The following is a 228501-nucleotide window of genomic DNA, read 5'->3' as shown; positions in this document are numbered from 1 at the left end:
TTGGTGTGAAGTCATCAAGTAATAACAAAATCTTGAAAAATCCGATTCCATGTATCAGATTAGAATCTTGAAAAACAGGGAAAATATATCACAAACATAAATACTTGATTGCTAGATCAGGATACATTCCATTTCGCATTATACAGGGTTTGCTTTGGTGGTTTTAAGCATGTCGTTAAATATGTCGTCACGTCATTAATAGGCAACGCTTTCATGCACCAGAATTTTTGAAATCTTAATGCGTTTTTTTAAATTCCGAATTTTTAACGAAAGAACTCAACTACTGTTGGAAAGCTTAATTCCAGCATCTAACAGTACCCTTGTAGCTATGGAGGAACACGGTAGGGAGACCCCCCTCCCTTCCCCCTTACAACCCTCATATATGACAACGATGAGAGGCTGGGATTATTAAAAATTAAGAACAAAATCGTACTCAACCTGAATTTCTTTTATAGATTCATTTTAAATATTCTTTTTTCCTAATAAACGTGTTTTTACAATAAGATAACTTTATTTATTTATTTATTTATTTTCAATGGTAAAATCGCCAACCGTAAATTTGATCATATTTTTCCCATTTCTTGCTAAAATTCGAATTCAAAACTTTTTCAGAAAAACACAAATAACATTTAAGACGGAAAAAGTGTAAAAAATGATCACATCCAGCTGAAATTCAGAAGTTCTTATAAAAAACGTCGGAAGATATTCAAATTCTAATTCCACGAGGATACTTTTATGGTTAGGACTCAAATTGAATGAAAGTGAACGTGATCATTAAAAACAATATGACTTGACACAAAATAATTATTCTTATGCAAAAAAAAGTGCAGATGCGTTTGTGCATCCGTAATTTTCGCACAAACTGTAATTTACCAAATAGACCTTTCCCGAAGTTCCTAATTATGCCAAACTTAATAAAGAGGTCGATACTAAAAATGATTCTTATCTCTAAGTTCTTTAGCAAAAGGTAAAACAAATTACCTAATTTTGTAAATATTTTTGTGTGTTAAGTGCCTCAATTCCGTACTGAAAGTTACGGTTAAACTTTCATATAGCCATAAAGATATTATTTTCTCTATGATATAGCCAAGCTTTCTAAGAATAGCCTCGTTTTCAAAGTACTTTCTTTAAATCTGAAAAATTCCAACCAGAATATTATATTGCTCTGAAAATTTCTTTTTGTCATGATAATTTAATATTCTATCCCGATATCCTTATTTGAAGAGCACAGAACCATTATCAAAAATTTTAGATGACTTCATAATTATTATAATTTACAAAATTCGGAAAAGGTGTATTTTGTGCGATAACCAACCTTCTTAGTAATTAGTACGCGCAAAAATGAGTACGATTAAGGCAAGTTTGTGTGACGAAACATAAAATTGTGCATCTTTGTACAGAAATTTTTGGAGTTACAACTTTTTAGTGAAATTTATAACATAACATAAGATTTCTCAAAGCTATAAATTGTTCATCGACTTTTACTTGAATGTTGATAACACCTTGGAGAAACAAATATTGATTTATGTATTTCTTTCCATGTATTTATTCCTCCAACTTAACACAATAGACGTGGATGAAGAGAAAAAACCTGCTACCATCTTCTTGCCAGAATTTCGGGCTTTATTCTTTACGTGCACGTGTTTTTATGTTTAGAGTAGCCATAATTATTTTCCATTCTTCTCGAGTTCACTGGCTTCATACGCTTTGTTATGAAAAACCACTGGCTCTTCATCGTTGTTGTTCTTTTCCACTTTTCTTTCCCCATTACTTCCACTTTTTCGTTTCAAAAGTATGACAGCAGCAACAATAATAATAACAGCAAGGAATGCTCCTGCGATGGAGCCTCCAATAACTGCTTTGTCCTGCTTTGATTCTTCTAATAAGAAAAATTTTAAGGGGAGATTTTAAGTGTGATGTAGACTTTTGTGATTATATATCAAAGGGTTTAGGCGAGCATTAACCCTTTTTTGTAAGAGTGTGATGTAGACTTTTGAAATTATATATCAAAGGGTTTAGGCGAGCATTAACCCTTTTTTGTAAGAGTGTGATGTAGACTTTTGTGATTATATATCAAAGGGTTTAGGCGAGCATTAACCCTTTTTTGTAAGAGTGTGATGTAGACTTTTGTGATTATATATCAAAGGGTTTAGGCGAGCATTAACCCTTTTTTGTAAGAGTGTGATGTAGACTTTTGAAATTATATATCAAAGGGTTTAGGCGAGCATTAACCCTTTTTTGTAAGAGTGTGATGTAGACTTTTGTGATTATATATCAAAGGGTTTAGGCGAGCATTAACCCTTTTTTGTAAGAGTGTGATGTAGACTTTTGTGATTATATATCAAAGGGTTTAGGCGAGCATTAACCCTTTTTTGTGAGAGTGTGATGTAGACTTTTGTGATTATATATCAAAGGGTTTAGGCGAGCATTAACCCTTTTTTGTAAGAGTGTGATGTAGACTTTTGTGATTATATATCAAAGGGTTTAGGCGAGCATTAACCCTTTTTTGTAAGAGTGTGATGTAGACTTTTGTGATTATATATCAAAGGGTTTAGGCGAGCATTAACCCTTTTTTGTGAGAGTGTGATGTAGACTTTTGTGATTATATATCAAAGGGTTTAGGCGAGCATTAACCCTTTTTTGTAAGAGTGTGATGTAGACTTTTGTGATTATATATCAAAGGGTTTAGGCGAGCATTAACCCTTTTTTGTAAGAGTGTGATGTAGACTTTTGAAATTATATATCAAAAGGTTTAGGCGAGCATTAACCCTGGTAACTCCCATAGCGGGTCATCTTGGTTACCTTTTTGAAATAGGCTCACAGTCTAGTGACTTGGACACTCCGTCAGGTAAGTTTCTCTAAAATTAGCCTGATTTTTCTACAAGATTAGGTGGTTTTACTCAAACACGAAGCAAGGCGACGCAGTGAAATTTATAAATTACTTGTGTTCAAAAACGCACGATTTCACGTGAATTTTTGTGCTTGTTCAATATTTCAGATTAAACTTCAGTGGCAAACCAACTAACGAACCAATGATGGTTGGTTGCCTCATTTACTCAAGCCTTGCCGACTCTATTTTTCTCCTCCTGAAAATGTCACTCGTGAGACCGACAAAGTTTGGTAAGGTATATTTTATTTTTTTAATGTTGTTGGCTGTTCGTGGAAAGTAGTTTTACGAATATAATTTTACGAAATTCAACTTTTTTTCAGAAATTAGTATTTGCGAAAATTAATCTCAAAAAACAAAATTGTTGGACAAGAACTCGCACTGCGAATGAGACTGTTACAAAAATTGCACAAACCCCATAAAAAAAAGACATCTCATGTTGATGAAGAACTTTATGCTTACCCGAGTCGGCTGCCGGTGTGGTTGCTTCCTCTGTGACAGGTTTTACTGTTATTACTGGGTTTAATGTAGCCGCTTTCGATGTCGTTTTTGTTGTCGTGGCTGACGTCGTCGTTGTCTTTGTTGTGGTGGTCGTATCTTCGGTAGGACTGGTTGGTAAATCGGTTGCCGGCTGAATTGTTGTATCAATTACGGCAGGCGTAGTTGTTGTGGGAGGAGACGGCGTTGTCGCTAAAAAGATTTGAACGTTAACTAAATGCAGGACGGTAAATAGCCGTTTACTAAAAACAACACTATTTGATAATTTATCGTCGTTTGTAGCCGTTGTAGTGTTGTTGTAGAAAACTATTAGCAATGCTTTGAGACATCAATACATTTGGTTCTGGCTTCAAACTCAAACATGATAAATAAAAACTTAAATTCCATACCTCCGCACAACAAGTCAGTTAATCTAGTCACGTGTTGTCCTGGAACCCCTGTGTTTGACGTTGTCATCAGAGTAAACCCAGATGCAGAAGCAAACGTGTCTTGCTTACAATCAGGTTCCACGTGCCCGACATATCCCGAGAATCCGACATTGACGTAATTCTTGATTGCGTATGTTTCGTTTCCGTCCGTCGCAAGTATGAGTTGATACGTAGCTTTGTAGCGACTGCAAGAAATGTCCACAGTGGTTGCAATGTACGCATAATTTGCTTCGAATGAAACGTCTAGTTTTGATTTTTTAATATCTTCAGTTGCTCTCGCTAAAACATAAGGATCACTCGTTTCTCTCATGAATAAGGATCCAGTCTTTCCAAGATAGCAGGATTTGAGAAAGATTATGACGATATTTTTGCGCCTTAAAGTATTTAAACTTGTGCTTGTTGTATACTCTCTTGTTATGTAACCATTGATTACCACCTTTAATGAAAAGATAAATTAGTCGTTAGCCTGTGGAAAAAGCTACGGAAATTCGCCTATCGTTGCTCGCAGCTACCATTTTTGGCTCATCGATTACCCCGTTTGCATTCTCTTGTGTCCGTAGCGAGACTACCAACACGCAATAAAACAGACAACGGAGATTAACATATAGAACCTAATTCCTGAAAACAGATAGCGCATTTAAATAACCGCCCAAAGAGGGGGGCACTCATTTAATTTCGCGATGTTAAGGAGATCCGCCCATAAAAATATTTTCTAGTAAAAGAAAGACACTATCGAGCAGAAAAATATGAAATCTGCCAATGTCAATAGCTAAAATTTTTTTTTTATAAAAAATCTTCACTGTCTTCTCTAAATTTAATATATGGTTGTTATATCTTGATGCCAATGGTGAATTCCACAAACGCTAACAAGATAAACTAAATTCAGCTAACACGAAGTTGTTGAAACTATTTATAAAGCTGTTTGTAATTATCCGCTTCCTCAGAAAGGCAAGAATTCCTGGAGACAAAGTTGAAGCTGTGCATTGATCGAAAAAAATGTGCTCTTCTGAAAATAGAAAGAACATCTTACATAAAACTTGTTGGTTTTTTCTTTAAAGAATGGTATTTCTTTGTCAAGGTTCACCGTCTGGTATTTTGAGCTGCTGGAACTCCTCACAATATCTCCGTAATATTTTCCATAAGGATAAAATGCTAAATAACGAAAATGGTATTAAAAAGCACAATATATAACGTCCGAGTTGCTAAAGGGAGTTACCAGAGATTCGAGTTATCAGGGATTCGAGTTAGCGGGGATTCGAGTTATCAGGGATTCGAGTTATCGGGGATTCGTGTCATCGGGGATTCGAGTTATCAGGGATTCGAGTTATCAGGGATTATACTAAGTGCGAAATGTTTTTTAACTTTTACAATCTTATATTTTTATTTTACCTGTTGGCATACATGAAGTCGTAATCACCTTCCGTACCATTCTTCCGTTGATTCCAACTGTATTGAGTGATGTAATCAAGTGGATTCTAGCTTCTTCTCCCAGCTTTGACCAACTGCAACCTGCATATGTATACCCAGCAATTCCACCGTAACTTTCCAATTTGACATAGTTGAACAGTAAATATGTCTCATTGTTTGAAGATGCAATGATCACCTGGAATGTATTCGTATCGTTCCCGTGTGTATTTGAAATATCCTCAAAAGTCACGACCAATGCTTTCACTGCGGTGAAACTTGATGCAGCAGAGTAGGCTTGTACATCTGCGCTCGCTTTTGATAATACATCAGGATCTTCCGTTTGACGAAAATATATTGTTCCACCCATTGCGATGTTTAGTTTATGGCTTGCATACACAGCAATTACAGACTGTGGATATGGTAGCCACAACTCTGTATCATTGATGTTTGAAGTAAACGAGACGAATCCTTTGCTGTATATCTAAACATTTTTTTAATTCTAATTGTTTTCCTTATATTTGTTGGTTTGTCTTATTAGTTGTTGGTTCCTTCATTCGTTCGTCTATACAACAAAAACTGAGCGTGAAAGAAAGCAAGTAAAAACTCCTACTTACAAAAAGTTCTTTTCTCATTTTTCCAAACAAAAACATGTTTTCAGTCAAAGTGAACGGTATTGTTTCACTGGATTTCGTCATGTGATCGCCATGATGGCTACCATAGGGATATAGTACTTGAAATAAAAAAAGAAACGCAAGAATTGGTAAATGAGTAAAAACACAATGCTGGCTAAAAATTTGCTTGTGAAAATAGATGAATTTGCTCTGGCAAAACATGTGATTTTCCACGTCTATTGTTTCACCTATGAAACAACACTTTTCCCTGCCGAATATGGCGCTAGTAGACAGTTTCTTTCCTTTTTCTGATCAAAAGTGTTAAGGTAAAAAACGCATTCTGGAGAAATACATGTTTTTGCGTAATAGTAATAACAAACGTCATAAGAATAGAGGACTTCAGAAATAAAAAGTATAGAACATGAACCTAAAATACCTTCAAAGACTTTAGAAAAAGTGTTCCAATCCGCAAGGTAATGAGATTCTTCCACTACTTATTAGAACGTTTCACATTGTCTTATTGGCAAAAGAGAAAATAAGGCCTTGCAACGAGGTTAAGAACTTCTATACCCTATGTGCGCTACTTAATCTGCAAATAATAGACTGTGTTCCAACTGAAAGAGGCTAAAATATGGCACAACACTGTGATAATGAGGAGGAGAGCGAATACAACTCACCATCGACAGTACATTTATCTTCTAGCTGTATTACATGCTTTCCTATCTCACCGATATTCGAAGTGCTGACTGCTTTTCTGCTCTCTCCTCCACTGTACTCATATAACGTCCAATTGCAGTTAGGAGTGTTATATCCGATTTTAGAGTTGACACCGTCGAGTTGTTTGTAAATCAAGATGGCGTATATAGCTGTGTTGTTCGCAACTAGGACGGTTTGAAACGTGTTAAATGCATACTCCAATCCTTCGAGAAGCATTCTATCGTATGTAATGACTGCTGCTTGAGTGGCAGTAAAACTGTCTCCACTTAATTTCCGCACATCTTCATTAGCTCGTGATAAAACGGAAGAGGCTGTTGTAACCCGATATTTCATGGTTGATGATGCGGGTATATTCATTCGGCCTTGGTACATAGCTAAAGTTGGTACGACGCTGTTCTCCAGGGAATACTTTTCCCCAAACAATTCTCCATTTAAGTCAGCCTTAGGAACAAAATAGGTTATAAAAAAAGTAGATGAAGAAACAGTTGCAAAGTTGTTTCTTATTGGAAAAAACCTGTCCACTATGTTTACATTTATTTTTCAACCTCGTTCCCAGGGATTACCTATGCCTATGATAGTCTAACAAAACAATTCCGTAATAGACCAGGGCTAATAAGACGCCGTCCTATCAGATTTCATAGACGTTAAAGACCCTGGGGATAAAGTTGATTGATATATCGTAATTAATCAATCTTATCTGTTAATTCGTTGGCTGGAATTTTAAAATGACGTTTTTTCAGCTCCGGTATTGCAACACAAATATTAAATATTAAATTTGTTTAAACTAAGTTGTTCAAACGTACAGCTTGGTTTAAACAAATCCACTACTTTACGTTTGCTTTAACCCCGAGTAACGCACTTCATTCACTCGTGCTGTTAAAAATGGCAAAGTTTTTTGACATAGACAACTGTTTCAAGGCTGACATGGTACTGTTAAAAAAACGTCTGATAAACAAAAACAAAAAACCATTCATGTTTTAGCACCAGTCACAAGTAAAATCCAGTAATTTGACGAAAACAACAAATTTCAAAAAGAAAAAAGACTACAGAACGAGTGTAATAGAAGTTTACTTGCAATGTTGATTTCGGCGAAACGCAAAAATTGAAGTAGGATAAGACATTGTCATGCGTGTGCAAAACTTCAGAGAAGTTTATTTCGTCTAGTATAAATCCACCCTTAATTCAGTACAGTAAATATGCGATGTGTAACCAGCCAGTATGCGCCATTTAAACGCGATAAACAACTTACTTTTAATTGTTTTGAGTTAAAAAATGGCAGAGTTTCTTTGAATTCAATGACAGCACCATGTATGTCTTTGTCTCCGTGTTCATCACCGTGTGGATAAAACACTAAATGGTAAGAAATATAGGAACAAAATTCCTTATCGTACAATTATATTTTCGACAAGAGGATTCGCTGAAATAAGAATGTTTGTCGGTGTATGTTTTCAGTGAACGAGACTGTGCGAATAAACCTGTCGGCTGAAGTTTTCGTCGGTCTAAGGTTTACCAAACTAGATTTTTGACGGAAGTAATCCGTTTTGACCGACGACTGACATTTGAAGTTAACCTTGAACGATGAAAATATACGTTTAGTCTTTTTGTCGGACGAGAAAAAACCAACAATTCGTCAAATTAAGTTGCATGTGAAAAAATATTTTTTCTGATAACGTAAGTACTTACAAGAATCTCTTTTTGTGCAATTTATGGGAGACACTGGAAATATATATTGTCCGGTAAGACCAGTTACAGTGGAATCTGCTAGCCGCTTGGTATCTGGTCCCATTGCCAGATAATTCGTGTTACACTTGTGAAAGTAGCCAACAAAATTAGCCTGCGTCTCCAGTTTATGGTACGACACCATTAGGTACGTATCATTTTCGTTTGTGACTAGAATAGCCTGGAAATAACTTTTCTGGAGTAAATGGCGTCGTGATGGAACGTTGTAATATGTTATCATCACTACCCGCTCAGCAATGAAATTATTATCTTCAAATGTTTGGATGTCTTTCGTTACTCTCTCGAGTATTCCTTCATCAAATGTTTCTTCGTAGTATACCGTTCCATCGCTTGTTGTGTCAAAGTCCATAGAATAAACTGCCAGGACTGGATTTTGGTTGCCGAAGATACCATAGACTGAAATTGCTTCATCAAAACCAATAGCCCCATCAACACTGATCTAAAAAAGTGATGTTATGTTCCCAGAACTAAAGGTGTTACTTTATCGGTAAACAAAAGTCGGCAAAAAATGACTAAATTTTGGCTAGATGACTAATACTTTTTGCCGCCTAAATTTTTCCCGACTTTTTTATTACCGACCAAGCTTTTGTGGCGACATTTTTTTTTTCCGACCTAACTTTTTCTCCGACTTTTTTCCGACCATCTGTTTGCAGATTTTTCTTCCTTGTTGCTAATTTTTATCAGTTTTATGCAATTATTCTTTACTAGTGACTAAATTCAAAAAGTTATTCGGCAAAAAGTGAATAATTTTTTTCGACTTTTTTTTTCTGAAAAGCTACTTCTGGGAACGAGTTTAAACTAATTTGTCAAAAAGGTTATACCTTCTTGACATAATAAGTTTAAATTTATTCATGACGAACTCTTCCCTGGGGTTCATTTTAATGGAAGAGATATTAAGCAAACATTAAAGACTAACTTACAAAGAGAGTTGCGTAGGATTTTGTTAGAAACGGGATAGGTTTGCTCAACGTAAAATTCGCTTGAATCTTGTCGCCTTTTGGCAGTATTTTGCGATTTTTGCCATGACTGTAAAACACTAAAAGAAAAATTCGTTCAATAAACAAATTGACGAGTAAACAATTCAACGAGTAAACAAATCAACGAGTAAACAAAGCAACGTGTTAACAAATGAACGAGTAAACGAGTAAACGATTAAACGAGTAAACGATTAAACGAGTAAACGAGTACACGAGTACACGAGTAAACGAGTACACGAGTAAACGAGTAAACGAGTAAACGAATAAACGATTAAACGAGTACACGAGTAAACGAGTAAACGAGTAAACGAATAAACGAGTTAACGAGTAAACAAGTAAACGGGTAAACGAGTAAACAAGTGAAAAGTAAGCGAGTCAACGAATATGAGTTAACGAGTTAACAAGTAAACAGATAACCTAGTAAACAAGTAAACAAATAAACGAATAATGAGTTAACGAGTAAACAAGTAAACGAGTAAACGAATTAGCAGGTCTATGTATTTTATACATACCATCCAAAGAGCATTTATTTCTGTTAGTCAACAATTTAACATGTTTTCCTGGCTCACCAACATTCGAAGTGAATTGCAAACTTTTACTGTAAATCAGGGACGAAAATAATTCCAAGTGGCAAACCTTGTCATTGTATCCTACAACAGCACCGGGCTCGTCCAAACGCTTGTACATCAAAATGGCGTAGGTAATAAGAGTGTCTGTTACTAGAACCACTTGGTAAGTGTTCATTGATTGGTAGAAGCCTAGGCCGTAGAAGGTGATTACAACAGCTTGTGTTGCTGTAAAATTTTCGTTGCTGTATTTAGCAACATCTTCGGAAGCTCTTATCAGAATTTTTTCGTCGAAAGTTTCACGATAATAAATCACGCCCTCAGTGGCGGCAAAAACGGTTTGATACGGCAGCAAACGAATGTATTGGGAACGAAGTGGCTTGCCTGGGTTGGAGTAATTCACAGATATCGAGCCTTGGAATTCTAGCTGCACAGAAACAGAAAATAACTCTGTTAAATGTCAATAAAAATAATAATGTAGCAGAGCTATGTAGGCACTTTAAATGTATTTAATTTCGCGCCAAAAACACTATTTTGCCTGGTCTGTGCATCTACGACGCTCGTTTCCAGTGGTTTTCCCAGTGGCAAAAAACTCTGGGGATAAGGGAGTAGAGCCTATTATCTTACGAGTATTGGTTTTGTGATACCATTTAGCTAATTTAAGAAAGAGACATTCCTCAAATATTAAAACGTCCTTTTCATTGGACTGAAATTTGGCTGTCATTTGTAATCTTCTATGCGTGTTATGATCACGTGTTTTGTACAATACTTGTGCTTGCCATAAAACATGAATTAAATGCGATCTACTGAGCACAAATTTACTGATTCTACGAAAATTCTTTACTATACACTTGTATCTCGTTCCTGAGGTAATTTTCTTATTCAAATTAATTCTTGTTCTTCTGAAACTACATTAAGTCAGTCGAAATATTTTTGGTTAAATCGTACCGCAAATAACTTCAGTTAAGTCTTAAAAATCTCAAATCTACATCGCAAAAATACTTTCGACAAACTGAATCAACTAACGTCATAGACACGTCCTAATTGACTGAAAAATGATAAGAAAATTATACTTCTGAAGTTGGAAACTTACAAAAAGTATTTTCGCTGGATCTTTAAAAAGTGGCATAGCTTGTTGTAAGTGAAATTCAATTTGTCTGTGGAAACTAGCCCCAACTGTGTCGTTGTAAGCGACTCCATATGGATAAAACTCTAAAAAACAAAACATATAAATATACGACAACGACGACAACAGAGCCTTCGCCGCCAACAGCGACGAAACAATGACGACAACAACAATGACGACAACGACGTCGATGACGACAAAGACTATGACAACAATAAAAAACTCACCGACACAGCCAACGAAAGTAAAGAAAGCCAAGAAGATTATAATGTTCATCTTCCCAAAACTAATAAATCAGCTTACGCTCAAATAACTTTGCGAATATTTCTCAGGCATAGTTGTTACAAACGATTTTGATTCTAGCAGGTGTAAAGTTAAAATTCAATGTTTTAAAGTAAGTAGAAAATTCGCAAATTAAATTTATAAAAATCTGTTTAAAAATCGCTGCATGGTTTTAATAACTATTTTTCCCTTCCAATTAGACCTTCGTTAATTCAATGTAAAAAGTTTCACACGGTTTTTATTTCTTTTATTTATATCATAACTCGAAATGGGTAGGTTTTGCTAATCGCGTTTTAAATGTTGTCTTTGAAGGGGAAATCAATACGATTTTTCCAGGTGCAATAAAACAAATAGTGGCCTGGGGAGAGTCACTGTTGACAAACACTATTAAGGTGTTACCATAGTAACTGATGAAACATATAGTCAAGGTTATTGTCCCAAACTTTGAAACCTTTGGGAGGGGCAATAACCGACAGGTAGCTTCTATTTGGCCTTAAAAAATCGCACGATTAAAAGTAATAAACCGCAAACATAGAGTGAGGGTCGTCATGTAAGCGCAAGCGGCTTTGTTATCCTGCAACAGGTTGCAGAGATGTCGTCAATACCAAGGCAAAAATATCATTTTAAAATATCTAATGTAACTTTCTAACATGTAAGTCTATATGTACAGGCCATAATATCGGAAATCGGAATGTAAGTCTATATGTAAAGGCCATTATATCGGAAATCGGAATAGTTAAGACTGGAAAAAATTACGCTGGGTCTCAAACGTTTTTTCTGCAGTCAGAATACTGACCGCGCTTTTTCATTGTTTAATTCTATTGTATTTTTTTGCTTACGACGTCAATATCGGGAAATCCTTTGTTATGAGCGCAAATGGCCTCACTCATCTGAACAAATATAATTAATTCTTGAATTATTTGAGAGAAGAAGTGACCACGCCAATTTTGTGCTTATTGGTTGATTGTAATTCAGAGTTTTCTATGAGGTGGATTTGAATTTTAGGGATTTGCTCTGACATTTGTTTGCGTCTAAGCTTTCGTTTGAGAGAAACAGAATTTGATATCCTCGAAGAAAGCTTAGTTAACTATGCTAGGGAACAGAGACAACACGAGGAGATGTATTTGTTAAAAAAATCCTGTTACTAGCTTAAGAAGGTAACTCTATGGTCGCTCTAAAAAGCTATTTCTCTCTCTCGTTATGCAACTTAAGATTCGAGAACGAGATCATCTCGATAACGCTAAGAAATTTAACACACCCTGTGTAGTTTTCTTTTGAGAACTGAAACTTTCTACCATCTATTTGGTGATGTTATTCGGCAATCTCATACCCAGGGCTTCTTTTTCGCTTTCTTACACGCATGCTGACCTGACATAGGAAACTGAAGAAGTCACGCGCCTTTTTTTTTTGCTAATGTGACACTTCTTAACCAATGACTGACAAAAACAGACAAAGAAGGTTGGGAAAGCTTTTCAGTAATCTATAAACTTTAAAATGCTGACCCCCTCCCCCGTCCAGGCGGCAACCATAGAGATAATAACATAAGCAATTTAAAATATTTTAAGAACCCTACTTCAAAAAAACCTGTAATGACTGTGTCTGAGGAGAAGGAGAAGAGTAAAAAGTGGGGGAGAGCACTAAGTTTAATTACTTTTATTTGGTATTTCGTTTTCACTTTCTACACATCTTCTTCGTTGAAGCCTCTCAAAATGGAAGGATTGACGTTTTCAATTCTTACGCTTTTATTCGTAAGAGCATTTGGTAAGCATTGTTTAGATATTTTCTTAAATTTTTCTTTAAAATATCTGTAACTTTGAGTTGTGTTTTTTTTTTCACCTCTTCACGTTAAAACTCACGTGGGCAAACTTCTTCAAAATCAGTTTAAACCCCTAAGTGATGAAAGCAATAAAATATGGGACAATTTAGTGAATTATTATCTTACTAGTCGATAAGGCCCGTGGAAAAATCCACTTAGGCAGGATAACAGAGAAAAACAAAATTTAAATTTTGATGACGTGATGTTTTTTTTCAGAAATGTGTATGCCTATTGCTTTCATCTTATAGATCTATAGATATTATAGAAACGCTGATCAAGAAAATGTATAGGATCGTATACTTGTGACAAACGGATGCAGAGATATTAGGGTTTAAATGTTTTTATGACGTCATTAACCCGTCCATTTCGAAATGGATTCGGTGGCCCAAGTTTGGAAAACTTACCCAAATTGGTCCCAGGTAGTCTCTAGTTACCCACGCAGGAGATGACGTCAGTTTATTTCCACCCGTTTCCAAGTTATTTAGCCTTAAATTAAAAAGTGCAATGCAATGGCTTTACTAATCTTAATATACTTTCCTTTGACGTCAATATTGCTCTAACGTCAAAGTTTGGTAATTTACAAAACAAATTTATAAGGCGATGTCTTATAGACTTTATCAAAGAAATTTTATCCACTTTGCAAAAGTCACAGACAGACAGTAAAATTAAAAAATCTCTCTTAACTCTTGCAACCAAAAACTTGTAAAAAAACACACTAATTCTTTGATACGAACATGCTTTTAAAGAATAATAGGCTGGAGTTTCAGTTTAAATAGAGAAACAAGAATAATGACCAGGCTGGTTATATATAAAAATATCGGTACTCAAAACATTGGGTTGTATTGCTTTTACAATACAGAACAAAGTTTCTTCACGGGAAATTTAACACAAAACATTGAAGGAAAAGTGTTCATTCACGCAAAACTTTGTACTGTATACCTGAATGTCAAGTTAAAATTTGTTATATCTAAAGTCTTAATTTGCGTAAAATACCTCTTAATCAATATTTGGTTAATTTTTATAGCATCTTCAGAAGAAAGTGACGTAGATGTGGAACGTTTAATACACAACTTAAACGAGAACATTGAATATGGAATATATCGCGACGTTGTTGATGATAACGACAACTACGACGACGACGATGGCAACAACGACGATGGCAACAACGACGATGGCAACAAAGACGATGGCAACGTAGCTGATGACGATAACGGTAATGAAGCCGTTGATAATAACGACGGTAATGACGATAGTAACGTAAGTGATGATGGCAACGGTGATGAGGACGGCGAGGTCGATGGTGGTGACGATGATGATGATGACGACTTTGTTAGAAACTCGTTCCAACGTTCGCCGAATTCACAACTAAGATATATTCGTCGTAAGTAACGTAGTTCCAATCAAAGAAACAAATGTTTTGAACGAGTCACTGTTAAACCTATGCAAGTGAATTTTTTTTCATTTATTTCTTCACACAGAAAAATGTTTGTATAGTTTACAGAGTTATTAACCTCGTCCCTAGCGCTTTTTAAGAATTTTACATCCTTACGAATGTAAAAAATTATTAAGCTTTGGGATTGATAGGTATGCATGGCTTATTAATTTTTTGTTGTCGTGTACAGGTCCTTTGTCGTGGTCACGAAGAAGAGGATGTAGATGGAAGCGAAACCCGAGTTATTGCACGCCACTACCGTTAGGAAGATGAAACTCATGATCAAGCCCCGCCTTTTTTTTATTATTTAATATTCTCCAAAAAAATTCAATTTCAATGAGCATAAATACAGTGGTCCCTACTTAACTTGAACTTCAAAGTTCAACTAATCTGTAATATTCAATAACTCGAAAATTAGAGATTTTAAGAAGTAATTTCGAGTTCTTTTTAAACAGAGTCTAAAGACCCATAAAGTTATACTAAAAAGGACCTTGGATATTCTGATTAATACTGGTAGCGATTATAAGTTTGTATTGGAGGTAAAACACGAGATTTATCGATTCCAGAGATGTCCACCAATAGCATAAAAAAATCGAATAATCCAAAATAAACTGTTCAAAACAACCAACCTCGATCCCAGGGTTTTTTTCTCTTTTTAATATAAGGAACGTTAAAAAATATAAGACAAAGAGCCAGAGGGTCGGGGTTAGGAAATAACGGAACCCATTTATATACGGTTCACCATATATAAATTAGTTCCGTTATTTATAAAAGAGTACTGGAAGAATCCATGAGAAACACAAAAACAGTTTAAAAACAAAATACTTTGAGTTATCAAATTAAGCAAAGGCTACTATAGGCTATTAATTCTAGTAAAATTATAAAAAAACGTATAATATAAAATGTTCGGCTTATTTTTGGTCCACTGGAGGAATTTTTGATTTTATTAAACTTTAGTTCGCTGTGAAATTAACGTTCAAACCAGACCAGACAAAAAAAATTTTTTGTCACAATCTTTGTTGTGTCTGATATTTACTGTATCAATTTTTGTCCTAAATTGAGAAAAAAAAATATAAAAAAATTTAATAGCATTGTCGTGATTGTTCTGTATGCTGTCAACCTCTTTTTACGTTGAGTTTCAGTTTCTTTTCGGATTTTGAACTGCAGGCAGTGCGCAAATTACGCGCGTGCGCTGTTAGTAGCGCCTTTAATATAAATTCAACAGTCCAATCATGTTCCTTTACTCTCGGATTGTATGCAGCGCCAAATACCAAAAAATGTAGATACAGCATTGCCATCCAAATTTGCAAACTAAATTTCTTCAACATAACTAATTTAAAAGAGTGAAAAAAACATTATCTTCATTTTCCCTAATTTTATGTAGCCAGCCAGAGTATGTTCTCTAAGAGAAACCAAAACAAAACAGCAAGCGTCTAAAAATGTAACAAATAAGTCTTTTAAGCGTTAGTTTAAACAAAATATTATTAAACCATGGCAACTGTCAATAGAATACAGTTTACTATCATTTCTTCTGCTTTGCTCTTAAGATCGTTTCTGGAAGAATCCATGAGAAACACAAAAACAGTTTAAGAACAAAATACTTTGAGTTATCAAATTAAGCAAAGGCTACTATAGGCTATTATTTCTAGCAAAATTATTTTTACCAAATCATTCAATTCACTTGTTTTTTTCTTCAAACTCTTTGTTACAAATCTCTCATGTTTCATGCAGCACTTTTTTTTAAGTTTTAAATCTTCTATTTCATCATCAACAATGGAAAGTTGTACATTTCCTTTTTCCTTTTTTTTGCTTCTCGTCTTCCAGATAAAACCTATATTGAGAATAACCCGATTTTACTGATTGGAGCATGTAGCACGCTCATTTAAGCCGTGAACTTCAGAGATTTTGCTCGCGCAAGAAATTTGTGATTACGTCAGCGAAATTTCAAGATGGTAGTCGCGGCTGCGGCATCAAAGAATTGTTTGTTTTTATTTGTATGCTTGATTGATTTTGAATAAAAGATCTATTGAATTGTGATTAAAGTATTATTTTTGGCTTCGGAAAGTTTGACCACGTGCTTGGGAATTTTAATCAAGCAGAAACAAGGAAGAAGGAACTTCGCAAGTATGTCGGTGGCTCTTCAGGGAAATATAAAAGTTTCGTTTTGCTCATCCCAGGATAATGCTCAAATAATCGCGTTCAGAAGTTTTTCTGAACAAACTAATTGCATACTCGTATGGAGGAATACTTGGTTAACCTTCTAAAAAAACCCGAATCTTACTTACATATTTTTTTTACGAGATATGTGAGTCTAAAGTTTGGGAATTTTCGTGGTCGTTGAAGTCAATCGAAAAGTCGAAAAATCAACATAGTGTCATTGGCAACGGATTAATAACCTGATATTTTTCTAGCAACAACTAAAGCTAAGTTGTAAGTATTATACTCATGTTAAATTGTACTAAAAAATGTACTATATACATTCTCGCTGGCTATCTCAGCTAATGGTCTGAATGTTAAAATTACTATACATTATATACTTTCCCCACTGGCTATCTCAGCTAATAGTCTAAATCATTCTTCGATTTGAAGTTCTGTTTTCCGTTTCTTAATCTTAGGAATATAGCTTTTGCATACTGGTGTTACTTTTAAATGGTGTTGTTTCATAATGACACGCACTCTTGATGTTGGTGGTCTCACACTACTATATGTGCTTCTCAACATATTAAACTCAGGGTGAATGCTCTCCCCGCCTTGTTCACCATACAATCCCAAACCGATTTTCCATTTTGAAATGAAATCTACAACATGATTTTCCAGCATGTGTAGTTTTGGTGTAACAGATTCACCTGGAAAAGTTTTCCTCAAGAAACTCATCAAAGTTTTGATAGCTGTATCTAAAACAAAATCTTGAAAAACTGACACGAATATTTTAAAAAAGATTTAAATCCCAAAGCATTAACAAAGATTGTTCGCTGTTCAAAAATTGTTCATAGCGATAAATTCAACATTGTGTTTAGCAGCCATGTTTTTATGGAACGTTTGGCTAGTGGCTGTAACTGCGTTTAGACAAAATATGAGCTCTACGTTTCTCCTAATATTTAGCTGAAAAAATATGTAAGTAGAATGAAATTTTCACAATTAAAAACTTAAATGATGTGCCTTTATAGGAATATATAACATGTTGCTAGAAAAAATTTTTATTTTTTGTAATTTTAACGTGGAAAATGGGGAAATTCACTGATTTCTCGTCGGTTATAGTTTCGTTATTTCCGTAACCACAACAATGGCTATGGCTGCAATTTTTGTTGTTTCTACGAGACGGTGGCCTCACATACCATAATAAAACACATTTTGGGTCTAATATGTAGGTGATAGACTTTATTTGGGCTGTTAGTGCATTACTTTGAATGTGATGACGTCATCGCCGCCTAGGATTTTTACGATTTATGTTTTCCAATTTTCGCGCATGTGCGTTTCTGAAGTTCGCTGCCGCGGGCTATGTTGAATGAGCGTGGTAGAGAACCGTGTTCACTTTGTACGGTCTTAGATTTTGGGATACTAAATAATCCTTGGCCTTCTACGGGACGTCAAAGACAATTCTTTCAAGTTTTCGAAAACATTGCAATGTTAATGCTTAATCCTCTCTCAACAGCTGCCTATCCCTGATTGAGAGTTAAAATCAATTTAAAAACTTCGAAAAGATTTTTATATTTACTATTGATCTCAAACAGTTCAAAGTAAAAACCGTCCAACCGTGTTAACATTTGATTAAAGTTTTTGAAATTCTCACAATGGACAGTAGATGCTTCTCTTACCAGCTTAGCAACTTTTCCAAATCTTTGTCACATTTACTTGAAGTGAGACTGAAAGTAGCTTACTGAGTAGCTGCTTCATGTTTTGTGACGAAGAGAATTCAAACATTTTCAAAAGATGACAATGATGGCAAATATTACCTGTTACATTCAAACAAAATTCCACATGAAAAATCAGCAATATACTTGGAGTTTTATAGAAGTTTACAAAAACACGCGCGGATTAACTTACAAATTAAGAAGTGGCTTTGATAAAATTCCATGATTTTCCTATATTTCACCATATTTTACTGATGCACTCTCCTATGTCCTGGTATTCCCTGATCCATAGGCAATCCTGAGTTTTTTTTTCTATTTCTTAGGAAAATCTGAATAGAAAATTGAATTCTAATGAATATTGCGACACATGGTTACCATTTTTGTTCAAGTATTCCTTTTCTACCATATCAAAAGTTGATTCCTTTCACTCTTCATCGTAACTTTGAAAAAACTCCAACAAATCAGTCAGTATGCAACGAGCGACGAATACATTTTTCTTGCAGTAAACACTCGAATAACACAACAAAGATTAGAACCAAACCAATTCTGATGTAAACAAAACTTATTTAAAATAATTCAAAATCTTATATCTATCGATTCTGAGTGCTCAGAAATCTTTCGATATAAATTCCCCGACTTTTAGAAAAATTGCACGTCCATTAAATTTAAAAAAATATTTTTTTGTGTGATTGGAATGGTACGCGCATAAAATGCAAACATTCTTTTTTTTCAAAAATATTTTTCCATCATTTGGATCATAGTCGAGAGATACTGGCGCCCAAGCGTCTGATTCTGCACAGAAGTTCAACATGGCGCAGTTTTAACTGTTGCTTGTGCTGTTGTTTAGACTTCTTGCTTGGTATTTTTTTTATGCCTTGCGAAAATTGTGCAATATTTAAGTGTCCTACATCACGGAGAAACAAAGAGCTCAGTATTTTTAAAGTTCCACTACCCACTACTGATGTAAACAAGAAATAGGGGAAGGAACTTACTAGCATTATTACGAAAGATAAGGTCCTTGATGATCAGCTAAAAAAACGCATCGCAACATTTAAATTATATATATGCGAACGTCATTTTTGTACAGAACAAATCTGGGTTTATTCAACTCGCAAAAGCTTGAAAGAAAGAGAGCTACCTCATCTCAATCCTCCACAAAAAAGTATTGGTCAAACCACTTCAATTTCAACACTTCAATTCAAAAACGGGAAGATTTCAATATTATTCAAGATCTTTCACCGCTTCCTACTCCAACCACTATATTATAGAAACTTCTTTGACTTCAGTCAACGAATTTCAAAACTGTCATTGAGCAACTATTGGCATATTGACATTCAAGACACACTAGTTATTGTTACTTGTACTTCATCTAGCCTTATCATCCCAAAGTATGAAATATTCATTGATCATCTCTCTCGTTTTCACTGAGAATACTTGGATGGATGATCATGAATTGTACACCTTCTATAAAAAGTATTTTTATAACATCACCCTTTCAAATTTTATAACAGAATTTAATGGTTACAAATTGTGTGTTGGTATCAGATTGTGCTAATAGCAGGGAATTATCCTTTCAAAAGCATGTTATTCCCAAAAAAATTGATTATTTGACATTTCAACAAAATCATTCAAGTCGAATCTTCACCAAGATCAATATTATCGCTCAAATTTTTTGCAGTATTTTAACTTTGCCTCTGAAACTTAGTCCTTCTGTTAATTGTACAGCACATAACGTTAGATGTAAATCATCCACGGCCCAGAAAGAAACTATATGACTATGTTTTGACCAGAGAAAATTCCGGAACTCCTACATTTTCTGTAATTTCCAGGACTTGTGGCCACCCGATACATTAAATACACTAGCACCAAGCAGCAATTCACGTGCGAAACATTCAAAACTAGCTAGGTTTAGACATAGGCGTAAAAAATCGCTACTTTCTGATTGGATTAAAAAAACCGCATCTTTATTATTATAACCCAGACTCCTTTTAACAGTTATTTAATTTACATGTACAATGCGAGCTAAGCGAGTTTAAAACTCAAAAATATCATAAAATAAATAGACAGCCATTTTAAAACAATAGCATGAGATTAAAAACACGGCTTTTCTTGAATCTTCAAAAATTTTAATGGCCTTTCTATAGATCTATACAAAAAGGGGATTGAGTACTACATGTATGACGCAAACGACCTCCAAAATATAAATATCAATGAATAACACTTTAACTTTGTACAAATTTACAATGTCAGGATATAAGCTATATCCATACCATACCAATGGAAGAGGGCAAGTGAGGAGGAGAGCAAAAATATCAAGAAATAATATTAGATAAATTAAAAGTCTTCAGAAAGAAGTCACAATATTTAGAAAATTTTAAGAACTCCACTAGCACCTCCCTCACAATATCCATTTTAAAATTTTTAAGACGCCTCATAAATAATCGAGACAAAATATAAAATATAAAAATAAAGAAGTCTAAAGATTAGAGAGTGTTCTCAGAGAATGATGAATTCCTTCCAAAGATAAATGCATATGTCGCCTTCTCTCAGCAATCCTCATCCTACGTTCGTTATACACAGCCATATCTTTATCGAGATGGTTTTGCTTTTGACGAAGATTGTGATTTTCGCGTTGCAGTTCTTCGTAAGACTGAAGAAGCTGTTGTCGTTTCGCGTCGTATTCTGCAAAAAAATTATTTTGTTTATTTCTCCCTTTTATCTCGTGCGAACTAATTTTAAAATTACAAAGTTTTGATTTTTGTCAACACGGCTTTTAGAATTAGGCGTATCAGATTCATGTTAGAAGAGATTGCTACAAGCGAAGTTTTTGTGACTTCAAATTACAAAAAAAACAACAGAAAACAACCAAGATGGAAAACTACAAACCTGCTTGATAACCAGCGTATGATTGGCTGACTTGTTGAACACCGCACCATCGTAGATACGATTCATGAGGTTCCTACAAAAGCATTAACTTAGTACAAAACAATAGTATTTTCATGAAACAAATAAAAATTAGCAAACAAAATTAAAGCACATACGTTTAACCGTCCGAACAGGCTATTATCCAACATTTTAACCTCTTCCACAGGGTCACGATGTTGACTTGATTGTGGTCTTTGGTACATTCTTTCGTGTTTATTAGGCTTCTGCGGGTAAGAGTTGCCGTCTCGAAGCATGGTTACTAGACGCGATTGTTCTAAACTATGTTTGGATTCTTGCGCATGCGTACGGTTGTTAAATGATAAATTATCGTGATTAGAGGTGAGCGTGAATTGATTTGATCTTGATGAATTGTTAACTTCTTCTAACTGGGTAGTATTCTTGTCAGTGGAAACCACAAACGGGGAGCGTGATTCCTTGTTGGGAGAATTTCGAGGTGATTTTCGATTTTTATGTTTACTATCATTGTTAGTTTCACTATGAATTTCATTATTACTATTATTGTTATTATTATTATTATCTTCATTGGTGTCTATGCTGTGTCGTTTTTGTATTTGTTCCAGTAGAGTTTCCTGTTCTTGGAGCAGCTGTTGCTTGTGGCGAGTCATTGGACCACTGTAAAAATCTAAGTCTGATCCAGGTCGGGCATCTCCGTTTAAACTGCTCTCCTCCGTGTTCTAGAATGTATGAAAAAGTAACTAAAACTCTGCTTAAATATGTTTAAAAGAGGAGAAAAGAAAAGTAATTATTTTTACCTCTCGTTTCGATCTTTTTTTAGGCCTTCCACGAAATTTGCGAAATTTGCGATCCCATCTTTTACGATCGTAATCATCCTCTAAAACTGTAAAGTAAAAATTTAAAAATAAATATCACTTTTAAATAAATATAACATTTAAATATATATCACATTCAAATAAATAGAAAAAAATCTGAAAATGTCACCACATACCTCTCTTTCGTGAGTGTGAAACAAGACCGAGTGATAACATGTATTGTAGTTTCTAAAAACAGCGAGTTAAAAAATCATCAAAGATGGAGAGCTTTATCTATATCACATCCTTATGACCACTTCTTAGCAAAGATGATCTATCAAAGAAAATTTTACGAAAAAAAGCACAAAGTGTTATGAATGGAACGGCTAATGAAGTATGCATTGCCCTCGGACGGTATATATCTGTTGATTCGAATGCTCCTTAATTCGAAAATACTCTACTGCGAACAAACTTCACGGCCTTAAAAGTTTTTTTCCAGGAAATAGCAAACGTGTATATATAATTATATTTTACACTCTGCGGTGGAGTTCACATGTGATCATACCTCCTCAGATTGTTCCGTATCATTTTCTGTTTCTTCTAATTTCGGAGGTAGCGGCTTCAGTGAATGGTTTTCAGTTCCGCTACTACTGTTGAGACTTTCAACATCGTCAGAAGACGGCGATTGGTTAATACGGTTCATGTTGGCAAGTATACTAGCAGCTGCTAACTCGGTCTTTGAATCAGGAAGTTTCAATAAGGAGTCAATTGAGTTTGCTTCAAGTGGTTTATCTATTAAAGAAAGCATGTGAACAGTAAGATTTGCAAGTAACAAAAAATATATTTTATTGTGTCAAGTAAAAATTTAGGGTACACTAAAGAACTATACCATTAAGTTTTTGTGTGTTTCGCTGGTAATCTAATCCTTTGATAAATGGCAATTTCTAAAAAAAATATCCTAGTTAATAAACAATTCAAACCAAAGAGAAAATGCGCACAGAATTCAAACTTATACGTACAGGTCGGTTGTTGACCAGCTCCCGATTCATTTTCTCTTCATCATTTCTTTTCCGTTCAGCTAAATTTGAAAAAAAAGAGATGATTTCACTTGGAGAGTATTATAATATAGATAAAATTCAGTTGTTTAAGGAAAAAAACGGGTTAGTATTCATCAATTGGTTATGTTTTTTATGTTATTCATACCTAACATGATTTCTTCATTCTTTCTCTTTAAGGACTCCAGCGATGGAGTGTGTGGAATACTACTCCTCTCTTTCTCACGTCTTTCTTCGTGTCTCCGCTCAGCTTCTACATCGTTGCGCGTCGTGCGCTCCGCAAAACCGTGGTCGCCTCTCCGATAATATTCTAATAGTCTTGGACTTACAGGTGCATGTCGATGAAGCATTTCAGCTTGACTGGGTAACCCGTGCGAAATGTATTGATCTCCAGGTAGAGGGTAATCTCTTCCACCATAGTAAAAATGAGGAGGAAGATATAATCCGTGTGGCGGCTCCTACGTAAACAAAAGCTTTGTCAGAATGTGTTCGCAAACTTTAAAATTTACAGCACGAAGAAAATCAACTAACGAAGACACGAAAATTTTGTGCAACCAAAAGGATCAATTATTTGCTAATTAAAACAATGCCCATTTTAAGTCATACCTTAAACCCACTGTGTTCATGACCGCCATTCAGAAGATGACGTCGATATGTCTCATCTAACAAGTGAGGGGGGAGTCCCCATCTATAGTCCAAACCCCTCCTTCGCAAGTCTTCTTCGAGTGCATGATGAGATTGCAAAATGTCTTTTCGCTGAAACGTAACCATAATCAATAAAATAAATCTAACACTCACTGCTGAAGAGTAAAACTAATAATAGTATCTTCAATGAAGAACACACCTCTAACGGATGTCTTCCATGCTGTTGCAGTAACTGTATTTCCTCCCTCAACCTTGGATGTTGTGCATGTAGAGCAAAGTCACGTGGTAGACGAGCTGGATCGAAGTTCAAACCAGGTGGTCTACAGGCTTGCTCATCGTGCTGATGTCCTGGTTCATGACCATGGACAGGACAAGATGGTTGAGAGCTTTGTGAGTGATGTCTCCCAACAAATGGAGCGTAGCGTTGGATGTCTGCTGGTGACAAAGAACGCATAGCAGTTTCACGGTGATTATAATGTATAGAGTTCATAACACTTGAATTGTTCTCCTAAAAGTAAAAAAAAGTTTGTTTATCAACAAAAACTATGCAAACATTCAGTAACTTATAAAGCTTTGTAGTGTGGACTAGCTCTTAACTCTCAAGTCAACAACACATTTTCAACTTTTTCTCCCAGATGGGTTTCATTTTATTTGCTCTTTCTCATTTTACCTTATACCAAGTCTCACAAAGTCAGTATTAATCTTTCCAACAAGAGTCAAAACAAAATCAACTGATTATCATATGTGAAAGTGAAATTAGGTTCGAATTACACTAGGAGACGTTCTTTAAATAAACAAAAGTGTAATAAAAACACAAGCAATGTATCAAAAAGAATAGTTTAGGTTGTCTTTCAAAACTAACTTCATGTAAACATAACTCAAGTGTACTTGAATTAACTCGTATTTGTTGACATTACAAATTTTCACAAGCAAACATATTGATTTAACACATCCGTTAAAAATTACAAACGTGACCCTACATGAAAGCATGCTTGATATTAACAAAAAGAAGAACAGTAAATAAATCAATACACAGCTCAAATGTAGCTGTTGTCTTGCTTAATATTTCATAAGCCCTTATCTTTATTTTCTAAAAAATCGTGATACGTCTTGATGACCCAGACAAATTAAATAAATTAAACGATCCTGAAATAAAACATTTCGAGACCTTTAAATTTAAAAAACAACTCCCTCCAAATCTGTGTATGGGCGCTGACGCCCTTACATCTGTAACTGGGTGTTAACTTAATAAGGCGTAATAGAGCAAAAATTCCAGACTCTAAATACGTATATTAAGAGGGATTATTTTTAGAAAGTAAAAGCTAATTAGAATAATAGAAATAATTAAAAGATATAAAGAATAGTAACGAAGTGAAAAAAAGAAACAAATATATACAGGATAAGTAATTTTCCAAAGACAGCTGTTCACAAAACAACACAAAAACTCATCGTTACATCAAGTGCACGCTTTCTGACACAAAGAAAAGATGTTTTACATCATAAAGTTTGTACAAACCTATTAAGCAGACGTTTAGATTAAGTTGAAAAACAAAACTAATTGTAATTGTTATCGTATCCTAGCAACATACCATAGGGAAGCTTATCTTATTTAAAAAAAAAGATTGGCGAATAACATGCAATCGCACGCTTCTCTTTTATAAAAACATGCTTTATAAGAACATGCTTTATAAGAACATCCTTTATAAGAACATGATTCATAAGAACATGCTTTATAAAAACATGATTTATAAAAACATGATTTATAAAAACATGATTTTTAAGATAATTCTTTATAAGAATATCAGGCTGGGATTTTAGGTTAAAATCAATGGCCCTGTTGTTTAGAACAATAGAAAAATCAGAATAATGACCAGCCTGGTTAGATTGTGGTATTCTTATAAAAACGGTAATTACAGTGTAAACCAGCCCTTATACCAGCTCGTGTATAGGGGATTTGCTGGTTAATTAGATAAATATATGAAGTGGTTGCAAAACCAAAATACACCAAATTTAAAATGAAAATAATGTTTCTTAGTATAGTTGATGAAATGAGATGTATGGAATATAGATAAGTAAATAAGCGGGTATAAAATAATCACTTGGAAGCGATGGTAATATTGAAATGATAAAAATTCATCCTAGTGGACCCAGGGTCTTAAAGAACAAAAAAAAAGAATTGTAGAAAATGATAAGATTCACTTCATTGATTTTTCCTTATATTTCATAATTCTCAAATACAGGTTGACATACTCAAGAAATTTTATTGGTTTTAAAAAAATGACATATTAAAAGCAAACATTGACATTAGCATGTAAATTTTTTCCAGTTCAAACACTCAGTCGAGCTATTTTTATTAGTAATGAATTTCTGCGAACCACCGCAATGTAAATGTTTCACTGCAGTTGAATGTGGTGGTCGAACTCTTTTAAAATTTAAAAATATACAATTCTGTTCTAGTAATCAAATTGTTTTGTTTTTATTATCACATTTGCACTGATAAATTCATTGTACTTAAAAAAACCTTGTTTCTCTTTTAAAAACTAATATCAACCCGGATCAGAGAAAAAGTTATAATTCAACAACAAAAAAAAAAGAAAAGAAATTGTATCCAGCCATCTTTCTTATTTATACAAACTTGTTCAAATGTGCTTGTGTTACTCCCTTGGTATCAGATGATTTTCAAGAAATGACAATACACTAATTAATACGACATTAAGCCTTTCAAATCACTTCACTAATATCCTAATTAAATTTAATTTAAGAAAAAGATATATAGAGACATTCGTAAGAAGTCGTTAAAATCTCTTTCCTTCACTTTGAGAATAGCACATCAAACCTCCATAACTGTACAAGCTTGACATTTTTTACTCCATGTAAACACGTTTTCTTGAAACTTTTTCATTTTTTTTAAAAAAAATATATATTAACAATAAAACAAAAAAAGAAATCGAAACAGGTTTGCTAATGTTGTCTTTTTTGACCTATGACAAAAAGTTAAAGATCGTAGGGACAAATTTTGTTAAAATAAAAAGCCAACACTTATCATCTCAAAATCATAAAAATAAACAAATAAAGTATGGCAAATAAAACAAAAAAATACACAAACAAACAAACAAAAATATGAAGTACCTAACACAAGAAAAGCAATCACTGTCAGAGTTTTAATAAAGAATTACCTTCGAAGCTATGTGTAGGATAAAGTTCTTTCGAAATCAACTACCATTAGAGATATGTCAAAAGTAAAAAGAACTCAATTAAAACTTCTCTATGGTAATTAAACTAATCATTTGCGTATTCAAAAGAAGAATAACCCTCTAACGAGCACGAATAATTACCCTAGACACAAAAACATCAAATTAAAAAACACGCGTTGACCACCGTTGGACGCTTTCTTCAAATCTGACTCACCGAACACAAAAGGGGTCATATTCTCACTTTCAAATTTTTAAAAAGTATTATGCGAATCAGTTTTATGTGAACACACCCCTAGGATCATTTTGGAGGGTAAATAATTTTCCTCTACTCCTACGAAATCTTCTATTTTATCGTCGTAAAACGATGTGTTGAGTCATGTTAATAAGAGGTGAAATAACTGGTTTTGAGTTGTTTTAGGGTTGTTTTAAATGAGTTTTGTCACGTGATGACAAGTAAAGTGGATTTGAAATCATTTTGAGTTTAATTAGAATTTAATGTAAACAGCCTTGTTATGAAAAATAACAAACAAACAAACAAACAAACAAAACAAGGAGAATATCACACATAAACATTTAGCAGCCAGTCAATTTTTAACCGCACCTGTTTCGATAAAACATCATAACTTCGCTGAAACTATGAATAACACTGTACTGAAGTGTCTAACATAACGTTTTTTATAAAATAAATATTTAACATGTTTATGTTAAAATTGCAATTGCTATATGCTCGAAGTTGAAGCATGGTTTCCACTATAGATTAATATCTTCATCTTAATATACCATAAAGGCTCGTTTCCACTCAAAAGAGAACTACTTCTGAATCTTGATTGGTTATTAAAATTCCGCTTAACAAAAGAATAATTATTGATATAACCAATCAAATTGCAGAGATATATTATTATTGACTTGCTTTATTCGTTTTCTTCATGAGTGGAAAAAATATTCATAATTTAAACAGAGATAAAGCTCTCTACAAAGGTAAGACATTTTGTACCGCAAAAATCACTATGAAATATTTGAAGGTAAAACTCGAATAAATATAACATAGTTATAATTATATTACTAAGAGTATAGTAAAATCAGATAAAAAAAGATAAGAACATAACAAAAATCTAATAAAAGCAGGTCTTTTTGAACAACGTTATCGTTCAAAATTAACTACATGTAACGGAAATAATTAACATGCATGTAAAAAAACTTATTATAATTATGGAGATGAATTGTCGTCATAGCAACCACTTCTACTATTCACAGATGAGATAAACAAAGCTTAATCTCCACAAGAGGCTCTATCAAAATGACAGACAGAAACGTGACCAATAAAATGAAAAAAACGGGGTTCTTGTTCTAGATTGCGCAATACTTTGCAATCGTGAAATTGTGGTGTGTGCTATCAGATCACGTGTTCACTTTATAATCAGGAGAGCTTAGAAGATGATAAAGAACTGATGTAAAGATTACAAGAAAGACTAACTCATATTCCTCACTTTTTTGACGAATGATGTTAACATGAGAGAACCAGTATTTTCCATATATTTACATCTCCCGTTAAAATGATAAAGACATATATAGAGTCGAGGCTAGCAAACTAAGTTTTTATGCTGATATCAGCAGCGGTGATCCCTCACGTAAATGTCATGTGGTCCATTAGGGGAAAAAGTAAATTTCAAAAATAGCGGTATGTTGTAAATAATAGAGTGGATTTGGCAAAAAAGAGGTTGAATAAATCGAACAAGTTCACAGCAGCATGTTATAAAAGAATATTTAGAGATTTCGAAGATCATAGTTTTAATAAAAGTGACGCAATAACCGAGAGAAAAGAGTTGTATTAGATTATTTGACTGGCTTCAATTATCGCATTACACTATTATAATTAAAATTTAAATGCCTTGTACTCTTGTTGGGCAGAAGAATTGAGCTTTTCTTATATTTAAAAACAAACAAAACAAAACAAATAAATAAATAAAAAAATAAACAACAAAACACGTAATGTAACATACAACAAGCCAGTAAAGTCTAGAAGTTTAAAATACAATAACTGAGAAAAATGAAAAATAAAAACACTTGTGAACTGTTCCAATGACTTGTTGCACCTTCCTCAGATAATTAATAAAAAACTAAATACAATTTCTTCTCCGCAAATGTTTTTTATTAAAACCTACCAAACATAACTATAAGTTTGATAACATCTCAGTTGAAGTGTTGTATTTACATATTTGCTGAAAGTTTAAAATAGAAGTTCTGATTTAAGAACCAGATGTAAAATGATGTGTTATTTTTTCATGCTTTTGAATGTGTTCAGATATAAAAATATTTCTTTTGTGTGTTCGTATACTGTATGTTATATGAAGTGATAAACGCGTAGTATTTACATACTTATATATTTCATCTTTTATATTGTGTATTATATTTTTTAACAAATGTATTTTTTTTAATAATCAAAATAATTTAAGTGTTTTTTGCTTTTTTTGTCGTGATTGTTAAAATTTAAATCAGGCGATATGGATGTTAATAATAAAATTTTGAAAAGAACATTTTTAAAAATTAACAGTGGATTCAGTTGTTCACAATCAACATATCTATTTTTCACACACACAAAAAAAAACGTTTTTTCTTACTTTTTATCGGCCCAAAAAACCACACAAGTAGCCAAAACGTGTTCTTAAATTATTTTCAAGCCGGTAAAGCATAATTTTTAGCAGTTTTTAGTTTTAATTCTTTAAAAAAAACATTATTGTTAAACTGCATCACTGCAGCCTCGTTTTCAAAAAAGTGATCTGCCTCGTTTTTTTTTTAAAAAATATCAGTTTTTTCATAACCAAATTAACAATTCTAAATACAAGATATTTTTGTATGTCTTGATATTCCGAAAGTTTTTTTATTTACATGAACACTTTTTAAAAATTTACATCTGTTGCCGCTATAGAAGAAGCTTGCTTTAACTCCTTATAAAAACGTCTAATGTTCTAATGCTACTTCAACGTACTATCTAATGCTGCTTGAAAGTTTAAGAAACACGTCATAACCTGTTGTTTACAAATCATCAGTCAGAGAACATGTCAAAAGTAGAACAATTTAAAACAGTAACACGATTTAAATACTGGTTTTTTATCTACAAAACACAACACTGTTTTTTTATAGATTGCAAGAAGAGTAAAAATTGATGTTACCTCGTCGTGGTGTTTTCGAGCAGGTTGTGGATGTACTAATCCTATGCTACTTGAAGGTCTCTCCTAAATTGAAATTAAAAGGAGATAAAATACACCTGGAAAACACACAAAATATTTGAAGCAGCGAAATTATTCGTCAAAAACATTCCCTTTCTAGCATTCTATACATAACTTTTCTTTTTAAATTTTAAAAGCAGTACAAAACCTAACAGCTTCAGAACTTGTGCAGAATTTTGTTAAAACACTCCATTATTCAACTATTCTACCTTTTTTTCCTCATCAGTGCGAAACTACACCTTTGCTTTTGAAAGTGGAGAATGATTTTGTATTGAAAATACATCTCCACAAAATCTATTCTTTTCTCAGTCAATAAATTTTTTTTCTTTTCAATAATACAATACTGTTAGCTTATTAAGGTTTTAAATGGTATAAATAATTAAAGATTATATTTCTAATATACAGTAATTACAACATGTTCAATACATTGGTTTGTCTTACTGAAGTGACAAAAAAACTTTGTACATCCGCATAAGTTTCCGCATGCACAATTTATCCTTATCATAGGAAAAAGTTTAAAAAAGGATTTTAAGTATTTAAGTACATTAAATCAAGCCATCTTTAAGTCCGAGCACTTCACCTCGGACATGAATGAGAAAATCTTTTAAAACAAATACAACAACAGAGTTATTTTTGTTCTTATGCAATTTTTGGTTCGATCGTTGCAACAGATTGACTATAAAGCAATGTTTTGATCAGAATCTATCAAGAATATCGAGGCTGAGATTTAGTAAAGAAAAGAACATTTAACCTCATCAAAAATCGAAATATTTTTCTGTAAATAGCAGCAAAAATACAAATCCTTTGATTTAATTGAACGATAGAAATTAAAAAATTGTGCTATACATAATTCAAGAACCAGCAAAAAAGCACCGTTGTGTTTAATTCTTGAGCATGTTTCAGATTGATATGTTCTTATTTCGTTCTTGATAGTAAGAACACAACTTCAGACTTCAACCTAAGAATTCAGCTTCGTTTTGTTTTTATTCATGAAATTTCAGACTTGGATTGTTCTTAGATTTTAAAACAATGATTTGAATCAATATCTAAGGTTCGTGTTCTTATAAAATTGTTCTTAACTAAATACTCTAACGTTTTATGCAACGATTTTTATTTAAACATTTTCCAAAAACAATCCCTTTTAACCAAAGTAATAAACAAGGCAAATTACTTTGTCTTACTAACCAGAAGAAGAACAAATAAGATCAAACTTCAAACGTAGTGTGGTTTAGAATAATAACAACACACATCACACTGAAGAGCATTGTTAAAAAAACATGTGGCAATGTATTCTTTTCTCTACCTAACGATACACTGGAGACCAATTCTTATTACTGAGATTTCATGAATCATTGAAGCAAAAAAAACAACATCTTTTTCATTAAAAAACTCAAAACAGCATTTTCATTTTATATATTTATTTTTCTTCTTGATATTATCTATTATCTTTTGTTTCACATTTTATTTTAGTCATGAAAAAGTGTAAAAAATAAAATAAAAAATAAAATTAAAAAATAACAATGGGAAAATGGTTTGAAATATTTTACCACTTAACAACACAGTATCAAACTCTCTAGTCACAACAAAATGTGTGTAGCTATACCATTACGTACCTTCAAAGAACTATTCAACACAACACCAGCTGAAGATGCTGCAGATGAAAACTGAGCTTGTTCAAAAGGTTTCCTGGCATGAAGTTCATATCTCTCTTTTGATCGATGATGATGATGCTCTTCTAGCAAAGAAAATATACACAAAATATTGATGCAACTTTTCAAGCAACTTTTTAGCTTGGATAAATGTACAATATGAAATTTTATGCATAAAACAAGCTTAAAATGAAGGAAAATGAATTAATGAATGAATGGATGAATGAATGAATGAATGGATGATAATGGGTGAACATGCAATAGAAATATTCACTTATCAATATATGGTATCATCTGTTGAGAATACTTGTTACTCTTAAGTTCACATCATGTTATAATTAATTAATATTATTATATTATACTTTAATTTCTAAAATACTTTTTATTAATATGCTTCACCTTTTTAATGTACAACAATAAATTTTGGGCGTAACAACAGAAAAAAATAACAAACAAAAAATTACAAGATATTGGTACCTCTTTCATGAAATTGAAAAATTCCAGGGACAGGTGGGCGACTTGATAATTCCTTATGTGATTCATGAGAATGACCTATGAAAAAAAAACAATAATATGCTTCATAGACCTCTCTGTATTGAAAATAAAGGTAACGATGAAACAGAAAAGATCAGAACCAGTATAAATATAATTATATAATATTAATTATATATAATTATATATATAAATAAAATAAAATAAAAAATACCATAAGGCGATTTCATCAATAACTCTGTTTTCTCAGAGTTTGGAAAGCTATGAGGAATGGGTGCCATAATAGGTGCTCCACTAATGTATGATCCAGGGTGCATTGAATGATGTGGAAGAAGCACTGGAGATATCATTTCAGCTGCAAAAATAAATTAATATCAAACTCATGCTTAACAATAATTATCATTACTTTTTTATTTTTCAAAAAAAAGACAACACTCACCATTTTTTGTTGGCGGTGATTTTTGTCTCATCTCGCGATGCGATACTGGTGCAGGGAAGCCTGGGGCTTGTTGTGCAAGCTTTCTCAACGCTGCAGCAAAACCACCTTCAGCGGATGTGGTTACTGTGTTTGCTTGTTCTTGATGGTGATTTCGCACACTGAAATTTAAAAATGGCGGAACAGTGGCTGTAGCCTTCATATCAAGCTCTCGCTGTTCCTCTCTAGTTTCCTTCGAACTTTCACTTTTGTTCGTAGTATCTATGTCAATTTGTTCTCTCTAAAAAGAAATTTCATATCATAGTACTGCAACGTGACAAGTATCACGAAACGTGGACAATCTATCTGTGATATAATTTTAAAAATCAAGCTAGGTAGAGAACTACTTTTAAAATCTTACAAGATACATATATATTTGTTAGTTGACTATGAAACTAAACTTGAAATATCAACCTAAATATTTAAAATACAAACCCAACATCACTTCAACATCACATCATTAAGAATTACAAACAGTCAGTTTTTACATGGTAGACCTCAATAATGTTGATGGTGAGCCTAAATTAAGCACTGGTATTTAACTTGTCATTAAAATAATAAATAAAACAATACCAGCTAATTATCTTTTTCAATAAGTTATTATTCTGTACTTTCAATTAAACGTGTCCACTTTTACAACATGTGCTAACAAGCTTTTTTGGGAAAATAGAGTTAAATTAGTTAAGTAGAAAACATAAAAGCTGTTATATACAATTAATTTGAATTTAATGATCTTGATATTAATCGAATAGTGATGAACAAAATTATTTAGGTCCCTGAATGACTAGAGTCAAATTTTAGACTAGGCTGATGTTTTAACTATAGTTTTTTAAGTTAGTAAAAACGACAATGTTTAGATAGAAATATATATTAAAGATATATAAAGATTTAAAAGATATACTATCAACTGCTAAACAAAGAAATGAACAGAAAAAAGCTAAAATTATTTTGGTCCCTGAATAAGAATGGTAATTTTAACCCTCACAGTTTTTCATGTAAATACTTTAACTGACTGGTACTCCTCGTGTGAATTTTCCTTGAGTCAATTAGTAACTAAACCACAAATGAATAAAAATGTCTGCAAAGCTGAATGTGATAAATTCTCTACTTCATCTATGTTTTCTGCATCACATTAAACAACTGAATGTAGTTTCATTAAAAGATGTATTTTATGGTAAACTTTACATACAACTGGACATCTTTCGCCATCACAAAAATAACATTTAGTTTATTTACGACTATTAACATAAAAACACAGAAGTTTTGTGTATCAAAAAACACCTGACTCATTACATAGTAAACACTGTTGTAAAATTGCATGTCAACACATCAATGAGGAGGCGGCAGTATCATACTCTTGATAATACATCAATTAAATATTTGTGATGATGAAGGATTAACACCCTTGAAAACTATTCAAAAAGGAAAGAAAAGTTTTAATTGTTTTAATAATAGAAGTCAATTTATTTTATAGAAATAATTAAGTCAATTTATTAAAATATATTGGCTAGAGGTTTTAGATTAAGAATAACTTATATCCTTTTGAGTATGATTTTTTAAATGGTGGTTTTTACAGTGAAAAAGCACTCTATCAAACGGTATAGAAATAACTTTAAAACTTTTAACTTGTAAAAAATTGAATCATTTTTGAGTTATCCATTAATTTTTGCTTTATTTTATTACCTTTCTAAAATGTTAATTTTTAACTCTTTCATCTTTCGACTGTAATATCTAAAAAATGGTGCATTTTTTAGTGATAAAGAAATGCTTTGAGATAAACAAGTTGCCTTACCTTAAAATACTCACGACATATAAATATATTTATCATATAAATATGAAATTTAAGAAGAAAAAGGAGAAACATAGAACATAAGGAAAAAATAAATAAATAAACAACTCGCAGACTTTCCTTTATGCAATTGCAACACAGCGTTTAATAAGAAACACAACGTTTTGTATAAACACAAAGTTCTCTTGCTAAAAACCATTTTAGAGGTATACACTTTAAGCATATCTTCTTTATACCGAAGACTTACTAGGCTGAACTTAAAATGTGTGTTTCATACAAAACAAAAAATATGTAACTAATCTATTCTACTTTTGTACTACAAATCAATTCCACTTTACTTTATCAAAAAAACAAAAACAATCACACCAATCACATTATAACAACAAAAATTAAATGCTTTCAAAATTACTAACATTCAGTCAACAGTTAAAAAAATTACCAGTATGAGCACACAGACAACTTAAAAGAGCTAATTAACCTTTCAACTAATATAAAACCAGTTTGTGTCAGACAATGTTGTCGTTGTGTTAGCTGCTTGAAAGGGTATATTGACACTCTCGTACAAAACCTAACAGAGGTAAATAGATTGAAAACCATGATGTCAAAAGATCAACACAACCATCTTAACAAAAATGAAATCAAAACAAACTAAACACACAACTTAATGAAACTAACAAAAACAAAAGCTCCTAAGCTCTTTAAAGGTCTGCATATAACAACAGGATCTATGCAAACAATGTTTTGAATAAAAATATTAATATCACATATGATAAAAGAATTATATTAATAATAAAGCTACTTAAAAATGACCAATGCCTGAAAGTTTTAATCTGACAAATATATCAAATGTCTATATACAGTAAGCTTGTTTGCATACAAGTTGTATTGCAGTAAAGATGTTTCATGTTATTTGTAAAAAAAAAAGAGAAATATTTTTTGATTTACTTCATGTATACAGAAAAACAAAAACATACAACTTCAACACAAAATGTTTTTATTATAATTTACTTAACATAAGAGAATGTTAGTATGTGTAACTAAATTTACTGTGTCGCCGAAAATAACTTTACATCTAAGAGTATTGAGAAATCAATGCATATCACAAAAAATACAAACCAAAAACTTATATTATTTAACCCTCACAAAGATAAAATTTAATGTTGTCCTCAAACATTGACGTCACCTTCTAAAACTTCAGTAGCAGAGAGAGGGAATTCATCTTGGTTATTATCTCTTTTATAGGGAGCATTATGTTCTAATTATACCTGACAATGTCATTAATTAGATTAATGGTCAGAACAAAATGGCAATGGAATAAGTTTAATAGAAACATCACTCGTGATGCAATTAAATAAAATGATATGTAATTTAAAACAAACTATAGAAGATGTTTTATATTCTCCTATAAAGATAGGATAATATGAATGGGATTAAATTAGGATTTACTTCACTTAAAATAGTTTAGCATCTGGATATTTTAAAAAAAGAACAAACACAGATTAATGCTGAAACATAATCAAAGTTGTAGGCAGTAATGCAGAACAGTAGGTCCAGCTAAGCAATTGCCAGGTTAACAAAGAGACATAAATTGGAACTCTCCTTACAGTTCATAGTATTTAACAGGAACTATAAGGTCAAAAATGATACACAAACAAGAAATTACACAAAAACTAAACTAAGCTACAATAACCTACACATTTTATTGCTAAAATTAACATTTAAACTTTTAAAACGGCTGATGAGTAACACTACACCATAACAGCATGACACATGAAAAGCACAAATGCAAGAAAATGATTATGATACTGCAAATAAAACTCAAACATTTATAACTAAAACACGATAGTAGAATATAAAAAAACACGGTAAAATATAAGATAACTTTATACAACTAAAGGACATGCAGTGATAGAAAAGCACCATGCTTGATCAAAATCTCTCTTGTGAATCAAATAAAAACCTTGGAAACAATGAAAATAAGATAGAAACAACAAGAAAATAGTACTATTTTATCAATGCTTAATTACGTCAACATCTGTTAAAAAAGCACCAGCCTGGTTTTCACATTGTTATTGTTTTGGTAGCAAAATGTACATTTTTACAGGCTAGTGACTAAAAAGTAAATTGCATGATTTACAAAAAAAAAATTCTGAATAGAAACCAGATGATATAAATAATTAACTAAAAGATTTTGTATTTGCAAATTTTAACAAATAGAATCTCTGTGTTTTTTTTATTAGCTTTCAAATTATTCTTAAACCAGCAGCTGCATTCAAGTAATTTATCAACAATACTATTGTTAAAAATACTTTTTAAGCAAATGAATATCAAATGTTAACATATTTAAAGAAAGAGAAAAAACAAAATGAGTTCCATTTTTTTTCCTTTTTGTAGGTGTTGGTTTGTTCCTTGTTCTTTGTTACTTGTTACTGTTTTGATGGATCATAACACAAAAATTATTTCAATGTTTCACTTTTATTTTTGGGTTGGGAAATATCTGTAAAACATATCACACAAAAATTAAGAATTGATGGGGAATGTTTTGTTACCAAAGGTAATATAAAAAGAAAACTTTGGTTATTAATAATTCGCAAAAAGCCAATAGTACAAAGTACAATTCATGTACCATACCTTTCAAGAAATAAACATCATACGTTCGAAAAAACAAAATGTTTACAAAAAATTTAAAAACAGGATCCATCCTGAGGTTGTTGACTTTACAAACAAAACATTTTTCTAGTATCTCATTTTAAAAGTTATGAAATATAAAGAAACAAATAAACATAAAAATTATCAAGTAGCAAATATTCAGAAGCCATTCAAAAACAGAATACGGAGAGAATTTTATTTTTTGTATTGTTACTGCTCTATTATGCATGCAGAAAGTTCTAAAAGGTTCTCATTCCTAACAACATCAACAACAACAACATTATAACTAAGATAAAGAATGAATCATACATTATAGAGAAAATAAAAATATTTGTGCAACGTAAAAGAGTAAAATAAATAAATATTCTTAATTTTAATCTACTATACCTTAGTGTTGGACGTTTCAGTATCAACTTTATTATATGACAAGGATTAAAGAAAAACACGAATGCTGCCTCAACACACACAGCAGGTTACAGAACGATAGTCATATTAATTTAAAACTTTCCATACAAAACCACATTATATCCGTAAGCATGTAATTCCTTGACCTAATTTGTGAAACATCATACGCTAATTATAATTAATAACATGGCTAACCAATCATGCAATAACCTTTACTGTCATCATGTCATCATAAAAGCTGTTACAAAAGAAGTATGACTAGATCAGCGAAAGTTTGTCTTAACATCCTGTGGTATAAATCACAAGTAGGACAGCAAACACTTTATTAGTTCAGTTACGTAAATTACACGGAAATCACACAGTGAAAAAAAAATAAAAGGTTTTTTTTATTAAAATCATATTCTTTAAATATTTGATTTATCTTAGATATTTTTGACTTTTTTTTACAAGATTTTATATGATTTTACAGTTTTTTCCTTTGTTGTTCTTATGCAAAAACCTCTCATTCACGTGGCAAGTATAGACACTGGTCATTCACAGGTACTGTAGACCATTACGACCTTCCAAAATATTTTGATTTCACTGTAAATAAAACCTCCAAAACCTGCACAAACTCACATTTAATCTATTCAGCATTGAGCTATCGTTGAGCCCTAAAATACCTATACAAAAGAACTTGTTTAGCTTCACCTCTCAGTAACTCCATAAATCACATTCTCATTACATCTAACAAATCCATTTGTCAGTATGCAAAACCAATGCTGTAACTTTTTACAAAGAATAAACAATACAAACCACATTTTTGTTACAATGTAAACAGGTCCAAGCAGATGACAGGTAAGTGTACTTGTGGTGAATATTAGTTTGCACTTTGTTTTATGATAACATTTATAGCCCCTATGAAAACTTCTTACAAACAAGATTCTTTTTCAAACCAAAATACATGTCTCATTCAATTGATTGAGAAGAGATCTACATAATTTATACCCATACAAATCCTTAACAAACTTATTAAATAAACATAATTTTCTGAAAGCCTTTTTGCTTGTTTTATACAGGAATATTAAATTATAAAAGATAAAGATAAAAAAACTTGCTTATAAAATATTCACTTGCCATCAATAGAGTGTTGCTATGTAGCCACTAATATTTTTACATGCTCCCTACCAGCATACCTGAAAGTATCTAACACTTCTGCTTTGTATAACTTCTCTTGCAATATGGTTTCACTATTTTGTGATTATTAGTTTTTTCAAAAAAGAAGATATATTTAAAAGCTGTGAAAGTACAGAACAGCTAATATATAATTTTCTTCTTTTTCTGTATATTCATGCAGATGTTTCAAATTATTGAAATTAGTTGCTACTTTTACACTAGTATTGAGATTTCTATTCTGTTTTTTTTTACACCTTAAGGTCTACCAACACATGCTTCAACCATATAACAGGAAGAATAGTTTCTGTGATGTCAACTAATTATTGACATTGCTTAACCTGCATCAATCACTCTTTAAATTCTCTTTATTAAATTGTCTGTTTGAAGCACCCAAAATACAAAGCTTAAAAACATTCACGTTTTTTTAAAGATCCTGTTATACTCAAAAGTCTCAATTTTCTTCCATAAACATTTAAACAAGGCAAATATATCTTCTGTAATGAATCTCGTTTAAACGAAAGTTTCTTAATTTTCTAGACCAGATGTATAAGCACCTATAAAGAAAGCTTTGATTCATGTAAGTAGTATGTATTATTCATTCTATTCTGTACAACTTGAAATACTTTACTTAAATACTTCTTTAAAAGTAATAACATGATGTATAAGTAAGAAAAAAAACAATAACAAAAAAAAACATAACTCACCAGATGAAATTATATAAGACTCAATATAAATTTCAATAACATTAATATTCCTAATGGTGCTATTACTAAGCTAAAAGATTTTATCAATAGTAAATGTGTAAACACGCATGATTTTCAAGCAGTTTACAAAGAAACTCAATTTTATCACGTCAACACAACCATCTGAGCAAACAAACAGAAACAAATAATAACATTATCACAGACATGTAAAAATAGATGACAGGTATGAAAATATGAAGTATATACTTTATACAACAGAAATAGAAATTTAAGTTTGGACAGGAACTATAGGAAATATATACAAACTATGAACAACTGCATCACGCTGATTGAATAATGAAAACATTGCTTTATAATTAAAAGGAAAGTCATATTTAGAACAAAAATTATACAGGGTTTAAAAACATCTCCTGGGTAATTTGGAACAATTTTTATGAGATTTTAAGATTGTTTTGGGAACTACATTATAAACCCACTTGTTATAAATGACCACTACAATGGAGATGTCAATTTCTCAATTTAAACTTTAAATGATAATTGGCAAAAAACTTGACAGGTTCTTAGGAGTATTAAAAAAACACGTAAGTATTATAGCCATAAAACATAATAATAATAAAGATATGAAATGTCAATTCTTCCTTCCTCAAAAACATTTATTATTGCAGCAAAAATTAAGAAACTTGAAATAAAATACATCACACACACTGTTCTGTAACTTCTTTTTTTATATATGATAGAAGAAAAGTTTAAACTACAACAAATAATAAAATATTTACAACATATGGTTGTTGTTTTAACTGTGACTAATTAACTGTGGTATAAGGTGGAATAGTATTTTAAAGAAAAAAAAAGGTTTTAACACACCAACAAAACTCTTTTTATTAACCAAAAAACAGATTAAAGAAATATTTTGTGCATAATTGACAATTATTTTTTTTTTTAACATAAAGTTGATTTTATTTCAAAATGATTATCATCGTATAAAACACTAATGCTTCGCTATCTCTTACGAAATTCTTATCTATTATAACAATTTGCTAAGCCTACTAGTATGTACTGTACAATGTGAATGTTACTGTCTCATTTGCTTAGTAATTCATTTTACTACGTAAATTTTGCATGTGATTAATTTTGATATTTATTTGTTACATATTTGATTCCCGCCTGTCAAAAAAGTTAACAAATTGATTGCTATATAAAAAAGAGAAGTTTAAAAATTTTTTTGTGCATGTCAATGGACTTTCCACCAACTCTCACTAGATAATACTTATAATATACCAGTAATATATATTCATCACTAATCACATTAGTTTGGGAAACATTGCTTCAGTATACTTTCACACACTTTAAAAATATTAAAAGGCACCCTTTAAGAAAGAACCTATATCCCATTAAGGGATCGTCTCAAAATGTTCGTATGTTTTTTTCGTATAATTATACGAACGCTACGAAGTACTTCGTTTCGTGAAACGAATGTCATACGAAGTGCTTCGTTTAAAATAAAAAATGTAAACGAAGTTTATACGAACTTTGTTAATATATGATACGAACTTAAACGAAGTTTTTTTTACCGTACAAAATGAAATGATACGAACTTTGAACAAAGTAAATTGCTATACGATCTTGAAACGAACTTCAAAAGTACCGGCGTGATTGCGCATAATAACGAAACCAGAAACAAAAGAATTAAACAATTTTTTTTAAAGACGAAAAGAAATAATACGCACTTTAAACGAAACCAGAAATAAAAAAAGTAAAATATACGAGGTTGACTTCTTTGAAAAGACTAGTAAAATTGCATATTCATAGGTTCAATCTACACGATCTACGGCGATCTTTTCGCTTTATACGATCCCGTTTTCATGATTTTTAAACGATCTACGGCGATCTTTTCGCTTTATAGGATCCAGTTTTCATGATTTTTAAACGATCTACGGCGATCTTTTCGCTTTATACGATCCTGTTTTCATGATTTTTAAACGATCTACGGCGGTCTTTTCGCTTTATACGATCCTGTTTTCATGATTTTTAAACGATCTACGGCGATCTTTTCGCTTTATACGATCCTGTTTTCATGATTTTTAAACGATCTACGGCGGTCTTTTCGCTTTATACGATCCTGTTTTCATGATTTTTAAACGATCTACGGCGATCTTTTCGCTTTCTACGATCCCGTTTTCATGATTTTTAAACGATCTACGGCGATCTTTTCGTTTTCTACGATCCCGTTTTCATGATTTTTAACGATTTACGGCGATCTTTTCGTTTTCTACGATCCCGTTTTCATGATTTTTAACGATTTACGGCGATTTTTTCGTTTTCTACGATCCCATTTTCATGATTTTTAAACGATCTACGGCGATTTTTTCGTTTTCTACGATCCCGTTTTCATGATTTTTAAACGATCTACGGCGTTCTTTTCGCTTTCTACGATCCCGTTTTCATGATTTTTTAAACGATCTACGGCGATCTTTTCGCTTTCTACGATCCCGTTTTCATGATTTTTAACGATTTACGGCGATTCTTTCGCTTTCTATGATTCCGTTTTCATGAATTTTAAACGTTCCACAGTGATCTTTTCGCTTTCTACGATCCTGTTTTCATGAGTTTTAAACGATCTACAGAGATGTTTTTGCTTTCTACGATGCCGTGGAGACGATCCTTAAAGACCTTAGATAATAAATCCAATTAGAATAAACGAAGTTCGTATAACGAAACGAACTTTATAATTGTTGAAAAAATTTCAATATAAAACTATAGATAATAGTCCAATTATAATAAACGAACTTCGTAGAAGCAAATTTTTATACGAACTTCTTTAAAAATGATACGAACTACATACGAACTTTATTTTAAATGATACGAACTTTATACGAACTTGTAATTTTGATGATACGAAAAAGTTCGTATTAAAAATAAAATGATACGAAAGATTTAATAAATCGATACGAAGTTTTTTATACGAATTATACGAACTACGTACGAACATTATGAGACGATCCCTAATGCACAATGTAAAAAAGCTCTCCTTTTCCACTCATCAAAGTTGGATTATACAAATTGTTTTAATTTCTGGCTGCTAAAACATAAACAGGTAAATTGTTCTACATAGCATTTTAAAAATATGTGAAAAGAAACTGACATTTGTTATTCTTCTGGTTATCAGGACGTCAACATGATAACATCATTTCATTCAAAACTTCCACTTTTTACTGATGTGAATGCCACCAGCAGGTATTTTGTCAGTCAATATATCTGAAACAATTTATACGTGTCCATAAATAACACATATGCACACGATTGCATTAAATATATATTGACATACATGTCAGTTGCTTAGAAAATTGTATGACTATTCTTAATTCAAAAATGTTCGTGTTAGATGATAAGTGAATGTCGCCAGCTCATATTCAACGAAACACGAATAGTAAATTAAAATGGAAATGAGTGTAACAACTTGAAATAATAAGTTATGCATAATTTATTCACAATTCTCTACATAAATGATTCACCAAGGTTGGAAGAGTTGAACATACTCACACACATAATATTTCCATGTTGATTCAAATTTACAATATATATAAATTTATTTTTTGATTAAAAACACACAGTCTATTTATATAATGTAAAATGTATAATCACTTTTTCTACCTTTTAAATTTGAAAAACTGCAGCTTATCTACCAGATTTTCATAGAACTTACAAAACAATTATTAAAAGCATTAAAATACAGAACAAACAATCTGGGTACCCCTGGAAGATTTTAAATTTAATAAATAAAGTTCAATTTAGTGAGAAAGGGGACATTCGAGTACCCTTAAAGAGTTTGTTAATGTTAAGTTTCCTGTAAACCAAAAATTAAACCATTAAAAACAACAGGAACAGAATGACTTTTTTTAGACATCTTTTATGGTGTTTAAACTTCTAATAACAAGCAATCGTAAAATGGATATGCGGAAACAACACCATATTTATTATATACATGCAAAGAACATCTGCACATATAGTAATTTTGGAAATAAATTAAAATCTCGTAGTTAGAATACAACAGAAAAAAGTTAATCAACACTTGTTCTTTCTTCTTCTCTTTTGATAACTTTTTGTTTATTTTATCTTTTTTTTCATTTTATTTAAAAAAACTAACCCAAAACACTTTCTTTTCGCTTTATTCGTTTTTCTTTTTTCTTTTCTCTTTTCTTTATTTATTTATTTTTTTTATTTCAAAGTGAAAAAGTAAAAATATTTTGAATACTTTTCTAAGTTCTTTAAATTTAAGGGTTAGGAAACACATACTTTTGAGGTCTTTGCAAAGTATATAGTAGAGCATTGTAAAAACTATACAACAATTATTCAATTCTTCATCAGCACAATAAAGATTACAATTAAAATACTGGAAATAAAAACAAATCTAAAAAAATAAATAAATCAAATAAAACTAGCACGTACTTTTCTTTTTCTTCTCTTCAACTCTCTCGACTGCAAGTAATAAAAATTTCAACTGTTTTTACATCTTTGTTATGCTAGGCGCAATATTATATGTTTAATAATTAAGGTGAGTATTGAAAAGTTTTTTAAAACACTGATGGAAATCATATATAAATGATAGGAATTCAAAACAGCACAACCTATTCAGAGGAACAGCTTCACTATTGATAACAAGAATTGGGTTAAGTTTAAAAATGAAAACTTTGCAAAACAAAATCAAAAGCACAACAAACTATAAAAAAAGAGAGAAAAAATAAAGAAAAGATTGTTTAACACAGCTTTTTATTTTTAGGACTCTTTTCTCCACGTTAAGTTAATTTAACATAATATAAATTTAATACTGTCAAAATTATTTTTATTAACCAAACAATATATATTGTGTTTAAAGTGAAGTTAACAATAAAAAATTACTGCAATAGTTAAACTTATGCAACACTTTTCTGCAATCAGACTGTACCTTAAAGGGAACCTGATGTGTAAAATTATGTTGGACTTATATTATAGAGCTTAAAAAGTTTGTTAACAAGTCCTTTTAAATTTTTTCCGTTCAAGATATTCTCATTTAAAGAATTTTAGATTTAATTATGCTGCGTAAATTATGATGTCATATTTAAGTAATGGCAAAATTGGAAATTTTCTGTCATCAGTAATTTTAGACCTGTTAAGGGATGTGCATTCAAACTTTACCAATGCATAGATATTATAAAGGTGAATTGATTAAGATAAAATATTTTGCCAAAATGACAATAATAACCCTTTCCGTTAGCGTATTTCACTTGTATATACATATTTAATGAAGTTCCGACTGAAAATGTGAGCAAGTTTTATAACATTTGCTTCTGAAAAGTTGTTTTTATTAAAAGAAATTGTTATTAAAACCTTATTTATTAAGTGCAGCTCATTATAAATGATTGCGTAAAATATTTATATGTTAATTTATCATAAGGCCATAGTTTAGACAAAATTATAAGTCAAAACGTTTCTTTTTAAAGTTTTTAATTTCAATATTGGCAAATAATTCAACTAATATTAATAACTTCTTATGAGTAAAGTTGCGTGTGCAAAGAAAAAAAGAAAAATAGAATAGAACAGGTAGATTGAAAGCGTTTTTAACAGAAAATCAGTGTTCTTATTTTCAGCGCAGTTAGCATTAGAAAATAAGAAACAAAATTTTTTGTGAAAACAACTTTAATCAGTATACTGTATAACTTGCGTTGTAATGTCCACAAAAACTGGTTAAGAACCTCTGAAACAATAATTACATTTTGAACATTTTCTCACAGCATGTTATAAAAATAAACTTATTTCATTTTTGCAACATTATTTCGGCAATCGGAGACAAGGAAGTTAAGACTGAGAGAGTCGCTAGTTCAGACACTCGGTTCTCGTGTTTTGGGTTCACGAGCTTAAAAAGTCCCCCACTTGTCTCCATCTTGAAAAAAACAGAACACACGCACATGTTTATAAAATGAGTAGGGTAAGTAAAAATACGCTGAAATTTTTTTTTTAACACGATGCGGGTTATGCAAAGGTGCGGGTATGTAAAACACATTGATTGAAATTTTATGCGGGTTATACGAAGATGCGGGCTATCTGATAGCATCTAGTCTATAACTGCCTAAAAAATCTGAGCTGCGGGTTATACGATGTGCAGGTTATATACCGGAAAATACGGTACTTTTTTTCTAATTGGTCTTTCACACTTTAAATTGAATAAGAGTTGAGAATGTTTTTAACAATTATCATCCTCTTGAGTATAACTTTGAAAAATAAATTTCAGTTCTAAAAAGGTATGCCATTCTGTTCTGTTTCTGCAAGTCACAAAAAATGTTAAACAACTTATAAAGTTCTATTTCTATGGTATTTTCAGTCACTTCTTTGCGAATAATAAAATTTAAAACGACAACTTTCTGAATATTCATCGCCTCAGACGTGTGAAAGTATCACCATCATCATAGTATGCTTGAAAGGTGTAATATTTTAAAAAATCTTTAAAACACTTTTTCATAGTGTTTTTTTTTTGTTTACCATCTATTACATTTCAAATCTATTTAACAAAACCACAGAAGATCTACAAGGGAGAGTGCTACTGTGCTGAAGCCAACATGTTAATCAAAAAGCAATTTTTTTTATTTTCCAAAAATCAACGATTCTCTAGATATTACATCTTAAAGACGAAAGTTTAACTTAAAAATGGCTTAAATAAAGTAAAATAAATCAACAACGGGGACTTTGTGGAAAATAATTAAATCGAATGAGATTTTGTAAATGAAGTCACTTTTTTGAAGGCAGGGTGTGTTTCAAAAATGTCTCTGTACATTTCATGAGTTAAAAAGTTTTAAATTATTTTATACTATTTGATAGGTGTTTAAAAACAAGTTTTATAAATAAAATCTATTTGTTTTTGTCATTCGTCAAAATAAACATTTTTTGTATTCACCAAATTAAATCCTCCTGGGCTATCTGATAGCATCTAGTATATAACTCACTGAAAAAGCTGAGCTGCGGGTTATACGATGTGCGGGTTATATACCGGAAAATACAGTAATGGCTTATCTTATTTATTAGATTGGGAACCTCTTTGCATATGCGAGAACGATTGGTCACTTCTTATTGATAGGCCGCAGACACCAAAACACAATTACTGGTCAAAGCAATAAATTCTAGTACATTGTAGGAGATAATTTCATGAGACCCTGGATAAAAAGTAGAAATATCTTGCTTGAAATAACTTAAAGTGGCACTCCAGTGAAAAAAAATATTCGAAAAAAATGTTATTTTAATAAGACAATACATAAATATGTCAGAATAAACCTTTTACAATCGTTAAAAATCTTTATTTATACCTTTATCGGGTCTGTGAACATCTTCAATTTTGAATAAATTTGCAAGGCGCGTAAAGTCGAGAGGACTAGGTCCGAATAAATAAGCATATGTCACATCGTGCAGAAAGTCCATAAGCTCAGTAGCACACCTTCTATAAGTTTGTTTACTTACTGCTTACATTGTTCTTTGATAAGACGTCTTGTAATAAGGACCAAGATTATAACTTAGAAAACATAGAATCTGATAATTCTCTTCATGAAAAATACTTTACAAAGCTACAGCCACAAGGGAGAAATTAATAATGATGCAAAGTGACGAGGTGTCTTTTACTGACTCAAAAAATATTTTCTTTTTAAAGATTTAAAAATTATATTTAATCGCTTTTTTTAACATTCTTTTCGTCAAAAAACTTTATCATTTGATTCAAAAAAATTTCTTACTTTACAAGCCAATTTATTTTTACTTCACAATTCAGCAATATTTTTCCTCCGCTTTTTTGCGCACAAATGCAAACAAATTTTATGTAACGTTGAAATTTTCGCCGTGATGGAGGACCATTCAAATGCGTGATCGAAAGATCGAATAACATTCGGGTCGTGATAAAACTGGGGTATTAATATTGTATAAATAAAAATCATTCTTATGATTATAGTAGGTCATAAATGCGTTGCAGATGCTACTGACTTATAAGTAGTCGTTTTGACAAAGCTGTTTTAGAAACTGCATTATCAGCATTACATGCAGCCTTTATTTTAATATAGAAGTTTATTTCCTGGAGATCTCTTTTAAAAGAACTATCTGTGAAGTGCGCTAACCAAATATAAAAACTTTGATCGCTTGGTAGATCACCTGCACTACGTATTTTGTTTAGCCTTTTTTGAGTTCTTTCTTTTTCACAGACGGGATTCTGTGAAAACTTACTTCTTTACACTTTTCTAATCGATTGGTACATCGAAACGCAGATCAACTAACCATTTTGTAAAGATTTAAATGTAAATTACATACAAAAAGCGATTTAATGTAAGCTATAGGTCTTAACATGAACGTTCTCTGTGCTCGCCTAAACTTTTTGCACGATGTGATGTCACTATTTATAATCGAGTCCAGTCCTAAATGAAATCGCGCCTGTCTGTTTTTTTATGAGAAAATAATTGAATATGCGAAGGCTTATACAACAATTTTAAATAAGAAAAACAAGTAAAGTAAGTTTTCTTTTGATTTCTTATGCTTTTCGTATATAGGTATATAACAAAAAAGAAAAAAGTGATTTTTACTGGAGTTTCCCTTTAAATTGACACCCAGCAGTCATTTTTGCGAAGCAATTGAGCTTCGCAAAAAGCGAAATTGTGGAGCACATTTGCTACACGCGAGGTATACCAAGAGAATTATTGAGATTCTCAAAATTTCGATAGAAAAAAAATCATATAAAATCAGGGTAAAGAAATAAGAATGATATTTTTTCACAAAAAGGTAGGTTATTTTTTTGTCTACTAGAACAAATAAGGTTGGACCGAGCAGCTCTAATAAAAGTTAGCTAAAAATGCCAATAAATAGGCTTTGTACCCCCCCCTGTGATTTCCCAATTTTCCATTTGCTGGGAGTAAAAGACTGGGAAGTACACTCAAGCAATCAGAAAACGGCTATCGGCTAATTTGAATTATCGTGTATTTTACAGACCTAACACAAATACATAGTTTATACCAAATCCTTATAATAATTGGCTTAGCTGGCATGCTATTTCTCTTAATATTTCGAGTTGGAAAGCTTGTTCCTTTTCTTTGAAGGCACACTACATTAATTTGAACGTTTATAATGCGCAAAAACGTGTTATATTTATGGCTTCATTAAAAAGAAGATTTTAAAGTACCAAATTATCAGCTTGAATTGGCATGTTTGTGGTATCCATTTCATACAGCAGAAGAAAAGTGAGTTGCGAAGGTATGGATGATTTGAAAGTTATTTTTACGTTTTTTCGTTGGTTTGATGTAGCTAGCTAGCTAACTAAATTACTTTGTGGTGCCTGTGGCCACCATGGAAAATGCTGTCATCCTTCAATGGAATCAATACCTAGCTAGCTACAGTGAGAAGAAGAAAATTCAATCCATAAAAGTATTAACAAAACTCTTTCTTTTTAAATTTTATTATACAATTTTTAAGTATTTCCTAAAACTCAAGTTGCTTCTTTTTTTTGTTGTATCGTGGAAATAAATTTAAGTCACCAATCCAAAACTAACAGGGGAAAATATACATGAGGGTGCCGATAAGCCACCAATGGTTCAAAAAACTATAAAAATTAAAATAAACTTTATGTGGTAGCGAAGTTCTTAAAAGAACTGTTTTTGATGGTTTTTATAAGATTTACTTTATAAATAACTTACATATAAACTTTATTAACTCCTTTCTCTTCAAGCGCCTTCTTGCAACTGTCGTCCGCATGATGGTATGTTACAAGAAATTGCATTTTGGGAATGCTCCGGGCGATTTCGGAGGACAACCGCCAATTTTATTCGCAAAGTTTCCCGAGCTCGCCCTTGTATATGCGTTCGTTTGGGGCTTATCAACACCCTCTTAAATATACCTCTTCATTCTTTTAGGTATTTGCTCATTTGTGGTTAAAAACTTTTGTACTGTTGCTACTAGCGTCTTTTTACTTTACCTACTTTTGCATGTTGTTAAATTCTTCAACACTTAAACCTTGCAATAAATTTTTCAAGAAGTGAGCTAATGACGTGTGAAGTCACGAATGACCAAGTGGACTTTTGTTCGATAATAGTGGCGACCGTTAATGTAATTATTGTTTTTGGGAGATTAAGTTTGGACATATACAAAAATATTTAAAAAAAATAAAAAATATTCAGGGCTTCATCATTTTCTTTACAACCCTATGTTTTTGCATTGTGTTTTATGAGCTTACAATAATGTGGTATAGCTAAGTTATGATACGTAAAAACTACTCTTGAATGACCCTTTAAGAATGTGAAACCACATAATAGACCTTAATCAAATTTCGTGTTTTTCGTAACTTTTGTGTTCAGTATGGTGGATTAGTGCGCGTGTCAACTGGCCAAAAAAGCCATAAGTATGAGGGCAAGCTTGGGTAAATTTTTAAATACAATTTGTACTTTCCAAACGAAAAACAGTGCTTTCAATTCTGTTGTCTTGGCCACAAAAAGTAGTGATCTATATTTTATGTGTTTAGCCTCATTAATTCCAATAAATTTACCCTGTCAATTTTTTTCCAGGAGGTACAACATAGACGGTTCTAGAGTGTAAAAAAGCTTCCATTTGAGCCACAGAAACTGTTCAATAAGCAACAACTGTTATGTGGGATTGAACCCATATGAATAGGAAGTGAACGCTCTACCGACTGAACTACCAATCCCCAAAAAAAGACAACCCTCAAAATGACTTTACTAATTATATCAAGCATATTGTATCTAGTAAACACTTTTTGAGCACTCTGTCCCAAAAAATGATATATATTTGTAGTTTAGAAATTTGGCTCCAAATATCGTCCGTCAAAGGCCTGGATTTTAATGTATTTAGAGACTTTGCTATATATATAATATAATATACTATATAAAAATGTTTTCTGTTTTTTTTTAGGTTGCGTACATTTAGAGCGAGGAGAAATGTTATTTTTCAATACGTGAGATAAAAAGAAGAAAGCGAAACCTCACACCTCGTTGTTATTGTTTTTCTGTCAAAAATTTAGCTGTTTTATAAATCTTGATAAAGTTAATAAATTGTTTTCGTTTCTGTAGATTGTTTGTTTTTGTTTATTGTTTCCCGTGAGTGTTCAAAACTTATTGCAGCAGATACCATGGCTTCAAGAAATCAGTTTTTATAACTAGTGCCGTTATTTTACGTAAAAAAACAACCCACAAGCTGTTTCGTTCGCCTCCGAAATCATTAACGCGAAAGTCTCTATTATTATCTGCGTTCCGAGCATTATTTTCCGGTTGAAAGAGTGTACCTTACAACGCGCATCCCCTTAATTCGTGACATTTCGGCACACTACGGATTGCACAACTCGACGTATTGCATTTCTTTCAGAATAAAGGTTTTAACTTTATAAAAGTATAACTTTGCATGTATTTTTGCAGCTAAAAGCTTCATCAATATTGGATTTACGTCGGCCAACACTGACAATATTGTGATTATTATCAATATTTAATTTTATAATTCTGTGGAAAGAGGTTTTACGAAAATTCTCAGTAATTGTTTTTGTTTAGTTTCGCGCGATCTAAATTTCTTGTACCTTCTAAAAAGAAATATTCCACATATATATATTGTATTTTTTGCCAAAAATCACTACTTTTGGGCAACGAGTTGTTGTTGATTTGCGGTGAGTTTATTTTACAACCTCGTCTCCAGGATTTTCTACGTCTATGATATTCAGTTTTGGTATATTCCCAGATATCAGCTGCAGTAAGATGTTAGCACCTCGTCGTATTATATCAAAAAGAAACAAAAAACACTAGGGACAACTATTGGCTAGTTTCAATTTTGCTTGCAACTTGCGTAATGCTTTGCAACCTTTTTTTTAATTTCTAGTTGCTGTAAATAATGTCCCTCTAAGCTGTGTTTATTATTTTCTCTTTTTTACAACTATAGCCACTAGCTCAATTTCTGCTTTCATATATAGCTTTAGTTTTAAAACAATTACACATTGTAAAATACATCACAATATTATGTTGAACAGATGTCGCAACAATAGCTGTTTTTATAATAAACAGCTGGTTTGCTTAAAATAACAGGTGTTTTATAAAATGATTATGAGACACTGATTACATTTTCTTTGAGAATATTTTTTTTCCATCAAAAATGTTTCATTATCACCATATTAGGGTTGTCTATATACTGCCGTCATACCTCCACAGATGTCCAATTGCTTAAAGGGAACCTGAGGCATAAAATGATGTTTGACTTATATTATACAGCTTAAAAAGTCTTTTTAATTTTTTTAAAAAGCTCTTTTCGCTCTCAAGATATTCACATCTGTAGTGGCGATTTAGTTAAGGATGCACTTCACAAATCTATTTTGTGAAAATCGAAAATGAAAGATATGATTTAGATATCTTGTTTTGATTTTTCAAAGTAGTATAACAATATATAACTTGAAGAAATTAGTAATAGTTTTACCTGTTTATCAAAGTAACAACAACAACACAACATCAACACAACCATATACATTAATGTGAAAAATGTAGTGATAATTTTACCTGTTCTTCATCAAAACATTCTTGTTTGCATTTCAAACAAACCACAACTTCATCTTCAATCATAACAGCACAAGAACTCTGCTCAACTTTAACATCTTTTTTAATATTGTTTCTTTTGCCTAAATAGAGATCTTTACAAAAAACCATGCTATCACAGACATAGCATATAAATCTGTCAAAGCGATATACTCGATTCTGGAGATCAATGTTTGTTTTTTCATACTGTAACCATTGTTTCATCAAATTTATTGCACAAAGTTGACAAGATGATATTGGCTTAAAATTGCCAACAGATCTTAGCTTTTTTAACTGTGGAAAGTAGGGGATAATCTTCCCCTCCTTTTCACTTGGAAAAAAATGAAGTTTACGATCTGTGACTCTTCTTTGGAAACATATTTCACACGTGTCTGTTGCATGAAGTGGTAAATTGTCACCTTCATCATCAAACTTGCTGGCTCTGTATTTATACCAATGCTGTTTTAATTCCTCAAAACAGGAACAACAAACAAATGTTTCACCTGTTTCCTCACAGAAAAATCCATCTTCATTTTTGGGAAATCTTTTCAGAAATCCCATATTCATATTAGCACCAGAATTACAATAGATTCTTTTCAAATTTCCAATACTGCTTTTACTGGAACAAATAAAGCATGCAACTATTGTATGAATGTTGAAACTTGAAGTTAATAATGGTCGTTGTTCAATTTTAGTTCGGTAAACACGCTCTTCCTGGCAAACATTTGAACCTTCAAATGCATCCCATTGTTCTTTTAGAAAAGACTTACACGTTCCACAACAAAAGGTGAATCCTTGATTATTTAAAGGAATTGCATCCTTTGGAACAGTAAGATTCAAAAGAAATGGATAGTATGGACCTTGATTTACATTTTTACAGAATAAAGGTTGACTGTTATCTGTAGATAACATATCCTCACACAAATAACATGTTTTGATATCTGACATACTATTTTGCAGCTCCAAACTAATGGTATAATTTCTGTCAATTAAAGGAACTTTTTTTCGTTCAAACTCCAACCATTGCTTTAAAAGTTTTGATTCACAAGTAACACATACAGAAATACTGCCACCTATTCCATCTTTTACTAGTCCAGGATAAAACGGAATGTCAGATGATTTTTGTGGCACTGTAAACACTGACTTCAAAAATACATGCTTCCCTTTAGAATAACAAATTTGGCAAAAATCATCACCAGTGTTTCTAGCATTTGGAAAGGTTTCAATTTTTGTTGAATTTACTGAAGAAGTATCCAGGGGTTTAATATTCTTGCTAAAATCTTTATCAGCATCGTCAACATCTATGTATTCATCCGCAGGCCTCTTCAACCAGTATAACCTTTTAAGAATTGGAGTGTGGTTGATTTCATATGCGTTCCATTGTTGCATCAGAAAGAGATAACACACATTGCATGAAAGACATCTTCCATTAATGTCTAATGCACATGCATCTGGAGGTGTCTTTTGATATAATAAGAAAGGAAAAAACGGTTTATTTTCACTGCTCACCTTTGAATTTAACACCCATAACGCCTTCCTTTCGCCGCAAACAAAACAACATGTCATATACTCCCTGGACGACGGGTTGTTTAGGCTTTCCCTTTCGCGTACTTGTACCATACTAGTGCAACAGAAATTGTATTTTTTTATTGATTAAATATAACTTTGATCCTGTACAAAAAAAAGTTACGTAACAGCCAAAGCTATGAAAGCCTTAGTGACTCCAGTACTAAAAGATGCCTGTTCAAAACGGATTCAAAACAAAGATTTAAGACTTTACGATGGAGAGCGAGGAACACCTGCTTTGCAAAACCAAATACGACATTAATCAAGGTCTCCGTTTCTTTCCAAAGGGTCAAAATAACTATCTTTTTCATTGTGGTCACTTTACATTACAAAGTCATTTTGGATAACATAAAAATAACTTTATTATTGTAGTAATAAAAAACAAGTTCCCTATTTTTATTGAAGACGTTTCCAATGCCAATTTTGCTTTCAAAATCGAATAGTAAACTTAAGGCCATCGCGTATATGCACAAAACAAAATACAAAAAAATGGACAACTGGAAATATGTGGCGATCTATTTCGTCGTTAGAGTACTGCCTTTAATTACCGCCGTGACGACGAGAGGAATTGTTTCTCTAGATGATTTGACATTTTACAAGGTAATTCAACTTACATGGTCAATGTCCATGCTCAACTTGTCATCATAGAAAAAACGTTAAACAGACGTTTGTTGGGCAGAGGGACACAAGACAACACTTAATACAGAGGGTCAATATCGCGCGCGATAGTGGACCTTATTACTAAGTCAACTATTTTAATACTAACCTTGACAATTAAAATACTAAGTTGGTTTTCACAACTAACTTTCTTCGAAAAACTAAGTTTAAATGCAATTTTATAACTAAGTCCTTTTTTATCTAAGTCTCTTGTTTTTGTAACTAGCTAGTTTTTAAGTTTTTTATGTTTTAAATGTAATAAAAAAAAAAGCAAGCAAGCTTCACATTCATGCTGCCTACAAAGCAAGACTTGATTATCCACATAATTAGAAACTTGTCACATAATTATAACAGCCATGGCTCAACAAAATGTTACGAAAAAATAATTTGAATTAGCCTCTCAGTTAAAACACGATATCTCAAGAATGAAATGAAATTTTTATATTCTGTAAAAAGAATAATAATCTCAGATCTGAAGATGCTCTGACAAAGATCAGGGAGAAAATTTATCAAAATTTAATTTGTTATTTATTGCCTTAAACCCAAGAAATATTTGCTAATTAATCTCAGATTATTTGTCCATATTATTAAAAGAAAATTTTTTTGGACACCTTTCCGAAATTGGTAAATTTAGGCCAAAAAACGTCCAAAAGTCACTGTCAGTGAAGAACAAGTTCGAAGTCTAAGAGTAATTGGGATATCATGGAAGAAAATTTCTTATTTACTTGGTATACCGTAATGCGTCGAATAAATGGCCGGGCGTTTATTAAATTTTTTAACATTTTTAAGGGGCGTCTATTTGAGGGGGCGTTTAAAAAAGGGGGTTCTATTAAATTTTTTACACTTCGTCTCTTTTTCAGTTTTTAAGGATACCTATAACATAAACTTTACAATATATCTAGTTCATCGTCATCTTCGTCAATAATATTGAAATCAGCCACATCTTCTTCTGTTGTCGAATGGATTTTTATCTAAATCCTTATAGTCGAAATTCAACATTTGATTTTTCCGTAATTCTCTACCAGCTTCACATTTTCCCTTGTTTGAAACAAGAGATCGGTTCATCCTGTGATCTGTCAGTCACCAACGCTAAGCCACACGATTTCCTTGATTTCGCCAATGTTTCATTCGTTATATCCTCCCATGATTTAATCACCATTTCAGAATCAATCTTATGGGGAAAGAAAATAAAAGATATTCACATATTTTAGAGAATGAACTTCGAAAGTGAAAAACTAATTTCCCAACCTTAAACCTAAGATTTCAGAAAAAAGGTGTTTATTTCAGTATTTTAGTTAAATTTCCTTATTTACGGTATCAAATATGAGAGATTGTGTTTAGTTGTATTTATGAAATTTCTATATTATAATTAAAAGAGCAAAACAATAACAGTTATTGATTGAACAGCTATTGATTTTTTCATATACTTTAACTATCGCCTCGATTAAACGCCCCCTTATGAGGGAGGGATGTCTATTTGAGAGCTCGTTTATTAAAATTTATTCAAAGCATTACAATCAGTCAGAAAACTCTATAAAGAAACAGAGCAGGCAAAAAAGTGATAATGGGGGGTGTTCTTCATAAAGATTTTGTCAGATTTATTCGTACTATTATGTACCTTGTATAATCGAGACAACCTCGCTCTGATGTCTAACAACTAGCTTCCTGGTCCAGAAACAGTTGTAAAAAATGAGGCATAGACTTAGTTGTTTAAAATTGAAATATGAGAGTGAAGTGAAAAATCGGTAACCTAGTTTGTTTATTTGCAATGTTTGGTGTAAAATTTCACGATTTGGTAGCAAAAAATAAGGTTAGTAATGAAATGCAAGGTTGCTAACTTGTCATGAAAAAACTTTTAACAGACGTTTGTTGGGCAAGAACACAGGACAACAAATATGGATGTTTTTGGCATGGTAACAGAAAAAAAACAATCCACCCCAAAACTTTTATTGCAGGTCAATTCATATTAAAGGGAATTTGATTTAATTTATCTTTGGCACCAAAAATCTAAATGAAGCATGTGCCAATTTTTTAGGTTGAAAATTCATATGATATGCTCCATAATAAGCCAACAAGGATTGATTCTATCAGTTGGCAAATGTCACATGATACTTTTTAAACAATTACAGGTTCACATTTTTTAGGGTGGCCATTATGATTTAAGGAAAAAAACGCCTTTTACACGGCTTTCTTTTATCAATAGGGGGTGATATTTTCATAGAATCTTTGTTTTCTAACTTTAAACATATTGTGTAAATTTAGGTGCATTTTTGCTAATTTAGCCTTACTTTGATTCAGATACTTGTAGTTCTTGTTTAATCAAAGCTTTTTCTGTGACAGTTTGACCATGAAAAGTCTGTGTTTTCGCTCAACCAAAAGTGATCTGACTGGGACAATAGCTCAGTTGGTAAGAGTGTTTGGCTCGTGATTCATGATTTGATCTCCAAATAAGACCTTTGTCTAGTTGGGTAGATCCCTCCTGAAAAACTCCTACTTTATGATCAATTTTGAAGGAATTTCTTTACTTTTATCTCAAGAAATAATAATTTGGGAAATTGTCCGTTTTTTACTTTTTTCTTAAAATAGGTAAACAGCTTTCCTTGACCAGTTTCTACTTTGGCAGGGGTGTAGGATAAGAAAGTAATGTCAAAAATATGCACCTGCTGCATTTTCCACAATGTTCAAATTATGGATCAAACCACTCCACCACCATATATAATATATTAAAATTAGAGCATGCTTTGATAAAATTTGCTCAGCAAAAATTAGCATGCTTTGATAAAATTTTGAACGTAACCGAATAACCTAAGACCAAAAATTAGCATGCTTTGATAAAATTTTGAACGTAACTGAATAACCTAAGACCCTAAATCCGCTGTGAACATCATGTGTTACTTAGATAAAACAGAGTTCTTAATTGCTTGTGGTTGCAATATTTGAAATTTTTCCCCGATATTTTGTCTCTGGTTGTATGGCTATGGACATTTGATATTTAAATAAAGTTTTAAATTCCTTTTTTGTTTGAACTTAAAGAACCTTCCCCCTATTATTACGTCAGACCAATATTAAAAAGTCAGTAGTGTGCCAAGGTGGGCAAGACAAATTAGGTGTGTTGTACCGGGACAACTGAAAAAACCCTGAAACCTTACTTAAAATCCTTGTTTTCTTTAAAATAGCATTGCCATTTGGTTAAAGCTTGTGCAGCATTGATCACATGTTTTTTATTTGGTTAAAGCTTGTGCAGCATTAATCACATGTTTTTCGTGTTTTAAATAGCTTTTATGAAAATCATTATCAGTAAAATTTAACATTTTTTATGTTTTTAATAAGTGCCCCTTTTAAAAATAAAAGTATTATATTGGGGGCGTGTATCGGAAGTAAGATTTTCTAAAAATATTATTAAAAAGTGGAGCATTTAATGAAGAGGGCATCTAATTGAAGGGAGCATTTTTTTAATGCATAATGGTATATAAAGTAACATTTGGCCAAAGAATAAAACGTCATTACTCTAAAAATATATATTATGGACATATATTTTTCTGGAGCAAAAACGAATCATTGACAACAAGTATGGAGTGCCCTGAAAATTCAGAACTCAAGTCCTAGCTATTATCGTAAACAGTCTATGTTGTTCAATTATTAAATCATTGATACTATAAAGTAGTCTATGATGTAACCAGAGTGAAGCTATAGTGAAAAGAAAGAACTTTCAGTAAAGGACTTAGTTTCATGTTCTTATGAAAAAATCTTTACCAAAGTACTCTTAAACAGTTCTCAACTGAAAGTTTTTTCTTTTTACTACACCTAAATCATCATTATTTTTCATTATTATAAATTTTACTAAATTTTGATAATTTAGGTCTTATGCCATCACACAGTGTGTGTTGTCAAATTTGACAAAAAGTATGCATATGGTGCTCAGGAGAATGAATTCCAAAAATTTGCTTTGCGAGTGGCTTCAAACAAGGATGTTTTAATAGCAGAGCTTGGCACAACTGGTGAGTATATCCTAAATTTAGTTTGTTTTTATATTTTATCATAGCTGCATGATTGGTTGTCTAATTTGAAAGTGTTTTGCTCTTAAGCATCTGCCTTATCCTGACAAGTTCACAAGCAAGCATAAGAAAGAAAGTTTTTATAGATTGAACATTAAGAACACCTTTTTTCTTTTTTATGCAGAAGAATAAAATTATAAATAATCAATGTTACCTGTTCTTTTGTTTTTGTTTGTAAAGGAAATGGTAAACATACATAGTCGTAAAAGGAATCATTTTGATAGGAGTTTTCTCTATACAACCCATAACAAACTATTATTATTATTGTTTGTGTTCTTCTAAATTTTTATTCGAAACGCTGGAAAAAAATTTAATCTACAACAAAAATCCACAACTAATCTTGGAAAATATTTTGAATTTAGATTGGGGTGAAAAAGAGAACCATGCAACACGTCAAAAATTTAATATTTCCACCACAAAGTATCCAGTGTTAAGGATGTTTTTCAAAGATAATCTAGATACCGATATAATTTATAATGGTGAATTTAAAGAAGAACGTCTTGTTAAATGGCTAAAGAAACATTCAAATTTATTCATAGGTGTGTATTCTTACAAGCAGTCACTAAAATATTGAGGTAGTCAAGTTGACAAAAACCATCAACCGTACAATAGTCCACAGCGCTTTTTTTACAGATGCTACGACCTGGTAAGCAGTGTTAAAAGACTGCTTGTCTAACCTTTTAACACAAACGCCCGAAATTCAAAAAAAAAGCGGCAACAAATATAAAATTTGAAGAGTACTTAGTATACTGTCAACATTGACAAATACAAAATGTGCAATCTAAAATACGAAAAACGTTATTATTGTTATTAGTACCTGGCAGTGTAATGTCTTCTTTATATCTGACGTTTTTATTGGCTTATATCGATCACATAAGCGGGCGCTATTTTCCCGCAGCGCCCGGCTAAAATCTAAACAAATAAAAGTAAACAAACTTTCGTGAAATTGCAATGCTGTGTTCGGTCCATGACGTCACAATCTCGGTCGCTATTTTCCCGTAGGGTCGGGCTAAGCGGTTTATAAGTCATTATTATCACCTTGTTCCGAATATTTATACAGGATATATACTGTTATCAACCTGATTCATGTGTTCTGAAATAGCTGTGGTAAAGCCACTTGCTTAACATCTCCGCACTGTGAACCAAACCACTTGTAGGGACAGCATTCTAAATTTGCTGCCCTGTCTCAATATATTTTCTTAATGTCTGTAGCCAGTTCGCTGAGCTACTTTGAGGAGACACACAAATGAGGTCGTGACAATTTCCTGAACGTGGAAGCTAACCCTCTGAAACCTGCTTGTTTAACAAAAAAAGTTTAATCCTAGAAAGCCAATAAATAGTAAATAAATGTTAAGTTGCACCGCTTTGTTGTTCATCTTGTTTTCGTTCGATTTTAGGTAGCGGGACTCCTTTGGAGGTATTTGAAGAATTGGCTAAAGAATTAATCAAGTTGATACTAATTAAACAAGACATTCAAGATGGCTGCAATGTTATCATAAAGAAAGCAGAAGACGAACTGACAAATGTTCAAGACGAAAATAACAAAAATTTAGCTGGTCTATTTTTGAAAATTATGACAAAGATTTGCAACAAAGGTGTTGAGTATATATCTGCTGAAATGATTCGAGTTAAAAAACTGTTGAAAGAAAAAATGCTGGAAGAAAAACGTGGAAAACTAGAAACGAAAGTCAAAGTGTTAAAAATGTTTAAAAATATTTTAGCTCACGTGACTACTATTCACTGATTGGTTTAAATGCAGTTGATCTGTTAACAAACAACAATGAAAATTGTGATTTGAAATTTTACAAAAGTCGGTACTAAAATTAGTGTTACATCTTTAAATCTATTTTTCCGGCAATAAATTTCTACCTTGTACCGAATTCGTAAATTTTTACAAGGAAGATATTTGAAGCCATCTGACGATCAACAAATTGCAAGATTTTCAATGTCTTTCATTTTTTAACTCGAATTTCTCTGTCCAATGATTGCGAGTTAATTTTCTCTATTTTCCACTCGAATTATTTCTTCTTTTCTCTAAAAAAATATTTTCGACTTAACACGTGTTTCAACTGTTAACTCGCAAAATTGAAAAAGTGAATTAATATATAGACAGGGTTCTTGTTGAAGGTAATTTTAAGGGATAACACAGAGGTCTGACCCCGTAAGTATTTCGAAAATTTCCCGTAAATTTAATCCAGACCTAACCAAAAACAAAATTTATTGCCTCTTTATTGCCTTAAACCCAAGAAAAATTTGCTAATTAACTATGAAAAGGCAGACATATAAAGAATTTATTGAAAAAAAGTATGTTACTTATATAAAAAAGAAGTGTATGTCGATTCTTCTCTTTTTTACCTTTAAATGAAGCAGTGTTTTAATTCAAATGTTTTAAAATAGTATTTCTATGTTACTACTAATCTTACGCGTTAAACGTGAGAAGCCAGTCAGAACGATAACATATTTATATTTGATGCTATAGAATGCATGCTGCTTGGTAAAGGCATAAATTCATGATCAGGGCTTTGTGACTTGTCAATAATTACTAAATTTGGTGCAAAATGTTTTGTACATGCGTGCGCACAATAATTTTTTTTCCCGTATTATCTTCTACAATATGTCAAATATTAAGTTAGGTTGGTTTCTTTTAATGTATATAATTTTTATAGTTTGCAATTTTTATTATCCATATTTTAACCTTTAGATTTTTCAGCAGAAATTTTATGACAGCGCTTTTTCTATGGCCACATATATATGCAGTAGTTTTTCTTTCATGTTAATCATTTTTTTATTACATAACATGTTATGTTTGCACGAAGCTAGCCTTCAGTTGCAAAACTTTATTATATAATATATTTTTATATCTTACTTGCTTTTGTTAATGCTTTTTTAAAACACTTCTTGGTATGTGCGCGTATCCAGGAAATACTTGAAAGTCATGTCACTGTATCTACATATTAACACCAAAGATGGTAGCTGCTAGTAGTGGCGGGCAAATTTTGTGGATTTTCCAACCGAGTGAATTTTCACGTGATGACATATGACTGGTCAGGAAGTAGTAAATTTTGCAGGAATTAAATATAGAAGAAAATTAAAAAAGGATTTAAACACACATTCTGTCAGTGCAGCTTTGGCGCTTGTCAGAAAGATTAGAAGAACCCTGGGAATGAGGTTTGTATCTACGATTGGCTAACACAGGAATTCCAGATCGCGAAAATTATTTTTTTTAATAAAATTTGGCGATTTTAGGATTTATTTGCAATAATTTATTGATATTCTTCGTGGAAAGTAAGATTCCGTGCATACTTCTACCACAATAGCATTTTCATTGGATTATAATTTCGGTCCATTATCCCAAACATTGTCAGTCTTAACTTTTATCACCACAAAATTAACTTAGGTTCAACAAAAAATTTAGGCTACGAATATTTTTAGGGTCAATGTAAAATTTAAGTTTTAAATAACGCCCCGAAGAAGAGGGATTTATTGATGGCAACAGCCTTCTGCGGTCATAGTAACATCATTCTTTCTTACCTCACAATCAATCTCGAGTTTTGTTTGGAAAAGCTCCGTTTTCTTGTAAACTTGTGCATGGTATGTGGGTCTGGTAAACTGGGGATCGTTTTCGATGAAATTTGCGACGGCGAGCGAAAAAACACTAGGAATGACAGCGATAGCAAAATCTCAATTTGTTTTTTACTTAAAAATATTAATCAAAATATTATCAATCTTTATTTATATTTTCATACACACCACTACTACTTTTTAACTCCTAACAGAGTCAGGAATAAATTTAGACTTTTCAAACTAAAAATGTTTTCTAGCCTTAAGCTTTCAACCGCTAGAATTATTTCGTTCTACAAGTCTCTTTGATTTCGTTTGTATTGGATTTGTAATCAAAGGCGATTTTCCCAGTCGTGTTGGCTTGTTGTCGAGTTAGAGTTAACTTGTAGTTTGATACCCGATGACAGCAAAACAATTGGAGCTGGGCGATATAATTCTTTCGCTTGGAGATTTAAATTTGGTTTCGCCGATTTCCCCAACTGTATTTTCATCATACGAGAATCTTACATCAAAGTAATGTTAGATGCAACAAGAAAAAAAAGCCACAATTAGCTACAATAATGTCCACTGGTTACCAATAGGAGGTTTGCTTCTAGTGCGGAAGCGTCAGTTCCGGCTGAGTCATGCCACACAGATTGTCTTGATTCTTCGCTATTTCAGTTTTGATGTATTTATTATCCTGTTATTATAATACTTTTTTACCAATACTTTTTAGTTCTTATACTCTTTTTGGCGCCAAATAGTTTAATATTAATTTTGAAGTTCAATCACTGTTTTGGCTCCAACACTGAGCTTGGGGGAAGGGGGAGTTAAAATTTAATACTTGTCCACTAATTTATGTCCAAGAATGTAGTTTCGTAAAACACACCGCCACAAATTACAATGATCTCTCCTATTTCGGCACTATACTTAAAAATATAGACTAAGCCTTGCTATTCGCTAATTCCAGTAATTTTTCGGATACTATTACTACAAACTGAATATTAATTGAATCAGGTAAATAATAAGAGTAATTCTTAGGTGTTCCGTTATTTGTCGGACTTAATAAATTGTGACAAAAGTATTAGCCTTTCGTTTGCATCTATTTCGGTTATTTGTCCATGTTAAAGGCTAGGAGGTAATTATATTGGCATTTGGTCCGTACTTAATAATTAAAATCACATTGGTCAAATGAGCGAGAGCCAATTACCTTAAAGGGAGTAATTCTTGCAAATATTTTTAGGGGAGATATTTTCGCGAAATTGGAGCGGAATACCATTCCACAATTCTGGTAATTTGATGGCAGGCTTGTGCGGTAGATTCTTTTGTAAAATACTCCAAGTTACAGGTCCACTATCCTTTTTCTTTATACAATTTGTTTAACCATTTCTTCGTAGTTACTTTAAAATAATTTTTTATAATTTTTAAAGCAAGACATTTCTGCTAGAAGAAAATGTCTTCTAGTTCTAATAATATACATTAATCAGCGAAGTTGGGGTAATGGTAGCGCTGTCAACTTGTATTAATGAGTTTGCAGATTCGAGTCTTCAGTCCATTTAAACCCATCTGTTGACCTCTAATCAGCATATGTGGCAGGCAATCAAGTTAGAGCAATGCGGGTAATGTAACTTTGTTCCCATCGGAGGGGATGAAGAGCTAACTGTTATGATGGAGTTCCCAAGGATGTTGAAGCTTCCCGTTACTTACTAACATTTGTTAATTTCACACTTTTTTCTCATTTCCTCTGCTCTAAAAGTATCCCAAAGTTTCAAACCTTAAAAATCCTAAATCGCTAAAATATATTTTTCTATTCTTAAATCACAAAAGTTCCTTCATTCAGGTAATGCTCTTAAATTCGTTATACAAATCTTAGACGGAGTATCTATTGGCAACCCCTTAACAAACACATGGCATCATAATGCTATCAATATGCCATTTACTAACCAACAAAACAGTCCAAAGAACAGCCATAGGCTTTTCATATGTCAATTGTCATTCCTGCTTTTACAAAAACATTGTTAAATCCATACAGCTTTTTTTACTTTTGACTATTACGTTGAATAATTTTTTCGAAGACTTATTTTCGCAAAGTTAAAAATATGTATTTCGCCAACATTAATTTTTGCGAATCAGTCACATCGAGATATTTCGCGAAAAAACCATTTTAATGTTTTTTTTACGGATCTAGTGCTTCCCTAGATATCTTCTACCTTATACAGAATTTTGTCAGTTGGTGTAAGCCGTGACTTGCTTATTGTCATGACGTCATCTTGTATAAAAAAAACAATGTGAAGAGAAAACAAAATTGACAATTTGAAAGGTGTTAAGACTAAAACATTTTTTAAAGATCTTCTTTCTACACACATTTAAAAAAATTTTCAGCCTAAAAAATGCTATGTATCCTCGTCCACAAGGTTTGTTGCTTCGATGTCACAAAGGCAAGATCCCCTGGGGGCGAGGTTGGCTACTAATGCAGCTTGAGGTAATTGTTGGAAATAAAAGACAACTGGACACCAGATACGAAGCTATCGTAAGGTGAAATCAATCAAATATGGACCACTTTCCACCCGACGTTATGTTTTACAATCATTTCTGTAAGTCGAAAATATAAACAACAGACAACAAAAGTCTAAATATTTGCTTAAAAATGGTGAATTTTTTTTAAAATAGATATAGTTAAAAAAACTAACTTCAATGCCTTATGAAATATGCGCTTCTAAAAAATCGCAGTACGAATTTAAGTGATAACCATTCTATGGTCCTTTTTTTTACTGCGACACTGCCATTTGTAAAATATTTTAAAAATTTGTAAACATTGGCAAATGATCTATTGAAGCCATCCAGGTTAGTGCAAAAGCAAGCAAGGTAAGAAATAAGTAAATATTTTAACAGCGAAACAATGAAAATTTTCGCGGATAACCAGGCTGGCTTTGTGTGCTGGTGTTTTAATTTCCGTAATTAGAGAAGAAAAAATATACAGTAGACGTCAGTTAATTCGAATGCCGCCTAATTCGAACTTTCTGTTATTTCGAACAAATTGCCAAGTCCCTTGAGTTTGGTTTAATAAAGTCTTATATTTTGAGCTGCTTAATTCGAACTCCGCTAATTCGAACATTTCGCTAATTCGAACAATTTTTTAGTCCCAAAGCTGCATTATGCTCGTCAATTCGAAATTTTGTGTATTGATAAATAAAATTTTAAAGGAAAATTAAAAAAACGTTTTCATTTTTATTCATTTTTATTGCATCAATGGTGGCAAAATTTCTGTCAATTTATTAATTAAATTAGTATTTCCAATAAAATGAAGTTTACAAGGAATTTGGAGGCCATGCCCATCGCCAAGCAAACAACGGTAAAAAATTTTTATAAAAAGTTGTAGTGAAGTTGTAATAAAGTTATATTAGCATAATAAAATTCTTGTTTTTTCTGAACTTCCGATAATCCGAACAATCGTTAATTCGAACAAATAATTTAGCCTCTTGCGTGTTCGAATTAACGGACGTCTACTGTATATGATATACAAAAGTTAAAATTCTTTTTCTTTCCTAATTTTCACTGATCCAATTTAAAATTGTCTAATTTCTCTGATTTGATGATAGAGCTCGTTTTGTAATCACAAGGTCTGTGATTTCTGCCACAGCGCAGGCATGTTTAGCAAGTGCCTTTACCACAGCTAAGGGTGAACCCATACCATGTAAGGGAAATAGGAATTGGCGGTGTATACCTAATATATACATTAAAAACACAAGACCTACATTGATAACAGTGTTTCTGACATTAAAGTGGCTATCCTGTATAAATATTCGGAATAATAATAATACATTGGAGAATCAGCAAAGTTTTGGTAAACAGTCATATCACAGTACATGCAATTTATATAGTGATAGGTGTTCAAAAAGCAAAAAGGTCGAAATAATGGTACATTTTGCCTCACTGATATGGACAATGGTGTTATTATTATTATTGAAATTATTTACCCAGGATAGCCTCTTCAGTTCCTATTGATACTACTATCAACGAGGGTCCTACGAAGGAGTTTCTAGCGCGTTTAAAGCTCATATTTGAGCAACGAAAGTCGTGCAAGCACAGCAATCGCTCAACTAGACAACCGCCTAAGATATCAATCCTATTCTTATCCTGAACGATAAGCAGAAAGGATAGATTTACACTTTTATAGTCTCTTGCATGACTCGGCCGTGGTTTGAACCCAAGACCTTCCGCACTACAAGCGAACGCTCTACCACAAGGCTATCAGTCGGTAAAGCAAGATAATCTGTTGTTTTCTATACTGCTGAAATAATGTTATAAGTAAATATACATATAGATTCCAGGATAATTCCTCTCTGAATAATTATCCCACAGTAATTTTCCCCTAGATAGTTGCACTGCGAATAATTTCCACCCAGATTTTAGCATAAAAACAGCATCCTTCCAACGTCAATGAGAAAAAATGTTTTATATTTTTTTCTACGATACCTACTGACTGCCGCCATTGAGCATTTTCTGTTGTTTAAAGGTGCAAAGAGAGTATGCATGCTCATTTTTAAATTTGCGGATTAACTTTAAGCAAAAGAGACCATGTCTGATAGGGGTGGAAAAAGTTTGATTATCCTGAGAATATCGTCCTACAACCGTGCATACGAGGTTTGATAATTGGTACCCTTGAGATTTTTAAAAATGTAAAATAATGTCTTTGTGTTTTAATATGATCACTGTGGAAACTTATTCAGATATTTAGCGCAGAATTAGACTTTCCATATGCACATATCAACGCTAAAAATGGTAAAAATAGTTGAAAATACCATACATTTATTGTATCCAATGATTGTGGGTGTAGTCAACAAGACATTACACATGCGTGTTCAAAAATAACTGAGTATGAAAATTAAAACAAAAGAAAACATTGAAAAATCGAAAGCGAACATAATTTCCTCACTAAAATTATTAGTATTCACAATTTTGTTAGTAGGGTTTATAAAACAACACGAAACTTATTTCTTCGTTTTAATATGATTTCAGCACAATATCTACAAGAACGAATTTTCTGACAAAACATGAAGAGTTCATTTCTATTTATACAAACCAGATTTCAGTCAGTAATAGGAATTAGCTTTGGCGGACGCGCGACAACAGCGTCCTCTATAGGCGAACGCGCGACCACGGAGTCTTCTTCGTCACTGCCATCACTTAGTTGCTCACGCATATACGAATAACTTGTGGATAAAATAATCGGCTCGTAGTTATCTTCTCTTGTCTCGCTTGCCTCTTCCTTCACAGTAACTTCGGTAGGGTTGTGAACTTTATCAGCGAGTATTTGCTCGATGCTCTTAAATGATTTCTTTTTCGTTTTTGGTTCAGGAGAAATTGTCGATGTGATGTCTGGAATGGTTGCTGCATTTTCTTTTATTGTTTCACCTTCACTAGTAACGTCACCATGCTCATCTTCGTTTTGTTCTCGTTTCCGCCATTTTGCTCGCCTGTTTTGAAACCATACCTAGTAAAAAGAAAAAAGAAAGTTAAAGCGGTGACGTAGCTAAAATAAGACGTCCTAAAGTTCGCCTTTTATCCTGAGAATCAAACACAAAACATAATGGGGTTAAAATAAACGGGAAGAGAATAATTTGCAGTTTCATTTACCTGCACTCTCGACTCTGGTAGTTGGAGTTTCATAGCTAACCCTTCCCGAACGAATACATCTGGATAATGTGTTCGAAGAAAAGTATTTTCAAGTTCATCTAACTGCCACGACGTAAAGTTAGTACGCATGCGCATACGACGAAAGCGTTTGTGTCGATTTCGAAACGGATCAATGTGTAAATTCATAGGATCATCTAAAAAAATAAAATTTATAAATTTTCTGTTTTTCGAAGAAAGAAAATTCTGATCTTAATCAATGTTTATAAAAAAAATTTTACCTTGATGTAACATGGAGTAGTGTGGTGGCGGCATACATAGAGTATTGCTCGCTCGACTGCAGCATTCCAATGGTTGTGATGACAACGGTTGCGATGACAATCGGTATCCTGGCGGTGTAATCGGCCATCTTGGTGGTAAAGGTGCGGCTGGCGGTACTGGCAGGTAGTGGTGATAAGTTGGATGATAATTTCTTTTTGGTACACAACACGGACAATTCCCTTCGCTAAGAAATGTTGGTCTTAAGGAAGACATATTGTTTTTTCGTCACTACTAAATAAATCTTCTCTTTGCTTCACTTCTTCTTGCGATCTCTCTCTCCAGTTAAATGGTCAAACCAGTAATGCACTTGCATTTATATACAATCAGAAAGAGTAAACGAAAGACGGGGTGAAAATAATTTATTATAATGCATAGTAAATATTGTTACATTTGTAAACATACACCCCGTCTTTCTGAAGTGTTTGAGAAAATGAATTCAGATGAAATGATTTGTTCAAAGTCATTAAACATAAAATTACCGGGCAATATAGAACGTGGAAATTTTTAAATTTTAAACTCCTGTGCCTCCCATCTAGCTATATATTGGTGCGTAGATATTTCATTGTTCTTCTTCTTTTTTTAAGAAGAATTTATTTTATTTTTGTCTATGTGTAATTACAGAGAGAAAGCATTTAGTCGAGGCAGTTGAACTAACATAGAAATAACTGTTGACCATAGATTTGAAGATGTTCGGAGAGGCTTATATAATAAGCAATACATTTTAACACTCAACAAGAAGGTTATACAAAAATTGAAGCTAAAAATGGGCCGGCTAGGAAGATATACAAAAATGACAGAAATCACGAAAAAAAATGTATGCATTACTTGCAATAATTTCCGCGAATAAATCGCAAACATTGACAATGTAAGGTCCACATTTGCGATTTATTTCAATTTAACCTTCTTTCCAGGTTACATCGTCATCGATGACATTAAACGCCCGACACTTAGCAAATTGTTTGCATTTTTACGCATTCTGCAGGATGCAAACTTAAGTACAGGGTCCAGGTTAAAAACGGTTACATCAAGTTTGTTTGGAAGAAAAAGTGTAACACTGGAAGGCTCTTGCTGTTCTTTTTATGCAGCTCTCTGCAAAATGTAAGCAGAAAAATGTCAGGGGTTTTATTTACAAAACACAGTACAATTTTCAATAGTTTTAGTTAGATGGCCACGAAAAGAAATCAATGAAAAAGCTAAGACCAGCTCTTTGCTTCAATTTTTACACTAACCTAAAATCATTATTCCACCACCATAAACGGAGAGTTACCGCTCCGCAACTTATGCACCATTTTGGATGCGGAAATCAAATTGAATGTATCAAATGCGATTTAAATGACTCCAAATTAAACATGGCTTGTATGCACAGTAGGCGTTCAGTGGAAGATGGAATTATATTTGTCTGTGAAAATAAATTAAAGCGCGAACGCTTTAGTCTGTTATGAGCTTATGACAATGACGGCTGTGTTTGAGGGAAGACTTCTCAATATTTTATTAAATGAATACATGCTTAAACAACGTATGTATATACACTCAGGTGTGACTATGCTCTTTGTTTTAAATCTTTTTTTTTCGTGCTTCGCTTTTACTGGATGCGAATTAAAATTTTCTCATAGGGAAATTAAGATTTGATTGTTCCTACTTTAATGACTTCACACTTGGACCGTTTTAAGTTTATTCTTTTCTAATTTTTATCTGTTGGTATTTCATTATATATTTCTTTCAATAGTTTAAAGAGAATGAAAACAGATTGGAGTTTTCAGAAATTCCGCTGTGTGTAATCATAGGAATTTTTAATTAATTACAATAATACAAGATGAGACATGAATTATAAATTAAACTTCGTCTCCAGGCCCTTATATTGTTTATGTGAAACACAGTAAAAACCCATAAAAAAAAGAATTGAGGTTTAGTTTCTTTTTCGTGTATTTGATATTCAATAGTAATGAGTAATGATACTTCCATATTACTTGTTTGAACAAAAATCATAAATATTTATCCCAAATTTGCGCTTTAAAAAAATCGCAACACGAAATTATACATAAATTTGTTTTTATAAACTTGTTTTTCTAAATATGATTTAAAATTCTGATTGCTTTTTGTAATATGCTAATTAATGTTGCAGTCATTAGTGTTTCGCTAATTAGTTATTTTAAAAAAAGAGAGAAAAATAAAGCGTAGATAGATTTATCATTGAAATTCCAAACAAACGCCCATGTGGAAACTACCACAATCCCTCTTTCTTCAAATAAAAAAAACTTTTCAATAAACAGATATCTTTGATAAATATACCCCGAACAAAAGGTATCGGAAATTGTCATATTTAAAGTTGCTTCTACATGCATTGGTTCCTTTTGGGTGGGTGGACTGGGTGGTGGTGGTAGTGGTGGTTGGAACCTTAGCCATTCCAATGAAACAAAAGTAATTTGTTCTATTTCAAAATTTCTCATTTATTCAGGGTCCAATTTTTACATAATTTATTTATCACGAAGGAAAATAATTCCAATTAAGATTTAAAACGCGGAAATGTAAATTTATTTTTTAATTAAAAAATCTAGATATAAATTGATGCAATGAATGTTGAAACAAATTGATTTTTTTTTCTTGAGAAATAAAACAAATAAATAAATACAGCTGAATAAAGAAGTAATTGATCGATTATCGTTCCATTATGCATATTACCAATACAATTTGTAAACAAGAAGAAGAAGAAAAAATCTCATCAAGTTAATCTAAGTTCTCAGAAGAGAGCTCTTGTTTTGTCCTCATTACTGTTCCACGCACATTTGTTTATTATTTTTTATAAGATGGGTTAGCTTGCCTGTTCTTTTATGCTAAAATATTTGAATATCGAAAAAGCATCAAATTAATAAGTTTAACAAAAAGAGAACTAACGAAACACTTGAATGTCTTACCGAAATTTTAAATTAATTCTGGAGTTTCAAACTAATTTTGTGACTCTCTTTCGTTCGTGCAATCTCCTAACTCGCTTCGATTGATTTTTATGAACTGCTTTCATTCTCGAGTAATCTCCTGACTCTCATTCTCGCTTTGTTCGAGTGATTTTATGAATCTCTTTCGTTCGAGTAATTTCCTAACTCGCTTTTATTCGTTTGATGTTATGAACTGTGTTTGTTTGAGTACCGTTATGGTCTACTTTCTTTTAAATAATCTTTCCCCGAAAACCAACTTGCTTGTAAGTAGAGTCAGACTTTGGATGTGCGGTGTGTTAGTAGTCTGGGTATGAGACTTATCGCGTAGAGTTTGCGTTTTTTAAAGCGTTTTATAAAAACTTAAAAGCAAAACAATTTTACAAAAATTATAAAAACACTACACCTCATAACTCAAGGCTCACACCTCCAATTTCACATTGGACTGACAAAAAAAACGAAGGAATGAAGGAATGACCTACAGTCAGTCATTCTTTATCAATGATTGTTAGACTGTCCAAAAACAAGCTCTTCACTTGGAATATAAATAGTACGTTCTGCACATTACAATTTTTCACTTTTTTACACAATGTAATTACAACGATTTATATTTCAGCAACAATTTGCGCGGCTTCAATTTCATTGTCGTTCTTGGATAGTATCGCAAAGTTATCAGAAAATAAAAAAAAAGAGAAAAACGTGACTAAATTTTCCCCGACTGTTCCCTGATTTTACTTTACCTGTTTTTCAGCTGGGGGGGGGGGTGTTCCTAGAGTCTTTTTCCAATTTTTTTTTGTCTGGCAAAAAATCCTTACATTTTTAGACTACAATTTTTTCCTAAATCAGTAATAGTTAATTGAAGTCCTAAAAGCTGATATAAAAACTTCCTTGAAAAAACGCAAGTCCAAAAAAGAATTTCTTGATATTGCATAAAACATGGCAAATCTCGATACAGCTAGTTATAGATTTTAACTTGTTTTGGTACTGTTTGAAATCCTCGTTTTCTAAACAAGATGACAATAATGAAAATTAAATACGGTAAAGAAGTATACTAAATAATTTAAATGATTTATTTTTCTAAAAAACGTATATTAAATAATCCCACCACTTATCAGCTACAGCACTTATATACTTGTACAATTTTACCGACATTGAAGAGAGATCTCTAATTTTGGTATGTGTGGGAAAAAGTATATAACCTGGAAATCAAGCACGCTTTTTCTTATATATTAGATGAGACATCGTGAAAAACATTTTTTCATGATTACTTAAATAGGTTTATTACATGCTTCTCGCTATGCACCAAAACATTTTTATTCCCGGCTGGGAGTTTTTTTGGAATACCCATAGGATATATGTTTTTTACTTCTTAAAGAATTTGGTGTAACTGTATGTGTTTTTGACAAATTTAGACAAGTCAAAAATATGTTAAATTTATAATAATATTATACAAACTCTTCTATGAATGTCAGAGTTTCATATATTGTTGTATTTTGAAATAAACAAAAGTTGGTGTTGTTGTGGTGAAAATAAAATAAATAAATAACAAAAAACAAGTGTGATAAAAATATCGTGTTTAATGTTGGTACCCAAACCAACAGCGAGTTAATTTTTAATCTCCCATCATGTTACATTACACGTTTTTTTATAAGCAACCCTATTTTGGGGTCACGCCAAGGGCATTTCGCCCCTTAAATTTAGTTTTTTACTGATACTGTACTGGAATTGTGACCCTGCCTTTTGATGTTGTGGTCAGCACTAAATTAAGCATAGAAAGGATTGTACAAAAAATAGTACAGTGCTGTTTCACCACTGATATGAGTAAGAGAAAGGTTTCGAAGTGTAAGGCTTGAAACTTACTGAGCAAGTTGCTTACTTTTTCGATCAAATTGGCACACAAGCCGTTTTGTCACATAAACCGTTTTTCAGCCACCCATTGTCTGAAATACACCGGAACGTGTAACCACACACTAACATATACCCCGCATTAACTCTGACAACAAAATAGACAAAGCAGGTGATTTTCGCGAAAATAAATTAAAAACAGTTTACCAAATTTAGAATATGGTAAAGTTTCCGACGCCATTTTTCATTTGCACGCGTGACCTACTACTTGATGTTTACATTCTTGCTGAGGTCTCCACAAGATACTGGCTAAGTATTTTAAAACATATTCAAATAATAATCATCATATTTGGTACACTTCTTGCGTTTTGCTTTGTGTTTTCAAAACAACTTAAATCTCGACATTAAGTTGACATCTTGAACCTTGAAGGCACGCTTTGCATCAATTGTACCATTGTCCAATATTTAGCAATATTATGTCCAATAGTTAGGAATATTATAGTAGAGAAGTTCCCCTGTCCACAAATTAAGTAAGAAAAATTAAATTGAACTCTTTGACGGATGCTCGCATTACTCTTCCGTGCTCCGAATAATTTTTCAAGGTCCACTTAACAAAACCCTCGCTAACAGGAACTGCAGGTCGTATTGAGCATAATAATATACAAGTAGGAATTTAAAGCTATTATCACTTACTCGGTGTCATAAGCACTGTGTTTTTTGGATATAAAGCTGCCATTACGAAAGAGAAAGGAAACCAAAAAATTGCAATACATTTGACCGAATTAATTGGAAAATTGTTTTGATTATTTGGTGGTAGGGGCAAATCTTTTTATGATGGCTAAAGTAACTGAATATGTTGCATTGTTTCCATTTTAGTTATAAAAGGTTTTTCCAATAAACTGGTACTATAAATGAACACAGACAGACGTGCAAATGAAAACTACAAATAATTTCGAATCCAGCTTTCATCTGTTCATCAGAAATTTGTTTGCTTGCAGCGAAGAGAATTCAATAAGTGAAACATGTAAAATAATGTTTTTTATTGCTTTTATGTTCAAAAGTGAGAGAATAAGAATTTTATTCACTAACTTCAAAAAGATTTGAAATGAAAACCATGATATTATATAAAAGGAAAAAAAAAATTGTTAGAGATGAGGAAGCGTGGAATGTGTAAACAGATGTGGAAAAATACAGCAGGGTGATTAGCATGTAATTACTCCGTTTTCAGAACGTACCGCATCAACCAAATATCAAAGACAAAATTCATTCAAGCAGAACGCGAATGCATATTTTAATAATGCATACACAAACGAAATTTTTATTTTCTCTACGTTTCGTTGAGTGAATGACGCTGTTCAATGACAGACATAATTTTTTGAATTATTTTTATAATTGGGCTAATTATCAGACCGTCAACATGTTTACTTCACCGAATATTTGAACACAACTTTATTCTCTCTTGCCTCATTCAAAATGCCGGTCATATAAATATCAGAAAATAAAACAGAGTGTGATATTTGTGAACATCTAAAAATGTGTTTTTCTTATCAATTTTTTATCGGCCAAATACAACATCGAGAATTAAGGCGAAAAATTAATAAAATATTTGAAAGGAATGTGTTATTTTTTCCACAATTGTGTTTCGTGATACTCCGCACCTTTATATATCAATCTCACCCCAGGGCATTTTGCCTTTTTGATTCCGCTCCGTAATGACGGCTCAGGGGCCAAGAGACCCTGGGGACGAGGATGTCTTATGTACATGAAATTCAATCTGCTCGTAGATATGCATAGTTACTAGACCACATATTATTTTTATAACTAACCGACTTACTTAGGGCTGGGGTGGAGATATGGGTCATAATCCCGGCCAAATCAGACCAGGCTAAAAATTTTAAAATTTCCTTGACTTTCCCGATTTGCATTTTTTTTGCCAGAGCTGGCCCAAATCGCTTACTCTCTGAAAAATTTCTTTCCACCACCTTAATAAAAGAAAAGTTTTACTTGATCAGTTTTCCCTTTTTTCTTAGTTTTTTTACAATACATACAATTAACTAATTTTACCGATTACAATAAAACGAAGGACTAAATGATTGTCTTCAAATAAAAATCTCAAAAGCATTCCTTCCATCTTCCATGTCTCAGTAAGACTCATCGTCTTAGCTTTTAGCGTCATCTTCATCTTAGCTCTATGATGAAGATGGTAATCTGCTAAAGAAATGATTCACTCTGACACTCACGAATGCATTCGGTTGCTTCGAAAAAAGCCGTAACGAGATTACAGTGAGAAAAACGACGTGAAATCGAAGCCACAATTTTATTTCAAAATACTTTTATAAAAAATGTTGAAGCGAGAGCTTAAATTTCGCGAATGGCAAAAATTAAGAAATTTTGCGAATTGCATCTTTGAAAGATAAACCATTTTGCGAATTTGTAAGTTTCTTGATTTTTACCCATTTTTTTGAAAGGGTAAATACAAGTTGCTTCATGTTAGCAATCAAAGCTCTTTCCACATCTTTACAGAATAAACACGATGTTGCATCCTATTCAAATTCGACAATTTAATATATATCTACTAAAGACCGTATTGCATTTATAAATTTAGAAAAATTTCCAAGGAAGAAGAACGTTAGGTTGTTTTGTTATGAAAAGAAGATTTGCAAAATAATGGTAGTTAGGAATAACAGAGAAAAAATCGAAGTAGATCTTGCAGGAATGTTTAGAAAAACTATATAGAATAAACGAATTGGTCTACATATAATAATAGAAATCACAAAAAAAAATCAAAGAAAGGATTTTTTCTGTCACCAGTTTTTAACCTTTTTAACACGTTCAGTTGTAAAAAATTTTGCTTCTGTTTTATAAACAATAAAACTACAGAGTTTTAAATTTTAGTGAAATGTTGGAACAAAACACGCTATTAAATTGAAGTTACTGTTTTTAGTGAAATGTTGGAACAAAACACGCTATTAAATTGAAGTTACTGTTATTGATAAAACAAAACAAAAAAATTTACATATTGTTACGAAATTTAAAATAAGTAAATTTTGGCGAAGTAAAAAATAAATCACTGCACCAATCCTGCATATATATTATTATAAGAAACACGCTTTATGGTTTTTAGCCTGATTGTTTGAACTTTGAAGAGATTTCTGAAATTTATAGGGCTCGACTTCTGTTTTATGCTCCTAAAACACTTTTTAGCAAGGATCCTGTCAATTTATGAATATATATTTTTAATTTTTTTAAAAATTCACGAGTTTAAAAGTACCTGTACTCTCAGGCTCATGTTCCTTATAAAAAAGTTGTATTCTAAGGGGAATGTTAACGAAGTTGCACTACATTAAATACACTCATACAAAAAGAATAGAATAACATTTTGGTAGGAAATTACCTTAACTTGGTCCATTAGCTGGCAAGTTTTTGACCTCACGACATCGAGATAGGAGGGCAGGAAGCGAAAGATTTATGCCTTAAGGGAATTAATTTTCTCGAAAAATTTTTTGAAAATAAAATTTAATTTCCGCGAGAAATTAATTTTCGCAAAGTTGGCAAGTCCCAATAATTCGTGAGAATTATATCGTGAAAAAATAATTTGATTTCATTTTTTTCTTATTTTCTATCGTTTTTCATGTATGGTAAATTTACATATATCTTGTTCCTTGTTCTACGTAAATCAGTAGAAAAACAAACAAATAATAACAAATAAACTAACTTTCGCAGAAACTAGCGAAATTCGCGAAAATTAATCCCTTAGGTATGTAGGTAGGTATTTTTTAAATTTTACCGCGCTTGCAGTACACCATATATAGCAAAAAACGGACGAAAAGTTACATAAAATCTATTCTTAAAAGTTAAGCCTTCGTAGCCATAAAGTACGTTTCTGTTACAAACAAAAAGAAGTATTGTTGATTCTTGCAATTTTAAATTACTATAAATACTTGTTGTACACAACAAACTGATTTTACTTAAACAGGGCTTCCATCTCGTTGTGTAGAATAGACACTGTTAGTTGAAGGTGTTTCCGGTGAAGGCGAGGTATCATACTGGTTGTAAATACCTGGATATCTGAATGGGGTAGCAGGATCCTTATTGTCAGCTGGTGAACTGTAACCTCTATAAGATGGTGGGTACGTAATGTTTTGGTGATATGGAATATTATTCTCATATCCGTGTGGTGAATGTCGTGGGGGGGAAGCACCATAAAGTAACTCATCAGGAACATCTTCTGTCGCCAAGGAAGGCATATCATTACGACGAATGTATTCCATACTACGTGGATAATCTTCGCCGAGTCCTTTTTCTTTATCTTTAGTGAGCATTCGACAATAATCAAAAATTTGTTCCATATCAAATTCAGGTTTATCTAAATGATCAAACACTTTTAACGCAATATCATCAGAGTAGCCATTCTCGTTAACAGCTAAGGTTACCATTTTTAATCGACGGCAATACAACTGCGATAAATATAGCTGAAATGCGAGATCACAAACATATCGGTTTACGTGGTTAAGATAAAATTCGTCGTCATTTTCTGTCTCTGAGGATATCGCATAACCCATCGACTGTAGGATGGCGACATCGGAACCTTTCATTACTGAGGCAACGTTGCATGTGTAAAAACCAGTGTATGTCTTTAAAATAAATAAATAAAAAAATAAAATAAACCATTATTTAACATTTCAGATCTTGTTTTTGATTGCAATGATAAAAGCCAAGGGAAAATTAAATGTCAAAAAGCATTTTGGAGTAACTAAAATATATTCAATTTGTAAGGTCCTTTATTTTTGAATTACGTTCCACATCTAACCGTTCTCAGTTATGATATTGTACAGTACATTTACTCCAGAGGGACTGATAGAAAACTTTAAAAATTATCCTTATAGCTCCCCACTTAACATAAACGATGTGTTAATTTACTTACAAACAAAAACCGAAAATTATCTCTGTTTAGATCAGCTTCAACTTGTCATATCCAGTTATACTACGTTCCTTTTTTTTCATAGAGTCAAATTAAAGAAAATTTGGAGACTTCTGATAAACATTTTCAAGCTTTTTTGAGATGACTGTTTTTTCATAACAAAAATGGAGGAGACTTAAGGAGATTTTAATATACTTTTTAAATGAAATTGATGTATTTTTAAAAATAAAAAAAAGAATACTGAAATACAATTAGGGAAATTAAAGGTTTTTCTCCAATTTCCCTAATGAAGTTGTTAAAAAACTACTTTTATAAAAACTTTTTTAAAATTGAGAAGTTTTGAGGATGCGTGAAAACCCCCTTGACTACACATTTTATTCATTTTAACCACCCTAAAATACTGCTTCAAGGAAGCTTAGCGACTTTTAATACTCCTCTTTTTGGAAACTTTAAATTTTTCATTTCGGGATTGGTCATTGCAAAGTGTCTATAAATGTTTTTTTTAAGAAAAAATCCACATTTTTTTATTATTACTCTCTTTCTGTATTGTACAAAATAGAAATAGAAATATTATAAGAAACTAGTCGTTAGCCCGTGGAAAATACACGGGTTCGCCCGTCCTTTTTATACCGCATTTCGTGCTTCTCGCTATTGCGCAGCTAAGCTACCATTTTGCGTGACAGACAGACAGACAGACCAACAGACAGACAGACAGACAGACAGACAGACAGACAGACAGACAGACAGACAGACAGACAGACAGACAGACAGACATTATACGGGCATTATAATATAGATGGTGAAAAGGTAGCAACCAACTAATAGAACTAGATTCTCAAGTGAATTAATGTCATAGACTAATAATGATCTGTAGTATAAATAAAAAATTTATCACTGGCAATCAATTTCTGTCATGCTACATTCCGGCCAACATATCTTAATAAGCTATATAAAGGGTGCTTTAAACCAAATTTCAACTTTCATATTATTTACGGTAAAAAGGATCAAGCAGCAACAGAACGTAAATCAATTAATTTCAATTTTCAATTTTCCTCGGAACAGATCGGATAAAAACAGAACGACTTACATCTGATCCAAAGCAAAAATATGTAAGTGGAAATACGCCATTACCCCTCCTATCCCCTCAAAAAAAATTAAAATCCTGCTCAATCATTTTTAGAAAAACTTTATGCTGAAAAGGAGGTTAAAGGAATCTATAATTAAAAGCAGCATAATACTTACTTTGATGAAATGATAATCTTTTTTAGTGGGCTTTCGACACAAGTTCAATGCGTACAATGACAAACAATAAAATGCATTCTCTAACTTATCCAGGTGTTTCTCCAGCACTCCTCTTTTATCATCCAAATACAGTCCTTGTAAAGACTCCAAAAGGCAGTGTGAAACTGAAAGGAATTTAATTTCAAATCCATACTTTCCAACAGAATCTTCTAAATTTTGGGAAATTTTTTCCCATTTAGAACTTTTTGTATCTTCATTAGATCTTACTATATCCTCCAAAAACTTTTCCTGCACTTTTTTTGCATCTTCCATGTTATTTATAATAAAACTAAAAAATATAAAAAATGACTTAAACACAGAGTTTAACGCCTCTTTTTAAATTGCACAAAACTATTCATGCTAATTAAGTTTTCACAAAGGGATTTCTTCAAAGTCCATTTTTTGATCAATCATATATCTATTTTTTCTACTTTATCAATTTCGTTCAAGTTTTTAGTTAATCTCCTTTTTAGTGTCTCCCTTTTGTAAACTCACAACGTTTCTTTAGTCATATATTTCCCTTAATTTATCCACAACAGAAAGAAGTCACAATAAGGCATGCACCTTCTAATGTTTGATAAAAATGATGAAACAGAAAATGATAAAAAGTTACCGCTATGTATTAATATCCAAAATAAATGCTGTTACAGTTCTATTATATATTTATTAAGCGTCATCCCTCGGTTTAGTCCTTCGTTTATTAAGAGCTTGCTTCTAGTAACAAGTTGTGGTAAGTCAAAAACATTTATTACCCATCTTTCGCAATGCTATCCACAAACAATCAAAAAAGGTTACAAACACTGATAATGTAGTTTACACTATTCGTTAAAAATGTTAGCAAAGAAAATACACCAATACTAACTTTAATTTGCTCTAAGGTAATAATGATCAGCAAATATGTTTACATTGCATTGCAAATTAACCAATTATCCCATTTAGGGATAAGTTTGACTAGTTAAGCATTATTAGTTAAGCAAAATTAGTTTACTGATGCTCCACTTTTCAAATAAAACACTTATCAATTTCTGTGAGTAAACTGTCAAGATGTTGGGGCCTCTATAGTGACACAGATGGGAGTTAATGTCAATCATTTTTATCTATTTTTATCCATTTTTAAATTGTTCCTAGAAATATACTATGGTAATTTCACTAATCTTTATATTGTACTGATGTTGGTCTAATGCATTAACTCAATGCTGTAACGTCAAAATGGTTGATAAAAAAGACATATCTTCTTTGGATACTTGCAAAAAATGAACACATCCCCTTTGCTAATAGACCTATAGTTAGCCTAATAGACTAGCTCATTGGCCTGTGGAAAAAATTTACTTTATTAGGAAAGTAAATATTTAAAGAAATAAATTTAAAATGACATTAGCAATAACCTGCCCATATACAAATTTTTTTTATAGAAATATAAGGTTGCAATTGTTTGCAATTACTGCATACTCTACACATTTTACTTTGTATATAATTGCCCACTAACAATATATTGGCTGGTTATTCAGGTTTTTCATAATCGTTTCGTATTTTCCTCAATAGCAATAACCGTTTTTTAGCTGTTCAGCAGCTGCATTATTTACTCAGTGTTTCATAAGGGAATTAATTTTTGTGAGGAGTTTTTTGAAAATAAAATTTAATTGTCAAAAGAATTAATTTTTATGAATGTGACAAGATATTTCATGAAGTAAGAATTTGAGGTCATGTTGTTTCCCAAATATTCCCAATTATACCATACAATTTCAATCCTATTTTCCAAGGGCTTAACATCCCAAATTCAAGAAAATCCAAATTTTGCAGGAATTATTTTTAGCAAATTTGCAAATAGCAAATTTTCCAGTACTTTGCAGGAACTAATTTTGGCAAAATTGACAAAGCTCACAAAATTCGGGCAAATTAATTCATGCCAAATTTATTTCTCCGAAAACATATAAATTCTTATTAGTATTTCTTGGAAATTTAAAGCTTAACGCAATATGAAAATTTAGGGAATGGATCAGGTAAAAAAAGGCAGGACAGAAATTGTGTGATGCCAGTAATCATAAAATGATAATCACACCAGAAAGCTTACCTAAGAAAAAGAAGGTAATTACTGTACATAGTTTTCATTTGGTTGCCATTGTAAATGGCACCCAAAACGTGGAATTTACAATTGTACATTCTTGTGGATCATACAGTTGTTTTGAAGGCATTACACAAATCTCTTTAGCATAACTTTCATTTATCATTTCTTTTATATTTACGAGGTTTACTTTCACTTCTAATTTATGATGGCATGCACAGGCTGGTCCATGTATTGGTTTGTGTTACGACATAATATACATAACAATATACATCAAAATTAATCCACATAAAATTTTTTCGAATCTCGTCATTAGTGAATTTTAATTCACATGAAATTTTTTAAACCTTGTTGAAAAGACTATTAATATTAAAAACGAAAGATTTACAGTAAAATTTTAGTTTTCTTTGTTTATCTTGCTGATAGTTCCCTCCTTTATACTTACTTATACTTACTTACTGCACGTTTATTGTGCGTTAATCCCTTTCAACGAGGGTTGCACATTGCTTTCCAGGATCCAAACTTCCTGGATTTATGCACCTTTCCCACTTTTTGCGATCAAAGACATCGTCTATTTTCAAATTTTTTGAAGCAAGGTCTTTATTTATGTTTTCTTTCCATTGCTTCCTTGGTCTTCCACGTGGCACACTTCCAGCAACTTCAAAAGACAGAACCATCTTTGGCCAGAGCTCATTTGGCATGCGATGTAAGTGCCCAAACCATCTCAACCTATTATATGACAGTACATCTTCGACACTATGAAGCTTTAGTCGCGATCTTAACTCTTTTATTGAGAGTTTATCGGAGAGCTTTACTGAACAAATCCATCTTAGCATTGCGTGATCTGTGCGTTTAATTTGGTTGGTATCTTCAACATTTAGTGAAACTTCTTCTAAAAGACCTTATTCTGGCCGTAGTAGCATCGAAGCAATCACCACGCTTACTGATCGTGTCACCTAAGTAGCAAAAACTCTGCACAACCTCAATATCGTTATCTCCAACTTTAATCGATGTGGCTTGGTTATCAATTGAAGTAACAAGTGCACCACTGAGGAAATCCGGATCCGCTCTTAATCTGCCTTTTAGGTTAGTGCATCTTTTATGGATCCATTGATTGCATTGTGAGCATAAGATTGAATTACTCCCAACTCCTTTAGAGCAAGAGCAAACACCACATGGCCATTTACTTGAGTCAGTTGACTTTGATGCCTCACACTGACTGTGCATAATTTTTGTCTTTTTCATATTGACACGTAGTCCTTTCTCTTCTAGATTATCTTTCCGGAGTTTTAATCGTTCTGTAATCTCTACGATAGAATTTGCAGAGATGACAAGGTCATCAGCATACAGAAGTTCCCATGGACAGCCAAGGTGGTACTCTTGAGACGACGCCTCTAAGACAATAATGAAAAGAAGAAAGAAGTGAACTTCGTAACGAACCTTTGGTGCACCCCAACTTGCACACAAAACTCAGAACTGTACTTGTTATTGACTAACTCTTGATTTGGCATTTAGATACATAGCTTGAACTACTCTAACAACCCATTCTTGTACGCCTAGTTTTCTTAAGTCTCACCAGACAACCTTTCTGGGAACAGGACCAAATGCTTTTTCGAGGTCAACAAAAGCAAAAAACAGATCTTTATGCTTTGTAATATGCTTTTCGTGCAACTGTCGTAGAACAAAGATTGCATCCGTGGTACTTCTACCTGGCATAAAGGCAAACTTCATGCTGTCAATACTGATTTGTGATCGGATGATTACTTCAATTACTCTTTCCATGATCTTTAAAACCTAATCTGTAAGCTTAAGACCTCTAAAATTCCCTCTATCAAGGGCATCCCCTTCACCTTTGTACAAATTGATGATGTAAGATTCGTTCCACTCTTTCAGCACAACATGTTTATAAGATTTGTAACCGAATCAACAATAGGGTCATCAGCACGTACCATTATAATCAGCACGTACCATTATAACGACAACTCCCGAAGGACCAGCTGCTTTTCCTGCTTTTTTCCTTCTTTTCATATGTGCTATCTATACACAAGATAAGCTTATTTGCAAAAAAAATTCACAAAAGGTTCAAGTATTCATAAATTGGTGTGCCTCACTGTAATAATAATAATAATTACTCATAATATCAAGTAATGATAAAATACACAAGCCACATACACCATCTGTTTAAATTTTTAACTGACCTAGGAAACCCAACATCCTCATTTGTAAAAAAGCACATCAGGGAATTGTACAGAACCATTGCTCCCACCAATGGACTAAAACCTTGACAAACCTCTTGTAGCCAAATGGTTGTGCAAGAAAACCATGTAGCTAGGGCAGCAGTGCAGCCATATTTATCAAGCTTCCAGTGATTAACAATAATTAACTGGGTGATTTGAGCCCATCCAAGAGCTTAATTGAGTGGTTGCACGATGCATGACATGCATTGTGTTAAAAAATTTGGCGTATTTTTACTTAACCGAATCATTTTATAAACATGCGCTGCTATACTGCTCTATTACCAGAAGCAAATCATTTCGATGTGCTCAATGTGATTGCAAAGATATAAATAGATTAAAATTACATTCAACACAAAAGAAAAAATCTCCAGAATTGTGTTTTAGAGAGAGCTCCTAATAGTAGCACTTGCAAGCAATAGAAATGTAAAGCAATTTCACTGTGTGAGAAGAATTAAATCATATAGGTGAAGTAAGGTTACTACGTATCGGATCGCGCATGTAGTTATATTATTCTTTTGTGTTCCCTACTTTCCTCCCAGACCATCACATATACTATTACTTCATTTGTTTTAGTACTACAAATAAACGAAAGATTCTATTAAAAGAAAGAAAACCTTGGCTTGCTTGCACCTGTAAATGTATAAACTATAAATTTAACAATAAATGATTGAAAAAATAAAACTTATCATATAACCCGCACCACATTATAACCCGCACCAACAGTGGAAGTCGTAAAAATCAACATATAACCCGCGAGTTATATGCCGAAAAATACAGTAATTCTCTCTTTATTTTTTACTTGCGGTCATTTTTTTATCTGTAAGCTTTGGAAATAAGAACAACCTTCTACAAACAGATTTTATTGGCTCTCATATAAAAAACAGGGGTTTTGGCAACAAATCGTTTTTTTTTTTGATTCGGTTTTTGATTTAATTGATAAACTAATACGGTTTTTGTTGTTTTACAATAGAAGTTATCTGTCGTGGATGATACATCGCGATGAACATGATCATCATGATAGTTTCGCGATCGGCTACCTAATATTTTTATAATAATGACAAACACGATAGGATCGTGGATCATGGGTGTCGCACATGCTACACAATCACAATGTTAGGCTTCCTGATAGCGGTACTGTACTTTGTTTTGTTAAATGAATGTCATATGAAGTGCTTCATTTAAAATAAAAAATATAAACGAAGTGCATAAAAACTTTTTTAAAACATGATATGAAACCAAACAAAGGTTTTTTATCATATGATTATAAATACAGCGTTTTCAGAACAAGGTGAAGATGTGATGAGAAAAGGTAGATATTAACAAAATGTTTTTGCTTTTTTTGGAGATACTAGATCAGAAAAAAACTAATAATTATTGAACTTTTTATCCACCATATATAAGAATTCGATATAAGAAACGTTTCTAACATAGGTAGTGAGTTTGTCAACATGGTCTGTTAATCTATAGTGTGGAAATTGCAATATTTTTTGGTAGATAGATAGATAGATGAGAGAGAGAGAGAGAGATTTATTTTTTATTAGGAGTTTACAATGAAAATATATAATATGATAAATATATTGAACATTTACCTAATAAAAGGATAACTAGCACAAAGCACTTTATGTGCTTAAATAACGTGCTAGCTACCTGGGAGAACAACAGGTAGGACGAGGCCACAGGACAACACAGGGACAAGACGAACATTCAGACGAGGATATCACAGAGTCAAAGTCAAAAATAGCATGAAATGTCTGGAAGCTGCTTAAAACAAACCTTCAAGCAGGAAAAAGGAATTTGGACTGGGTGAAATAAAATAAAATTGTAATTAGATTTTATATGTGTTAATAAAGTGACTATGTAAAAAAATTTTTAGCTCAGAGGTATTTTTGCTCAAGATTTTAAAGGGTAAGGAAATTTGAAGACGGTTCCATGAGTTTATTGCAAAGAACTTAACAGACTTTTTACCAAACGCAGTTGAATGAACAAGAGGTAGATTCAAAAAGCCTTTGTCAGCAGCACGGGTGTGGTGGGAATGGGCGAAGTCGATTGCGAAAGTATTGATGAGGCTAATAGGAAGAGTTTTATAATAAAGGTTCAGTAGGAAAATTATATTATGTATACAGATCATGTCAGAGAATTTAATTAAGTTAAGGTTCCCGTATAGTGGGGTAGGAGAAGCATTGAAAGTACTAAAAGAGATGATACGGATAGCATGGTTTTGTAAAATTTCTATTCGACGGGTAAGAGAAGATTTTTGGCCCCATACCAAGGAGCAATATTGTATTTGGGAGTAGAAAATAGCAAAATAAATTTGACGAAGAACACATTTTGGAACAAAATGACGAGCTTTGGCAAGTGCTCCATTAGATTTTTTGAGGTTGGAGATGGTGATGTTAATTTGAGACTTCCAGGAGAGGTTTGAGTCAAGAGTTATACCAAGGTATTTGACAGTATCACTAGGAACAATTTTAGTTCCATTGATTAGAAATTTAAAATTAAATAAAATTGGTTTTAAAGGAGTTTTAAAAATAACAAGTTCAGTTTTAGATTTATTTAATGAGATTTTATTTGCATTGAGCCATTGACAAAGGAATTTGAGATCCAAGTTAAGATGTTTATTTAGTTGTTTAGCGGACTTACTAATATTTAGCAGGTTGGTATCATCTGCAAAGAGGTGGACCATGGAATGTTTAATTGCAGTATGAAGATCATTAATATAGAGTAGAAATAAAAGTGGACCAAGAACAGAGCCCTGAGGAACACCATGACGAATAGGTTTATGTGAAGATGACGAATTATTGATAAACACAAATTGTTCTCTGTTGGTTAGGAAAGAGCGCAGCAAAGATAAAGGAACCCCACGAATACCATAGTGATAAAGTTTTTTAATTAAAATTTCATGGTCAACAGTGTCGAAAGCTTTTTGTAGGTCAATGAAGACACCACAAACAAGAAGACCATTGTCAATAGCTTCCATAATCTTTTGAGTAATGTTTAGTAAGGCGTGTGAGGTAGAAAATTTTTTCCTGAAGCCAAACTGATCTGGAAAGATAGTATTGTTCATAGAAAAAAAATTATATAAACGATTGAAAATAAGCTTTTCGAAAATTTTGTCAATGTTTGAAAGTAAAGATATGGGCCGATAGTTGCAAAGTTCGACATTTGAGCCTTTTTTGTAAACAGGGATAACTTTTGCAATTTTAAGAGAAGATGGATAAATACCAGTTGAAAAGGAAAGATTGATTAATTTAGCAATTGGAACTGCGAGGAGTTTTTTATTAGGAAGAAGGACTTGGTACGGAATGCTGAAAGGACCTGTTGATTTTTTTTATCAAAGAGAGAAATACAATCAAGGACTTCTAAATCATTAGTTGGGCGAAAAAATATTGAATTAGCTGTTGGGTTTTTTAGATACGAAGAAAAGTGTTTAAAGCTTGGTGGAATCGATTTCCTTAAATTATCTGCAATTGAGCTGAAGCAACTGTTGAATGAATTAGATATGGTTAATGGGTCTGTAGTGAGATTATTGTTAATGTTTAAACAAGAAGGAGTAGGAGATTTGGCAGACCGGAGTGAAATGATGGAACGAACACCATCCCAGATAGCTTTTGAATTATTTTTATTTTTGATGAAAAATTGTTTGTAGAAGTTACTTTTACTTATTCTACATAGAGTGACAAGTTTGTTTCTGTATTTTTTAAAGGATGTGTGCAGTAGAGATTTTATGAATGGATCTTTTTCTTTAATGAATTGTTTATGTAAAGCGTCACGTTTGCGTATAGAGGTGAGTATGCCAGTAGTGATCCATTCTTTATGAGAGTTTGTGTTATTTCTAGTAAAAGATTTTTTGAGAGGAACACATTCATTTATATAGTTATTGACAAAGGTATGAAAAATATCAAAAGATTTAGATGGGTCAAGTTCATTTAAGCAAAGAAGTTCATTCCAGTCAATGGCAGATATTTTTTGAGAAAATAATTCTTGGTTAAATTTATTCCAGTCTGGAATAGGAGATCTTTTTGTGGGAGGAGGCGGCAAGACGTGTTGTTTGTTTATTATAAGAAACTGTGGGAAATGGTCAGATATTGACGATATGATGTTACCAGACTTGCAGTTTAGTTCAAAAGGGTCATGAAAAATATTGTCAATTAAAGTACTAGTATTTTCTGTAATTCTTGTTGGAAGAAGTATAGAAGGAGCTAAAGAAAACGAAAATATAGAGTCTAAAAAATCAGAAATATCAGGGTTGGAATCAGAGAGTAATAGATTTGCATTAAAGTCTCCCATTAAAAAAATGTTTTTGTTCTCAGAGGTGGTTTTGCTTAATATAGGAGTAAGATGGTTCATATTAAAGTCATGTAGGTCCATATGAGGATGTTTGTAGATGCAACCTATGATATAATTTTTACCTTTAGGATGAATAACTTCAACAAATACTGATTCAAGTTGGTGACTTATATAACATAGTTGATCAAGGTCAGGGCGACTAGAACAGGAGAGCTTATCAGAAATGTATAACAAAGCGCCACCTTTAATGCTTTCTGAAGGAGTATGTATAAAGGTATATCCATTTAGATTACAGTTCAGAGAAGGAGATTTACTTTGAAGACCCGTTTCTGTTATACCAATAGCACTGAAATTAAAATTAAGGTCAGAGAGGAGATAGGTTAAATCATTAAAATGTTTAGATAAGGAAGATATGTTTAGATGAAACAAGGAAAAGTAGGAAGAATTAAAGTTTTGAGAGACAAATTCAACAGAGTCGTAAAACATTGTTCAGTGTAGCTAAATGTGTACCTTCTGATACATATATATATATATATACACTTAAAGTCAGAAGCCGTTCTTTCTTAAAAATACCCACTAACTAAATTTAGCTAGCTAAGCTAGCCTCCGTACTGCTTTCGTTTCGTTTCCAATTTTTCGTTTTGCTTCCTTTTAAAAGAGCGAGACAATGTTTATTTCCTCGATTAACACAGACGGCCTCGCTCTCAAAAATACTGTTTACAAAACTACCATAACAATCACAAACCACGCAAATCACACACGCACACTTTAAAAAGGATTTTAAAATCATCGTTGAGTTCAGGGGATTTATAGTACGTATTACTCTTTTACTATTACTTTCTATTCTCACCAATAAAAACGCAAACTTTAGAGGTGAGGTTCTTATTTAACAGTAAAATAAATAAAGTTATTTTATACACGCAAATGAAAAATTAAAGTCATAAAAGTTAAGTTCCATTATAAAACAGAGGTTCTTTAGCATTTGACATTTCAAAAACAAATGTTTTGCCCGTGATTGTAGTAAAGTACCATGTACTACTGTGTTTTTACTTGCCAATGTTTACAAAAGTTAAAAAAGTTTGTATGATTTTGTGTGTACCCATTTCTGTGGGTAGAAAATATAAACAACAGACCACAGTAATCAAAGAAATCCATCCAAAAAAGAAGTATCAGTAAAATTTTGAAAGAAAAATTTGAAGAATTAATTAAAATTTAATTCCAGTTTTTATTACCCAAAAAATCTTAATCTTCATTACCCAGCACATGCCCTTTGTTCTCAAAATTATTTCCAGGAGTAGCCATGGCTTAGATGGGAGTCCTAGAGTGTTTAATGCTCATTTTGGGCTATGCAGACACAATTAGGGTAATAATAATAATAATAATAGATATTTAAAATGGCTAGCCCAGAAAATCACAAAAACCTATAGTTAGGGGATTGTTTCCACTGGGGACCACTAGAACAAAAAGGAAACAAACAATGATAAACCTTAGACTGCCTCAGCTCAATGAAACATAGTAACATTTATAATATGTGAAAATTGAAAAGAAAAAGAATAAAAAAAAACAAAAATTAAAAAGTTAAAAAGTGATCTCCATCAGAATTTGCCAAAAACGTTACAGATAGAAGTCTTAAATGAAAGCAGCCCTCTATTACAGATGCTGTGATGCACGCTATACCAAACAACTTTCTGCAACATCCACCGCCCACATATTTTGCTTTCTCCTCAATTGCCATCTCCTTAAACCCCTGGCTATGGTAACCACTCACCCATATTGAATCGCTGCCAAGGAAATTCGAATCCCGGTCTCTCGCACAAAGTACGAGAGTTAGTGTGAATCAAACAATTGTTTTGCTAATCTACTTCTGAATGCTAAGCTGATCTTCTGAAATAGAATAAATCCTATAAATTCAAATAATTCCTAAAAAATGCAATAAGAATTTTTTGTATTCTCCATAAAATCACAGTCATCCATACTATAGTACTGTAAAAAGGTATCTTAAAATCGAGGATCGCGTATCTTGCGCGACTTGATCGATACGTCCGATATAGCTTTTTTTGCTCCTAAATTCCTATCGCGTGAAGCCTTATAGCGCTTCCTCGATAGACAGTCTCGATACATCGCAATGTGTTAAAAGTATCTGTTCTTATTAAATTGTAGCGCAAAGAAAAAAAAAATGAAACGATAATCTCGAAAGAAATAATTTTATTATACTGTTCTTAAATCACAGCATAAAGAAAAAAAATAAGGGATTGTCTCGAAATGTTCATACTTAGTTCGTATAATTCGTATAAAAAATTTGTATCATTTTATTAAATTTTAAAATACAGACTTTTTCGTACCATCAAAATTAAAGTTCGTATAAAGTTCGTATAATTTAAAATAAAGTTTGTTTGTAGTTTGTATCGTTTCAAAGAAGTTTGTATAAGAAGTTGCTTTACTTCTAATTTTGAAAGTTGCTTTTTATCATAAGATCCACGAATCAAGAGAATTGCTTGTATAGTTTCGTCATAATTTTCATAGAAATTAATGACGTTAAATGAAGCCTCTCACCGAAGGCTTGGAGTTCTTTCAAGTTAAAAGATTGCATAAAACCGAAGTTTTTGGAATAAAATTAGATTGCATTTTAAAAGTTTAAAAACGAAAAACGGCGATAGAAAGGTTTTTAAGATCGCAGTTTAAAAACTTGGAACAAAAAATGGCAATAGAAAAATATTTAATATACTTTTTATTACTTTCGTCGAAAGTCAGGCAAATTTGTTTAACTTTATTCACACAAGAATTATTATTCCTAAATTATCATAGAAAAAAAGAAACCCTTATAAGCATTGTTTTGTTTTGTTTGAAGTTCAGTATTTAATTTAAAATAAGTATTATAATGCAATTTACTCCATCGAGTAATACTACGCGATAGATCGAGCCTATCGCAACATCCTGATAGACGCGATATAATTCACTTCTATCAAAAAGCTATCGCCTATTGCTCGTGTCGCGCACGATAGAGGATTGCGATGTTAAGATACCTTTTTACAGTACTGTACGTGAACTTCTAAATAACGAGATTTCACTTTTTTCTGTTTACTGGCAACACTGGATGGCTATGACATAATATCCTGAGCCCTAAGGCTGGGTCTACCATATTACCAATTTCACTGATAATAAAATTTGTGTTCTTACAGACTAGACACCTTAAACATCGTTGGGGTAGCTCACCGATAAGAAAAGTTTTGTGCGTTGAAGGTATGACATTTAATCTATTGTTATCTCTGTAACCACCATTCATTAAGTACATAACAAACCTATATTATTATGAAACTAGACAGTTTCAAAGAAGAATATTTTTTAAAAAAGGTTTTCATCGCCATACGTGCTCTCCTTCGCATATCCTCTTTGTTCATATGCTTTACCAAGTTTTCCTGATGTTGTGTCTGTTTTTTGAGCAATAGAAAAAGGTACACTGTGATAGTTGGAGCAGCCATTTGCGACATCTGAGACAAGTCACCAAGTATTGGAACCATTTTAATCATAAAATAGGCTTTAGATTAATTCCAGTGGATCTCACATTGAAAGGAATTGAGATGTAAATCATGGAACTAGGACGTTTCCGCGAATGCTTTTTTTGATCGACCCTGTGCAATTGCCCACCTTTTTTACCAACCTTGCAAAGTTGTTTTAAGGGGTTGATGCATAGTCAAAACCATGAAGTTGTGTGGTGAGCGGAGTTGCCATATTGCGTTAGAGCCCTTTTTTTAAATAAATACGTAAAAAGGAGTTGCCAGATAAATGTAAAATAACCATAACAATGAGATTTTAAAAACCTTTTGTTTTTACTTGTTAAATACAAGCTATTATAACAATCACGAAAGCTATATTTACATTTTTTAATTCACAACTGCTTTCTATACCTTTTTTATTATAAGTTTGGTGAAGCATGGTTTTTTCTTTAAATTTCCATATTTCATAGAATGTATACTATAGTTATAGGTGTAGAAGGTGTATGGGTGACTGGTTGGGGGTTGGTAAATGTGAAGAAGCTGATTTAACTACATGGATATTTGGTGACTCACCTCTTATATAACAATTTTTTTTTTAGTTGAATTATAAATAAATAGAAAATTTCAATAGTCATTATCTTATCAAAATGGTAAGCAGATTATATTTATTATATTTATAACTTTCGCTAATAAATAAGATTGTTTACATATCTTGTTATATTTTGATCTTTACCAATCTGTTGTTATATTTTATAGCCGCCGAAAAAAGGAAAAAAGAAAAAATCAGCAAAAGCAAAAGCTCCAACTATTGTAGATGGAATCAGTACTGAGGAAATGAGTAAAGAGCAGGTGTGTTATAAAATGTGTTATACATAAGGTCTATTATATCAGGGTTCCCACGCCTCCTCATAACTCCTCAAATGTCCTCAAATATAAAAGGTCTCCTCAATTTTCCTTGAATGTCCTCAACTTTTTTTGTTTTATTGGTTTTCTTCTCAAATCTCCTCAAAATTTTTTTTGATATTTGGTTATTTTTTATATATGCTAGTTTTTATATTATTTATTTTGAAGCACCACAATTTGTGGTTGCTGTGCCTGCAAAAATTACTTTGCAAAAATTACTTTTTTTGTTGTGTTTATATTTGAAGCAAAGTTTCTTAGTTATCTTTTGTAAGAAGATGCCAGTCTGTGTGTTCCTTCTTTTTTACAAGTGCAAGTTTTTCTCCTCAAATCTCCTCAATTGTGTTAACAAAGGCTCCTCAAAAATCACAAAAATCTCCTTAAAAGTTCTCAATTTTTCTCAAATTTTGTTTTAAAAAAAAAAGAGTGGGAACCCTGTATATGCTTTGCTGATGTTTTTAACGTAACACATACCCTGTTTGTACTGAAATGTAAATTACTATGAGGTGAAATTAGTCATTTAAGACAGAGTTATCTTAAGTGTTGGACATTACAATGAACCAAATTATGTTCTTAACTGTTTAGCTTGAAGAGTATATTGTACGCCTCAGAGAAGAACTCGATCGAGAGCGGGAAGAGAGAAATTATTTTCAGCTTGAAAGAGATAAAGTCAACACATTTTGGGAAATTACCAAGCGACAATTAGATGAAAAAAAAGCTGATTTACGTAATAAAGAACGAGAAGAAGAAGAGGCTGAAGAGCGACATCAAGTGGAAATTAAAGTATATAAACAAAAAGTCAAACATCTCCTCTATGAGCATCAAAACAATATTACTGAACTAAAAGCAGAGAGTATGCTAGCTTCTTGTCACTTTAAATATAAATTTGTGATATCTCTATGTTCATGGATGCTTTAGCTGTTATTGATAGTGGCATATGCCAATAACTGTAACAAATTTCCAAATCAATTCAGGCCCAAAGGGGTTGAGTTAAAAAATTCGAAAAATTGTGTAACAATTTTTCTTTATTAAGGTCTTTGTCAATCAATTCTTTCATTATCAAGGTTTTTAGATTTTATTTACAATGTCATATTTATTTAAAGCAAATTTTGACATTTCTGGAATTAAAGGTGAATTGTTTAACCCAATTAATTATGCCAAGTAAACATTCATTCGCTCATTTCAGGTCAATTTCAAAATTTTTTACATTCCTATAACTTGGGGTCAGCATATTGATATGCAATGAGATTATTTATTACTTTACTAATACAAAAAATAGATAGTTTGAGCTAATTGAATGAATTGGTTAAGTTACAGCTCATTAAAGCATTGTATGGAGCTTTTATGGTTCCATACAAAGCATTCTATCGAGCAATAATAGCTGCTTTCAGAAGCCATTATTAAAATGGTACCATCAAAATGTACACAAATGAAAACAAACAAAAACTTTTTATAGCATAAAAGAAAATATGAAATTCACTCACCTAAAAATAAATTTTCGTTACAATCCACAAAGACCACATAGACCACATAATTCAAATTTGTTTTGTGTACTTACAAAGGTTTAAAATCAGACATGAACTTGTCGATGATGAGAAAATGTCGCCTAGTACCCTTGTTCAAGGGTACAGACCTCGCAAGCTTAGTCTGTGCTTTTGACCTGGGGCTTTGTATTTCACACAATTATTAAAAAGACTTGTTGAGCAACAGCTCAACAATATCACTTGGATATCAGTTGGGATATTTTTAAACTTTTATGATACAAAAGTTGTTTTGATCACACTAGTCGATAACCATGAAAAGATCCACTGGATCATCTGTCCTTTGTGTACTGCATTGTGTGCGTCTATAATATAGATTACAGAACTATTTAAATTTTGTGGGTTTAACTGAGCTTCATCGGTTTTTGAGTTTAATATTTTTCTCCCAACATTTCAAAATTTCTCTTTGTAAAGATATAGAAAATTATTTTTATGATACTTATAATAATACTTTTGTTATCACATTTTGTTTTAAACTTACCTAGTTCATTCCATCAATTTAAGTCTACATTTTACAAATCAAAAGCCAGCTTGGTAACTTAAATGTACCTAAATTTTGTTTCTGTCGTCCTTTTAAACTACAAGTTTATTTGTGCTGTTGCGTTGTCATAGATATTTGTACTATTTTTGTGTTATCTTATCATCATATCTTAGGTGCTGTTGCAATAAAACTTGCACAGGATGAACATAAAGGTAAAGAATCTGATCTTCGAAAAGATAAGCGAAGCCTTAAAGTAGAACTTAAAGAACAAGAACTTTCAAATGAAGATGTTATCAAGTCTTTACTGCGAGTAAGTGTGTTATGTATTAGCTTCCTCTTTAAATTACTTAGGGATTTTTAATTCTGTATCGCTTGTGTGATTTTTGAAATATTTTTTTCTATTTATCATATTGTAACTTTTCTCAGGGTAAAGATGAAGAAATAACCACACTCAGAAACGACTTTGAAAGACAAGCAAACGGTTTGATTTATTTGTTGAAATGTACACATTTATTTTATGTACCTTGTGATTTTTTTACTTTATATTTTGTACTAACAATTGTACTAGAAAATTTGCTTTAAAAATCATTTACTAGTTGCTTTACAGTTCCACAAAAAATCTGATAAGCACCTAGTGGACTGCTCTTTATCACAGAACTTTGAAGCAACTAAGCCTCATAATTTAAACCACATTGCATAACAGATAACCCAAAAACTAACAAAAAAAATCCAGACAAAAGCACTGTTTTTTGTGTGATAAAAATCTTTTTACATATCACGAAAACAACATAGCATTTTTTTTAAAAATTTTCTACATTTTTATGTCCAAATTTCGTTCCCCAAAAAGACCTTATTTGGTGGTCATTCCTACTTATTAGGTACTATCCTATCTGAATGATGTCAAGTCTATTAGAACAAATGAATAAATACATACTTACTTATTTACTTACTTAACGGTCCCCTCTTGTATTTTCCAAATATAAATATTAAAAATAATTTGAAAACTTCTTGGTTCATACACTCAATCATAGTGCCATATTTTTCCTGCACACGCAGAAATGGAGGTAACTTTTCTGCTTAGTTTGTTTACATTTTTACCTCCATTTTGCGCGTGCATCGGGCATTACGTAATCACTTAGATGTGTGCGCAAGTAAATATCGGGACTGTGATTCCATTTATTGTTAGGCAAAACCTTGATTGTAAAACACAACACAGTAGTTGTTGAAAGATAATAATTTTCAAGAATTTAGCTAATAACATGCGAAAATAGGTAAAAAAATAATATTTCTTTCAAAATACAAAAAACTTTGAGTTTTTTTGTTTTGACTGCACAAAATCACTTTCAACAATTTATTCATTTGTTTTTTAAATCAACATATGCATATAATTATTTGACGTTTTTTTTTGAGAAACATTTTAAAATGTACAGATGCTAGCAAATTAAATGAATATGGTGAGTTTAACAAGTTTTCATGACACAGTGCTAAATTTAAATTATTTTTTCATGCAACAAATTAAATTCATAAAAAATCATATTAATTTCTCCTCCCGAGGTAGTTATTATTGCACCTTAAAACAATGTTAGCACTTAATTTTTTGGGGGCCAATTTTTCTCATACTGTAATCCTGGTAAAAAATATGGAAGCGTGCGCAGTTTATTCATCATTTTTTAAATATGGACAAAAGTGTCAATCGTTTACACACATTTAGGCCAGACATAAATTGTTTTAAGCTTGCTTGTTGCATCTTCTAAATTCAGGGAAAAAGCCATGCTGATTAGCATTTAACATTTAACATTATAACAATTAAAATTTCCAGAGTTTAAATTTAACCAAATAACCTAAGACCCAAAGTCCTAGGTCTGCTCTAAACACTGACAAATGAACTTTAACAACTTTAAAACCCTTGACTCTGATATAAAATTATCCAATTCTGTTGGTCTTTTGTTAATACATTTTGACCAGAATTGTTTTTTTGTTTTTTTTGGTGTGTTGGTACTGATCTGTTGCATATAGACTGTGTGTTTTGCACTGACTTTTGTTACATGCCACCTTTATACAGATTTTTTTACCTTCAAGAGTGTATTTTTTAATAGAAGATACTTAAAGGTACTTTTCCATAGATTCCTGTACTTAAATGTATGGAAAAGACACCATCCTCAAATTTTTAGCTTTTTACTTTTGTTTTCTATGTTTTTTGATTTCATACTTATTTAGAGATTGAGGCGAAGTATGAGAAAAAGATGAGAACTTTACGTGATGAACTTGAGTTGCGAAGGAAAACAGAAATTCATGAAATAGAGGAGAGGAAAAATGGCCAGATAAATACATTAATGAAGAATCATGAAAAGGCATTCAGTGATATAAAAAATTATTACAATGACATAACGTTGAATAATTTGGCACTTATCAATTCACTGAAGGTAATATTCTTTAAAACTTCTTTAAAACTTATGCAATACTTTCGACATTAGTCAATATTCTTCAGTACTGCCAAAAAAATCAGTTAGTATATGAATTATTACCTTTTTTAAAAAAAATAATCTAACTTCAAGAAGTTTAGAAAGTTTAGGTAAATTTGTGAATGCGAAAAAAAAACTGGAAAAACGTGCTATATAATGTAGAGAGGGTAGAACAGAGAAGCTATGAGAAATAAGTGAAGATGCACTTTTAACATTTAGCATGTCAAGCTTTCTTCGATGAAATGTTACTAGTGTGTTGTTTAATATTTGTTAGTATAGTATATATAATCAAGTTAGCATATTTCACTTTATTTTAAATGTCTCAAACGTTTCAGTAGGCATTACTGGCAAATATTAACTGGATTGCACTATAATTGAATGCCTTTTAACCAATCAGACTACTTTTATTATTTTTGCTTATTGCCTATATACCCCAGGCTTTTTCTGACTGGTCACATCTTTATATTATTTCGTACAATATCACTTAAGCGTTTATGGGCACTTGCTTCTGAAGTATTGGCCCATAGAGGCTCCTTCTATTTGGGGGTTGTATAAATGTTATAAAAAAAATTTTCATATGTATTGTTACCCCAAATACTTAATGAATTGTTATCTTCTTGTTTTTTTTTTTCATGTTGTGTGTAATGTCACACAAAAATTTGATTTTTATTAGGAACAAGTTGAAGAGATGCGTAAAAAAGAAGAAAGGCTTGAGAAACAAATGAATGAAGTTATGGCAGAGAATCGTAAATTAATCGAACCTCTTCAAAAAGCTAAAGAAGAAGTACAGGAGTTACACAAACAAGTAAGAAGCTAATGTTTTATTTTTGGTTACTACTAGATAATAAGGCTTGAGACTAATTGAATTGAATATTTGCTGTAATCACAGGCTGCTTTTTTTAAAAGTACCCTAAGACCAATGAAATCTCGTACCTGGGAATCTTATCAAAGTCTGGAACGAAAAGAGTTTACATAAGAGTCTCCTCCCAAGGTGACATTAGCATATCTTGTCCGATTGTGAGTGATCTTATCCTGGAATGAAACATGTATTTTGCTAAAATGTTTTTTGCCAACATTTTGTATGATAACACAAAGTAAATGTCACAGATTATGAACTATCCCATAAAAAATGAATAATTGTCACCGTATATAGACCACATTTTGACATCCATAAATAGGCGGGTATCTTCAAATCCATTTCCAGTTTAAAACCCATAAATAAATATTGAAGTGGTATAAATTTATGACAAAATATACTTTTAATAATAATAAACCTCTAAAGGAAAAACTTAAAATTTAACCGCTTTTTTTTCCAGTCCTTTTACCAAGTTATCACGAAAAAAGAAGAACAAAATGTTTTTCAAAGTGTGAAAAGTATGCCTTCAGTATACTCCTTATAGAATGAAAAAATAATTATGTTTAGACTTCATCCCATTAATAGTGTTTATGTCCATTTTTTTCTTAATCTTAAACTAGGATGAGATTTCATCCCTTTCTTTAATACCAGGAGAAGATTCACCCCACCTGAATGTATATATGTTGCGAGTACTTCACTGGTTGAAGGCAGAGAAGAACACTTCTAGGATGAAATGCATTTGGGCTGTAGCGGTTTTCATACAGAACTATTACAGTGAAAGCAAACTTTTACACTGAATTCGACCCTTCGCAGTAACGTTTACAGTGAATTCGACTCTTTGCAGTGACTTTAACACTGAACTCGACTCTTTGCAGTGACTTTAACACTGAACTCGACTCTTTGCAGTGACTTTTACAGTGAATTTGAAACTTTGCACTGACTTTAACACTGAATTCGACTCTTTGCAGTGACTTTAACACTGAATTTGAAACTTTGCACTGACTTTAACACTGAATTTGAATCTTTGCAGTGACTTTTATACTGAATTCGACTCTTTGCACTGACTTTAACACTGAATTCGACTCTTTGCAGTGACTTCAACACTGAACTCGACTCTTTGCAGTGACTTTAACACTGAATTCGACTCTTTGCGCTGACTTTAACACTGAATTTGAAACTTTGCACTGGCTTTGACACTGAATTTGAATCTTTGCAGTGACTTTTATACTGAATTCGACTCTTTGCAGTGACTTTTACACTGAATTTTACACTGAATTTGACTCTTTGCAGTGACTTTAACACTGAATTTGAAACTTTGCACTGACTTTGACACTGAATTTGAATCTTTGCAGTGACTTTTATACTGAATTCGACTCTTTGCAGTGACTTCAACACTGAACTCGACTCTTTGCAGTGACTTTAACACTGAATTCGACTCTTTGCAGTGACTTTAACACTGAATTTGAAACTTTGCACTGACTTTGACACTGAATTTGAATCTTTGCAGTGACTTTTATACTGAATTCGACTCTTTGCAGTGACTTTTACACTGAAATCTACTCTTTGCAGTGACTTTAACACTGAACTCGACTCTTTGCAGTGACTTTAGCACTGAACTCGACTCTTTGCAGTGACTTTCACACTAAATTTGAAACTTTGCACTGACTTTAACACTGAATTTGATTCTTTACCAGTGACTTTAACACTGAATTTTATTAAAATGCAACTAAAATGTATTAAAATCATATTTGGAACTATATTTAAATATTTTCATATTATAGCTATCAAACTATGAAAAAGACAAAGCTTCTTTGCAGGTACGTTATTTATTTAAATAAAAAGTCTTATGTGCTGGATATGGAATATGAAATTTGTTTTATTGTTTACATAAATAGAGTGCGAAAGCTCGACTGCGAGTACAAGAGGACGAACTAAAGAAATTACAGTGGGAACACGAAGTGTTGCGACAAAGATTTGAACAGACACAAAAAGAACGAGATGAACTGTACAATAAATTTGTCCGAGCTATTCACGAAGTTCAGCAGAAAGGAAATTTCAAAAATCTACTTCTTGAAAAGAAGTTGACAGTTATTACAGACACTCTTGAGAAAAAGGTACGTCGAGCGAAATACAAACACTTTTTTATGAGTAGACCATTTTTTTTATTTTAGTGACAGCGTTCCTCAAAATGTCAGATTACGATGCTGCTGAGGTGTTTAAATTTACATACTTAGTGTAAACAGTACTTTAAAGTAGGATAAGAGAAGCCGCAGATGTGGTGAACTAAAAAGCATATGGATTCTTGTGTGGCGACAAGGAAGAAGACCATGAATTAGATGTGGTTTTTGAGGGTTTTTTTATTTATGCAAATATTTTTTACGACAATTCCACTTATATGGATGTCTGCAAATGTTTCCAAAAGTTTACAAAACTGTTGTGGATTTTTGTACATACGCACATATTCTTGTAGATAAAAAAGTCGGACCATATGTGAATAAAACGGCTAATATTAAAATTCATACAGATTTCTTAGAAGTGCAATATCGAAAAAGCGTTATAAAGATTTATTTGACTTCTAAGGCCTGTTTATTTTCAACCTAAAGGAATGAGTGCGCATGCCCATTGTTCTGACGTAAAATCAAAACAATTGGTCACACAGAAACTTCTCCCTATAAATTGAAAATAATAATAAAAATTTATCTATATTATAATACCCGTCTGTCTGTCCGTCACGGAAAATGGTGCCTTAGCTGCTCGAACACGTGGATTTTTCCACGGGCGAACGACTAGTTAATATATAATACAATAATACAATTCTAAAATTACCATAAAACTTAACATCACGAGGTAAAATTGTGTCGCATTATTGCACAGAAAAAAGGGAATTAGAAAGATGGGCAAAAAAAGTGTGGATATAAGCGATCATATAAGATGGAAATTTCAGTGTCATGTTTTGGAATGTGTTTCTTGGCAAAGCACATTGAACGAAGTCTTTGAAAAGTGTAGATCGAATGAATTGAACTTAAAGCTTTTGTTTAACATCATTGCTTTTTTTACAGGAGGCTCAATTAAATGAAGTTTTGTCTGCGTCCAATCTCGATCCTACAGCTTTGGTTGTTGTCACTAGAAAACTCGAGGTTAGTTCGTGAATTTTTAATTCTTCAAGTTACAGATAATGTATTTAAGATTAGTCACCCATCATTATTTCACTTTTAACCCTGACTAATTTGAAATTAGCTATTATTTCCAGAAAAACCCCCAATTATTTTTACCAAACCCTAAAATCTTTGAGGAATGTTGAGAGCGGCACTGCTTTCGTTTATTCATGTTAACAACTAGTTACTCCGTTTCATGTCACGTACTGTTCTATGTGTTACTCCGTTCTATGTATGGTGTAAGTCTTTGTTATGGCATATGGTGATGGTATTTTATTTGGCTGAAAAAAGTGGATACTACGTCATGTCATTGCCTAAAGGTCCGATTCTAAGTTTCTTTCGAATTTGTACAATTATGGCATTTGCCTGTTACTAAAATTTTAATTTGTGCCACGCAAATACTGCGTATATTAAAAATGTGACTTGTAAATGTTGCGTTACATGTGAATCATTGGTTGTTTATTTTGATTTGACATCTTGCAAATCATGTGACTTCGTCACTGTTATTTTAACTCGTTTGTTCAGACTTTAAACAGAAATAAAAACATAACAAGTTATTTATAACTTCGTATTAATAACGTCATTTTGTTTTTTATGCTCTGTTTTTTCATTAAGTAAGCTAAGATTGAATTTAACATGAAGATGATAATTATAGGGCTGACCAGAAAAAGTTGGTATTTTTGAAGTATTTCAATTAACCAATTAACGTTTATGTGAGGCTTTTTGGCATGAAAAATAATATAAAATTATAATTTTCTAAAATTTATCTGACATGATATCCTAGAATAGTCTGCAGACATTGTAGTTATCAGAATTCAAATGTCTTTCGTAAATTCCCTTTTTATTTCCTGAGCAAACAAATTTTTTTGTTAAGTTGTTTTTGTAAAGCAAAAGTCACGTGATCAAGTTAAATTAGTTTTAATATTTACCTTGGGTATACATATTATTTTTCATAAACTTAAGCATGTCCAGGGCCTGTCGGCTCCTAATTAAGCCTATAATTACCAGTAAATGAACAAAATAATAAATTACTTGTGCACAATGAGTTAATTAAGAGCCTTAAGTGAGTATTAATTGATGTGGGTACATAATATTGTCGCAGAGAGACAAAACGCAAACCTGAGACAAAAGGGGTTTTTTAATTTAATTTTAACAAGTTGATAACAATAACGACAATGTTCGTTTTAAATTTCCCCAATAACATCAAACGTTTATTTATAGGTTGTTTTTTTTTTCAATTTCGTGCCAAACTTTCCGTGATGTTTATTTTTGAACAGGTGTTTTTAATGTCAACATTTATTCAACCTTGTTAAAAATTATTTACATTTTGAATTGATTTGACGTGATCTTTGTCCATTTTGTGGCAGCGATATTTTTAGCTTATAAAGTGTAAGAAGCTTTCCGTTTCATAACTGACAAATTATTAAATACGTTTTCTGATTTTAGGACGTGTTGGATTCAAAGAACAGCGCTATAAAAGATTTACAATATGAACTTGCACGCGTGTGTAAGGTGGGTAAATGGAATGTATTAAGGGCGTTTGCAAACTGCACCCTCCAACCTTATTCCCAGGATTCTGTCTCTTTAACCAGGACGTTTCTTATACACCCAACTCGAGCGTCAATTTTAGTGTGTTCCATAAAATCGCTTTGAATTTACAGTAATGTGAAACAGTTATTCGCAGAGCCTTTCACTGTCAAAAAAAGAGGCGTTGCCCACTTTTTATACCCTGCCCGTACAAATTTTGGCGCTGAGAAAATTTTAGTCACATTCGCGATTCCGTTCTAAAATCGCCAAATAAAAATTCAGGTCAAATGTTAGTTTTTTCTTTCATCGCCTTCATTATACTTTTCTTTCTAAGTTTATTATACATTTTATTAAAAAAGCCAAAATTTGTATGCAGGACAACCTCATCCCCAGGACTTCTTAGACTTTTTATATTTGGACAGCCTGAACGAATGTACGAATAAGTAAATTTCTAATTTGTAGGCGCATAACGACTTGATACGAACATACGAAGCCAAACTTCGATCGTTTGGAGTCCCTACAGAAGAACTTGGTTTCCAGCCCCTCCAGAGTAACGTTACTGGACAACAGCTTGGAAAAGGAACAGCAGGTTTGGTCGCTCAACCGACGTGAAGACAGATTTTTTAAATTAAATATCGTGTATATTATATATTTTTATGTTAATTTATTTTTATTAATCTCATTATAATGTGTTATTCTTTTTTTCGGCTCTGCGTGCAAAAACCGAATTCTTTCAACAAAAGCCATAATATCAACGATTCAAAAGGGCGGTAGCATTTTGTGAAGTCACGCAAAAATGGCGGCTGATAAATTGTGCATTTTTTATGTAAAAGAAAACTTGGTAGAAAACCAACGGGGAATAGCCGCGATAAAAGGTTCATATCATGAAATTCTCTCAAGTGTTTAATCTTTTTTGTTTCATACTGTCATTGAAAAAATACCTTCTGAAACAAAATCATGATTTATCTTAACATTTGTTTTTTGCGACCTCAATTATTCTATTCCTCAATCATTCTGCATTGTTACATACTTGGACTTCTGCGGCGCAAATAAATTACGTAAAGCATTGCTGACTCAAAACTGTTAACATTTTCACAGTTTTTAAGTTGCGCCTAACCTGTCGTAACAGCAGGAAAAATAAATTATTCTGCGAAGGTTTAAAGACGCAAAGAAAGCGCGTTTAAAATTGATTAAAAAAGCCAACCAGGGTGCGTATTCACTTGTTGCACAATTCAGTACAGTATTAAGTCATGTGAGGAAGTTATTCCCGATTAAGATATATTAAGCATGAGAAAAATAACAAATGCATTGTTTGCTAATTGATTATTTTGATTAATAGTTTGATCCAGGTGTCTATGGCAGCAATTATGCACTCTTTTATGCTTCAAGGTGACCTCATACCGTCATCGTATATTATGATTGTTTTCTACAGTCATGTGAGGGTAATTAGAATCACAAGACTAGATTAACTAATTTCTTCTCCCAGCAACGGCAATAAGCTTAATGAGTCAATAGCTTTACCCTCTACTTAACTAGCAAACGTCGTTCCCACGGCCTCTTCTTTTCGTGAAATAATTAAAACAGAGCTTTGAGGACGAGGTTGTCAAACTATAGCTCAACACACTGGACCAACATAAAATGTTTCCGCACCCTTATAAAAAATCTTCAGAAATTTAGGTACCATCGTTTTAGAAAATGCCTTCGCGAAGGCTAGATTCATATCCGGTGGCAAAATGGTTCTCAGGACCTTCACCATTTATATTTTCCAGCAGCAAAGTAACGTTAACAAATTTTTGTAAAAATAAATTCAATTCATTCGTTATCATCTGCTATTTAAAAAAGCAGTTTACCGCGTGTCGTAATGTATTCATTTTTTTCAAAAAAAACAACATGAAAGAAATGTGAAATACTCAACATCTGCACAAAGCGATTGTAAGCTCTGGGAAAAGCCAGTTTTGGATTTCCACTAAGGTTCAAAGTCTATGCTCTATTGTTTAACTTTAGTTTATTTACATGGCACATAAGTTTTCATTCGTCGAAATAAGCTCAGCGTTTCTTGATTGGCTAAATGAATCTTATTCGTCCTCGTGATTGGTTAAAAGATTTTTTACTTTGCGCAATATATGGAAAACTTTTTGTAAAACTACACATTTTTCAGTTCGATAAAACATGCTTGAGGAAGGTTTACGATACGATGTAAAATAACTATGGCACGGACTATAAAAGTTACACCTGGTCAACAAAAGATATGGTGCATTGTTACTCAAAGAAATGACATTTCTTTTTCTTTTAAATTTAAAGAAGATGCGAAAGGCCAGGACGTCATGGACGAGGTTTGTTTAAATTTTCAACTTGGGTACAAAGTCCAATTCAATGTACCGTCGTATCTCTTAGGTAATGCCTTATATGTTTTATATTTAGGTGTGCGATCGATTAGGTATAGTAGAAAAAGATTATTTTGGTCTTCAATACACCAATTCTAGAGGAGAAATACATTGGCTAAATATGCGTAATCGCATAAGTCGACAAATGAGTAAGCCTGAGCCCTACTCAATGTTGTTTTGTGTCAAATTCTATGTACCACTTCATCATTTGTTACAAGAATCATCAAGGTAGGTCTATTGTATATTGTAAAATTTTAACTTTTTTATATTGTGTTTCTACACCAACTGACGACATTAAATTTGTTTAGACATCAATTTTTCTTAAATGTGAAATATGATTTACTTTGTGGAAGGTATCACCCTCCTGAAGAGACATTAATTAGATTGCATGCTTTATTGGCTCAGGCTGAAGCTGGAAAATTTCGTGAAAATCATATTAGTTATAATCCCTCAAGGATGTCATGTTGGAGTCCTGAAACTCGATCAAAGATTATTCTTGAACACTGCAAATTAAATGACATGTCAACAGAGAATGCAGAGTATTACTGTCTAAAGGAAGTTGCTGACCTTGAAGATTATGGTATGGAGTATTATCATGTTAAATCAGAAGATAATACTAAATCTATGTTATTTGGCATTGGAATTGATTGCCTGAAAATTGAACGCAGCAATGATGTAATTCAAAGGTATGCTTGAACACTTTTTATTTTTTAAAAGCAAATTTTTGAAGTCACATGATGTAACTGCCTGTATGTTTACATTCAATATTTAACTTGTTTTCAATAACTGTGAAAACATTAAAAAAGTTTTATTAATAGTCAGTCATTGTTAAAAATAAATGTTTGCCCTGGTCTGCTTACAAACACCAGTATATAGTTTGCAAAAATAATTTTACAGATTTGCTAATGAAGAAAATTGTGTAAAATTTATTAGATTTATTTTGCAGGGTTATAAAAAATATCAAAATTTTATTTCCGAAGAACTTAGAAAATCTCTATATGTTCAGTATATATATCAATGTTATTTTTTACAAGAAAGCAATTTATAAAGAACTACTCCTCAGAACTTTAGCAGCTGTCAACAGTCCCTATATTGTTATTGTAGCCCAATAGTCCAAATAGCCCACAATGTGTATTGAAATATGCTGGAGTGCCATTGTATATATGTTTCTTATTGAACACTTTTGGCCAAAGAGAGTAAAAGTTTAGCCTAAAATGCCTTAACAGTACTTTCTTCAGTAAAATGTCCATAGTATGAACAAGTTACACATCTCTTACATTAGAAAACTGTCTGTGTATGACTTTAACACTTTATTTGCAGTCTTTTTGATGTAATTAACAACAACCCGTTTTGTGATAAGCACAATTTTTAATTGGCTACTTAGGTTTAAATAACTATCCTTTTTTAAAGAAAAAACATGTTTCTTGAGACTGAGATTATACTTTCAGCTGCTAACTTGCAGAATACATTGATGGATTACCAGGAACTTGCTACAAAATTTTTTTAAGGGTACATAGATCTGGCTCCACTAACGTTTAGAGAATCTTCTTTAGGTTAGAAACTTCCAGGCTAAACACGAAAAGTGTGTGGAACCCCAAAAGTATGTTATAAGAAAGAGAATATTTGTTTTAGTGTGGAAAAAGTGCAATCTTAGTAATTTTGTGCAACTTCATTGCAGGAATTGCATTTTTATTTATCACAAAGTTTTGTTTATAGCATATAAACACTTTATGTTAAATACACCACTTGCAAGTTCTGTTATTACAATATAGTCGCATTAACACAAATGTTTTTAAGACTTTTGTAAGTAGCCTTAAAATATGCACTTATGTTTTTATAAAAGTAATTCTGCAAAGCGTTCTGCAAGTTTATTTAATTTTACCATTAACACTAAAACAAATTACTAGTCAATTTCTTAAATTACTAAAATTATGAATTATATTTTTTTAGTTGGAATTTTCATGTTGTGATTTTATTAAAAAAACTTTTAAAGCATATAATTTATGATTGCTTATTTTATTTTTGCTAGGGTTCCTTACACGTGTCTTCACATGGCTACACACTCTGGTAAAACTGTTAAAGTTGATATTTACATTACGGACATAGGTGATATTGACAGTGTAATATATAGATTGAATAGCAAAGAAGCTGCTTGTGCATTATATCGATCGATCACAGAACATCATGCATTTTATCGATGTGATAGTGTTCGACCTGCTGTAAAGGAACAAGTTGCAAGAGATTTCTTCGACACTGTTTTGTCTTGGTTTCATGATGATAACAATTTAGATCAGAACTATATTTTTGATACGGAAAGGACTTGTAGAGAAGCTTATGACAATGCAAGAAGGATTTTATATAACTTTGGTGCCACTACTGCTGCTGCTATGACTTGTCAAAGTGATAGCCATAATTCTAAAATCTTTTCTAAAGAGGAATCTGTTCTTGAAGACGAAATAACAAACTTAACAGATACACTACATTTGTATAAGGAATCGTTTAATTGCCCAGTGTGTCGTGACACAATTGTTGACACTGTACTGCAATGTGGGCATCTTGTTTGCTCTATGTGCAGCGGATATTGTGAAAAATGTCCACTATGCAGGGCACAGATAACTGCAAAAACGAAATGTTATTTACCAGTAAACCTTAATGGCGACACAGTTGAGAAGCTTGATGACGACACATGCGGAAAGAGTGAACAAAAAGTAGAAGTTTTGGAAAGTGCAATGTGAATGGATTTTCATAAACCAGCTTTTAGAAATCGTTTTTGTTTCCTATGTAGGAGTGGATTGAGAATTTTTTGGTTTCATTTCGAAGTTCTTGAACATCTGCCGGGTCATTTGTTTAAGACAGAACTGATTTCCATAAAATATTCTCCTTTTAATAGAACCTCTATTATATAAATATATATACTTTTATAAAACTTTCATCATGGAAGATTGTATTATTTAATAAAAGAAAAAAACATGGTTTAATAAGCACATGTACTATGTACAGTATATAAAGTTTCCATTTTTGTTTGCCATTAGCTAGTATATCCTGCTGCATATAACCTTTTTGACAGCTTTTGAAAGACTAATGTTTTGCATTTAGTTAGGATATACTATGCTAGTTATACCTGTTTTGATTTTTTAATTTGTTATTTCTTATTTGTGTGATTTAACACATGTATTTTTAGAAAGTAATGTTATAAATTTTTGTTATTATTTAAATTACCGTGGATGTGGAAAATTCCAAACCTAAAAATTAAATGAAGACAGAGAAATTGAGGCTTTGAAATGTTTTAGATTTAACCTTTTTTGCATTTTTATGAATTAAGTTGGGAACTCAATTTTTTAAAAATAGTATTTGACTTATTTCTGTGTGAGAGTATTATTTTGTTTTTGTGGCTTTTTTTTGTTAGTAATAGCAATAAAGTGTTATATAAAGCTAACCACATTGATCTTATCTTGTCCTAATGACAAAAACAAGTCCAGAAAAACTTAGAGAATTATTTATGTGGTGGTAAAAATAGCATGATTAATAATTCAGCAACCTGCTGTTTTGCTGTGTCCATGAACTGTCAATGACTAAAATTAAATTGTGTTTGTGTTCACTTCACAGTTGTCCTTCCTATAAAATTTTAAATATTTTGTTAGTAAGACTTGTCATGTAATTGTTCGTTGTCCGTATTTTTAGATGTGTTATATATAGTTATTTTTTAAAAAATGAAAATTTTATTTTATTTTTTTCTTGAACTCTAATTGGATTTGAAAAGTATAACTTAATAACCCGTGCTTTACTCATGCTGATTTGAAATGACATTTTCTGTTGTTACTCCTTGGTTTTTATTGTTAAGCTTGCCATCTCTGTTTTCGTGAGACATTGCGTTTTTTTATTCGATTGGTTATAATGTAATAGTAAATTTTAACAGTATCTGTATTCCGTAGAACTAAACACTAAAAAAAAGTTCCAATCACTTTATTCTTTTCCTACTCCGCTGAGACTTGATACATACTTCATTCTATGAAGAGCAACGTTTTCTGTTACTTCCTGATACAGTTGACTCTTTTCAATTCGAATCTCTTGGAAAAAGTTAAAGTTCGAATTAAGCTAGATTCATACTGAAAACGCAACTCTCTGATAATGTTTGCGTTTTTTGTTCACATTAAATTTCGAAATATCTGCGTTTGATTACAGAGATGATATTTCTGAAGACCATGAAATTCTGTTTAAATTGCTATGAACTTAAAATTAACAAGGAAGCGTAAATTAGAAAAAATGACATTTTCGCGAGTTAGTATATCTTGACCACGGTAGCGAGTTGTTCTTCAATATTTTGCAATGCCTGTTTACAGAAGGGGGCTGGAATTGCATTGGCGGTCTCCCGCGTAGAAGGCCGACAAAAATGTCGCGTCCGTTTATCAAAAATCTTCGCTTCGATTTTGTCACTTCTATGTGTTTCTCCTTTTCAAAGGAAAATAAATTGGAGGATCAATCCTAAAGAGAGCAACGGCAATTACGGTGCCGATCTTAAGGATTACATGTATTTGCGACTAAAAGTTTAACCAAAACTTTTGCCGTATTCGAAGTGACGCAAATTGTTTCTGAGCCTCTTGCCGCCTCGTATGCAATCTCCCGGGATAAAAAGGCTAAGCTCAATCATATTCTATTTTCTAACCCATGCTACGTACATCGACTTGGATGATCAAGGCATACCTACTACCCGCGAAATTCGAATTCCGAAAAGTTCTTTGGAATTATTTTTCGAACGTTTGAAGAAATTCTACTCGGACAAAGTCTTTTGCGCATTTTGTATCGAGGTGACTGCAATCGTTTTTCTTTATAGCTATTTTTACAAAGATCCTGTTACATGAGACATGACAGTAGGTAGATATATTTTATTTATGCCTTTTAGTTTTACAGCAGAGAGAAGCTATAGTTTTGACAACTATATATCACTATGAATTGTAAAGTTACCTACCTTTTCAATCTCTTTGTGGTTTTTCACCACATAACCTTGAATTATTTGGTGTGGTCAATTTTAAGGGATATATTTAAGCTGTCAGTTGTTTCTGAGAGATGTTTTTCCTCCATGTAGGGAAAAACCCTGAGATGTTTCAGCAGACATCAAGGCAACTAAATGTTCTATGGAGTGAGCTGCCAATACCTCATCTACACCAAGGGTCCATTGACTGGTTATATGGTTATTACACAGATGCTCTTGGTTAACGTAGTCACAGTTTAACACTCTGCTGACCTAAGAATGAAAATTTACTCACTTCAATTTATATCACCTCCATCATCATTATTCTCGGCTTGTCTGTTTCCTTGCTAGCATGGGTTGGACAGGGTATCTCATTGGCCCTATTCTAATCTGATCTAGACTGTGTTCCTTCTAAACTCAAGTTCATCTGCATCAAGTCTGTCCTCTTATTACTTACTTGAGTTACTTGAGTATGTTTTGATGCATTTTTCATCCACTCAAATCGTTGATTCCGGTGCTTTTAATCAGGTCCACCAAGGAGTTCCATTCTGTCCTTCTTAAATGGGTATATCCAGGAATGAGTAGCTCATCCGGGATTGATTGAAGAAAAATATTCAACTTCTTTTTAAATGTGTCCTTAAAGTGACTGATAAATCTTGTTTATCAGTGTTTAAATTCCACAGTAAGTACATACCCCCATTAAGTATCCTAGTACTCCACTCCATGTGGGTCAGCCCTACTTCTTCTAGAAGGTTCCTCCCAGAATCCCTTGCCTCAGAGTATATATAGTTGGCACATAGTTTTCATTTTCCTCTTCAGTTCTTCAGCCGAATTTGCTAATCATTGCACTCATTGCTGAATTTTACATAGCTAGTAAGCTACTAATTTTATATTAAAAAATGAATGTTTTCACTTACATTTTGCTGGCCTTGGTATCCTCTGTACATACATCAGCTGCCTCCTCAGACAATGATGATGCTGCATCACAAGCAGGCATCCTCCATCTGGCAGCACAGAAAAAATCTAAGCGTCAAAGACCGCGTTGCCCTGGTTGTCGAGAGCCAGTTGACAATCATGACTTTAACCCTCCAAGTAGACTATGCATTTTTCATCCACTCAAATTGTTGGTTCCAGTGCTTTTAATCAGGTCCACCAAGGAGTTCCATTCTGTCCTTCTTAAATGGGTATATCCAGGAATGAGTAGCTCATCCGGGATTGATTGAAGAAAAATATTCAACTTCTTTTTAAATTTGTCCTTAAAGTGACTGATAAATCTTGTTTATCAGTGTTTAAATTCCACAGTAAGTACATACCCCCATTAAGTATCCTAGTACTCCACTCCATGTGGGTCAGCCCTACTCCTTCTAGAAGGTTCCTCCCAGAATCCCTTGCCTCAGAGTATATATAGTTGACACATAGTTTTCATTTTCCTCTTCAGTTCTTCAGCCAAATTTGCTAATCATTGCACTCATTGCTGAATTTTACATAGCTAGCAAGCTACTAATTTTATATTAAAAAATGAATGTTTTCACTTACATTTTGCTGGCCTTGGTATCCTCTGTACATACATCAGCTGCCTCCTCAGACAATGATGATGCTGCATCACAAGCAGGCATCCTCCATCTGGCAGCACAGAAAAAATCTAAGCGTCAAAGACCGCGTTGCCCTGGTTGTCGAGAGCCAGTTGACAATCATGACTTTAACCCTCCAAGTAGACTATGCATTTTTCATCCACTCAAATCGTTGGTTCCAGTGCTTTTAATCAGGTCAACCAAGGAGTTCCATTCTGTCCTTCTTAAATGGGTATATCCAGGAATGAGTAGTTCATCCGGGATTGATTGAAGGAAGGTATTCAACTTCTTTTTAAATGTGTCCTTTAAAACATCCTGTCAAAAAAAAGATGTTTAGGAAGGCTATTATAGCATTGGGCCTTGAAATAGGACACTGGTGTTTATGGCAGAACAGAAAGCTCGAACAGTAACAATCCTTGGCTTACAATCTCTTCCATGTCTTGGATGGAAATAACGAGTTATGCCAACGGCATTGTGATTCCCTATATCAGTGTTTATGTTAGGTAGTATATATGTTTTTAAGTATTCACCAAACATAAATTATTTGGTATCTTTCTCTCCTCCTTAGTAGTAAAAATAGATCTAATGCTTTCAGTTGTTCCCAGTAGTTAAAAGTTCTTATACCAGTTATTTTCTTTGTATAAATTTGTTGTATAGTTTCTAGATCCTGGATTAGACCCACTCTTACAGGGGACTAGAGCTGAGAGCAATAGCCAAAGTGAGGTAAAACGAAAGCATTGTACAACGTCAGCACAATGTGTTTATCACGAGCAGAAAACGTTCGTAGTATCCACCAACACATATCTCTTGTCTTTTCAACAATATCTTTAATATGTGATTTAAAAGAACAGCTATTAGAAATTTTCAAACCTAAGTCTTTCACCTCTGCTTGTTCTTTTATTTTTTCGTCATCGTTTTACATGTATATATATGGAGACATTTTTAAATCAGCGTTTTTTCAATGCTTTAGGTGTACAAATTTGCTACTATTGAAATCCATTTTATTTTTCTTTGCCCATATATAAATTCTATTTAGATCACTTTGAAGCATAAATATATCACACAATGTTCTGACACCTTTCAACAGTCTTGTGTCGTCTGCAAAGCTAGCTATATGCTAGCTATATACTTACCATCAGTGATATTGATGATGATATGTAATACTCCCTAAGCACTAAGTAGCAAATGTCCAACTACTGGCCTTGTGGTATGCCAGAAAGAACATGTGCTGGCTCAGATTTGATGGCATTTACCGTAACAAATTGTTTATGGTCAGTTGGAAAAGGCTCAATCCAATTTAGAAGTTTGCCTTCTATTTTTTATTTCTGAAGCTTTCTCAAGAGGATTTTGTGATCAACTTTATCAAATTCTTTGCTAAAATCAAAGTAAATAGTGTGAACATTTTTGTCATCTTCCAGATGCATTAAGGTAAGGGAAATGTTGTAGCAGTTAGCTTAGACATGACCTCCTGCTTAGTTTTTCTCAGGCTACCTTTGGGCTTTGCCCAGAAACTATAAACTCTCTACACTTTCTTACCTAATTATCCTCCTCCGTCTTTTCCAAATGTCCCAACCAACTCAATCTTCTTATCTGGATAACATTTTTAATGCTACGGATACCTAGCCTGCTTCTTAGCTCAATTTCTGCCTCTTAGACTGGCGTTACACATCCACATAATTATTTTCATATCATTCCTTTTTAAATGGCCAAGATCTCTATGCTTCACTGCCTATGTCTCACTACCCTACAACGTAACACTTCAAAATACACAGGCCACATACAACCTACTTTTTATCTCAATTGACAAGACTCTGCCAGTGAACAAAGGAATTAACTCTCTGAACTTTTTCCAAGCAGAACCTATCCTGCAATTAGCAGTTCTTTCAACACCCCTTTTTTTCTCAAACTTTTCAACTAATCCTTCCATCGACTCTGCTATGAGAACCAAATCATCTGAAAAATAGTTTTATCCAATTAAATGTGATTGACTTTAAAGCCTAAAACGCCATCATGGCAGACCATAAATTGTAAATAGAACGAACTTAACAGTGGATTATGTTTGTGCTTAGCTTTATCTTATTCTGGAGAAATAGTCCACCCCTGATCTGTCAAAAATAAAGAAGTGTGGGACTGCTGAAAGGAAAAAGAAGGGAGGCTGAGGCTCTTCATTTTGTTTGTGTTTAGCAATAGTAAATGTTCCCTTATCAGTTTAATAACATTTACAAAAAAAATCCTCACAAAGAATATTTTAAGGAGAGATTTTTGCTATATTTGCATCATAAAATATAAATTCTTAAAGTTTTGTTATGCTTTTGGATTTACGTTATGCCTAGTTTGGCAAGTCAAAACGCTTTTTTTATTATGGACTCACATCTTTATTCTAATATACGTAAACAGCCCTTAAAATTAGAATTTTTTACGTTGGCAATAAAACTACCGACGTGAGATACATTTCAACTGATTTGCGTTGGCATTGCGTCGGCATTTTTTTTTGAAGTAAAATTTTTCAGCTGGCAAAAACTTTCGTCATTCACCTTGTATTGGGGCTAGACCTCACATAAATGCGATGTATTGATCTCCTAAGACAATGACAAATGGAAACAGACTACAAGTCCCATTGACCTACTTTCCCGATGGTGTACTTCGTTAAGTTAATAGTTCACTGCCAACTGGCTTTCTATATGTTTCGAGACAAACTCATTAGAAAGTATGTTGTGCACGTGCTATTTACGAACTGAAGGTCAGGGCATTCAATAAGTTGTATATCGCAGAAGTCGCCGGTGACATGTTTCGAAATTGCTTGTCACCGGCACAGTTCACCATGAAGCAAAACTGTACGGGAGACTCAATTTATAGAGTCTTCACAGAACATCTCTCCTCACAAAACCGAGGGTAGGGCTGACTTATTGCCTGCTGTGTCGTGCGGGAGAGAGAACTTCAGAACTTCTTTTTAATACGATATACAATTTTTCGATTATTATTATTACGAATCGAATGGCACCACCATATTTCTGTAACATGAATAATTTTAGTGATAATGACCTAACTTACTGAAAATCAGGTGTAATTATTCTTCAGTTGCAATGAGTGGGAGAAGCTCAAACAATATCACAATTAACATTATTTGATTCTGCTTGCCACAGTTCCTTTGAAATTTTCATTATTTTTGTTGTTTTGATAATGACATCTACAAACTTTGCAAAACACTTTAGCAATTTCATTAGAGTCATTTTCCGATTTAAACCCTAACTCAGGAAAATGCCACGAAAGAACTGTTTTTCTTTTTCACCATGTTTACTTTTTTATTTTATTTTCGTGAATTCAGGAAATTATTCCATCCATCAGTTTCGAATGAAATAAACCACCTGCCAAATACTGTGTGCATTCCTGTGTGCATTCCCATGTGGAGACCTGGTTTCTTTTAGGATAAGGGACTCGAGAAAAATGTATGCCAGTTTTCATATCACACCAGAGAAAATGTGATATAAAAATTCACCACAAAGGCTTTAATATTACAAAGAATAACATGCGATCAGTTGAAAAGTTTGTTTTTAAAAAAAAAATGGTAGTAGAAACCAGATTATAATATGTGAACAATTACAACAGAAATATACATGAGCACATGTTCTTAAAAGTCCGCCAAAATAAAAATTAATTCTTTGTTAATTTTTTTCTTTGTTGATGTTGAAAATGAGTTGTTGTTTTTAAAAATTTCACAACAAAATTACGTTGGCAATTTTTTTGCCGACGCAACTACGGTATTTTACGTCGGCAATCACGTCGGCAGTGCCGAATGCCGACACTAATTTTAAGGGCTGCGTAAACAACATTTGAAGCTATACATATTCCTAATTTTTTAAGGAAACAGAGCAATAACAATTGAGATATCACTTGTTCTCTCTGTCATTCAGTAGTTCAGTGCAGTAGTATTAGTGGAGGGTTAGGAGCTGACATACAGTTTGTATGCAAGCGTTGCAAAGGTGAGATTATAGAGAATGAAGTATTTCCAGCTTTAATGATGTACAACAGTGGCTCGTTAGAGATAGTTGAGAACTTCTGTTACTTAGGTGATATGTTGGGCAGTGAAGGGGGTATTGGTAGAAGTGTTACTTGCAGGATAGGTTCTGCTTGGAAAAAGTTCAGAGAGTTACTTCCTTTGTTGACTAGCAGAGTCCTGTCAATTGAGGTAAAAGGTAGGTTGTATGAGGCCTGTGTAAGAAGTGTTATGTTGTACGGTAGTGAGACATGGGCAGTGAAGCAGGAAGATCTTGACCGTTTAGAAAGGAATGATATGAGAATGGTTAGGTGGATGTGTACTGCCAGTCTGAGAGACAGAAAGAGTTCAGATGAGCTAAGAAGCAGGCTAAGTATCCGTAGAATTAAAGATGTTATCCAGATAAGAAGATTGAATTGGCTGGGGCACTTGGAAAGAATGGAGGAGGATAATTGGGTAAGAAAGTGTAGAGACTGCATAGTTCCTGGGGCAAAGCCCAGAGGCAGACCGAGAAAGACTTGGCAGGAGGTTATAAGGACAGCCTTGATACAGAGGAAGTTGAGTTTAGATCTAACACAGTCTAGATCAGATTGGAAGAGGGTCATTAATATACCCCGTCCAACCCATGCTAGCATGGAAAACGGACGTTAAGCCGAGAATGATGATGATGATGATGATGTCAAGCCAGTCAGAATGTAGATAAATTATGTAGGATCACTTTAAAATTTCTTTGAGGTATATAAAGAAACATATTCCACTGTGTCTAAATATCCAAGGGGAATTTTTGGCTACCAAGTATCTGTTAATACATGTATGTAAAAGTAGGAATTTATCATTTTATATTTTCTTGTGCTATAGGTCTTTATTTGGAGAACTTTAATGGGCCTGCACAATAAAATTGTATATTCTTTCATGGTTGTAGGTCACAGTAAGTCAGTACAGTCACATTGATCACATTCTTGTGCTGATATATGACTGGATGGCTATGTTGTCTAAATACTTTAACAAAGTTCTAAACATAACTGAATCTCATCACTTCTGTATTAAGAGCAGTTATATTCTAAACCAACAATACTGTATTTGTTTAAAAGAAACACAACATTTAATAAGGAGCAGTGACGTATCCAGAGTTTTTTTAAGACTACCGTTTTCTTATACTCAACTTTTGATTAGCTTAGTATCTCCGTGAGGCACCACCATGGTGCTGCTGAAGAGAAAATTTTGAGTTTTGAGTTCCCTAGATCGCCCGAAAATGGCTTTGCGGCACTCCAAACAGCAAATATTTGTACAATTATTACTTGCATTTTATTACATAATTTTATATATTTTTTGTTTTTAGTCTTTGTTGATGATAAATACCTGTTAAACCTGTTAAAAATTAAACATAACACTGTGGTGTCCACGATAGATAATTCTATTGTAAAGCAACAAAGACCGTATTAGTTTTTTTCTTTTATTTTTATTTTTTCGGGATAAGAATTTGTATCCTCTCTGGATATGTCGGTCAGGAGATGCTTAAATGAAAAACGAAAGCAACCAGCCTTCTAAAAAAGTGTAAGCCATTTTTTAGCCAAGATACAGCCTTTTTACTAGATTTCGTACCTTCTGTTTAAAAATCTATAAACTCAGCCATTTTATAAAAAAACATTAGTAAAGTAATTTTAATTTAAAAATTTACAATAAAACGAAGGAAAAGCCATTATTCCCTATTTTATTTTGTTACAGGTTATTTTTCAATTATTTAATTTACCATGGTAAATTTCTTGAGACAATTAGCACCCAACATCTTAGATAAAACCAAATTTATTATTCCTTTGTTTACATTACCTAACATGGAAGGAATTTTAAACATATCAAAAGACACATAAAGGCCCAACAAGCAGAGACGTTTCAGGGCTTGGACCGTCAATGATAGTACAGACAGAGAAGATTCCTTTTATAAAGAAAGGTATAGAAGAAGAAACTTGTACCTCACCATGAACAACCACACCATCTATACCAACCCTACCACTACAGCAAACCCACCTACTTAGCAAGAAATGGTGTAATTCTTGATAAAGTAACCCATAATTTCAACTTGCATACAAACAAAATGTTGGCTGGTGTTTCCGATTCCCTGATTTAAAAAAAAAATAGAAATAGATATTGTGCTATTTGTACCCTTTCCAGTGTTAACTCCTTTGTTAATCAGGTAATTAGTTTATATACCGTCATTACAAATACCAATTATTTTAGTTTTTAAAACATTTTCTTGTATCGTTTTTTCCAATATTAAGCAAAACAAAGACAAACAAAACAAAAAAGTTTAATAATTTATTATAACTGCTATGTACTGCTATCTACTTATTAGAATTTGATAGATGATGATGTTGATGATGATCCACATTTTACATTAGAAAGCTCTGCTGCTGCAGTCCAGGTATGTGTTCCAATGTTTATGCTAAACATGCTTAGTTTCAACTTTACTACTATATTTTTTCTTCTCGAACTAGAACTCAACATTGCTACCTGATTTGGTAAAAAGTGTAAGTATAATATATTTATAGGTTAAAATATTAATAATGATAATGAAACTCAAGTCTTAAACCTGGATAATATAACAAGCAAAGTACGAAACCATAACACGAAAATGCAAAATCAGCAATGCAAAACCAAAAGTTTGTAAAATTTAATTATCATGGTTACCAACTTTATGACTAAAAATAATATAATTTAATGTTATTACCTTTTTAGAATTAACCATTCACCATTGCATGATCAGTACCAGGAGTTAAAAATAAAAATTGGACTTAATCGTCACTGCAACCACCAACATCATAATTGCTGCCACCAACCTCACCACTGCAGTCACCAACCTCACCGCTACAGTCACCAACCTCACCGACCCAGCCACCAACACCTGATATCACCAAATATCACTGCTGCTGCCACCAACATAACAAATATTATCACCACCGTCACCATTTCTACCAACATTACTGCCACCAAAACCTACATCATAAATTTCATAAAATCAATGTTATTCCCAGATTTCTTCAAGACACACCACAACACCAACGTGACCCCCTACCAATTTGTATTGGTAGGGGGTCACGTTGGTGTTGTGGTGTTGTGATATTACTATCTGTTGAAACAATTTCTGCCTCAGCATCACAAATCAAAAATATCCTCCCACCACTTTCACCCTTGAAAATCAATCAACCAAGCAGCCAGCCAGCCAAACCAAGTATTTGGTCCTAATTTTCAAACACTGCAAGGATTTCCTAAGGACAATGCAGCATAAATTGATGACTGTGCTTATAAAATGATACTCGCTTTATTTTCACTGGATGCCTTGATGGTATCCAATTTGACTAGCAAGAGAGGGTGCAGAAAATTCAACCCAGAAAGAACTCAAAGAAAGAGGTCAGACAAAAGTTAAGCCCAAAGATGTTAAGTGGGAAAGGTGCATGGAAAGGGTGCAAGTTAAATTACAAAATTTCAGGCCGAAATTAAAAACAATGTATAATGTACATTTTTAACATTTTTTTGTTTTTATTAATTATGAAATTATAATAATTAATGAATAAATTTTCATTTTCTGTAAATTTTTTAAGGATCTTAATGCACTTTCTCTAGGAATAGGCTTACAAATCCAAAAATGTACGCTAAAAATTAGTTAAGTGTTACTGGGAGAGAAGTCTCTTTCAGGTTTAATACAAATTTTTTGATTGCTGAGCTGATTTGTTATCCGCATACTTTAAATAACTGTATTAGAGTGCTCGTGGCACGATTGATACACAATTTTTTTTATAAATGCCTTGTTCATAAGTAACTGAACTGTAATATGGCAGATTTCAAACAGGAAAAACAAACAAACAAATTAGATTGGCATATTAAATCTGTAAAAAATTTTGTCCATTACTGATAAAACGTTTAAAAAAATACTAAAAAAAATTATCCTTAAAGTTATTGTTTTAAACTTAGAGCTTATCTTTAAAGCTATAAGTGTTAATTTAGGCAATATATTCAGTTACTGTGGAAAGTTTATCATTTCTTGAACATGATAGTTTAGTAGGCGACGTTTCGGGAGATCCTTCTTCCATCATCGGGCAAAGTAAAATGATGTTGCGCATGTATTTATATAATTGCAGAGGATCGAAATTCATAAAAATTAACCAATCAGAAATGAGCTGATAATTACAGTTAATTACGGTAATTAAATTTTTTTGGACCTGGATGTAGGTAACTACTTTTTCTGTATGGCTGGTAACCAAATCTCAGGAAGTTGATACGAGATGCTGTTTATGTGTTTGTTACGTTCTACACTGTTGATGGTTTCTTTAATCCTCCTGGCCGTTGTTCTGGATTCTCTGTCAATGATTTTCTTCTTATCCCAATTAAACTGATGGCTTCTGCTCCAGCTGTGGTCTGCAATTTTATTTTCTACTTGCGTGATGACTTTATCACTGTATCCATTTGCGATTAATGCATTTCTTACACATCGAATTTCTATTTTCCTATCCTGTTTGTCACTGACAACGCTGTTGGCACGATTCAGTAATGAAGATATGACACTTTCTTTGCAAGATTTCTGATGGTTTGATTGGAAGTTAAGGTACTGGTCAGTGTGTGTTGGTTTACGATACACTGAAACTGAAATGGAACCATTCTTGCGTATGACCAAAGTGTCCAGGAAAGCGATACTTCCATCGTATTCAAGCTCAACAGTGAATTTGATTTGTCGATGTAGGCCATTGATGTGTTCATGGAACTCTTCTAGATGAGATCTTTTGATTATGGCGAATACGTCGTCAACAAATCTTTTCCAAACCTTTGGACGTCTGTCTGATGTGACTAATGCTGTTGTCTCGTGTGCTTGCATGTATATTTCTGCGACTACTGATGATGCAGGGCTTCCCATGGCAACTCCCTCTGTTTGAGTGTAGAAGTTCTTATTAAACAGATACCATGTTTTGGTTAGAACAAGTTCGAGCAAAAGCAGAAAATCCGGTACTGGAATCTTTTCACCGAATGCAGCATCTTTTTTGATAAGGTCTTTAATGATGTTTAAGGTGTCTTTTATGGGAACATTTGTGTAGAGTGATGTGACATCAAATGATACCATGCATTCGTCGTCTGCTATCTTTATTTCTCTGATGTATTCCGAAAAAATTCTTTTGAGTTTTTGCTGTGGTCACTTGCTGTGAATTTGCTGAGGATAGAAGCAACAAATTTTGATAGGTTGTATAACAGTGTTCCAGTGCAGGAGACTATTGGTCAAATTGGATTTCCCTGTTTATGAATTTTTGGTAGTGCGTAAAATTGCGGTGGTGGTCCGTCACAAGGTTTCAGTTGGTAATACTGCTTATCGTCGATGTATTATTTTCTCTTCAACTCCATTAAGATGTTCCTCGCTTCTCGTTTGATGACTTCTGTGGGATCTTTCTTGAGAAGTTTGTAAGGCCCGTTGTTGATGTGTTCGTTGCACTTGTTGATGCAGTCAAGTGTATTCATGATAACCGTTTTTCTCCCCTTGTCTGCCGGTAGGATTATGATATCTTTGTCCTTCTTTAGATTCTTCAATGACAGTCTTTCAGATTTTTGCAAATTGTCCTTTGGTGTTTTGCTTTTCTGTAGCGTGAGGCTTACTTTAGCTCTTACTGTGTCTGCCTCTTCTTTTGGTAGATCTTTAATTGCCTCTTCCACTTTTGCAACTATTTCTTTCTTTGGAATTGAAGCTGGTGTCATGCAGAAATTCATTCCTTTTGATAGAAGGTTTGTTTCTTCTGTCCTGAGTTGTCTGTTGGAGAGATTGACAATCCATTTGCTCTTTTCTATACCCGTTCTTGTATCATCATTGAATCTATCATTGATTTTGTTGAACTTTTTAAGGTGTCTGTCTTTAACTGATCTCATTTCTTTTTTATACACGCTATCATGAATATTCTTAACCTGTTTATATTGGTCGGTGGAAAGTCTCGATTTGATGGTGTTGTCAAGATCAAGTACTTGGTGATGTAGGGTGTTACGTGTTACGTGATTTAGGTGGATTCTTTCTTGCAACAACTGGTGGCTTGCACGTTGTAAGATTTTCTTACTTCTTTCAGTCTTTACTCTGCAGGTAAGTCGAAGATCTTTAGGTGTTATTTCGTTGTGAAGACAACATAGAGAAAACCGAAGATGGTTAGTGTATCTTGCGTATTTTATTCTTGATTTCTCTAGCGATCTGAATTCTGCCAAGATGGATTCTCCATATTGCTGTTTGATATTACTGAAGATATTATTTCGGGTTGTCTGTTCAGTATTCATATTACTGTGGAAAGTTTATCATACCTACATCCAGGTTCGAAAATGTTAATTATCGTAATTAACTGTAATTATCAGCTCGTTTCGGATTGGTTAATTTTTATGAATTTCGATCCTCTGCAATTATATAAATACATGCGCAGCATCATTTTACTTTGCCCGATGATGGGAGAAGGATCTCCCGAAACGTCGCCTACAAAACTATCATGTTCAAGAAATGATAAACTTTCCACAGTAATATGAATACTGAACAGACAAACTGAAATAATATCTTCAATAATATATTCAGTGACTTTTAGGGTAACTGTAATCAAGCTACGCCTTTTTTCTTTATTCTAGCTGTTGAGACTACTTTACAGTTGCTAGCTTTTCACTTTGTATCCTATTTGAAAACAAAGCAATTGAAAACAAATCCTTTGACAGAGTCCAAAGTTTGAATATTTTATAGATAGTGTTTAATTTAGTTCCAACAAGTTTATCTAACAATATTCTTTGTTCCAAACTTATCTCTAACAATTTTTGTTGAGTGTAAACACTAAAATTGAGTCAGTCAGTTGAAATGTTCAAAATATTTCTGCTACAGTGGAGATGAGCCTTAATTTAGTTTAGTTACTATACAAAGTTTTGTGGTATTGTAATCTTTATCAGAATCATTATTTCAAAGTTTACTTGTTGACCTTTCTTTTGCCTCTGCTTACAATGTATATTTCAGCCCAGACAATAATTTTTTTTTGCCTACACTAGTTGCAAGACAGTTTAGCTAAAAATATTTTCAGGCTAAGGCTTACATTGTTAGACTTGTTAGAAGCATACTAGCTAGCTCCTTCTAAAGCAAAATTGTTTCTTTACAACATTTTTCTAACATTGCAAGGAATATAAGCATACCTCAGTCATGTATGCAATAGACTGAATATCTGATTTTGGTATGACGTGTTACAAACTGTATAGTGTGGAAATTTTGTAATAACTTTATTTGTATAACTTGGCAAAATATGTTGGATTTTTTAAATGTCTAATATACTTTTTTTCCCAGTGTACTTCCGGCATGGCAAAGCAAGTATAAATTTTAGCAGATTTCGCTTTTTAAATAATGGTTGTTTTGATTTGGTTGGACATACTGCATTTTGCATTTTTGTTGTTGTTGTTCAAAGTTTCGGTTTCAACAGGTATAAGTATAGAGCAATGCAGACTGTGAGCAACCTCAATCCCAGGGCTTTTTCTCTGTCTATTCCGTCCCGTTATAAAAAGAGACAAAGAGCTGAGGTTGGGTCATATGTTTTAAAAATTCAAAATACCATGCTGTATGTTTTTGTTTGGTATCCCTTACATGCATTCAATGAGAGATTTAGTCTATTCTTTCATGGGAATTCGGTTAGTATTACTATGTTTTCTTACCTTTCACTTTCATTGGACACACAAAACATTTATTTAACAGTACATAACCTTCAGGCGTTAAATTGATTTATTTTTACTGGTATTTGTAGAATAAGATATTGATTATATACAGTAATTAGTGTGGTCATTTGGAAACCAAAATCTTGTAAACATGGATGGTTCTAAAGCAAGAGTAAAACCTCCAGAAAAATTGAAAGGGGTTGATAAAAGAAGAAGAAGTATCACCCTGACAACAGAAATGTTAAAAGAAAGACAGGTTAGTTGGTTAATAATTTTATGATTTATTTATAGTTCAAGAAAATATTTTGACATGTCCACAATGACAAATATGGTTTGTGTTTTGCATTTTAAAATCGAATAGATAGAAGGGCATTTTCTATTATAGTAGCAGAGTTTAATGGAGAGTCAATTTAACTTGTATTTAATTTGATCATGTCTTGTAGCATGCCATTTTAATCTTTCGAATGTAGCAAATAAAAGTAAAATGGTTGAATTTATTTCAATCTAATTATTAAAGCAGGAATGCACAGGCATAAAACATAGTTTTTAGCCTAAAAGGTACTGTATGCCTATCCATTTCATAAATAACAAGCTTTCCTTAGTGGGATATCTTTTTCCATCCTTGCATGTTTTACAATAACTGAAAATCTTCTTACACTTTGACCTGCTAATGTTGAATAAACAACAATAAATGAGGGTAAAAACATACAGCTAAATATTAGATTTTATTTAAAAAATGCAATAGTAGAAGCTTAATCATTAAAATCTTTTACTTTGTAAAAAATTAATTTATGCATGATTTTTCTTCTATGATTCTAATCTCTCAGACTTTGTATAGCTGTGTTAGCCAGGTGATGTTGAGCGTGATTTTTATAAATTTAAATGTATGTTTATAGAATCAAATTCGTGCTAGCAAAGAAGCCATGAAAGCAAGATTAACTGACGAGCACCAATACATTCTATCAATTTTAGCGTTTAAAACTGATCTAACTATGGATACAGTTCTTGACTTTATTGTGGAAAATGAAGAGGTAAGTATTTTATGCAAAATAGATTTAGAGCAATAAAATTATTTAAGTAAAAATAAGAAACTAAATATTTGTGGGAAAAACCTTTTGCATTGCATCTATACCTTATAAAAACATCTAGCATACAAATTTTCAAATACTCAATTTTTAAAGACCAAACTGTGTCTCTTAATATTGTGTATTTTGCCTATGTTACTGTCATTAACATACAAAGGCTTGTATATATATTTTCTTTTTGAATGAAAGTGTGTATCTGAAGTCTCTCTTCTAATATTTTTTACTATCAGAAGTACTGTTGTGTTTTAAGTGATGTTGACCAAAGTTTAGATTTTAATAGGATATTATTAATAATTCATAAAACAATACAAATTTTGTAAACTAGCCTTTTTGCTTTTAAAACCAGACAGAAGAGATTTGCATCATCAAGCTTGCCACATCTGCCTAAAATGTCTGGAATCAGAATAACCTCTTGAAAAGACTAAAAAGTCCAGAAATGACTCAGCTATTGAGCAAGTGGAAAATAATTAAACGCTATTAACAACAACAATCTCTCCAGACAGGAAAACATGTATATTTTGTTATCTAAAAAAAGGCTATATAAGGATGGGCTTATATATATAATCATTCAATCTTTGTGAATAATTTCGTTTTGATGTTTTCTTTTCTTAATTCAAAACACTGTCAAAATGCATATATATATTTTTTTGAAATGAAATCTTTTCTTGTAATACATTTCCATGAAGGCTTATAATTTGTGGAACAAGAATTCCTGATTTAATTGTCATTGCAACAAACATGGAGTCATGTTGCCATACTTTAATAAGGACAACTGCTATACATTCTCTACATAGATTATATTTGTGCAATTATGGACCAAATAGTTTAAAATCGTTATCTCAAATCTCCTAAATAACAGTCATAGTATACACATTATCAAATAACCATTTCCCTAAAAGCTACTTTTTTTCTTTATAGAGTATAGATTTGATGAACAATTTTTTCTTACCTGGTGGACGAAGATCTTTGCTTTTTTATTATCAGCAGTGTCAGGAGGGAAGTAGTAAGTGTGGATTTCTTGTTTTCAGTTTTTAATAAGTGAGATACTACAGAGTTCAAATTAAATATGAAAAATGATCTGCAAATTTTAAACCAATGATTTTTACGATATTTTCTTTGAAGATAGGTGGATGTCTGAAGAAGAAGAGCTTATTCATTTTTTATAATACAATAGTTATAGCCTAAACATTTATACATTTTGTTATAATAAACATAAAACGCTTTCTTGCAAAACTTTTCCAATCTAAGTACTGTATGATATTTTAGACACAGAGTTACGTACAAGAGCTATTCAACATACACAAGCGGAACATCCTCTGCGATTATTTATTACGGACGGAACAACAAAACCTCTAACTGGCCTGCTTCTATATTTTATTCGTCCAAGCAATTTAAAAGAGTTGAAAGTGAGAAATTTAGCTGAGGTATGTATTTCTGTCATGAGCGTTTTTTAGAATCATTTAGTGAAATGCTATTAAACATGTAATTGCGTAAGAATATAAACTTTGGACTGCACTCTTTTTTAACTCGTAACGTGCCATTTTAGGAAGTTTGTTTTGGTACCATGGATTGTTCTGATGGTTGTGGTATTTTACATGCCTTGGCTAAGATCATGTCCAGTATTTATTCACCAGCTGTTCAAGCACTCAAAACATGGGGTGATCTTGACGAAACTCCCCAGGGACTATTTGCAAAAAAAGAATTTTTAAAATCCTTGGGTTCATTTACTCATTTTATTGATGGTATGTCACATTTAAAATAATTTTTTGTTCAAACTAGTGGTTAGCTTGTAGCTTGTAAAAAAATGAATTGTCCTCAGAATTATGCCTGATGTACAATTATCCAGCATTGGTATTTTCTTCCTTGTTGGCAGGAAGTTATGAAATTTACTTGGATGGAGTTATTATTATAATTTTAGGTATGTTTATTGCACTTTTCAATCCTAAAAAAGTGCAAAAAGATTACAGGAATTTAAGCTAACATTTTGAACAAACAGACAACACAGCTATTATTTTGATTCTATAGTTGTTAGCCCCTGGAAAAATCCACGGGTTTGCCTGTCCTTTAAATTTACCCGTCGCAACAAATAAAGCAAGTTTAATAAAGCACTTAATAAAGCCCAAATTGTGCCACACATCGTGGAAAACTATATTCTACTGTTTCAGGTGTTTTTTAAAAAAGAACTTTTCGTGCAACTTCAACTGAAAAAAGCTCACAGTTTACCTATTGTTACCCCATCATAGCAAAAACAGTCAACATATATCAGTCTTTTTCAGGAGAGGGCATGCAATCGCACTCGCACGCCTTGACACACGCTTAAATCGTTCCAGGCGTGTGAGTAATCGCATGCCTGAAAAATAAATATTGAGTTTTCAAAATCAACCTATAAAATCTATTTTGTAGCGTGCAATAGCAGCCCTCGGAATGATTTTTAGAGACTTGTCAGACAAAACATCTGATAGATTTCCGTCTTAGTCGTACACTTTTAGATCTCAGAAATTATTGAATAGTCCTAGTCCTTTTAATCCACGAGCAAGCCTATTCATAGCCAGCCTGGCCATCCTAGCTAATTCATTGACTCCTGACTTAGTTAAAAGAACTACGTAGACATAATTTTTTTTGCCTGGTCCCTACATTGTTGGTAACCAGGTCTTACACAAGAAATCCAGCCATGTGGTTCTTAACTAATACGGAGGTGAACACAACAATGGAGCACGGATAAAGCAAGTCTGCAAAACTTCACTTACAGGCGGAATAGACATTTTATCGTGGATTTAATTGTTGATAATTTCTTTATTTGACAAAATAATTGGAAACCAAAGCAGGTTTAATGGATTTTTTCTTTATACCTGTAAAAACGGAACCCACAGTGGTATAAATTTTTGTGTAGCTGAACTTTCCGAATGAATTTTGAAGTTTTATTTAAGCCATGTGGATAAAGATTTGCTTGTGATGACTTGTGATGTGAAAATTAAACAATAAATATGAAAGACAGTATAGTCATGCATACTATTTCAGACATGTAGAAAAGGAAGTTAAGATTGAGAGAGTTTCTATAGCAGTAGACGCTCAATCATTGTGTTTGGGGTTCACAATTTAAAGCATCCCCACTTTTCTAACGCAAAATGAATGCGCAACAAAAATAACCTCAACGTCCGTATCGCAGGCGTAACATTATTTGCACGTGTGTTTTACATCGCACTCGTTACTTGATTTACACGTGCAAGTTGATTTACACGTGCGAATCATCGCATACCTCAAATATTCCTGAAAAAGACTGATATATTTATGTTGCGAAATAAGTTTCCATGAAAGTTCAAAACTTAATTTTAACACCAGACACATCAGTTAGTATATGGGTAAATCGTGTTGCACATCAGTATAGGCGTAATACCATTCTGCAACTTTATCCAAACTTTTGTTTAAAAAACCCCACAGAAAACAGCCTGTTGTTACCCTGTCCATCTAAAACAATCACTCAACAGTTTCATTGTGTTGAGTAAGTTTTTATGAATAAAAACGTGTCTGTCTGTGACAGGCAAAGTAAATGTGTTCATATTCCCTTGATTTAGCCAAAAAAGTGATGTCTAATTGGTTAATTTTTCTGACGTTGAATAGAATGATGTCAATGTGTTTAATAAGATTGGTGAAGCTATTGCATTGCAGTTTTAACTTTGAGACCAAATAACTTGGAAACAAGGTGGTTACGTCAGGGTTTTTTCACGGCTTGGGTGAGTCCCTCCACCTCGGATCAATTTGGGTAAGTTTCCCCAGCCTGGGTCCCCGAATCAGTTTCGGAATAGATAAGTTGATGATGTTATCAAAAAAAGCCCCAGTATCTTTGTAATTGTTTGTCAGAGATACATGATCCTATACATTTTCTTGATCAGCGTTTCAAGATTAATACGATAAAAGCAACAGGTATAGAAATTTGTAAAAAATAGTTTTGTGTTTTAGTAGGCAAGTAGGCGATCGTCGAAAACATATGATCCTATATCTTATTTTAATCAGCGTTTTAATCTTTATTGTAGGCAAGCAAAGAATAAACTACATGTTGCCAATTTTTCTTTGTATCTGCACTGTTGACTTTAGCAAAACATCTAGAACAACCTATTTTTTCATTGTCTTTCTGTCTAAATGGATTTTTCCATGGGCTATTTCAACTAGTGGAAAATATTCCCAGGTGAATGATATTTGCCTAAAAGACATGTGATAGGTAATTTGATGTTCCCATAAGTTATGTATCCCTAACTTATCTTTCAGGGTCCGAAATTAGAAGGTTGCATTTCGCAATTTGCGAATAAAAATGCAATATTTGTGAATCATTTTACTATGAAAATGACTGGCCACAAAATACCATTAACAAGACATCAATGACAAGTTGCTTATAGTGCTTCCAGTTGTAAAGAAGTTTTCCTTAAAACAGTCAACAAAGTCTCCCTCTTTGAATGTGACATTACTAAAATCATTAAGAAGTTTAACTACAAAAATAAGAGTGTTTGTAGACAGCAGAAAACCTTTTTTTCAAATATGAAGCGAACATAAGTTATAAAAATGTGTAAAAACCTCTGGTTGTTGACCACAGTTTTCATGATAATACAAGTTAGTATAATGTCCTAAAACAAGTCCAGCAACAAGCAGATAAGCAATTCAATTTCATAATCTTTTGTATGGCTATATGTTCAAAAATTGTGATAATCCAACCTTCTGTCAAGAATATTTTGTGCATTCTTAAAGAATACAAAATAGGCCTGTGGGTCAATTAAAATTACTATAAAGATAAAGCTAATCTTTCAAATTACCTTTTGACATATTAACTCTTGAAATAATATAAAATCTGTAACCTTGTTTTAGCCACCCATATGGCTCTTAGTGATTCGATTGAATTGAAAGCCTGTGAAGCTATCAATGTTTATGAATACAACACTACTGCTCAATTTCTGTCTGTGGTGAACAATCCAGAACTTCTGCAGCAATTAGAGGAGCTTATTCAAGTTTGGTGCAAACAAATTGAACAGGTATGTTTACCACTATGTACTTGAAATATATATTTGTAACAGGTTTGAAAAAATTTATGCCAATATTTCCAGGCCTCACAACCTGGCACATAAGAAACTGTTTGGATTAGATCTATATTTATTTGTTTATTTATACATCTCTGAACAATAACCATTATAAAGCTGATTTGTTTTTGAAAATCTTTTTAACACCTTTGACAAAGAATTTGTGTTATCATATTTTAAGGAGCTAATGAAACATAAAATTTGGTAATAGAGCTTATGGTCTTTGTAGATTTAGTGGATAGGAAGAACTTTATATGCAATATGCCTTTCTGTCACTCGACCAACCTTAACAAAATATTGCAGACCCTAAATGTAATTTACTTTGAAAAGATCGTAAAATTGAGGGAAAGATTTTTGGTCAGTAAATTTACCAATACCTGTCATTTTGTAAGATATTTTATAGATGTGAGTGCATTGCACATATCGATAATTATGTGCTATTTTGAAGAATTAGTTTTTCAAAAGGTTAAAATCTTATAATAAAATTCATCCTTGCACAAAACACAGGGAGCTGCAATTCAATTATGGGAGAATGAGCTTGATGAGTAAAAAAAGTTAACCGTTCGATGGTAGTTGAATAGTAATAATTTCGTTAATAACAAGCTGTTGTTTACAATGCTAACAGAAAAAACATTAATTTGTGACTGGGATTAATCTTCCATATAATGGTTAATAATTACTCAGTCTTGTTTTGATTATAATTATTGTATTTTTTAAAAAATAATGAAAATTACAAATGGTCTAAGATTAGTTTTGAAATTCTAATGTTTAGTCTCAAAAATTATATCTGAAATTTTAAAATTAATCAATCCAATATTTTAAGAAAAATTATATCATATGGTCAATAATTATCAGGTACTTGCAGAGAGTGAGCAGATGAGAAAAGAAGCAGATGACACTGGACCCATTGCAGAACTTGAACACTGGAGACAAAGAAGAGCAAAATTTAATTCTTTGTTAGATCAAATAAAGAGTAAACAATGTAAAACTGTCATTGGTATCCTTCTGCATGCAAAGTCTAAAGTTTTGAAGGTTAGTTATAAGCTATAGATCTTATGAGGAAGTGTGATATATGTAAGAAAGTATGATAGCATTTATGGTGGTTAAAGCAGGTACAATAAATCTTGTTTATAAAAGTTAAAGTGGTATTTATAATGTAAGTATTGCAGCCTAAATAAGTGGAGCCATTTTTTGTCAATCTTCTTACCTGTGAAAAAAATCTGTGACTTACCTGTGAAAAGAATTCTAATTTAATTATTTCACTAGAAGATGACTAGAACCTTCTTTTTTTTCAAAAATTAGTTTTTTTACAACTGGATTTAGATAAATAAAGTATAGTAACATTCTTTCTAATTCAAACTTTTTTATGTCAGCCAATGGCCAACGTGGGATGTTATTTCCCTGTCTACTTTGTTAACATGTCGGCATTCTACAATTGCCATGTGTCAAAGTGAATTAGCAAGGCTGAGCATCCTACTTTAATTTTGTTTAATAGATGTTACATCAATATGCCCTTATATTCATTTTAGACATGGAAAGAATTGGATAATAGAATTACTGATGCTGCAAATGAAGCGAAGGATAATGTGAAATATCTTGATACATTGGAAAAATCATGCCACCCTCTATATCAGAGTGATCCGGTATGTTCTTGTGACTATCTATTTTTGATGATCTCGAATTTTCAGCTAGATTACCTAAAGTACAAAAAATTCTTTTTTATTGGCATTTAACATATAATCTGTGTACAATTCTCAGTTCATGTCAGAAAATCAGCATTGTAAAACTATTATATTAAGTAGTTTAAATGGTTGGTACCGATACAATATGTGTAAAACTTTTGGCACATAGAGTTCAAGAGATGCGCATTTAAAAATCCAACATGTCCTTAAATAACGCATAGTCAACATAGACAGTTCTTTGTGACAAGTTTAATACGTGCAATACAAGCGTGGATCCAAAAAATCCAGAAATTTATTATTTCTTGAATTTAACTTTTACTCTTTAAAAGATGGAATTTCAAAAATTAGAATAAACAGGTTAGATTAACAACTGTATTATCCCTTTTCAAATGTCTCGGTGTGCATGGAAAACTTGTTAAACCCTGTTTCTGTAAACAGATTTTTATTCCCATAACGATTTTTTGACTAATTTTGACCTAGCTAAGACACATTTTTAGACTTATTTTAGAGAAAAAAAGATTTTGACCTGTTTTTAAGAACTGCACTGCTATTAATTTTAAGGTCAAAATGATCACAGCTATTCCGAAATTGATTGGTGCTATCCAAATGATTCATTCAACGTCGCAGTATTACAACACTTCGCAAAGGATGACTTCACTTTTTATTAAGGTACAAAAGTTTTTTGGTAACTTAAGTTATGGGTGAGATGTTTTTGTTGTTGCTGAATCATATCTTTAATTCTTGCTTTAACTTATGCTAATGTGAACGAAGTAAAACATTTGTTTTCGTCTTCAAGATAAAGTTATTTGTTTTATTTGAGGTAACAAATCAAATGGTCACAGCATGTAAACAGTATGTTACAGATGGCCAACTGAATAGAATTTGGGACCAGCCACGTAAACCATTGATTGAAAAACTAAATGCTTGCATTACTTTGAATCGAGAATACCAAAACTGTTTCCAAAAAACCAAACAAAAGATTGAAGAGGACCCTTTGGAGAAACCTTTTGAGTTCTCAGAGATGTATATTTTTGGAAAATTTGATACATTTTGCAGGAGACTACAAAAAGTATGGTTCTTTCTGTTTTTTATTGTTAGTAATGATGTGAGAAATAAAAGGAATTTTATTTTAAATTAAGTTTTGTTTGCCATAATTATTAAACCCTCTTCTAATAAATGCTGAACCCCAGGATTAAACACCAAAGTTTCAATGATTATCTCTATTTAACAAACACCTTTTCATTTAAAAGGGCATTTATGTCAAACTTGCAAATATTGAATATAAACAACTTTTAACACGCAGAAAGAAAATTAGAAAATTATATTAACCCTTTTTTAAACGCTTGAAAAAATTTAATAAATATCCCAGGCTTATTAAAACATGATGTTATATGGATTTCATGCATGAATATGATGCATATAGGTTATATTATAATATTTTTTTATATAGATCAAGGAGTTAATGACTAATCTTGAGATTTACAGCATTTTACATGTGTCAAAAATTGAGGGTATAGATGTTTTAGCTGCAAGATTTGATAACATATATAAAAACATGCAGAAGAAAAATTATGACGCGCTGGATCATAGAAAAACTGACTTTGATTACGACTTTAAAGAATTTAAAGAAAGAATTGAAGAGCTGGAGGTATGAATTGTGCTTCCAGAGTTTATATATACGATTAAATTTGACATGTGTAAAATTGATTTTTTTTTTAACTAGTGTCAACTCCAAAATTTTATGGATGATTGTTTTGAAAAACTAACGTCAACAATCCAATCATTGCAGTTGCTCGAGAGGTATGATGTGAATGAATAAATTATTTTTATTACTTTTTTCCGATGCTTTGAATCTCCGTAGGTCAATTGAAGTTTCGCTTGTTGTTTTTAATGTAACATGATTAAAAAATTAGACTAATTAACTCAATTTCAAAGCTTTAATTTTCATTTTGGCAAAATTGCAAGCAGGTTAGATTTTGTTTTAGGATTTGTTTGTGCTTTTAGATTTGAAAATTTGAGTATTCCCAGTATGAAAGATGCTATTGATTTTAAGTATGATCAGTTATTTCAGCAGTTTGGTGTGGAAGTTATCAAAGTCGGCAAGGTAGTAAAATGTTTTATTAGATTATAAGACAGCTCTAGACAGTATTTCGTGTTTTATATCAAATATATAGCAAGTTACTAAAACAATCCCTGAAGAATATTTTCTCAAAAACAATTTACCTTTGCAAAATACAATATTTTTATAGTTTTTGCACTATATTTATATTAAAAACAAGTAGCTACAGCCGTTGTTCTTCTAAATTTGCCTGGATGTTGTAGAACCATTCGCAATAAATAGAATATAGCAAATGCACACATAATGAAAACACCAGCTTTGTTTAAAAGTTATTTACTTAAATCATGCCAGTATAAAACCTCATACTTGTCTGTCAGACATGTAAAGATTAGATCCATGCCTGTATGTTCTCATATTTTGCTGGTAACCATTTAAACACAAAGTTAACATTGACTTGTACAGTTTTTATCCTGTGACAAGATATTCATTGCAGTTAACTAGTAAAAAAATAATTTTAATCTGTTCAATCAATCAATTATTTAATTAATCATTCAGTCAGTCACTCTGTTTAATTATATTGAAGCCAAAGCAACATGTCTAATTCCTTAAGATTATATCTGCAAGCTCTCACAATAATATAGAGACAATGGCACTTATATAAAGTTAGCAAAAACCATCAAGTTGGGAATTCTCTGCAGCTGACAGGAAATGCTACTTTTACAGATGCATAAGTTAAGTAAGTAGCATTTTTCTAATACGTCTGCTGTGTATGGAAAAACTCACATCAAAGAACAGAGTCCCCAAAATGTAACAAAAATGGTCATGTCAACAAATAGCACATTTCAATAGTTTGCATCTAACCAAATAACAAAAGATCTGAAGTCTGCTGTGAACAGTTTACAAGTGAACATTGACTAAACTTAAACAAGAGCAAATTGCAGCAACAAAAGTATCCTATATAATTACATGTGGCTTCGAACCTTGAAAATTTGAAACTGTGTCTCCCTATATTATGAGAATGGTTGTAGTGTATGGAAAATACATGTTGCAGCATAGATAAAACAGAAGTGCTGAAATTTTGATTTAAGGGTACAGTTGACCCCCAATGTAGCGAACATGCTTTTTAGTGAATTCCTCATTATATTGAACAAAATGTCTTGGTCCCTTGATTTCGCTAGCAAAGCTCTCATAAAATACCTTCTGCATTTACCGTATTTTCCGGTATATAACTCGCGGGTTATAAGTGAATTTTTACGACTTCTACCGTTGGTGCAGGTTATATTGTAGTGCGGGTTATGTGATAAGTTTTATATTTTCTGTCATTTATTGTAAAATTTAAAGTTTATACATTCAATGAAGAAAATACTACCAATGGGGTAAAATGCGTACATTAATATAACTGCATGTGCGATCCTATATCTAGGTAATCTTACTTCAACTATGTGAGTTAATTTTTTTTACACAGTGAAATCGCTTTCTTTAACTTTCTATTGCTTGTCATTGCTAATATTATGAGCTCTCTCTGAAACACAATTCTGGAGATCTTGGCTGGAGAGCATTGGCTGAAACTAATGTAAAAAGAAAACAGCATTGTCTGATTTAGTACTGTTGGCATTAGCAGAAGATTCACTTGTCAACTTAATTTTAATTCATTATTTTTTCGGCAATCAGAGACAAGGAAGTTAAGACTAAGAGAGTCACTAGTTGAGACACTTGGTTCTCATGTTTGAAGTTCACCAGTTTAAACGTCCCCCACTTGTCTCCAGCATGAAAAAGCAGAACACACGCACATGTTTATAAAATGATTAGGGTAAGTAAAAATACGCTGAATTTTTTTCTTAACATGATGCGGGTTATGCAAAGGCGCGGATTAGTAAAACACATTGATTGAAATTTTATGGGGGTTATACGAAGGTGCAGGCTATCTGATAGCATCTAGTTTATAACTCCCTAAAAAAGCTGGGCTATACCAGAAAATACGGTAACGAATTCCTCATTATATCAAGCAAAAATATCTTAACACAACGCCTGATTTACCCTCGAAATAGGGAATAGTACCACATTTTAGAATCTGAATGCTTTGAATCACCAAAATCGAATCAGCGGCATTCTAAAGTCAATCGTTGAATTTTATTCAATTGTTTGTTTACATATTTATTAGTTTACCGTCCCGATCTAAAATATATGTAGCTATTGAATTTCTTCAGAGCTTATTGAGGAGGAAGAGGTAGCATTCAATATAAGAAGGCATGTGGACCAGTTTAATCTACTATACAATGAATGTCAAGAATCAAAAAGGCAACAAACAGCCATTGAAGATTTCTTTCATAGACTTTGATTCTTTATGAAACTGTTCATGTAACTCTTTATAATTATTAAACTAAGTAGTACTAAAAAATTGTGAATTTATCAGATTTAAACCCATTTTTGAAAAGTTCGCTTTTCACAAATCCCTCATTATAGCTAACTAAACTGCTCGGTCCCCTCAGGGTTTGCTAAAACGAGGGTCAACTGTAAAGGATTTTTTGGAAATTTTGGCCATTTTCAGTAATGTCCATGGAAGTGTAAAACAAAGTCTTTTACTTGCTGTTGTTAGCCTCAGCAACCAGTGTTTAGTGTTCAGGCATGTGCATTAGATTAGCCTTCAGGAAACACTGCCATCATTAATGTAATAGAAATTGAGCATATTGCACACCAGCATTTAAAACTTGGCATTGGCAAACGTTACTGGAAAGCAGTTTTTCTTGACATTTATGTCTTCCGATTTTAAATACTGTATTGTTTATTAAAACAGTTGTATGAAAGATTACGAGAAGATCCCCCTGTGCAGCGTGATTTACCACCAATTTCTGGAAAGATTGCTTGGGCGCGTCAACTAACAAGAAGGATTCGTGATCCAATGAATTATTTTGAAAAGCACATATCCTCCATGACTAAAAAGGAGTCTCTGCGAATTATTCACAATTTTAATAAGGTTGCACAAATCCTTTTACAATTTGAGATGGTTTACATGGAAGCATGGTCTTGCGATGTTACAGCCATTAAAACAGGTAAAAAATTTTTTTTTGCTGTGTGAAAATTTGGTTGTGTAAACTAGAGAAATGGAATAATGAAATTTGAAGTTCTATGAATCCAAAATAATCAGTCATAAGATTGTCTATAATCACAACATTATCAGGTTTGATTAATCTTTGAAGTGCCAATCATTTGTACAAAAAGATTTGTTGACCTAATAACAAAATAAAAACATTGACATAGATCTGTTTGAATTTATTGACTGTGAGGAGTGTGCAAAAATTAAATGTGTGCTAACTTTGAGTGCACAAATTTTGGAAGTTGGAAAAATAGATTGTGCAGAGTTTTCATAAAGAAACTTAAAATTTCCAACTCTTTACTAACATTACTTGGTAGGATTGCAAGTATCACTAATCATCCGAAACAAGGAGACCAATACTTTGTTAGTTAATTTTGACCCATCAATCACACAATTGATACGTGAAACAGACTGTATGATAAAAATGGACATCGATGTACCTGAAGCTGCCAAGCAAGTTTACCAAAGACAAGATCTATTAAAGGAATATCAAGATAATTTAAAGGTATGAGAATTTTATTGTTGTTCTTATACGCAGATTCAGAATAGTGTGTTACAATCCCGATCATCTTAGGGGAATAAGGGAATAATAAGTTATTTATTTATTATTTATTGTAAATTATACAATACGTATATATACAAAATTTCTGTACTTCCATGGGTCCTGTTATTCATACTAGATGTACGCCCATAGAAGAATCCACTTATACTCATTAATTTAATAGATGTAAAGTATACCAAAATATATATAGTAATATGCAGAAAAAACAAGCAACTCAGCAGTTTTAATTTTGAATAGTCACAATCTGCATTATTCCATATTTTATCCTCTGAAATAAAAGGCTTAAAAATAGAAGCATCGAAAGGAACAACTTCAGTGTGGGATGTGAAAATTAAATCTGATAGAATTTCTTGCTTTAATATCTGAAGAGTAAATCAGATAAAAAGTTCACCAAAAACAATTGCTTCCAACCCACAAAATTTAAATCACTGAAAATATTATTCCAACATATTTTGTTACGTTTAATCGAAAAAAAATATCACAAAATTTTCAAAACCTAAATACATACTCCAAAAGTTTCCAAGAAATAATTGCCAATTCAACAGAAACGTTCTTATAGCAATTGCACATTGTCTTTATAAAATCTTTAAAAAAATGTCAAATCCTCATTTATAGTCCTCCCAAAATGTTTACACAAAATATAAAGAAAACAGCAACTTGCAAGGTGTAAAACCTTTTTTTTTTTTCATTCTGCATACTGTCTTTTCCCTAAAGTCTTACCTAAAATCTCCAAAGATAACAGTCTGGAAAGTATCAAAAATAAATCTATAAAGATTTGTCATTTCAGTATATACTGCATACAATCCTTTCACAAAAATTTTATAAAGAATGTAAAAAATCAATTGGCATTTAAATGAAATAAAAATATATAGAAAATTCAATGATTTCAGATTATTTCATACTGCCCTTTAACAAAAATTGGAAATGTAAAAAAAAAAGCAGTTAGCAAAAATTAAATTCTAAATCAACAAAAATTTATTTTGGTAATATTCCATATTGTCCTTTCTCACAAAGGTTTACAGAAAAGTGTAAAAAAGAAGTTTGTGAGGAGTAAACTAAAATCAAGTCCTTTGTCATAAAAGTTTATAAAAAACAACACCGTAAAAGTTGCCAAATATACAAAAGTTTGTTCTGTCAGTATTGCATGTTTCTTCCTCAGAAATGTTGAAAAAATTTCAAAAAAAAAAACAGTTTTAACCATTACATCTAAAATCAAAAATGATTTGTTTTAGCATATTTCATGCCATTGTTTTCCACATTTTTTTTTGCCTGAAAAAACCTACAAATTGTAAATTAAAAATCAACTAAAATCAGTTATTTAATTTGCTGTCCGCTCCAAAAAAATGTACAAAACAGACCATCAATGGCACAATATGTGAAACAGTGGAATTCTCTATCAAAATTATCTGACAATAAAGTATGTATATCGTGTATAGTACTCCCCCACCAAAGCTAACAGCTCCAGTGGTGTTTGATTCTACAAAAACTTGTTCTTTCTGTATGTTGCATATAAAGGTTTCCCCGAATTTGAAGAAAAGCAGTTTACAAACAAACAATATAAATGGACAACCACACCATCTTCTCCTGTAAAATTTAAAACTCACGATGTCGCAAATCCTTATAAAATAAGAATTTACTTTAGCAATCCTTTTAGTATTTTACATGCAGGCTCACAAAAGTTTAACAGAAAATGTCAAAAATAAAACGTTTAAAGTATAATAAGATTTACAAAAATCATTTCTACTGTTATATCTTAGGTAGCCCTCTTTCATGTAACTTTACACAAAATGTGAAAAATTATAGTGTTTTAGCATAAAAGTGTCCTAAAACTATCCTAAATATATGTGACCTGTTCTTCTGAATTCATGCTTAAAAGCTCAAATCAAATCATCTAGAGCCACGCCCCTTAATAAGACTACTAAGGTAGTTATAGATATTTAAATAAGAGGAATTTAACAACATGACTAAAGTTGGCTAGGTACTGGAGCTTTTTTAATAAATATAATATTGGCACAGCTAGCTAAAAGACCAGTTATATATAAACTGAAGACTTAGCTATTTATACTTTGTAAAACACATAAAGAGAAAATAGCTATGGAAATATAAATTAGACAAATTTTTGCGTGCTACCTAGCTGGTCGTTGGCTATTTATCTTGCTACAACAAGTTTAACACAAACATTGCGGTGGTAATTTTTGATAACCACACTTTCTATAACTTAGGCTCTCTATAACAGACTTATTTTAAAACAATCAGTGTGAAAGGAGCCTGTGATTATATACCTATATTACATACGGCTATATAGGTATTTTGCTGTAGGGACATATTTATTAATATGGTAAATACATATGTTGTTTATATAATAATGTAATATATGTCACACATCTAAAGTAGTGCTTAATTTTTTATTTTGGGGAAATAACATTACGTTTTAAACATGGGGGTAAATTTAAATATTTTTTACTATTAGCCCCTTCAATAACGATGCAATATAAGTTACAACAGAACCTAAATTTTTTTACTGTTTGTGCATGTTATGACGAAGTAACTGTTTGACATAAGAAAGGAGACCTTTGATGTTCCTTGGCATAACTGCACACACACAAACCAGGTAAATAAGAAATTAGATTAATAGTTTGCTAATGGGTAACTTGGGAAATTTATCTGTTAGTGTAGATAGATTTTTAATTATTTTACAAATCTGAATGCTTGGAAAAGTTTGTTCAAATATTATATCTATAATAAACAAAAATATAAAATAATGTTTAATAAATACATCAATACGTTCAATGCATCAATGCCTAAAAAATTGTAGTTAAATACATATTCTACAATAATTTAATTTAGCCACAAGTGCATATATGTTGTTTTTGCTTCGAGGTTTGGTATTTAAAAGGTTGATATGTTCCTATGAAAGGCACAAAGGCATTTGGTTGCTATGGGAGGTAAATTAACTACACTCCCGAAGAAAGAAATGTCATTTTCTTATGCAGGTGAAATTCACATGTGAGCCACATGCCTGGATTATATTTAGATGATGATTGACGAATATATGCGTATCAAGGCGTCTATCCCAGCAATATTTTTACCAATGCTCAAACCTCATTTAAACAAGGTAAACGTCACCTCTGTTGCGTCTTGCGTTATGTTATCCCTGCTGAGTTTGGTATCTTACATGCATGTTTTGACATTGTTATTATTAGGTTGAAGCACAAATTTCGCCAGGTCTTACTATGCTGAGTTGGAATTCTTTAAAGATAAATGATTACATCAGAAATGTTTATCATCATTTGAATGAACTGGAGATTCTAAATAAACAAGCAAGTTTGACATTATGTTATATGCAATGTTTTTTTGTTAAATAAGCAGAGCACTAATATAGTTCCATTATGTCCAAGCATTTTGTGTATGACACGAAATGTCGTATTATGGACAAAGAATAGATATTTTTCCTATTTATTTTCAAAAAATTGAACTACTAACTTCTGCCTATTTTCATCAAAAGCATTAAAATGTCCTACTGTTCCTCTAAAACCAAGGCTGTAAACAATTTGTAGTTAAAGTATGCCCCTGAAAATTAAATTACATCAAAATCTGAGGAAATAACATAGTAATTATTCTAAAATGTTTCATTTCCACATAAGATACAGCTTTCCAAATTTAAATGTGTTACTGACTTAACTTTTATACAAAATGATCAATACATACAACTTTTTTAGGTTATGGACATAAGAGATTCCAGAATTGATTCTCTACTACAAAGTATCATCAATACACAACTGTGTGAAGTACCTGGAGATGTTCCATGGACAGTTGAACAGTTTGAGAAAAGAACTAATGTAAGTTATTTGGAAGCTATATTTATAAAACTTTGCCTTCATTTAACTATAATATATTTGGTAACTTTGCATTTAAAATAGTGTGGTTTTTAGCTACCTTTTTACTATAAACGGAATAGAATAGAAGAAAATAGATCACAAAAAATACTAAAACTTGATTGGCTGTCTGCTAATTATTTTGTCGTTTTTATATTTTAATTTGTTCCTGTCTGCAAGAAAAATGAAATGATTTCAATTTTCACTTTGGATCGTAACGAATTGAAATTAATCAGAACGGAGAATTAGTTCAACAATTAGAAATCACAATTGTTTTGTTCTGATCTGTTCCATCCGTTTAAAAGTGGGAATTCACCTTTTAAAGTTGTTTTCTTTGGAAAATGTGGATGGTTTTTTTGCTGTTTCTACAAAATAAAAATGGAGATTTTTGTAGTGTTATCAAACCATTAGACAAGCAAAAAATATGAAACGTTCTTTTTTGGATTTATCGAAATAATTATAGAAAATAAAAAAAATAATAAATATTTTGTTACATGCTTCCTTTTGTTAACATTCAGGAAATGTGTAATATTGCAGCTACAAAAATCGAAGCAACAAGTAGAAAGATTGAGCAAGCGGTTGGTAATATCATAGAAGTTTTTGCCAATAATTATGAGAGAATTAAAGAACGTTCAAAACCAAGATGTCGACGTGAAGAGCCTGATGTTGAAACTCCTGAGGAGGTAGTTAATTATTTAACTGAACCAACCAATTTTGTTTAACAGATCTAAAGAGGACAAGTATGTTTTCGCATGTCACACAGTTAACTCCTACAATTTGGGTATTCAAAAAATATGCTTTTGAATCTGTGGTGACTTGTTTCGCAGACAAATACTTCTACACATAATAACTTTGATATTTCTTCTTTAAAACAACCTATTTTTTTTACATATATTTTTATGGCACTCTCTTACTAACACAGAAGAAAATAGTGTTCTTACAAAAGTTAAGCTCTAACAATCCAGAATAAAGTTAAGATTTCAGAAGAAATAGATTATTTTAATTACATCATAAATTATGAAAAAATCACTAAGGAAGCTGACCATATCTTAGTAAAAACTTTATTTTGACATGTTTTTTATTGTAAGAAGTCTTGCTGGTATTTTGATATAAGTATTTACTTATTCTGCTGCATAGATTGCTTGGAAAGAACGAATGAGGATTCAAGATGCAGAATTAAAAGAAGAAAATCAGGAATTACTGAACACTTTTAGTAACCGAATGGTTGACGCTTTATTAAAATGTGTGCGGAATTCCCTTGATCTTTTGAAGAGAAGGGTATTTCAGGGGTAAAGTCTTATTTGTTATTTCTAGTTGACTTAGTCACATTGTTTTTTCTCTGGAATTAATAGAAAGATGGTGATTACATAGGTTTTTTGCAGCAAGCTCCTATATTATGTAATTCTTTTCACAACGGTTAAAAATTATTTCTTAAAGAATTAATTCTAGACTAGTTGCAAAAACCTGTGGGTGAGTCCATGCTAATCTTTTTATTTTATTACATGATTTGTGTTAGCCAATTAAAAATGTAAACAAAAGTTTTATAAAATACAGAATTTGCCTGTGGACAAACACACACACCAGCTTTTTAGTATATAAATCTAGTTGATAAGCCCTTGGAAAAATCGACTTAGACAGAAGATAAATCGAAAAGATCCATTTTTTGAATTTTAATGACGTCAGCAATATTTGTTTGCCCTAAATTTTAAAACTTGTAGCATTTATTGCAGACAGCTTGAGACACTGATCAAGAAAATGTATAAAATAACTTCCTTTTGAACGGTTGAAGAGATATTGACCGCAGTCTTGCGAGTTATCACACTCACATGGCTCCACACACACCTGAAACAGAATTGGGTGTCTTGTTATGAGATCTTAATTGCATGCACAAAACCAAGATCACATGCAGAACTTTATTTTTTGTAGGGTAACTGATTAGAAAATTAAAAATTACGTGCCTAGACATTAAAAAAACAATTTCGTGTGTGCAAATTGCCACACACCTTCCTCATTGACATGACTGTTACCCATGCAGGAGATGACGGAGATTATTTCCATTTGGTTGTAAAGTTCTAAGTGCATTATTAGGCTTTGGTAATTTAAATAAAACTATTGACATGTTTATTGATGTTAAGATGTTAGTTTGTCAATTAGCATTGGAGACATGTGTTTCCTGGTAAACCTTAAGAGAATTTAACATGTCCACTATGCCTGTTGCAGACTTAGCATATTATTAGACAAGTGGCATTGCACATGGAAAAATCTACCATCTGTCATTTAAATTGTGATTACATCAGCAATAACTAATGTGTACACACAGATTTTTGTGTGAATTATAAAAGTTCATAGTTGGAGAAAAGTGCAAAACATGTTATTTTTTTAGTTCAAGTGGACATCTTTATGGTAAATCCTATTTAGCCAAAGATTTGCCAGATGCTATGAAAAACTCTGTGGCATCATTTTTTAAGGCTGATATCATTCTTTCAATTCCCAATGTCGTAAGTATATATTTTTGATGACTTTTAATACACGTTCAAAGAATAGGAATTGGCCTGTCGATGACAGTTGTAGCTGTCAAAAGGTGACCTAGAATAAACTCGCTTGTTCATGACATGATAATATTTATTTAAATAGGAATTCGCTTTTACGTATTTTTACCTGACTGATACAAAAAATGTAAATGATCTAAGTGGTTAATGTGTTATTTTAATAGAGTTTTGTATGGAACTGTACTAACTGGTTCACAAAGTTAAACACAATTTAAATACAAGCAAAAATAGTCACGTGCCTAAAACATATTTTTGATACAATTCACATGCAATATTTCAAACTTCTCCTATATATCACAAAATGTTTAAAGTCGGATGGTCTTGAATACCAAAAATATTAAAATCAAATGTACCTTTACCGTTCTCAGTTCCCAGAAGTAATTTTTTTTACCAAAAAATTTTTACATGGTGATATTTTTTATATTAGGTGCAGCCAGGTTATAAAATACATGCTAGCCACTTTGATATAAAAAAAGCCATCAATCAATTTGCACAAAGCTAGCAAGACCTGTCCCACTTGACTGAACTGAGTATTTATTAGTTGTAAATTTAATTATCCTGTGGTTGTTCGTATTTTATTGCAAACTTTTTAGACAGTCCAGCCATCTTTAGACGATATCCAACAAGCATTGAACAAAGGTTACCAAAGCGTGTTAGAAGTATGCAGAAGTGTTAAACAATGGGAAAAACTATACACAGAACAAACAGGTATTTAGTTTGTCAAATAGAAAAGTAAGAGTTCGAACATATTATTTACCAAACAGCCTAATATTCGTAAAAAAAAACTATTCCAGTAACAAAACTCAATAAAACAAACGAAAAAACAACTTTAATTACAATAAAATTCTTCATTATACTGTCAATTTATACAAAAAAATGTATATATATATTTTTAAAGAATGCTTTTCTTGAAGTAGTTGTTAAAAATGCTAATATTTAAAGCTTATTATTTTGCAGGGACCAAAAGTTAACATAGTTAGGTTATAGTAGGTGCATAAACATAAAAGCCAACAATTGCATTGTTAACTGCAGGGCTTAGTCTCAAACCCTATTAGATTTCTCGATGGACCTGAAATATGCACAGTAATCAAATGTTTTAATCCTTAGATGCTTCTCCTAAACCAAGAAATTATCACAAGTATGTTGCAGACCACAAAGATGTAACAAAGTTGATTGTAATGCTTACATCAGCAATCAGTTCAGCAAAAGCTGAAGCAGCAAGGTGTGTCAATCATTTTAACACTTATGCATTTTTATGGAAGGGCGACAGAGAAGAAGCTATACAAGAATTTCTAGCATCTGAACCAATTTTGTCAGAATTCAAAGCAGAAATTTTGAAGTATCAAAATTTAGAACAGGAAATATCAAAGATTCCAGATGCATTTGCTATTGGGCACAAGGCACTTCAACTTAATTCTGAACCAATTAAGTTGGCCTTAAAGGTTGAAGCTAAAAATTGGAAAATGGCGGTGGGTAGAAATTTGAACTACAAGTATCGAGGCATACTTGAGGATATTGTGACATTTGTTGGCGACTACTCCAGACGTCTTATTCATCCAATTGAAGATTTAGATGATGTACGATTTGTAATGGCCGCTCTAAATGATATCCGTCAAAATGAAATAAGGATTGACATGTCACTTTCTCCTATTGAAGTAAGTGTACAAAAGATGTTTATTCTTTTTTGTTTAAGCTATTTTATTAACCTGCATCTCTTATAATAATACGGAGAGTGTGTCTTTCCGTCTGTCTGTGACAGGCAGAGTGGATGTGTTCATGTTCCTTTGATGTCGTCGAAAAAGTTATGTCTCAAATGTTAAATTTTCTGACGTTACGCCGCGACGTCAATAACACTACTTTAACGTCAATATCTTACATTAAATTAATGAAGTCATTACAGTGTACCTAAAACTTTGAGGCCAAATAACTTAGAAATGAGGTGGTGGCTTCAATGATTTTTCACCGAGTGGGTAACTAGGGACCACCTGGGACCAATTTGGGTAAATTTCCCAAACCTGAATCCTGGAATCCGTTTCGGAATGGACGGTTTGATGACGTCATCAAAAAACCTTTAAACCACAGTATTTCCATAACCGTTTGTCAAAAGTACACGATCCAATACATTTTCTTGATCAGCGTTTCAAGATCTATAACATGAAGGTAACGGGTACACAAACAAAAATTTTTTGTCCTTTTATTAGGGACTTTGATGACGTCAGCAAAATTTTCAAACCCTTATATCTCATTAACCATTCATCAAAAGCATGTGGTTATATACATTTTCTTGAACCGCGTTTAAGCTCTACACAATAGAGGCAACGTAAAAACAAGGTTTTAGTTTTATTTTGCAGATGGGTTGCTTACGTCATCAATATTCATATGATGATTATTTTTCAATTTTATCCTGCCTCGTGGATTTTTCCACGGGCTTAATCGACTAGTTTACAAAATATTATCACATTGCATTTATGTAACATGGTGGTAACAAAAAATCTGATTATTACTCTTTTTTATATATTCACCACGGTGGAATGTTTTAAACAAAACATCTAAATGTTTATATAAAAAACAACCATATCAAAAATTCTGAACTAATTTTATAGTCCATTTTTTTCCCTAAAACCTTTTTTGTGATTTTAAAGTCAAAATTGTTCTTTGAATGTTTTTACCAAAGCGTTTGATATATTTATCATATCATGAAACATTTGTTTAATAATACTTTTGTATTATTTTTTTGCATGCCTCAACACAAATTGTTTTGTTTAAATTCATCAACATTAAAAATAGTGTTACAGAAACTGTTTTGCTGTAGTTGTTTGTATAACCTTCTAATTGCTTTGCAATGTTGTTTAGGAAGCGTACAGCATGTTAAACAAATTTGGAGTACAATATAATAGAGAAGAGTCCGAAAAAGTTGACTCTCTGAGATACTCTGTTCTAAAGCTTTTTAGACAAGCTGTAAGTATACTCTTCCATACTCTGTACTTTTTAATATTTCTAAAAATTTATTGTAAATAAAGAATGACTGACAGTTTGTTAAGTGTATGTAAATAAATGTCTATCCAACGTTTATATTTTTAACGTTTATACTCCCACCCTTCCCTAAAGCTATGAAATTTCGAACACTTGATAAACACTTCTGTAACTATAAAAAAATTAATGATGTTTAGCGTATATGTTTTATGTCGTGTTTAAATTTAACATATATACAATTTTCAATTTGTGGGTCATCCCTAAGTATAATAAAAATAATTAATAAGCATGATCATATTCCTTTACACAGCTTTTTCTAAACCCAATGTTTTTTACACCTGTCACCTTTTGTATTTTTTTTACAGTCCACGGTTCAAACTGAGCTGGTAAAGATTCAACCGAAATTCAAAGGCGGGTTACTAGAAGCAGTTGAAGGCTTCAAAGTAGATTCTGATGCATATTATCAGGACTATGACAATGTGAGTATAAGGAAAATATATTAGAAAAGCTTAAATTGTTAATTATTAAAATTTATGAGTCTTGCGACTGTTTTAGCTTGGACCAATGGTACCTGGAATAAGTCCTCAAGAAGCAAGTGATCGATTATCTTTATTCCAGGTAATGAAACATGCACAATTCTCACAAAATATAGTAGCCGACGACTTTGTATGTAGTGTGACTATCATCTAAGATTCTATTCCAAAGCTTTGTAATATTAAGCGTTATCATGTTTGATAACGTAATATTATGACATGTGTACAACTGCTACATTTTAATATGAATTTACAACAACAACAAGAGACGTGTGTCTTGTTTTCTCTTGTGACTTTTGGCAATGCCTGGCATCGGTCAATGCTTTACTGTACTGTTTTTAGAAGGTTTTAAGAGGATAATTATGAGAGGTATATTTATAGAGAATTTTAGGGGAACACCACACACATTCAGCACATCCTTATCCTAAACGATCAAGGACTGTAATGAATCTAGTATTAATTCTTATAAAGTTTTATATTCAGTTTTTTTCTTAATTTGTTTTAGCATGTAAAAACATGTTTACCTAATATGCCTAATTGCTTATCTAACAATGCTTGTGATCACCTTATAAACTTCCCTGCTTTAAAAATTTACTTTTTACTTTCAATACAAATAATGCACAGTGTTTAACTTTTGCTGGAAGAGAGGTGACTATAAAAAAGAATTTGGTAGGCATGCTGTTGTTTGTTCTAGTCTTAGAAGCGTCTTAGAAGCGCTGTCGATGGAGTTCAGAGCAGGTTGTCCATGGGAGTTATTGTATGCAGATGATTTGGTTCTCATAGCAGAGTTAATGGAAGAATTAGTTGAAAAGTTTGAGAAGTGGAAGAAATGACTTGAAGAGAAAGGGCTAAGGGTGAACACAGCAAAGTCTAAAGTCTTGATTAGTAGAATTGCAGCCAAGTTTAACCTTGTAGTTGGAAAGTGGCCTTGTGGAGTTTGCAGGAAAGGGGTTGGTAGTAACTCAATTTTTTGTCAGACTTGCAAGCATTGGGTACATAAGAAGTGCAGTAGTATTTGTGGAAGGTTAAGAGCTGACATTCAGTTTGTATGCAAGCGTTGCAAAGGTGAGATTATAGAGAATGAAGTATTTTCAGCTTCAATGATGTACAACAGTGGCTCGTTAGGGATAGTTGAGAACTTCTGTTACTTAGGTGATATGTTGGGCAGTGAATGGGGTATTGGAAGAAATGTTACTTGCAGGATAGGTTCTGATAGAGTTACTTCCTTTGTTGACTAGCAGAGTCTTGTCAATTGAGTTAAAAGGTAGGTTGTATGAGGCATGTGTAAGAAGTGTTATGTTGTACAGTAGTGAGACATGGGCAGTGAAGCAGGAAGAGATCTTGACCGTTTAGAAAGGAATGATATGAGAATGGTTAGGTGGATGTGTAACGCCAGTCTGAGAGACAGAAATAATTCAGATGAGCTAAGAGGCAGGCTAAGTATCCGTAGAATTAAAGATGTTATCCAGATAAGAAGATTAAATTGGCTGGGGCACTTGGAAAGAATGGAGGAGGATAATTGGGTAAGAAAGTGTAGAGACTTGATAGTTCCTGAGGCAAAGCCCAGAGGCAGACAGAGAAAGACTTGGCAGGAGGTTATAAGGACAGACTTGATACAGAGAAAGGTGAGTTTATATCTAACACAGTCTAGATCAGATTGGAAGAGGGTCATTAATATGCGCCGTCCAACCCATGCTAGCATGGAAAACGGTCGTTAAGATGATGATGATGATGATGATGATGATGATGACGATGACGATGACGATGACAATGATCCCAAGCCATTTTTAGCACATTAAAGTTTTTTTTACATTGTTGCACCGTAATTTTAAATGTCTTATTTTTAGACACGGTTTGATGATTTATGGCGTCGTTACCAAACCTATTCTGGTGGAGAAGAATTATTTGGCTTGCCTAAAACAGAATATGAAGATCTGGCTCGTATTAAAAAAGAATTGAGTCTGCTTCAAAAACTATATGGTTTATATAATGCTGTGATTGATGGCGTTAATGGCTATTATGATATTTTATGGCACGATGTTGACATAGAAAAGATCAATAATGAGCTAGTTGACTTTCAAAACAGGCATGTACCATTATATTAGTGTGTACTTTAAATATTAGGAATGTTTTTCGTAATCCAAATTAAGGAAATTATAAGCTATTAAAGTGATTGTAAAAAGTTAATCTCACAGTGATCTTTTTTTTCAAGTGTGGCCTCATGTTTCTTTTACAACAACAACAATACTATCATCAAGATTACACAATATGGATAATACCAACTTGGCTTGGTTACTTCACGCAACACAAGGCCTTACCTTATAAATGTCAGTACAAAGTAACCAAATGTTTTGCACTATGACTGTGACACTGATGAATAATAACAAATTAAAGCTGAATTCCAATGTTTTTTTTGTGCTAAGAGCAAAATAAGAATATTTTTCAGAAAAGAAAATTTTCATTTCCTAGTCCCAAGAATAAGTGACAGGATTTGACAATAAGCAGGTACTTTTGTTTCCTAAAGTGTGTCCACTAACAAGAATTAATTTTTTTAACAATGATTATTTGCGGCATCGAAGATTTAGTTCAGTGGACACTTATTAGATTTCTTTCAAAAAAAAAATGTCTTTTATTTTCAGGTTGACCTTTTTGCGTGGACCAATTTTTGCTTAGTACGTAAATGGTACCCAAAAATTAGCAATGTGCGAAATTAAAACGCTTAGGGTAGTACCTTTTTTTTTCGAGGCAAAGTTTAAAAATTTGAACCTAAAGGTGTTCTAATTTTGTTCTTATTTTTCAGCCTTTATAACGAGAAGAATTTACGCTCCACGCCTGGTATATATAAGTCTGGCATGTGGATTGCTACAACCAAATAAAACCATACAGTTTTTAAATACATGGGTTGACAGAATCTCCTGTAAAGTTATTTGGCTAGCATGTTTGCGGTTTGGAATGACCTCTTTGACCCCGCACATTTTTTATCGAAAGCAGTAAAGGAATTTAGAAAGAATTAAAACATCAATCAAAATGTTTAAAATCTGTGGTCTCATTTCAAAATAATGTTTAACACCATGGATAATTTATTTTTTTAAGAAAAAGTCACCAACAACTCTTTGGGACTAAAGAATGATATTATTTATATGAAGTGCTTTTGCTTCTAGCGAATAAAAGATAATAATCACAATGACAATCAAGAAATAAATTGCCAGGGAAAAAAGAACAACTCTTTTAAATGAAATATATTTACGACATTTTGGCCGTACGATGGCCATTATAAGTACGAAGTTCAACATAAAAATTCGATATATATACAACGTTGTTGTCCTTTTTTTCCCTTTAATATCATACACACTCAACCATTATATAAAGTTTTACAAATAATTACAAATAAACTACTGTTTTCTTTGTGTATTTTGAAAATAAATTTAATTCAAAATAATTTAATGCAATTCTAAATAATTTAATGCAATTCAAAATAAGTTCTTGTGTTCTGAAAATATGTTTATGTATGTCTCTTAAAAAACACGAAATGCAATAAACTCTTTATCTGAGAACTTATTTAAATATTGGAGTAATGTCTGCATTTCCGATAATTTGCGGTTCTTACGATTACTGCCTAGAAAGAAAAAAATTAGCAACTGTAAAATGTTGTCCACAAAATGCTTTTCCTATCAAAACAAAGTGTTTTTTGTTAAAAAACACATCCGTGAAAGGTAAAAAACAAAATTTTTTAGTTTATATTTTTACAAATCGACACTATGGGAGAATTCTGTAAAGATTATTTTCTGTAAATAAACAATTTCAAAAATTCTGCAAAATTAATTTTGCAGAATTTATACAAGATTTTATATTAAGCAAGGAAACAAAATACACAAAATTAATTTCTATTTAAAAAAGATATGGAGATGTATGATAATAAGCTATAGCTCCATCAATTCATTTTACGTACAAACTGCAAGTATTAACTGAACCGTAACAATGCTTGATACAAATATATGACTATTGACTGTAAAAAAAATAGGGATAGAGACAGAGGCAACTATATCTACAACCCTGGAAAAAATATTTGGGAAAATGTTATGAGAAAATCTCCAATTCATTGTTACTTATCTTTAGCTAAGGCTCCTAAAGTACTTTTGTAGCATCAGCCAAGCATATTTAGTATTTAACATTGATTTTTGGGAAGGAAGAGCTCAAAATGAAATTCTTAATATATTTTTCAAGGGTTGTAGCTTAGCTGTGGCTACTTGCTTTTTTGCTTGGCAGTTAGTTATGTTGGCTGGCTAGTTTTATTTTTTTGAACTGACCCTCTTTATATTTGTGTTAACTACGATTTTAAAAAACTGGAATTAAAAGCTGTAAAAGTCAACGTTTTTGATACATTCTTCCAACTTACATGTAAACAACTACCATTCTGAAATTTGCTCATAACTATTCTTGTTTTTTACATTTTCACATCCGTACTTCTTAGAAAACGGATGTGAAAAGTTAAATCCTGGTAACTCGAACGCAGGTTTACTAGAACTTCCACTGTCTTAAACTATTTTCTCGGCTCCCTTAAACTTTCGTTAATGCTTTCTTAGAAAAAAACCAATAGTTAATTCGAACCTCCGATAACTCTAACATTTGTTAACTCGACCTATTTTTCATCTCCCTCCTCTCCCTGAGGCTAATTTCTTCAGATAACTCGAACTTGTCTAATTTTAATTTTTTTTAGGTTTTAATAACTTCTTATGTAATATAAAAAAATGATGTCTGTCAAGGAAAAGTCTATTTACAAGGACTTGCATGCCTTTTCCCTTGCTAAGATTACATCTTTCCGGGTAACTATCGCCCCACCTCTTGAAAAACTCGAATTATAATCTCATAATAGACTGAACTTGACTTAACAGGAGCTTTGTTTTACTTGAACATTTGTTGAGTTAATTGCAACATAGAATTTTAGTGTTAATAGTTTTTCAAAAATAGTGTCGTTTTAAGATTTTTGTCAAATTAAATTCTATTGTTACAATTACCCAATTTTCTTACTGGTGCTACATTTCTTTAGGGTCTTAACAGACCAGTGCTTTTCCACTAAGTAACTCAACTTAGATGGATTTTGTTAGTTCCCTTAGGATTCCTTTACGGTAGTAAGAAAGGTATTCACTAGAAGACATTTAAATCAAAATGTGAAATAGCACTGCATATATAATTTGAACTTTTTTAAAAGGTGCCGTCGTTTGCCCAAAGCGTTAAAAGAATGGGATGCGTATAATGAACTAAAACAAAAGATTGATGATTTCAATGAATGCTGTCCTCTGCTTGAGTTGATGGCAAATAAAGCAATGAAGCAAAGGCATTGGGATAGGATGGAACAACTTACTGGTCATCACTTTGACATATTAAACGAAAATTTTTGCTTGAGAAATATCATGGAAGCTCCTTTGTTGAAACATAAGGAAGATATTGAGGTGATGTTTCAATTCTTTAATAATGAAGGTCGTGAATAAGATTTATTATATTTATTAACTCACAGTTCTCATTTTATTACATTTATTTCTGTAATATTTTTTAAAGTCAACATTTCAGTTAACAGTTCATTTTAATTAACTTTTTTAACTGTCTGCTTGTTATGGTAGACTGTAGATTTAAGGTTAAATGCATTTGCTTTGCCTGGAATTTTGGCCTTAAAGAGCTGAAGAATAGTCCCATACCATGAAAGAGCTGGCATTCAAAATAGTAGCAGAATTGTAGAAATTCTGTTTATTATGTATACTAATGCAAGGTTAAATTGCTACTTAATTGGTTGAGGTAGGGTTGTCACTGACTGAAAAGGCTTTTTCGTTTTCGTCTGGTACTAATTTTTGGTGACATCAGCATGCCTCAATACATTAATTTTGTACTTTTCCAGGATTTGGAACAGATCGTTCCATTATACAGACATTGACCAAAACTTCTCTTTACTTTGCTTACACCCCTGCAGTGAATCTTTTGCAGCCTATCAGCTGCAGAGTACTAGCCAATTAATCCTGTTTGTCCAATTCGAGGAATAGCCCCCAAAAAATAACATTTCCACAAACATGTCCAGGGTTGTAGTTGACCATTTTCTGTCACTATGGTTGCATTAATCTCCTTGTTTATAGTTGCTGCAAATGGATTTAACATTGCACAGGTAATATTTCTAACTGATATTTTATTTCACAGGATATTTGCATATCAGCTGTGAAGGAAAAGGATATCGAGGCTAAGTTATCACAAGTAGTAACTGAATGGAAGGCTCAAGTTTTATCATTTGGTTCATTCAAGACAAGAGGGGAATTATTATTAAAAGGAGGAGAAACAATGGATATAGTGTCATTGCTGGAAGACAGCTTAATGGTCCTGGGTTCTCTCATGAGTAACAGGTAATTGCCTAACATTATATCGCTGAAGTCAAAGCTGTGTAAAAATTCTGTTTTAAAAATCGTAACAAAATTCTCTGCATTAGAAACTAATGTTCAGGTAACAATGTTGGCAAAGTAGAAGGAATGTTTAAATTGTTGATGTTATTGAAATGGAGAAAAAGAATGTTTTTATTAGTTTAAATATTTGATTGTTCAGACATTTTTGTACCTACTTTACTGCCAATGACTGATGGCAAAACTTGTTTAAAACATTCAACATGCTATAAAGATGTTTATGTATATTTAGGTATAATGCACCTTTTAAGAAAGACATTCAGTTGTGGGTGCAGAAACTCTCCAACACTTCAGATATTATTGAAAGCTGGATGGTTGTTCAAAACTTGTGGGTTTATTTGGAAGCAGTTTTTGTAGGTGGTGATATCGCTAAACAACTTCCAAAGGTGTTTTTTTTGTTTTTATTGCATAATTTTGTGCGAGTTAATTCAGATATTTAGATTGAAAGGATAATTCTGAAGTAAAAAGAAGTTTTAAAAAAGTCTATCTGTTAGGCGTTGATTGAATGTGTTTCTGTACATACCAATTGTTCTTTAAAATCAATTCAAAAGCCTTTTTTTCTCTCGTACGTTTTGTAGGTTTTTATCCTGTGATCTCAGCCAGACAAGAAAATTTGTATTTTAAATTCTAAAGTGTTTTACAATTTTTTTTTTCAATAGAGGGTTTTTGAATTAGGGATATCTAACTAATTCTGAATAAGATTTCTTACTTCCTGTTGGTATTGTAGATTTTTAGTAAATAAAGTGTTTTTTTTAATGTAGGAAGCAAAACGATTTCAAAACATTGATAAATCATGGGTGAAGATTATGACTCGTGCACACGAAACTCCAAATGTAGTCACGTGTTGTGTGGGTGATGAGACGATGGGTCAATTACTGCCGCACTTACTCGAGCAGTTGGAAGTTTGTCAGAAATCTCTAACTGGTTATTTAGAGAAGAAAAGATTATTATTTCCGAGATTCTTCTTTGTTTCTGATCCTGCTTTACTTGAAATTTTGGGACAAGCAAGTGATTCGCATACTATTCAAGCTCACCTACTGGGTGTTTTTGACAATACAAAGAGTGTGGAATTTCATGAAAAAGATTACGATAGTATTATTGCTATCATATCAAGTGAAGGAGAAACCATTCCTGTATGTTTGATTAGTTATTTTTTATTTTTGTTGTCATTACTAGCGAATTCTATTTCTATACACCAGTTGTGTCCACATCAGTACCAAACCAGACGACTGTTGGCCTGAAAAACCCTTGAAAAGCCCAAAAAGATCAAAATATTGGATCTTAAAATATTAATATTTTAAAGAACATTTTGGCGTGACTGTTTGCACTTTTTTTGGTCTTTTTTCATTCACCTTATGGTAAAAGGTATTAATAAAAACAACTTAAAAACAGCTAAAAGAAAAATTTTTGTTAAAAATATTAGGTGGGGACCCCGGTGCAGGTATGTTACGGAAAAGTAATATAATATAACATTTCAATATTTAAATTATATTTTTGATCTCATAGCTTGAAAAGAAAGTAGATGCAAAAGGAAATGTGGAATTATGGCTAACTGACCTATTAAAAAATGCTCAATCATCATTGCACACTATCATACGAGATGCAGCCGTTACAATTAAAGATCCCTCTTTTGATATGATGAATTTTTTCAACGTATTTGCATCACAGGTAATGTAGTCACCGTATAGAGTTTGGTGTTTGAAACACGAATTCTTTCTAAACTAGAAATGTTATTTCCAGCAATGACCTTTACTTATTTTTATTTATTTATTTTTCTTTTATAAACCTTGTTGGAGTGAAGCAGTTTCCCCTTCCGTTACGGACAACTGACGTTAGCAGCCTGGAACGTGCAGTGACTTCCCACACCAAATTGCAATTGTTTCAACACAGCGTTTTCTTGTTAATTTTCATCTAACTTTTTGTGGAAGTCTTACAAAATCTAGTTATCATGAATAATATGATGATTTGCTCAAATGTCTTGAATAGATTTATGAATTACGTATGATTTAATTTGTATCGATACCATGTCAAAAGAAACTTTAAGAAGTTGGCGTGAATCCGTACCAAATTCAAATTTAATACCCTGGACTAATGTAATTACAACTGAAAATTGGATGATGTGACCACCATCTAATTGTCCATAAAATTTATTACAAAATTTATATGGGTGTTATATTTAATTATTTTAGATTTCTATTATTATTTCTTTTTTTTATTCTATGTTTATTTAGGTCGGTTTACTTGGAATACAAATGATCTGGACAAGAGATGCGGAGGAAGCATTAAAAAACGCAAGGTCAGACAGAGGTGTTATGAAGAAGACAAACCAATACTTTCTCGAGATGTTGAATGCACTTATTGATGTCACGATCCGTGACTTAACAAAGATGGAAAGAACTAAATTCGAAACACTTGTCACAATTCACGTTCACCAACGTGATATTTTTGATGACTTGGTATGTTTTATACATCAGAATCAAAAGGTTTTTTATATTTTATGAGTTTTGGCTTTATTGGCGAAAGCTTAACAAATTCTAAATGTGTTGTTTTGCATAATGACATGCTAATAAATTTCGCTGTCCTGTTTTAAGACGAAGTCGGTAAGTTAATATCTACTAAAATAGTAAAATCCTGTTTATAAAAAGGAGCATGTCTTTTCTACCGGAAACAACAAAGAACTTTTTTTCAAAAAGCATTTTAATAGTAAAGCTTTGATAGATAACATAGTAACAATCTTTTTTTTTTGAAGAACAAACAAATAGTTTGTACATCAAGTTTAAAAAATATAGACATTGTAAGGTTTAAAGAAAATTTCACAAAAGCTATTCGTTTCATATTTATACAAAATGACATTATGTTATGGAAATTGACTTTCATAATATCTGAGGCTATAAGGTACTATCCTCTAAAATACACCAAATAGCCAGATGGGTATCGTCCTTACAAACCAACAAGAGAAGAACAAAATGTTGACCTAATCGAATGTAACTTTAGGTACAAAGCTACAACGTCATATCCAGTGCTTCGTCATAAAAATCATTTTCTTGAGCTTGTTTTGAAGTTAATTCAATTAAGCACAAGTTGTATTTTTGATAAAAAAGTTTTTAATCTAGTGTTATTTTCCATTATAACACAGCATATTAAAATTGACCAAAATATTTATATAATTTATTACTTATAAATTAAAATGTCTTTAGTATGTTCTAGTTATGACATGGTACAGAGTACAATATTTTTGAGTTCTGGTATTTTTGTTTGGTTATTTTTTTAACCTTGAGTCGAGGAAAATAAAAACACAAAAGTATGAGATAAACATATATCTATTATACGAAGTGCGATAAATAGTTTACCATTACTGCAAAAAAATCCTCAAAGCATAATTCCAAAGTCAAACAAAATAGAATTTTTTTTTTAATGAAATAGACAACAATTGAATTACCTCTGGTGTAAATCTGTTATGATAAATTTAAACAGTTAATAATATATGACCCAGAAATGTATGAAAAAACAAAAGAAACTAACAACAGTTGATTCAGCGTGACTATTACATAATAAATTTAGTTAGTGTAGGTTTTTAGAGAGATGTAGCCGTCGTCGTATAAAATTGTGGACGATCAAATCTCATTTTTATGTCTCAGACAAACAGATGGAATTAAGTAAAAATTTGTATTTTCTCTCACTACCCAGACTCCTGAAAATTTTGTGTGTTCACATTTTAGATGAAAAATATGAGACATAAGATGTATCTCCCTTTACTGAATCACGTTGCAGATATTTTCATGCTTGTGTTAATCCAATTTATTGTTTGTTAAACCTTTTAACGTATTTCACAGCTACCCACCAATATGTTGTTTATTATAATTATAGGTCAAAATGCACATTCGAGATGTTACGGACTTTGAATGGTTAAAACAATCTCGCTTCTACTTTCAAGAAGAAAATGATGCTTGCTTAGTTTCTATAACAGATGTTGATTTCCACTATCAGAATGAATTTTTAGGATGTACCGACCGACTTGTCATTACACCACTCACAGACAGGTGTTATATTACTATTGCACAAGCATTGGGAATGTCGATGGGTGCGGCTCCTGCTGGACCTGCTGGAACTGGAAAAACAGGTATAGTAAATTGATCTTTTAAGGGACAAAGCCCTAACTAAACGTTAGAGAAATAAGTTAATCTTGTGGGAATTTTGATTTTTGTAAGGATTACTCTTGATCATTTGTTAAATGTCCTAGTGGGTTGTCCAAAACAATAAAAAATACAGTTAACAATGTTAAACTGTCTGGACATTAACTGAACAGTTACAATATTTCTTTTTTTTTTCATAGAAACTACGAAGGACATGGGTAAAGCTTTAGGAAAATATGTGGTTGTATTTAATTGTTCTGATCAGATGGATTTCAGAGGTTTGGGGAGAATTTATAAAGGCTTAGCTCAGAGTGGAGCATGGGGATGTTTCGATGAATTCAATCGCATTGAATTGCCGGTGTTATCAGTCGCAGCACAGCAAATTTATATTGTTTTGACGGCCAAGAAAGAACGCAAACCCGAATTTATTTTCTCTGATGGAGATGTTGTGTCGCTTAATCCAGAGTTTGGCATTTTTTTAACCATGGTGAGAAATTGCTCAAATATAATTACTTCCCATTTATGTAATTTCATAAGTTTTCTTTCACAATTGATCCCACTAATTTCCCAACTGTTATGTTCTTTAGAATCCAGGCTATGCAGGACGTCAGGAACTTCCTGAGAATCTGAAAGTTCAGTTTCGTACTGTTGCTATGATGGTACCTGATCGTCAAATTATCATGCGTGTAAAACTTGCTAGTTGTGGTTTCTTAGAAAATGTGATCCTTGCGCAAAAATTCTACACGTTGTATAAATTGTGTGAAGAGCAGCTGACGAAACAAGTAAGTGGTGGAAAATTCTGATTATGTAGCGAGGTAGATAACAGAAACAACTAAAACGTTATCTATCAAATGGATATTTCTTATATTCACTTTATATCTACTCAGGTACATTATGATTTTGGTTTAAGAAATATCTTATCAGTATTGAGAACATTAGGAGCATCTAAAAGACAGAATCCTGATGACAGTGAAAGTACAACTGTTATGAGAGTGTTGCGAGATATGAACCTGTCTAAATTGGTAAGATTTTCGAATATTATGTTGTCAGTTCTTCCACGATTTGTTCTGCCAGTGTGGAACTGATTTGTTAAAGAATTGTATGCAAAGATTGAATTTGTTCTATGTGGCTTATTATCTACCTCCCTGGGCGTGTTCAAAATTCTATGAACAGACGGGTCTTAAAAAGGCGTTAAAAAGGAAAGGTCTGGAAACTACAGTACTTTTTATTCAAATCTTATTTTATAGGTTGATGAGGACGAACCTTTATTTTTAAGTTTGATTAATGATTTGTTTCCTGGAATTGTTCTTGAAAAAGCTGGGTATCCAAGGATGGAAGCATCTATTCAAAAGAACGTGGAAGAAAATGGACTAGTGTATCACCCACCTTGGGTGCTGAAGTTGATTCAAGTAAGGATACCTATTTGTGAATGATATTTAGATCTATATTCCTTTTTTGAATTTGTAATGGGTAGGCGGTAACTTACATAAGTTACAGACCATATTCTAAATTATGACTGACTAGATTTCCCCTTTAATATTGTAGCTGTTTGAAACTCAGCGAGTTCGTCATGGACTTATGTGTTTGGGACCAAGTGGTGCTGGCAAAACTGTTTGTATAAACATGCTTATGAAAGCACTTGGAGATGCTGGTGAACCTCACCGTGAGTTGCGTATGAATCCGAAAGCTATCACAGCACCACAAATGTTTGGTAGACTTGATGCTGCTACCAATGATTGGACAGATGGTATTTTCTCTACATTATGGAGGAAAACATTAAAGACTAAAGCAGGTGAACATTTTGTTGAATATTTTGTACATGGATGTTGCAACTTGTCTCTATGAGGTTCGGAGGATGACGCATTTTTATCATTTTTACTAATACCATACTGTTCTTAACTTTAGGAGAAAAAGTTTGGCTTATTCTTGATGGGCCAGTGGATGCCATTTGGATTGAAAATTTAAACTCAGTGCTTGATGACAATAAAACATTGACACTTGCAAATGGTGATCGAATTCCCATGTCACCGTGTTGTAAGATCTTATTTGAAGTGCATAATGTTGATAATGCATCACCAGCTACTGTGTCAAGAGTGGGGATGGTGTTTATGAGTTCGTCAATTCTCGATTGGAGACCATTTTTGGAGGTAAGATATACATTAGTAGTAGTTCCCCTCTTCAGATATATTTATCCTACGTTATCTTTTTTTAAGGAGAAAGGCTGTAGTCTTGACTAACTGTAAAAGTGTTAAAGTTATACTTTTAACTTTTTTTACGCGTGGAGAATACCTTTAAACATAGTTTTGGAGTGACTGCACCTGCAAATAATTAAAATATGTTGCAATTTTTTGAAAAGCGCAGTAAAAAAATTTATGTTTAGAAAATTATTGTGTTAAGGTGCTGTAAATATTTACTCTTTTTATTTGTGTGTTACTACCATTTTGTCAACATGCCAGTTTCTTTAATTTATATAAATGATTTTTAAAGGGTTGGTTGAAATCTAAATGCTCACCACAAGAAGCTGATTTGATTCAACAGACATTTAATAATGTTTTTGATGGTTTGTTAGCCATTCTTTATCAGACACTCAATCCTAAAATGGATCTGCTACAGATCAATGTTGTAAAGCAGGTCAGTATATTTTTCACACTAAAAGTGTGATAATGTCATTTTGTACGCAATGTTGGTAGCTTACTGTATGTCATGTATCGTTTTTTAGGCGATTGATTTATTGGATGGTTTAATACCAAACCGAGTAGAACATGGTGCTTTACCGACTGCTCATTTAAACAAACTAATTGTGTTTGCTTTAATGTGGAGTGCTGGTGCGCTGTTGGAGTTGGACGATCGTGTAAAGATGGAAGCACATATGCGTTCATTGAAGTGTTTAGATCTTCCTGTCATATCTGCAGATTCTGGTGAAACCATATTTGAATATGTTGTGGATGATAATGGTAAATATAATCAGAGAGAGAGAGAAGAGATGTCATATTTTACATGGCTAGCCTTACAAATATCGAGGGATATACCCTGTCTATTATTTAGGAGCGATGGCTTCGATGGGGAGTCCTAGAGTATCATTTCGAACTACACAGATCTTATTAGGGTCCGCGCTCTGCCAGACAACTCCCCCCTTAGCGTTATGTCTCTTATTTTCAGAACGTTTTGAACTTCTTAATAATAGGATAATCAATGGGACTGTAATGCTTAGAAGACCTGTGGTCGAAATTATGTTCACGTCTTATACACCATACTTTAAAACATCCTTTATAAGAAATTGTAACAGTTTTGCTTAGAAAACCTGCAAAAGCTTTAAAAAGCTTAGAACTTTTGTGCACCTAAAAAAAGAAATTGCACGTATTTCATATAGAATACGCGGAAGAAAAACTTGTTGCAAGTATTTTTGTACAGTTTTGATATTTTGGTCTGATTAGAAATTAACAAAAAAAAGATATTTGAGTTCAGTTAGTGTAATGCATTAAAATTCTACTTTGTTTTTTTTTGTCAGTTATAAGTGAAATTCTCTAAGAAAATATATGTGAATTTCGAACCTGAAAGGGTTGCAAAATGTCTGTCGACGTTACTTCTACATTTAAAGTAGATTGTTTTTCCTCATAACCCCCTTTTGACAGTTTTCACTTATTAATATGTTTTGCATTTAAGTGTAGACAAACACTTTGCTGTACCGTATATCAGTTTATTCTTTGTTTTTCACAAGCAGAACATGCTGTCGTGTTGTTGCTACTGTATAGTTCATACATGGATTGATTTGATATAATGTTTAAACAACGACGAATTTAACTTTAGGTGAGTGGGAACATTGGCGTAATCGCGTTCAAGAATACATCTATCCCTCAGATAGCAAGCCTGAATACTCTTCTATTTTGGTACCGAATGTTGACAATGTGTGTACAGACTTCCTTACACATACCATTGCAAAGCAAGGAAAGGTACTTGTAGTTGCTATTACAGCCTGTACGTATTGACAAATCAGTGCATACACATATATTTGTATTGTCCAATCAAACACATGTATGTATTTGTATTGACCAATCAAACACATGTATGTATCTGTAATGACCAGTCAAACACATGTATCTGTAATGACCAGTCAAACACATGTATGTATCTGTATTGACCAATCAAACACATGTATGTATTTGTATTGACCAATCAGCATGGCTAACATTAATTCTAAAAGTTTAATTTTTCACTTTCCGTAGATTTGCTTGCACAACATATCTCAATTTTTTTTTTTTTTTCGTGTATATATATATATATATATATATATATATATATATATATATATATATATATATATATATATATATATATATATATATATATATATATATATATATATATATATATATATATATATATATATATATATATATATATATATATATATATATATATATATATATATATATATATATATATATATATATATATATATATATATATATATATATATATATATATATATATATATATATATATATATATATATATGTAACTTTGCCATATTTGCTTTTCGTAGGCCCTTCTTGTCTATGTTTACAGGGTAAAATTATATTAACACATCACAATATAATAAGCGCTTCTTCTAAAACTTAGTGTTTCAGCCCCTACACTTAGGAAGTAATCCTGCAAACATTTGTTTATGTCTCTCCATTGCTAAAACAAGAAACAAAAAAACTGATAAAGGTGTAAGTAAGTGAATGTTTTGATTTGTTTGAGAATTAGCAACACATTTTATTTAGTCTGTGCTACTAATTGGAGAACAAGGTACTGCCAAGACTGTCATGGTGAAAGGTTATATGTCCAAGTATGATCCAGAACAACATATGAGCAAAGCATTTGCATTCTCTTCTGCTAGTACACCAGATTTATTTCAGGTACCACATCCTGTCCTACTCACTTTTCTTTCTCATATTCAATTTTTTGAGAAATTTTCGTTGAATGGAACGTATTTTTTGAGTAAAAAAAACCTTTATATTTGGTGTTTGTTTTCCGAGGAATCTGTGAACGCTTTGAATTTACAATTTTCATTTTACTTTAGAATTTGTGTTATATTGTAATGATATTTCCATGTATCCATATATTTCTGCAAATTCTGCAAGTTATAACCGCTATCTTTTACTTACGTTTTATAGAGAACCGTGGAAAGCTATGTTGACAAACGTGTTGGTACGACCTATGGTCCGCCTGCTGGAAGAAAAATGACTGTCTTTGTTGATGACATCAACATGCCCATCATTAATGAATGGGGAGATCAGGTATATATTGGATAGATGTACTAGCTATAAAAGGAGACAATAGCTTTTAAAATTGTATATAAGAATTACAATGTACTTATTGAGCAAGTTTCTTATATTTTGTCTATCACACAAGGTGATTTCGTGTCACGATTGCACGAAATATTTTTGGTCAAAATAGCTGCGAGATTGTTTTTACGATTCCTGCATATTCTCCATTGGATAGCGAGTAGTCTAAAATTAAATATATGCAACTTTTACTTCTATATAGCTGTATTTTAGTTGCTGTGAATGTAATTCAACATTAAAAAACTACTCTTCTTCGTAACTATAGATCACTAATGAAATCACACGGCAAACAATGGAAATGGGTGGTTTCTATAACCTTGATAAACCTGGTGAATTTACAACAATTGTGGATATTCAATTCATTGGTGCTATGATACACCCAGGAGGAGGACGAAATGACATACCTCAGCGATTAAAGAGACAGTTCTCAGTATTTAACTGTACACTTCCATCAAATGCATCCATTGATAAAATCTTTGGTAATATATCATGATGTTATTTTTTTAACTAAATGATTTGGGTAGTTATTTAACTTCACTTTAATTGTACAGGCATTATTGGATGTGGTTGGTTTTGCCCGGCTCGTTTTGAACCTGGAATTTGTGAGATGGCAGAAAAACTTGTGTCGTGCACACGCACATTGTGGCAGAAAACGAAGGTACGCTTTTAAGTATTGGGAAGATGTTGTACCAAGTAGATTCCTCACAAAGAAAACTTTAAAGTCTATTGAAGCTCCTGGTATTACATTTAATTAAAAACCTGTGAGCTTGTGTTGTCTCCATTCGTCAGGTAGATGATACAACAACATTTTTCTTACTTCGTCTTTAGATTAAAATGTTGCCAACTCCTGCAAAGTTTCATTACGTGTTCAATTTACGTGATTTGTCTCGTATTTGGGAAGGCATGTTGAACATTTCAAGTGATGGTGCTAGTGAAGCTAAAACATTGTTAAATTTATGGAAGCACGAATGCACCAGAGTAATTGCAGATAGGTTTACTAATGAGGAGGATAAGGTTTGGTATGAAAAATGCATGACAATATCTGTATGTGAAGAAATTGGTGAGGATGTTGCAGAAATGTTAGACAAGGAACCATTTTTTGTTGATTTCTTGAGGTAACATTTTCTAACCTGATTCTGTTTATTATCATGATATCGTTTATATTTATTACGCTCTTGATTCATTAGAGACGCGCCGGAACCTACAGGTGACGAGGGAGAAGATGTTGATTTAGATGCGCCGAAAGTGTACGAACAGGTCTGTTTTTGATATTATGACAGGTTTTCTAGCGTATTAAAGAATCTTAAGTAAACCCTGGAGACAAAAGTTTAGAGAGGAAATTAAAGAATTTGCAAAATTTCTAAGAGTTTACCATGTTGACTTGTTAATTCTATCATATTAATTTCTTCCACGCCTAATTTTAAATTTAACAGATCAAAAAACAACATCTTGTGATTTTTCCAACTTTTTAATATCGAAATTTTAAAACTATGATTGTGTTTAGGTTCCAGATTTAAACTTCTTATCTGATAAACTGGGATTTTACATGGCACAGTACAATGAAATGGTGCGCGGTGGATCGTTAGATCTCGTGTTCTTTAAAGATGCGATGGTACATTTAGTTAAGGTTTGTACTTTTGCGATTACTTACTGCGAAATTCCTGGTATTACACGTGCATGATATTTTCATGTTAGTTCCAGCTTTAAAAAAACATTTATTTAAACATGCGTATTTAACGTCTGTAACAGGAGCCAATTTCTCTGTAATTTTTAAAGTTGTTGTTCATTGGACATGATCAAGCCAAAAAATTTCTAATATTAGCGGTTTTACCAATGATGTCATCAAATTGGCGAAAATGATAAAAATAGCTTAAATTGGTGATCCTAAAGTATTTGTATAGTTACTTGGAATTTAGTCACACCAATGTTGCGAAGAAAAAAAACAGTGTAACAATATATATTAGCAAGTCCCCTAAAGCTTTTTAAAAATTGCACAATTTCACTATATAAAATATAAAAGTTAGGAAAAGTAAGAAAAACAAATCTTGTAACTGGTAATATAAAAAGGCTGAACAGGGTGAAGAGAGTCTGTTTTAAGCACAAAAGAATGTCTTTTCCTGTCTGGAAAGAAAATATGAGAAGATATAAGAACATAAAGCAATCACAAAGTTGTTTTATTGAAATCTTTTATGTTTTGTCACATTTGCAACCTTGTTTTACTAGATATCAAGAATCATTCGAACAGCACGTGGCAACGCTCTACTAGTCGGCGTCGGAGGGTCAGGAAAGCAATCTTTAACAAGACTAGCATCGTTTATTGCTGGTTACAAAAACTTTCAAATCACTTTGACTCGGTATATTTGTTGTAATATATGTTTCATGCTGTCGCGTTCTCGCTCATCAACTGACACTCCCATTTGTGCTTAGGCTTTTGTGCCAATCTGGTCTTTAAATGGAAACGGTTCCTAATCGCTTTTTTGTTGTTTATAGATCATACAACCAAACTAACTTGATGGACGATCTAAAATACTTGTATCGGGTTGCTGGTGGTGAAGGGAATGGGATCACTTTTATTTTTACTGACAACGAAATCAAAAGTGAAGGTTTCTTAGAATTCATTAACAACGTGTTGTCGTCTGGAGAGGTTTGTTATTTTAAACTCTTTTTTTACTTTCGTCTATTTATCGCAGTTTTCACCCTCTATTTCTATGTTTTTTAATAAGCACATAAATTACAATTGTAGGTTTCAAATCTGTTTGCGAGAGATGAATTGGACGAGATAACTAATGATTTAGTGGCTGTCATGAAGAAAGAACATCCAAGGATTCCGCCTACACAAGATAATCTTTACAATTACTTTATATCACGTGCTAGAAATAACCTTCATGTTGTGCTTTGCTTCTCACCTGTAAGTTAATGTTGATACTTTTTATTAACTGATTTCTGTTAGCCCTAGTCAGGATGTGCTCTTTTTATTTTGCAAATTTTGTTCAACAAAGTTTTTTAAGGCAAGATTTTTCCTTGTAAGATAACGTCGCTATGTATATCCAAACCTAAAAAAAGTCTAAACCAGTGAAACACAAACTTGGGAATGTTAAATGTCCTATTATTTAGGTTGGCGATAAATTCCGCACGAGAGCATTAAAGTTTCCAGGTCTGATCAGTGGATGCACTATGGATTGGTTCAGTCGATGGCCAAAAGACGCTCTTATTGCTGTAGCTGATTACTTCTTGTCTAAATTTGACATAGTGTGTACTGCAGAAACTAAACATTCAGTTGTGGAGACTATGGGTGTGATTCATGATGGTGTAGCTGAGTCTTGTGTAGATTACTTTGAGAGGTGCGTGTGTCCAATGATTGTTCAAGCAATATCTGTGGAATATTCGAACTAAAGAAAAGACTGTTTTAATGCTCATATAATTTTTCACAAAAAAATAACCTGTAAATAATATTGCTTGAAATTATATAATGGTGGATGAAATCAAAAATTTACCTCAAAACTTTACATAAGGAGGAAAAGCTATCATGCGATTTTATAAATTTCTATGACTTTCTAATAAAGCAATATGCAGTAAAATTAAAAGTTGCAGTAGAATTAAGATAATATATTTTTTTACAACGTCAAATGTGGGGTGAGCAGTATGGTGTTCGTTTCATGGACACGTCCCTTTTTTCTTTTTTAGTCTTGAATGTTTTAATCCATTCGTTTAGATTCCGTCGACAAACGCATGTTACGCCAAAGTCTTACCTCTCTTTTATTGACGGCTACAAAAACATTTATGCGGAGAAAAAATCAGAAATAGGCGAACTTGCAGGACGCATGAAAACAGGTCTTGATAAACTAATCGAGGCAACAGAATCCGTGGCCGAACTATCTAAAGAATTAGTGGTCAAGGAAAAAGATTTGCAGGTTGCGTCTGTGAAGGCGGATAAGGTAAGAATTCGCCTTGATGTTTGTGTTTTAATTCAATCTGCAATTTTTTCTGTCTATGACGAAGCAATTGAGTAAAACTGACATAACGAATCATAAATTTCAATATGCAGGTTTTGAAGGAGGTGACTGAGAAGGCTCAAGCAGCTGAAAAAGTGAAAGCTGACGTACAGAAAGTAAAAGACAAGGCGCAATCGATTGTGGAAGAAATTGAAGTATGATTTTTCTAGTCACACATCTAATCTTGTATTTGTTGGTTGACTTTCTTGACAGCGCCACTAGTGTTATTCATCTCGATTATCCATAGGTTGATAAAGCGTTTGCTATGGACAAATTAGAAGCAGCAAGACCTGCTCTTGAAGAAGCAGAAAGAGCCCTGCAAGTATGTGCCTTATACATTTTACGTCCTCCACTTGATTTGAAAAATATCAGTGTATGTAGAGCTGAACGTCTTTTTATTACTTATCCATGTCAATGAGCCCGAAAGGATATGATCTTAATAGTATGTAACAATTATAGGATTTTAATTTTAAAATAAAAATATAAAACTTGTGTGAATTTAAGTTTTCCGCATTTATCAAGCGATGCTAATCCTGTTGTAAATAAACCTTTTTTAGACGATTAAACCTGCACATATATCAACCGTACGAAAGTTGGCCAAACCGCCCCATCTTATCATGAGAATTATGGATGCTGCTCTCATATTATTTCGCCGTCCTCTTAATCCTGTTGTTGCTGATCCAGCTTATCCATGTCCTACACCGTCCTGGGCAGAATCATTAAAAGTACGTGGAGAATGATCTTGCTATAATCCTTTTGTTTTGGTTCTATTAAGTCATGCATAAGCATTTAAAATATATTTATTTTGCAGTTGATGAGCTCGTCAACCTTCTTGCAAGGCTTAATGACATTCGATAAAGACACGATTACAGAAGAAATGGTGGAACTTTTAGATCCGTACTTATTGATGCCGGATTATACTTTAGAGGGAGCTAAAAAGGTGCACATGTTACTCTATGCGTGAATGTTGTTGAAGTCTTTTCGTTTTCTTTTTGTCAAATTCATTCTTCACAATTCTCTTTTTCTGTATTTTTAGTAAATACTGTCTATTTTGTAGAGTTGCGGTGATGTAGCTGGTCTCCTGCAGTGGACAAAAGCTATGTCCTTCTTCTATGGTGTCAACAAGGAGGTGCTACCACTAAAGGTGAAAACATGTTTACTTTCTTTTTACTTACCACTTGTGTTTTAATGAAAGCAGGGAACCACGAGTTCTTGCAAATGTGTCTCACTGTCTCTGTACGTTTTAGCAGCTCTATTTTTTTTATTAGGCTAACTTGATTGTGCAAGAAGCTAAACTGAATATTGCGCAAGCAGATTTAAATGCAGCGCAAGCCACACTTGATGAGAAGCAGGCTGAACTCGACGAAGTGCAAGCTATGTATGATGCTGCGATGAAAGAAAAACAGGTAAATAAACTCATTATTTGTAATGGGTTGAATTCACACTCAAGCTACGGAGAACCATAATGAATGAACTTCAGCGATAAAAAATGGCAGGGTTAATTTAATTAAAAAAAAATAATAATAAATTTACCACTATTTAATAAATGATTTTTTTTAATGTATACGGTGCGTTATATAGTGCTCTCCTTCTTCATCGTGTGATTTGTATATGTGTTTTTGCCTCAATTTTTATAGACTGTAAAACAATCTCATAGCATAAAATAATCTAATCTGTTTTAGCTTAATCCCGAGGAGATTTATTCTAACACCACATATATATATATATTAAAATACAATTTAATTGATCCTTTACAGGACTTGCTAGATGATGCTGAGAGTTGTAAGAAAAAGATGGAAGCAGCTTCCCAATTAATTGATGGACTCAGCGGTGAGAGAGTTCGATGGACACAACAAAGTAAGGAATTTCAAGCACAAATCGGAAGGTAAGAATATTTCTTTCAACAGAGTTTTTACTTGAATAATTTTGCATGTACTTTAATCGCTACTTACATACCTGATTTGTTTTGCTTCTCTCTCGTAGACTTGTCGGCGATGTATTGCTCGCTACTGGTTTTTTGTCATACTCTGGTCCTTTCAATCAAGCGTTTCGAACGAAGCTGCGAAACAATTGGCAATCGAAACTGAAAAAAAAGAAAATTCCATATTCTGAAGACCTGAACATTACAGCAATGCTTGTCGATAACGCCACAGTAAGTTGTTTACTATATATCAGAGAAATTTATTTCTTGAAACAGAAGCTGACCGATCGGCCCGAGGGTTGTACAGTTACATAGATTTCAAGATATGTTGGACGAACCAAAAGAAGTTTTTCTCGATGGTGTTGTTTTTTTATATATATTGTTTTCACACTTTTTCTTGAAGAAAACAATTGGCAACGGAGCCAGTTATGATACAACATTAACAAAAAAGAATTATATTCACATACATTTCAAATGGTGTCGTAGACAGAATATTGATTTTCAAGTTAAGTGCAGTTTGAGTGTGAAGTTTTTTCCATCTATAGAAGTAATTCTTTTCTTACAGATTGGAGAGTGGAATTTGCAAGGTTTGCCAAACGATGATTTGTCTATTCAAAATGGTATCATTGTAACGAAGGCAACTCGCTATCCTTTGTTGATTGACCCTCAAACGCAGGGTAAATCATGGATCAAAAACAAAGAAAAAAATAATGAATTACAGGTATCAAAAATTACTCCGGTATTTGGGAAATTACTTCGGTATCTGTAAAATTACTCATGTATCTGCATAATTACTCCGGTATCTGCAAAATTACTCCGATATTTTCAAAATTACTTCGGTATTTGCAAAATTACTCAGGTATCGGATTCCAGCACTTATTTCTTTTGACTGGTCTGGTCTGTTTTTTTTATTCATCAGGTTATGAAAGCTGTTCACGTTTTTTTTTTTCTTATTGAAGATAATGTTTTTGTCACGTCAGCTTATTTTTGAAAAAGAATGACCTCTTTATCTATTTTAATTTGGAACCGTCGCGAGATAAAATTTAGAATCTTATTTCTACCATTAAAACTTAGCTATAAATAATAAAATGTTGATAATATTTTTCACAGGTGTCCACGTTGAATCACAAATATTTTCGAACTCACTTAGAAGATTGCCTATCACTTGGTCGACCCCTTTTATTGGAAGACATCGGCGAAGAACTTGACCCAGCACTTGATAACGTATTGGAAAAGAATTTTATTAAATCTGGTAGTACCTTTAAGGTGTGAAGCTTTTCTTGAAGTTTATAGGACTGTCTGTTCCTACTAATATACTGGACTACATTAAAAAAAGCTAAGTCAATGCTAGGAAGTATTTTGATATAGGTGAAATAATGCTTTGATATAGGTGAAAGTTGGCGACAAGGAGTGTGACGTCATGAATGGATTTCGTTTGTATCTTACGACCAAACTTGGTAATCCCGCCTACACACCCGAGGTAATAACTGTGTGGTATTCTGCAGGATATTTATTTGCGTAGTAGTTCTCTAGTTATCAACTCATCATAAACTCGGACATTATGCAGGTGTAATACGTCTGTAGAAAAGCCTCTGAATATAATAAACAAATAAATCAACGAATGAATGAATATAAGAAATGTGATGTGAGAAACGTAATAGCTGTATATCTCTTCGAATACTAGGTCAGTGCTCGCACGGCTATTATCGACTTTACTGTCACCATGAAAGGTCTGGAAGATCAGCTACTTGGTCGTGTCATCAATACAGAGAAACAGGTTTGTTTCAATAACCTCATTAAGGCTTTACTAAGAAGTCTGTTTCTTTTTAAGTAAACATGTCTTACTGCTTCCTTAAGTCTATTTGCGTTTATTGCTTGTGAAAGGAATCGTTACATTCGTTGTCTTTTTTGTTTTGAAGGAGTTAGAATCCGAGAGAGTGAAACTCATGGAAGATGTGACAGCAAATAAAAGAAAGATGAAAGAGTTAGAAGATAATCTGCTCTACCGTTTAACAAGTACTCAAGTAAGTGATTGTCCGCCATTTTGTTGTCAAAAGAGAGGTGTTTGTTGTTGCAAGCAGTTGGTATATAGCCTGACCAACTTGTCTCTTAATTTACTTTCATTAGGGTTCACTTGTCGAAGATGAATCATTAGTTGCTGTGTTAAAAACCACCAAAGAAACTGCTCAAGAAGTCAGCGAGAAGTTAATTATTGCAAGTGAGACGGAGATCAAAATCAATGTGGCACGAGAAGAGTTTCGACCGGTCGCAACTCGCGGTAGCATTTTGTATTTCTTAGTTGTTGAGATGAGTATGGTGAATATTATGTATCAAACATCACTTCAACAGTTCTTGCAACTTTTTGATTCCTCTATGGCAAAGTGAGTACAGTGTGTTTATGGTTTTGTTTTTTTATTTGGCGTTCTAATGTCGTTATCTGTAAATAAGTGTGCTATTTTATCGGATGAAATATTTTTTTTCTTCGCCGCGGTAATAAGGGATTGTTTTATCGACTGTCTAGTTTACAGCTAGTTGAAATGTTAACCTTCGATAAAAAAATAAAATCTTTTACGTGTAATCGTTGGAAATAGTTTCTTGAACTGTCAGCTCTCGTACGACATGGCATTAAAAACAAAATATGCGCATGGGCAAAATATATACAGAAGTGAAATAAAAACGTCAAACTAGTTTTGAATCTTACAAAAATACAATAATATCATGTTTTTATTTCTTGAAGTTTTAATAGTTAACCCTGACGAAAATATTGGTCAAAAATCCAGCAAATATCAAAATTTGTTTTCACAAAATTGCACCGCATATTTTTAATGAATGAATTAGACCACCTAACAGTACCAAATATGGACCATCTAGGTCTTGTCCTCAGCCCTCAATCACGGCTCAAGCTCCGGAAACTTTTTTGATTTCAATTAGTTGACTTTTTGAAGACAGTTGTGTTCTATAGTATATTCTTTCATGTGATTTTTTTTGTGCAGGTCAGATAAGTCACCGATTACAACGAAGAGGATAACAAACATTATTGATTATCTGACGTTCGAAGTTTTCAAATATGCTGCACGTGGGTTGTATGAGAAAGACAAGTTCATGTACACTATACTGCTCTCACTGAAAATTGATTTAGAGAAGGGCACAGTGAAACACGAAGAATTTCAGTCGTTTATTAAGGGTAAGAAAATTCTATTCTTTAAGAGGTGCTTATGTCATCAACACTTTATCAAGATTGACTTGCAATACACGCTTTTTTATAAGAACGTGGTTGATAAGAATGTTAAGGCTGAGATTTTGTCAAAAAGATTAGGAACATGTTAAGAACGTGCTCAGCCTGAATGTTTTCATAGGTTATAAAAAGCGAATAATATGAATTTAAATTTGCTAAAAACAATTTTTTTAAAACAATTTTTTTACATTAACGTATCTTTAACATCTATTCCATCCAATCTTAAAAAAAAATTCCGTACGTCTGACCATATACTGTTCTATTTTCACAAAAAAAACGCATAAGGAGAGGCTGGAGAAGTAATTAAAAATTAGCACATTTAGTCTCAGCTCTTATAAGAAAACGTTTTAATCCTTCGTTTTGTGTATCTACAAAGTCTTGTGTATTTTACTCCAACATGGAACATTTCGTTTCATAGGTGGAGCAGCGTTGGATTTGAAAACAGTTCAGCCGAAACCATATAAGTGGATATCAGATATGACATGGCTTAACTTAGTGCAGCTTAGCAAGTTACCGACTTTCGGAGGAATCTTAGATCAGGTTTGCATTGCAAAGATAATTTGTGTAGTTGTTGTAGAAGTTAGTTAGTATGACCATGGATGTAGAAATGGTAGGACTTGACTACGATTTTAGTTAGACATTATGTAGGATTTTTTTATTATCCTCTTTTATGTTTAGTTGAAATTCGATATACATAAGTTTAGTAATGAGTCTTTGTCTTAATCGTTCGAGTGAGTACATGGACCATAGACGTTCATTAGCTTAGAAATGGTTCTACTGCCTTAATTATAAAAACATAAATACTCTGTAAAATTTCTTAAATAATTAAGTTAAAACTAAAAATATAATTCGCTGAAGACACAAACAGGGTTAGATGGATAAAAAGAATGTCGACAAAGCAACAATGTTAAAGGACACAAATACATTTTATTTGAATCATACTCTGCTGTGTCTATTTGCAGGTTACACGAAACGAATCTGCATGGAAACATTGGTTTGACAAAGATGCACCAGAAGACCACCCTATTCCAGATGGCTACCAAACATCCCTGGACACATTTCGAAAGTTACTTTTAATCAGGTAAACTTTTGTCTCATAGTTGTTTGCCATAAAAGATCTCCAGTTTGTCTATTCAAGTCACAAATTTATCTCTACATCAATTTACGTTTCTGATGAGGTTGAAAATAAAGTGCTAACCACTCTGTTGATCACGTTTGCAATGATCAACGCCTCCGTCTTCAAACTATTCTTGGGTGTTGCTGAGAACGCTACCACTTTTCCCGAAGATTGCAGGCGTGTCTCCTTAACCGCTCGAACACACAAACTAAGTACAATATTACAATCGTTTAGCTTGCTTATATCTCGTTCTCTTTAACAAGGTCGTGGTGTCCAGACCGAACACTTTTTCAAGCCAGAAGATACATTGCAGAGGCGATGGGTGAGAAATTCGCCGAAGGAGTCATATTAAATTTGGAGGCCACTTGGGAGGAGAGTGACATACACACTCCCCTGATTGGTTTACTGTCAATGGGTTCCGATCCAACCAGTGCTATAGAAGGACTTGCAAAGAGACATGGCATTGAATGTCGTGCGATCTCGATGGGACAAGGCCAAGAGGTTCACGCGCGAAGATTGTTGCAACAGAGCTGCACTGGTGTAAGTTGAAAACATTTTATATGTACCCTTCACTCTCTTTTGCCTACTACTTTTTAGAAGATGTTAAGAATTTCACTTTATTTTTTTACTGAATAGCATCAGCCTTTCTAATAGCACTAGTATCGGTTATATTCTTTGTAATTTCTTGTACGCATTATTTAATAAATGATTCTAGGGTGGTTGGGTCCTTTTACAAAACTGTCATCTTGGACTTGATTTCATGGATGAACTGTTAGAATACGTTTTAACTCTTGCATCTGCTCACGATTCGTTTCGTATTTGGATCACCACCGAGGTTCATCCGAAATTTCCGATCGGATTGCTGCAGGTTGGTACAACTGATTATGTTGTGTCATTCATTTATATCTTGTTCTTATATCTGACTGTGCAAGGTTTGCATTTTAGACGTCGATCAAGTTTACAAACGAACCTCCGCAAGGTGTCAAAGCCGGTCTGAAGAGAACTTACGCAGGTGTTACACAGGATCAACTCGATATTTGTGCAATGAAACAGTGGAAACCTATGTTATACGCTGTAGCATTTTTGCATACTTGTGTTCAGGTATGATTTGTCTTTTTGTCCCGCTTTTTAAAAATATTTGGTGTTTGCCTCCTTTCAGATTTTCAGTAGTAACAAGGAGTTGAATGACGACGTATCGTGCTGGAGTAAATGTTAAGATTCTGTTCTTTGTATTCTATGAGGAAAGTTCGCGCAGAAATATTAAAAAAGGAACTTACATCTATAAGCAGATATAGAGATTATTTGTGGGGGAGATTAGGTTAAAATGTCTGGGGGTTCCTACAGCTCTTTAAATATCATGCAGATTTTTAATACTCCTTAATTTTCTTCAAATTCTTTACAATTTTGATTTTAAGTAGTAAGATCTCTATGTAATCATATCAGTTGATATCGGTGGTGTTTAAGTTCGCTGAGTTAAAAATATTATTACTGCGACTCAAGTTTTAGTGTACGTGACAATATTTCTTACTTTCATGTTTACAGGAAAGACGAAAGTTTGGTCCACTTGGTTGGAACATTCCCTATGAATTCAACCAATCAGATCTTACAGCGACTGTGCAATTCGTTCAGAATCATTTAGATGATTTGGATCATAACTCTGTAAGTGATTGCTGCTTTGCCGTTTCCAGTGATTAAACTGATTTCGCAAAGATGTGATAAAAATACAGGGTATTCGTCAAGAATTACCAAGTACTTCGGAAATATTGTGAAAATCCCATTAAAAAGTCGGAAATATTAGCAGTTTCTTTAATATGTATGGCTTATATGGCTTAAATAGTGAATATAACTATTTTCTCCTTTTTCAAAATATCACCAATGATTTAGTTCTTATGATCATCTATAGGTTTATGTATTTCTTAAAGTTTTTTTAGTGATAACAGAACAGTTGTATTTTAGAGCGTGTCTTGGAACACAGTACGTTATATGATTGGTGAAGTACAATATGGTGGTAGAGTGACAGATGACTATGATAAGAGGTTGTTAAATACTTATGCAAAGGTAATACTAGTTTGTGGAGTATAAAATTGATTCTAATATATTGCGGACTGTGCCTATATAGTTTATCATACTTTTTCCGCACTCTGATTGGCTAACCTGCATGAAAAATATGCTACTTTTTAAATTTTATGCTTGTATTTTTTCTCTGACTGGTAAATCTGATTGGACTTGTCAGGAATAAAACAAACGCGGTCATATATAAAAGTAGATATATGCGTATATATTATAACTTTTTCTCGCTGTTGAACAAAACAAACGAATTTATGAACCATGACTGAAATTGAACAATAATCTACCGAATATACCGAATACAATGATTCTAACTAGTTATCGCACTTGCTCTCCAAAAATATCGTCATAAACATAAGGAACTCACAAAATATTTCCAATACTTAACTCGGTACTGTGCGATTACTACTTGTGGTTTTACAAAAGAAAAGAAGATGTATCTGTTGAAATACACATTTTTTTTTCGCTCTTGTAGTTATCTATTAAAGATTTTGTTGTTGCTATAAAAGACACATTTGTGGTGAATTCATTTAAATCTTTATATGTGGTTTTTTTAGGTTTGGTTTTGTAACGAGATGTTCGCAGATTCGTTCTGCTTCTTCAAAGGATATAACATTCCCAAGTGTAACAATATAAACGAATTTAAGGACGCGATTAATAAACTACCTGCTATGGACACCCCAGAGGTGTTTGGTCTCCATCCTAATGCTGACATAACGTAAGGACGTACAGAATTAGTAAATTTCATTGAAAAAACATAGGGAATAAACTCATGAACATTTCAGAAGTCATGGACGAGTCGTGAAGTTTGATTTCTGTCTTTAGAAAGTCATTTTTTTACATTTAAATGTCTTTTGCTATTTGTTTTCTTAAGTTGACTTTTTAACCTTGAAAAATATTTTTACCGCATTTAGGGATCACCGCTTGTTTATAAAAATAATTAAAAAAGTCGGAATTTCAAGTTTCTGTAGCCACCCTAAAAAAAGGGGAAATTTTGTGGCAGTTAGGGTGTCTTTCTCTTGTAGTTGTGTGCACCTCGTAAAGCATGTGGTCTTTTCATTTAATTTTAGGTACCAAACCAACACAACCAAAGAAACGTTGGAAACAATTCTAAACATTCAACCTAAGGATAGTGGAGGTGGTTCTGGTGAAACAAGAGAGGGAATTGTGATGAGACAAGCTCAAGATATGTTGTCAAGATTACCTGTTGATTACGTACCACACGAAGTAAAAGATTATGTCTCTCTTGTTCTAACTAATTGTTGCAAAAATTAACTAATTCATGTTATATTATCCTCGTGGGGATTCTTCCATTTTGTTTTTCCAATAATGAACCAAAGGTAAACCAGGAGGGTCAACGGTGTTGGATTCTTTGAATTTTTGGGTACTGCAAAATCCACTTTTTAAAGCTTTGGAAGTGCACTTGGGTTTAAAACTTTTGACAAGCAACTAAATTTGCCTTTTTAAGATTTAAAAAAGGCCAGGAATCTGAAATTCATTTTTTTTTTGGTGTTTCTGTTCGTTTGCTTGATACCATGATCCATGAAAATGTTTTTGGATTGTTATGGGTTTTCGTAATAATCTTTCAGACACCCTGCAAACATATTTTGGTGCTTTGCTTTTACTTAAAAAATATATTTGTGTTTGTAGGTTCGTGCTTGTTTACAAAAAATGGGTGCTTTAACACCACTGAACATTTTTTTGCGTCAAGAGATTGATCGTATGCAACGTGTTATCACAGTTGTTCGTAACACGCTTACTGATTTGCAACTTGCTATCGAAGGAACTATTATAATGAGTGAAGTAAGTACAAATACTGTACATAAATCTTCAACTTGCATGCACTTGTGAAACGTGATTTCGTGTTTTTATACTTATGTTTGTATTTTATTTATTGATTGATTGCATCTTTTTAGAATTTGCGTGATGCGCTTGATAATATATTCGACGCAAGAGTTCCAAGACTCTGGGAAAAGGTAACTTCTTTCTTAGAGATTTTTAACCAAAAATTTGTTACTTAACAAGATGCACGCGAAGCGATTCTGAGAAAGAAATTTTAATTTTAAGAAGGGTTATCATCGTGGAAGTTTGTTACCGCGATATCCCTTGCAGAAGGGAAAATGCAAAATTAAGTTTTGCGAATTTGCCTCGTATTCGCAAACTGAAGTTCTGTACTTTTTTAACAAGGGTGGACACTCGTAATCAGTTAATAGGCATTTTACTTTACTCCTGCTTGTTGACAATTTTTCATTTAAGTTTAACACAAAATTAAATTTAGACATATTCGAGGTTGTTATTTCCCGATATTCCAATAAAAATGCGAGCAATAACATTTTTAATTCCACATTTTACTCGTGAAGTCCTATTCACAAACATTAACTCCACAGTCTACTCCCTTAACGTAAAAACGTTAACGTTGTTATTTTCATCGTTATGCTGAAAGTTTTGTATAATAATAATCGTTAACAAACTCTTTGAATCAATCCAAGTTCATATGATTTTTACACTATTAGGAGATGCTCTCGCGGAAATAATAAATGCCTATCGCAAAACATTTTTCCCTAAATTTTTTTGGTATCACCAAAGTTTCTGTAGATACTGTAGCGTATTTTGACCTTAGATCTCTTGGGCTTCATCAACTATTGGTTTTTGGTATACGGAATTGATTGAACGAAATCAACAGTTTTCTAAATGGGTGTTCAAAGGACGTCCAAGAGTGTTTTGGATGACTGGTTTCTTCAATCCGCAAGGTTTTCTTACTGCAATGAGACAGGAAGTGACTCGCGCCCACAAAGGTTGGGCGTTAGATTCTGTTGTGTTGCACAACGATGTTGTGAAGCAGATGAAAGAGGACATCACAAGTGCTCCTGCGGTACGTTATATTTCATTTTGAGCACCATAGATGATGACACTATAACTACAGGGCTAAATTAAACATTTGTAGTCATTTACTCTCGCTTCAAAGTTATCTTTTGTTTTTGTTCTAGGAATTCTGGAAATTGGTCGTTTTTAGCAAAAGGCCAAAAATAGTTAAATTTTTACTAACAGTGCTAATCGTACTATGGGTCATTTACTATGGTTTGTGCATTATATAGGTCAAATCGAATGCTACATAGAATTTTGAAATGCTCATACATTTTTCATAGCTTGTGTAGGAAGGCCTACGATATAGTGCATTTAGCTCCAACCTTTTCTCTTTTTCCAACATTAGGAGGGAGTCTATGTCCACGGTTTATATTTGGATGGTGCATCTTGGGATCGTAAGAATTGCAAATTGACGGAATCTGCACCGAAGACATTATTTTCGCTGTTACCAGTGGTTCATGTTTATGCAATCAATAACACGGGACCAAAAGATCCACGATTATACATGTGTCCTGTTTACAAGAAGCCACGACGTACAGATCTAACGTACATCACTCCGTTGTGGTTACGTACAACACAAAGTCCAGATCATTGGATTTTAAGAGGCGTTGCCTTGCTATGTGATATCAAATAAAAACTGATACATTGACAATTTAAATATAATAGTTCTAAAACTTTGTTAAGTAGCATTTCCCTTTTATAAATTCCAACTGAAAATAATTTGTATATAGTGTATCTGAAAAAACGCGTAATTGAACGGTTTGTATTTATTGTTACTATGGCTCGTCATCATCGCTCGTTTCATCCAGATCGACTCGGGACATATTTTCTTGTCTTTTTAATCTAAAAAAATTTAATTTTAGGTTGATTTTTGCCACCAGGTGGGGCTGTTTAATTTTTTTTCCAGATCTGATATGGCTTCACGTTTTAGTGTTGAATATAATAACGTACTCACCTCGTTGTTAAATGTTTTACTTGTGATTGTAGAGTTTCTTTGAGTTGTGTTTGCTCTTCTAATGATCTTTGGAATCGTCTAATGTGATTCTCTCGTAAATCAATCTAGTATAACAAACCGCATAATTCATTGATGATACTACTTGAAATTGAAAAATTTTCAGATTGTCGAATTTGACATGACCAAAATAATCTGCAATTAAAGTAATTAAAATACCAACCTTTTCCTCAGTCCCCAAAATTTGTTTTTTTAACTGGTCTACTCGCGACCTTAACTTCTTAATTTCGCTTTCATAATGTTCTGTTCTTTTTTGTTCGTGGTTAAGTGCATCTGTCTAAACGATTAAAATTACAACAAGTTATGGATTGCAGAATAAAGCCTGCATTTCCAACTGCAATACATCGAGCGTGGGCGGAGAGCGCTCATTGATAAATTTAAAATATATGCATTAAAAGCCTTCATCTTCGGTGCTTTACAAAGATCAGTATACATACCTTATCTTGTAATTGTCTGCGAGTTCTATTTAAATTGGATTTGAGTTCCATACACGTATGTGTTTTGTGTTCTAGCTCCGTCTTAAATAAATTTAATTCTGCTAAGTGAGATTTTGATGTTTCTTCCTTATTTCTTGACAAACTTTCTTTGAGTTCCTACATAAAAAAAAATTGCTCAAGCTTCTTTAAATTGTCTTGGTTACATCGAGGTTATTCATTACTGCGGTCCACAGCGCAGGCAATGTTGAGCAAGTGCCTTTACCACAGCTAGAGATCAACCCAAGCCACGTGAGGGAAATTAGGTAGGGAATGCCAGTGCATACTTAATGTATACATTTAAAACACAGGACCTACATTGATAACAGTGTTCCCAACACTGAAGTGGCTAACTATAAATATTTGGAATAATAATAATATATGACGTAAGGTTGTTACACGATTTCCTATTCCTTTCACCGCCTTTTCCAATTTTTTTCAAACTATTATTGTGCAAATATTAAACCGTGGCCTTAAAGTAGTGCTGCGGAAATGCTTAAATTGCTGGATTTCGTAAAATAGATGCTCAGGGAAAAGAAGCTCTATCGAGTCCTGTATTATTGGATGCTATTTTAAGCAAAGTTTTTCCTATGAAAATCGGTCCAGGAAAACACATTTAGTCTCGATTATTATATCTGCAACATACTTGTATTGTCTGGTGTGAACATTTGAGTTCTCTTCTTAACTCTATCATATCTGTTTCACATTGTTCTCGTTTCCTCCATTCATTACAATTTTCTTGCTGCAGCCTTTGTATCTACAAGAAATATAACATATTTTTAATACTTTTTTCATTCGTGCACGCTTTGTGAACTGGTGGGGGTACAGTGGTTTCTCTTTAAAAACGTAAACTGTTCATCTTAAACGTAGTATTTTAGGCGCAAAAACTTCCGCAGGTAGAAATTTGAAGGCTCATTTCCATTGCCTGCATGTTTCGCTATAGCTATAGCACAAAAAGCTTACGTGTTTTAGAGATTTTGTCCAATTGCGCATGCGTTAACAAAATGCTAATCAGTTTTATTGAGGACAAAAACTTTCACGAGTAGAGACCATGTTTTTTTGCGCAAATTTAGCGGAAAAAAGCTTTGCGAGCGAATTTATTTTTACACGATTACGTCGAAAAATTTTATGATCAAAGAAAATGTATTACGTCATATAGTAAATTTAAAGAGAGCCGTTACCTGTCAGGAAAAGCAATAACAAAAAACAAAAACAAAATAGTAGAAAACACTTTCGCGATCTGTTGATTTGTTTTATTGTTTATGTTTTATTGATTATTAAGGGGAAGCAACACTAACGTTGTGAACTTTTATGTGTTTTTTGTATTAAATTTGAGACAAGCTTTACGAAAATTAATTTTTCGCTAATTCTTTTAACATGCGCCAAAATTTATACGTGAAAATTAGTACGATTTGCACGCGATAAAAAACTTACCTCGCGGTGCAGCTCTCTGATTTTATATTCGTTTGTATGTTGTCCGTATTTATCTGTTGGTGGTTTTTCCTCACTGTTCTTCTAAATAAATATGTTAAATTACCGCTTTAAAATAAAAGTTGACGTGTCGAAGCAAAGTTTAAATATCGTCCAAAAATAAATAAAACGAAATTCACCTTATCTTCGATGTACTGTTCTTGTAATTTTTCGTAATCTTCGGATAATTCCAGATTTCTTGATTCTAATTTAACAATTTCTCTGAAAATTCGCACAAAACATTTCATGTGCAAATTCGTTATAAAGATTTAAAATGATTAAGAAACATTATTTTAAAATTCAACAGCTTCACCCCTTCCAATTATTGTAAGAGACGGAGTTGCTGAGGGCTGGATCTGAATTTTAGATGAAACTCAGCACTTAAGCCTGATTTATTTAGCCTAGATGCAGGCGGGTAAGCTCTCTGCAAAAATTAGATATGTCGCGAATGAATATGAATATCCATGAATCACATGATATGCCAACCTCGTTTCCAGCGCCTGTTGTCTCTTTTCTAAAACCGTCTATAGCCGTCCGATGTCAAAAAGTAACAAGATGCCCTGATGACGAGGCTGATGATATGTTTAATTAGTACAATTGGTGCATTTTTTGTAATATATACGCGCAGATTTATTTTCACTAATGGTGTCCATTGATTGGCATTTTTCGCGAAGACTTAACTATGCAAAAATAGCATAAAAAAACTCCAAAATTTGCAATACTTAATCCAGCGAATAGCAAACCTCATTAACTTGTTAAATGTATTGTTATTACACTTTCGTACAGATAAATCAACAGAACATCCTGCGATCTATAACAGGTAAGGAAAAAACATCACCAGAAATTAAAAGTTTTCTCACCTGTTTTTCGCTTGCACATATTCATCACATGATATGACGTAATCTTTCACTCTTGAAAGTTTATCATTTATAAGCTCACTGTCAATTTTTTTTACGCCAGTCTCTCCAATTCTTTCTTCGTTTTCTTCGTCTTCCTCAACGAGATCTTTCAGTAAAGCATATTCTTTTGGAAGATCTGATAACTTTTTATCCTTTCTTGGAGAGTTCAGTTCATTGCAAATAACATTAATCTCCTCCGTGGTGTTGATTTTTTCCTCAAGTAAAGGTTCTATGCGAGCTATTCTTTTTTCAGGTTTCAGGCTTGCCAGTTGGTTCCGTAAATTATCTTTCTCTGCTTTTATCATTGAATATTCTTTAGTTAGCGAGGTATATTGTCCTTTTAGTATGACATAATCGTCTCGTAGTTTATTTCGCTGACTACGAACCTTACCCCATTTTTCTCTCCAGCTTGCTGTAGACTCACTCCACCACCTTGCTGTTTTTTCAAGTTGATATGTTCGAATGTTAGCCTCATTGAGCTCTTGCAGCAAAGTTTGTTCTCTTGTGAGCGACATTTTAACTGCTATTCTGTCAAAAAGGTGAAGCGAAAAGCACGTCACGAATTGGTTATTTGCTCTGCTTGGGCTGCAGATTAATTTTTACAGGTTAATGTTTAAAAATGAACATGGGGATGAGAGCGATGCTCGTTTTTTTTTATAGGAAACCTAAGCATTCGGTTTAGCCTGGAGTTTTCCAGTTTTTTTATTAACAAGACTTTTTGAGGGTTTAAGGATTTTTTTGTTGGAGCTTTTCTCAGTATGCTAAAGTTTTTTAAAATATAGCCTTTCTGAGCATAAGGTTTATTATAGACTGGTTTCTGATAAAAAACGTTTAGTGAAAAATAGAAATATATATATGAATGTGGGAGTTTAATTCCCCGTTCCCTCTATACGGCTAATTCGCAATGCATTATGGTAGTTGTATTCTACAGTTTTCCCTCCCAGAAGCGAGAGTTTGTAAATAAATAACAGCATTCTTTTTATTGTGGCGATAATAACAAAAAGCCGTTATTGTTTGTGATAATTTTCAAATCTCCTCAAGAAAATCATTATCTCCCTTATCCAAAACCCGTGTTATTGATGTAAACATTTAAATATTGTTAGTTAGTGAGGTTTTAGGAGTGAAAGAAGTCGAAATGGAAGTAATAAATAAGGATACAGATTTAGATATAATTTTAAGCTCTACAGATCTTGGGCCTAGCTTTTCTCAAAGCTCTTGTGTGGTACCAAGACCTGTTTTTAAAGAATTAACAAATGCCGAGAGGGACGAAGAAGTGGAGGAAAGAACACACGAAGATATAAGTCAATGGTCAACTGATCTTGCAGCTATGCCTTCGATCACCCAGGAGAAAATTCACCAATATTTAGTTCTTGGAAATAGCTGTGATAGCAAGCCGAAGGGTGCTACAAAGCATAAAATTCTTGGATACCAACTATTCAAGGAGAGCTACGTGAAGAAAGTGAGAGTTAAAAGTAATGTTATGGCTGAAAAATTAACTTTTCTTGTGAAATGTTTTGTAGCTGCTTCCATGAAAAGAGAAAAATATTCTGTTTATGTCCACCTGTGTCAAAGAAGTGGTGATATTTTGTATGCGAAATGTTTATGTAAAGCTGGAGCAGGAGGATGCTGTAAGCATGTCGCAGCAGTTCTATTTCAATTGGTTGAATACAAACAGTTGGACTTAAAAATTGTCCCTGATGACAAGACATGCACAGATTTGTTACAAAAATGGCATGTACCTGGAGAAAGTGCAAATTCTGCACCAATAAAATTTTCTGCAATGGCATTCGAGAAAGCAGACCTTACGAAAGACACAAATGAAAGTCGCAAAAGACCGTTGGTCACAGGAAATAGAAAATTTTGTTCTACACCACTGTTTGCACATGAGCCCTCAACCGAAAAAGTCAAAAAATTAGCGACAGACTTATTTGAAATAGGGCAAGGAACTTCAATGGCATATTTATTACAAGGAAATGACTATAAACCATCATCATTTTATGACACATCTATAAAAGAATTTAATTTTGAACAGACAAACAGTGAAACAGTTGAATTACGTCCGACAGTTAATTTATTTTTGCAGGCTCTTGACTTTGAACCAGAAATAGCAGAGTTATCAGATGAGCAAAAGTCATTTGTAAACAATTTCATTCATGTCAATGCCGAACAAGTTCGAGACATAGAAAAATCCACATGTACTCAGTATAAATGTGATATGTGGTACACAGAAAGAAAGAAACGCATAACATCATCCAATTTTGGATCTATTATAAATAGAAGAAAAAATATACATCCAAAAAGCATATTACAAAAATGTCTAAATAAAAATAAAAACTTTACATCAGAGGCCTGCAAATGGGGCTTAGAAAATGAAGTTAATGCTCTAAACTGGTATCAAACCGAGAAAAATATTGAAGTCGAAAAATGTGGTTTCGTAGAAGGTACAAAATCCTTTCTACTGATCATAAAAAGCCATTTCTTTCGAAGCTCTGAGTCTTTAGGAATGACATAAAAAGATAAGTCTGGATTCTTCTTTGAGTTGTTTTGACAGAGAGGTACACAGCAAGTTATCCCTCCTCCTTTACTTTTAGCTTGCAATAAAAAGCTTGAACTTGATGAAAAGTTTGAGCCAATGCTTGCAGGAGAGCCCAAGTTTTGAAAAAAACTGTTGTCTTGATTAGAATTTTGTATATCGCTTTGGTTTTGAGTAGAATTAAGGATGAAGTGTACTTGTTCGGCCATTTTTGTTACTACGAATGGTTTGTTTACGTTTTCGCGGAATACAACTACCATAATGCATTGCGAATTAGCCGTATAGAGGGAACGGGGAATTACTCACTTCAACCTCCAAGCTTAAACGGCTATGCTATTATCGTCACCGGCGACTACCTACTACCTACCTACAACTCTAACAAAGTACTCGTACGTTGCAGTGTGAAATACAATCCATAAAATAAAAAAAGCTTCTGCAAATTTTTTCCTTAATCACCGAATTGAAAATACGCTAAAATATCATTTTGCTCTTCATAAATTTAAATTCGCGCCAAAATTTGTATAAATGAGGTACCCAGATAAACGTCGTTTGTGCCCAGACACTAACACACAGGTGTATGGCGTACTGAACCGTTTTCGTATTTATTTAGTGTATTGTCATAGAACAAGCAAACCAAACATGAATTAATAATATAAAACCTAGACAAAAAATAGATTTATTAAACTACCGAGTTTAGACAAAATAAAAAATTTATAAATTATAAAATATATTTCAAACAGTCTTTGTTCCGCATAAAGAGAATCTTTGCGTCGCAGAAGATTATTATGAAAAAAGAGAGTGCAGATCAAGGGAAATATTTCAAAACAGGACCTATAGTGATTGAAATTTTACGCTTTCTAAATTAACATCTGCGAGTGGTGCCAACCTTGGTATTCCTAACAATGAATTAAAAATTTAACTACCTTCAATATTAATTTTTTTATGAAAGAAGGCTAACCGTAGTCCTTAGAAAGTTCAGTCAACTCTAGGGAATTAAAACCCATTTAAAGATAGTTGCGCCCGCGTTCTGCTCACACGTTTGTTATAAAGGAACATGAGGCTCGAATTTTTAAAAAAGGAACTTGTAAGCAACTGAGCCTAGAGTAAACAAAACAGGTGAAAAAAAAAACAAAGACTGTAAAATCATCAAACCTTGTTCTAAATTGTAAATTTCATACGACGACAAACGTGATTGAGACTGGAGTTTGATTTTGAAGAGCTCGCAGCCTGACAAAGAAAATACGTATATTTATTTAATAATCAACAAGCAGTTGAGCTTGTAAAACGAAAAAACCTAAACAATTGACCATCAGGTTAAATTTTGTGTTACTTATAAAAACGGGCTACTTAGAATTGCATTTTTGCATTATTTTCAACAACATCAAATTTCCCATGAATAATTGTAGTAAGCAAGGAAGACGAAACACTAGAAGCAATAATATTTGCAACTTGATCACTTTAACTTCAGCTAACTCTCACAAATTCTTCTTTAATGAGACAAACATAAATATAGCTCCCCCATATGACAACCATCCAAACATAAATCTTTTGTACTTTTAAAATCGAAGCAACATTAACCAAGAAACAAATCTCTTTTTTAAAACCCGCGTAATTCAACTTTTTTGTCAACGGCGCGCCCTTTTGAATATAAGTTTCTTCACCTTTTTACAACTTGAACAAAAATAGACGTATGAAGGAAAACATTCATAATTTTTTTTCTTATTTTAAAACGGTCTGCTTTCTCTACATAAAAAAAAATAATATTGAAAAGCTTATCTCATAAAGAAATATCAACAAAAACACATGCGCACTGCTGTGAAGAAAAAGCTTTTAAAAATATCGAGAGAAAAAAATGTAGTAATTAATTATATCCAAATTAAAGAAAAAACGCGAAAAAAATAACCGTATCGATTGTAAAAGTCTAAATCCTCCACTTAACTTCTTTTTTCCACTCTATACTAGCAAAATTTTCATCGCGAATTTCTTATCCCAATATAAACAGCTGTGGAAATAAACAAACACATTTTGGAGTCCTCACAAAAAAAGTGTATAAATAAAATATAAAAGTTCTCACAAAGTGCGTTAAAAATTTGTTAGTTTATTGTAACATTTCACATGGATAGTGTGACCACATCACACTTCCATCAATATTACAATCAGTTTCATTTACGCAAGGTGGGGAACACGTGTGGCGGGTTGGACTTAAAAAACTGCTGAGTCAGATGTTTACACAGCGCATCTGTTACAACCTTGATTACAGTATCGAACGATTTTACAGTGAAAGAGACTGGTGATGAAGTTAAAATAAATAAATAAATACTATAAAATATTTTTGTAAAATTAACATTCCTTCAAAATGAATTTCAACGTATTAGTTTGGATGACGTGAAATCATCCGATGAATCGATTCATCAATTTCTAAATCGACTAATTTCTTCAACTGCAAATTTACGCAATTCGTTAAAATCCACATCTAAGCATTGTCTCCAGAAACGACGATCTCTACCGAAAGTAATTGCCGGATAACACGGACTATTAATGCCTTGCAGTATCCTAGCAACAGCTCTTCCTGTAAAGTTTTCATCAGGATGAGAGATTAGCAAGTTCTTAATATCACTTGCTATCAAGTTCCATCTCCGAGGAGGAGTACATATACTAGTGTCAGAACTACACATTTCTCTTAAGATTTCAAGTTGTTTTTTGTTGTCATACATGAAGTATCTACCAATATTTTCGCGAGCTTTTTGATCAATTCGTTTATCAGAAGGCAACTCCCAAAAATGTTGACAAGATAAATCTTTCAAAACATTATACAACGCATTTAATTGCAGTAAGCGATTTTCTTCCTGCGCTAGGACGTTTTCGTGTAAAAAGTCACAGATTTCGTCCTTTTCGTCGTCACCAATCCCCTCTCGCGTTACAATATGAAAACTTAATTGTCCGCACTCAACAATGATTCCAGATTTGCCCGTGGTATTCAACGGCGCGTCCAAAGCGAACGCCATATTCCATTGAAGTGAACGCACTTCACGAGCAACCGTGATCACATCCCAGCACATTTTATCAGCTATCGTCATAAAATCCAAATCTATTTGTTTCATATCTGCGAGATATTTCAGCTCACTCTGCGGCAGAAGCCTCAATGAGAGTGCAACCGGCGGAAACTTTTTTGCTAATAACTGAAATTGCTCCGGACCTCCGTAACATTTGACGGACGCAGAAGAGAGAATAGGATTAAGCACCTCTATCCAGCGTTTCGGATGTAATTCTAGATAAGACATTAATGTTGATATGTTTTCTTGAGGCATATCTAATTCTAGCACTGTTGAATCGATTGGTAAAGCGTTTCTATGACCAGAACAACATTTCTGTGAAAGGATCATATCTTCGTGATCTTCAGCAGCTTTGCTTATACTAGGTGTTACACCCATCATCTCGATGTCGGTACACATCGCGTCGTCGTTGTCCTGACTAAATAATTCCTCCGCCTCTTTGTCAAGAAGTGGAGGTGCAGAATCCACCTGGGGAATATCACTATCTTTAGTTGAACTGTTGTGATGTTTGCTTAACTCGGAACAGTTGCAAGAAGGAAATACTAAGTCGACAAATTTCTTGACTATGCTGCGATCGACAGTATTTCCGTATATGTGTCGACGAAGTTCGTTCAGATCGTTCCACTATATACAAAACAAAGTAAAAATACGTTTTACACACGCAAGAAGTCGAAAATAGTGACGAAAAAAAAACAGCCGCTTACGTCATCGTCCAGAAACACATGACAGAAAGATGGTTTTCCGTCTCGGCCAGCTCTACCAATCTCTTGAACGTAATTCTCGAAACTCTTTGGCATGTTAAAATGTATAACAGACCGAACATCTGACTTATCAAGACCCATACCAAACGCGACCGTTGCAACGACCACTCGGAGTTCACCCGACATGAATTGATTTTGAACGCGTCGACGGTGGGCGGGTGTCAAACCAGCGTGATAACATTCCACATTCCACCAAAAAGGTTTTGTGGACGCCCTATTAAAAAGTAAAAATGCACAACAGTGACTTTCATGGAAACACACTGTGTTAGAATAATTTCGAAATCTTTACTATAATCCGCAGAAACTCTTTTCGCTAAACCCTTTTCTTTCAAAAATATAACACCAGCATTTAAAAAAGTTAATTTGTTTATACTTTTACACAGGAGAAAAATGAGATTAACTAAACAGGATTCTTCCATGCAAATCCGACCCAGTGTGTGCCCTCAATCTTTAATGGAAACGCAAATATAAAAGCATTCTGACGTCACTACGCTATTCGTTAGAAAAATAAGCTAAAAGAGAATGTTTGGAGAGACATTTCTTGTTACTAAAAATAAAAATACTAAAATGTCATGAAGTAGTCGTTAGCCCATGAAAAATCCATGATAATTTGCCCATCGCAACAAAGTCGATAAAAATATATCGCATTTGTTATTTGTGGCTTGAAGAATTCGTGCGTGGTCCAGCATGACCCTGTTTTAGCCGACAAACAAAATATGGAAATTTCAAAACGTTTTTACTTTGACTTTCCTTTCTTTTTCTTCTCTTTTTCAATTTCCTTTTTTTCTTCTTTTGGCAGAGGATCAGGAAGGCAAGTTCTCAACATTACAGCAAGCCGATCTGCTTCAAGACGCCTTGTTACATACACAATGATTGAATCACATTCATCGAAAGGTTTCATCTGAAGTAATTCAACCAACGCCTAAAATCATTGTACAAATTAATCAATAAGTTCTTAAACCTCGTACCTCTCATAACAGCTCTCTCATAATACAAAGAATAACTCTAGTCGCTCATTTTTGTTGATTTTACAAATGATAAAGAAAATTAAAACTTTTAAGGCGCAAATCAATCAGGACAAAAGAGTTTATCTTAAGCGATGCTAAAAGTTTTAGAAAAGGTTCATGAAGTGATGTGCACTTACTAAATCTCTGTTTTCATCACGTGAAGCTGTGATATGCAAGTTTGGAGGGATTGGGTTCGGATCACGGATAATAGATCCCTCACATGGAACTCCCAAGTGATGAATAACTGAAGTTGCAGTGGTTTGCGATGCTGTGGCTGTTAGACCAAGCAAACATTTGATGTTGTATCTCTCCCGCAGAACTTTACAAACACGCAGATAAGATGGTCGGAAGTTGTGAGACCACTCAGATAAACAATGAGCTTCGTCAATACAAGCGAATGCTATCGGTGGTAGAGTGGACTTGGGTGGCAATATACCGGTGCCAAACCCACCGGACACGAGCGCCTCCGGTGATACTAACAGGACTGCAATCTTTTGTTCTTTGATTTTTGTGATGACGCGCTGTTGTTGAAGTTTAGTCATATTACTGTTTAAGAAAGCACCGGGTAGACATGAAGGAAGCCCTGCGACCTAAACAATCACAATATCCTTTGTGAACTTTTTGTGAATAATTAGTTATATCAGTAAAATACAACGTATACGTCTTGCACATGCTTGCAGATAGGTTCGGTTTTTAAAAATTACATTTTTTAGGCCAAATAAAATTTGAATATTTTCCAAAGTTAAACAACAGCAAAAATATAGAAAAAGTAAAAGTGGATGACAGAAATATACAACATATTGCTAAATTGTATATTCATTAGAAGCGGAAATGGTGTAGTGGTAGCGCATTCGACTTGTAATCAGGTTCGAGTCCCCACCCCGCTCACTTTAAATGCAGTGTTGTCAGTCTATTTGGTGCCATCTACTGACCGCTAACCGGCTTGTGTGGCAGCCAAGCAAGTTAGAGCAATGCTATACGCATCTCTGGCGGTAATGTAACATAGTTACAGTCGGAGGGAAGGAAGAACCAACCGTTAGGATGGAATCCCCAAGAACGTGAAAACTTCCCGTTACTTACTTTCTTACTTACTTCATGCTTAAAATTTGTGCGTTAGGACCCAAATTATTTTTTTGGAAGTTAAACCACGACTAACTTACTTGGTCTTGCATGAGAGCAACAAGCGGTGACACAACAATTGTCATAGCTTTTCTTTCTTTAAAATACATATAAGCTGGTAGCTGATAACATAACGATTTTCCTGAACCAGTTGAGAGAATAACCAAAGTGGACAAACCTACAAGAAAATATAAAAGATTAGATAAAAATGTAAAATCATGGGACGCTAAATAGTTTCATACTTTATACAAAAACAAACAACCAAACAACCAACCAAACAACCAACCAAACAAACAAACAAACAAACAAACAAACAAACAAACAAACAAACAAACAAACAAACAAACAAACAAACAAACAAACAAACAAACAAACAAACAAACAAACGAAACAAACAAACAATATTTATATATTTTATGTTGTGCTACGCACCAGACACAATCCTTGCAACAGCCTCATGTTGTCCTTCTCTAAAAGTCTCATGTCCAAATATTTTTAGATTTGATTTGACTTTTTTGTAGGTTTCTACAAAAAAAAAGCTGAAAAAGTCTCCAAGATTTCTGCATTTCTCCTGTTTATACATGCGAGCCTGCTGGGTTAGCATTAAAGAATGAACAAAAAAGTTTTATTTTTAAAAATATTTACCTTTAGCCGGTTTCCCGTCTTCAGATTTAAACAAGGGACAGAATAATTCATCATTTATTTCCATCCTATATGGTGTGCGTGGCCAACATGGTTCAATCTGCATGACTTCTATAAAACATAAAAGATATAAAACTCACACCCATACATCTTTGATACGCTAAAACTATTTTTAGAGTGGTTTAACAAAAGTATAGGAAACGGTCGTCAGTAGTAACAACAGCTGTGAAAAGTTAACAAATACGCCGATTTTTATAGGTTTATAAGCAACCGTACTAAATTCGGCAGGATTTTGATGTCCTTTAAAATTGTTCCTCCAAATATCATTAGAGCATCGAATCTCTGTTAGCTGCTCAAGTACAAAGTCGAAAGTACAAGCAGAACAAAAAATCTTTGATGTCACTGTGATAAGATGATTCGTAAGATACACAGGTTAAAGAGTTGTCGTTCCAGTGATAGCAAAGGGCAAGTGATAGCAAAAGGCAAACTAAAACACGATTTCTCGTCCCTTCAAGGTCGTCACTTTTCAAAACAAGATTCTGAATTTAACCTTAAAGACGCCAAGAGATTGTTTAGCAATATTAAGTAATATTCATAGTTTAGGTTGTGCTACTTTATGATTGTCATCATTCTCCAGAAAAAATCATGGCTCAGTGGCAACCTGCTTATAAAAAACTTTGTCGGGTTTTTAATTTTGCGAATCGTCCTAACGTCAAATTATATTCTCACGATGGTTATAAAATATTCTTTCTTGATTCAAATTTATTCTGGCTCATTGATTTTTTGACATAAAGGTTTAAATTTGTTGGTAAAGGGCAGTACGGATCATCATACAAAAAAAATATTTTGTGTTCTTAACCAGATGATTTTTTCATTTTGTGTATAATTTTTGTTGGAGAGGAAGGTATGCAACTGGAATGACTATTTTTTCTAGATTTAAATTTGATATTTTCCCAACTATGGTTTTTTGATATTTTTTTGTATAAGCTGTTAGGGAAAAGAAAAGTCTCATAAGAGTTGTTTTTTGCAACAAATGAGAAAAAAAATTCTCGCAGGTTTGTAATTACACAAATTCTAACAAGAAATCGGGAAATATTTGTTTACGGTATTTGACATTTGAATAAACACTAACCATCAATTGTGAAATTTTTCTTGGAACACATAAGATTATTTCTTTCATCTTGTGTATCTTCATTCAAATAGTCAAAACAACTTCCCTGCTCTTCATTTAAATGTTGAAATTCCAACGATGTCATCTCTTCATCTAATTTTCTACAAATACATTTTTATCATAAAATCACTATAGGTTATATATACATTTCATTTGCAAGCCTAAAAATCACCTTACCAAAACCCAGTTAATACTTGTATACTGTAAATAACAGATTAAGCGCCCCATGCCCATTAAGTGCCCCTGTCGAAAAAGCGCCCGGGTTAGGGAAATATTTGTAATTAGGCACCCCTGCCCAATAAGCGTCCCCTTTTAAGATGAAATTTAAAAACCTGTTATTTACAGTATGAAGTAACTAATAAAAACATAAAAAACGCATTTACATCCAATTGAAGCAAAATTCTGTTGAGATCAGAAAATTGAAACTGGATTCCACACAAAACGTTTTTGCTTCAATTTTTAGAAAGCTTTCAAGTGATAGCTGGCACTTTCATTTAAAGAGACACTTTTTTGCAAACCTTAAACTTAATTTTTTTTCAAATTAGCAAGAACAAAGTGGCAGTTATTTCATTTTTAAGACACTACAACCTCTTTAATGTGTGCCAGGCCTTATCGCAACTGCTTAAAGACTACTGATTATCAAAGCTCTGTCTACACTACAACTAAAATACCAGTCAGCATTTGATGTGCTGTTTAAGATAATTTGAGATAAACCAACATGTAGTACTAACATTTCTCTGTATTCAGTGTTGCTTTTAAATACTTGATTTTTTAAGAATGGTAATCTACTTAAACATTCTCACATTAAATTTTCTCATTAGACAACTTACTTAAACGGGTCCACTTTCTTCGGTTTACCTCTACAAAACTTCGCCCAATGGCCCTCTCCTCCACATTTGAAGCATTTGCTTCCATTTTTCGTAGGTACTTCAAAACTGGTTTTCTTCTTCCACATTCTTCGCTTGTACGCTCCACCTGTGAGCTTTTTCACACCACGTTGATATGTTTTTTTCTTAAGATCGATTTTAACAAAGTTATCGCTAACTAACCTAGAATTAGATACAGAACCAGTAACATCACACATTTCTACATTAAGCAGAATGTTCCTTCTGTTAACCAGGGACCCAGACAACCTTCCAAATATGTTTTTGAATATATACACAGTTAGAAAAACCAAAATGAAATTATAAACTACCTCTTTCCTTTCTCGGCTGCCTTTTTACTTAATTTAACTTTCTTGCTTGTTGCTTCTTCTGTATTGCTTTCCTCCTCTCTTTTTCTTTTAACTCTTTCAACAATTGTTTCCTCTTCTTCTTCTTTCTTCTTCAGCTTCTTCTTCTTCTTTTTAATTGCAATAAGTTTTAAAACTGGTTCGTCAGAGTTAGTTGGGTTGTTCTTCTTAGGTGATTGAATTTCATTATTAATAGAAGATTGTGTGTCTTGTGTATTAGCATTTGTCAAATTATTTTTGTGATAGGTAGCTTCACTTTCTTCTTTATTATCTAAATGTTTATCTAAACAAAGTTCTTCCATCGTGTAAACCTTTTCCAGATTCTCTTTCACTGAGCTTGTCTCTGTTACCTCCTTAAGTGAGACATCAGCTTGTGAATTAACAACAGCTGGTGTGTCTTTGTCATCATTAATGACGTTATTTAAAGAATTTTTTTTCTCAGATTTCTCGCCAAGAGATTGTTTACAGCTCTCAAGTAAGTCACATGACAGATTTCTACCAAATGATGACAATCTTTTCTTGACAAAACCCTTACTATGAACAAATAGAATACGTTTTTAGTTCAACATACCATTTCACTTAGAAGATATTCAAAAAATTTTCAGACAGTAATTTATAAGGCATGCAAAAATACGTTTCACAAAACAAGTTTTAAGTTAATTTAAGTTAATTTAATAATTTAAGTTAACGAATGCTAAAATACAATAAAAACTAGCAAAAGATTACTTAATTTTTATACTTAAATTTCTCTTGTATTCATAACAAATAAATACAGTATATTTATTTTAACTTAGTTCAAATTTAAAAACAGGTTTGAGTTGAATTTGAAACAATGTAAATTTCTCATTCAAGAAGATTTCAGGCAAATTGAGAATTTTAAGAATTTAAATTAAAGGCAAGCAGTATTTTAAACTTTGGCCAAAAGTTTAATTTTAATTTTTAGACTTAATTCATGTTTAAACATTTTTAATTTTTGACTTCAGCCTCGATTTTGAACATCATTTTTATATTGTAAAAAAACAAACCTTTTTACTACTGGAATTCTCTCCTTAGTCTTGCAGGGAACATCTTCAGAATTATTTGATGGGTTTTTAACCAGCACAATACTTCCCATAGTAGGCTAAATAATTATTTCAAACTTAATATCATTTCATAAAAATAAATCCAAAAATGTAACGTAATCATTTATTACCTCGTTTTCTTTCTCGCAATCCTTCTCCAAAGTTTGTGTCTCTGATAAACCAATTCTTTTCAGAGGTTTTAATTTCGGCCTCCATGAAACATCAGGGTCGTGTTTAATGTAGCTTGTGCTTTTAATTGGAGGTGTTTTGTTGTGTTTTTTGTTAAGACTTGTGCCAAAAACACCATCATCTGGTACCTGGTATAGAAAAGTTGCATCCATTTTTATATTTCATCAGGTGTTGGCTTAAAATAAGTTAGTTCCATGCCACGTCAACCTATATTTTTGAGTGGTAGCAATAACAAGATAGATAGATGTGCATATTTTACAAGGTAAGCCTCACTAATATTGAGGGATATACCCTGTCTATTATTTCCAGGAGGGGCCATGGCTTAGATGGAGAGTCCTAGAGTATTTAATGCTCATTTTGACCTATGCAGACCCAACTAGTGCCTGCGCTCCACTAGACAACTCCCAGCAACATCCAACGGCCCACACATGAATTACTCTGAACTGTAGTGATATGGCCATGAAGTTAATTATCTGTTTTGCGTGACTACACACGATTTTTTTATTCTTAAAACAATGAATTTCCGCATATTTTATAATTTTCCACTCCACTATTACAAAAAGGAGACTGTCTGTCAATCTCTCTATAATAAATTTACAAATATTTTTTATTTGAGTCTGTTGTTTAAATTTGTTATTTTTTGTTGTTAATGGTACACAATTAAATTTTTAGTTATATTTAAAGTATTTATCAAAGTACCATTTTCCAAACTTTTTTAGTTCATAAAATATGAGTGCGTTATAACATACAGAATAAATTGCACTGTGTATTACGTTTTTAGCAACCTTTGCTTGGCCTTAGATGTGCAAAAATAGTGAAATATTGATTATCAGTATTTCAGCAAGTCACAGGGATTTATATTGTACAGTCACGATATGAATGCAACCAGTGCACCCAGCAGAACTAATCAGATTTAACCACACATAAAGTTTTCTATAACTGACCAACAGGAATATTGTTAGGCGTAACTAAATTAATAACATATTTCTAGCAGTTAAATTAGTAGTTTGTTAAACAAAGAAATACAAAATAATAAAAGCTGTATATCTACTCATTGCATTAAAATATATAGTCTTACTAAGTTACTGCTGTTCTGTCTTTCACAATCGTTACTCTCATCTTTCTTTTTCTTTAGGTAAGAATATCGCTTGTAAGATTCTAAACAAAAAAAAATTGCAATCATAACATATTGATGCACTGAACATTTTTCACTTCATGCTCACAGGGAGGCAAGGATGCACAGAATATGCAGTTATGACTATTTTTGACTATTACTAATATACTTTTGTTTGTTTTTTTAAATAAAAAGATTTCTAGACAAAAATAACTTCAGGAGGGTAAGCTACATGGGTTGTATTGGACTTATAAATATGTATACAAAAGCTAAATAGCACCTTTTATTTCTGCAGAGCTGTCATCGATGTCTTCCTATAATATTAACAAAAGGTTCAATAACTGAGATAGTTTAAACATTTTTCTTTTCCCTTTCATATTAACATTTAAAATTTAAACAAATTAAATGTTTTTGTGAATGTTAATTAATTAATTTGACAACCTTGACGCTTCTCAATAACCCACAAGGAGCGCTATGTACAGAAATATAAAGTTAAACAGAACAGTTTTTAAAAGATTTATGTTTATATTATAAAATAAATTTGTTACCTTTGCTGGTTTTCTACCATATTTTCTTGCAAACATTGACTCCCAACATTTCAATTCTTTTTTTATAGAGGTAATTTCACACTCCATCTAAAAAGCAACATGTTTTTCAACTGTACAATGGCAAACACTTTTTTATTATATTTTAATTTTATGAAACTGCCATATTAAAAATTATTTAAAAAAAGATATAAATTTATTAAATGCATTTATTTGTGAATAGGATAGAATAAAAAATTTTGTTATATAGACTTTTCTTCCTCAGCTAAACAGGAGATAGCAGTAAAGCTAAGTGTAAAAACGCAGAATCCACCAAAAAGGCAACAATTATGACCAACAACAAAGGATGAAAAAACAAATCATACGCAGAGCACAAGATATATATGCAGACACTTCAAATTACATGAGATTAGAACTTAGAATTAGGCAAGAGCAATAAAAATTACGAATAAGAAAAATAGCTCCATTGACCTGTATTGGTAACAATAAGGTCCATTTGAAATTTCCAGGAGGTCTAAATTAATATCGAAACCAAGACATCTGATATTAAGCTATTGAAAATATGTATTTGGATAGAGATAATAATCTTGAGAGATTTAAGAGTTCGTTTAGAAAAGAACATATGTACACTTTTTTTATTATGGACAACTTTCTTCATTTAAGCCGGGTACTTTAGATAGGCAATATAGAAAACAGAGAGGTGAGTTGTTCCACCTTTTTAAGTTCACCTAATTAAGCAATTTAACGCTGCACAAAAAAATGAAAATAAAGAAAGACAGTATACTGCAGGTTGTTTATCTCTTTTGTTTTGGTGAAATAATAATAAGTCAGGAATGTTGTTCGAATGTACACGTTCTTGTCGTTACTCCCTCTTCGTATATTTTTGTACATATATCATATATATCATATATTATATGATAGTGAATTGTGCTTGCTAGCTAAAATACTTCGAACTATCGCATCAATAGTCAACATATAGGAAAAATAATATAAAAAAAAACATAGCAAAACATGTTAGTTGTAACACCCTCTTCCGTTATGATTTACCAACTACACTATATTCCTTAAAAATTTGCAAATGTGGGACATAGATTTTTTACAGACTGCACCAAAAACTTTAAAACAACACTAAAATGTTTTTATTAAAATAATTTTTCTGTTTTTTTTATAAGGGAGAGGAGAAGAACTTGCTGTATAAATTTCTAAACAAAACAATCTTAACTTGCAGCTTTCAAATCAACAGATATTCTGTATAAATTTGAAAACAGCAAAGAATAATTCTTGCTATACAACTTTTAAAACAGCGCAAGAAAACTTCTCGCGGCATAACTTTTAAAAGTTTTTGAGCTCCAAGTATTTATATTTTTTCAGCTTGACTGCTAGTTTTTTTGGCAATTCAAAACAAGAGAACAAATTTATAAATTTTACCAGCTAAAAATACTTTAATGCACAAAACTTGTTATTTAAAGTTATGCTGCAAAGGTTATATATATACATATATATTTCCAAAGTTTGGTTAAGGAAAAAAGAACGCAATAAAATGTGCAAAAGGTTTTAAAAAAGGAATACATTTTTTTTTGAAAATCTTTTAAGGAATCATCTACAAAATTTGTAGCAATTCGTATTGAAAATATTCGTATATGCTATATGAATTTTCTTTTGCCATACAGTAATTAAATTCGTATGAAATTTTCTAAAATCGTATAAAATTTGTATGAGGTTTTAAAACAAAAATTCGTGAGTTTTTAATTAGATGCATATGTTTTTTGTTTTAAAAAATCGTACTTTATTAAATTCGCATGGGTAAGAAAAAAATCTCATATAAATACAGCACAGTCCAGATGAAAGCCTACGCTTACGCTCAAGTTTCCCACCTTTTTCTCGGAGGCAGTAGTTGTTTATCTTTTGTTGTTATTAATTATCTTGCGAGTCTTGTAAATAAATCATTAACTTGTGTGTTATAAACAAAACATTCTTGATTTATTTAAGAACGAAGAACTGCGATAGAAAATCTTCGCCAGATCGTATTTTAAAAACTTAAGAACGAAAAGCGGCGATAGAAATGCTTTTTTAGATCGTGTTTAAAAAATTTAAGAATGAAGAACGGCGATAGAAAAGCTTCATTAGATCACATTTTTAAAGTTTAAGAACAAAAAGCAGCAATAGAATTGCTTTTTTAGATCGTGGTTTAAAAATTGAAAAACGAAGAAGGGCGATAGAAATGCTTCGTTAGATCGTGTTCTAAAAATTTAAGAACGAAAAGCGGCGAGAAATAATTATTTAATTTTACATTATAAGTTTAAATCATTTTGTTTAAAAGTACCAATCCTTCGAAATTCGCACAAACAGCGTTCAGAGATGGTTGTTTGACAGTTCTAATCATTTGAAGTAATAAGAACGGCATTTAGAAATTGTTAACGTTTATTTCAAGACTAGCTACATTGAAAACTATATTGAAAATTAAAATCGTATGACCATTCGTTTAAAAATTCGTATCACAATTCGTATTACAAAATCCTAATAATTTGTATGAAAGTTCATATGAAAATTTGTATAAGTAAGAATATAATTCGTATCACAATTCGTATGAAAGTTGTATAAAATTTGTATGAAAATCACATAAAATTTGTATAGGATTTTTTAAAAATCGTATAACTAATTAACACTATACGAATTGTATACGATTTTTATACGAATTATAAGCAATTAAATTCGTATATAAATGTCATACGAAAATTGTAGATGACCTCTAAACAAAAACATGTGCATGAAACTTTTTTAAGAAAAATAACAATCTTTCCTGTGATGTTTTGTTGAAAAAATCGCATAAATACAGGCTGCATCATATAAAAAAACACAGGCGTGTGGTAAGTCACGCTCTTTAAAAATGTTTTCAGAGATTTGCTGCATGATTTATTACTCGCCTGAGCAGTCCTGGTCTTTTGAGATGCGCGATTGCACCCCGCACCTCTGCACACTCCTGCAACAATGGAACAGCGTTTCCAATCACGCACCAAAACACCTTAGTCACCTAAATAATGCGCACCTGAAATGTCTTTTGTATAAAGTAATTATTTACTATACTAATAATCAAAGAAAAAAATGACTTGCAGTTCGGAATTTGAATGAAAAACATGCGCGTTTAAAAATGAATTATTTATTCATTAGTTTAGGGCATCAGTAGGTTGTATATCGCAAAAGTCGCCAGTGGCATGCTTCGAAAATGCTTGTCACTGGCACAGCTTAATATTAAGCAAAACTGTACAGGAGACTTAATTGTTTGAGTCTTCGCAGAACATCTCTTCTCACAAAACTGAGGGCAGGGCTGACTTATTGCCTGCTGTGCTGTGAGGGAGACAGAACTTCTGGACTTCTTTTTAATATGATATACAATTTTTTTGATTATTATTATTACTAAACATATTTGATTTCTCTTTCCCCTTTTAAAAATTTTTTAAACTTTATTCAACATGTTTTTTCTTTGGTATTACATCACGAGAACATTTGTCCGCAAGCTGTATTAAGTTACAGGACACCTAACCTCTCCCATGTTTATGTAATGCACCAGCTGAGCATAAGAGTGTCAGCATGAAGGAAAGGGGCCGACTTTAATGTTCTCTATACCTTACGTTCTTCATAATAGCACCAACCACTTTTGATCGTGGCATTCAAATTTCACAACAAAGTTACGTCGGCAATTTTTTTGTACATAAAAATCCCTTCGGTTAAAAAGATTGGTCTGTTTTAACCCTGAGAATCCCAAATTCAAATGCTGAAGAAGGTATATTTATTGTTGTTGTTTCGATCATTGTTTTGATTTAATTTTAAGAACAATGGACCATGTGGCATTGTGGCGCCGTAGATCAGTGGTTATAGCTCCGTACTCTGTGCGGGAGACCGGGGATTCGATTCCTCTTGACGGCAATTCAACATGGCGAGTGAATGTTACCATAGCCCCGGGTTAATCCAAGCCATGTGAGGGAAATTGGAGAGATGGCACATTGTGTGGGACGTTGGATGTTGCCAGGAGTTGTCTAGTAGAGAGCGGGCCCTATCGGGTCTGCGTAGCTCGAAAAGAGCATATATAAATACTCTAGGACTCTCCATCTAACCCATGGCCCCTCCTGGAAATAATAGACATGGTATATCCCTCGATATTTGTGAGGCTAGCCATGTAAAATATGAATCCATCTATCTATCTAACATGTGCACATTATCAGTCAGGGTAAACACCTAATTAGGCAAGTCATTTAGTTAGGCGACGTGATGTAGTTTAATACACCTTTACGATAATTCAGGAAAACTAACACTCCATCGCAGGTTATTTAGCGATCAAAGGATGTAAACATCACACTTTTATAAGAGTTTATTAATGAGAAAACACGTTTTTTCGTGATAACCTTTCTTGTCGCGCTTTGTTTTTAAAAGTACACATAAGTTGTATCTTTTTATTATTAACGTTTCCTTAAAATTTGAAAGAAATTAATATGACAGAAGTTAAAAAACAGGAGAAACACGCTTTCGGCTCTAACAAACTCTCTTAAAAATACGATTTTTACCTCATTTTTTCTGATATTGTAAAACGATGAAGAGCCATAGGAACGCATGTACAATTGAATTATTGTAAATGTGTATTAGGCTACTCGTAGTCTAACTAGACGAACATAAACTTTCTGTTTTTAATACGTCGAAATCATTGTGTTTCGCAATACAATATTTATGTGAATCAAATCTGTCCACTTTGCAGATAATTTTGACCAATTATCGTCTTATTTGCATCGCGCATTGATAACTTATGGCCGAAACCTTGTGTGGCACTATTTGTTGTTTTAAATAATGGATTTCAGCCATTCACGCCACAAGGAAAAAATAAATATGGCAGACGAAAACGTGGCAGTGTGCACCTAAATAGGCGACACTTGACCTAATTAGGTTAAATAATTTAATTTAACATAATTCCTACTTGTGCGCTAACATACTGAGGCACGAGTGACAATTTTGGAATCATTGTCGCGTTAACCATTCTGAACAAAGATTTTTTGCGATTTTTTCTTTCGATTTATTTGTGAAAATCCATTAAATATTGTAATGTCTTAACTAGGTTACATATGGCCTAACTAGGCTACAATTACTCGCCTAAATAGGTGGTATGCCCTAATTAGCCTACCGTCGCCTAATGAAGTGTTTACCCTGACTGTCTTGACAGTGTTGTAGGTAGCTAGGAGGTAAAAAAACAGGGACACTTACTGGGTGGTCTGGTTCAGGTCTTGAAACACATTATTTAACACTAATACATTGTTGGTCTTCGATTTTATACATTTTTAAATCTAAAGCAACTTAACCTACAGCTAGCTAGGTGACTAAAACACTTTCCCCTGTGCTGTTGTTTTAATCATTTTCTCAACTTTTTCCCGCCTTATGCCGCCATATTTGTTTACATCTTTGAAAAAAGTTAGCGCGAAAGAAAGAACGACCCGAAAACCGAAAACCGCGGACGGGTACCCAGGTGTAACTAAAATTGATTTTTTTTATTATTGAAATTTAATTATTGAAAGAAAAAAAGTTACAGATTTTTTAACACCCTGGAAAGCGCTAAAAAACATAAAAGCAGAGTTGTAAATATTTTTTTAACTGAAACCACGGAAAGTTAGTTTAAATCATATTAGTGGTTATAGCTATCTAGTCTGTGCGGGAGCGGGGTTCGATTCCTCGACGCACATGATTCAGCATGGGTGAGTGAATTTTACCATAGCCCCGGCTTAACCCAAGCCATGTGAGGGAAATTGGGCAGATGGCTCACTGTGTGGGCCTTTGGATGTTGCTGGAAGTTGTCTAGTAGAGCGCGGGCCCTAATTGGGTTTGTGTAGCTCAAAATGAAATAATAGACGGAGTACATCCCTCGATATTTGTGAGACTAGCCATGTAAGATATGCACATCTATCTATCTAAAGTTTGTAGTGATGAGCACCTGCGCAACAAACAAGTTCTATATCAGGTATCTATGGAAGCCGAGAAGGGCCAACCGAGAAACCTTTTTTAGCTGCCAAGAAATCATTTTAGCTGCCGAGAAATCTTTTTTACGTACCGAGATATCTTTTTTAAAAACCGAGAAATCTTTTTTAGCTGCCGAGAAATCTTTTTTTAGCTACCGAAATAAAATTTTTAGCTGCTGAGATATGTTTTTTAGTTGCCGAAGTATTTCTTTTTTTGTGCCAAGAATTTTGTAAACATGACGAGAAATTACACGGGTCGTATAGGGTCGTTTATTGTTTTGCTTGAAAATTAAATTTCCAACGTTATGGTATACCATGTTTTGTTATGTGGGAACCAACTTCAGCAAGATGATCTGTATTGGTCCCAGTGTGGTACACTTAAGATACACATTGCTAATACAGATTACCTCTGTACAGAAAGAGTTTATAGGTTATTATTTTACTAAAGGCTTGAGGTACGAGTCAATTTTACTGCTCATTAAGCTGTATCATAACATTGATATTAAAAATATATCTCGGCAGCTAAAAAAATATATTTTGGCTGCTAAAAAAAATTCTCAGTTTTAAAAAAAAAAGATATTTCGGCATCTCAAAAAATATTTCTCGGTAGCTAAAAAATATTTCTCGGCAGCTAAAAAAGATTTCTTGCCGGCTAAAAAATATTTATCGGTTGGCCTGTTCCGTACGATGTCAAGTCATTCACTGTACGAAGTTGGGCTTTTTTGCCGTAGCGCTGAGAGTGACCATCCTCGTACAAAACTGACCATCTTCGTACAGCGGCGAATATCGTCAAAATATAAAACTTTTATAATAAAATAATAACTTTTTTAAAATATCTTCTTTTCTTTTATTTCGTTTTCAAAAAGAATACATTCGTTTTACGATCTAGATGCCTATTTGAAAAAATACTAATGAGGCGAGCAGGTTAGACTCCTGTCTGGATCTCATCAACCTCGTCCCCAGGACCTATTAGGCTTTTCATCGTTTTTATGGTAGTGACTTTTGAATTTTATGCTATATTGAATTTTCGTGCAAAAAAACTGTAAATCACCCTTGTCTCCAGTGCCTTTGCGTGGCTCGTACGAAACTGTTTTTGTAAGCATGGTTTTGTTAATAATTGAGTGAGAACGGAGAAGAACACAAAAACTTTCAATATATTATTTCTTCTAACCTTTTAAGTTATTTCGATAGGAAAAAGTAGGTAAATATCGACCTTTTCGAGTACTTTTTCGAACGCACATTTTTAAATTTATATTAAAACTTTTAACGCGTGTTTTTATGTTCAGCACAATGGAGACTGAAAAGAGGTACATGGAAGAAAAATTTCAGGAATGGTTGGAAGTTGAAATGACTAAACAGAATTCCGTAATAATACCCGAACAGACTTATAAAACAATGGTGGATTTTTATGTGGAAAAATAGACAACGTTCCACGTGCTATGAAACGAAAACTTTGCAGAAAAAAATTCCAAATTGTACAAGGTTAGTATTGTTAAAAAAAATTCAACTTAAGTAGAAGAAGTGAAGTAGGCCCAGCCTCGTACACAGTTATTTAAGTTGTACGAAGTTGGTATTGTTAAAAAAAATTCAACCTAAGTAGAAGAAGTGATGGAGGCCCAACGTCGTACAAAGTTATCTCAGTTGTATGAAGTTGGTTCGAATCAGAAAAATTCAAATAAATTAAAAGAAGTTAAGTAGGCCCAACCTCGTATATAGTATTTGAAGTCGTACGAAGTTAGTATGGATAAAAAAAATCAATTTTTAAGTGGGAGCAATGACGTTGCCCAACCTCGTACACAGTTATTTAGGTTGTACGAAGTTGGTACAATCATTAGATAATAATGGTCAAAAATTAACGTTCAGAGAATATTTAAGATATTATAATGTTTACTGAATGTATTTAGCAATGCTTAGATATTCATTTCTAAACCAAATTATTCGTTGCATAATTTTTGTACAGCAATTGTAATGCCCATCTTCGTACAAAATTGCCCATATTCGTACAAGTGCGAAAAATGACCAACCTCGTACAACGGGTCAATTTCGTACGGAACAGGCCCTTCTCGGCTTCCATGGGTATCTCCATTGCTCTTACTTTGTGAAATCGAGATCCGCGGATACATAAAATCATCCATCACAGCAAACTAAAATAAACTCTGCATGTACACAACTGTTAAACTATACTCGTTTTTCTTCTTCTTCTACTTTGGTAAGAGCTCCACTAACTTAGTGTAGAATCTACGACATTTGGAAAGAATTTGTTGCATTACGGCTTGATGATGTGCGTAAGACGGCTCCGACATTCCGTTTGCGTTGACTGCTAGACTTGTATGTTGTTAATAAAAACATCGTTGAGCACGAGCAACAATTACAAGCAAAGCTAATATCCGCATAATGTTTAAAGCCAAACAGCTACTGCTGGTAAGACTGCTGATCGAAAGTTAGTATGATATTGGAATTGATTTTGAATGCCAGACCGGTTTAGACCATCTGCTAGGCCTGGAGCATCATGGGGAAGGCTGAAAGATGCTGGAAGTAAACAACTTTTTATTTCAGCTTTTTATTCTGAGAATTTGGTGATTCTAAGTCATCGTGTTTACATTAAGAGCTAAAACTTCCGGCGGCCTAAGTACCAGAACTTTCATGCTATCACGGTGCTGAATGTCGGATGATTTTCCTCTCACAGCAGTGTCAATGTTTAACAAAATAACGAAAAAACATAATAACAGTTCAATTATATATTCAATTTAAAAAGAAAAATAAACAAATTACTATTCAACATTAATTGAAAAAATAAAATAAATAATCTATTTATGTAATAAACTTTCCTCATCTGTCGCCGAGCTGTTTTAAGTTTGCTAAAATTATAAAAAAAATTAAATTTATTGTTTAATAACGATGGGATAAATTTGATGGAAAACTTAAAAAAAATGCTGTCTGCAAAAACGTGAAAACAACAGACGGTGTATTATACTTGTTGCTTTTGACGTAAGTCTTTAAAAAACTTTTAGAACTTTACAGGAGCGTTTAATGAAGGAGGGCACTTAAAGGAAACAGAGCCTTATAAATTCCTTAAAACATTTAAAGTTGCATTAAAACAATTTCCGAACAGAAATTTTTTTGGATGAACAATTCTTACGAATAATAATAAAAACGATTCTTACTATAAGTTTTACTTTATAAAAATAAAAATAAAACTGGGCATGAAAAATGCGTTTTTGTTTACGTAAAAATGTATGCAGAAAAAGCTGTATGCAACTGGAGAAGGGCGGTGAAGATATTTCGTGCAAATAATTCAAACCGTTATGTTATATTATCATAACTTTTTGCTATCAAATTATAGATGATCTAATGACGTTCCGGTGAAATGTCGAAGATGAAAATTTACAATGTATTCGGTATTGTTTCTTTGAACTGAGATTGCAAACGGATAAAACGGATGAAAGGTAAAAGCCACTAATCGTCTTCCAGTGGGCGGTAACGCCCGACCATGAACACCAGCATAGATTTTATATTTGAGCAAGCCAGTGTCACGACAATAGAACCTAAACAAAAGAAATATGTTTATTTAAGCGTGGCGTGCATCAGGCCATAGCTTTTCAATTTAGTTTTTAAATGGATTTATATATGCTTTTATCTAGCCAGGAAACCCTCTCCTCGCTAAGTTTTTCACGCGAGCTTAAGTCTGCGCTTTGATCTCGTGTGATGAAGCATAGCGAGGGGTGGGGGGGTTCTAGCTATCTTTCATCTGACCGATGAAAATAAAATAATCATTTAATTAAATATCTTGAATTTTAACATGACATTCAGTTAAGGCTACATAAAAAGATTCAGAAACATAGATCAAATTGCTTCGTAAAATCAAATCAGCACGTCACGTCGGCTCTCCGCAATTTCCGAGGCGAATGCTAAAAATTCTTGAGTCACGTAAAAAGTTTCCTCACGTAATTTTTCTTTAAGTTGAATGTATCTCTCATTTCTTACCTTAATTCTCTCTTAGCGTATGATCGCAAAACAAAATATAAACTGCCGATATGAAGCATATGTCATATACATGTATTGAATTAGAAAGGCTGGAAATGGGCCTCACGTATAAATAACAGAGCAATTTACTTCCTGGATATCGGGAGGTACGATTTAATTCACTGATACAGCTGAATGAAACACTCCATGTCAATGTGATAATTATTAAGCAATGGACAACAACAGGTGCTTTTGTTTTAGCAAAAATGCTAAAATTTAGCGTTTATTTTTCAAATCGCGAAAATTCCTTTCCACAAAATCTTCTGAAAGTGAAGTATTTTACCTAATGGGATGATCACCACATCCTTTTGGTCTTTCCATCACTGACACCCATTTATCATCATAACTAAACAAAGACAGATCAAGGAATGGACTGCTACTGTAAGACTGCGAACTGATAGGTAACTGCGCGAGAAGACGCTTTACTGCTTCTTTATGTCCACCATATTTTGCATTGATGATTGTACTTTTAAATCTACGTTGATTGTAGCGAGCATAAATATTACTCGAAGTCGAGCAAGAAAACTGCGCAACTTGATGAGGTAAAGCATTCCTAAAATGATCATTAAACTGCTCGAATATATCTAAAAGCTCTTCGGACGTGTTTCGATAAATCGCGACAATCTCTGTCGTCGACATGTTGTACACTGCGAAGAATGATGCTTGTGAGTTTGGATCGGCAGCTTTCAACGTGACAACATCTTCCGCAGCATACTTGATCAACAAATGACTTTCATCTAGTAACTGCATCTTCCACATACGCAAGTTCTTAAACTGATCGAAATACTGATAAAACCTTCGTATAGATTCTTTCGATCCATCTTGGGAAGAATAACGATATAAATACGTTAGTAAACGATGCTTTAAACTGTTGAAGCATTTATCGCGGAACGGGCGCGTATTAGAAGTATCTGTTAATCGATTCACGAGGTAATGATCGTCTTCGTGGCAAAATCTTCCTATTACTCGAACGTCAACAAAATATCCTTCAGGTGTTACTTGAAATATATGAATCGTTTGATGTTGTACAGATAAGACTGCCAGAAGATCTTTATACAAATAAATACCTTGATTGTGGGACAAAAATATTTTATCACATTTAAAAGCTCTGGAATCGTGCAGTTTACCATGACACAAATCGACAACATGGATAGAATAGTCTTCCAGTGGTGACCGGGCATTTGGTGCAACCGATTCGTTATTGCGATAAATGTCATAAAAAAGTGGATGGAAATCTTCGGGTATAGCTGAAGCTGAACCAATAATAACAAACTTTCCGTCATCAGTAAACAAACTGCATTCTCTGTTCAAGTGTTCACCATAACTAGCGACAGTTACAACAGCTTTTTGTTTAAAAAAATGATCAAACATATTCGCCTTCAATTCATCTATATCTTCAGGAACACCAGTACAAGCTTTATGCAGTAATTTTTCCACTGCACAGGGACCTTGAAACTCATATATTTCAATCGAACTTTGATCTCTAGAGAACGCCACAAAGTGATGTCCGTCTGGAGAAAATTTTCTCAAAAAGCATGGCGGTTTCTCCACATTAGTTACAGTAAAATTAGGAAATACATTTAACGTGAATGATCTTGCAACGTGAAAATTTGTATTTGGTCTTATTTGGAAAGTTTCTCGGTGAATTAATTTTTTGACTATATTTTGATTGGATCTGCGTCTTCTTTTGTACACATCGTCACGAAATATACTGTAATCAGTGTCGTTGTCTCCAGACATTTTTACAAATGTACTTTTTCAATCGATCTAAATAATTTAAAAAACAAGTAGAAAGTAAAAAAATATTTATACACATAATCTCTATAGGCAAACAATATAAAAAAATATAAAAGACGTACACACAAGAAAAGTAATTGTTAGTCGAGCAAATTGAATTAGTATTATGGCAACTGCATAGTCAAAACACTTCTCTTCCTTTCGTTCAAAACACTTACTTTTCAAAGTGTAAACACTTCTCTTTTATGAACTCAAGAAATTCCCAGACCCAATTCTGGTCAGAGCTAGATTTGATAAGGCGAACGTCACAAATATTTGGTGTTAGGGTCACCCGATGGACTCCATTTTTTGATAGAAATTTTTGATATACTGAGTCGGAAAGGCTAGAATGACAAAAAAACATTATACGCTTGTTATCTCCCCACAGCCATTGCCCACACCATTATTATTGTGCTTGCTTTAAAATGCGAAAAGGTTCCTGAGAACTAGCTGAAAACGATGCGCAGCAAATTCATTTAAACAAGGTGCCCAAGTTATCATTAAATATCAACGGTTCAATGGAGTGAGTTGATGCCAGGATGGTTGGATACAATTTTTTGAATTTTTGAGTTATCACTTGCTGACCGGCTGGCTGACTCTATTTTTGGTGCTCAAACGACTCTAACACCAGATATTTATAACTTTTGGCAGACTCACGTTTTTAAATAAATGACATATATACCAGTCTGGCCACTAAAAAATATCAAGTGCTCTCCCAAAATTTAATGTTAATTTTATGTTATACTTATTATTTTTATTTTTCGAATTTTCCAAACACAAAACCTGTCTGAATCTCAGTCTGATATTCTTAGTAAGCAAATTCTTATGAAAAATCATGTAGTCTGCTTGGTCAGTATGGGATCTTTCCCCAATTGGATTACTCTACCACGATTGGGGTAAATCACCCGATTGAGTGAATACGTAACCACTCGATCGGGAGAGACTTACCTGAATCAGGGGAGTATTTTTCTTGCTTTAAAATTGTTTTAAAAAGGGCAAGCCAATATAATTCTTGTTTACATTAAATCATAAACTTATTTTGCACCAATTAAAAAAAAATCACCATGATGTTCCGATGCTAGTGATAACTTTTTAAGTTGGATTGACTACATGGTGCATATTTTCAGTCCATGTTGCACATGTTGAGGCTCTGAAGTTCGTTTTAGTTGTCTTATAGACATGTGGTTGGAGTTAGTAACAAGCCAGTATAGCAAGCTATATAGAGAAAAATGTGCATATTTTTTTATTATATGTGACACAAAGTATAGTAGAAAAATATTGATAACCTTAGCATAGCTTGCTAGCTATCTTGAAACCTTAAGCTGGCTATAGGTGCCAGGTGAGGATTAAGTCTCTCTCAAGCCCCTTTGGTTTGTTTATGTATTTAACTAGAGTGGGTTCGCCCATATAAGCCAGTGTTTACTTTTATTACCGAAACTCACTAACAGGTTTTATAAACCACTAACTACCGATGCTGTTAAGTACACGTATATTTGTGCTGCATTGCAGCCCTTTATCATAAGTGAGGCATAAATAGACCCTGTGTATACAACAAAAATAATAATATCGTCAAAATCGCTCATTCCCTACCCCTTCGCCCTAATTCGGCCAGCCAATATTATGCTTAATATGCATCTTACATCAATAGCATTAATTTTTATGGTTTTTTAAGAATAATTGCTGTTAATAATGCTCCTGAGTTTTGTTACTCAACCAATTACGCGCTTATGATGTCACGTTTTAAATTGGACTTTGGGCAAACTAAGACAAAGATAAAGTATCTGTGTCATTACAATTTTTATTTTTCATCGTGAAATAAAAAGAAACTAGAAATTTTAAACAATTTTTGCACTTCCATTGTGAAAGTGCATCAATTTTTTTTTTCCCTGGTCAGTAGTACATGCCGCTTAAACCAGCCCAAAATTTGTCGTATTGATTGAATCCAAACCTTCCCTTCCACAAATAATTTCTCGCACTCCCCACAATTATAATCAACATCCTCAAACTCTGAGTCTAAGGAGCTCTTCTCTTTTTCCTCCGGCTCTTCTTCCGACTCCATTAAAAACCTTTTCTTTTTAGGCAGGCGACTTGATTTTCGTGTCGCCACTAATTTAGATTGGGTAGCTTTAGTAGCAGCTTTGTTTTTTGCTCTTTTGTTAGTTAGCCTCCTTAATTAACTCTAGTTGATTTTTTTCACCATGTTGTATTTTAAGGATTTTAATGGCTTCATCACTGGTCATATGTTTTGGAAAGGTCTTCTTTTTTTTAATGTTTTTTGTCTTCTTTCAATCTCTGGGTAACGTAATATTGAGTTGATAATCGGATTAACATCTTGGGTAGAGGAAGGAAAACTGTCCATACACAGTTTTTTTTACTTCTAACCAACCTTGGTGAAGTACTTTCCAAGTTTGGTAAAGGCTATCGTCAGGGATGTCAAAGTCTAACATGAAAGTTTAAGAAAAAGATGTTCTTTATTTTCAATGCTTTATTCTAAATTACTTAACGCTTGCTGAACAGGATGCCTTTAGGGGTACTAGCCTGTGCTGGTAGTAAAGTAGCACTAGATCCACCAGGATAAGATGTACTACTTTGGGGTAGCTGGTTCGTCTTGACTCCACTAAATTCTGTACTAGCCTGAACCATATTTGTCACCCTCGATGGATTATCTAGCCCGCGTGCAAAACTAAAATTTGGCTCAGGCGGCAAAGTTGCATGAATCCCCCCCCCCAGGTGATTTCAAAATCGGGTTCTCCATCCAAATAGACGTTTACAGGTCTAAAAAGGTCGTGATCTACATTTAACCTGTTTACAGGCCATATTCCAGTTGCACAGAAAGAAGATTTCACTATATCGTTGCGACATGACTGGTCCAAGGCCTTTGTAAAAATGGTAGAAAAAACGTCTTTGTGATCGCAACTGCTGGATGCTCAACCGTAAATTGAGCAACTTGCTTGGAGAAATTGTGCTTGATCAGTTGGCTGAAATGCATGAGAGGTATGTGGAGGTAGGCGAAACAACAAGATTTGATTGTGCTAAAAAAATAGACTTGTATGGTAGTCAATATGCGAAGTGTGGGCATCAACAAGGAACACTACTGGTCTTAATGGCAGAATGCTTTTCACAAAGTGATTATTGAGCCACCCTAATAACTGTGCGGTTTCCATCCATCCGTTTTTTTGTAAATCCAAGATAAAATTTTTTTGAAAACCCAATCTTGGATTCAGGAATAAAATTCACACCTGGAAAGATGACTCCAACTACAGCACCATTTGCGCAGATGCATTGCAAACTCATAATAGATGTTTTGCTACTGCTTGTAACTTGTAAATTCCGCCGAAATTGTTTGTCAAAACAAACTTTCATTGAAGTACCCAGCTGCAACGGGAAGCGAGACTCATCACAGTTAAAGATTTGGCTTTCGGAGGATATTTTGTTTTCTTTCAAGAATTTTTCAAAGGTATTAAACCAAGCATCATTGGCCGTGCCTGTTCCAGTTTTTCGGCTCTTCCAAGTTTGATGTCAGGGTGGCGTTTAAGGAAACCAAAAAAACACGTTTTTCCAGGACGATTTTTAACAAACTGGGGAATTTTAATTATCGATTTATCAAGATACATTTTCACCGCCTCTTTAATTTGTGAAGGTGTGCGGGAAAAATCATATCGAGCCATTTTTTATACCCATTCTGCAAATCTAAACGAGAGTATTTATGTATGACAAAAAAATGAGCTAAAAGCTAATCAAAAGTTGATATGGCTACTAACCAATCTTCCACAGCTTTGAAAATAACTGGTGCATTTCTTCTTAAAGTAACTACTGCCTCGCTATTACCCCAAGTTTGTCCCTGATTTTCGTTCGCAATACAGAGTAAACCTCCGCAATTTTACGTGCACTCACTCTACCTGAAAAAAAATTTAAATCTTAATAGAAAACCTTTAAAAGGACTTCTTTCAGGAACCAAGGACAATCGAAGAAAAAATGTTTACCTCGTACAGCTTCTAAAGCAGATTGTAATTGTTCTTTTGCGTAAACAGCAGTTTTCCTAATTTTTGGGTGTGTACCAGGCATTTTAAATGACAAAGAGAAACAAACGGCAATATAACGTATATTAAGTATAATATTTTAAATAACAGCACTTCTTCATTGTAAACAATAAATGTTTCATACTTCTCGAAAACAACTTTCAACTACTTGATTAAGAGCCTAACAGTTTGAAAAGAATTAAAGCAACTTGTTAACTGGTCTTACACGCAAAGAAAGTTGTTTCTCAAAGAAGGAGTTTGGGTTAGAGTGGTCATGCTTACGCAAATATAGCACAACAGGTATCAAATTACTCAAAAAATTCTTCTAATTATACAAGTTTAGTTAATTATAACTATTGTTACTAAATATAATACTTTATACGGCACCTTTGTGCCATAAATAATTATCACTGTATCGATTTTCAATGGTCTAAAAATATAATTACAGTTCAGTTTTAAAATAGAAATTTGGGATGGTGTCGTATTAAGGCGCAAAAGATTTTTTCATGATCTTTTACTTTTATTGCAATTGTGACTTATTCTGATAAAGTTATAATATAACTGGGTACAAGGTGGTTGAAAAAAAGTATCAAGTACGACATCTGTACTAAGTTTATTGAATCACTGCTTTTTAGCACCATTTTTAGGGTTTTCAACAATTTATGGAAGAAAATAATTTAGCCTTTCAAATCGCCATCTTAGGGCGATGGCTGTATATGGGCTAACCCGCTCTAGCTAAAAATTTAGGACGAGTTATGACTCACTCGATCAGGTGGTCATCAAAAATTGTCACCAGTGCCTACTCACACGATCGGGTGGTTAACTCAATCAGGGACATTTACCCAATCAGGGAAAGATCCCGTACTGTTGGTGGACTCTACCATAATTTTGAGGAATTTGGACACCCATTTTGCCATTTAAATTGTATCTATTGATAAGTAAAATTAACTATTCTTCTATATTGAGCTGAATTGATTTTGGATATTATTTTATTCATGAACATCCACAACCTGCCACAACATAAAGCTGTTAGTAAATTCAGCACATGCTATAGCCAAGAAGCTAGCTATACTTTTTGTGAACACTGAAAAGATATAGCTATATAGCTAGCTAGCTACAGGTGTAAAATATTGCAGAAAAAGATTTTAAAATTTAGTTGTGAAGAGAAAGTTTCAGGCAACATATGCAGAGAAGAAGTGGTAAGTTCAGAAAAGAAGTGTCATTGTGTAAAATATGCACATCTATCTATTTACCTAATGTTTATAATGTTCAAAGAAAGATAAAGAAGTTAGTTACGGGTGTTTGAAGCCTTCTTTTGTTCCTTGAACACTTGCAAATTCTAGCTATGCACGTAGCAAATGCTACCATATTTGTTTTGTAAATTGTTATCAATGTACCGGCAGCCGTTAAATGCAGAATCGCGCCGCGGCGTGCTTGCAACCTCAACCCCAGAGATTTTTTCTCGTTTTTGACATCGCGAGATGGGCGACATGAAAAGCTCTCGGTTGAGGCTGACGCTTGATAAACAAATACATAAAACCAAAAGCCCTGTTCACAAGATTGTAGCTAAACTTATCAAATCAGGGTTTAACATACTTCCGAAATCCAAAGGGGTTTGTTTGCATGCGCGTTAGCTAACACATTAAGACTTGGGAACGAGACTGTTACAAAAAAGTATTTTCGCGGGGAACGTCAATTATCTCATCTACCACATACGTTTAGCAGAAATGGCTTGGTGGTCGTACGCCGTTCTTCGCTTGAAAACTATCAAAGCAGGATCAAGCGCCGCTTTTCTTGGTCAACGAAAAACGAAAGATATCCCATTATGCTACTACACTATTGTTGTTTATTCTATCCCTAGATGATACTTGAGGGAGATTAGGCAAGAAGGTTAAAACCTCACAACATGCCATAATATTGCTGAAAAAACAATTACCATGTTTACCCTTGCTTATATTGTGTACAGTTGTTACGCTAATTAAAAAAAATAAGTTAAAAATGGTTTATCTTCTGTGTTGAAATTTCAAAAGAGTTTTCGGATGGTTAAAGGGAAGTTGTACCAGAAAAGTGGGTAAACTTGAATTTTTTATTGCAAAATTATCCTCCAGTATCATACCTACTGGAATAGCGGTATTCTGCCTGCCTCTGTGCAAATTGACACTGCAAGAAATGCTGTATATAAAGGACAGGCCAACCCGTGGATTTATCTACAGGCCACCGACTATTCTTCTAATACTAGGGTGGAGAAAAGTTTAACGACTGGTTCGTATCAAATACTACCATGATTGTAACAAACAAATAATCATAAATACAATCGCAAAAAAAAAAAATTCGTAGGGACCCTGGCGCAAATAAGCAGGGCGAGTGCAGAATTCTAAAATAAGAGAATAAATTTCTCAAATAACTAACCTGGGAGACAGTTCACACGAAGAAATATTTTAGCAGGAATCAAAATTTGTTTGCGTGATAGACAGATAAAAACAACAACGACGGTAATTTTAAAAATTAGTGTTTAGGGCAAATTTTTTGATTATATCAACAGAATCGAAGCTGCGATAATGAGATGGTAAAAATAACTTATTAGAATTGCCAAACAGGCTTGCAGTGAGTGGTTTCATGAAATTAAAAACTGCGAAACAATGTCAGAATAGAGAACACTTTTATAGAAAATTTTAACCATCGTTAACCATGCGTTTAGCATGTCTCCAGTTTATTTCAAATAGTCATATAGTTTTTCGGTTTGTGTGAAACATGTCCTTCATGTTCGCAACATCTGTTAAACCGTGTACCAACTTAAAAATCACGTTTTCTTATTCGTGCTGCTATGAGTACGTAATATAATATATTTTTTTATTATAAATCGTAACGATATATGAAAATCGTAACGATATATGAAAACCGTGTGAATAAATTAAGTGGCATTCAAAACTATCATTTAACTGCCGGCTGCCGGACTTGTGGCAGGTGGGCTGGAACTGTCCTTTCCTTGTGCTGATCCATTGCGAGAGGGATCTTGCCTTACAACAGGATCTAAATAATACACGTTTGGATTGCTAAAATACGTCAGAGAAAGGAAACATGGAAGATCATTAGAGAGCCTGTGGTAAAAACAAATAATTCCCTTATTACAATCAGTTTTTAAATAACTATTTGTTAAGTGAAACAATAAAGGAACAACTAAGACACATGGTTAGTAAAATGCTAATACAAGCTACATCTCACGAAAGGTGCGAAACAATCACTTAGGCCTGACTTATAATTATATTTTCGAATATGATCCAAATTTTAAGGTCGTACTTATGAATTCCATAATATACAGTATTCAAATTGTTGGTATACACATCCCTGGGATAGAGAAAAGATTTTTAGGCGCGCCCAATATTATTTTATCAGGTCAGTTACTCAGGTTTCTCTTTACAGCGTACCTTTCAAGATTAAAAAAGTGCTTACTTAGTGAGCTTAAAGTTTGATTTCAATTCCAAAATATACTATTACAAAAATATACTAAATATACTTACGAAAATACGCATGGTCCATTGCTTCCCTAGCCGTTAAACGTTCCTAATAGAAAAAAGAAAAGAATATCAACACAAATAATAAAAGAACTTTAATGGACCACCTACGCAATACTGGCAAATAAAAAATAATGGATTTATGATGGCTAACCTGATGATCGTATTTAAGAAGTTTGTCTAATAAATCAATAGCTTCGGTGCTAACAAGATGTTGATTTTCACTGGTGATAAAGCGTTCCCATCGTTTCTTAGAATGCCTAAAAATAGAAATTTAATAGGTTATTAAAAAATTGCTTTATTGGATAATACAAGATGTGCAGTGTTTGAAGGGTAAGTAGTGTCCTTACTTCAATGCAATAAAATGTAAACAGAATCCTGGTATATTAAAAAAAACATTTTTAGTAGGATTTATAAAAATCTTTTTTGTATTAAATTCTCTGCACCTAGGCATGCAAAATTTTTTCAGACATTCTGGAAGCCCATGAGTATGTCTAGAGAACAATTATTATGCTTAAGACCCTAATTATATAATTTACTGGAAAAGTTAAGGCAGCATTGTATCCAAAAAACCAAAGCTATTTATATTATCATGGTTTTCTAAGTTTTCAAATATCAGTCCGGAAATGTTATCTCTTACGTCCCTACAAAAACCTTCGACTTTCTCGAATGTCACACCCTATAGAAACCTACATTTCAAAAGTATTATAATTAGCACACAAATAACTAACCTCCCCAGGATGTCATTGAATCTTTGATCAAGATCAATTTGATACTTCTCCAGATAATCGAATAACTCGTCTGTCCCAAGAACTTTTGCTATTCTAACAAGCTAAAAGAAACAACAAACCAGGGTAAATAATGAGAAAAACAGACACAAGAAATTTCAAAAATATAAGTAAGTAGAGGACTCACTTGGTCATAATTATCGTGGCCATGGAAAAATGGCTCTTTTCGAAAGATCTAAAAGAGTGTCAAAATTGAAAATGTAAGTTATGTTTTAGATGTTAAACACTTCAAATTTTTAATTTCACATCACAGAAAACAAAAAATGGAGACATTAGCAAACTGTTTAAAAAAAATACCATGCTAGCAAACATGCAACCAAAACTCCACAAGTCTAACGAGTAATCATATTCTTGGAAATCCACCAATAGTTCTGGTCCTTTAAAATATCTGGAAGCCACTCTCACATTATATTCTTGAGAGGGATGATAAAATTCAGCTAATCCCCAGTCAATTAGTCGAAGTTTTTTCATTTCATGATCAATCATAACATTGTGTGGTTTTACATCTCTGTGCGTTATACCCATGCTGTGACAATAATCTAATGCCTAGACAATTAGAATGACATTAATGTGAGAAATTTTTGCTTGCAGACATTTTTGCGAATCACACAATTTACAAAATTTTAATTTTGCGAATCGATGAAATTTGAATATTTTACAGGAATTCATTTTGGAAATAAGCCTTCCCTATAGATAAGAGAAATTAGATTTTATGATGTACACATATTTACAGAAGCTTTAGAACATAACATTCTATTTCAACGACTTACTACTCGCTTCATTTCAAATTTGCATTGTTTTTTTTAGAATATTAATTTGACGAATCAGCTATTTAAAATTTTTTTTAAAGTTTTTTTACAAACTCGCCAAAAAACCTTTTGAATATTTATACAGAACAGCGAATTGTTGCAAACACTGTCATTAATGTGATTCCTGTGTTCTAAATGTATACATTAGATATACATAGAGGTAGTTGTGGTAATGACACTTGGTAAACTACCTGCAATGGAGTTACAACTTACCCTATGATTAGGAAGTGAAACACATTACCACTTGACCACACTTTATTTCACAATTATACATTATACTTTAAGAACACTAACCTTAAGCAGTTCATATAAATAAAATCTGATGTTGAAATCTGTGAACTGTTGATACAATTGCTATAAAACACAAGGTAGAATAGTTCCTTATTCAATTTTTACAATTTTTTAGCAATTTTTCATCACAAAAACAGCACTTTATGTTCTACAACACTGTCTCGGTTATTCAAAAACCCACTGAAACATATGAATGCGCAACCATCAACATGACAGCTACAAATAAGTATTTGAATAAAATACATAAAATAAAACCTCAGGACTTTTAAAGAACACCTGTTTAATAGACAAGAAAAATTACCTTGAAGTCAGTGTTATTCACGTATTCAAATATTAACGCAGGCGTCCTTGACTACAAAAAAAATGAAAAAAGTCATTTTAATTATAAGGATATTATCTATAGATAAACTGTAAAAAAAAGATAGCTACTCACAACTGGATCTTTGATTACATCTAATAACGTAATGATGTTTGGACCTCCTCTTAAGTTCTCTAGAATTTTGATTTCTCTTTTTATTTTCTTCTTTTTCACAGGCTATAAATAGAATTACGATAACAAAGGCATGCATTAAAAACACTGATATAAAAAACCTCCACTGTACTCCATTCCTAAACTATCAAAACATGATCATATAAAAAGCCACATTTAAAAAAATTAATCTATGGGTTTTATAGCATGTTTATAGTCCTGCCTATTAACTTTAGTAGCAAAACCAATCTTGTGAGTTTACAACATTAATGGGGTAGTTTAATTTAGTGTCTATGTCTCTTTTTATGACACCAGATTTTTAATGATATAGCAAAATGTTTATCAGGACTTAAAGATGCATTGGGACAGACAATTTTCCAGTAAGTAATCTAGAAAAAAACATTATCAGGCTGGACTTGAAAATATTTTTGTTTGCCGTTACCCGACTGGGACAGTAACATAGTGCAGGGTCACCGTTACAAAAATTTTTTTTCTTTTTGCAGATGCAGGAAAGTCAGCCTTAAAACGACACCCAATTATAAATGCATTTTGTAAAATATTATATTAACCGTATTAACCAGAAAGACATGCTTTGAAAATAATCCGGGGTCAGTGCTGAAACCCTCATCCAGGTGACAGCAAACATATATAATTTTAGTCCAGCCACAGTTAACGCTATGAGGCATATGCTATATTGGTTTGGCCTCTATCGTCTTTGATGTCCTGTTTATCAAATTTGAGTAAAACGGTTACTAATTTCAAGCTTAAGTTTTAATTATCACATGCAAACAAATCTAAGTGTTTACCTTTAAAATTTTGATAACAACTTTGTCATTATTTGTAACATTTATTCCTTCAAAAACTTCAGAATATTTTCCACGACCAAGTTTTCGTACAAGTTGATAATTGTCTTGTTGCCTAAATACAAGCATACCATAATGTTTTTTGCAACAGAGAAAAAAAACAGGAATGAAAATAAAGGCTGTTTTTATCTAAAAGTTTTTCGATCGATGCAATCTAAAAAAAAAATTTCTATCGCCGTTTTCTGTTTCAAAACTTTTAAAATGCGATCTAAAAAAGCTTTTCTATAGCCGTTTTTCGTTTTTAAAATTTTAAAATGCGACCTAAAAAAACATTTTTATCGCCGTTTTTCGTTTTTAAACTTTTAAAATGCGATCTAAAAAAGCTTTTCTATCGCCGTTTTTCGTTATTAAACTTTTAAAATGCGATCTAAAAAACATTTCTATCGCCGTTTTTTGTTATTAAACTTTCAAAATGCGATCTAAAAAAGCTTTTCTATAGCGATTTTTTGTTTTTAAACTTTCAAATTGCGATCTAAAAAAACATTTCTATCGCCGTTTTTCGTTTTTAAACTTTTAAAATGCAATCCAAAAAAAATATTTCTATCGCCGGTTTTCGTTTTTAAACTTTTAAAATGGGATCTAAAAAAGCTTTTCTATCAAAATTAAAGTTTCAATCTTTGTTAAAATATAATAATTTCTATCGCTTAAAAGCTTTATTTAACCCGCGCAACCAACAATGCCTTCTCGCTAGTTTATTTAGTTTCCACGCAAAACTTTTATTTTATAAAACTATCAAACAATGGCTGTTCGTGTCACATTGATAGAGTTGATAACATTTGCAATTATGCTATCAGAAATAGTTATTTTAACAATTTAACAATAGTTACGCGCAGTTAAAATAAGCTATTTTTCTTTAATAATCTTTTGTTTATTACGCGCAAGTTAATGACTTACAAGACTAGCAAGATAATTAATAAGAACAAAAGACAAACAACTACCGCCTCCGAGAAAAAGGTGTGAAACTTGAGCGTACGCGTACGCTTACATCTGGACTGTAGTGTATATACTCAACGTTTTAGTGTTTAACTGTGACAAAATAAATAATAAATAATAAAAATAATGCGTTGGCAAAACTGGTAAATATAACACCTCATCCAGAGCTAGTTCATGATGTCGTGCAGAATTAGTGGAACTTTTAAGGTGGCAGTAACCCTTTTTTTAGCCGTCCAAACAGCTGAACTATTTACTCAGTGTTTTATTTATACAATTTTTTTTTACTATTTCCTAAATATATAGGCCTTAATACATAACAAAATGATTTTAACTTAACACTAAAATTGCTGAGTCAGCAGAAAAATGTATTAAAAACAAGAAAAAAATGGGCTTCTACCAGCTCCAACTTTTTGCAATCTCGTTATTTTTCATCAGCTGATGTTTTTAAATGAACCTTGGGTTAACCCTGTCAAAAGCGTGTGTGGAGTTTTTTTGTTCATTCATATATTTTTAACAAATAGCCTTTTGTTTTTTTGAAAAGATTTTTTGTTAGCATCCACTGCTGCATCGAACGCTGCTAAAAGAAAAACCACTATATCATGGCTGCAAAGTAAAATTAAAATGCTATAGTTTATCATAATAAAGATTGTTTTAGGTTTCTACATAATGCGCCATCTTTGTTGTTATTAACGTTTCTCTTTAATAATTACGTCATTTCTTTCTGTACAATTTCGCAAGCGCGTAGACTTAAATTATATTCGACAGAACTAATTAATTATACATGATTTTAAATTTAAAGAGGAATTGTTGAGGTTTAAAATTTTTGATGAAAGATAAAAGTAATTTCTGAAAATAACTTAACTTTTTTGATAACGTTATTTCAAATTGGCCCCTCTGTCCACAAATATTTAGTGATGCAGATAATTTGCTTGCTAATAATTTACTTTTAACCCATTAAACAAAATAAAAGAGATGATATAGTGTACTTACCCCCATTCAATGACATGTGATTCATAATCCCAATACTCTCTTGGTCTGTGGGTATTAACGTCTGCATAAACTCTCGTTCGACTATGACCGCTTGCCATTATTCTGTTTATAAAAATCTCCCTCGCAGGAACTGTTAATTTTCGGAGACGTGACACAAATATTATGTTTTAGTTTTTCTATATAAAAACAAAAACAAGATTTATATTCAGCTGACATGATAAAAACACTCTTATATGCCTATCAATAAGAAACTAACACTCAAGCAATAAATCACTCCTCCAAGCTTACAATAATTTAAACTGGGCGAGCAATCTGAATTAATAGAAAAAGATTATAACCGCATATTTATTTCATTTTTTATTTTTATATATTTTGGTTCTTTTTTACTGTAAATAATAAATAAAGAGAACATTGATTTCCATGTGAAATGAATTGATATTGCTTAGCCAGAATTTTCTTATTTCTCAGAATTTGGCGAGCCTTTGCGTGAGCGTAATTTATATACATGAATTGGATTACCTTAAATAAGCCCTATTTTTCATATACCTTAGAAATTTTGTTGATAAACTAGACTTACATGACTCCACACACACACGAAAATGCCAATTTGTGCAAAATATTAGAACTTTTCATTGATGTTACTAACACTAAATTAGTAGACATTGTATATACCACATACAGGAGTAATAGAAATTTTGTTACTTTTTATCTATATATACAATTATTTGAAATTTCTAAATTATTGTACCTTAAAAGTGCTGGTGCATTTTCTGCTGCGAAGAACCTGTGTTTGGAGTACATTCACCAGATTCAAACTTGGTACCATTGCATTTTTATAAATTTATGTACCTTAAGGCTTTGTAGATAAATTGTCAGTAAGAAATATGGTAATGTTTCAGGGTTTTGGTGTAAAATAGCATTTCCTTATATGATTTCCGTGTGTTTAGGTGTGCTATGGATATCACATTATGTTAACATAAATATATAAATGTTATAGGAAAATGCACACGATAAAGCAGAATCTTCTTGTAATCTCATGATGATGCAATACACATTTTTTTACAAAACAACTGTTTTTCATCCGAGCCTCACTTTTCTTAGCAAAATGCCTGAATATATGCTGAATGTTTTTTCTTAATTTTTATACTTCTATTTTATTTGTTTTCTTTAAACAGCTGTGTTGTGGATGGGTGTGGATTTTGTATAGAGTTGTCAGGTAGAGTGAGCACCCTAATTGGATATGCATAGCTAAAAATGAGCATTAAATACTCCTCCCCATCTAAGCCACAGCCCCTTCAGGAAATAATAGACAAGGTATATCCCTCAACATTTATAAGGCTAGCCATGTAAAATATGCACATCTATCTATTACATACAAATTTATTTGCCCAGATTTATCCTTAAAATTGATGCTAGAAAAAAAATTTAAAACAACCAAAGTAAAATAAACCTGTCTGTCCAAAAAAACCTTACCCAGAAGATGGAAAACTCAAAAGAATTACGTTAAGCAGCACAAGAAAAAACACAAAAGGAAAGTTTCAAAAACGTAATAAATCACTGATTAACAAATATAAAAAGGTAAATTTAGATCAGTAGAGCTTTAAAAAAAGTAAAATTCATAACAAAGTCACCTCCATAAGTCAACCAAGATAATAGTAGCTAGCTAGCTAGCTAGCTACATAATTCTTACATAATTTTTAGTGACTATATTAAGCATCTTAATATAGCTATAAACACACAGTTGTGAAATAAAAATTTTCAATCCAATGTGAAAATAATATCTTAAAACCAATGACATAACAGATTGATGGTATTAAGAAAGACAGCAACAAGCAAGTTGACAACATCTTCTGTGTAGCTATGTAAGCTAGCTATTAGCTATAGAGGCACTGACTTTGTACTAGATATTTTCCTTGACAACAGTAAAAACTTATGTTTTAGCTTGTGTCAATATTTTGATGGCAACTGTATCAATAATTTTCAAAAATATCAATTATATATGTGCAAATAATATACGTACTGCGATAACATGAATATTTCACCCCGGGAGGTTTTCACATTGATATTAATAAAAAGGCTGTAAAAACTCGTCAAAAGTATACCAACTTACTGTCTTTGTCACGTAGCTTATTTTACATTGTATCAAGCAAGAATATCTAGAAAGTCTGCAGTAAGCAGGCACTGACAAGGCATGTACAGGAACGAATGCGAAAATTTGTGAAGAGCGCATTCTGTAAACGCCTGGATCGAACACTATTTCAAAATGGCCACATTCTCGCTCTCGCTTGGTGATGGAAAAACGAAACATGTGGTCGGTCGGGAGATTGTCGTGTTACAGTTCCTACGGTCGTTGCTCTCAGGTGCGGTGTATGTGTGTGGTTGGTGGGGGGCAACCTCGTCCCCAGGGTATTGTGTCCCTGAGCCGTTTACGGAGAGGGGGCCAACAACTTTTCGCTGCTATCAACATATCAAAAAGGCAAAATGCCCTGGGAGCGAGGTTGGGTGGGGGAGAAAAATACGAGACCTCCCCCTCTAAAATAATCAACAAATTGCGCATGAAAGTGCTATTTTTACAAAATTGCGTATAATATAGCAACACGTTTCATTACCGCAATGAAATTAGTAACCACACAACCAAGTTACAGTGGTAGGTTATGACTAACACGTGGATAAGAAGCAGACTAAAAAAAGTTCTTTGAGGAAAAATAGATTAGCTTTTCCACAATAATAAATGACTTCGTTGACCGACGGGAGCCAATTTCGCTGCCCTTAAAAAAGCTGTTTTCTTGTTTTGATTGTGTCTCTTTGTTTCCTTTCACCCGCCCAAAAAGTTCCTTATACTCTATTCATTACTGCTCTGAAAACAACCACCGCTATTTAAAGGCAGATGTTAAACTTGTCCCCAGGGTCTTGTGGCCCCTGAGCCGCATTACGGAGTGGCGCTATCAGCTTTATCAAAACAAAATGCCCTGGGAACGAGGTTGGGCAGATGTTATTAAAAGCGCTCTCAACACCAATTCACCCTCGTCTTAAGGATTTTTTGCCTTTTTGATATTTTTGATCTTATCTCATAGGGCGATTGATTTGGTGTACTTGGCTAGATAAATTGAAGAAAATCGTTGCATATTGCAATAGTATATAATTGATTTATGATATCAATTATTACAGTTTTTAAACATGGACAATGCAAAGGATGTTAACAATGTTCAGAATGGCCAAAAATATATGTCAGTGTGCCAAAGGAAATGTTCAAAAACTGCAGATAAAAATTAGAAAGTTGATGCGACATCCTCGTTTAGTAAAACATCCAAAAGACAAAGCAAATAAAAATTACAAGTTTAGTTGTAGCTTAGATCCCACAGATATTCCTCCAAAACTACAGCTACATGATGTGAAAAAGATGAGGATCTACTACTTATCAATGAAGATCGGTCTATGTCGTGAAAGGTGAGGAAAAATACTCGAGGTATTCTTATATATAATCAACAGCAGGGTGCAGGATAAGAAATGTTGTAACAAAACCTGCGTTAATCATTAGGTGAAAAGGTAATGGGCTACAGCTAATCTGCACATGCTGTTGGGACAAATTGTTTGTTGAATTTCCGCGCCCGAAGGCGTAGGAAGTTCTTTAAAGCCGTCGTTTTTTTCTTTCGGAGCATTTTTTGAGAAAAAACCGACCCTGGGATTTCACGTTCCTCTAAGAGGAGGTAGATAACTGATTAACTAACTAACCCTGTCCCTGCAACGTCACAAATTTAAACTTCGTACCCAAGCTCCCTAAGTACTAAGAAGTCATCTATATGACGTTCCAGGCAAAAATTGGTACTTGTTTTTGACAAAATTTGGCACAGTTAACAAAAAAAGTATGCTAAACATAATGGTGACATCATAATTTTGATTTTTGTCACTTAAATGTCATTTTAGGCCAAAATTTGTCCAATAATTAAAACTACTTTATTTTCAACAAAATTTGACACAGTTAACGTATGCTGAACATGGTGACATCAAAATTTTGATTTTTTGTCAACTAAATGCCGTTTAAGACCGTATAAACGTTTCAATCGCAAGACTTTCTACCAAAATGATAGGCTGTATTTTTTGTTAGCAATTTCTTTTAAAATGTGAGTTTATTATGACACGTTTCGTTTTATTTGCGTTTGTTGTAAGATATGTCACTTGCGTGCTTTATCTTCAGAGCTTCATGCACCAAACCTTTTCGAATGTTTGGCATGCTAACACAACAAATTAGCAGGTTGTCATCAAATATTTTGGTAGCGAGCGGAAATTCTTAGAGCCCCCAGGGCTTCTTGTTTTTTGTTCAATTGGAGCTCCAACTGCAATAAAAATTGGTAAACCCAATGTTTATACCTCGAACATTGCATTTCTTCGCATCGCCAGGTAAGGATTCAAAACATTGCTTTTTTATTTCAATTGTTATTCGGTCTGATTACTAATAATAGTAATACAGTACTTACTCTAATAAACGTGTTTATTAGAAATTGCTGTTTTTGGACGCGGCGTTTTTAAAGAGGGCGACGTTTTTAAGAAGAAATCAATGTTTAGCTATCGTTAACATAACCCAAATGTTGACACGAATTAAATTGTTCTCTGCACCATGGCAATCGACACTGACTCTGTCAAAGAACGAGCTCATTATAAAAGAGACGAACTGTTCATCATCATCATCATTCTCGGCTTAACGTCCATTTTCCATGCTAGCATGGGTTGGACGGGGTATATTAATAAACTCGCCTTCATAAAACAAAAACAACGACGAAAGGAGATTCAAAAATTTTATTGATGTCATTTAAAAAATTCAACTATCATAGTTACAATTTATTTCACGCTTTTATATTGATTGGTAAGAAAAAACGTAAAAACAAACCGAACTTTTTCTAGAATAGTCATACAAAATTTCGCTTGTTATGTTAGCTCGACAAAAGAAAACGCTAAAAAGCAAGACCAAACTTTTGATAAATGGATTAAAAAACAAGTTTTTAATCAATTTATCAATTAGTTTCACCCTAATATATGTGACAAACACCCAACTAGTATGTTTACATTCATTCCTCTCCTGATCCTGTGCTTCTTTTAACACGTCTTTGTCTTGGAGAACGTCTGGGAGATTGCTTGCCTGTAAAAAAAATAAGGAGTTAAGGAGTTTTTGTTAACAAAATTGAAGAAATTCGATAAAAACTTCAGTTTTTTAAAAACGAAGGAACACACAGACTGGCATCTCAATATTTTCTTACGAAAGATAGCTAAAAATTTTGCTTCAAATACAAACCCAGCAAAAGAAAGTAATGTTTGCAGGCTACAGCAACCACAAATTGTGGTATTATATAAAAATAACCAAAAGTCAAATTTTTCTGAAGATTTGAGAAGAAAACCTAAATTTCAAAAAAATTGAGGAGATTGGACGAGTTATGAGGGGGCGTGGGAACCCTGTAACATTGCAAACTATTAAACACAAACTGACCCCCCTTCTTCATGAAACTCCTAACAAACCTTGGATTACCATGTTTGCTACAACCATAATTGACGCTATTTTTCAAAAAAATATTTAAAATTATTTAGAATTAAATTTTTGCAAATTAAGGGGGAAAATTTCTTCTGATTTACTTAAAAAAAGGTAAAATTTGAATTTCAAAGATATTGCTGATAAGACAAGACACCCCAACAAAAATCGACAATAAAAACAAACAAACAAAAAAGCTAAAAAGAACTTACTGAAGTCTGTTGTAGTTTCTTTGGGCAGCCAATCGTAATCGACATTATTTTTGTCGTTTTGAGTCCCAATTTCTGGAGCTTCTTGTTTGGTTGTAAAGGATCTTTTTAACTAAAAAAAGATTGTCTAAATTACAGAATATGCAACATCTTGGAAAAACAAAATGAAGATGAAGTGTCGATATCGATTCAGCAAACTTAAAAATCATGATGAACTTCATAAGGTGTCCTAAGTTAAAACTCATCATAATCGATATTGCAACAAACATGTATATATCTTGTACACGACCTACCTTACTGTTCCCAAACGCATAATTCAAACCAAAAATAACTAAAAGAGCAACAGCTGCTAACAATACATAAAGGAAGAATGTTTCGCCATCAAATGATTCATCAATTTCTTTGAATGTTACAGTTTCATTGAAAAGACCAGTACCATATTGATTACCATCCTATAAAAACAAAAAGTTTGAAAAGTTCAGTTTCCCAAGTTTAAACAAATATAAAATTTCTTTTGTACATGTTTTTTAGCTGCTCTTCAAGGCGAATTGAGTATTCTGTATTCCAAAACAAATCTACAACAAGCCTTAAAAAGTCGTTTTTTAAAAATTTATTTCTAAAATTTTAGAACCATTAATCACCCTGGTACAGGATGATGACTGGAAATCAACAGGACAAACTCAGACAACTACGTTCATTGACTACACATTGTTGTCATGGCAGGCTGAGTGAAGCAAAAAGACAACATTTTTGTGAAGTCATGTATAATATTATAACTGTCAGTAGACATTGCATGTCAATCCCCCTTATTCCACTCCCATCTCTTCTAATGAGCTATCACGGGGGGATTAAGGTTCATAAGGTTTATGCTTTTTATAAAATAAAGAGTTTACTGTTGCTTCAAATTTTCTGTTAACTTGGTATGTGCATGTACTTCAAAATTCTTCATTAAATGAATGATAAACAAGAAGCCCTGCGGCTTGAAGATTTCCGCCATTAGCAATTAAAAAGTACTGAACTGTGGAAGAGGACTGAGTAATATGGGTGAACAAAATCATTGAATATTCTAAAATTTTGAATTTCAATTTTTGATTATTATTGTAACTGGATATCATAGCTAACTTAACTTACATAAACTTCATTTCTCTATATAAGAACAATTTTAAAAGAAAAATAATAAACTTGAAAATTGATGAACAATAAAAACAAAATAAGAACAACGGTAAGGTTGAAAATTTATTTATTTTTTCCTTTTCTCTGAAAAACAACTTGGAAAATATCTTTAAAGCAAATTTTTTTCAAATAATCAGTTACGAAAGGTTATTTTCAGACTACATATACTTATTTTTTCTTTTATAACACGTCACAATTTTATAGCTATAATACATTATCTTTCACCAAAAATATTCAACCTCAACAATTTCTCTTATTAAATTAAAATTCATGAATAATTAATTAGTTCTGCTTAATATAGCTTTAGTCTATGTGCTTGCAAAATTGTACAGAAGCGAATGACTAATTATTAAAGTGAAATGTTAATAACATCAAAGATGGCGCATTATAAGACGATCTTCATTATGCTACACTGCACGAGCTTTAACTTTCGATAGCATATAAAGTTTAAAATAAAGTGTTGTTCATTGGATAATAAAACAATTTGATGCACTGTTAGGATTCTTATCTCAAAACTCATTTTAGCCTCGTTCTCAGAAAAAAATCTGTCAAAACGAGTATTTAAGCTTTAGCCTGGATAGGTTTCGGGCGTCCAGCCTAGCTGCGTTGTCCCTACCTATCTCTCTCCTCAGGCAATTTTAAAGACTCCGCCTTCGCTGGCGGAAATCAAAAATATGCTATTTCTTAAATAAGCATCAATAAAAGGGTATAACTTTTGGAATTTAATTATCGATTCAGTAAACTTAAAAATCATTATTTTCATAAGGTGTCCTAAGTATTGATCATCATCATCGATAAATTAATTCTTAAGGAACACAAAATTTTAACCACACTTGTTAATAGAGGCTATGGAGGAATCTGTTAAAGACTTTGTTCAAGTGAATGGGTCTATAAATCTGTTTTTCCATGATTTTAATACTAAAATGTGTCCACCTCTGCTTGGGGACAGATGACACTTGTGTAAATCATGAGAATGGACAACTATTTTGCTATCTTAAAGTTAGTAACAGCCAATGTGGAGAAATGGAAAAAATGAATTTTATTTTTAACTTGGGATGATTTTGTTCAAGATGTTCCAACAAATATACATCAGGGTTGCTACCCTTTTTATAGAGTCAAATTTGAGGTCTTTTGATAAGAATTTTAAAGCTTTTTTTAAAAGATGACAGTATTTTCTTAAAAAATTGAGATATATGGATATTTTCATATATTTCAAAATAAATTAAAAATATTCAAGGAGAAAGGTAGCACAGATGAGTGAAGAATAAATTATTTCTTCACTCATGTGGTATGATTTCTATGCATTATGAAAATGAAATTATATATGTGACAAACAATATAGTTTTGTAAAAGGAAAATTAAGATTTTTGAGAAAAGAGAGGAGAATTAAGAACTTTTGAGAAGGCATGGTAACCCTGTAAATAACATGTCCGTGTTAACCCTTTTTTAGCCTACCTATTAATTACATTACCTACATATTAAACACCACAATTGGAAAATTTAAATTGCCCAATAGTAATCTCTTATAATATTCTTATCGACTAGTTTTGAAAAAAAGCGAAGTAAATTTAAGTTCACATCACAAATTACTTGCTGACATGAAAAAGTAAATTCACAACTATCAATTCAGAAAACTTAAAAATCATTGTTATCATAAGGTGTCCTAAGTATTAATCATCACCATTGATAGTTAGATATTTCAAGCGTGGGAAAACATAGAACTTAGTCAGAAGGACTAACAGCCGAAGTCACAGCAAATTGTTCATAGACATGTTAAGAAAGAGATCATACTACCTACCGAATCTTTATAAAACATAAGAATTGTTAAACCAAACGGTCTTCCACCATAACTCTCGTGAGGATGAAAAGCATATTGGAAAGAAGCTTCTTCACCGGATTGAACAACTCTG

The 228501-nt window shown here is 32.7% G+C and overlaps 17 protein-coding genes and 1 long non-coding RNA gene across 34 annotated transcripts in view; 7 read left to right on the top strand and 11 right to left on the bottom strand.

The window, feature by feature from the left end:
* Positions 1 to 430: 430 nt before the first annotated feature.
* On the bottom strand, positions 431 to 11346 carry LOC130614088 (uncharacterized). Its single transcript, XM_057435484.1, has 13 exons — positions 11185 to 11346; positions 10925 to 11043; positions 9778 to 10258; positions 9209 to 9324; positions 8232 to 8727; positions 7798 to 7898; positions 6509 to 6989; positions 5835 to 5950; positions 5203 to 5701; positions 4844 to 4965; positions 3775 to 4249; positions 3350 to 3577; positions 431 to 1879 (listed from the first exon to the last, which is right to left on the bottom strand). Exons 1-13 carry the CDS (start codon positions 11231 to 11233, stop codon positions 1668 to 1670), a joined length of 3495 nt encoding a protein of 1164 aa, XP_057291467.1. The 5' UTR covers positions 11234 to 11346; the 3' UTR covers positions 431 to 1667.
* Positions 11347 to 12881: 1535 nt separating this feature from the next.
* On the top strand, positions 12882 to 15032 carry LOC130614089 (putative uncharacterized protein DDB_G0287265). The gene is made up of 3 exons (XM_057435485.1): positions 12882 to 13000; positions 14080 to 14436; positions 14678 to 15032. The coding sequence occupies exons 1-3, from the start codon at positions 12949 to 12951 to the stop codon at positions 14758 to 14760; spliced, it is 492 nt and encodes a 163-aa protein (XP_057291468.1). The 5' UTR covers positions 12882 to 12948; the 3' UTR covers positions 14761 to 15032.
* Positions 15033 to 20530: 5498 nt separating this feature from the next.
* LOC130614719 (uncharacterized) lies at positions 20531 to 53780 on the bottom strand. Of its 5 annotated transcripts, none has more exons than XM_057436160.1 (17): positions 52009 to 53780; positions 32735 to 33011; positions 32510 to 32650; positions 32281 to 32355; positions 31768 to 31889; positions 30098 to 30160; positions 23933 to 24241; positions 23695 to 23844; positions 23237 to 23546; positions 23053 to 23111; positions 22923 to 22977; positions 22599 to 22825; positions 22231 to 22282; positions 22037 to 22122; positions 21380 to 21958; positions 21225 to 21297; positions 20531 to 21020 (listed from the first exon to the last, which is right to left on the bottom strand). In XM_057436160.1, the coding sequence occupies exons 1-17, from the start codon at positions 53641 to 53643 to the stop codon at positions 20815 to 20817; spliced, it is 4419 nt and encodes a 1472-aa protein (XP_057292143.1). In that variant the 5' UTR covers positions 53644 to 53780; the 3' UTR covers positions 20531 to 20814. The 5 variants fall into 5 exon arrangements, with proteins under 5 accessions (XP_057292143.1, XP_057292144.1, XP_057292145.1 ...); XM_057436161.1 differs by lacking the exon at positions 52009 to 53780 and adding an exon at positions 43919 to 44213; XM_057436162.1 differs by lacking the exon at positions 52009 to 53780 and adding an exon at positions 42615 to 42727.
* Positions 38142 to 50546, top strand: LOC130614722 (uncharacterized). 4 transcript variants are annotated; one of them, XR_008975948.1, is made up of 3 exons: positions 38142 to 38450; positions 39306 to 39345; positions 48568 to 50546. It is a non-coding gene; the product is annotated as an uncharacterized LOC130614722 (long non-coding RNA). The 4 variants fall into 4 exon arrangements; XR_008975945.1 differs by lacking the exons at positions 38142 to 38450; positions 39306 to 39345 and adding an exon at positions 40875 to 44024 and having other exon boundaries at positions 48568 to 48721; positions 50390 to 50546; XR_008975947.1 differs by lacking the exon at positions 38142 to 38450 and having other exon boundaries at positions 38932 to 39345.
* Positions 53781 to 53970: 190 nt separating the features above from the next.
* On the top strand, positions 53971 to 61166 carry LOC130614720 (endoplasmic reticulum resident protein 29-like). The gene is made up of 4 exons (XM_057436165.1): positions 53971 to 54189; positions 58106 to 58244; positions 58664 to 58840; positions 59699 to 61166. Exons 1-4 carry the CDS (start codon positions 54004 to 54006, stop codon positions 60043 to 60045), a joined length of 849 nt encoding a protein of 282 aa, XP_057292148.1. The 5' UTR covers positions 53971 to 54003; the 3' UTR covers positions 60046 to 61166.
* A 4697-nt stretch (positions 61167 to 65863) lies between these two features.
* LOC130614316 (ALX homeobox protein 1-like) lies at positions 65864 to 68734 on the bottom strand. The gene is made up of 3 exons (XM_057435744.1): positions 67757 to 68734; positions 67479 to 67672; positions 65864 to 67335 (listed from the first exon to the last, which is right to left on the bottom strand). Exons 1-3 carry the CDS (start codon positions 68007 to 68009, stop codon positions 66931 to 66933), a joined length of 852 nt encoding a protein of 283 aa, XP_057291727.1. The 5' UTR covers positions 68010 to 68734; the 3' UTR covers positions 65864 to 66930.
* A 6803-nt stretch (positions 68735 to 75537) lies between these two features.
* LOC130613957 (uncharacterized) lies at positions 75538 to 79084 on the bottom strand. Its single transcript, XM_057435335.1, has 2 exons — positions 78732 to 79084; positions 75538 to 77202 (listed from the first exon to the last, which is right to left on the bottom strand). Exons 1-2 carry the CDS (start codon positions 79041 to 79043, stop codon positions 76537 to 76539), a joined length of 978 nt encoding a protein of 325 aa, XP_057291318.1. The 5' UTR covers positions 79044 to 79084; the 3' UTR covers positions 75538 to 76536.
* Positions 79085 to 81308: 2224 nt separating this feature from the next.
* On the bottom strand, positions 81309 to 82614 carry LOC130613626 (uncharacterized). The gene is made up of 3 exons (XM_057434943.1): positions 82409 to 82614; positions 81734 to 82288; positions 81309 to 81561 (listed from the first exon to the last, which is right to left on the bottom strand). The coding sequence occupies exons 1-3, from the start codon at positions 82612 to 82614 to the stop codon at positions 81309 to 81311; spliced, it is 1014 nt and encodes a 337-aa protein (XP_057290926.1).
* Positions 82615 to 82626: 12 nt separating this feature from the next.
* Positions 82627 to 87842, bottom strand: LOC130613625 (uncharacterized). Its single transcript, XM_057434942.1, has 7 exons — positions 86417 to 87842; positions 85706 to 86330; positions 85035 to 85525; positions 84843 to 84922; positions 84035 to 84106; positions 82782 to 82869; positions 82627 to 82718 (listed from the first exon to the last, which is right to left on the bottom strand). Exons 1-7 carry the CDS (start codon positions 87840 to 87842, stop codon positions 82627 to 82629), a joined length of 2874 nt encoding a protein of 957 aa, XP_057290925.1.
* A 239-nt stretch (positions 87843 to 88081) lies between these two features.
* On the top strand, positions 88082 to 102454 carry LOC130613952 (dynein regulatory complex subunit 4-like). 2 transcript variants are annotated; one of them, XM_057435330.1, is made up of 14 exons: positions 88123 to 88168; positions 90536 to 90596; positions 91450 to 91500; positions 91607 to 91699; positions 92336 to 92603; positions 93946 to 94082; positions 94199 to 94253; positions 95990 to 96195; positions 96908 to 97039; positions 98872 to 98907; positions 98986 to 99204; positions 100150 to 100227; positions 101692 to 101757; positions 102235 to 102454. In XM_057435330.1, the coding sequence occupies exons 3-14, from the start codon at positions 91498 to 91500 to the stop codon at positions 102382 to 102384; spliced, it is 1443 nt and encodes a 480-aa protein (XP_057291313.1). In that variant the 5' UTR covers positions 88123 to 88168; positions 90536 to 90596; positions 91450 to 91497; the 3' UTR covers positions 102385 to 102454. The 2 variants fall into 2 exon arrangements, with proteins under 2 accessions (XP_057291312.1, XP_057291313.1); XM_057435329.1 differs by lacking the exon at positions 90536 to 90596 and having other exon boundaries at positions 88082 to 88168.
* Positions 102455 to 103909: 1455 nt separating this feature from the next.
* LOC130613954 (E3 ubiquitin-protein ligase MYLIP-like) lies at positions 103910 to 108117 on the top strand. Its single transcript, XM_057435331.1, has 4 exons — positions 103910 to 104105; positions 104194 to 104384; positions 104465 to 104842; positions 106186 to 108117. The coding sequence occupies exons 1-4, from the start codon at positions 103980 to 103982 to the stop codon at positions 106889 to 106891; spliced, it is 1401 nt and encodes a 466-aa protein (XP_057291314.1). The 5' UTR covers positions 103910 to 103979; the 3' UTR covers positions 106892 to 108117.
* Positions 108118 to 111881: 3764 nt separating this feature from the next.
* LOC130613624 (uncharacterized) lies at positions 111882 to 120400 on the top strand. Its single transcript, XM_057434941.1, has 5 exons — positions 111882 to 111999; positions 113468 to 113588; positions 114022 to 114110; positions 114608 to 115368; positions 120316 to 120400. Exons 1-4 carry the CDS (start codon positions 111882 to 111884, stop codon positions 115339 to 115341), a joined length of 1062 nt encoding a protein of 353 aa, XP_057290924.1. The 3' UTR covers positions 115342 to 115368; positions 120316 to 120400.
* Positions 120401 to 122209: 1809 nt separating this feature from the next.
* Positions 122210 to 177702, top strand: LOC130613950 (dynein axonemal heavy chain 8-like). 2 transcript variants are annotated; one of them, XM_057435325.1, is made up of 83 exons: positions 122217 to 122629; positions 123270 to 123404; positions 124377 to 124461; positions 124725 to 124882; positions 125005 to 125200; positions 128313 to 128476; positions 129377 to 129553; positions 130051 to 130164; positions 130765 to 130872; positions 131024 to 131272; positions 131654 to 131851; positions 131927 to 132003; positions 132208 to 132307; positions 135057 to 135312; positions 135674 to 135861; positions 138953 to 139033; positions 139122 to 139238; positions 139638 to 139757; positions 140312 to 140476; positions 140931 to 141082; positions 142177 to 142291; positions 142936 to 143050; positions 143450 to 143997; positions 145196 to 145300; positions 145681 to 145794; positions 145871 to 145933; positions 147696 to 147934; positions 151058 to 151298; positions 152032 to 152231; positions 152518 to 152671; positions 153047 to 153418; positions 153792 to 153953; positions 154517 to 154741; positions 156153 to 156405; positions 156619 to 156905; positions 157006 to 157200; positions 157306 to 157440; positions 157666 to 157827; positions 157964 to 158210; positions 158324 to 158565; positions 158906 to 159049; positions 159138 to 159372; positions 160226 to 160368; positions 161185 to 161319; positions 161578 to 161700; positions 162014 to 162227; positions 162300 to 162406; positions 162577 to 162863; positions 162936 to 163005; positions 163253 to 163375; positions 163972 to 164102; positions 164239 to 164392; positions 164492 to 164656; positions 164863 to 165089; positions 165461 to 165683; positions 165794 to 165895; positions 165988 to 166062; positions 166298 to 166465; positions 166552 to 166680; positions 166798 to 166884; positions 167009 to 167146; positions 167498 to 167625; positions 167724 to 167892; positions 168227 to 168382; positions 168772 to 168927; positions 169052 to 169141; positions 169346 to 169438; positions 169581 to 169685; positions 169789 to 170042; positions 170655 to 170845; positions 171315 to 171436; positions 171859 to 171977; positions 172277 to 172553; positions 172729 to 172881; positions 172959 to 173114; positions 173556 to 173672; positions 173970 to 174071; positions 174638 to 174798; positions 175151 to 175307; positions 175731 to 175883; positions 175997 to 176056; positions 176701 to 176952; positions 177292 to 177702. In XM_057435325.1, exons 1-83 carry the CDS (start codon positions 122525 to 122527, stop codon positions 177577 to 177579), a joined length of 13758 nt encoding a protein of 4585 aa, XP_057291308.1. In that variant the 5' UTR covers positions 122217 to 122524; the 3' UTR covers positions 177580 to 177702. The 2 variants fall into 2 exon arrangements, 1 of the variants encoding a protein (XP_057291308.1); XR_008975778.1 differs by lacking the exons at positions 171315 to 171436; positions 172729 to 172881; positions 172959 to 173114; ... (6 more) ...; positions 176701 to 176952; positions 177292 to 177702 and having other exon boundaries at positions 122210 to 122629; positions 172277 to 172415.
* On the bottom strand, positions 177591 to 184961 carry LOC130613955 (coiled-coil domain-containing protein 102A-like). 3 transcript variants are annotated; one of them, XM_057435334.1, is made up of 9 exons: positions 184485 to 184961; positions 180761 to 181327; positions 180041 to 180122; positions 179865 to 179942; positions 179077 to 179187; positions 178395 to 178550; positions 178121 to 178234; positions 177901 to 178004; positions 177591 to 177788 (listed from the first exon to the last, which is right to left on the bottom strand). In XM_057435334.1, exons 2-9 carry the CDS (start codon positions 181312 to 181314, stop codon positions 177722 to 177724), a joined length of 1266 nt encoding a protein of 421 aa, XP_057291317.1. In that variant the 5' UTR covers positions 181315 to 181327; positions 184485 to 184961; the 3' UTR covers positions 177591 to 177721. The 3 variants fall into 3 exon arrangements, with proteins under 3 accessions (XP_057291317.1, XP_057291315.1, XP_057291316.1); XM_057435332.1 differs by having other exon boundaries at positions 179865 to 179945; positions 184485 to 184959; XM_057435333.1 differs by having other exon boundaries at positions 179865 to 179945; positions 180761 to 181322; positions 184485 to 184959.
* A 665-nt stretch (positions 184962 to 185626) lies between these two features.
* Positions 185627 to 200662, bottom strand: LOC130613951 (ATP-dependent DNA helicase Q4-like). Of its 3 annotated transcripts, none has more exons than XM_057435327.1 (16): positions 200473 to 200662; positions 195229 to 195315; positions 194961 to 194994; positions 194645 to 194724; positions 193509 to 193694; positions 193342 to 193436; positions 192281 to 192850; positions 191916 to 192134; positions 191047 to 191186; positions 189918 to 190025; positions 189705 to 189797; positions 189314 to 189450; positions 188291 to 188743; positions 187887 to 188068; positions 187090 to 187360; positions 185627 to 187009 (listed from the first exon to the last, which is right to left on the bottom strand). In XM_057435327.1, exons 2-16 carry the CDS (start codon positions 195313 to 195315, stop codon positions 185744 to 185746), a joined length of 3921 nt encoding a protein of 1306 aa, XP_057291310.1. In that variant the 5' UTR covers positions 200473 to 200662; the 3' UTR covers positions 185627 to 185743. The 3 variants fall into 3 exon arrangements, with proteins under 3 accessions (XP_057291310.1, XP_057291309.1, XP_057291311.1); XM_057435326.1 differs by lacking the exon at positions 200473 to 200662 and adding an exon at positions 199785 to 199847; XM_057435328.1 differs by lacking the exons at positions 189705 to 189797; positions 200473 to 200662 and adding an exon at positions 199785 to 199847.
* A 3279-nt stretch (positions 200663 to 203941) lies between these two features.
* On the bottom strand, positions 203942 to 213170 carry LOC130613797 (DET1 homolog). Of its 4 annotated transcripts, none has more exons than XM_057435142.1 (4): positions 212290 to 213170; positions 207197 to 207361; positions 205525 to 207008; positions 203942 to 204763 (listed from the first exon to the last, which is right to left on the bottom strand). In XM_057435142.1, the coding sequence occupies exons 3-4, from the start codon at positions 206979 to 206981 to the stop codon at positions 204556 to 204558; spliced, it is 1665 nt and encodes a 554-aa protein (XP_057291125.1). In that variant the 5' UTR covers positions 206982 to 207008; positions 207197 to 207361; positions 212290 to 213170; the 3' UTR covers positions 203942 to 204555. The 4 variants fall into 4 exon arrangements, with proteins under 4 accessions (XP_057291125.1, XP_057291122.1, XP_057291123.1 ...); XM_057435139.1 differs by lacking the exon at positions 212290 to 213170 and adding an exon at positions 210779 to 212268 and having other exon boundaries at positions 207197 to 210707; XM_057435140.1 differs by lacking the exons at positions 207197 to 207361; positions 212290 to 213170 and adding an exon at positions 210779 to 212268.
* A 129-nt stretch (positions 213171 to 213299) lies between these two features.
* On the bottom strand, positions 213300 to 221940 carry LOC130613799 (casein kinase II subunit alpha-like). The gene is made up of 12 exons (XM_057435143.1): positions 221802 to 221940; positions 219692 to 219867; positions 217712 to 217823; positions 216870 to 216971; positions 216738 to 216788; positions 216440 to 216499; positions 215634 to 215882; positions 215464 to 215511; positions 215280 to 215380; positions 214703 to 214808; positions 214555 to 214597; positions 213300 to 214066 (listed from the first exon to the last, which is right to left on the bottom strand). Exons 2-12 carry the CDS (start codon positions 219787 to 219789, stop codon positions 213972 to 213974), a joined length of 1065 nt encoding a protein of 354 aa, XP_057291126.1. The 5' UTR covers positions 219790 to 219867; positions 221802 to 221940; the 3' UTR covers positions 213300 to 213971.
* A 2531-nt stretch (positions 221941 to 224471) lies between these two features.
* Positions 224472 to 228501, bottom strand: part of LOC130613979 (translocon-associated protein subunit alpha-like) — a 9702-nt gene continuing 5672 nt past the window's right edge. The window contains exons 5-8 of the mRNA XM_057435358.1: positions 228390 to 228501; positions 225712 to 225870; positions 225422 to 225530; positions 224472 to 224825 (exon numbers count right to left, since the gene is read on the bottom strand). The exon at positions 228390 to 228501 is cut by the window's right edge and continues 148 nt beyond it. Coding sequence (XP_057291341.1) covers positions 224755 to 224825; positions 225422 to 225530; positions 225712 to 225870; positions 228390 to 228501 — 451 coding nt within the window. The 3' untranslated portion in view covers positions 224472 to 224754. The remainder of the gene's footprint in view (positions 224826 to 225421; positions 225531 to 225711; positions 225871 to 228389) is intronic.

This window comes from Hydractinia symbiolongicarpus, chromosome 11 (assembly GCF_029227915.1).
Source record: "Hydractinia symbiolongicarpus strain clone_291-10 chromosome 11, HSymV2.1, whole genome shotgun sequence".
NCBI lineage: Eukaryota > Metazoa > Cnidaria > Hydrozoa > Anthoathecata > Hydractiniidae > Hydractinia > Hydractinia symbiolongicarpus.
Note: the sequence above shows the minus strand (reverse complement) of the source record. Positions and strands in the feature narration are given on the sequence as shown.

What these genes read in the sequence shown, in the direction of transcription:
- LOC130614088 (XM_057435484.1), bottom strand. Translation starts at nt 11,233, where the DNA reads ATGAACATTATAATCTTCTTGGCTTTCTTTACTTTCGTTGGCTGTGTC. An exon ending in TTGCACAAAAAGAGATTCTT is followed by an intron (nt 7,899 to 8,231) that starts GTAAGTACTTAC and finishes CTTACCATTTAG; the next exon opens with TGTTTTATCCACACGGTGAT. An exon ending in CACACCGGCAGCCGACTCGG is followed by an intron (nt 1,880 to 3,349) that starts GTAAGCATAAAG and finishes TTTTCTTATTAG; the next exon opens with AAGAATCAAAGCAGGACAAA.
- LOC130614089 (XM_057435485.1), top strand. Translation starts at nt 12,949, where the DNA reads ATGGAAGGATTGACGTTTTCAATTCTTACGCTTTTATTCGTAAGAGCA. An exon ending in TTTATTCGTAAGAGCATTTG is followed by an intron (nt 13,001 to 14,079) that starts GTAAGCATTGTT and finishes TAATTTTTATAG; the next exon opens with CATCTTCAGAAGAAAGTGAC. An exon ending in ACAACTAAGATATATTCGTC is followed by an intron (nt 14,437 to 14,677) that starts GTAAGTAACGTA and finishes TGTCGTGTACAG; the next exon opens with GTCCTTTGTCGTGGTCACGA.
- LOC130614719 (XM_057436160.1), bottom strand. Translation starts at nt 53,643, where the DNA reads ATGGTACAAGTACGCGAAAGGGAAAGCCTAAACAACCCGTCGTCCAGG. An exon ending in ATTGATGAAATCGCCTTATG is followed by an intron (nt 32,356 to 32,509) that starts GTATTTTTTATT and finishes TTTTTTTCATAG; the next exon opens with GTCATTCTCATGAATCACAT. An exon ending in GAATGAAGAAATCATGTTAG is followed by an intron (nt 23,112 to 23,236) that starts GTATGAATAACA and finishes TTTCAAATTTAG; the next exon opens with CTGAACGGAAAAGAAATGAT.
- LOC130614720 (XM_057436165.1), top strand. Translation starts at nt 54,004, where the DNA reads ATGCCAATTTTGCTTTCAAAATCGAATAGTAAACTTAAGGCCATCGCG. An exon ending in ATGATTTGACATTTTACAAG is followed by an intron (nt 54,190 to 58,105) that starts GTAATTCAACTT and finishes TTGATAATTTAG; the next exon opens with GTCTTATGCCATCACACAGT. An exon ending in ACATTCAAATTTATTCATAG is followed by an intron (nt 58,841 to 59,698) that starts GTGTGTATTCTT and finishes GTTCGATTTTAG; the next exon opens with GTAGCGGGACTCCTTTGGAG.
- LOC130614316 (XM_057435744.1), bottom strand. Translation starts at nt 68,009, where the DNA reads ATGTCTTCCTTAAGACCAACATTTCTTAGCGAAGGGAATTGTCCGTGT. An exon ending in CTACTCCATGTTACATCAAG is followed by an intron (nt 67,673 to 67,756) that starts GTAAAATTTTTT and finishes TTATTTTTTTAG; the next exon opens with ATGATCCTATGAATTTACAC. An exon ending in TACCAGAGTCGAGAGTGCAG is followed by an intron (nt 67,336 to 67,478) that starts GTAAATGAAACT and finishes TCTTTTTACTAG; the next exon opens with GTATGGTTTCAAAACAGGCG.
- LOC130613957 (XM_057435335.1), bottom strand. Translation starts at nt 79,043, where the DNA reads ATGGAAGATGCAAAAAAAGTGCAGGAAAAGTTTTTGGAGGATATAGTA. An exon ending in AAGATTATCATTTCATCAAA is followed by an intron (nt 77,203 to 78,731) that starts GTAAGTATTATG and finishes TTTATTTTAAAG; the next exon opens with ACATACACTGGTTTTTACAC.
- LOC130613626 (XM_057434943.1), bottom strand. Translation starts at nt 82,614, where the DNA reads ATGGAAAGAGTAATTGAAGTAATCATCCGATCACAAATCAGTATTGAC. An exon ending in GTTCCCAGAAAGGTTGTCTG is followed by an intron (nt 82,289 to 82,408) that starts GTGAGACTTAAG and finishes TTTGTGTGCAAG; the next exon opens with TTGGGGTGCACCAAAGGTTC. An exon ending in GCTACTACGGCCAGAATAAG is followed by an intron (nt 81,562 to 81,733) that starts GTCTTTTAGAAG and finishes GTCATATAATAG; the next exon opens with GTTGAGATGGTTTGGGCACT.
- LOC130613625 (XM_057434942.1), bottom strand. Translation starts at nt 87,842, where the DNA reads ATGTTTTACGACTCTGTTGAATTTGTCTCTCAAAACTTTAATTCTTCC. An exon ending in TGTTCATTCAACTGCGTTTG is followed by an intron (nt 84,923 to 85,034) that starts GTAAAAAGTCTG and finishes TTTTTTACATAG; the next exon opens with TCACTTTATTAACACATATA. An exon ending in CACGACAGATAACTTCTATT is followed by an intron (nt 82,870 to 84,034) that starts GTAAAACAACAA and finishes TCTTGTGTATAG; the next exon opens with ATAGCACATATGAAAAGAAG.
- LOC130613952 (XM_057435329.1), top strand. An exon ending in CACTTATCAATTCACTGAAG is followed by an intron (nt 96,196 to 96,907) that starts GTAATATTCTTT and finishes GATTTTTATTAG; the next exon opens with GAACAAGTTGAAGAGATGCG. An exon ending in AAGACAAAGCTTCTTTGCAG is followed by an intron (nt 98,908 to 98,985) that starts GTACGTTATTTA and finishes TTACATAAATAG; the next exon opens with AGTGCGAAAGCTCGACTGCG.
- LOC130613954 (XM_057435331.1), top strand. Translation starts at nt 103,980, where the DNA reads ATGGCACGGACTATAAAAGTTACACCTGGTCAACAAAAGATATGGTGC. An exon ending in TTGTTACAAGAATCATCAAG is followed by an intron (nt 104,385 to 104,464) that starts GTAGGTCTATTG and finishes AAATTTGTTTAG; the next exon opens with ACATCAATTTTTCTTAAATG. An exon ending in AGCAATGATGTAATTCAAAG is followed by an intron (nt 104,843 to 106,185) that starts GTATGCTTGAAC and finishes TATTTTTGCTAG; the next exon opens with GGTTCCTTACACGTGTCTTC.
- LOC130613624 (XM_057434941.1), top strand. Translation starts at nt 111,882, where the DNA reads ATGTCCAACTACTGGCCTTGTGGTATGCCAGAAAGAACATGTGCTGGC. An exon ending in CTCTCCTCACAAAACCGAGG is followed by an intron (nt 113,589 to 114,021) that starts GTAGGGCTGACT and finishes TCGTGAATTCAG; the next exon opens with GAAATTATTCCATCCATCAG. An exon ending in CATTCCCATGTGGAGACCTG is followed by an intron (nt 114,111 to 114,607) that starts GTTTCTTTTAGG and finishes TCTGTCATTCAG; the next exon opens with TAGTTCAGTGCAGTAGTATT.
- LOC130613950 (XM_057435325.1), top strand. Translation starts at nt 122,525, where the DNA reads ATGGATGGTTCTAAAGCAAGAGTAAAACCTCCAGAAAAATTGAAAGGG. An exon ending in TTTTTTGTTGATTTCTTGAG is followed by an intron (nt 162,864 to 162,935) that starts GTAACATTTTCT and finishes TTGATTCATTAG; the next exon opens with AGACGCGCCGGAACCTACAG. An exon ending in AAAAAAATAATGAATTACAG is followed by an intron (nt 168,383 to 168,771) that starts GTATCAAAAATT and finishes TATTTTTCACAG; the next exon opens with GTGTCCACGTTGAATCACAA.
- LOC130613955 (XM_057435332.1), bottom strand. Translation starts at nt 181,314, where the DNA reads ATGTCGCTCACAAGAGAACAAACTTTGCTGCAAGAGCTCAATGAGGCT. An exon ending in TCAGAGAGCTGCACCGCGAG is followed by an intron (nt 179,188 to 179,864) that starts GTAAGTTTTTTA and finishes TATTTCTTGTAG; the next exon opens with ATACAAAGGCTGCAGCAAGA. An exon ending in TTTTGGGGACTGAGGAAAAG is followed by an intron (nt 178,005 to 178,120) that starts GTTGGTATTTTA and finishes TTGTTATACTAG; the next exon opens with ATTGATTTACGAGAGAATCA.
- LOC130613951 (XM_057435326.1), bottom strand. Translation starts at nt 199,832, where the DNA reads ATGCGTTCCTATGGCTCTTCATCGTTTTACAATATCAGAAAAAATGAG. An exon ending in AAGAAAGTGGACCCGTTTAA is followed by an intron (nt 191,187 to 191,915) that starts GTAAGTTGTCTA and finishes ATGTATTTGTAG; the next exon opens with AAAATTAGATGAAGAGATGA. An exon ending in TTGCTCTCATGCAAGACCAA is followed by an intron (nt 188,744 to 189,313) that starts GTAAGTTAGTCG and finishes GTGATTGTTTAG; the next exon opens with GTCGCAGGGCTTCCTTCATG.
- LOC130613797 (XM_057435142.1), bottom strand. Translation starts at nt 206,981, where the DNA reads ATGTCTGGAGACAACGACACTGATTACAGTATATTTCGTGACGATGTG. An exon ending in TGTGGTGATCATCCCATTAG is followed by an intron (nt 204,764 to 205,524) that starts GTAAAATACTTC and finishes TCTTTTGTTTAG; the next exon opens with GTTCTATTGTCGTGACACTG.
- LOC130613799 (XM_057435143.1), bottom strand. Translation starts at nt 219,789, where the DNA reads ATGGCAAGCGGTCATAGTCGAACGAGAGTTTATGCAGACGTTAATACC. An exon ending in TTCAATGACATCCTGGGGAG is followed by an intron (nt 214,809 to 215,279) that starts GTTAGTTATTTG and finishes TTCTATTTTTAG; the next exon opens with GCATTCTAAGAAACGATGGG. An exon ending in AATGGACCATGCGTATTTTC is followed by an intron (nt 214,067 to 214,554) that starts GTAAGTATATTT and finishes TGTATTATTTAG; the next exon opens with ATCCTGTTGTAAGGCAAGAT.